At 43.0% G+C, this 288,358-nt stretch overlaps 8 protein-coding genes, 1 long non-coding RNA gene and 2 pseudogenes across 15 annotated transcripts; 9 read left to right on the forward strand and 2 right to left on the reverse strand.

The window, feature by feature from the left end:
* Nucleotides 1-42,855: 42,855 nt before the first annotated feature.
* Nucleotides 42,856-45,409, forward strand: LOC127292925 (auxin-responsive protein IAA13). The gene is made up of 5 exons (XM_051322470.2): nucleotides 42,856-43,286; nucleotides 44,267-44,532; nucleotides 44,657-44,759; nucleotides 44,881-44,942; nucleotides 45,024-45,409. Exons 1-5 carry the CDS (start codon nucleotides 43,069-43,071, stop codon nucleotides 45,059-45,061), a joined length of 687 nt encoding a protein of 228 aa, XP_051178430.1. The 5' UTR covers nucleotides 42,856-43,068; the 3' UTR covers nucleotides 45,062-45,409.
* A 535-nt stretch (nucleotides 45,410-45,944) lies between these two features.
* LOC127292924 (protein transport protein SEC23 G) lies at nucleotides 45,945-50,940 on the reverse strand. The gene is made up of 2 exons (XM_051322469.2): nucleotides 50,246-50,940; nucleotides 45,945-47,988 (listed from the first exon to the last, which is right to left on the reverse strand). The coding sequence occupies exons 1-2, from the start codon at nucleotides 50,837-50,839 to the stop codon at nucleotides 46,315-46,317; spliced, it is 2,268 nt and encodes a 755-aa protein (XP_051178429.1). The 5' UTR covers nucleotides 50,840-50,940; the 3' UTR covers nucleotides 45,945-46,314.
* Nucleotides 50,941-84,482: 33,542 nt separating this feature from the next.
* Nucleotides 84,483-88,281, forward strand: LOC127292926 (uncharacterized). 7 transcript variants are annotated; one of them, XR_011742567.1, is made up of 3 exons: nucleotides 84,483-84,888; nucleotides 86,013-86,181; nucleotides 86,293-88,281. It is a non-coding gene; the product is annotated as an uncharacterized lncRNA (long non-coding RNA). The 7 variants fall into 7 exon arrangements; XR_011742568.1 differs by having other exon boundaries at nucleotides 86,022-86,181; XR_007845465.2 differs by lacking the exon at nucleotides 84,483-84,888 and having other exon boundaries at nucleotides 84,895-86,181; nucleotides 86,293-88,055; nucleotides 88,141-88,281.
* Nucleotides 88,282-92,175: 3,894 nt separating this feature from the next.
* On the forward strand, nucleotides 92,176-98,159 carry LOC127292927 (magnesium transporter MRS2-I). The gene is made up of 11 exons (XM_051322472.2): nucleotides 92,176-92,637; nucleotides 93,056-93,085; nucleotides 93,535-93,679; nucleotides 94,957-95,078; nucleotides 95,747-95,821; nucleotides 96,465-96,692; nucleotides 96,773-96,817; nucleotides 97,092-97,136; nucleotides 97,225-97,254; nucleotides 97,591-97,710; nucleotides 97,804-98,159. The coding sequence occupies exons 1-11, from the start codon at nucleotides 92,404-92,406 to the stop codon at nucleotides 97,888-97,890; spliced, it is 1,161 nt and encodes a 386-aa protein (XP_051178432.1). The 5' UTR covers nucleotides 92,176-92,403; the 3' UTR covers nucleotides 97,891-98,159.
* Nucleotides 98,160-98,798: 639 nt separating this feature from the next.
* LOC127292928 (BTB/POZ and MATH domain-containing protein 1-like) lies at nucleotides 98,799-101,395 on the forward strand (annotated as a pseudogene).
* Nucleotides 101,396-107,595: 6,200 nt separating this feature from the next.
* LOC127348429 (BTB/POZ and MATH domain-containing protein 1-like) lies at nucleotides 107,596-109,117 on the forward strand. Its single transcript, XM_051374460.2, has one exon. The coding sequence runs from the start codon at nucleotides 107,741-107,743 to the stop codon at nucleotides 108,866-108,868; it is 1,128 nt and encodes a 375-aa protein (XP_051230420.1). The 5' UTR covers nucleotides 107,596-107,740; the 3' UTR covers nucleotides 108,869-109,117.
* Nucleotides 109,118-109,844: 727 nt separating this feature from the next.
* Nucleotides 109,845-111,332, forward strand: LOC127292930 (BTB/POZ and MATH domain-containing protein 2). The gene has a single exon (XM_051322476.2). The coding sequence runs from the start codon at nucleotides 109,958-109,960 to the stop codon at nucleotides 111,086-111,088; it is 1,131 nt and encodes a 376-aa protein (XP_051178436.2). The 5' UTR covers nucleotides 109,845-109,957; the 3' UTR covers nucleotides 111,089-111,332.
* A 3,541-nt stretch (nucleotides 111,333-114,873) lies between these two features.
* Nucleotides 114,874-116,337, forward strand: LOC139830856 (BTB/POZ and MATH domain-containing protein 2-like). The gene has a single exon (XM_071819650.1). The coding sequence runs from the start codon at nucleotides 114,959-114,961 to the stop codon at nucleotides 116,060-116,062; it is 1,104 nt and encodes a 367-aa protein (XP_071675751.1). The 5' UTR covers nucleotides 114,874-114,958; the 3' UTR covers nucleotides 116,063-116,337.
* A 3,648-nt stretch (nucleotides 116,338-119,985) lies between these two features.
* LOC127348431 (BTB/POZ and MATH domain-containing protein 1-like) lies at nucleotides 119,986-121,149 on the forward strand. Its single transcript, XM_071829008.1, has one exon. It carries the CDS (start codon nucleotides 119,986-119,988, stop codon nucleotides 121,090-121,092), a length of 1,107 nt encoding a protein of 368 aa, XP_071685109.1. The 3' UTR covers nucleotides 121,093-121,149.
* Nucleotides 121,150-122,928: 1,779 nt separating this feature from the next.
* LOC127346875 (BTB/POZ and MATH domain-containing protein 1-like) lies at nucleotides 122,929-124,011 on the forward strand. The gene is made up of 2 exons (XM_051373122.1): nucleotides 122,929-123,299; nucleotides 123,384-124,011. Exons 1-2 carry the CDS (start codon nucleotides 122,929-122,931, stop codon nucleotides 124,009-124,011), a joined length of 999 nt encoding a protein of 332 aa, XP_051229082.1.
* Nucleotides 124,012-128,037: 4,026 nt separating this feature from the next.
* Nucleotides 128,038-204,219, reverse strand: LOC127346876 (BTB/POZ and MATH domain-containing protein 1-like; annotated as a pseudogene).
* Nucleotides 204,220-288,358: the final 84,139 nt, after the last annotated feature.

Consider the following 288,358-nt stretch of genomic DNA (forward strand, 5'->3'; position numbering starts at 1 on the left):
TCACTCAGAAATTATACGTGTTATCGTTTGACCTGCTCGGGACGAGCAGAACTAAGCTTGGGGATGCTGATACGCCTCCGACGTATCGATAATTTCTTATGTTCCATGCCACATTATTGATGTTATCTACATGTTTTATGCACACTTTATGTCATATTCGTGCATTTTCTAGAACTAACCTATTAACAAGATGCCGAAGTGCCGATTCTTTGTTTCTGTTTTTGGTTTCAGAAATCCTAGTAAGGAAATATTCTCGGAATTGGACGAAATCAAAGCCCAGGGGCCTATTTTTCCACGAAGCTTCCAGAAGTCCGAAGATGAAACGAAGAGGGGCCACGGGGTGGCCAAACCCTAGGGCGGCGCGGCCCCACCCCTGGCCGCGCCGGCCTGTGGTTTGGGCCCCCTGTGCCGCCTCTTGACTTACCCTTCCGCCTACTTAAAGCCTCCGTGACGAAACCCCCAGTACCGAGAGCCACGATACGGAAAACCTTCCAGAGACGCCGCCAACGCCGATCCCATCTCGGGGGATCCAGGAGATCGCCTCCGGCACCCTGCCGGAGAGGGGAATCATCTCCCGGAGGACTCTACGCCGCCATGGTCGCCTCCGGTGTGATGTGTGAGTAGTCTACCCCTGGACTATGGGTCCATAGCAGTAGCTAGATGGTTGTCTTCTCCCCATTGTGCTATCATTGTCGGATCTTGTGAGCTGCCTAACATGATCAAGATCATATATCTGTAATTCTATATGTTGCGTTTGTTGGGATCCGATGAATAGAGAATACTTGTTATGTTGATTATCAAAGTTATATCTACGTGTTGTTTATGATCTTGCATGCTTTCCGTTACTAGTAGATGCTCTGGCCAAGTAGATGCTTGTAACTCCAAGAGGGAGTACTTATGCTCGATAGTGGGTTCATGCCTGCATTGACACAGGGATGTGACAGAAAGTTCTAAGGTTGTGTTGTGCTGTTGCCACTAGGGATAAAACATTGATGCTATGTCTAAGGATGTAGTTGTTGATTACATTACGCACCATACTTAATGCAATTGTCTGTTGCTTTGCAACTTAATACTGGAGGGGGTTCGGATGATAACCTGAAGGTGGACTTTTTAGGCATAGATGCAGTTGGATGGCGGTCTATGTACTTTGTCGTAATGCCCAATTAAATCTCACTATAATCATCATGATATGTATGTGCATGGTCATGCTCTCTTTATTTGTCAATTGCCCAACTGTAATTTGTTCACCCAACATGCTGTTTGTCTTATGGGAGAGACACCTCTAGTGTACTGTGGACCCCGGTCCAATTCTCTTTACTGAAATACAATCTACTGCAATACTTGTTCTACTGTTTTCTGCAAACAATCATCTTCCACACAATACGGTTAATCCTTTGTTACAGCAAGCCGGTGAGATTGACAACCTCACTGTTTCGTTGGGGCAAAGTACTTTGGTTGTGTTGTGCAGGTTCCACGTTGGCGCCGGAATCCCTGGTGTTGCGCCGCACTACATCCCGCCGCCATCAACCTTCAACGTGCTTCTTGGCTCCTCCTGGTTCGATAAACCTTGGTTTCTTTCTGAGGGAAAACTTGCTGCTGTGCGCATCATACCTTCCTCTTGGGGTTCCCAACGAACGTGTGAGTTACACGCCATCAGTACCTCCTCGCGGACTACATGTCGTTCTCGTGCAGAGGTAGATGTAAGTCATCCACATCTCCATCCTTTGTTTTGGCTCGTGTTCCTGAATGACTATGTTGATGAGAAGCATTATTTCTGAAATTGTAGGCTTGTCTCGAGGAGGCCTATGCAACAGCTTATGAGGAGTATCTCGAGAAGGTTAAGGAGCATGACCTTGTGAAAGATACATACTTCCAGTGGTCGAGCAACCAGATGGCGGTAAGTTTCAATCTCTATGGTTGCAAAACATCATAAGTCCCCTTGTTTGAACCTGACATATCTCTCTCCTTTCTTGCAGACTTTGACTCGGTTTATGATGACTGGAGTGCGAGAGGAAACACAGCCAGAGCCACCTCATCCGGGGCCGACGCCAGTGTTCCCATCGAAGGAGGAGTTCTATTGCATGTACAAGCGTCAGCGTCAGTTGACCCCGGTAAGTTGCTAACTTGGTGTTACATGGCTAAGTTGCTAAGTTCCTCAAACATGTAGGGATTTGGAGAATCCGGGAATGGTACACCGTTGCACCCCGGTCGTCATTCTCCTGGTGCTTCTGGCCTCCCGCGGCATGGTACTACTTCCGGTGGCTCTCGTCGTGGTTCTACCTCCCCGAGCACCGTCGAAGCAACTTTCCCTCGCTTCAACAGCGACGAACTGGATGAGTACTACCCTCCGGGTGGTGCACCATCATAGTTGCTACATTGTACTAGCTACATCACACATGCTATATGTGTAGAATGATCTATGTAGGATGACTATATGTACCGTATTGCTTGTGTGCTATATTTGTACTAAATTTGGGATTTGGTGCCATATTTGTGCTATATCTGTGATATATGAGCTATATGTGTGCTATTCATATATTTCCTGCTATTTTATATGCAATTGTTGTGCAAAATGGAGCAAAATCAGGAAATAAAAAAACTGGCAGCAGCTCTGCCGACGGTGTCACCGTCGGCACAGGGCCATTGTTGTGCCAAATGGCAGGCTTTGTGCTGACGGTGTCACCATCGGCACAGCCTCTGCCGTTCGCGCGTTTTTTTCCAGTTTGAATGGGAGTGGTTTCGCGCCGAATCTGGAAAAAAAGGAAAGGTGCCGACGGTGACACCGTCGGCACAGAGTGACAGTTAACGGCTGGGTCGTCACGGCGAGCTGGCCTGCGCCGGTGGTGGCACGACCGTCGGCCACCGTCCAGCCGTCGGTGTACCACTGTGCCGACGGTGCCGTCCTGTGCCGACGGTGGGTGTGCCGCCCCCGACGCGAAATGTGCCGATGGCGAGACGCCGACGGTCACCGTTGGCAGAGCTGGTGCCGACGGTGTATTAGCCCGCGCCGACGGTGCGGGGCCGTCGGCCCATGGCGTGTCTCCCGTAGTGAATGGTATAAAAAAAAGAATCTGCAAGCTGCAAGTGTGCTTGGTGCAAGCAATAATATTTTTTATCCTTGTGCTTGATCAAATTCTAGTTGAGTTGAACAATCGGTTTGCTGAAAGATCAACACAATTGTTGAGATGTATTGCTTGCTTCGATCCAACGAATTCAAAAACTACTTGAGCTTGCTAAGCTATATGCTTTAGACATCTCTGAATATGAATGAGTAGTTCTGAAAACACAACTTGAAACATTCATTATTGATGTGAGAAGTGATACAAATTTCTCAAGTTGCAATGATCTTGGAAATCTTGCGGTGAAGATGGTTCAAAGTGACCGACACACATGTCACCCATTGGTATATCGTTTGATTGAACTTGCTTTGATCTTGCCCGTGGCAACAACAACAGTTGAAGAACGATGAGAGAGAGAGAGAGAGAGAGAGAGAGATGTTTGCAACAGTTGAAGATGGTTTCATTTTGAAGAGATTTCAAGGTTATAAGAGCCGCAAATGCCACTTACCCAAAACAATTGTCAGATCTGAGTGGTACGTTTTGCTTTTATTACTTTTTATTCATATCATCTTCCATATCTATCTATAACAGATCGGAAATTCAATTCGGCTCCCGAGTGCGCATGCTCCCTCTACTAAAAAATCATATTTTGAAGTGTCACAAAATTTGACCAAAAAATTATACATGTACATCTCCATGATATATGTGCGTTTGTCATTCACGAAAAATCAATACTCCCTCCGTTCTTTTTTATAATGCCTATAGATTTTTTGCATTTGTTTCAGAATATAAGGTTGTAGCTTGGTTTTTTTCACTTACCCCCCTCTACCGGTCAGCTCCCACACGACATGCATGAAAAAAATCCATATAAAAGGGAAAAAATTAATTGAGATTCCTAATGCATGACCCCAATGATTTCTTAGATTTAGGAAGCATTGTTTTTCTTTCCTTAATAGTAGAACCTAACTTCATATATATGAAGAGTCAACCAGAGAGATTTATAGGATTTGTTATGTTAATTTATGAAATTATATATTTCCCTCATTTTACTGTGATCTCAAATCATTAATCCAGGGGGTCTTATGTAAAGAATACTCTTGCGCTAATTTCCGTGCCAAAAAACTATAGGGACTATAGAATGGAACGGAGGGAGTATTTTTTGTGGTCTATGTAAAAAAAAGAAGCATTGAATTTTGTGTTTTTCACACACGTCACATGATAAGTTGATTTTTTTATGTAACGACTTGGTGAGCCCGTAGCATGTGAAGATGTAGGTGCAAGTTTTTCAGTTGAATTTTTTGAAATTTGTAAGATGCATTTCAAAATATATGAAGCATGTTCCAAAACACCACTCCCCACACTTTACATGCAGATGCATACAATGCCTTTAAATTTAAACTCTCAAGTGCTCAGACCTTCCTTTGGTATTCTTCTAGCTCTGACGAGTGCATTTTCCTCATGATCTTTTGTTATTTGGAAATTGTTAGATTTTGTGAAAATTATGATGTACTATATGTCATCGCAGATTTTACCATTATCGTGACTTTTTTTGACATGCCATAAGTTAGCCCTCTCCTTTGCTCATTCCTGTCCGCCACTGCTCTTAGCCGACGACGCGCGACGACTGACTGCGAGCGGGCGTGGACGGCAACAGGAGAGCAGGAGCAGCACGGCCGGCCGAAGCGGGCGCACACATGGTTGGATCGGTGGATCGGCCGATCGGCTCCCACCCCCTACGACGCCCATGCAAGACCGATCCATGGGCGCGCGCGCAGTGTCGTCTCTGTCTCGGGATCTAGCTAGACGCTGATACGGAGAGATTTCTCCTCGATCGCGCATGGGTGCTACGGGTAGCTAGGTAGGAACATGTGTTGGTTCCGCCGGACATAAGCTTCTTCTCCCGACCTTCTTTTCCTACTCCTGCACTTTTAGCTATCCCGATTAATCGATTTGCCACCGTCAGACTGATCCTAGCTAGTGGCGTTCTGCAATTTCCACCGTCAGACTTGGTCGACATGCATGTCAAACAAGTACGCGAGAGACTGGAAGAAAATGCATTGCTCAGTATCACTGAATTTCCAGGACAGGGCATCGAATCGTGCTAGCATTAGGGCATCTCCAGCGGCGCGACGCAAACGGACGCTGAGCGACCGTTTTCGTCCGCCGTGACCGGAAATGCGTCTAGGGCCTGTTCCAACGGGGCGACGCAAAGTGACCGGGCTGTCCGCGGAGACGCAAACCTGGCCCAAATATGCGCCAGGTGTGCGTCTCGGCGGACGCTCGGCGGTCGCTCCGAGTGTCCACTCGCTTCCCCACCGGGCCCGCCTGGCAGCGAGTCTGCATCGAGGGCATCGATTCAGGCGGTCAGCGCTTCCGCGTCTGCGCCGCAGCCTTCGCCATAGATTCAGGCGGTCAGCGCTTCCGCGTCTGCGCCGCAGCCTTCGCCATCAATGGCGCGGCTGCCTGTTCTGCGCGCGCACTGGCGGACGGCGGCTGGGCTTCTACGGCGCCTTCAATGGCATCGTATCCCGCGCGCGCCCGCCCATAAAAGTACACCGGCCGCGTCGCTCCTTCGCCCACACCTCCACAACCACCACCACCGCCGCAGCGCCATGGGGAAGAAGAATGACTTCGAGGCCTCCGGCAGCGGCAGCAAGAAGATCCCGCTCCCCGTCGTCTCGGTGGGGAGGCTCATGCACGGCAAATGGATGCCGTGCGGCAGCACTGATCGGCGTGCGGCTGCACAGTGGTGGCGGCTCAGCTGCCGCCGGGTGCCTATCCCTCCAGTACCTGCGCGCGAGCCTGATCGGACCGCGGAGATCCGGCGCAGGAGACGGTATCTGCCGGCGGACCTCCGCGACGATCCGGCGTACGCCATCGACTCCGAGCTTTGGCGTACCTGTCCACGGAGACAAACAGGAGACGAAGGGCAGGCTTCATGGGCGACAGGGATTACCCCTTCGGCCCTGCACCACCGGCTCGTCGTCAGCAGGCGCTGACGCGTCGTGAGCAGGCGCCGACGCGTCGTCAGCAGGCGCGGACGCGACGTCAGCACACGCATCACAACGACGCCGATGACGACGACGAAGCCTACGCTGTGTACGACGACTACGTCGAGGCGCTCGCGTACCATAGCGAGGAGGTGAAGGACGATAGCGATGACTTCGTCGCTGTCGTCTTCCACGAATGGCAGCAGGCCTTTGAGGAGGGCCGGAACTTCGAGTTCCCGGAGAACATGACGGACGACGAGATGGCGAAGGTCGCCGTCCTCGTCTCCGAGCACGACGCGCCTGTGCAGCCGCCGCTGCCCCGCTACGCCACCGCCGTCATGCCGCCGGGCCTGTCGGCGGATGAAGCACTTCGACAGGCGCTCCTGGAGTCGGCGGTGCCTCCGCCACCGCCGCCACAGCCGCAGGCCTGGGCGCCTCCACCGCCGCCACAGCCGCAGTACTGGGCGCCGCCGCCACAGCCGCAGCCGCAGTACTGGGCGCCTCCACCGCCGCCACAGCCGCAGCCTCCTCAACCTCGAGCACCGGCAGCGCGCCCGGCGTACGCTCCCCCGGATGCCAACTGGCCTTGGGTCGTACCGGAGTACATCGTGATCGACAGCGACGAGGAGCAGTACAGCGGCGAGGAGCAGCACAGCGGCGAGGAGCAGTAGGCGTTTTAGGTTTATTTTTTAAGTATGTAAACTATGTTTCATGTTAAAAAAAAGGATTCGTCCTAAAAAATGCGTTGTGCCGCTGGAGCCACCCGACGCAAACGGACGCGCGGTCGATTTCGACCAAAAGGGTCGACGCAAACGGACGCGCGCGGACGCTAAAATGCGTCGTTTGGAGATGCCCTTATGCATCATGGACTCAGCTCAGACCCTGTTACCTACCTGCGACACTCAGACGTGCCTCTGGCGTCGCTGCAGCAACCCACTCAAACAGGACATCCGCGTTTGCAGTTCAACCGTGCCGCCATGTTATCATCACTACCCCGACTCTGGGTGTAACAATACCAGTTTTTCTGTCAAAACCAGACAGCAACAACGATTTTTAGCCTGTGAACTGAAGTAATTTAGGCGGAGGGGGCACATCTCTCCAGTCCTGCCTGGTGCCTGCCGGCTCCATGAGAGACGGTACCGTACAACAAAAGCAAAAAAAGTGCCGATCGATCGAGCTGGCACTACGAGAAGCGTGCAGCGCGCATGCAAACCTTATTGGCCCGGCTAGCTGCAGCTAATCTCTCATGCATGCTAGTAGTGCTATTTCTCGGACCGTGCTGATGATCCGTGGAACTGTGGAAGTCAGCGTCCGTCTACCCTCGAAGATGAGGAATCGGCCATGGGCACATGTGGCGGAGCATATTTCTAGACAAGGGATCGAGGTGCATTTTGTATTCAGCGGGTTAGCTCGAGAGTCGTCATTGTCTCACTCATGGCGTAAGGTGCTATAGAGGGGCGAACCCTATTTAACCCCTGTTAGTGGGAGGTGATACGCGCTAAGAGCATCTCCAGCAGGCGCGCTAAACCTCAGATTCTGCGCGCTATAAACCGTTGCGCGCGCCGGAGCGATTTCTCCCCCGCCGGGTGCGCCATTTTGCAGTGCGTGTTAGCGCGGTAAAATAGCACCTCCGCCGGACGCGCCATTTTGCAGCGCGTGGGCGCGGCGCAAACAACAAACACACACAAATATGCATCCAACAAGATCAAACAATATATAAAAATTCACAAATAAATTGTACCATCCAAATACAATTCTTCCAACTCCAATGCATACAATCAATGGAACCAAGTATACCGGGAAATCCCCGGTTGGCGTTGATCTCCAAAAGTCTTGCCGTGTCTTGAGCATTGGGGGCTCTCAAGTATGTGGAGCCAAAGACATTGACAATTGCAACGATAAAGCGCTTCACACACAAGATAGAAGTGCTCTCTCCCATGGCCAAATGATCATCAATAAGATCCGCCGGTATACCATATGCCAACATACGCAAGGCGGCGGTCACCTTTTGATATGTGCTATGACCAAGTTCTCCGGCGGCATTCCTCCTTTGCTCAAAGAAGCGATCATATTTGGTGACCTCCGTTGCAATGTGCTTGAACAAGTTGAGACTCATCCGGAAATGCCACCGAAAATAGCTTTCGGGGAAAATCGGATTCTCATTGAAATACGACCGCATCAACTTCTCATGCCCTTCAATCCTTTCTCTCCACAACTTCTGTCTACCGAACACCGATCCACCAAATTTTGGCCTCTTAATGGCGCGGTATGCTAATAGTATCGATATGTTCTCCTCTTCTTTTTGGTCGAACTCGTCATCCGATGAATCATATGATGAACTCTACAAACATATTTATAAAATTACTTCACTATGAACTATTGTAGATAATTGGCGAGTAATAGAGGCCGGCCGGCGGAGGTTCATACCTTGCGAGCAAATGGGCGAGCACCATGGGCGCGCCATGTTGCTAGCAAGCTCGAGGACGACGAGGACAACATGTCGACGCCTGCGCGGAGGAGAACACGACGGCGGCGCGAAGGGGGCCGCGGAGAAGGAGCGCCGACTACAACTCGTCGCTGACGGCGGCGCGAGCGACACAGTGCGGCGGAGCGTCCGCCGCTGCCAGGAGGAGGTGCGGGCGACGCGGATCTACGACGCGGCGGCGCGCAGAAGCGGGGGGCGGCGGCGGAGTCGACCGGCGGTGGCTGGATTTCGCACCGGCGGTAGGTGGTGAAATGAGGGCGCGGGCGCGGAGGGAGGAAATTTCCAGCCGTTGGCTTTTTCGCGCTTGGACGAGCGTTGCCGCGCGCTGTAGCCGACGCGCCAGATATGCCGCTCCGGTTTGTGCAAAACGCCGCGCGCCCTAAAATTTTTACAGCACCGCGCCGTTTACCGCGCCTGCTGGAGCGCCACATTCCCTCCCGCGCACGCTATATCGGACGTTTTTATGCCGCGCGGCCTATATAGCGCGTCTGTTAGAGATGCTCTAACGCGGCGATATGGGTTGCGGCGCATTAGCGCCAGATCCTTTCGGTTTTGGGAACATGCTAGAAGGTTTTGCTCTAGGATGATCGGGTTGACACACCACTAACAAGAGATGTTGCTCACATCGATAACGAGGTGCTTCCGTCGTAATTCTTCAAGACCGAACCTATTAGGTTAAAGGCAAAGATCGTCCAACCCAAGTGGAAGCCTACAACACAAAAAATTCGGATAAGAGAGAAAACTTAAAACTCGTAAAGGTAAGAGGAGAACGGACAGAGGTAAGAAAAACATGCACTCCTAAATTAGAACTATCTAGTGCATTTCTAATAAAATTGTTTGACACTATACACAACAGTGTCTGTTGACAAAGTAAACTTACATGCAGAGGGAACCTGTGGATAGTTGTGATACCACCTTGTGACGCCCAAAACCGATACTATGCGGCTTTTTCCTAGTTTTCCATTATTAACCGGGCAAAAAAATTCCTCTTAATTGAAGGGACTGCAAAGCTTTTGCCTTGTCTTTGAAAAATAAAGTATGATTTTGTTAATACTAACGACGTTGGATTAAAACCCTTTGCTTATGGAGAAACTCCATTAACTTACGCCCATACCCACCCTCTTACTAATAATGCATTCATTACTCCAGTATTTATGGAAGTCAGCCCAATCATGCAAGTGCGCCACTTGAAAAGTGAAAGTTACTCCAAAGCCCAATCATGGATTAAGTCAGAATTAATCGAAGGAGTACACATGAAAAAACCAAAGCTTCATCTAAGAAAAGTATAGAAAAGGTCAAGTGGAGTAGTAACAAGAAATAGTCAAGGGAAAGGCCTTCACGCCGTACACGCGATGTGGTAAAAATGGCGACCCACGCGGGGCTTAGGGAACAATAGGCAGACAACTCATCGAAAGCACATGCATCGGGATCGGAGATTTGGCCGTGCTGCTAGCTTGGGGCAGTAGACTGGACTAGCTCTATCCAAGGCGCGCATAGTATGAGAGGAAGCTGGGATCGACGCATATATGAGTGGATCTACCGCAAGTTCGCAAGGCGGGTGGGCGGGAGAATTCTCGGAGAAGGTGTGGTGGGGTTCACTGGCCCGGTGCACATGGAGGTGTGTGTAAGGATGGCAATGGGTGTAGCATAGGTATGTTAGAGCATACCATACATACATATGTATAGTTAGTGGGTATAAAATTTTACCTATACCATACATGTGGTATGAAATTTTACCAACATCTATGCCGACTAATGCCCATATCCATTAGGTATCCAACGGATAGATTAAGTAGTGCACACGTTGTTGACAATTTTGCTTTCATCGATAGAATATTTGACCCCAAAAATTCAATTACCACAATCCAGTAAGAGATACATGATAATTATCAGCTCCTTTGAGGGTGTAACTAACCCTTGCACTGGTATGTTATTGGGATGCATTGGTTGGAGCTCTATGAGTTGACATGTTATGGGTATACCTACGGGTATTGGCCTGTATCCATGCCCTGCCCTTGATTTAACGGTAGGATATGGGTATTACCCATGGATATAAAAATATGCTCATTTCTGCACATGTGGGTATGGTACGCAAGGGTACCCATACCTATGGATAAAACTGCCATCTTCAACTGTGTTTAGCACTGCTATATTGTGATCCAAATTCATATACTAAAGGAAGGCTAACCCCCGATATAGTGAAGTTTTGTTGGCTGGCGCCCGTGGTTTTCCCCCTTCTGTGTTGGAAGGGTTTTCCACGTTAAATCTTGTGTCTCCACTGCGTTTACCTTTATCGTTTTTCGTTATTTGCGTGTCGCTTTTATAACCGTGGATGTTAGTATCGACGTATCGTGCATATATGCACAGACCATACGCACCAATCACTACTAGGAAAAGGCCTACCGCCGGCGAACCTAAAAGGCCCATTGCCGGCGCACCACGAGCCCGCCGGTGCGAACGCGCCGGTGATAAATGGCCACTGCCGGCGCACCAGGCAGTGCGCCGGCGATAGATGAATACTGCCGGCGCGCCATAGAAGCTTCGCCGGCAAAGGGCAAGTTTCACCGGCGCACCATCAGCTGCGCCGGCAGTAGTGCTTCCAGCACTGGCGCATGCCACGTGCGCCGGCAGTAGGTCATTTAGGTGCGCCGGCAATAATTCAAAAATTCTTTTTTCAGTTTTTTCCAGCATATTACAATATATATTTGACAGCAGTATATATTTACAACGCAGTTCATATTTATACAGCATTACATGCAATATGAGAAGCACATAGAGAGCCAAGTTTCATTTCGGTATCAATAAACAAATACGCAAGTCTCGTTTCGGAATGTTGATTCATACAACACATGTGCATATGCAACACCGAACGACGAAGTTTCACAAAGTTAGAAGTCTTGGTACATAGTCGTCACAAGTATCGTCATACACCTCACAATGTAGGTCCTAACCTAAACTACAATCACATAGAACATGACCAACATGGTCATGATGACCATCATCACGAAGGCCATGGTCTTCATCCGGTTCCTCCTCATGTCCCTCATCTCTCCCGCTAGATAACGGGCGTATCTTCCTTCCGCCTCCACCCTAGTGGGATATCCCTTGTAGCTGTTGCCGCTGAAACGGTGCACCTGTCTCCGACAGTCCTCCCAGTCGTCGTAGACTCCAGGAACCCTCCCCTTGTACACGACATATGTCGTCGGCATCTCCATTCACAAGACAAGTAAAACGTTAGTACCAATGCAATGAACAAGTGCCAACTCAAATAAGAGACAAGTAGTATGAACTAAATAGCATGTGCCTCATACTTTGTTGGTCGAAATAAATAATAACATACAGGGATGGGGTCAGTGAGGCTAGGTAGGATGCACAATAGATTGATATTTGTGGCCATCACACCAAGCCTCACTGGCCCCACCCCGGAGTGTACAAGTGACCGAACATTTTAATCATCGGCCAATGCAATTAAGAAGTGCGAACTCAAATAGAAGACAAGTAGTACGAATTAAATAGCGTGCCTCATACTTTGTCGGTCGAAACAAATATTAACATCCAGGGATGGAGTCAGTGAGGCTAGGTAGGATGCACAATAGATTGATACTTGTGGCCGTCGCACCAAGGCTCACTGGCTCCACCTCGAGTGTACGAGTGACCGAATATTCTAATCATCGGCGAACTCCAAATACGAGGCAAGTAGTGGTCGAGTAAATGCAAATAATTATTAAGCTATGTACGCCATAATCTTGAAATATATAGCAAAGTAAATGAAACTATAGACACATGTTCACATGCACATTCATACAACTAAATAAAAGCAACTAGTCGATTCTATGGGAATATATAGCAATTATTACAATACGGAAGTTCAAGGACATATCGTTCAAGCTTTAGCAAGTGTTCCCGTCGTAGGATCAGGTTGTACGCCTAGGGGGGAATGGACGGCAGCCCTCAAGCGAGTTGAACGGCCTCTCATCACGCGACATCTCCAAGCGGAGTTCTATCTCGTCATTAGGTGGTAGACCGTAGCCGTAGAAGAACTCGCCGGACCTATTGTTGACATCTGCGGGATTATCGTGCAAATGAACTGCTGGATGCGACCCCGATTCTTTCTAATCTCTCTATTAGGGACATCCGCCATGTTTGCAAACCTGTTTACGAGATTCTCTGGCAGCAACATGTCATCTGCGTACTTTATGTACTCCTGCATACGAAGGATGGCGTACCACGCGTCCATCCCATTGTCGGGCGTCATTGCCCGAGGCAGGGAAGTTGGTTGTGTGGGTTAAGACCAAGCCTCCTCGGGATTTCCTCTCTACTTTGAGGGGGCCTGCCTTGTTGGCGAAGCCGGTGAGAGCATCATTGAGAAGGGCCTTGATGTGGGTGTAGTCTTTCTTGTGGTCCCTACCCGAGTCGAGATAGGCGCATGCGAGTGTTGCGGGTGCACGACGATGAGGGTGCAGAACTTGTCTCTGCGGAAAACACACGGATTAACCTTCGGAAATGCAAATGGAGATATAGGATAGAATGGTAATGGGGGACTAGCGAGTGATTACTTACTCGGGGAAGTAAGGGATGAGAATGGCGCCCTTTTTAATGTTCGCCAGCATGAAATCCTCGACCTGCTGGGTGGCAATCGCCCGATCCCCAGCGTTGCAGATGATGCTCTCCCGCATATAGAAGGGGTCCATTATCGCGATGGTCGGCATCTCCTCCTTAACAATCTGGGCAGACAAGCTAAGAGCAACTAGGCGAACCACACTAAAGTGGAGCGCTTGCATGCGATAGATGCTGAAGATGTCGTTGAACCGGATGAAGCACAAGTCCGCGGGGTACTTCTCGACGAAGTTCATGCCAGTTGGCACCTTCGCCACCAAGAGAGGGTAACCAGGATCTTTTGATTTGAGAAGAAGGTTCTCCACATGCAAGACAGTCTCATGCAAGCTCCTCATATCCGGGGTGAGTTTCTTCACGACATGCTCCGGCAGCATCGGTTGACCCAAGTGATGCAGAGGTCGCCAATTGTTTGGCAACTTGTCAAGGAGTGGGACCTTGTCCTTGGATTTGGCCGCCGCCGCCTTGTCTTGGGCGTCCTTCTTATTTTGCCTCTTCCTCTTCTTGGGTTGTACTGATGGACCCTCCATCGCCGTAGTGGCCGTAGCACGGAGTGTGTTTGGGCTCAACATATTTTTGACGGCGGCGGTGGCGACCTCCTCAGGATTTTCCTCCTCAACTGTTTCTTGAGAATCGAACAGCTTCTTGGAGCACACATATTTCAAGGCCGGCGCATCCTCATGGACAACTTGTGAAGACGTAGGAATATCCCATTGGAAGTTGTCACGTTCGTATTCCTCGGCCTCTGGCGCAGCTGGCTGTTGTGGTGGGGCGGCCCGACCTCGGCGCGGTGGCCGTTACGGTGGGGCGATGACCACGGGCGCCGCGGGCTGTCGTGGAGGGACGCTGACATGTGGCGCCGCAAGGTGCTTGTCTTTGCTTGCCGTCGACCCCGAGTAGGTGTTGATCCGAATTAGGGTCTTCGGCCATAGCAGTACCCAACCCTTCAGTGAGGCCAGATTCAACGGGCTATCGTCATCGGCACCATGCGGTTGCTTAGGAGGAAACAAATCCTCATAGCCCGGTAACGCCCGATCCACTTCAACCCGGTAAACGTCATCCGCCATATCTCGTGTGTGCCACTTCTTATCCAGGGGCCGAAGGATGGACCCCCTCGCGACGTCTTTGAGTTCGTCGTTTACTCTCATCAGGAAGGTGCATGGCGTTGAGAGCGCCTGCGAGAACATGTGTATGGCGTTAGAGAGAGGGCAAGGATGACGAAACTAATATATTAACTTGATGTACACATTAGTTAATTACCGTGAGGGCGTTGAGCTCGGCTAATGTCGACGGGCCAGCACATGCGGCGGCGGGCGTGCAAGTGACGGAGGGGCTGCTACCCGGCATGGACGGTGAATCCCTAGCACCAGCGACATTGCCGGCGGCCGGAGGAGTCTCCATTATAACATTGTCATTGCCGGCGGCCGGAGGAGTCTCCATTATAACATTGTCATTGCCGGCGGACGGCGGCGCCATCGAGTTGCTGCCGTCGAAGCTAACCACTTGCATTTCCGGGGGGGGGGGGGCTTGTTTGCCACCCTCATACCACGCGCGTAGAGCATTGAAATCTGCTTGGACTGAAGCGGCGACTTCAGCTTTGACTTCAGGTACGAGTGTAGCTTTGAGTTGCGGTACCAAACCAGCTTGGACTTGGGCTAGGATTGAATCCCTCATTTCCTCCGCCTCCCGCTGCTTCCTCTCATTGCGCGCATTTTTATCGGCCGCAGACGACAAGCCGTAGTGATCATGCGTGTGGCCTGTACCGGCGCCAGCCACACGGCCTCTATGCGGCCTTCTCGTAGGTGAATGCTCATTGACGATGTTTAGCGCCCGTACGAGAGGCTTGTCCCATGCTACCCTGCCCGTCGACGCCTGGGACGAGGAGCCTTCGTCACCTTGTTGAGAAAGTCTTTGTCTTTCTTCTTCCTGCGGAAGAAACGTGAACCATTTAGAAATGTTGCTACTATTATATGAACGATACTTGATCTAATAAAACCGGTAAATTGCTTACCAGTTTTTTCTCCAACGACAGGACCTTCTGGTCGTTCGTGAACCAAATTATGTCGGTTACGACCTTGGGGTCCGTGACAAGTTCCCCGGTTAGTTTCTTCTTATGGTACCGCGACCTGATGAATCTTCTTTCAAGCGGGTCCTTGTACTTGAGCCAGGGGTTCTCAATGCCGGCATTTACATACGCCTCGTCCTCCTTCGCCCAATAGGGCTCCTTTCCCTCGTACCAATGGCTCCCAAGGTTGTGGTTGCCGATGTTAAGCTCCCGCATTTCCTTCCCCCACAACTTGCGATTCTTCGTCGCTTGTAGCTCTTCATTGGCCACAAAAGCATCAAAGTCCGCCTGGGAGACATGCGGAAAGGCAGAGTGGACCTCTTCGAAACCTTTGCCGTCAGCAATCATCTTCCGCACCATGTACTTATAGCTGCTGAGGTGTTTGGTGAACTTCAAAAGGGCTTGTGAGTTCACAATGTTCTTGGATTCATCAGTGGAGGCGTAGTCGCCTAGGAACTTGTATCGTGAGTGCAACCTCGCAATGAGCTGGGCTCGCAAATGAGCTTTGCTCTCAGCTCGGAGATCCGTCTCGTTGAGATTGATGACCTCTCGGAGGATACATGCCAGTTGGTTGCCGTACCCCTTGGCAACATCCTTAGGCTCCACCGGCAAACCACTGGCGGGGTCCACCTCTTTGACTGTGTCTCTGCCGGTGCCGACCGTGTTTTGGCGCCTTGCCTTCCGCGGCCTCTTGGCTCCACTTGTCCCGGTGGCAGTACTCCCGGCGGCGCCGCTAGGATCGTCGCCGCTTGTCTCGCCGCCACCCCCGGCGGCGCCGGTTGCCTCATCGCCGCTAGGCTCGTAGGTACTACCCCCGGCGGCGCCGCTTGCCTCGTTGCCGCTCGGCTCGTCGGCACTACCCCCGGCGGCATCCTCCATCTCATGGTCCTCGTCGCCGCCAACACCAGCGGCCTCGGCATCCTCCTCCGTCCTAAAGAAGTGCCTATTGTAGTGCTCCTCTAACTCTTCTTGAGACGACATGGTGGCTTGCACTAATAGAAGATGAAAAAGAGTTAGAATTCACGGAAAAATTCGGCATGACCTTTGCTAAAAATTGGTCATGCCGAGTGCTAGAATTGCCGGAACGGAAATGAATCGACATTCCGGCACTCAATAGCAACTCAATCCCTGTGTAACAGAAATGCAATTCACATATATATAGCCATGAACACCATAACCATCACCATAAACGAGAGACAATATAACTTGACCATTACAGTAGGGGAGCAGCTTGATTTTCATTTTCATTTCACCATAACCATCATAATACATAACAATAACTAGGTGCATTAGAAATACACATTAGATTAAATGAACCAGTAGCATTTAAATGAGTAGCATTTCATTAGGCATTTAAATGAACCAGTGCATCAACCAAACATCACCATTCTCATCAAGCAAACACCAACATATATACCAAATGCAAAATCTGCGTCAGCACAAAATATGCAATATATACCAACTGGAGCTAAACCAAATTACAACAGCACATAGCACAGAGCTACAACATTACTGCTAGCATTTTATTATGATGCCAAACCACAAGAAAATGATCCCAGAAATAGCACTTACAGCATTTAACCACTAGCTAGCTACTGGTAGCACATCATCAACATCTGCTACTGCTAGCATTTTTCAACTAAACCAACTAAATGAGAACCACTTTAGTCTCTGCCAATTTATCCACTATTAGCTACACCTACACTGCCAGCAATTCATTCTCTAGGTACTGCAAGCATAAAAAAAACTAATTTAGCTAAATGAACCAGAGAATTGCTAACATAATATCATCATTTCATTTAAACTTGCTACTGCATTTTCATTTTCGTAGCAGCTTCAAACAACCAGTGAGCATGCATGAGCATTTTGAACATGAGCAAGCAATTTTGCATTTCATTCATGTTATGAGCATGAGCATGAGCATGCAACAGAACCAAAGGAGCCCAGTAGCATTCTTTCTTTTTTGATCCAGAGAATAAATGCAGTAGCATTTTTAAACCAGAGAACACCATTCAAGATGCTAGCATTTTCTGGGCATTTTATAAATGGTTTGGTGAACTAAACCTGCTGCTTCTTTACCTAGCAAACCAGAGAATGAATTCATTTTAGTGCTCTGTCAAAATTTCAAACCAGAGAATGAATTCATTTTAGTGCTCTGTCAAAATTTCAAACCAGAGAATCAATATGAGGTAGCATAGCATACTTCAAACCAGAGAACACATTTTTAGCATTCTGTAACAAATTCCAACCAGAGAACAAATTTTATCAACTAAACCAACTAATACTAGCTATTTACATTTTTTCATTTAGTTATTTCTATGGTAGTAGCATAAGCATTGCATTTTGCATTTCATTTTAAAATTGGTTTAGTTTCAAACCAGAGAGCTTAATTGTTACTTTAATTTATATGAATTGGCAGTAGCATAACCAAAAAACCCTACTGCCTAGCTACCTAGGTACCGCAAGCATTTTTATTTTCATTTTCACATTTAAAAGAATGAATTGAACCAGAAGAAGTCATAGGGCATCTAGCAAAACCATTTTCATTTTAATTTTCATTTAATGAAGAACTAACATACTGCTATAGCTACTCCTAAACTAAATGAACCAGAGAACCATGTACATCATTTTCATTTTGTTTTAAATGAAACATAGAATGAATTGAACCCTAAAGTGTTCATTTCATCATTTTTTAAATGAACCAGAGAGCATTATTGCTATATCAACCAGCCAACATCTATAGAATTTATAGAATTTAAATGAACCAAAGAGCATTGTCATAGAAGGCACTACATTTATAGAATTTGCAAGAACTAGCACCAATTTGCAAGAATTAGCATTACAATTTGCAAGAATTTGCAAGAACTGGGCGCGCGGGGCAATTTGCAAGAACTGGGCACGCGGGGCAATTTGCAAGAATTAGCAAGAATTTGCAACAAGGGGGAGGGGAAGAGGGAAGGGGAGAGGATGCTTACCGTGGCTGGCGCGCGGGGCAGGTGGTGGGGGCTGGTGGAGGGGACGGTGAGGACGGTGGCGCCGACGTCCCCGACCTGCTCCTCTCGGCGACTGCTCCTCTCGGCGATGGTGGCACGCGCGTGACTGCTCCTCCTCTTGGCGACGCCCTGCTCCTCCTCGCGGCGGCGTTCTCCTCCTCTCGGCGGCGCGGAACGGGGGCGGGTGCAGGGCGGCGGCACGGTAGCTAGGGTTGGTTTGGGAATGGGGAAGAAGGAGAAAGGAGAGTCGCGTGGCGGTTAAGTCCTAGGTATAGCCGGACCATCTTATTGCCGGCGCACCACTTGTTTCGTTCGCCGGGGACAATTATACCCCCGGCGAACCAAATAGTGTAGGATAACGTTGCATAGAAAACAAAAAATTTCCTACGGCGAACACGCAATCCAAGCCAAGATGCAATCTAGAAGACGGTAGCAACGAGGGGGTATCGAGTCTCACCCTTGAAGAGATTCCAAAGCCTACAAGATGAGGCTCTTGTTGCTGCGGTAGACGATCACTTGCCGCTTGCAAAAGCGCGTAGAAGATCTTGATCACGATCGGTTCCGGCGCCACGAACGGGCAGCACCTCCGTACTCGGTCACACGTTCGGTTGTTGATGAAGACGACGTCCACCTCCCCGTTCCAGCGGGCAGCGGAAGTAGTAGCTCCTCTTGAATCCGACAGCACGACGGCATGGTGTCGGTGGCGGTGTAGAAGTCCGGCGGAGCTTCGCTAAGCAATGCGGGCAATATGAAGTGGAGGAGCAAAGCTAGGGTTTGGGAGGGGGTGGCCGGCCACTCTATGGGGGGCGGCCAGCTTGTGGTCTTGGGGTGGCCGGCCCCCTCCCTTGGCCCCTCATTATATAGGTGGATCCCAAGTGTTGGTGTCCAAGTCTTCGAATAAGACCCGAAACCAAAACCTTCCATAGGAGGGGGAAACCTAGCCCAACTAGGACTCCCACCCAAAGGTGGGATTCCCACCTCCCATGTGGGGGGTGGCCGGCCCCCTATGGTGGAGTCCACTTGGGACTCCACCCCATCTAGGGCTGGCCGGCCATGGAGGTGGAGTCCCTTGTGGACTCCACCTTCCTTGGTGGTTTCTTCCGGACTTTTCTAGAACCTTCTAGAACCTTCCATAGAACCTTCCGCGACATTTTATTTCACATAAAATGACATCCTATATATGAATCTTATTCTCCGGACCATTCCGGAACTCCTCGTGATGTCCGGGATCTCATCCGGGACTTCGAACAAATATTCGAACTCCATTCCATAATTCAAGTGCTATCATTTCAACATCCAACTTTAAGTGTGTCACCCTACGGTTCGAGAACTATGCGGACATGGTTGAGTACTCACTCCGACCAATAACCAATAGCGGGATCTGGAGATCCATAATGGCTCCCACATATTCAACGATGACTTTAGTGATCGAATGAACCATACACATATATTACCAATTCCCTTTGTCTCGCGATATTTTACTTGTCCGAGGTTTGATCTTCGGTATCACTCTATACCTTGTTCAACCTCGTTTCCTGACAAGTACTCTTTACTCGTACCGTGGTATGTGGTCTCTTATGAACTCATTCATATGCTTGCAAGACATTAGACGACATTCCACCGAGAGGGCCCAGTATATCTATCCGTCATCGGGATGGACAAATCCCACTGTTGATCCATATGCCTCAACTCATACTTTCCGGATACTTAATCCCACTTTTATAGCCACCCATTTACGCAGTGGTGTTTGGTGTAATCAAAGTACCTTTCCGGTATAAGTGATTTACATGATCTCATGGTCATAAGGACTAGGTAACTATGTATCGAAAGCTTATAGCAAATAACTTAATGACGAGATCTTATGCTACGCTTAATTGGGTGTGTCCATTACATCATTCATATAATGACATAACCTTGTTATTAATAACATCCAATGTTCATGATTATGAAACTAATCATCCATTAATCAACAAGCTAGTTAAGAGGCATACTAGGGACTCTTTGTTTGTCTACATATCACACATGTACTAATGTTTCGGTTAATACAATTATAGCATGATATATAAACATTTATCATAAACATAAAGATATAAATAATAACCACTTTATTATTGCCTCTAGGGCATATCTCCAACAGTCTCCCACTTGCACTAGAGTCAATAATCTAGTTTACATTTGTAAAGATATAACACCTTGGCCTTATGGTGCTTTATCATGTATTGCTCACGGGAGAGGTTTTTAGTCAACGGATCTGACACGCTCAGAAACGTATGTATTTTGTAATTCATTTGCGTCTCAACGCATCACTCATTTCCAAATGAGTCGGCATTAAATATGTTTGGTCTTCTGGTGGAACCTTAATTCCGCGGTCTGAAATATGTCACTAATATTGTCACATACAATATAGCTTCAAAGTTCTGACTCTGTCGGAACTACACCAAGTTCTCAAAGAACCTCTTGACTTAACATCCTTTGTCATTGTCAAAACAATGACATACTCTGCCTTCTTTTGTAGAATCCGTTACAATATTTAGAACTCTTCTAAATCTAGCATAGACAATTTCTAGCTCATTGTGCTACCTTTTAAACAACACTTAGTCTAATTTGAGATTGAAATTATAATTTATATGTGACAAAACCAATATCGGTGTAACACCTTACAGCGATTTGTTTGTCATTTCTTCATACAAAAAAATATATATATATATATCCTTAGTTCTTCTAAAGTACTCAAGGATATTCTTACTGTCGTCCCATGATCATCTTATGAATCATTCCGGTATATGCTCATAACACTTTATAGCACATGATATCTGATTGTGTACATATTATTCGTGATCTATAATTACTCATGTGTTTTTACTCATTGAGTGTCAGATACACTCAAGTCTTGTTAAACCTTCACATGACAAGAACATTTTCTTAATATTTCTATATTGAACTACTTCAATATCCATCATATGTACTTTGACTTAAACTTATTTATGTGTTTCAATCTATCTTCATAGATCTTGACACTAAATTTGTTTCAGTCCATATCCTTTCATTGAAGTTAATTCTCAATGAAACCTTTTAATCAAGTATATAATTACATCATTTATAACCAACTATATGTCACCTACATAAAGTATTATAAATGTGTCTTAGCGCTCCCACTTAATTTCTTGCAAATGCAAGCCTCTTCATCGTCTCTGGTGAAATCAAAAACACTTTGACTATTTCATCTGGTGAAGATTCCAACTCCGTGATACTTACTTCATCCAATTGAAGCTTGTATAGCTATCTAGTATTCCACGGACCAGCAAAACTCTTGGTTGTATCTTGTATACATACTTCTGTTAAGTAGTGTATTTTGCCATCCTACTAGCATATCTCATAAAAGAAATATGTAGTGATTACTAGAATAATCCACATAGACTATAAGCATTAACTACGGAAGATCTAATCTTATCGTATTCAACTCTTTGAACTTTGTCGTAAACAATTTTTCGACAAGTCAAGCTTTCTTCAAGGATATTTCATCCAAGTCTATCAATTTCATAGATCCATTTACTTTCATAAAGTATTCATCTATCTTGGATTTCATGGCGTATAGCCATTTTAACGGAGTCAGGGCCCATCATAACTTCTTTGTTTGTAGTTGGTTTATCATTGTTCAAAATCAATCCTTTGTTCACAAATCATTTATTTGATCACAAAGTAAACCATACCTACAAGGTTCAATATGTACTTCGATCTCCATGGCTAAAACACTTTGTAGTCATGGGAGCCATGATCGTCGTGGCCGCTTCCGAAACAAATTCCGATGCTGCGCTACTCTGATCATTATGCTCAGGTTCATAAACCTTATCAAATTATATTGTCCTCCCACTCAAAAACTTCACTAGAAACAATTTCTTGGAAATAAGAAACATTGACAAACACTTTTGTCTTTGTCTACATAGTGGGAAGAATTCCCAATCAATTCTCTGGGATAACCAACAAAGACATTCATCCGATTTTGGTTGTAAACTTATTTACTTATGCTATGCATACCAAAATTTTAAGAAAAGACTATTAGGATTCATACCCATACCATAACTCGTATGGTGTCATTTCAACGGATCATGATGATGCTCTATTAAGTGTAAAAGCGGTAGTCACTAAAGCATAATCCACAAAATATAATGGCATCAATATTTTATCTCATCATTGATCCAACAAGGTTTGGATACATATCTCGGATACTATATCATCATTATGATACTCCAAGAAATGTGAGTTGTAGAACAATTTCATAACTCTCTTAGATGTTCGCTAAAACTTGTAATTCAAATATTTCCACCATGATCCAATCATAGATATTTGATTTTTCTATTACGATGATTTCCACTTCATGCTGAAATTTATTTGAATCCTATTCAAATGTTTCAAATTTTTCCTTATTGAATATATCCACATATATATACTCAATTCATTGTTGAAAGTTTTCATGAAGTAGAAGAATCTCCCGCACACAACTATGCCCAGTGAACCACATACATCATCATGTATTTTTCCACTAAGTTTGTTGCCCGTTCAACTTTTGGCCTATGAACGGTATTTTAATCATTCTCTTTAGAAAAGATTTGCAAGCGCCAAACGATTCAAAAATCAAATGACTCCAAAAATCCATTTGTATGGAGTTCCTTTATGCGTTCCTTTCTAACATGACCTAAATGGCGGTTCCACAAATAAGTGGAATTCAAATCATTTGCCTTATGGCATTTTAGCGTCAGTGTTATGTATGTGTGTTTCACCATTAAGATTTATAATAACTTATCCATCGTACATGGAGTAATGTCATAATTTGAACAACTCATTGTTTTCTTTTGACCAGAGCAAAATAACAATTATTAAGATCTTTATTATAAATTCTAAGGGCTAGATAGAATGCCAACGCATTTAACATAATAACACTTTATTTTTGTTCCAGACGTGCATTCTTATCATATTCCTTGTCAGTCACTTAGGCCATTGTATTCTTGTATTGCGTTGTTTTGTATGACACTTCATACCAACCAATATGGTACAAATACCCAAGAATTTCATTGTGTGACCTAACTAGGAATACAACCATAACATGTATATCATTTATATACACCTGAGCTAGACTTTCTAGTCTTTTCTTTCTTTTTGCCAAAATATCTTTTGCAGTTTCTCTTTTAGCTTTCCTCATTATTCAGAAAAACACTTTAACATCAATAACTTCTAGGTTTGTTGGTCAAATACCAATAACCTTGAGGTTCTTACTTTGAAGTTGATCATCATATGACAAGTGTTCTAGATTTCACTTATTAGTAACTTTGTAATATGATGAACAATTTCACTCATATTTTTATCCATCAATTCATGACAACTTTTTGAGACCATGTCTGTACATGCTAGGCTCATAAAGTTTAACCTTAGTATTCGCATGTGCAAATCTGGTTTGCACCCGTTGTAAGCACACGTAGAATCTATAACACCCGATCATCACGTGATGCTTCGATACGACGAGTCTTAGCAACGGTGCATACTAAGGATGATAACTTCATGGATATTGCGAATATTATTAGTGCCCCAATAGTTGGAGGATTGTGACGTCTGGCGTCTTCAACCTTCATACATTCTCATAAAACTTATGAGTTTATGTAGTCTCACCAAATTTATATTCTATCATCTTGCAATAAGGTCTTAGATATCACATATATCTCATACCTTGATTATTTCTGAAAACTAAATTTTTCAGCTCCTTACTTTTCAAACAAATTTGAACTTCAAGTTTGACGGAGACAAGATAACTTTAGGTACTAATTGAAACCTTAGCTCTTTGAATCAACAATGTGAGGTTTACTAAAAGTTTGCAATAGGACTTAATCAATTCTTGATTCTTTAACAATACGGTACCAATCCGTAAAGTTTCTTGTCAGATTTTAACAGTATTTCTATCTCAATAACAAGACTAGCGCATAGTAGAAAACGGATGCCAATTCTACAAAATTAATTCAAAATACTACTCAGACTATGTTTAAGATAATTAGTTCATGGTTTAATCTAATTACTAATGAACTCCCACTTAATACAACATCCCTCATAGTTGTTAAGTGGTACACGATCCAAATTCACTACACCAAAAACCGATCATCACGTGAGATGATGTAGCTTCAATGGTGAACATCAACATGTTGATCATATCATCCATATGACTCGTGTTCAACCTTTCGGTTTCCGTTGTCCCGAGGCCATGTCTGTACATGCTAGGCTCGTCAAGCAAACCCAAGTATTCCGCGTGTGCAACATGGCTTACACCCATTGTATGTGAATCGTTGAATCTATCACATCCGATCATCACGAGATGCTTCGAAACGACGAACTATTACAACGGTGCATACGAGGGGAGAACACTTTATTATCTTGATATTAATGTGAGGGATCATCTTATAATGCTACCGTCGCGATCTAAGCAAAATAAGATGCATAAAGGATTAACATCACATGCAATTCATATGTGATATGATATGGCCCTTTTGTTCTTGCGCCTTTGATCTTCATCTCCAAAGCACGGATATGATCTCCATCATCTTCGGGCATGATCTCCATCATCGTCGGCGTAGCGTCAAGGTCAATGGCGCCGTCTTCATGATTGTCCTCCATGTAGCAACTATTACAACTACTTTGAAATACTACTCAACATGAAATTTAAAGACAACCATAAGGCTCCTGCCGGTTGCCACAATACAATAATGATCATCTCATACATATTCATCATCACATTATGGCCATATCACATCACCAAACCCTGCAAAAACAAGTTAGACGTCTCTAATTTGGTTTGCATATTTTACGTGGTTTAGGGTTTTCGAGAGAGATCTAATCTACCTACGAACATGAACCACAACGTTGATACTAATGTTTTCAATAGAAGAGTAAATTGAATCTTTACTATAGTAGGAGAGACAGACACCCGCAAAGCCTCTTATGCAATACAAGTTGCATGTCGAACGAGGAACAAGTCTCATGAACGCGGTCATGTAAAGTTAGTCCGAGCCGCTTCATCCCACTATGCCATAAAGATGCAAAGTACTCAAACTAAAGATAACAAGAGCATCAACGCCCACAAACCATTGTGTTCTACTCGTGCAACCATCTATGCATAGACACGGCTCTGATACCACTGTAGGATAACGTTGCATAGAAAACAAAAAATTTCCTACGGCGAACACGCAATCCAAGCCAAGATGCAATCTAGAAGACGGTAGCAACGAGGGGGTATCGAGTCTCACCCTTGAAGAGATTCCAAAGCCTACAAGATGAGGCTCTTGTTGCTGCGGTAGACGATCACTTGCCGCTTGCAAAAGCGCGTAGAAGATCTTGATCACGATCGGTTCCGGCGCCACGAACGGGCAGCACCTCCGTACTCGGTCACACGTTCGGTTGTTGATGAAGACGACGTCCACCTCCCCGTTCCAGCGGGCAGCGGAAGTAGTAGCTCCTCTTGAATCCGACAGCACGACGGCATGGTGTCGGTGGCGGTGTAGAAGTCCGGCGGAGCTTCGCTAAGCAATGCGGGCAATATGAAGTGGAGGAGCAAAGCTAGGGTTTGGGAGGGGGTGGCCGGCCACTCTATGGGGGGCGGCCAGCTTGTGGTCTTGGGGTGGCCGGCCCCCTCCCTTGGCCCCTCATTATATAGGTGGATCCCAAGTGTTGGTGTCCAAGTCTTCGAATAAGACCCGAAACCAAAACCTTCCATAGGAGGGGAAACCTAGCCCAACTAGGACTCCCACCCAAAGGTGGGATTCCCACCTCCCATGTGGGGGTGGCCGGCCCCTATGGTGGTGTCCACTTGGGACTCCACCCCATCTAGGGCTGGCCGGCCATGGAGGTGGAGTCCCTTGTGGACTCCACCTTCCTTGGTGGTTTCTTCCGGACTTTTCTAGAACCTTCTAGAACCTTCCATAGAACCTTCCGCGACATTTTATTTCACATAAAATGACATCCTATATATGAATCTTATTCTCCGGACCATTCCGGAACTCCTCGTGATGTCCGGGATCTCATCCGGGACTCCGAACAAATATTCGAACTCCATTCCATAATTCAAGTGCTATCATTTCAACATCCAACTTTAAGTGTGTCACCCTACGGTTCGAGAACTATGCGGACATGGTTGAGTACTCACTCCGACCAATAACCAATAGCGGGATCTGGAGATCCATAATGGCTCCCACATATTCAACGATGACTTTAGTGATCGAATGAACCATACACATATATTACCAATTCCCTTTGTCTCGCGATATTTTACTTGTCCGAGGTTTGATCTTCGGTATCACTCTATACCTTGTTCAACCTCGTTTCCTGACAAGTACTCTTTACTCGTACCGTGGTATGTGGTCTCTTATGAACTCATTCATATGCTTGCAAGACATTAGACGACATTCCACCGAGAGGGCCCAGAGTATATCTATCCGTCATCGGGATGGACAAATCCCACTGTTGATCCATATGCCTCAACTCATACTTTCCGGATACTTAATCCCACTTTTATAGCCACCCATTTACGCAGTGGTGTTTGGTGTAATCAAAGTACCTTTCCGGTATAAGTGATTTACATGATCTCATGGTCATAAGGACTAGGTAACTATGTATCGAAAGCTTATAGCAAATAACTTAATGACGAGATCTTATGCTACGCTTAATTGGGTGTGTCCATTACATCATTCATATAATGACATAACCTTGTTATTAATAACATCCAATGTTCATGATTATGAAACTAATCATCCATTAATCAACAAGCTAGTTAAGAGGCATACTAGGGACTCTTTGTTTGTCTACATATCACACATGTACTAATGTTTCGGTTAATACAATTATAGCATGATATATAAACATTTATCATAAACATAAAGATATAAATAATAACCACTTTATTATTGCCTCTAGGGCATATCTCCAACAAATAGGTGGTGCGCCGGCAATAAGATGGGTCCGGCTATACCTGGGACTTGTCCCCCAGCCCTGGCTAGCCATTTACTTTTCTTTTTTTATTTTCTTTTTCTTCATTTCTTTATTTCTTTTCACTTTCTTTGATGTTTCTTTTCTTTTCCCCCAAGTCATATACAAAAATGAGTTATGCATTACAAAAAATATGAGTTATGCATTGCAAAAAATATTAGTTATACATGTTGACCAACACAATATTAATTAGTCATACATAAAATATTGGCCATGACCATATGAGTAGTTATGAATTACACAAAATATGAGTTATAGATTGCAAATAAAGTTTTACATCATCGATTGAGAAGAGTGTTTCGCTTTCTTCTTGCTTTTCTTGCTCGTCGTTGAATAATTTAGCCCCGTGTCGTGACTTCTTCTTTTGAAGGGTCGACCTGACCTCGGTAGCGTGGTCCTGCTTCTTCTTGTGGTGTATGTTGTGTCTTCGTCCTCGAATTCTTCCATCATTGGGTCTCCGACTTGTCCTTCGAAGTCTTCCTCGTTGGCGACTCCATTCATTCCGACGATGGTCCTCTTGCCTCTCCTCACGATAACACGGCTAGGCCTGGATGGGTCGGTTATGAAGAAGCATTGGTGCACGTGTTCTGCCAGTACCCATGGCTCATTCTGCGCGGTGGCGTTCGTGGACTTTGATTTGTTGGCTTCGGGTAGAAACATGGTGGTGAAATACCGGTCTTCTTTTCTGACGCTCTTAGCCCATCTGATACGGAACATCGGCACTTTCTCCCCAGCGTAGCTAAGCTCCCAGATTTCCTCGATTCTTCCGTAGTATCTAGTCTTTACGTCACCCGTCCAAGAATCCATCGTTACCCCTGAGTTCTGGTAAACACTGTTCTTGTCTTTTTCTTCCGTGTAGAATGTGTACCCGTTGATATCGTACGCTTGGTAAGTCATGATGTTGGGCGCGGGGCCATGTGACAAGGCCAATACTAGTTTATCCTTGTCGAATCCATTGGTGGGGGATTAGCATCAATGTGGTCTTTGAACCAGTAGCGAAAGAGGAGTTGTGCTCTCTGTATATTTCTGCTTCCGTCATCATCGGCTTGCCACTGTTCTCTATCATGGTTTTGTGCTCTTTCAACCAAGGATCGATCAAGTCAATGTGTTGTAGCGCTACTAAGTTGGCCCTGTCAAAGTCGGAAGTCCGACCAGACATGTGCACGTGCAGTTCCTTCCTTCCATTTTTGTGGCCTACTCCCTCGAACCTGCGGAGGTGCTTGTTTTGAGGCAAACCAACAGGGTCCTCGATGTCTAGATAATTCGTGCAGAAAGAGATGCACTCTTGATGAGCCAGCCACGGACGATGCTTCCATCCGGATGTGACCTCGTTACGAACGTATCCTTTAATGACCCCATTCATTCTTTCAAACGGCATCATGTTGTGTAAGAATGCCGGCCCTAGATCGACGATATCATCCATGATATGGATCAACAGATGGACCATCACGTCAAAGAATGCAGGCGGGAAGTACATCTCCATCTCACATAGGATCACCACGATCTCTTCCTGGAGCCTTGCGAGTTTCTTCACACTTATCGACTTCCGAGTTATGACGTCGAAGAAGTTCTGAGCCCGATCAGCGTTGCACGGACATGGTCATCCATTATACCTCGGATTGCAACCGGAAGAATCTGCGTCATCATCACGTGACGGTCATGAGACTTCATGCCGCTGAAGTTTCGTTTCTTGGGGTCCATGTATACGCTTATTTGCCGGAGTAACCGAAGGGCACTCGACTCCTAGAAGGCAATTGAAAAATTGATCGACCTCGGCCGGACTAAAAGTGAAGCGGGAGGGGGACAGTAATAGTCCGGCTGCTTAATCCTTTTGCGCTTCGACCGCCGTCCGCCTCCTCCTCCGATCGTCCCTCTTGGGCCGGCGGGATCTGAAGCTCTTCCCCGATGCCCAAAACTTTCGTGTCGTGTCTTGCTTTCGGCCCATCTTTGGTCCGGTCCGACATGTTGAGAAGAGTGCCAAGCAAGCTCTCGCACACGTTCTTTGTAATATGCATGACATCAAGGCAGTGAGGTGTATCGAGAATTTTCCAGTACGGCAAGTCCCAAAACACGGACCTCCTTTTCCATACACCAATGAGCGGCGTCGTTTCCTTTTTCTTCTTCTTCTCTCCAGGCTTTTGACGAATCTTTGCCGGCGCAGGGCACTCCTTCCAACCTTTCAGTAATGTATCGATCTCTTCGCCGCTCTTCTTACGTGGAGGTCCTCGGGGTTCATTTGTACCATCGAACAGATCTCCACGCTTTCTCCACGGGTCGATCTTACGTAGCCACCTTCGATGCCCCATGTAAACTGTTTTCGAAGAGCCGGGATCCTTACCAAGCTGCAAAAACATCGTCTCTTCCATGCACCTGACACATGCCTTGTGTTCATGGCACACCTGGCACGAAATGTAACCGTATCCGAGGTAGTCCTGCACCGTCGTGATCAGCGCGGCTCTCAAAGGGAAATATTCTTTCGCGACGGCGTCCCATGTATCTACCCCTTCCTCCGCCCACAACGTTTCAAGCTCCTCCTTTAATAGTTCGAGATACATGTTGATATCGTTTCCTGGCTGTGTCGGCCCTTGAATTAGCATACTCATCTGTATGTACTTCCTCTTCATGCACAGCCAGGGCGGGAGGTTGTAGATCCATACAAACACGGGCCATGTGCTATGTGTGCTGCTCTGGTTTCCGAACAGATTGAATCCGTCCGTGCTCGCACCCAACCTGATGTTTCGGGATCTGCCCCAAAACTTCGAATTCATTGTCTAATGCTTTCCACCGGCTTGCATCCGAAGGGTGCGTCAAGACCGGGTGCTCAATCCGCTCTTCATCATTCAACACTGCCTCCTTTCTTTCTGCGTGCCAGCGCATGAGCTTTGCTTCCTTGCGGTCCGCGTAGAACCGTTGAAGCCGGGGGGGCGAGCGGGAAGTACCACACAACTTTCCGAGGAGCTTTCTTCTTCCCTTTGTTGTACCGTTCAGCTTCACACACAGGACATTTGGTCTTGTCCATGTGCTCATTGCGATACATGATACAGTCGTTGATGCAGGCGTGATACTTTTCGTGGGGTAAGTCGAGAGGGCACGTGATTCTCTTGGCCTCGGCTAGACTACCAGGACACGTGTTCCCAGCAGGAAGGAGATCTTTCACGTATTCCAGGATGTCGTCGACGCTTGTGTCCGTCCATCCGTGTTTCGCCTTCATCTGCAGCACATCGAGAGCTACTCTCAAGCGAGACTCCCCCAACCCGCGACCTGAGTCGTACAACGGAGTATTCGAGTCTATCTCGAGTTGGTCAAGCTTTGATTTCCGCTTGGCGCCTTTCGTCTTTTCGAGAAGCAGATCTTGAAGATGAGGGTCCCGCACGACTGAAGCTAGCGGCACCTCTTCGTCGTCGTCAAGGTTATTGTCGTCGTCAAGGTTATCGTCCTGTGCGACAAGCTCTTCATCGTCATCAATATCATGATGCCCTCCTTCTTGCCGGCCATTATTACCACCTGCTGTCGTCGCCCGATTGACCTCCGCGCCATCATCACTCATCCATTGAGTGTGTCCATGCATGAAACCATTAGTGAGCAGGTGCCCCTGCAATTTGCCTGAATACGGATCAAACCATTTCCCTCGTTTGCATCTCCGGCACGGACACAATACCTCCGTGCGGTTATTTTCATACATGTCGATGATCGCGTGTTTCAGATATCTCATCACGATGCTTTCACTCATCTCGATAACCATTATCGCCTGCATGGTAAGATTACATAATTGATTAGAACCATGCATCCGTCGGTAGTTTTCACGGAAAATTTCGGCATGACCTTCCTACACGGTAGGACATAGGAGCGCCAGAAATGTGTCGAAACGGAAACTTAAAGAATCAACATTTCGGCGCAACGTTGGCAACTCATTTTCAACGCCAACACACACAAGCACAACCACAACATATATATATGCCACACACGAGAGCTTTGCTTCAAATGTCCAACATACGTCGATTTCATTCCTCAATTTGTTCATTAATCACCTATTTGTTTGATATATTCGTCAACGAGATCGAGACGTCGCGCCGCTACCACGGCGTATGGAAGCCGACTTTCTAGATCTAGATCTAGATTGAGCGGTCAATGCGGGATAGTAGATCAACATCTACATAGGGGGATGTGGGAGATGCATGTAGGAAGGGAAGATTTGCTCAAAAAATATGATTTTGTTTGGTGAAATTGGTGAAATTGGGGATAGAAATGGGCAAAAATGAGCTGGGTTGGGAGAAGGCTCGGGTTTGTGTGGAGGAGTGGAGTGGTAGTAGTGGGGAAGTGGTTGTTGAGCAGAAATAACTGCCCAGGTTACTGCCGGCGCACCAGGGCATGGGTGCGCCGGCAGAACATAGCCCTTTCGGCTATATCACCCCCGGGCCAGGCCCAAGAATCATTGCCGGCGCACCAGCCCAGGGGTGCGCCGGCAATAGCGTTGTTTCCGCCGGCGCATCCCTGGGCTGGTGCGCCGGCAATGATTCTTGGGCCTGGCCCGAATCGGCCGCGGCCATGCCAGGATTTATCCCCGGCGCGTCTTTTCAGGTGCTGCGCCGGCAGTAGTGCTGCATCGCCGGCGCGGCTGCAAAGTGGTGCGCCGGCAACTGTTTCCACCGGCGCACGTCCTAGGTGGTGCGCCGGCACCACTTGCCTCCACCTATAGGCTTTTTCCTAGTAGTGAATGCCCATCTCGCATGGAGTAATTCGTAGTACTCTCTCTGGCTCTTAATATGTCATAGATTTAGGTAAAATGTAGGCTAAAATTCACTGAGATTCAATAAATTTGCGATAAGTATTCAGCGGGCGTATGTATATATATCCATCGATCACCACCGTGTAGATCTTGTGCAATTTTTCTCCTACCCTACATGTAATTAGATCTTTCCAGCTAGCTTAAGGCATCTCTAACCAATCCCATGTAATTTAGAGGAGTAAACACCTCCCTATCATCATAGTAGGGAGAATTATCGAGGGAATGGTGAAGGTGCACCGCCCCAAATCACATGGAGGTGGGTTTGGTGCGCCCCTCCGCACCGACTCCACATGCCGCCTAGCTCTCCATTGTACCCGGCTGCGCTAGGGTACCAACTATGGGTGCAAACGTCGTGCATGTATGCGTAGAGCGTACACATGAATACCCATCTCGCATGGAGACACTCGGACTATATTTTGAACTTCTAGAGTATTTGGTTATATTGTGATTCGTGCTAGTTATAAGCTGCAACACATGTTGCAATAGAGAAAAATGCCTCGCGTCGATCGGATTGCTTCATGATTTATACTAGTTATAAGTTGCAACATTAATTGTGAACGAGATACTGTACACTATAGCAGCGCGGGCAGGCATAGCGGTTTTAAACGCCGATGCAAACGCCTAATCGCAGCGCCTAAATTGGCCAAACCCAAAGGACTAGTATACTACGCACGATGCTAGTGCAATAGTATGAACGTACGAGCTACTCCTACTTGTACAGCTTCCAAAGGTCAAACATGTGGGCGAGAGAGAGCAAAAGATGTATTAGTACATTGCTCCTAGCACTACATTTCCATGGAAAAGAAATCTAAGGCGGCCGTACCGTTTGTGTCCGTACATCGCATCAAGCTAGCATTTATGCATGCATGGGTTCAGATCATGCCTACCAGCGACACTCGGACGTGCCTCTGGCGCCGCTGCAGCAGGCAACTCAGACAGGACATCTGCGTTGCACTTCGCAGTCCACCTCTGTCACCATGTCATCACTAATCCGAGTGTAAAACCACTAGTAACAGACTAATAGGACCAGTTTTTCTTCCAAAATACCGGACAGCAGCAACGACTTTCAGCCCGTGAACTACTCTAATTTAGGCGGAGGGGGCACAGCACTCCAGGCCTGCCTGCCGGCTGCATGAGAGACGGTACCGTACAGGAAAAGCGAAAAACTGTCGACCGATCGATCGAGCTGGCAATATGCCACTACGAGAATCATGCAGCATGCAAACCTTGTTAACTCAGCTGCAGGCACTCTCATGAATCATTCATGCTAATGTTATTTCTTGGATCATGCTAAGGTGAGGAATCGACCAGGAGCATATTTCTAGACAAGGGAGGTACATTATATATTCAGGGGGCTAGCTCGAGAGTCGCACCGCTGTTGGGCTAGGCATGTGTACCATCGTGGACTCTAATCCCAATCACAGAGTTGCTCACTTGCTTGCGATGAAGGGGATGCCAATCATGCTGATGATTGATCACAAGTGGTACTCTAGCTCTGGTGAACATACGTGCTTCCCAATCCACCCCACAAAGGTCACTTCTTTTATGGACACGACTAATTCTCGGTCGATGTAGCATTAACTTAAGTCTCGATCACCCATTTTTATTTGAAATTCATGTGCAAGTCTGAAAAAAGTTGTGCAATTGCATAGAGTGGATCTATAACTAACTTAATTCCTGGTTGATCTAGAATTCACAAAAGGGTTCTTTTATAGCGACCAGCAAAGAGATAGCTGGTGATCGAAAACATAGCAACTTGTCACACTATATATGCATTTTCTTCCCGTATTGGGTACCAAACTCCATAATATAGACTATTTACCATTTTTATGAGACAACCAGCTCTTAATTTTACCATTTCACATAAAAAATTACTAGCGTATCACAAATTATAGCAATGCTTGTTTTATATTGAAATATACTATCTCCGTGCACTAATGTTAAACTTTTTAGCTTTAGTGTAGGTTCACTCATTTTCTTGTGTATCTAGACCTATTTTAGTGTGTATGTTCACTTATTTTCATTCGTATCTAATCTACTTTGAAATATCTAAAAGGTCTTAATCTTTTTCGAATTTTTTTAAAAAGGTCTTAAATTAGTGAGAGAATGGAGTGTTATTTTAACACTTGATTTTTAAGGCTATTCTCTTGTTTATAACTACCATGTGTTCTAGGTTTAGTCAAAGTCAAACTAGATAAAGTTGACCGATACATTGCAAAAAAAGAGCAGTTAAGTACAACATCAAATCAATATTATTATACCCATAATTAAATTTATTTTCATATTATAAATGTTTGATATTATATATGTTGATATTTTTGTGTAGACATGGTCAAACTTTACAAATGCATATTTTGACTAAACCCAGAAAGCATGGTGATTAAAAATGGAGGGGGTACATGTTTGCACATCAATTAGTTGTGGAAGTATTGACTTGGAGACTGTGTTACGCCCCTAAAAGCCATACTCACTTTTGCCCGATTCATTTGTCACGGATTTGTCTACATACGCATGTATGTACATGTGTTTTAGTGTAAAAATAAATACAAATTTGTGGCATCTAATCCGGGGCAGAGGAAGTATTATCTTGAGTGATATACTCGAATATATCTGAGACTCGAGTTTTTCTTCATAATGTTTGCATGCATGACTCCTTTGCAATGAAGAGAATTCATTAACTTCAGCCCATAACTCAATCTTTGTTACAGTATACACTCCTTTTACTCCAATTAATGGAAGTCAGCCCAATCATGCATCTACGTACGGCACTTGAAAATGGAAAGTGAACTCAGAATCAATGGAGTAGGCTGTAGGCATGACAAAACCCCGAAGTTAAACTGGGAGTAATATGAGGTCAAGTGGAGTACTCCGCGAAACAGTCAAGGGAACGTAGACGCGAGATGGCCACGCGGGGCTCCAACAGTCAGCAGACAATTGAGCGAAAGCCTAGGCATCGGGATCGGAGCTTTGTGCTAGCTAGCTAGCTAGGTGCAGTAGACTGGAGTAGCTCGATCCCGGGCGCGCATAGTACGAGAGGAAGCTGGGAGTATGCCAGTCGATCACAAGTTCACGAGGCGGCAGGGGTCGAGCAGCCAGTACCGGCCCGGGGCACATGGACCTGGGTTTAGCGCGCCCCTCTGCACCGACTCATCCACATGCATCATCGATGCCTCCCCATTATACCCGGCTGTCCTCGGGCACCATTTGTGGGGACGAAGAACCGTGCATATGTGTGTATAAGGCCGGGCGATCCATCCAGCGACCGCGCGTTTAGATGGGTCGCATCGGACACGCGACCCAACGCAACGACGCATCCTAAAATCCGAGCTAGGTTTGCGCGGCCGTGGATGGCACGCTGCGTTTGCATGCTCGCATCCCAGGGCCCACATGTCGGTGGGCGCGCGTCATATTAAATGTGGACTGGGAGGGGGACTTTCCCTATCCACTCCAGTCCCCACTCCCCTCCGCACGCACGCGCGCTCGAGCCTCCGCCGCCATGGCCCCCAAGCGTGAGTTCGCTCCCAGCGCCAACCGCCAATAATGACCACGAGGTCGGCAGCAGCCGAAAAATCGCACCGGTGCCCCAGCGGGGGAGGATCTACGTCACCGTGGTGGTGGCACGGATCTTCTGGGAGGCCAGCGCCCCCATGTCGTGGGGTGACATCCACCTCCCCACGGGTGGAACCTGAGCCTAGATGGGTTCCGGTGCCACCGATCCCGGCCACCGACCACGCCCGCATGGCGGAGATCCAGCGCGCCACGCACAGCTCCCGACGGACCTCCGGGAGGACCCCTCCTACGACGAGAAGAGTCCTATTGGAACCTTTGGTTCGAGGTGGAGTACGTTCTTCGGGTCGCGCGCGGCGACGGCGAAGCATAGCGCGGAGCCTCGCACGCCAGCGGCATCGGCGAGGAGGGCAGCCCGTCGCCCCGGTGGCCTCTACATCGACGAACCCGCGCCTACCGCCCTGGCCAGAATCTCGACGAGCCCGCGCCCGCCGCCCCTGGCCGGAATCCCGGCGCGCTCTCACGCTCCGGCGCCCGGGGGCGTCATCGTCATCGACGGCGACGACGATGACGAGTTCTACTGGGACTAGGCGGCACGCCGGTGGCCACCGTGTCCTAAACCCTAGCTTGGGGTTTTATGTTTATTTTAGTTAATTCAAAGCTCATGTAGGGCTTTTTTTCTATAAATTTTCCCAAAATAGGGCATAAGTTTAATGAACTATATATAAGTTTTATTTTTCGTTTTTTTATCTTTTTATTTTGCGCAGTGTCAGCACGTTGGACACGTACACTGAACGACTCAAACAGACTGTCGGCCATGTCCGCGTATTTGTGCGACCATCAAACAGTCACATTCGGGCAACCTGAAGTCTGGTTTGGGTCTGCCCGTTGAAGATGGCAACGCATCAATGCCCATCTCGCGTGTGGAGTGTACATCCATCCTTCCGGCCCGGTAGATGCTTTGCAGAGTTTGTGTTGGATTTATGCGGGATCTACCTCTTGTAGCATTGCTTATCACTGCTGACAACTTTGAGCGTCGGGTAGCTGTAGACGATAAAATTCAGTTTCACAATGCTAGCTAGAAGAAAGTTGGAGTAGTAATTTATAAGGGCACCTAATCCTAGCGTCATAGGATTAGTGACCGGCATGTTCGTCGAGACGTAAACACGATCCAAATATGCATCTCAGATGCATCTGGGCGAACGTTACATGGTCGCATCGCGTGACCGCTAGCCTCTCCTAGGGGCCCGCTTGGCAGTGACGTGGCTCGATGTGTCTTCTCATCGGTGCACTAGTACTAGCGAGGTAGCATCATTACGGTAGTCTGCGTCACATTAATGACGATGCCTCCCCTGCCGAGCGGACCTCTGGCAATGAAATTAATACCATTACCAAATGTGTCGCGCCCCTCGGCTGCCTCATCCCTCACAAACCTAGCCGCCTCACAGCCTCCACTGTAGCGCCACCCCCACCCCCTCTCTCACAACCCGAGCAAGGGAATCCATGGCGGGTGCAGGTTGCTGGCAAGGCAGCGAGGCTGCGGCATGGTCGCCGCAGCTGGGCCACCGTATTGGAGCAGCAACATCCCCACGCTTGTTATCTTCGTAGGAGGCGACGTGCTTCGATTTCATCCTCCACATCCATAAGGATCCCCTCGGCATCAAGCGGCCCCTGGACAAGTTCATTTTCGGCATCGAGCCAGCCGAGTTAGAGTTGTGGGAGGCTAGATGCGACTTTTGCTGGTGGCATATCGAGGTCTTGCTCCACGGACAGGGCAAGATGTACCTACACACCGGGTGGGACAAGTTCGCCCGCGCCCACAACCTCGAGTTCGGCTTCCTGCTCACCTTCCTCTACGAAGGCAGCGACGAGATGATCGTCTAGGTGTTCGATAAGACATCCTGCCGCAGGCGCTACCACACCGATGAGTCCGGCGAGGACACCGACTGCTAACACTGTTAGAGTGTTCTTTCTTTGCAGAGAAGATGACCACGTCCATTGAAGCCATTAGTGTAGGATTTTGGATGTTGTTCTATAGATGCAGAGAAGATCGGACACATCAGCCGTCAGCTGGATTTTCTAGTTTGGGTTACTCGGTGTCTGAGAGTGTCCTTTCTTCGCAGCGAACAAGGCAAGGGCCAAACCTGCACTGGTTAGGTTTTGTCGTTTTGCAATGTTTTAACCGTTTTCCAAACCATGTAATTGTTTGTGTAATGTTTCTATCTATGTTTAATGAAAAAGAAAAAAATGTGTCGGTTCACTAGGCATAACCCCAGACGTAAACGGACACGCGGTCAGAAACGACTATTTCCGTATCCATGAGCCGACATAAACGGATGCAGTCGGTCGATTTTGGCGTCAGATTTGTGTCGGACCGTTGGAGATGCGCTAAGACAGCCCTACTAAGTGAGGGAGAAGAGAAGAGGTTCACGTGCGTGAGTCGAGTTTGTGTTTGAAACTAATTTTGTGGAAGACTGATCGGCCGCAAAAAAGACAAAAACAGGTCTAGTATCTAGTTCTCATTTGAGTGTCTCTCTATCTCGCCTAGCTTTTCTTGTGCTGCTCTGCTTTCTAGTTTTCGTAGCACGACGACTACTTGCACGCCGTTTGGGAGAGCAAAGCCTTACCTCTCCCGTTTGCTGGAATTTTGCCTTGGGCCTATCCTAATACAAATTTTAAAATTCTCTTGGCCTATGTGGAAATAGTAAGGGGTGGGACTAAAGTTTAGTCCCACATTGCTAGTTGGAAGAGATTTGAAGTGGTATATAAGGTGGGTAGTTCTAGTCCTAGTAAGTGAGTGAGAAGAGAGAGAGTCCTCGCGCACTCCTCCTCCGCTGCCCGCCTCGCACGTCGCGACGCGGGTTGCGGGAATCAATCAATTACGAGTCATTAACGACATTAACACAGCCGTTTTTGTTCCGGTTTTTCTGGATCTTGAACGTGAACCCTAGCCTTAACGAGACACCATATGCGACCGCCTCTTTCCAGTTCATTGCGCCGCCGCCTTCGTCTTCCTCATCCCGTCCTTCGGCGTGCACCGAGCGGCGGGACAGTAGGCCTCCCGAACCCTGCCTCTCGTAGACCTATACAAGTGAGGGGCAATTAGGTTTTTGGGGAGCGCTTACGCGCGGCTACTGGCAACACGACGTTGTCGGACGACGACTTCCCGAACGACAACTTCTTCCCGGATATCGACAACCTCTTCGGCAACCTCAACAGTACACATTTATGTCATCCTCGTTTCAGATCTTACTAGAGTTTCTAGTACCGCTGTTTGGAGTAGATGTGATAGATTTATCTTGTCTAGATGATATATGTTCATCTACTATGTTGATCTGCATGATTAGTTCATCTACTAATTATGTAGTCATGATTTATCAACTGTTAGTTCGGATTAAATCATATGATAATTTGCTTATATATCCAACACCGTTGAGATCAGAGGTGATCAGGTATGCTCCGCCTTATGCATGTGGCCAGGCTTGCTATACATGATGTTGATCTCGGATATCAAACTAACTTGAAAATCGGTTAATAAGCTAATAACATCTTGTTCATGCATGTAATTAGATCTTGACACCACGGGTATATATTCTCAGCTAGCTGCTGTCCCTGTACGTTGCACAGTGCTGCTGTCTTACTCGAGTAAACCATAGCTTGTTTCGCCATCTATGGCGGCCGATGTTTAACAAACCCGAGCTACTGTCGTCAGTGAGGCTTAATTGGTGGCCGGAGGAATGATTGGAAGCTAAGAATTCCTGCGCTGTCAAGCTAACCCGAAATTCAGTAGAGGAACCGCATATACTACACGGGCGTGGTCGCGTGGAGCCGAGAATCCGTTCACAGTTCCGCGAGCCCCCACATGCACGCGGCCGACACCGGAGTTGACCTGCTCCCGCCCCTCCCGGCACGCGGGGCCCGCCGCCGGGAGCTCCGGGGATTCCCAGTCCAAACAGCTCCCTTCCTCGCCGCGCTGCTCGCCGGAGTCACGGATCGCGACCCGGTTTTCACCGCCGCTAGGGTTTAAAAATCCAGGCAACAAAAAGTTGCAGGAAATTCATGGCGGTTCAGTTCGTCGCCTGTCGCGTGGGGCCGGATGGAGGCAGAGCTATCCTGCCGCGAGGTGGGCCCTGGTGAGCCCGTTGGATCTGGATACTTGGGCCCACGGACGGGACCGGCGGTGAAAAACGGTTTCGTCCTCTGGGGCTCGCCGGAGAGCGGTGACGTCAGGAGGCGCGTCACGCTGGGCAGGGGCAAAGCGCCGGCAAAACCGGCGCTGTCCAGCGCATCCCGAGACACGTATCGGACGCGCACGGCCCGCAGCGGGCTCACGGTGGTCCGTTCCGTGCACCGGCACCGGCAACACTCGCGAGCGCTGGCTGGCCGTGGATCTTCTGCGTCCTGCCAACCCTGCATAAGCGTACTACGCCGTGGTGAATTTGTTGCTACGCGCGCACGAACAGCTCGTGTACTGCAGTTACTAGCATGTCGGTGTGCTCATCTATTCTAACTGGAGTCCAGGGCCTACGTACTCAACGCCGCCCAGAGAGATCGCCACTGATGAGGTTGACGAGGCGGTATTCTTCTTTTTCGCCCCAACTTAGAAAAAGAAAACGCAACCAACCCAGGCACTAGCATCTGTTGGCATTTTTATACTAGAAGAAAACTCCTGAGCACCCGCCGAATCCAAGGATCGAACCCGGGTGGACAGTGTGCGCTCCCGCACGCCTAGCCACCAGATAGACGGTCTGTTCTAACTTAGACTACTCACAGTAGGAGTAACATACTAGCTAGTAAGATCGCACATCTCTATAATAATGTTGATTAATGAATAAAGCGCCAAGTTTCTGTCAAAAAAGTATGCTTTACCAACTACATACCTAACTTTTATCTACAATTAAGAAGATGGAAAGGGGAACGTTCCGGGCATTCAAGTTTAGTTGAACCGGTATGTACATCCTAAGGAGAGATGAGGGAGGCCAAGCCAATATCGGGTTTTTGTCCCCCTCATCGGCGGCGGCGGTGGTATGTCCTGCCAACGCGTCCTTGAGGGCTTGAACATGCCGCGGACCACGGTCCCTCGCTAGCGAGAAGATCCTCGCTTATTTTTTAACTTCCATTTCCTCCCTTCCATTTCCTTTCCGTTGTGTGTTTGATGGCCCATAATACTCCCCACCAATGCATGCAACAAAACTGATCGATTACTGGGAGGACCAAAGACGGTACTGTAATTACATACAGTTATGCATCGTGTGTTTAATGGGCCTACCAAAATCCCCTATTCTCACATCCAGCTGAAACAAAATAACAACCAATCACCTAATACTTAGGTTTCAGCGTTTTCTCTCAAGTGCGCTGTGTAAGCTGTGATGGAGGGAGTACTATTAATGATTACTTTTCCACCACTTAATTTTTAGTTGTATTAGAGCAAGTACAATAAATTCTACTCAGTTGGCTATAAGGAGTAAAATAATATATTTGTGTCTAGTTGGAGGAGAGAGAAGAGAAGATAGACTGTAAGAGCAAGTACAATAAGTTCTAGTCTGCTGGCTATAAGGATTAAATAGTATATTATTGCTTCGTTGGAGGAGAAAGAGGAGGAGAGAGAATGAGAGTGGGCTCTTATGCAAGAGCCAGCTCTAGCACGTGCTCCTACACACTTTGTGAGAGTGAAAGGTGGGTCATACATTGATAAAGTACTATATTTTGATAGCTCACTATTGTATATGTTGGCTCTAAGTTAGCTATAGATGACATGTCACTTGGCTTATAGCCAGCAGCTGGCTACACTATTGAAATTGGCTCTAAGTGAGCTTTTATGCAAGAGCTAGCTCTAACACGTGCTCCTATGCAAGTTGTATCAATGAAAGGTGGGTCATCCATTGAGAAAGTAGTACATTCTTATAACCAACTATTGTACTTGTTGGCTACAAGTTAACTATAGATGACATAGCATCTTGCTTATAGCCAACAACCGACTATAATATTGGAGTTACTCTTAAATCATATCAGAATGTTGACTACTACCTTCATCCCGATTTACAGGTCTGCACGTATCCCTAGATCGCAAATTTAACTAACGTAACACAAATAAATATCACAAAATATATACCATTAGAAAGCTTAGATGTTATACTATTTAATGATATAATTTTTATAGCACAAATATTATATTGTATTAATTAAATTAATGATTTTGGGATACGCGTAGGCCCTGTAAAACCGGAGGGAGGGAGTATGTATGTCCTGTGAGTAAAAAAATGACCACTTTGTACCCCATTTAGCATTGTTTCTTCCACTTTGTACCCATTTTAGCATTGTTTTCTCCACTTTGTACCCTATTTGACAGTATTTTCTGACAGTGAGCCATGCTCGTCAGGCTGATGCCGCTATTGACTGGACACCAAACGTACACGTAGTTCTCCCTGGATGGCCTCCAAGTTATCTTAAACCAATTAGCTACCAAGTGACTCAAGCTATGTCAACTAAAAGCGCTGCTAGCGACCTGAAGACCGCACTGCACATGTATGTCCACCTAAAGCGCGTGATCTTTCGGAGAACGGTGGTAACGGAGGCGCTCAAAAGGAGGTGCAGCAGCAATCTGTCAAGAAATCATAGCAACATCACCAATCAGATTCCTCACAAGTAAGGCACAAAGTGGAAAAGATACTGCAAAATGTTGTACAAAGTGGTCATAATACTTGTGTTTTTAGTAATTAATTTGCAGTATCTTTTGTTAGTCCAAGCCTGTCCACCCTGTACAATGGTATATTTCACAACAATGTCAGCAGATAATCAAATGGCAGAGAAGCGACAGTGTGTGTGTGTGTGACAACTCGAAACTCATATCATGAGATATGAGTTTATGCAATTATTGCTATCAACTAATTTCGCACATAAAAATATAAATGATCATTAAATCTCACGAGCGGGTCTACAACACAAGAGCTAATGTGACGTTGGATACCAAGTTACCAGCATGGTGCAGCTCATCTTAGTTGGAAATTCTAATGGAACTTTGTATTCTGCCCACTAATTTAACTAATAAACCACTTCTGTTAGTCCAAGCCTGTCCACCCTGTTGACATTTTTATATATACTAGTAGATCCATCTTGCTAAACCTCCACACTGGAAGCACGGCAACACCTATGCTTTCAACAGTACTTGAGCAGACAATTCAGACAGGGGAAACATGGGAACAAAAATTATTGGCTCCCAACCTCCAAGTGGCCTCACTCATGCTCTAACTAACTGCTCTTCTAACCCCACATATTTCTCTCTCTACCACCCTACCAGCAGAGCATTTTACCACCTTATCTCTCCTTTCTCTTTTCTCTTCCCTCTATATATACACACCCCTACCCTGCTCTTGGTTCCTCTCTCTTCCACCTCCTAATCACCACAAGACATCTAGCATACACACACAAAGGGAGGAAGAAACCAAGAGATCAGCAAGCAGCTCAAGTAGCTAGCGTGGAGGTGTCCAAGGTTGGAGACTCAACGGCAGCAAGTACAGGCTAGCTAGCCAACCAGCTGCTCTACAGGAGCCGATGGCTGGCGCCGACGTCGACGTCGGAACGGAGCTCCGGCTCGGGCTGCCAGGAGGCGGCGCCGAGGCGGCCAAGACCACGAAGAGGGGCTATGAGGACACCATTGACTTGAAGCTGACGCTCCCCACCGGCGGCAGCATGAAGGAAGACGCCAACAGCAAGCCGGAACAAGCCGCGGAGAAGGCCAAGAGCGACCCCGAGAAGCCACCTGCTCCCAAGTATGTCTGCATACATACATATATATGCTATATAGCTATGTGGTAACACAAATCATTTCGTTAGTGATAATTTAGTCAGATGTTTTCTTAGTTCTCGACATAAGGATTAGGATGTCTGAATTTCCTAGATGCTTCTGATTATCTCTTTCTCTTTCATCTTGGTAGATATGCATAGCAAAAGATCCATCCATATAGAAAAGATTAGGCGTATGCAGAGTTTGGGCATGTCAGCATGTGCAGGCTTTTCATTTTCCCTTTCTGATAAATTTTCTCAAGTTTGGATTCATTCTATATTTATAGCATGCTGAATAAACATGACATGCAAATGGGCAAACACTTAAAGTAGGGCAAAATATCCGGAAAAGAGATCCCATGGCAGAAAGCGCACAAGGCGACACCATCGTCTATGTTCTCTGTCGCCTCTAAAGCGCCCGGGCGAATTATTATCACCTTTTTAAACCATAACATATTCACACTTGATGCCTGCTTTGCGCGGCAGCCGGTAGATGTCAGAGAAAATTAATATGATGTATATTCTCTCTTCATCTTTTGGTAGATTCCACTGGAAAAGCAAGGGGTTAATTGTCTTATCGTTTTCTGTTGTGGAAACGAAGAAATATTATTCTGATCAGTGAGATGAGAGCACTATTTCTGTAGATAATCATGCCGGTCATGATTCATTGGCGCTAACTAAAGTTGATGCCGTTTTCATTACACACCATAATGGTACTAGTACTACCATAAAGTTGCCACAGGCATACACATTAGTTAACCAGAGCTGGCTCCCTGTCAGGAAGAATATAGTAACATGCATGATCGAGATAGATGGAACTTCCAGCTACAATATTAATTAAAGAATCTTATTTTGTTTTTACAGCACAAGTAGTCTAGAGACTCTAGACTAAGAGCTTATCATAACTAATTTGTGGAAACAGCAAGTGTAAATGCGTAGCTAATTTTGCATCTTATGTATCCACCAGGGCACAAGCTGTGGGTTGGCCACCAGTCCGATCCTACCGCAGGAACGCCATGACCGTGCAGTCTGTGAAGATCAAGAAGGAAGAGGAAACCGAGAAGCAGCAGCCTGTTGCTGCTGCTGCTACTGCTGGTGGCAACGGCTCTGCCTTTGTGAAGGTGAGCATGGACGGCGCGCCCTACCTGCGCAAGGTGGATCTGAAGATGTACAACACCTACAAGGACCTCTCCATTGCTCTGCAGAAGATGTTCAGCACCTTCACTGCAACTGGTAAATCCGTCAGCCTCAGAACCTGCAGCAGATTATCAACTTAACTTAACCATTTTGCCTCAACTGTACAAATGGAACTTACTTTGACTTAACAAGGGCCACAATTATCAACTATTTTTTACAGGGAATGAGGGGAAGATGGTTGAGGCAGTGAATGGTTCAGATGTTGTTACTACTTACGAAGACAAGGATGGCGACTGGATGCTTGTTGGAGATGTCCCGTGGGAGTATGTTACTTCATTCTTGCGCCCCCTTATCTACTCCCGTATTTAAGACCACATGATTAGAATGCAATTAAGCGAGGTCCAAAGTTCAGTTTCTTTCGTCGGCTGATCAAATACCCTGCAGGATGTTTGTGGCTTCATGCAAACGATTGAGGATCATGAAGAGTTCCGAAGCCATCGGTCTTGGTCAGTGTCTTCAGCTAAAATTCTCGTCCAACTCAAGATTTATATCTTAATTCTAACCCCTATGAGATTTCTTTTTTTCAGCACCAAGGGCCAAGGACAAGTACAAGACCAAGAGCTAAAGATGGGGCAGTAATAAGAGGAAGAGTATGATGCCATAAGAATGGTGTTCTTGCAGTGTGCTATGGTTTTAGATATATGATGTTTTAATTAATAGTTGGATTAAAAGAAGGGAGAGTTGCCATGTTTAATTTGTTGATGGACCAGAAGCAATTATCTATCTGTGTGTAGCTGGATTGGTGTTATGTGATGTTCCCTACCATGTGTCAAAGAATCTACTTGGTGATTTTATTCCAATGTTGTTGATTAAGTATGTGTAATTGTTAAGTAAAGGGCATCAATGAGACTATTATTATTATGGTATCATGTAAGTTAACTTGTTTGTTAATTATAAGCACAATATTTTTGTACTCTGTGTGTGATCAAGTGGGGGGAACAAGCCATGTGCTTGGTGATGGGAAATCCATTACTATAACCTAGCCTATCTGTCATTGAGTTATTGAGAAGGTTGGGTCTTGAGGGATGATGGGTATGATCATAGCAAGAAGCTTCCTTGCTCTGCCAGAGTATGGTGATACCAAAGCTAAGTACATTGCATAAGCAAATTAAAACATTATATATTCAGGATGCATTTATTTATGGCAAAGAAATGTTTCTAATATATAAAAACAAGATGCCTAATCATGATTGGTCTGCAAGGTGGTACATTGCATTGGAATCACACAGCAGTACGATCAGATCATCAAAAGGATTACGTGAATGCTACGTGAAGATTATCAAAGGCATCTACATGTCACTGTTTGCATAACAGAAATGGATCTGCTAAGAGGACGTGTTATATGTATAAAATAGCATCTGAATACTTAATTCTCCATAAAATACTATGTACTACTGCTATTGCATAACTATAGCAGGAGAGACAGAATGCTATACTGCACACCAAACGAAACCAGAGGCACCTCAAAATTCGTGGATGATAAAGTGTGATAACATCACAGGCTATACAAAATAAGAAGGTAACTGGCTTACATCAAAACTGGAGCTGGACCAATGTACAACAAATCAAGGAGATCTCATTCCTCCAGGTAGTAGAGCTTCGCCAATATTTTCAAGATAACACACAGCCAGAAAATAACATCTAAACAATCCACATGAACTCATCCATCCTGTACAGCCAGTTACTGCAAGTGTTCAATAAAACTTGCAAGTAAACATCACCCATGAATATGACATTCAATCTATCAGAAAGCCGTATCTTCAGGATCTGAGATGGGTCCAACTGGGATAGCATAAACATTGCTAGGTCCACGAGTCGCTAGCCCTGAACAGCCAACTCCTGCAAGTGATCAATGAAGACTTGCAAACAAATATCGTCGGTGAATATGACTTCAGATCCTTCAGAAAGCTGTGACTTCTGTGTCACAGATGGATTCAACCGGGCTAGTAAAAATCTGGCCTGGCTCCCATGCTGATCACATTTTATGAGTTTTGGCACTGGAAATCGGTCTGCCAATAGTGCCTCTGCGTCAACTTCTGGTGCTTCAAGCAGCTTCCTTAAGTTTTCATGGTTTGGGTCTTTATGATAGCCAAGCTTCCTCCACTGAGCAATCTTCGAGCCATAATGGATCACTATATAGAAGTACGAATCAAATAGCAAAATGACATCAGGAGAAATGGAGCTGACATCTAGCAGCACAGGAATGGGTGGTCCGTCAAATGAGTACTGGAATAAAGTTGGCTGGATCATGATTAGAGATCCCACAACTCCCTCCCTATTCAACATCAACCGGAAGAAAGCAGTTTCATCAGGAGAGCTGTTGACAACATCAATGAACTGTGACCTTCGAAGGTAGTACATGAACTGCGGATACAGAGAGAAATTAGTTGACAACCGAAATGTAGATGGATCTTCAGGAACATAGTTTCCAAACTTAGCAGTGAAGCGAATAAGCATCTTGTCGAGCCACCGTATTACATCTCTAACATGGTATGTCTCTGCTCTGTGAACAGCAATCCTGGCCATAACTGCTGCAGCAGCTTCCTGATCAAACCCTTCAGCAATTTCAGGAGATCGAGGTCCAGCCCATCTTCTCGCAACAGTTGTTACCCTTAGGCGATAGCTACCATCACCATGTCGGTACCTTGTCATAAACTGAATAAAGAAGACAGTTGGGGGCTCACTGTTGCGCTCAGTACTATGGCTACAATCAACTCGGAAGAAGAAAGCAATACAGGTTTTGCTGTTCAGTGTACTCATTTTCCAACAATTTGTCCCACCCTCACCAATTTCTTTATCACTAACTGAGCTATTTTTTCTGTGGAGGGAGATGCAGGGACCAAGAGCACCACAAATCTTGACCTCCCTTGATGTCACTATCTCAATCGTTGCATTGAAGTTCATGTTAAGGTAATCAGTACCCTCACGCTTGAAGGTTTGCCTTAAACAGCTTTTGAACTGTTCAGACTCAAATGACTCTGCAAGCACCATTAAGCCACCAGACACTTCAACTGGATACCTCAGCTCTGCAGCCCCAACCTGATCAAGAGAGCAAGCCAATAGATCAAGAACTAATGCACTATCTGTTAATCTCTTGGCAACTTTCTTATAGAAGTCCTGTGCTTTTTCAATGAGAGGCACATTGGCATTGAAAATGTCACGATGCGAACGAATTGCTTTCCCAAGATCAGTTTCCACCACAAGTCCTGGACCGACAGTCGTGGGACCAGATGTAAAAACTATAATCCGGCCACCAGTGTTAGACGAGCAGCAACCTTCTAGAAGAGCAATAGCTGTGGAAATAGCAGCACCAGTGGCTCTTAGTGGGCGGTGCCCACGTGGGCAAGCAGACATAGAGCTCAGGTCCTCTATTGCAGATGTGATGCTAAATTCACATTCAGAAACAGGTAACAAAAATCTCTGCACTTCAGTGTCCTTCAGTGCAGACAACTTGCTGTATCGTGAATGTCGAACACCTAGAAGTTGCTGTATCTGAAACATAAGAGAAGCCCTATGAGGTACACAGATTAATGACAAATTATACAAAGAAAAGCAGTTATCGCAACAGATCGGTGAAAGACGTTAGCGGTGTACCAGTAACAGACCCAATTGAACATAAAAATGTGCAATCAATTATCTATCCAAACATATTAAAACTTCCAACAGAACATATCTTTCACAATTCAAATTATTTCCAGTGAGTCACTGATCAGAAATTGAAAATTCTTGCTGTCCAGATCAAACATTTTCAATCCTTGTGTACAAAGAAGGGAACATAGACTCACTGTAGTTAGATGTAAATGAGCATATGCAAGGTTTACCACTCCAACAATAACTATCTTGCAACACAAAAACACACACCCTTCTTGACTCTTATGTATCACAAAAATTGCAGAGTACAACTTCAAGGTCACAAAGAATATTTAGAGAGTTACCTATGCTGCAATTGGCATTGCAGTGGATTATGATAATAAATCCTTTCTAACCAGCTTCTAGGTGCTTTACTGGTTGTTTGACCAGCTTTTTATGATATTGTGGCAATTTTTTCAAAGCAGATTATGAAGTAATTTCAATACAGCATAGTTCAGGAGCCGTAAACTGAACCTTAATTTACAATGCAAAGTATTCATTCCACTTGGAAATCAGAAGCCAAGACATGGCTCCATTTGGGAAGGAGGGGTTTCTGCATAAGCCCCCACAAGCCTGGCTTGCCCTTGAAGCTATTCCCATCTGACTTGCGATTCCTTCAACAGATTCGCTTGAACTTGTTCATAATCAGTTTCAGAAGTAGAACGTTTAGGGAAACGTTTTCTTTTATCAAACAGTGTAAGCCGCAAACAGGGCTGGGTTATAAATCAATATGTGTGAAGTGTGATACTTACAATCAGAAATCAATATGTTACATTAGATTTTTAGCAAAGGCAGTGGAAGCAAATGTGATCGCCTAGCACGTACTGACTTACAGCTTGCACAGAGCACTGATTTGCTTCACCATACAATCTAACTATATGCAATAATTAGCATACAATCTAACTGAACTGAAGTAATTAGCATACAATCTAACTGAATCAGCGGAAGTAAATGTGATTCCTACTGACTTGACAGCTTGCACGGAGCACCGAACTGCGTCTATAATTAGCATAGAAAATCTAAATATGCAACACCCTAGAAGTAGGATAGTAGGATCACATTAGGAATTCAGAATCCACCAACCTATACAAATAAAAGCAGTTATCGCAACAAATCGATGAACGACGTTAGCGGTGACCCAATTGAAAATAAAGATGTGTAATCAATTATCCATCCGAACATGTTAAAACTTTCAACAGATTATATCTTTCACAATTCAAATTATTTCCAGTGAGTCGCTGATCAGAAATTGAAAATTCTTGCTGTCCAGATCAAACATTTTCAATCCTTGTGTACAAAGTAGGGAACATAGACTCACTGTAATTTGATGTACATGAGCATATGCAAGGTTTACTACTCCAACAATAATTATGTTATAACACAAAAACACACACCCTGCTTGACTCGTATGTATCACAAAAATTGCAGAGTATAACTTAAAGATCACGAAGAATAGCATTGCAGTGGATTATGATAATGCAGCTTTTCAAACCAGCCAAGACATAGCTCCATTTGGGAAGGAGTGGTTTATGCACAAGCCAGCACAAGCTTGCCCTCGAAACTATTCCCATCTGGCTTGCGATTTCTTCAAGTGATTCGCTTGAACTTGTTCATAATCAGTTTCAGAAGTAGACCGTTCAGGGAAGCTTTTTCTCTTATGAAACAGTGTAAGCTCGCCGCAAAAAAAGGGCCGGGTTATAAATCAATATGTGTAATACTTAGAATCGGAAACGATTTTTTTTCCGCCATATAACATGTTACATTAGTTTTTAGCAAAGGCAGTGGAAGCACTCGCCTAGTACGTACTGACTTACAGCTTGCACAGAGCACTCATCTGCTTCACCATACAATCAAACTAAGCAATAATTAGCGTACAATCTAACTGAACTGAAGTAATTAGCGTAAAATCTAACTGAATCAGCGGAAGTAATTAGCATACAATCTAACTGAACTGAAGTAATTAGCATACAATCTAACTGAATCAGCGGAATTAAATGTGATTCCTACTGACTTGATAGCTTGCACGGTCGGAGCACTGAACTGTGTCAACAATTAGCATACAAAATCTAACTATGCAACACCCTAGTAGGATGACATTAGGAATTGAGAATCCACCAACCTTTTCGGACTCGAGCTCACGCTCCCCGTTGAGCACGACCACCCTGGCGCAGCCCTCGAAGCCGAGATCATGGACCCACACGGACGCGGCGAAGGTGACAAGCGCCACCCTGACCCTCTCCGGCAAGCCCTGCACGACCCTGAGCACCTCGGCCTTGAGCGCGGCGAGCTCGTCCCCGTCCGTGGCGGCATCGATGACGAACACGATCGCGGGCGGGCCGCCAGGGCCCTCAGCGGGGTCCGGGGGGAGCGCGTACTCGACGCTGGAGTGGGTGGGGAAGAGCTCGGCGGGGATCGCGTCGGGGGAGAGGTGGCGCGGGTAGGGGTTGGCGGCGGCGCCGCAGAAGGAGCAGGACCAGCGCGCGGCGGCGTGGTTGACGCGGGAGAAGGGGTTGAGGGCGGCGGCGCAGGAGCGGGTGGCGCAGCGGAGCGGCGGGTAGGGCAGGATCGGGAGCAGGTCGGGCGCCGTGGGGTGGAGCGGCGCGCAGAGCACCGCGGTGGGCACGACCAGCGCCTCCGCGGCGGAGGGCGTCGGCGGCCACGAGTGCCACGGCCACCGGAGGCCCTCCACCGCCTCCAGCTCCGCGAAGTCCATCGGAATCGGGGCCGGATCGGGTGGTGGAGTGGCGACTAGGGTTTTGGTGTGTTCCCCTGCGCCATGGATTCCTTTACCTGCTTTCCTTCGCCGGCCCTGTTTGGCTGTTTCCTCCCCATTCTCTCTTCAAGGGAGGGATCCGTCGAGGCCGTTAGATCGAGATCGAACGGACCAGGATCTCTCGGCATGGAACTTTATTTGATCACTTTTTTTCAGAGGAATCTGGTTGTAGAACAACGTGCTCGATTGATGGGCCGAGTCCCAACACCATTTCTAGACCAATCTTGTCAGCTGCATTTATGGGCCTCTTTTCCCTGGATAAATGGGCCAGAGAAAGTAAAATAATGTTACTTTTGCTAACATATATAACAATGGAACTTCTACAATTTGCGGCAGTGCTACATCTACGAACGATTTTTTACGGACTGTCACCTACGGAGCCTGTAAAACAACTCCTTAAGAATTCATCCGTATGTCCAGCATTATTGCACAATTTGTCCCACCAGAAGGCATGCAAATTTAACTAGGTTGTTCGCTACTTTGGACATACGTACCAACACGTCTTTTCTGCAACATATTCCTCAACTGTAACTGCCTCTGAAAACCGTGACAAGATTTTGAATTTTTGCAAGAGTAGCAGCCGTTATGACCTTAACTATTGCATGCTTGTACATGTCAAAAAAAAAACTATTGCATGCTTGTAGCAACAAAACAAAGCATGATAATTAACCTAAAAAAAAATATGATAATTATTCGCAACAAAAATAATGGTATCCAAATATGATAAAATGATGCCAAATGGTGTGGACTCATACTTTATGGCTTATTTTGACTCGCGGGTTTCAGAACACTCAATAGGAAAAAAAAAAGTGTAATCTCTCAATGCATAGAAAATGTCCTATAAATGTGGTGCAAGAGAGTCGTTTGGAAATTTTCCATGGGATTCAATCCTACCAATCCAAAAACCAACCTGGAAAAATGTTTCGGGTATTTCTCCAACTTTTCTATGGAACCCATTTGAATCCTATAAACCTTATGCGTGAACTATTTGCATAATCAGAGAGGAAAGGTTGTTCCATTCTATCCAAAGGACCAAATGCCGTGAACTTGTCTCAAAAGAAAGAGAGAAAGTTTGTGTATTCACGCTTGAAGGAATCATGGCGTCCAACTATTCATGCTTTTATCGAACATCCACTGTAGAGTGGGCTTCTTCAAACAAGTGTTATCCAAATTTAACTAAGTTAGTCGCTAGTTTGAATATAGCAAGATACTTTTTCAGCAACATGTACCTGGACTGTAATTGACCTCGAAAACCAAGGCATGATTATAAAATTGTGCAAGTGTAGCACTCGTTATGAACTAACTATGGCATGCTTATAGCAAAAAAAAAGTAAGATAATTATTGGAAACAAAAGCAACAATATATATATACCTACCAAATATGCTACTCCCTCTGACCCAAATTAATTGACTTTGTCATATACTATGTCCAACATTAAGATGAAGTGGTCAGCCGCAATTAATTTAGGCTGGAAGGATTATTATTTCAAACAAAGTCAAATATGCTAAAGTGACGCCAAATGGTTTGTTGGTGGACTACCTACTTTATGGCTTGTTTGATTCACATGATCCAGAGCACAAAATAGGAAAACACATAATCCTAATGCCATGCCCATCTAAATTATACAGATTGGAATATGCACCAAATCTTGTTTGAGTCAATTGAAAAATTCCTATAAATGTAGTGCAAAAGAATCATTAGAAAACAAAATCATAGGATTCAATCCTAAAAGAAGTAAGACCAACCATGACTAGGCTTTGGTGGCTCATTTCTGTAAAATAAAACTCCCTAACGAGGATTTCCAAAATTAGCTCTCTACCAATTCAAACTCTAGTTGTTGGGTGAGCCACTGCTACGTCAACCACTAGGCCTCAACCTCATCCTCGTAGGATTCAATCCTACCAATCCAACAACCCATATGGAAAGAGTTTCAGGTGTTTGTCCAAGTGTTCTATGAAGATCATTTGAATCATACAAACCTTATGCATTTGCCCACAAAAAAAAAAACTTATGCACTAAACATGTACTCCCTCTGTTCTATATTATGTCGCGGATTTACAAATCTAGACAAGTCTGCGATGATTTAATATGGAACGGATGTTGTACGTAGTCGAGAGAACCCTCATCGATCCATTAACTATCTACATATAGTTAGAGAAAAAAGGTTGTTCCATTCTCTCCAAATGACCGCATGACATGAACTTGTCTCAAAAGAATGAGAAAAAAGCTTTGAATTCACGCTTGTAGGAATCATGGCGTGCAGCGATTCATGCTCGAACTGGACATGTCTGGCTTCCTCAAACAAGTGCATGTTGTTCATCTTTGCTTCAGACAAGGACAAAGGAAGAGAATCCATCTTTCCAAGCTGAAGCCCACATCTGAGGCTCACAGTAGGCATCTGTACATAGTACCAGATATCCCACTTGAGCACACAAGAAAGCAGACAAACGTGAGGCGGTCAATCTGCAGACGAACTCAAGTAGTGAGTATCCTATTCTTAATTACAACATCACGTTTGGATGGTCACTGCACTTTACTTTAATTACAATCATCACGGAACTAGTAGTATATGTTCGTAGTAGTATTCTGTTTTGGCTGGCTATGATGGTCAAAACATTAGGATTTCAGATTGTTGGTGATCGTCTGATAGTGATAGATCGATGACCGAAGCCCCCTGTTCCAGTAATGACCCGCCCTGGCCAACAGCCACACATGATCACGTTGTGTTCTTCTCCTCTATCGTTTTCGAATCATGCAAAAGCCTTGCATGTGAGATATTATAGGAGAAGAAAAATGCCAAAAGAAGGCCAGTGTGCAACAGCAGGTTACACTTAAATGGGCGACCAGAAAACATAGCAAAGAGACGACCGCGACCGCTACCGAGAGTGCTTGAAAAAAACGACACAGGAAACTCCAATTACTCTGCCTAGTGCGGATTAGCTATATTAATATTCTGTTGCTAGCCATGATCGCCAAGTGGGTTTCCGATTAGTTGGTAGCGGTGTATGGAGCAGGTAATCGATTACTGAAAGAGTTGTCCTGTTCCAATAGTGACCCACACTGATCACCAGTCACAAAATACATTGCATTTTCCCTCTTATCTCCCCTTGTGGAAGCGATGAACATACTTCATAATTTATTGTCATTTCACTAAAAGTAAGTATTACATTGGTTCTAAAATATATAAAAGCTTATGTTTCGAAACGGGGGTAGTAATATTTATGCAGACATGGATAAAAGTTCACATAATTTTCTCGTTTTCGTGTGCCGGTAACATGGATTGTCTACTTTATTTTTAGTGCATGAAGTTTAACATGATATTAGAGCTCAGGGTCTCAAGTTTGAGTCCTGGCTTTCACAATTTATTCTAAATTCCTCGAAGCGGCCTCCCGCTGCCTCTTTGTCGCTCTACACGTATTGACTTGTCTTCTCGTCTTCCAGTCACACGTGAGAGAGGGTGTTGAAGTGTATAAGTAGATTGCCTAGCCCTTTCCATCGATTTAGACTTTTGGTTCAATTGGCTAGTGCATGAAGGTTAACATGGTATAGAGTCCAGTATCTCAAGTTCGAGTCCTGGCTACACGTGTTGACTTATCTTCTCGTCTTTCCGTCACACGTGAGAGGAGGTGTTAAAGTGTATTAGTAGATTGTCTAGCATTTTTCATCAGTTCAAACTTTTGGTCGCATTAGCTAGTGCATGAAGGTTAACAGTGGCGAACCTAAGATTTCCACCTGAACGCACTGTAAGCTCGGCTAAATTTTTATTAAAAGAGGCAACTCCACTGACCGGAAGCCTAGGCGCGTGCCCAGGCTTACGGACAGTTGGGGCGGCTTATGCTTGTACCGATAGTATGCCAAATATATAATTGGACATTTCCATGCAGGTAAGCATGTGTTCTAACGCATATAGCTTACGTTCCTGTAAGTCCTTCCTTTTGAATAGAAAGGTTTCTGTTTATTTAATCGTTTAAACATAGATGCTGGTCTCAATGTCGAGTTGACCTCTCTAGCTGTATTGCCTTTCTTTGACCACAAGAATCTCGTAGGATCCCCACGTCTGGATTGGATCTTGTCTGAACATTCTGAGGCACTATGTCGAGCGCTATGAGAGCATGTCCAAATCAAATCAACGAACAGTATTTGTTTACGAAAAACTAGAGGGCGTGACAAAACTAGGCACAGCATAGAACTGACACGCCCGTTAATTTCCACCATCTGGGATGCTTGGAGAGGCAACAGCCCACAGCTGCACGCCTGCACAGAGATCCTGAGCCTGTGGTATTAGGATCAGTAAACATCAGCTCCTCTGATCGCCTGACGCTACAAACTTCTAAGTTCGATCTGGAGTATATATCAACTTTGTACTTTGCTGACAAAAATCCCAAGGCAGCGATGAGAGCTTACTCCAGGAGGAATTTTTTGCACCAAAGGTCAGGTTAACTCAGTATTGCAACAAATAAAAGCCAGCTGTGGAGTTTGTGGGAAAAGTTAATGTATACTTCACGTATTTTTAGACTTCAGAAAATTTAAAAATATATTTGCACATAGGTAATGAATGCAGCTACGTGTGTACAAAAATATGTATATTTATGGCATGTGTAAAATAAATAAAAATACATTAGATCTATGCAAGTAATATTCTTTTGCAAAACACATATGGAGACACTCACAATACGTACATACACTCACCCTTATTACGCATGTAGGCATATCCTACCTATGTGAGCACATCCGGAAAACTGAGTCCAAGAAACTGATTTATGGGTTCTGAGATAGATAAAATCACCATAGACACATCGCTATCAAGGGGAACATCGTCTCCCACTGAAGAATATTTCGTCTTCATGAGACATCAAAATATCAACCTAAGACTCGAAGTGAGCTGAGGCCCAAACCATCCAAACATAGGTGGGTTCTCACGGAGGTAAGTTTTCAAAACATATAGCATGATGTAGCTTAGGTTTCAAAAATGTAGATTAACTGAACTTAATGTAACTTACTCCCTAACCACGTGTGCATACTCTTCCATGGAAAATTTGGAGTGCGAGGTGAATTCCTACTCATGAAGGATTTTTTCAGAGCCCTTTATCAATATTTGGATTCACTACAACATACTTGAGAGATCTCCAGATTGCACGAACTACAAAGAAAACAAGGGTGACAACATATCCATCTATCTCGGCTGCAGTCTGGATTGCACCACCTACTGGTTGTATGAAGATAAGTGTCGGCGTTGTTGTGTCAAGCATGGAAACCGTGGTATATTTAGCTAGATCCTCTTTGTATTTCGAACATGTACGCCGGTTGTGGCTGCTAGAATCACCTGATACCACTACAAGAGATGGGGGATTTGTTGACGAAAACCCTGGTGACAAAAATGCATACCGTCATGGATGTGTCCTTTTCGTCAAGCATTTAAGGTAATGCTTGACGGTATGATTTTTCGTCAACAAAAAATCGTCACCCATTACCCAAGCGGGAAGGGCTTCCATCGTGTCTGTTAATAGGTGACGAAATCAAAGATCGTGGTGACGAAATAATACTAAGTTACTTTATTAAATGTTATTAGTTTTATATATCATGCGTGACCCACTTGTCAGGAACATATTTAATTAAGTAAAAATTGTGGTTTGGAAGAATCGAACAAGGGCTTTGGCGTGACCGACGCGGAGTCTTACCGCTAAGGTAGATATGGAATTTTGATCTGGATCCGTAACTAGTCTATTCTACATATTTATTTCAATGGTGTGATCTAGATGTTGCGACATAATAATTCCCTTATTAATATTTATGTCGGCCGAGGGTGCCTCGTTTAAGTCGCGCCGCTAGCAGACACGGCCTATATAGGTGCTCTTGCTAACAGTCGAATCGACTAGGGTTCTCGTCGAGGTGAGAAGAATTCCGTGAAGGCTCCATTATGGTGGCGGCGAGACGCATCATCGGTGAGTTCTCCTGATTGTTCGTTAGGTCTAGATTTTTTAATCAGTTGTCAAGATCTGTTCTGAAGAACGTTGGCATGTTCTTAACTGAATTGTAGGCAATGGATCGAAGTTGGATAACTGATGGCACCAAGAAGTTCACAACAAAGTACATGGCAGGTGTTAGGGATTTCATCAAGTTTGCGCGAGAACACTTGGACAATACAGATGAACCAATCTTGTGCCCTTGCAAGGACTGCCTAAATGCGATACGTCAGGATATAAAAACGATCGAGGATCACTGCAATTGTTCAGGTATGTCCATGACGTATACAAGATGGACTAGACATGGGGAAGGTTTTAGTGATGACGAAGGGCGGGATAGAAACGATGATGGTGCGTATGATAGTGACAACGATGAAGAGGAAGACAATGGTGATTGTTATATTGATGATTCGTCTAGTATGATCGATGAACTGCAGAAGTCTGGAAATAAAGGTCCTGACTTGCCAAATCTGTATGCTAATCTAATTGAGTCAGCGAAAAAAGAACTTTATGAGGGATGCACCTCTTTCACTAGGTTGTCGTTCATTATTAAGCTCCTTCATGTCAAATCATACAGCCGGATAACAAACAGAGGATTTGATCTCTTACTTCAGCTTTTACGTACAGCTTTGCCAGATGTGGACTTTCCCAAATCATATGCTGATGCTAAGAGTGTTCTTTCTTATGTTGGGCTTGGTTATGAGACAATTCATGCATGCAAGTTTGATTGTTCTTTATTTTGGGGAGATCACAAGGACGATACGAACTGCCATGTTTGTGGATTATCAAGATATAGAGACCCTACTGGAAAAAAGAAAATCCCTCACAAGGTGTTAAGGTACTTTCCTATAATTAAAAGGTTGCAGAGACTATTTGTTAAAAAGGAAATGTCGACACATACTAGATGGCACAAAGAGAAGAGTGTTGTTGAGCCCAATGTCTTGAGGCACCTCGCTGATGGTGAGGCATGGAAGCACTTTGATGGCAAGTTTGATTGGTTTGCTAAAGATCCTCGTAACATAAGACTAGGTTTTGCCACAGACGGCTTCGGTCCTTTGGAAGTATGAGTAATCCTTACGATTATGTGGCCTGTTTTTGTGATTCCTTACAACTTCCCACCATGGATGTGCATGGATCAATCGAATTACATGATGGCATTGCTAATCCCCGGAAAGTATTCCCCAGGGAAAGATTTTCATGTATTTATGCAGCCACTGATAAAAGATATGATGCAGCTATGGAGTGGTGTGGAGACATTTGATGCATGCACAGAGAAATATTTCCCATTGCATGCTGCGTTTCTTTGGTCTATTCATGATTATCCTGGATATGCCACTATGTCAGGCCGAAGCACAAGAGGATTTCATGCGTGTGTGCATTGCGATGAGAATCCTTGCGCTGAACCTTTGAAAAACAAAATTGGATATATTGGGCATCGGCAATTTCTTGATAAAAATCACCCATACAGGAAAAGCAGACTTTTCAATGGTACAACTGAGACTAGAGATCCACCAAGGAAGTACAAACCCAAAGAGGTAGCTGGGAAGGTAGAAAGGGTTAAGGATTTTGAACATGGGAAAAATCCAATAAGTAGAAAGCGGAAGCGTGCAACTGTACCCGGTGAACCAACATGGCACCTAAAAGTCAGCTTACATCATCTACCGTACTGGCCAGAACTTAAGATAGCTCACAACTTAGATGTGATGCATATTGAGAAGAACATATGTGACAATATTATTGGTACACTACTTGAACTTGAGGGCAGGAATAAGGACACTGTTAGTGCTAGAATTGATTTGAAGAAATTCAAAATGTGGAAGAAGTATTGGTTGAAGAAAATTGTGAAGGATGATGATGATGCAGCAGTAACTTATGCGAAGCCCCCGCACCGTGGACGCTTTCGAAGGAACGAGAAGAGACATTTGTGTAGGTATTTGGCAAACACTAGGTTCCCGATGGTTATTGCGCAACCAGGGAAGATGTGTGAATATTGATGGTTGTAAGGTTACCGGTCTGAAGACGCATGATTGCCACATACTGCTGCAGCGAGTGTTGCCGGCTGGGCTCAAGGGAATTGCATCTAAGGAAATGTATGTGGCTATTGCAGAGCTAGGAAGATTTTTTAGGGAGCTGTGTGCCAAAACCCTGAAAGTTGATGTGCTGAATCGATTGAAGGTTGAAATTGTTGTGATCATATGCAAACTTGAGAAGCTCTTCCCCCCAGCTTTTTTTGATGTAATGGTGCACTTAGCTATTCATCTTCCTGAGGAGGCTCTTTTGAGGGGTCCTGTTCATTATGGTTGGATGTATCCAGTTGAGAGAAGATTAGGTTATCTAAAGTCTACGGTCCGTAACAAAGCAAGGCCAGAAGGTTCTATCGCAGAGAGCTACATTGTTGATGAGTGTTTGATTTTTTGCTCTAGATTTTTCAAGGACGGCACAGAAACAAGATTTAACAAAGATGATAGGAACCAAGACATACGGATAAAACCTGATCCTGACGAGATGGAAGTATTTTCAGTTGGAGCTAAAGGTCTTGGGAAATCCATTTTGAAACATTTTGACAAGGAATTTGACAAAATGGTTTGGTATGTGCTGAACAACTGTGACGATGTAGAACGTTATATCAAGTAAGTAGTTAGCTTCACTTTAATAACTACTTCTCAATGTTGCAGACATAATTGTCCTATATTTCATATGTGTTTTTTCTATGTTTCAGTGAATTCCGACAAGAATTGGGAGGTAGGGGTGTGCGTGACATCGAGGAGACGGTTCAGAGAGAGTTTGCGGGTTGGTTTGCAAACCATGTGAGACAGCTTGGACAATGCATCGAGAAGATTTGAAGTCTCAGCTCTCGGGCCGACCGGCGTGTAGTAGTATACGCTGGTTGCAACGTAAAGGGTGCGAGGTTTCGCACGCTTACTCGGGATAAAGACACGAAGACTCAAAATTCGGGCGTAGCGACTAAGGGATCTTTTGGTGATGCAGATGAGACCGACTACTATGGTGTTCTCGCAAGAAGTTCTTGAACTGCAGATGCGGGACTAACAAACACGGTGACAGTCCGTGTACTTGTTTCGTTGCGATCGGTTCGACCTTGCGGGCAAGGGTTCCAAGATAAAAGATGATGGTTATTTTAAAAGCGTTAACACTTCTATCCTATGGTTCAAGAATTCACCATTCATATTGGCCATCAAGCTGAAACATGCTTCTATTTGGAGGATACAAAGTTTGGTGATCCGTGGAAAGTGGTGCGAAGTTCAGCCATAGACATGTGTACGACGTTCCAGAATTAGAAGATGGTAACGATGATGCATTTGTACGGAATGAAGACGCATACCAGGAGGATGAAGGTTCGATCGACCATACATTTCATGATGTTGTCGACCTAGACGAGGAAGCAGAGGTGGAAGCAGAGGAGGATGATCATCGTCTTTGAAGTTGTACGTATTCATGATGCTCGTACAATTCGTGAACTAGAGAATGGGGAAGATAGTCCCAATGTTGACATGGATATGAGCGAAGATGAACTAGAGAATCAGGAAGATAGTCTCATATTGGAAGAGACCATACATGATGACGAGGGAAGAAATTCAGAGGAAGATCGGGATTTAGATTGATAGAAACATGTAATGCATACAACTATATGTTTTGTTCCAAACATTTGAAATGTTCTTATTTAGATGTTTACGATCTCGAACTTGTCATTGAATTATCCAGAAGGGTTTAAGAGCAAATTAATATAAGCAAAAATATGGACAAATATAAGAAAGCCAACATGTCGGTAACATAACTTTGACAATGGTTTTAATTAATCGACACTTGACACGATTACAACCAAAGACACGATATGACTAACTATTGTTTTAACACAAGCAAAATCGACAATCGCATAAAGAGTCTTACTACTTAATTTAAACCTAAAGGGGCTGCATAGTTGGACACACGGGCACCATGAATCACGGACTAGCTACTCGGATCGATTTCGAGGCACAAGGGTAGCAAAAAAGTAAACCCTCGCATTTCCCGGGTAAAGCAAGAACAGCATCTTGTCACCCATCTGAAGGTGCTTTTCCTTGTCCATGAACTCCTTCCACCCATCGACGCAGACGACCATCGTCTAAAGAAATTGCGTAGGACGCACGCACCAAAAATCTTGGGATGGCACACAATACTGATTGCACCATATGCTTCCAGATCTTTAGGACCCAAACGGCTAGGGATTTTCTGTTCCAACAAATAGGGACATAGTTTAGTTAACACTTGTACGTAATGTAGGTCGCAAACTTAATGAAATGATATGATCTACCGCTTACCACGTGTTTGTTGTAATTTTATTTGTTTGTCCAATTCAGAGTATGCAGCATTGGGACAACTAGTGCTCCTTGATCATAATCTCCCAAAAGCATTGTGGTACTCAACAAGGTAGTCCAAGTTGTCCACCGAAGAATGACGGTATGCATCATCCTCCAATTTATCATTGTTCCATCGGTACCGAGCGAGTCAACAATGTCACGCTTCGTACGGGACAACCGGTAGTAAGCTGCATAATTAAAATAATCGACATAAGATGGAATAATTAATATGATCAATCATTCTGTCCAAAGGTGGAAAATTACCTGGATGGATTAGTGGTTCAGTTCCAGTTATTACAAGAGTATCCTGACCAGATGAGTTAACTCTGAAAATTAACTCCATGCCAACCTTAAAATTGTACACTCTAGCAAATTCGTTCCAAAATCTTCCGTTGATATAGGTTCTGCCAGCTCTGTTGGTAACATTAACAACAAATGCATGGCCATCTTTGGTTTTGAGTGCAGCTTCAAAAGTTGTCCTGTGGGAGGTCTGGACACCATACTTCTTAAGGAAATACGGTCTATAGTAGCAAGGGATGACCTAAATTCAGTAGAGTTAATACAAAAGTAAGTTAAATATGCGTCTACTCGGATAATCACCGAGTCTCAGATCTTGGACTTCTATCAGCACATATCTGAACTTCTATCAGCACATATCTGAACTTCTATCAGCACATATCTAAACTTCTATCGGTATAGGACTGAACTACCGATATCTCTATCTCTAACAGCTACAACTATCGTAAAACTGGTATGAACGTAAAAGTTATCACAACTATCCTAAAACTCAACCATAAATAAGCGGTTAATACATATGGTGACCAACAATTATTACACACATCTGAATAATAGTACTAAACTAGCAATAACTACTAGGATCACGTGTTAAACTTTGATGTGGCGGCGAATTAATAAAACATCTGAATGAATTTTAAACTTATAAGTGCATGTACCGTCTTCTCCTCAAAACCCTCTTGTAGTGTTTGCACGAAAAAACCTAACGCGACTCCCCCTCCGCCGCACATCCCCTTCTTGTCAAAGCAAACTGGACACTGCAAAAAATATGAAGAAAGATTACAAATCGGAAACAACGATCGATCGCGAGACGTACATGTTATTTACGTACTCCACTAGTAGGCGCCATCCTTGGTCTCGACGCGGAGCGAGAGTCTTACAAGTCTCGCCGGCGAGAGACGTGGCGAGCTGTGGCGGCGAGAGACGTGGCGAGATCTGGCGGCGGCTGAAGGAGGTCATGATATGATGGCAAGTTATATCGTGGAGTAAATTTCGGTAGGTCAAGAGGAGTGCAAATGGGCGGTGCTAGGTTTTGACGTGACAACACGATCGAATGCGCGTCAGTTGGACTAGACCCGCGTCAGTTTTCTCTTCGTCTACCGTGTCAATATTCGCACGGAGTAATTAATGGGGATGATATTTATCCCCTTCCCCCTCCCCTACCATCTCAATATTCGCACCGCATCCTGGTTTCCACACTTCTCGTCGTCTCCTCTCCCTCATTATCTTCGTCTCCCGCCGCTGCGTCGCCATGGACATGGATGAGCAGCAAATGTACAACTGGACTAGCACGTGCGCAGTCCACATCCACGACGACGAGGACCTGGAGGTGGTCTACACCAACGACCCCTGGGAAGTGCGCCGCGTCCTCGACATGTACACGGAGTGGCTCATGGAGGACGAGCACAAGTTCGTCGGCCTCGACTTCGAGTACACCAACCATCGAGCCGAGGACGAGAAGAAGATCGCCGTGGTTCAACTCTGCATGCGTCGACATGTGCTGGTGTTCCACTACGCAGCGTAAGAACTAATCCCCTTTTTTAATCTTTTGATTGGGGTTTTTTACTTGCCGCCGTTCTGTCTCTCTTTGACTTTCGTTAGACATTGTTCCCGAAAATCAGTACATTCCCGATCTAAATCTGCTAGACATTGTTCCAGAAAAGCAAGACATTCCCGATCTAAATCGCTACATATTGTTCCCGATTTATTAATTTGTTTCATCTTCGTCTCCTCTGTAGGTTCTTGCATATTTGTAACTGATCTCGTGACTAGTACATTACTTTGTTTATCAGGTGCTAACTGGTGGGAGTCTCCGGCTATCTGCGATTTCTTTCGAGAAGGCGCTACGTTTGCGAGTGTTGACATCCGTGGTGACAAGAGAGTTCTGTGGAGGACATGGCACATGGAGATTCCTTGTGAGTACTACGTCGATCTCCAGGACGAGTACTTCAAGTACACTGGTCATGCGAGGGCTGGCATGGCTACCATGGCAGCAAGACTCATTGATTCATGGTTCGGTGATATGAAGAAGAAGTTCCACCACCATCGGCACAGACTGTGGGGGGACTTCCCACTTCCAAATATGAACATCGAGTATGCAGCCATTGATGCTTGGGTCTTGTACGAGCTCTACCGCAAGATCGTGGTCGATGAGTCCCGCGATGGTGGATTGATCATCTCTTCGCGCATGACCCCCTGATCTTTTGGTTTGGTCTCCCTCCTGCGTGAGGTGCTTTTAGCTAGTAGTCCGTTCTTTTGAAACTGTAAATATTTTGCCATGATATGTTAACAATTGTCTTGGGAGGTTTCAATTTTATGTTGTGTACATCCTAGTACTTCAAAGTGCTAGTAAACTAAATGTTCAGAGCAGTAGAGTTCTTCAAAATCAAAACATACCAGACGTAAAAATCACCAAAAATTGTGATTCAAATTTTCTTTATGACTTTTACTCATTTTTCTGAAATTTTTCATCGAAAAAATCTCAAAGTGGTGAACAATAACATAATATGGTGGCCCCATGGTGGACATGTGTCGAACGAGGGGTTTTCGGACGAAAGAGGGAAATCGCCAAAAACTGACCAAACCACCATGGATTTGGGGCATGATTTGGCACCCTTGTGCACATTGTGATATGACACCTTGGTTGCTATGGGTTCTGATTTTTTGGAGTTGGTGGCTTGGTGTCCCCATGGTGGACATGTATCGAAAGAGGGTTTTTCGGACGAAAAGAGGGGGAAATCGCCAAAAACTGACCAAACCACCATGGATTTGGGGCATGATTTGGCACCCTTGTGCACATTGTGATATGACACCTTGGTTGCTATGGGTTGTGATTTTTTGAGGTGGGGGGGTGGTGTCCCCATGGTGGACATGTGTCGAAAGAGGGGTTTTCGGACGAAAAAGAGGGGAAATCGCCAAAAACTGACGAAACCACCATGGATTTGGGGCATGATTTGGCACCCTTGTGCACATTGTGATATGACACCTTGGTTGCTATGGGTTTTGATTTTTTGGAGTTGGTGGCATGGTGTCCCCATGGTGGACATGTGTCGAAAGAGGGGTTTTCGGACGAAAAGAGGGGGAAATCGCCAAAAACTGACCAAACCACCATGGATTTGGGGCATGATTTGGCACCCTTGTGCACATTGTGATATGACACCTTGGTTGGTATGGGTTCTGATTTTTTGGAGTTGGTGGCTTGGTGTCCCCATGGTGGACATGTGTCGAAAGAGGGGTTTTCGGACGAAAAGAGGGGGAAATCGCCAAAACTGACCAAACCACCATGGATTTGGGGCATGATTTGGCACCCTTGTGCACATTGTGATATGACACCTTGGTTGCTATGGGTTTTGATTTTTTGGAGTTGGTGGCTTGGTGTCCCCATGGTGGACATGTGTCGAACGAGGGGTTTTCGGACGCAAAGATGGGGAAATCGCCAAAAACTCACCAAACCACCATGGATTTGGGGCATGATTTGGCACCCTTGTGCACATTGTGATATGACACCTTGGTTGCTATGGGTTTTGATTTTTTGGAGTTGGTGGCATGTTGTCCCCATGGTGGACATGTGTCGAGCGAGGGGTTTTCGGACGAAAAGAGGGGAAAATCGCCAAAAACTCACCAAACCACCATGGATTTGGGGCATGATTTGGCACCCTTGTGCACATTGTGATATGACACCTTGGTTGCTATGGGTTTTGATTTTTTGGAGTTGGTGGCATGGTGTCCCCATGGTGGACATGTGTCGAACGAGGGGTTTTCGGACGAAAAGAGGGGGAAATCGCCAAAAACTGACCAAACCACCATGGATTTGGGGCATGATTTGGCACCCTTGTGCACATTGTGATATGACACCTTGGTTGCTATGGGTTCTGATTTTTTGGAGTTGGTGGCTTGGTGTCCCCATGGTGGACATGTGTCGAAAGAGGGGTTTTCGGACGAAAAGAGGGGGAAATCGCCAAAAACTGACCAAACCACCATGGATTTGGGGAATGATTTGGCACCCTTGTGCACATTGTGATATGACACCTTGGTTGCTATGGGTTTTGATTTTTTGGAGTTGGTGGCATGGTGTCCCCATGGTGGACATGTGTCGAAAGAGGGGTTTTCGGACGAAAAGAGGGGGAAATCGCCAAAAACTGACCAAACCACCATGGATTTGGGGCATGATTTGGCACCCTTGTGCACATTGTGATATGACACCTTGGTTGCTATGGGTTCTGATTTTTTGGAGTTGGTGGCTTGGTGTCCCCATGGTGGACATGTGTCGAAAGAGGGGTTTTCAGACGAAAAGAGGGGGAAATCGCCAAAAACTGACCAAACCACCATGGATTTGGGGCATGATTTGGCACCCTTGTGCACATTGTGATATGACACCTTGGTTGCTATGGGTTTTGATTTTTTGGAGTTGGTGGCATGGTGTCCGCATGGTGGACATGTGTCGAACGAGGGGTTTTCGGACGAAAAGAGGGGGAAATCGCCAAAAACTCACCAAACGAAAAGATCATGGGGTTTCGGACGAAAAGAGGGGGAAATCGCCAAAAACTCATCAGTAACTAGTGGGATGGGACTGAGTAAATGTTGTGACATTCATGTGGAAAATTCAAATTTAAATTTTTCATGAGGTTTGGTGTAGTTTGATGTGAATTTACACAAGTGAGGGCATTTTCGGCATTGGGAAAATTGGGAGCACGTGCTGGTCTCATTTGGCGTCACCACATTACCCTACAACAGAAGTTTCACTTGGAAAAAGGTTTGACAACCTCTTAGTGCAATTAGGTCAACCTAGGTTTCACCAAACACTCAAACTTTCATATAAAATTAAAAATTTGTTGAAATCTTTCCAAACCTTGTGTATTGGCCAATGTGTGGCTAACACTTTCCATGGAAAATAACAAACTAGAAATTTTTTTGTTTCCCTACCAAAGCACTCACAAAAGTGAGGTGCGTAGTGAAAGATTATGCCCGTCTACCTCGAACGGGTAGTTCTTGACCATTTTTTGAGGTAGCTAACTTGAAATGGACTGAAATTTGGCATAAGGGTGCATCAACATGTGGGTAATGACGCTAGCATGCTATCTTGGCAGTTTGGTTTGAAAATTTTCAAAAATTCATCCCCTAAACTCAAGAAGAGGCTATGTGTGATCACTAATTCGTATTTCAAATATTTTAGAGTTTTTAATACCCATACTGAAAATTCTGTGCCAGCCCATCCGTCATGCGTGGGACCCATGTCAAAGTAATGGGAAAGTGGACTGACTACATGCAGCAATCCACGTTTTCACACCCACGCGTCGAACGTAGGAACCCAAACGGCAGCACCTACTGTATATCCATCGGCCCCATCGTCTCTCCCACCCGCAACTTCTATTCCCCAATCTCTGGCGAAAAACCCTGCTTGCACCTCCACCAGCGCAACACCGACCTCCCCTTCCACCGAAGATCCCAAAGATGAAGCGTGTTCGCGGAGACGAGCCGGAGGCGAGTGCGGTCGTCAACGTCGACAGAGGCAACGGCGATGGTCCGGTAGTAGTCGACGTCGCGGAGGCGGGATCTTCTTCCGAATCGGAGCCGCTCTTCGCCGCGCCGTGATCGTGGAGGGCTCCGCCCAACCGGCCGTGGTCGCCGTCGCCGATGAGGCCAAGGGAGACGTCCTCGCTCCAGCCGGCACAAGCAGATGACCAGGGCTTCGATCCGAATGACCCGTTCTACCGCCACCTGTGCAAATACCATCGCGAGCTATATGGCCCCGCAGAGTGCGACGAGTTCGAAGAGGAGGCCTCCGACAACTGCAGCGAGGTACTCTACTATTCCGATCGATCCCCTGTTTTTCTTGATCTTACTGTTCACCATAGGGTTTGCTCATAGGGTAGATTGATTTGCCCTGTCTGCGACTTCTTGCACAAATTGATGATTCTGGGGTTCTTGCTCATCTGATTTATGGTTTGTAGTTACTAGATCTGTAATATTTGATGCACATCTTGATTCAACTGTAATGATTCCTTTTGTGTGATGAATCATACCTGCTTAGTGTAACGCTCACTGCATTTCAAACTTAAATTCATCCGAATATGAATCATACCAGAGTGATTATGATTACAAGAATTATATTATAGGTACTATTAATTGATCTGATACATGGATTTTATAATCACCATTTGTCTTAAACTGGTGCTTATTTATACGATGAAACCATAGTGTGTACATCATTTTTATTTGGGGAACAAATGAATTATCAGTTGCATGTAATTTATGACCATAATTTTTGTTCAATTCCTGCTTATTGACGTCATGAATCCATATTGTTTTATGAATCAGTACATCTTCAGGGAACAAATGATTGATCCCTGATCCATGAAATTGATAATCACCATTTTCTCTTAAATTGGTGCTTAGTTATAATACTGAAATAATGATTGGACTACCCATGAACAAGTTGTGACAACAGTTTAAATTGGTGGTTATTTATATTAGTGAAGTAATTATGTATGGTTGGATCTGGATCATAAATGTTGATTCTACATGATTAATTCTTAATAATGTTCATACAAAAATATTTAATGCTTCAATTGTATTTCAGTTAATTTCCTTCTCTCACTTCTTCTTTACTTTCAAAATCGCAGGAAGACTCTGAGGACGTTGACAGCGACAAGGAGGACCGGGACCGGAAGAGCCGCTTCGTTCTGAAGAAGATGAAGACTGGCCAGATCCCTTTCCGTCGTAACGGAAAGCCACATTGCCCATTCTGCGGCAGGGTTTTCCCGAACGATCTCGAGTGTCTGATCCAAAGCACGCGACGGGAGCTGGAAAAGGTAGCAAGCGAAGCACAAGCCCGCTAGCAAGGCGAAGCACGTCGCCTTTGGCAAGTTCCTCGGGGACTACGTCAGATCGGCCTCATCCCGCTCGTCGGTCCAGTGTTGGCCCTCATGTTCTCCACTAAATTTAGTTTCGTTTAGTTGTTCCCCTGGAGGTTCATGGTTAAACTATGTCATGTTTCAAAGACTATGTTCTACTTTTGTTATTTGGAACCTGGGCAATCATACCAGTTGTTTAACTTCCAGCCTAGTGGGCTTGTTCTCGTTTTCCCCAAGGCCCGGGGAAGTAAAACACTTAACTTCCAGCCTAGTGGGCTTGTTCTTTTTTTCACATGGCCCATGGAAGTACATATTAATTTGCTAAAAATGAACAATTAAAATCGGTGAAAATTGAACTGGCAAGAGAAAAATGCAGGACCAAATAGTCAATCATAAAGTGTACCCCCTACATAATCCCACTATACAATCCCTTCACACAAGAGCGGCCAGGGTAGCGAAATGACATAAACACACAATGGGCACACACAAATTGTAGACTAAAACAATTATATCATATGATAAAGATTATATCATATGATATCAATCGAAACTTCAATACCACCACGGCCGCCCCGGTTGAAAAGAATGAGAACAACATTCCCATTCAAAGTTATACTCCTTAGTAAACTCCGACCAGCAGAATCGAACTTCATCCTTCCATCGGTAGTAGTGTAGTATGCACCCGAGGGCGGTAGCCATAGTCATCAACAAAAAAACATGCCTCCCCGCTTTCGTAGATATTCAAGGACCTAACAACTTCCTTCGGTATACGCTGAATAATAAAAATTAAATTATATATGGGAAGGATATAAAGGATAACTAAGATTACATAAAGAAAAGGAGAATTATACCAGTCCATTGCCCTTCAAATCAGTATTCGTCAAGGTGTGCACAAAAACAACACCAAGACCAAGACCACGCTCACGGAGAAGTTGTTCCTTCTTCAATGTTTGAGCAAAGTAAGCATAACACCTTTAGTGTGGACAACTGCAGTTGGAATTTCTGCATACAAATTTAAAATTAATAAAAGAATAAAAAAAGAGGAGATATAACATCAGTTATATTAAAAAAATGGGCAACACATGGTAAAGGAGAAAACATAATTACCATCGACACGATGCTTTTCAGTGCCATCAGGACCTTCTGCAAAAATCCCAAACAGTTCAGGAGCACTATCAAACCCAAACATGATACAGTCAGCAACTTTCAGGTCGTAGTCATGAAGAAATTGTTGGTATCCACTTCCAAAAACACGTGTCTTCGAACTGCCTTTCTTAACATGAAATTTGTACTTCACTTCATCCGATGTAACGACAAAAAAGATATTACCAACAAGGTTGTTGAACTGCCTCCTCACAAAACAAGGCACACCAAAAAACAGTAGAACAAAAATGCAAAAAATAAGGATATAGTCTACAATCTGTCAACAAAAAAGATACATTCTAAAAAAGGATATATACCATAAAGTCATCAAATCTGCTTCCAAGATAACAACGAAATGAACTGAGAGTCTCCCGCCTCTGCTGACAATGATTGCCCATCGAACCACAAACAACACAGTTCATCCTGTGTATATTTAGCAATTACCAAAGCTAGTAAAAAATACAGGTAGGTAGGGCATATTCATAGAAATCTATCCATAGATCTGAAACCATACACATATATCCATAGATCTGAACAAACAAGATTATTCAGAGGACAAAAAGGATTTTCAACAAACGGAGAAAAAGGAGGTGAGGTGAAGTAGTGACATGTAAAAACATATTTTCCTACCTCTCAAAACAAACGAAAATCTTCAGAGAGAAAAGAGTTTTTCAGCACAAAAGAGAGAGAAAGAAGATGAAGGAGACTTGCTTCACCGCATGAACAAGGGAGGGCAGAAGGCAAAACCAACCAGGGGCATTATAAATACAATAAGTAGTAGTAATCGCCTACAACCGCTATTTAATGAGGTCATGGGGTAGATGGTGGTTGCTATCTGTAAGTTCAAAAGTCAAACACAAAGTATCTCATGCAAAAATGGAGCCCTTGCTATTATGTAATCTCTGTCAATAAGTTCACAATGGCAAAACATCAAAGACACTGAAAAATACATTGAATCATAAAGTTGCACTTCAAAATTATTTAAAACCATATGATTTACAACTTCAAATGTACAACAAAATGTTGACTACATGCCTTTGTTCAGACTATAGGTTAGGTCAGAACAATTACGGCATGTTAGTCATTTTTTCAACATACATAAAAAACAAATGCTCATTTGTGGACGAAGTGCACAATTATACCAAAGTAGGCATCACTTCAACACATCAAACTACACCAAACCTCATGAAAAATTTAAATTTAAATTTTCCACATGAATGTCACAACATTTACTCAGTCCCACTAGTTGCGATGATTTTACATTGAATTTAGCATTTATTATGAGTTTTACTCGTTTTCTGTCATTTTTTAATAAAAAAATCAACAAACACCTAAAATTGTCAGAAAAATCTGAAACTCCTCAGGCACACATACCTACCCTTCATGACCACTCACAAAAATTTGTAGCTCAATCTGAGTCTTTGAAGTGCAGCTTGCTTGAAAAAGAGCCCTTCACCGACATGATCGATGTGGGTCCACACATGGATCGACCCAACCAACATGAGGTTCCACAAGTGTTTTCAGACAAAATCTCACATGTGTGAACAATAACATGTATATGTGGGATGTGTTCTCACATATACCTCACATGCAAAAGGTTTTACAACTTCCGGGGTCGACGATTCGACCGTTATGCCGAAAATGCCCTCACTTGTGTAAATTCACATCAAACTACACCAAACCTCATGAAAAATTTAAATTTGAATTTTCCACATGAATGTCACAACATTTACTCAGTCCCACTAGTTCGATGATTTTACATTGAATTTAGCATTTATTATGAGTTTTACTCGTTTTCTGTCATTTTTTAATTAAAATATACATGTACAGTTCCATTTTCAGAGTAATATTTTTTCTTTCACGGCAAAAACTTGTTCCCTCCAAATTGTAGTACGCCGGCTGCCAAAACGCCCAAATTTTTTGTTCCCTCCACTCCTCCCGCGCACCCCACCTATCAAATATTTCGCCCTCCCTTATATACGTCGTGCCTCTCCCGCATGATTTACGAGCATCTTAACTCCCCACCCCCCCGACCTCATCCTCTCGTGCTCACCCCGATCCGGTGTCTTCGCCAGACGTTCTTCCATCTCGCATCTATCTCCCCAGCCGGTGGTCGCCATGGCCGGCAGTCGTCGAAACGTCGGGGGGAAGGAAAATCGCGCACACACGCCGAAGAAGGCGCCCAGCTCGAAGAAACGCCAAGGTAAATCTGTCGGTGATCGGCTTGTTGTTGTGTTTTTCGGATGGTTAGATCGAGAGATCAGTTTTACATGTCTACCACGCCCGTTTGACCTATATCTAGATCTTGCATATTTGATAGATCCAATCCCGACATCATACGTATAGGGTTTATCGTTTTTATTGCAGAGACAATCATGCCGTGCTATACAATCTTTGCCATCCCGCTGCTGTACAATCTTTTGCATAGACAATTGTTTGCCGAAACACTTAACTGAACTAATTCCAGCCGTTGCCGAAAATAGCCTGACGAGCTACAGTGAACAACGACATTGCTTCAGACTTTTATTCCTCGGTTTCGAGAGGAAGCGAGTTTGATCTAGAACAATTGTTTGCTGTTTTCTATGGAACTAGTTAGTTTGCACGTGCAATGCACGTCTTAACAATGTAATGAAGTTTTTTTAATCATGTACTTTGTTTCATCATTCTATTTATTTCCATAATTTTTGTTTATCTATGTCTTTCAAAAGTCAAAAATCAAATTTCAGCACATATCTGAACTTCTATCAGCACAAATCTGAACTTCTATCAGCACATATCTGAACTTCTACCAGCACATATCTGAACTTCTATCGGTATAGGACTGAACTACCGATACCTCATTACGTGCATACCAAGCCCGCCAAGCAACCAGAAGGGTAGTATCCACCATGTGAGGTGGTAGTTGTCCAATAATGCATCAAACCAGCTATCAACGAGACATGCATAATTCAGTGTGCGAGGGGAGTCTCATGTGTCAATTATTTGTTACGAGTAGATATCTAAAAGCACATGATGTCCCTTAGCCTGGCATATGCCCCCTCTTATGTTTTGTTCGCCGACATCATACGTAGACTCTTATGTTTTCAATCATTTGCTGCTGTACAATATTTTGCAAAGACAATTATTTGCTGTTTTCTATGGAATTGGCCCCCTCTTATGTTTTGTTCACGCTCCGCTCTTCCGATTATTTCAGCGGAGACACAAAACCCCGTCAAGCCGGCATATGAGCTTGCCAAGGAGAAACAAATGCAAGAAAATGTAGTACGCATGGAAAAAAATTTATTTGAAAGATATGGACACGGCCACAAATTTCGAAAGATTTCTCCGGTTTTGCACGTACATTAGTGTATGGTGGGGTACAAATAGGAACTAGTAACAATCTAAAGGACACAGATCGCGAAGAGATGGAGGTCGAAGAGGACCCTTCGTATGAACCGAATCCGTAAGAGATAGCTACCGCCGATGATGATCTTCATTCAGATGAGGATCGGCGCACTGTCGGCAAAACTTCAGCTGTGTCTGTGGAACTATGTCTCGAACTATGATAGGAAATACGTACATGCTAAATGTTTCCTACTAATGTAGCCTCTACTTTGCTTGCAGATAGTTGCTTCTTCTGCAATAGTTGCACGTAAGAAGCGATCCATACGAAGTTGCACCATCCAACATTGCAACAAGATCAATGGCAACAACCGAACCGAAGTGGGTCATCTGATGAGCCGACGGCCACTACTGGTCTGAACACTGAAGGAGCACCCTCACCTAACCAGATCATGACATGTGGAGGCAGCACCTCATCTCCTGAGGACAATCAAATTGTAAACTTTGAGCGGCAAGGTATGAAAATTTGTAAAAACTAAACACTGTACCGCATATTTTCATATAAAAGAGAATCATTTCATATCTCTTATTTCAGAGACATTGACAACATCTGGCGGTAGTAAGAGAAAGAGAGGTGGACGCAGACGTACCATGGGCCATGGACTACATGAGTACACAAGAAGACATGGTGGCAATAAGATGCCAATTGAATTCACTGCTGGTGTCAGGAGACCCAAGGATTATGTCCAACAAGAAAGCTGAGCAATGAGGTTGGTATTCACATCCGTGAAAAATGCCGCTTGCAACACACTGGACACAAGACAAGAAAGATGAAACTCTCAAACATGTCATTCCTCATGCTATAAGTACGGTAGCGGTGAGTCCCGTACAATCTTGGTTTAACCTAATTAGTATGCTACATGATCAACTATCTAAGAATCTACTGATTAATGCATCACTATTTTGAAGGGAAAGTTTAATATGGACAAAAATGATGAGGTGGCTCAAGATGTGTGCACTGATATGCTGCAAGTTAGTATTCGGCAGTTCCGATATAGGCTTAAAAAGGAGTATTGGCCGAAAATTAAAAATCTCACACTGGAGCAAGCATATCTCAAGAAGCCAGATCATGTAGAAGAGAAAAATTTGGAAAGAACTGGTGAAAAGATGGTTTGATGAGAAGTACCAGTACATAAACGTTATTCCTTTCAATAACAACATCGAATTCTTACATTTCTACGATCTGGATAAATAAAATGCATGTACTGAACATAGGGACTGTGTGTAATAAATGGAAAGAACAGAGAAGCTGTGAAACAGTTCCATACCACTGGATCTCGAAGCTATGTTGCTCACTGGGAACATCTAGTAAGTGTTCTGAATTTCCCAATACAGTTCATACTTCATCATACACAGTGTACAATGGTAATGTGCATTCTACATTTTTTCAAGCAGAAGGCTAAGCAGCAGGAAGAAGAAACCTCTCCAATTGAATTTTTAGAATCACACACACTAACAAGGATAACATTATGAGTTATTAAGATAAAAGTGCATATGTAAGAAATATTTCTTATTAGATCAATATTATATAATCCAGCTTTGTATGTTGTCCATGCAATGATTGTAATCTTTATGCAGGATCAAATGGTGGCAAAAAAGCGGCGCCACGCAATGAAGATGAACCTGATTTGACTGATTTGCAAATTGTTCAGCTAGTTACGAGCGAGAAAAGCCCATCCACCACCTGCACAAAGACATTCCTACCAAGATTGGGCGTCGCAACAAGTTCCAGAAGTCTTCTGTCTCAGCTACACGCATCCGAGAGCTACAACAAAGACTGGTAGATCAAGAGCAGAACTCCATACGAGTGAAACGTACCACGCTGAGATGCGAGCAAGACCGCAAGAACAAGATGAAAAATTTGAAGAGATCAGGAAGAAGCAGGAGGAAGAACTTGAAGCCGTGAAGAAAGCCCAAGAAGAAAAGACTACGGCTTATGAAAAGAGGCCGACAGAAATGGATGCCGTGCTTAATTTGCTCTTGAGGACATCCCAGCCACCATCCATGTCTCAATCCTGTGGCAACTAATCTATTGCACCACCGTCCTACAACATTATTAATCATAGGTCTTTTAATTTCTTTGTGTTCCAATTGTAATTTTCTTATGAATCTTTCGGTCTGTGAGAGACATATATACTTCTTGTGCCACCATTTAAGTATGATATTTATTGTCTGCTTTTTGATATTTCGCCAGTTTTTTTGTTTCCCAAATTTCGCAAATAATTCAAATGCTCTCAAATTTTGTCAAATTCAAAAGGTGACGGAAAATGTCACAACGTCACTATTAAATGAAACCACGTGGCACCAATTTTTGGTCCCACTTGTCAGAATTTGTGGGTCCCACCAACAAGATTATTGGGACCCATATGTCGGCAACAACCTGGTCCCACTTGTCTGAATTTTGTGGATCCCACCGGTCGAATATTGTGGGTCCAGCTTGTCATAATATTTTGTGGGTCCCACCGATCGGCCAAGACCATGCCGGTCCCACATGACAGATATCCATGTCAGCGCCGTCGGACCCATGTTGTCAGAAGCCAAATGGACCCACATGTAAGGCCACGTATGCTTTTTTTGGACCAATCAGAAACTTCCCAAGATTTAGATATTGACGAAAGTTGCAATTTTTCGTGACAAACCTGTCTGTCAACAATGAACCTTTGATGTTGACGAATTTGCAGGTCGTCACCATCAAATATTTGACGTTGACGAAAAAATGCATACCGTGACCCCCGATATTTTATGACGGAGCTTCCTTGACGAACCCCATGACGATCAAATTTTGTCACCGCGAAGTAATCCTTGACGAAAATTGGCCTTAACATGACGAAAGTGATTTGTCAAAAAAATTGTTTTCCTTTGTAGTGTACCTAAGTTGTACCGTTCATCACTAAGTAAATAAAGGTGTGCAGGGCCTTGCCCTTAGAGTGAGATGACATTGGTTGAGATGCACGGATCAGGAGAGACCGTGGCAAAGTCTTCCGGGGTTGAATGACCCTGAAGCCGATGGTGTGTTCCAAAGCCTAGCACGCTTTGTTGTGGGGAATGGCCGCTTGACCTACTTTTGGAGGGATCAATGGATCGATGGGTACACAGTGGAGGAGTTGGCACCGTAGGTGTTCGCCATGGTCCCTACAAGGAGAAAGAACACCCGCCGAGTGGTGGAGGTGTTGCGGGATGCGGATGGATAGACTACATACAAGGTGAGATGACTGCGGAGCTTTGGATGCAATGCATGAGACTGTAGGAGGCCGTGGAAACGGTGGAGAGAGACGTCTCGAGTCCTGACCGCATTGAGTGGAAAGGTGCGGCACCTACACGGCTAGGGGCACATATAAGATGCTTTGTCTTAGGAGCGTCCAACGGAGTATGAGTATGAGACGTCTTGTTAATAGGTTAGTTCCTTCTCACTCATGAAATGCAAGATGTTTGCTTGGCTGGCTATGAAGTATCGGCTTTGGACCTCGGACAGAAGGGCAAGACATGGGCTACAGGACCACCTAGATGCGTGTTATACATGCCTGCAAGAGGAGGATAATGTGGATCATATCCTGGTGATGTGCCCCTATGCGAGACAGGTGTGGTGCAGGGTGTTGCACAGTGCGGATCTACGGATTGCAGACCCAAGGTTCTTTGGAAACTTGCAGCGTTGGTGGACGGAGGCCCGCAAGCGTGTGAGGAGAATCGACAGGAAGCGCTTCGACTCCATGGTTATATGCACGACATGGACGATCTGGAAGCAGAGGAACGCAGTGACTTTTGGTAACGTGAGGGAGCAGAAATCGGTGGACCAAATGGTGGTTGAGATCAGAGAGGAGTTTCACCTATGGGAGAGGGCCAAGAGAGGAGAGAGGCTAGATATAGGAGAGAGTAGGCCTAGCCGAAGGGGGTGGCGTGTGTGTATCTCAGCACTGTTGTGCTTTCTTGTATTATATTATTATGCTCTTTCTTCTATAAAGATGAGGCACGTTTTACGTGTGCTCTCGGAAAAAAAATAGATAAAGGTGTCATGAACTCAAAAAAAAAAAACTCATGCACCCTAATTGGACCGACCAGATCAACGGACGTGAAAAAGAATTTGAGTAGGCGCGTACGTACGCATGGTTTTTTCACCTGAGCGTCAACGTCTTTGGCAGCGACATCGTCCGATCCGACGCGGCACTCGTACCTGCTGCGCCATTTCAAAAGCAAAACGACAGACACGGCCGAATCCTCAGTCACAGTACAGTGATAGTACTTCCGTACTTCTTCGCCTTGGGGACCAAACACGTTCGCCGGCGCGTCCAGCCGGGCGGCGACACCGAGACGAGGGGTCGTGCCGTGCATGCCGGCGAGGCCGGCGTGAGGCATGAGGCGTGGCGGCGAGCGCGTGGACCAACCGACTCGATGGATGCATGGCATATTGGCATCCGATTCGATTCCAACGGGAAGAACACGCGGCGCGCGCACCCGCTCGTGTCGCCATCCGCCAGCGACCTCGCCGACGGGCATCCCGTGCTGCTTGCTCGGTTTGCTGATCCTTTTGCGGTTCCGTATTAGCAGCCGGGCCGTATTAGCAAGCATGACGTGCCGGACTGATCCTTTCCTAGAAAAGCAAGAGACTGATCGATCTTAGTTGCGCATCCTAAAGCCTTTTTTTCAGTGGGCGCGGCCCAATATGCTGTCCCGCGTTCCGAGGCAATCCTCATTTCAGGACGCACCAGATAGCGCGAGAAAACATGTAGGTACCCACATGACCACATCCAGGATAGTTGGTTGTTGCTTTTTATTTCTCGTGGAGTCTTGGCCCCCCCCCCGGGCCTCCCACCCTTCCGTCGCCGCTCGATTTGTCAGTCGTGTTGACGGCTAATCTCTCCCGAGTCGGGCACCGTCGTGACGGCTGGCTCCCTCGCCGTCCTTTTCGTCGCCGCCGCTTCGCCAACGCGTCCCAGAACGCGTTGGTAAATCCGCCCCTTCTCCGCACAAAGAAGGTGTTCGACGGTTTGTCTGGTAGGCGCGACAGGTCGCTGTTCGTTGCCTCCTCTGTTGTAGATGGATTTTAATCATTTGTTTTGCTTCAGACATGGATAGCGAGGACGAGATGATCGTCCAAATGATGGAGGACGAGAAAGCCTTCGATGACGACCTTCGGGAGCATTTGTCGATCATCGCATCCCACCAAAACATGCTTGACACCGACGCGGAGAAAAGAAAGAGGCCACGCCGCGGAGGTTCAAAGGCGGGAAGAAAGAAGTCGAAACCCAGCAAACATATTTTGTTTAGTTTGTTATTATTTGTTCTATTTTAATTTGAAAATAATTTTAGCAAACATATTTATTGGTATGCTATGTTTAATAAAATAGTTGTGTTATCGAATACTCTAACAAAAAAATTTAGGACGTCGTTTTGGGGGGCGCGACTGGGCAGCGACGCCCCCCAAACGCGACACCAAGAAACAACATCTCCAAACAGGTACAGGCAACAATGCCTCAAGCAGTCCTGGCCTCCTGCCAACAACGGACCAGTCGAACGGCATCGGCAATGGCGATTGGTAGGGCAGCCAACAACATCACGGAACGGTTGTGGCCCAAAGTGAGGGAGCGAGTTCGGTGGCGAGTGGCTTGTATATCACTGGCTGACGGACCCAGGAGCAGAAGAGAGGGGACGCACACGTAGACGGCCCATGTTCGTAGTGGCGCATTTATGACCCAAATTAGGGTTTGAAATGGGTCACCGGTCTGTTTGTGCCGGTCAACTGGGCTAGCGCTAACATGCCATTCTATTTGTCCATTTAGATTGGGCTGCTGAAGATGCCTTTATAGCCTGAGCACTAAGCTTTTGAATCTCACAACATCTATGTCTCAATTGGGCACTAAAATATGACAACACCTCAAACCATGTAGCCAGTTCCAAAATACAAGAACTACAATTCTAGTCAATAGTTAACATAGTCTAAGTCTGACCAAATGTCCAGACAAAAATAAGAATAGTTAAAAGTCAAACCCATAGCAAAAGATCAACAACAAAACAAAGTTTTACAGTATATAGTATTTGTTTGGCATTGTAGATGTTGACACTTTCTAGTAAACTTTGATTTTCGACTAAAACGTACGGGGTAGTATTACATCGGTCAGGAGAGAAAACATCTGGTGTGACGCTGGACTCGACTCTGAATAGCTGTATCTGACTTTGTTTAGTCCACTGGAATCTTGTAAGATCCCCAAGGCCGCTGTCAGGCTTGGATGTGATTTCGGCATTTGTTATGCATGGACTCGATCTTGAGTACGTATGATCGAGGTCGCGTACGGGAAAACTCGATCTCGTGCACAAAGATGACCCATCTGGTATATGGATATCGCAAGCAGCGCAAGTTATTTGTTTTGTGTGTAAAGTCGAGTCTGCATTTTTGCTCTTGATGGAGCACGTACGTACGGTCCTGGCCGGGTTTTACCTGAGACGTCAGCGTCTCTGACCGCGACGCCGGCCGATGGCACGACACGAGCATTCGAACCTGCTAGGACAGCCCCTTTCAAAAGGAAAAGGGCACCGGCGGCGAATCTTCATCCGGTGGCGGTGGATGGCAGTGGCGGGGCCGCCGTAGAGTCCAACGCGTTCGGCGGCGCAGCGCGGGATGATGTATACGCCGCCGGCGAGTCCAGTACAGTCCAGTCCAGTGATCCAGTCCAGTACCGGCCGGAGTCGTACGTGGCGGCGGTCGGGACCGCAGGTTTGGCTCCTCGCGAGCGCGCACGAGAGCGGGCAGCAGACGATGACTCGAAGATCCTCTGCGGGTGCGGCCCGGCCGGCGGGGAACGCGTGGTTCAACTAACCAACTGCGACTGCGACGCACCCCAGCAGCTCGACCCGATCCGCGCAGCATCCTGTTCGATCCCCGCCGCTGCCCACGGAAGAAGCACCGGCCGCCCGCCTACGCCACCATCCTCTGCGACGGGCGACGGCATCTCTAAAAGGGCGATCCATTCGGCTTGATTCTCTTCCTTTGGATCGCGTGGCATAATAGAGCCTGAAATTCAAAAAAAAAAAAAAAAATCATTCATGCAAACCTAACTTACATTGGTCATAAATAAGGAAATTAAGGAAGCCCTAGCTATGGCTCCCCTCCTGCGCGGGTGTCGACAGTGCCACCGCCTACTCGTCGTCCTCATCCTCGGTGAGGTCGACGAGCATGGGTGGTGTCCACGGCCCTGCTACAGCCACACATGGCGGCAGAGACGACGGTGGTTGCTGACACCATCTGCCCTGCCCACGTAGCATGTGGCGGCAGTGCTGGCGGCGGTGGCAACGCCACGGTGTGCTTCACCACCATGGCACTCTAGCACTGGGAGTAGTGCCGGTTGTATGCCGCAGCGGCTTGCGGCCCGACGAAATTTGTCGCGTGTGGAGGCATCGACAAATTTTAGGCGCGTGGAGGTGAGGACTGGCGACGGGATGAGGAGCCTGCCTCGTGGTCATTAATCGTCTTCTTCAGCCAGCACATTATCTTCATCGACGGCAATGGCGGTAGTTTGCTGGCTTCTGGCAGTGGCGTTGTCCGTGGCAGTTGGGAGAAGGGGCGGGCGCAAGGCCATTTCATACGAGTCATGGCCATCAGTGCTCGCACGGCTTCCAACGCCATCAGCATCAATGTCGGGGCAAGAGTTGAGGCGCGACAAGAGTGGTCAGCGATTGCTTTTATGGCCATGGCTGCTGCCACCGGCTAGCCTTCTATCATCAGGTCGCTTTCATGTGGGCCGGCGGTGCATGGAGGGATCCGTCCCCAAACTTTGGTGGAGAGATGGACCCATCGAACATGTCGATTTGTTTGGGCCGCGCCGCTATAGCGTGCGCGACGATGCCCTAACCCCATGATGCGAGCTGCTACTCGCTTAGTTCGCAAATAACTACAATATATTTTTAGCTATTGTCTTGACTAACTTTAGTAGCTTAGATGTCAAATTGGTACATAACGAAAATACATTTGTAAATGGATGTAATGATAGTAATATGGTGTTATAACTGTTGTTACGTTTTTTAAAATAAAATTTAAATTTTGAAAGGCTTGACTTAAGACAAGCGGTAAAAGTATACTTATCTGCAGAGGGAGTACAACGTTCATCTAATAAAAACACACACATTCGATTCGTTCTGCTTATTGCGTTCCGGTTGATTCTTAGCATAATTTCTTTCTTTCGATGGGTGGTGGAGTTCTGCTCAATCCTAAAATTGACACGATGTGACAGCCGTACCTGTGCTCCACTTTAAGTGGCCGGAGATATCACGTAGCCCCAAATATTTTCTACTACTCCATCCAGTATCAATTTTAAGATATTTTGGATATTTCTTTTTTTTTTTGCGAATGAGATATTTTGGATATTTCAGTGTGTACTATATATGAACCGAGAGGTCCAAGATAAGGGAACATGCACAATAAAATGTGTGTAGACACGTATGATTCAGGGAAACCAAAGCCCATCATTGCTTAAATGATTGGGTCATGCACATGCAGCACACATTGGTTCATAAATCTGTCTTGTATTACATATTCTATGTTAGTTAAGGATACAATCTATCTACTATTCAACACTTATTGCTAGCATGTTTCTTAAATTATGACATGGTAAAAAATTAAACTTAGACACGTGTAACTAAAATAAGATATCAGATATCTACTCCCTCTATTCACAAATATAAGACATTTTAGTTATTTTAAAGTGAACTAGATACATGCTATAGTGACTGAATCTACACACTAAAATTAGACTAGTTACATACCAAATAATTTACAAAAAAACTAAAACATTTTATATTATTGAACGGAGGGAGTAGTAAACTAAGAAACACGTAGTCCAACCAACCAACTAACTTCGATGCCTCCAGAGCGGCTCGCTCGATCGGCATGAAAGAAGCACCCTACCAGCCGCCCGCTTCGGCATTTTCCGCTACATCCGTCAGCTAAAGCCGCTGCTAGCTCGGTTCCGTGAACCCCTTTTGCCACCACAACTTGCAAAGAGTGTGGTAAAGAGAAAAGGCAACATGAGGTGCGGGTAACTAGCATTGAATTGATTAAAAAAAAAACTAGCATTGAACACCAAATGTGTACGTCTAAGAAACCTACTACTACATATTTTTTTGAACATTTAGAGTGGATTTGTACATCCACGCATGGATGTGAATGTTTCCTCACCGTCCATTATGGTTTAAGATTCGGATAAAAAGAGAAAAGAGAAAGAAATCTTTTCATCTACCATGGTGGGCATGAATCTCGAGAAATAAATAGACGGTGACGAAAACACCCACACCCATGCGTGGGTGTACAACCAGCTTTCAATGTGCAACCCTAAAATTAACATGACACGAGGTGCATGGTCATATATACTCAGCTTTAATTGAGACACTCATCTAAAAAAGAAAGTTTTAAGTGAGACATATGTATGCACATCGGGTGATAAGTCTAACTTATCTTACATATTCTATGTTAATCAGGAAAAAAAGTTTTCAATGGATATATCTTACTAGCGGCATTCTATTCAACATTTTTATTGGTTGCATGCTTCTTAGATTATGACAACGATTAAAAATTATATTTAAAAAGCGTGTAACTAAAACAAGACATAGTACACTAAGGAAATAGCATAACTTTCTTACTCCACTAAGACATCATTTTTTTTATATCTAAGATAAGACACATTTTCTTTTCCTCTTTGTTCCACCTCAGTAATCGTCCTACTCGACTTGCTGCTAAGATTACAATAACCTTACGCATGCTCTTGCCATATATCTCTTGTAGATGTGGAGTCAAAGTCAAGCCATAGTGGACACTATGAGGACTTGTTGGATCCGACGTCGTATTCAGCTGGCCCAGTGAAAATTAGCGAGCTCTTCATTAAGCAGCACGTACCACATCCATTTCAAAATACAAACGTACTGATTAATGTCAATTTTAGCAAGATGGTCCCAGTACAAAGTAGAGCTGACCTCAGTGAGATATTTTTCTCCTAGTTGTAGTTATGACTTAGTATTTGATTAGTACTAGTAAAATGCCCGTGCGTTGCCACGGGTAACAAAATAGGTAAAGAAACACGAAATAGTTAAAATATAAACATCAACCATCAACGAACACCTCAAAATAGATGATACGGTACTTTGTCTCAAGACCAACATTGAAATAAATTAAACATAATAGTTGATACATGGGAGCATAAAATACATGGAGAGTCCGCACACAACACTTTTGAATATGTACTTCAGGTGCATGCCCTGAACTCCTCATCGGAAAGCCGCACTCGGTTTTGCGACATGTAAACCCTATGAGCGAGTATTTCTTACGTCTGAGTTGCATTCCTACATGAGAGAGCTGACCCGCACTTGACCTCGGGCGATTCCGACAACATCATGGAGTACCACAATAGAGTTGACCTGCGCAAACAAATTACAATCTAAATTTAATATATATTAAAAAGATACGATTATGGAAAGTACGAGTACCAAATATCTCACATATAATGTAACGATCTCTTCGTAGACAATGCTCTTCGTGTAGGTACCAATAGATTTTTTTATTACCAACATCCGAGACATCGGGAATCTTTATGTTCTTTCGAGTAATGAACCTTGATAGCTTCATTCAACTGATCTTGAGAGTACACCGACTCGGGCTTGTGATGTAATCTGACAGCTGTTTGGTGGTATGCAAAACTACTAAAAATAGCATTTTATGTTATGAACTTCCACTTGATTTTTAGTACTCCAACCTTTCCGTAAAAGACGTCTTAGATTTATGTAAATCTGAATGTATGTTACATTCTTTATGGCAAGGATGGAGTATTTTTTTGCCTGTTCCCTTCTATAAGATGTTTTTATAAGGAGGGACACAATAACTTTTTGCGGGTAAGTTATTAAACATTTCAGTTTGTAGTAGGATAAAAAAATAAAAAACCTATAGTTTGGAGTACTGGCAAGTGAAGCTAAAATAGCTAAAATGTTGCAAAACGATACTGAAATCCTACTAAATTTTTTAAAATGGCTAAAAAATGCCTAGAAAAATGTAAACAATCTAGTAAACCTTATGTACTGCATCAGGCATTTTGGAAAAGTTTCTTTGGATTTGATTCTACAGTTGTGAGTAAACCTCATTTTAAGTTTCACAACCAAATTTTGAACTTAAAATTCAATTTCCAAAGAAAAATAAAAAATCAATTAAAACCTATATATTCCATTATGCATACTATGAAAATTTCGTCGGATTTAAGCATATTGTTTATGAATAAACCTCATTTTAATTTCACGACCAGATTTTAAACTCAAAATACAAACTACACAATATTTTTTTGAAATAAACCCATTAAATATTATATGTTTTATTATGCAATATGGGGAAGTTTCATTGAATTCGAACAAACGTTTTGTGAGTAAATAGAGTTCCAGGCTGGAAACGACCATGTGTGGGGAAATTTTTGCTAGCATCCACTCATGTACGTTGGATTGGATTTGGATGGCCTAAATGTATCCAAACTCCAGCCGTGACTTTAAGGCTGAACGTCAGTACGTCACTGATACTACATCCAATCTCACCATGTTTATATGTTCTTATCTACTAACCTACCTATCAGTCTCTCTCTCTCTCTCTCTTCAGAGTTCAGACCATATCCTCTCGCCACCGCCGCTCTCGACTGTTCCGACGGCCCGAGCGCAGCTCTCTGGAGCGACGCGTCCCCCATCTCCTATGCTTTCCCCCAGGCGCAGAGACGCCCCCTCGTCTCCTCCTCTTCATTGCCGCTCGAAGTTACTGTAGTTGCGAAGCCGCTGCAGGCCGCCAGGCCGGCTACCCGTCCATCGATTCTGCGGCCGTCAGCTCTCCCCGCCAATGCGGCGCCGCCGTCCCCTTTCGCTGCCGCGGCTTCTCCTTCCCGCTTCCCCTCCACACGAAGGTGTCGCACGATACCTACCCTCCCCGCCGCGGGGTCGAGGGCTTCTTCCCGCCGAGGAGGTGTCATCACCCTGAAGTGGTACATCCGGCTCGGTATGATTCCGCTCTCCCAACCCGATTGTCCCTTATCACAAGCTAATTAGATGGTAAACATGAATTATTCATCAAAATTTCCCGAGACCAAATCGATATGTCGACGGGCTCCACCAATTTACGCCGGTGTAGCTGTTTGCATAGGTCATTGTTTGCATAGGTCAATTTGTTATGGCGGAAATTCTATTTTTAAGGCAACCTGGGAAAGTATTATGTCGTTTTTAGGGAAGGTGATCTCTCATCTTAATTATAACCAGGCAGTAACTTACTCAGTGTTTTCCTTCGGTTAAGTAGAATTCAGTGGCCGAGGAAAGCAACATGTGTGCATACCTTTTCAAAATTTGCAAAGCAACTACCATCGATCACAATTAGGAATCAGCAAGATGTTTTTGCATCTATTAGGACTGTTGATAGATAGATTGCCACCACAGGTTCATGTATTGAATTTAATTGTCAGCAGCTCACAGGCTACTACAGATTCATATCAACATGATAAAAGTACAAACCCTTTTTGTTGGTTGTGTAGCAAAAAGGCAAAAATGTATGACATATTTTCTACGGAACAGTAGGATTACTTTTGATAAACATATTTTACCAATTTGTTTGGCTTGCGATCTCCAACTGAACCAACTTGACCATGTAGTTATAAGAGAGGGCTTGTACCTGAGCACATATAATCTAGGTTAAACATAAGGAAGGAAAGTAATCGCAGTACTTTTAGTAAGTGTGTGCAAATTACAGCGGAGCCTATTGTTCGTTCATGGCTGCACAATGTTACTATGCACACAGAGTTCACGAAAACAAATGTCGACCATAATATATCTCAGACTACATCCTGAAAACAAATACAATGTACTTGGATACAAATGAAATTGTTAGAAAGAGGTGACATGTCACACAATGAGTTTGTATAAATTTTACCGATTAACTCGCTCCACATTTCCCTGCAAAAAAAAAGCTCGCTCCACATGAGCCTGGATACACTGGCTTCCGCTGGTCCACTGCAGCCACCTTTTTTAATGAGAAAAAAATTAGAGACAGCTTCGGATAGATTTTCCCTGCTAATTATCATATGCATTTTTTTCTCAAGTTCATTTAGGATCCGGCTAACATTCTGTACCCAGGACTATCAGCAACCAACCTTTTGTGCCCTTGTTCACAACGTGCTAGCCATAAAGATGACAAAGCCCTTGTTCTTGCTGCTGCAAACACTCCGTTGCTATTGGATTGGGTAGAGAACATCTGTCAATTATTCATGTGCCCGATCTTAAAGGCACGCAATGCATGTTCAAGGTAATGAATTGGCAAAAGACAAACTTCAGTTTACTTCTGCCCTGCCTGGACATTGCTACAAACTTCAGCTAGCATTGACATCATTACTAAGTTCAGTTAACTCAACTTCAGGTCAATCTCGGCGGCACCCCTCACAGCCTTAGGGAAACCAATTTCGAGAGCTTGGCTGCAAAGGAATTGAGAGTTGGGTCCTCACATCGACCTGATCCTTTCGTGCATCAATTCTGTAAGTTGGAGAAAGCACTTGAACATTTTTAGTCCCTCTACATTTATTCATTGTTGTTCTGATTTCACAAAGAGTTGGTTAAATTGCTGATTCATTTCTTGAGCAAGTAGAAAACAAAATGCTTGGAAGCAATGACCATCGCAATCAAAAGCAATGACCCCTTGCAAATTAGTCAATGCTTGCGGTTTCTTCAGACAGGCGATGCATGGGATTTTTTTCATGAGAAATAATGCCACCATGCATTTTAGTAAATCCGGTGGAAATGAATTATTTAAATCTCGTAGATGATATATCAAATGGTAAAACAGAATATCATCATTATTTTTGTGCGGAACAATAGAAGTCTGAATACTTTATTATTTGTTTTACACGACATTTCTAAACTGTACCACCTTCTAGGAGAGTTACTGAGAAAGTTTATGAAGATATTAGCCATGCATATTAAGCTGTGGGAATGTCTGTTTTGCAAATATCCAAAAAAAAATTTAACTGCTTACATATTCAAATGTATATTGCACTTCCATGTAGGCATAGTTATTGAAGCAGTGACAACACATGCGAAGATAGATCAGGGCAGTAGATTGTTGATGGAAGAAAATCAGATGGAAAGACGAGTTTTTCTCTTTTGTATATCAATAGCAATAGCAATGAAGACATTGTAAGAGGTAGGGACGAGAAATAATTCTCACGGATCAGTCAGCGAGGATGCCTCGGTAGATAACATCTCCATTCCTAGTATCTCAGATTCGTCCAGAAATAATTCTTCCGGCTGTTTCCCATGATCTGTTGTACATGTGCAACTCCTCAACATTGCGGAATCTAACATGAGAGAAATGATTATCCATGAACTGGTTAATGATCTACCACAGTTTTGATGCAGGAGAGATTTCGTGGTTACCTGGTGATTGTAGGAGGCAAGGCGGCGGGAGCCGGGACAAGTGACAGTGCCATCACCCTCTTGAGTCGGGGTGACGGAGAATGCATCAAGTCGCCATGGAGGAAACTTCAGGACAGGTCACGTGGAAGGATCGAGCAGGGGTCTAAGGCGACATATGCTGTTAGGACGGTAATGCTGGAAGTAATTTTTGGTGGAAGTAATGGTGGTTGATGATGGCAATAAGGGTAGGGGTTGGCCGTGATTTTGGAACCAGGTAACCACGAGCATTAACTGAGGATGGTTGAAACTGAGCTATGTTTGAGGAATTGATGTTGGCTGACGAGCGGAGAGGGTACCATGGATTAATTGGGCTTGTTGGGTTTGGCCCACATAGGTTGGTGAGGGGCGATTCTAGATCAGCTGACGAAGGTTTGACGAAGGAACGGCGGACCGCCTGATGACGGAACTCGTTTCCCCTTTTTAAGTAGTAGAGATTGTTGCCTTCCCAGAAAAGGAGCTATCTATGGTAAGATGATAAATTCGTCATTATGTTGTCTTCCCAGAATTTGAGCCTAGTCTATGGTAAGATGATAAGTAGTCATTATGTTGCCTTCCCAAAGGAGCTTTATTTTTAGGAGATTTCGAGAATTTGAGACATGTCGAATTTGATGTAGGTGGTGCTGTCGATGGATTGGCCAGAAATCACCAATTATAGAGCTTTCTTTTTAGGAGGAAACCAGATTTTATGCCTTTTGTCAGGTTTCTATTTAGGTAAGATGGATTTTATGCCTTTTTTGTTTACACGCTGGATATCCTGCTTTCAAAGTACTATTGATCGTTGTTCCTTATTTTATAGGTTTCCTATTTTATAGGTTTCCAGTTCTATAGGTTTCCTATTTTTGTTTACACGCTGGACATTTAGGTAAGATGGTTATGATGGCAATAAACAAAATGCCTCTGATTGTAAGATGGTTATATGGTAAGATGATTATGTCTCTGATAGGATTAGGATGTAGCGATGCGGCCCATTATGGCCCATTCGTGATTAGCGATAGGATTAGCGATGGTTGACGAAAGATGATGGCAGAAAACGGAGGAAGTTCCTCCTTTTTATATAGTAGAGATGTTAAAGAATGTTAGACCCTCGATCACAAAAAAAAGAATGTTAGACAATTTGGATCCTGGCATACATTGATTCGCAATTGACTATCTCATAGGAGATCTCAAAAAAATAGTGAGATATTTTTCCAGCTTCGCCCCTAGTTGCGGGCAATTCCGATCAAGCTGCTAAAATATCTCAACTGTGGCAAGATGACTTAGCAATTGAGTATTAAGGAATGTCAGACAATTCCGATCCTGACACACATTGACTTGTATTTGACTCTTGTAAAAAAAAGCAAAAATACTCCTAGGAAGGAACACAGACAATTTCATCAGAAAGCAAACCAAAGATAATCGCGATATTCCTCTCTCTTTCTCCCATAACTAACCGAGCCGATAGGTCGTAACGAATCGCCTTTCGTTGTGTTCCAGATCGGCCGAGCAGGCGCAGGCGGCGTAGAGTACCTCTCTCCGTCCCCGGCCTCGTCGCGATTTATTACCAGAAAAGCCTTCCTTTCCGCGCAATAAAAAGGGCGAGGTTTGTCCAGGCCGGGGAGGAGCGCGCGCGCGGTAGAAAACCCCATCCTCCCGCCGTCCACCTCGCGGCGGCGGCGGCGGCGTAGCAGGCGCGGGGCGGCGCCGGAGATGTGAGAGGCCCTGCCCGCTGGCGAGATGGCGGCGGCTGTGGCGGCGGTCGGCGAGGCCGCGGCGGCGGCGGCGAAGAAGCGGGGCGCGTCCAGGAGCTGGATCCTCATCGACGCGTCCGGGGACGAGCGCGTGCTCGACGCCGACAAGTAAGCCATCATGCACCGCGTCGACATCAACGCGCGCGACCTCCGCATCCTCGACCCGCTGCTCTCATACCCCTCCAGCAAATCAAAGTTGGACCGACCAGACAACGGACGGAAAAAAGTACAGCTAGAACAATAGAACAGCACGGTACGATCGATCCACGCGAGCGCGACCAATCACTCTTTTTTGGTCTTGATGGAGCAAGCACGTACGCTGGCGGCCGGGTTTTACCTGAGACGTCGGCGTCTCTGACTGACAGCGACACAAGCATTCGCACCTCCAGCAATCGTTCGAAAGGAAAACGACGCCGGCGAATCCTCGTCAGTGATGGCGCGATCTGAACGAACGTCCGGCGGCAGGCAGCGGCGGAGCCGCCGTAGAGTCCAGCACGTTCGGCCTCCGGCGAGGTACAGTCCAGAGCGCGATGGCAGGCAGGCAGGCAGGCAGGCACGAGACAGCAGTCGTACGTGGCGGCGGTCGGGACCGCAGCTTTGGCACGTCGCGAGCACGCAGGAGAGGCGGGCAGCAAGAACGGACCCGATCGCGTGGTTCAACAAACCCAGCTGCGACGCACCCCAGAGCGGCTAGCTCGGCTCGATCGGCGCAGCATCATCGTATTTATTCCATCCCGCCGGCGTCGCCATCCTACGCGCTGCTGCTAGCTCGGTTCGGTGTAGCAGTGTAGCTGAGTGTAATGTGCCCGAGGCCATATGAATTGCCTCTCTAAAGCTTTTATCTCTAAAAAATTTAGGCTTCATTTGATACTAGAATTTTTGTGGGAATAAATGCCACTGAACCCTAAATTTCTACTTATTTCTAAAACTAAATTTGGTAGTACATGACAAACCTAGTTTAATTCCCATTTATCCTCCCTTTTTTTTCAAAATCCTAGAGTAATTTCACCAATACCCAATACCCTACCTCTATCTAGTGAATTGGGGATTGAAATTTTGTGAAGATTTTGGGATTATGCTCACTAATCCCCGTAAAAGCATTAGTACCAAACAAAGATCTTATTTGGGTCCGCCCTAGGCCCGTTAACCCCTTAACCCCACATGAGTGCAGATATATCAATGTACTTATTACGCAATAGAATGGGACATTATCGTCTGTATATGTATGGTGACCTCAAAATACATGGATGATCAATGATCATACACACATACAAAAAAAATCGATTTTGTTTAATCTCGGTTTTTTCTGATATTCTTATGTATAGAGACATCAATTTACTCTTTTGGTGCTTCAACGTTTGATCCTGTATAGTCATACATAATTACTTTATATAGTTTTAAATGGCATTGTTAAAACAGCACAATTTCATTGAAACCTCACTAAGTGTGTATTTCAATTGTGACCACAAGGTGCATCTAACCAATTATTTTGGTCACGACAAAAGAATCAATTTTTTTTGAAATAAAGCAAAAAAGTTGTCATTTTCATTGATAAAGAAGAAAATGGTTTGTCCAGTTAATTATCGGAAAATCGGACGAAACCGGTACAACAATTGGCTGAACTGGCACATAACAACGTTGCACACACACTGTCAAGAGTAAACACTGTCGAGAGCAACACAAGCGTCATCATCGTCGCTCCTCCTTGAGCTAGCGAACCCAACTTCATTATCGACTTCCACAGGAGACACACTAACTACAAACAGGAACGTGAAGGCATAAGAACAATCAAACAACCGGCCACACACGCCGATGATATTGCAGCCTCTGATCATAGAAGAGCTCCAAAGGAGAACTATGCAAAAATAAGGTCGCGAAGAATCACCGACCCGGACTATCTTTGTGCATCCTCAACGCTAAACAGGTCTCATCGTTGCACGGACCTCTCCACTGCAGCTCCTCCGACTTCAAGCCACAAACAAACCACGGTAAACCCACAGACACGCCGCAAACTGAGGACCGCAACCTTGCCGCAACTCCATCTTCGTGCATCCTCATAGCCGCTGCTACACAAGCCGATAATAACCACCAACGCAAACCACAAACCTGCTGGCTGGCCTCCACTTCAAACAAAGCCCTCAACAGGGAAGAACGACACGAAGCCGACATCCCCCGATCTAGAGAATCCGGATCTAGGGATTCCTCCGAAGATATTGGACGCAGAGACGAGAGGGCAACAACAACGCCTTCTTCTTCTTCTTCAAAGTGACGACGCCCACATGCGCCACCATCGATGGTCCGACGAATCCAGGCTCGGCTTTCGCCTATTGCCTCGCTCCCAAGTCCAGGGCCGATAAGGCCGCTTCCACGACCGTTGTTGGGCACCCAAACACGAGGAGCCCAACCCAGGCCCGTCGGCCCAGGGCACATATCTGGAGCCATGCGCTTCGCCATGATGACGCTCAGGACAGCCGAGGCTGCCATCGAGAGGGCAACAACAAACGACCACCGTGGACGCGTCGCCGGCTAGAAGCCGGAGCCACGAGGGTCACCGGCTGTTGTACCCCAACGTCACGCCGAACGTGCCAACGTGCAGCTGCGCCACCGGAGAGGAGTAGCAGCAACGCCGCCACGCCACCCGAGCCACCAAGCTGTTAGATGCGAGGAACGTGACGTCGTCGAAGACACCACAAGGTCCACAACCACCACCGCCATGAATCTTCGGAGCAACCACCGCATCTTCCGAGGGTTTGCCCCGCCGCCGTTGTTCGAGGCGTGGGCAAATATTTGAGGTTGCCAAATCTTTGGTACTAGAGCAAATGTGGGCAAACCAAACCGAGGCCTAAATTTAGCGAGATCGATCCGATGTTGTAGTGACTTAGTAAATAATGACTATGGAGGTATATCCTATGTTGACATACATTGACTCGGTGATTGACTACCTTATTATTAAAAAAAGACAGAAGTACTCCAACGAAGGAAATATGGCAATTTGAAGAACCAAGATAATAATCAAGTTATTCCTCTCCGGCAACAGACAGCCCCTTCTCTTTCTCAATAACTAACCGACCCGAGACCGCTCGTAACGAATCGCCTTTCGTTCGTTCTGCTCCAGATCGCCAGAATCAAACGACCCAGCCCCAGGCGGCCTCCTCGCGATTTATTACCTACCCAGGGTACCAGAAAGCCTTCCTTTTCGCGCAATTAAAAGGGCGAGGGCGCGGGCCAGGAGCGGTAGAAAACCCATCCTCCCGCCGTCCACCTCGTGGCGGCGGCGGCGGCGTAGCGCGTTGGGGCCGCCGGAGATGTGAGAGGCCCTGCCCGCTCGCGAGATGGCGGCGGCTGTGGCTGCGGTCGGCGAGGCCGCGGCGGCGAAGAAGCGGGGCGCGTCCAGGAGCTGGATCCTCATCGACGCGTCCGGGGACGAGCGCGTGCTCGACGCCGACAAGTACGCCATCATGCACCGCGTCGACATCAACGCGCGCGACCTGCGCATCCTCGACCCGCTGCTCTCTTACCCCTCCACCATCCTCGGACGAGAGCGCGCCATCGTGCTCAATCTCGAGGTAAGCCACGCCCCCTCCTTTACCCCGCCGCAAGTCCCGAGGTTGTTTTTTTGCCGAGGGGGAATTATCTACTGTTCTGATATCCCCTGAATTATTACTCCCGGTTGATGGATGGAATCACGGAGCGGCGCCGAATTCCCGGAATTTACTCCGTTCCCCCAGCTTTTCCGGGATCACGTGCCGATTTAGGTTCAGAGTGGCGCCGTGTTTAGGATCAATTTCAGTAAACTGAACTTCTTATAGGTGTAGTAGCTCTGCGGGTCGTTTTTGATGATTTTACCGTGGATCAAACGAGTCGAATACAGCTGCCATTTATTTTCTCTGAAAACAGCCCGATATTTATGCTTCACTCGTGGCAATCTCTGACGAATCTTCTGTTTTTTTTTTTGGGTGGAATTTTCATCACTGGATCAATCAGCACATAAAGGCGATCGTTACTTCTGAAGAGGTGATTTTCTCTTTATTTATTTCCTTTCGATTATTTATTATTTATTACGGGTAGAAGTTTTCAGTTATTCCTTCTCATAATCTGGTTTACTCCACCGATTCTGTGGGGACTGGGGAGTATATACACGTTCTCTGATTTAAATGGCTAGGTATCTGTAATTTTGAAACAGTGAACAAGGGTAGCCTCCATACAATGTCAGATTAACAAGGGTAGCCTCCATACAAAATGTAACAAGGGTAGCCTCCATACAATGTCAGATTAGCGTGATCTGTCAAAATAATATTAAGCTGAACTCTACCTGCACTGAACAATGTTTAGATGTTTCAGCCCAGTTTAATATCCTACGACCCATAACTTCTTTGATAGAAACTGTGTTGATCTTAATACTCTTCTTATTGTCCAGTAATGTTGCTGATGTACTCACATTTTCTGGTTTTGGCTGGGCTCAGGTTTTGCTCAGAGATCCTTCAGATGAGAATGTAATTCCCGTAGTAGAGGAGCTCCGGAGACGACTAGCACCTTCAGGTGCCTCTCACCTTGATGGGAAGGATAATCTAAGTGGCCAGCATGATGGGGAAGGCGCTGAAGATGATGGTAAGTTTAGTCACCATTCTCTCAAATTACAGTTGTTACAACCACGATCTTTTATTTGTCAAGTTTCTCTATATCTGTAATGTCGATCGTAGTTTACATTCATCACATTTGTTTGTGAGCAATATGCCAATTCTCTTATGAGCCTCAATAATTGGACAAACAAGGAACAGAATGTCTGAAAGGAATGCACACATGTAAAAGGAAGCTATGGACATCAAACTTCCGACTGGGACGTGGCCAGTTGGGCCACCGTTCTGTTGTTTTCCGTTTTAGTATATGTCCATGTCACTAGGACATCTTTTGGCAAAAACTCAACAACCAGCCCAAACAGAAAAGTCCAAAGTATACAGTCTTGGTTTCTTGGCACCTAACTGTTATTCCGTGATTCCAATCGTAGTGTTACTCTACTAGACCTATTATGTTTTACGACACATTATATTTTGCCCATTTTATTTGTTGGGAATCTGCTCAGAGCAATTTGAGATATTGCAATATTAATCCAGTAGACATATGTGACTGTCCCTTCCTTTTAATAAGGATGATTATCCAAAGGACATTTGTATTTACGGGTTAATATTGGGCCAGCAAGCGACCTCCGCAAATGTTCTTGCTCCTTGTAGAACACTGCGAGCTTTGGTTGCACAGGCTGCCTCGCCGTCTTAGCCGCCAGCCGATAGACTTGTGGCTGTCGGATCGTAGAGCTAGCCTGCTGTGATCTTGGTTACACTGTATTGGCCTCTTTCGTTTTGCTCCGGCGAAACCCACATGTACCTCCCGAGCTAGACTCGGCCCCCGTTAATAAATTTTCACTTCAGGTGGAGGTTTTCCCTCCACCGTTGGCTCTTCAAAAAAAAAAAAAAAATTGGGCCAGCAACAATTTATGAGACATGGCGCCAATCATATAGTTATACATAAACCAAGAACTTTGAGACCATACTTTATCTATATGGTGTCTTTGTGATCACTTACAGCAATACTATGACTTGTTCATCTGGTATATCGTATACAGTTCGTGTGATAATTGTTGTGCCATCCTGACCCTCAGATCAAAATGATTCTCATTTCACATAGAGCCTGTCCAATTGGTTGTTGCCAGTTGGTCCTTTAAAAACACCACCCATTTTTTAAAGTAGCCTTGTTTTTCTTATTAAAATATTGGGCTCGTTTATTTCTGGTTTAGTTGCTAGCTATCTTTAATTCATCGCCAAGATAATAGGCTAGTTATATACTTCTACACAGTATGTTCATGCCCTGCAATTTCATTATGTGAACACCAGAATCTCCCTTTGAGTTCCGTGCACTGGAGGTTACTTTGGAAGCAATCTGCAGCTTTCTTGATGCACGCACTACTGAGCTGGAGACAGATGCTTACCCAGCTTTGGATGAACTGACATCCAAGGTGAGTGAACTCATGTTTACTATACTTAATTCCCCTAGGATTGAACTTGATTAGAACCTCCTAGAAGCAACATGTACTTCATTTATTTGAAGTAGCACGTAGTATGCTATATTACTTACAGAAAGCAGAAATACGTCACTTCACCCTGTTTGAAACGGACAATTGATGGGCAAACATTGCTGCTGCATCTTCTTTTATTTGACTACTGAATTTAGTTTTATAGCTAGAATGCTGATGCGTAATGACTAGGAACGTTTTGCATAGAAGGATAGAAAAAATGTTATAGTTGGTATCTTGATTCACTTAGATGACTTTTGGTCATATATGTTTCAGAATGCATTTATCACAAGTGTATTATTATTATAATGCATATAAGATGCTGTTACAAGACATTGCACTTAACTGCTCAAAGGAGGGCATGTAAAAAAAGTTACTTAACTATCCACATTTCTGATAGTATAGTCGTGTTATTACTCTGTAAGTGTTAATAGGTGCTGTATGATTGATGTTTGTTCACCACCAAATGTAATGTAATAGTAGCTAAAATATTTCTAAAACCTTGCTGGCTTTTTTGCATTCTCTTGATACATTATATGTACAAAAGATTCATTTTAACTGTTCTCTTTCTATTTTCTCCATATTAAGTTGCGCTACTGTTGGCACCACAGATTAGCAGCCGCAACTTGGATAGGGTACGGAAGTTAAAAAGTGGTATGACGAGATTGACTGCAAGGGTTCAGAAGGTCTGGTTTCCTGTTCATTGTGTTTCATTTGGTTTGTTATCTGACACTTGAATAGGAACTTGTCTGACTATATATGCTATTCTGTATGCCATATTGTCATCTGAATTTTATTGCTGTGTAAATTAGCCATGTAAATAAGGAGGCTATTCACGTGTGATGGGCCATGCCATGCTTTCAGTTTTTTCCTTGGTTTATCATAGCGTACACTATCACAACAGGGCATATGATTTGTAATCAATGGGCGATTGATTACTTCTAGAGAAGAAGTGAACATCCAAAAGAAATCCGGAAGAGCATTCTTAGTATCATATGCTATATCTGTATTTGATAATGTTGAGTTTTTCAAATTACTATTCTAGTCGCCAGTTAAACTGCATGTTTTTTTTACTCTTGCATACTTGGTTGGTCTTGGAACGTTATCTTAGCTTTTCTATATCAATTTTGTTAAGTATTCTCGAATCTGTATAGTGCTACAGTAATGTTTTTCCTCCAGTCCCATATACATTCTCATGGATGAGCATTCTCTTTGTGCTATTATTCCTGTGGAATATATTTGTATTTTAATGACTAATTATAGACTGCTATGGTTATTTTTCTTGTTTATGGTTTTCTAGTATATCACAAAATGCGCTTTAATTTCTAGGTGAGAGATGAGCTTGAACAATTATTGGATGATGACGATGACATGGCTGATCTTTACTTGTCTAGAAAGTTGGCTGGGGCATCATCCCCTATCAGTGGCTCTGGTGGACCAAATTGGTTCCCAGCATCTCCAACTATTGGTTCAAAAATATCAAGAGCTAGTAGAGCCAGTGCAGCAACTATGCATGGAAATGAGAATGATGTGGAAGAGCTGGAGATGTTGCTGGAGGTTTTTATCTGCTCATCTACCTGAAACCCTCTTGGTTACTCTATCTCTGTCAGAGTACTCAAAGTTACTTGTACTTGCAGGCATACTTCATGCAGATTGATGGCACATTAAACAAATTAACGACGGTAAGTTGGGGCAGCTAATTCAAGTTCACAGTATCATGGATAGGCTAGCAAAACCCGGCCTCCTAGGAGGCGTTTAACAGAAAACTCTTATCTTTCCAATGCAATGAAACGCAAAAGTCTTCTGCGTTTTCTCGAAAAAATTATAGGCTAGAAAAACCAGGCCTAATTACAGCAGTGGTGCTGCGTTATTAAAAGCCTAAGATTCTTAGCTGTAAAGAAAAGCCTAGGATTTATCATTTATTGACTTTGTATTTATCTGCATCACCTTTTTCAGCTGAGAGAGTATATTGATGACACGGAGGATTACATTAATATTCAGGTACTGTTTCCCTGTAATAATATAAAAATGTTCTTAGTGTGAGTATTTTCACTCTTCAAGCACTGACTTTTTTTTCTCTTCTGTGCAGCTTGACAACCATCGTAATCAGTTGATTCAGGTAATTTTGAAATCACAAACCTTATGATTCTTTTTTTTGTTAAGATGTCAGTACTTCAGAATAGATATTCATTTTAGGCAACCCTGTGCTTGTAATAAACATATGCTTAATGGGCACCCCCATGTTAAGTAAAGGTTTCACACACTCTTCTAGTTTAGAGGACTATAATATAGGACGTTTAGTTTTCCAAAGAATCTTACGCTAAGGAACAGAGGTTATACAGCAGTCGTCACATTGCATTGAAAATTGTACTTATTAGTTTGGATATTCATTGGCTCATTACATGTTTTAACATTTTGCTAGAGTACATCTATAAGTTCCCTTTCCTTCCTGCAGCTCGAGCTATTCTTGAGTTCTGGGACTGTCTGCTTGTCACTTTACTCGTTGGTTGCTGGAATCTTTGGTATGAACATACCTTACACGTGGAACGACGACCATGGCTACGTCTTTAAATGGGTAAATGACAACGTTCAACAATAATACGCCTTGTACACTAATCGAACTATGAATTACTACAACAAGTATCTCACTCATCTATAACTCGTGCAGGTGGTTCTTGTATCGGGACTATTTTGTGCCTTCATGTTCGTCTCCATTGTTGCTTATGCTCGGCATAAGGGTCTCGTTGGATCCTGAGCAGCTGGAATAACCGCATTACTTGCTTTCCTCAGCTGTAAATCTTGAGCTAGAGCATCAACTTTGCGGATGATTCATCTCTTGTACCAAATTCATTAGTATGCAATTAGGGAAGATGAAAAGAAACAATAAATAGAAAAGAAAATAGAAGTTTGAAAGGGGTATGTGACGGTTGTCTCCTCTACATGTCAACAGTTCTTTAGGTATATGACGGTTGTCTCCTCTACATGTCAACAGCTCGCGATCCTATCATGGAGTAGTTGTTATTACTATACTCTTTAAGTGCTGATCTGGAAAAAAAAGGATCTTCTAGTCCTTTTGGTTTAGACAATGATACCGACGTCATACACAGTTTCCCAGTGTCACATTATAAATCGGCAGGGGGGACATTCTCTAGCCGTGCAATATTGAACGTGTTTCTGGTAGTTGTTGATGGTTAACAAAGAGAAAAAGGACATATCCTTAAAAATGGAGCCAAATCGGCAATGCGAAGAAAATGTGAACGAGCATTGTCGAAAGTTTTCCCTTTCCTGATACGTACAAATCAAAGTTTTTGCTCTGAATGGGAATGTGAAGAGTGAAGTTATCGTCAGACCACATGTAAAATTCTCTTTTTTTTTTGAGAGAGTAACCACATATTTCATTTCATTAATCGAACACCAAGTTACATGAAGCAACACATGTGGAAACTAAAAGACAAACCGGGATAAAATGATTATCCTGAATTCGCAGATAAAATCCTAAAAGATCGAGAAATACAAAACGATCTCTAAGGTTTCCTGCAACCACCGTAGTAAGCACCGCGGTCCAATTCCAACGCCGCCGAGGCGAACGCAAGAAGAAACGCCGAGCCTCCACCATTGCAAGATCCAAAAAAAGCACCATCGCCAACGAGGCTTTGTGAGTCGATGAACAGGCCTGCTGCAAGCAGCGAGGCACATGTCGATGTGGCACGTCGACCAGGGGACGTCCCTGTGCTGTCTTGGACCAAGATACGCCGCCTCCCATCGATGAAGTCGGAGAAGAACGGCATAACCACCACCTCCAGACCAACATCTTCGCTCCAGAAGAACCACCTCGTCCCGGCCTCCAGTGCCATCGTGGATAACGACAAACGCCAGTGACACGTCGAGAAACAGATCTCGCCAGATCTGAAGAACGGCGAGAAGACCAAGCTGCCGACCTGAAAGATCGACAAGCACATGTTGCCAACAATTCCGAGACGCCGCCGTGAAGGTCGCCGCCGGTGTGGGAGTGGAGTTGTGGTAGATTTATTTTCCCGGACACCGCTCCCACCACTCCAACGACGCACCATAGAAGACAAAAATTAACCCTAACTACTAGGCTAGAATGGAGGAATGAGGTTTCCCCTCCCTCATGCCACCGTCAGAGCGGCAAGCGGAGAGAGGAAACCAGGCCCAACGCCTTGACCGGAGATTGGGAAGATTATGTTAAAGTTCATTTCTTCGTCGTCGCCAAGCCACCATGGACGGGAAATCCTATACACCGACCAGGTCGGTGCCTACTAGGCACCGCACACCCTGGTCGGGTATTGGGCCCGGCCCATTTTCATCTTTTTTCTTTATTTCGTTTTCTGTTTCTGTTTTTTCTTTTTTCTTTTTTCGGTTTTCTTTTTTGTTTCCTTTTGTTTTCTGTTTATTTTTATTTCTGTTCAAAACCGAAAAGTTCAAATTTGTAAATAGTTCAAATTCGAAAAACGTTCAAATTTGAAAAGTGTTCAAAACGAAAAATGTTCAAAGCTAAAAATTATTCGTATCCAAAAAATGTTCATAACTGAAAAATGTTCAAATTTAAAACATGTTCGTTTTCGAAAAATGTTCAAATTTTGGGAAAAATAAAATTTTTGAAAAAAAATGTTCATTCTAAAAAATGTTCAATCTAAAAAATATTAAAATTTTGAAAAAAAAAGATATTCTAAAAAAAATATTTTTTTCGGAAAAAATATATTAGTACAAAAGACAAAAAAATTAAATTCCAGATTTAAAAACGGATTCAAAAAATTCTTCTTTTTAAAAAAACGAAAATATGTAAACAGAAAAGAAAAAGAAATAGAATAAGGAAAATAGAAACGACCTTACCTGATGGGCCGGCCCACTAGACAACCGCCGGGTCGGGGGTGTGCGGCACCGCGTCCGCACCGACCCGGTCGGTGTATAGGAGGCCCCCCATGGACCCGTCTTCTTTGTATCGGCCCATTAACATCCACTCTATCGGCCCATTCATACGCACAGAAGAGTCCAGTTGCTTTTATCGTCTAGTCGTTCCTTAGCTGCACTGATACATCCCCCAAAGGCAAAAAACCGCTCCGCCGCCTCCTTGCCCCCTCCCCACCGACGATCTGCCCAGCTGTTCACGCCATACACCATGACGACCTCCTTTCGTATCGCCGGCGACGGGAACCCCACTGGATCCGCCTCCTCTATCATCGGCGGCGCCGTGAGCGGCTACCATTTGCTCAAGATCGTCGGCTACTCGCGCACCAAGGAGGTCTGTAATGGCATGTGGATCCACTCTTGCCCGTTCGTGGCCGGAGGCCGCACATGGCATGTTCGTTACTATCCCAACGGGGACTCCAAGAACGTGGATTTCATATCCCTCTATCTGACACTCGATGATACCGTTGGCGAAGCCGAGGCCGTGAAGGCACAATTTAAATTCAGCTTACTCGACCAACATGGGAAGCCGGTGCCGGCCTATACCAAGACTACCGACTTCAAAGACTTTGCCGTGGGTAACAACTCATGGGGATATGAAAAGTTCATCCAAAGGGAGGCACTGGAGAAATCAGAGCATCTCAAGGACGATTCCTTCACTGTCAAGGTCGATGTTACCATCATGAGCGAGTGCCACGCGCAGGAGGCTCCAGCCATCGTGGTGCCACCGTCTGACATGCACCTGCACTTTGGGGACCTCCTGTCAAGCAAGGCCTGCGTCGACGTCGAGTTCCGAGTCGCCGGCGAGACGTTCTCGGCCCACCGGTTGGTTCTGGCGGCGCGTTCGCCAGTCTTCAGAGCGCAGTTCTGTGGCCCGATGAAGGAAGGAACAAGCACAGAGGCCATACGCATAGATGACATGGAGGCACGCGTGTTCAGTGCTCTGCTTTCCTTCATCTACACAGATGCGTTGCCGGAGATGAAGCAAGATGAAGAATCCGCCATGGCTCAGCATTTGCTTGTTGCAGCAGACAAGTACGGGTTGGACAGGCTGAAGCTGATTTGCGAGGATAAGCTGAGCAGTGACATCGATACGAGCTCTGTGGCGACCATATTGGCGTTGGCCGAGCAGCACCACTGCTGTGGGCTTAAGGCGGCTTGCTTGGCGTTCCTCGGCTCGCCCACGAATCTGGATGCGGCCATCAAGTCTGAAGGTTTTGAGTTTTTAACCAAGAGCTGCCCTGGTGTTTTGAAGGATTTCCTAGTCTCCCAGGTTGTTCCTAGTTTACTCGGGAAAAGAAAATCAGGGGCATGAACATGAGGTTGCAAACTTGCAATTATCCGTCATCAAAGATACTATAAGATCCTGCATGCTATCTAATGCTTGTATTTAGTAGATTTATGTGTAGTTTGGTTCTCACAAGGATAAGATGTACGTTGCTACTTTTTGTTTGGTCGTCATATCCTTCATGGAGAATTATTATTAATATGGTTTGACAACCTGTGTGCAAACCAAAAACCATGTATGCTAATTAGTGAGCAGTTAGTTCAGAACTTTATAGTCTTTAAGCTAGTTGACCTTTACATTTTACCTAGTTGTCTGTCTCGTTGATCTGTATAAATCTGCTGCAAGCATTGTGCCGCTTCCAGAGTCTCTGTATTCCTTTTCCACAAAGGGCACTATTTTTTTTACTAGCAGGCTTGGGCACCTGTTAAAATGTTGGATTGGGATCGGTGAAAAAAGTTGGCCTTCTATAGCTTACAAGTTTCTTACAGCTACAGTTTGCAGTGATGATATTCTGATACAGTGGTGGCTTCTAAGGTACTTCTTGAAAATTCACCTGTCTCACTCACATATTGTAACTTGTGGCAGGCGGTTCTTGTATCAGGGCTATTTTGTAACTTCATATTGCTCTCTATTGCTTCTTATGCTCAGCACAAGGGTCTTGTTGGGTCCTGAGTAGCTGGGAATAGCCAGATCCTCGACTGCAAATCTTGACTTAGAGGATCAACTTTGTGGATGATGCAATTCATTAATATGGATTTTCTCTGAACAGATCATTGTCACTTCATTCAATCGAAAGAGAATTGATCAGTTAAGGAAAACTATAAGAGATAGCTGGAATAACCGCATCGTTCGGTTTATCAACTGCAAAGTTGATGCAACTTTTTAAATGGTTCATCTCTTGAGCAGAACTAGTGTTGATGAAAAGAAACAATAAGTAGAAAAAAAGTTCAAAATTCATCAAAATTCTTGTCCTGTCTCCTCTACCAGTCTACGCATCACAAATTATTTTATTTTTTAGGGCTACTCGGTAAATGTTGTAACTAGGATTCTTAGTGCCTTTCTAGATTATATATGGCACTACATTGTGCCCATTTGATTTGCTGGGAATCTGTTCAGAGCAATTTGAGATATTACAATATTAATCCAATAGATACATCATACATGTGACTATCCCTTCCTTTTAATATTGGGCCAGGGAGGCAGGGACATATGTATTTACAGGTTAACATTGGGCAAGGGAGGCAGGGACGATTTATGACACATGGCACCAGTCATATATATATTTATTATATATAAACCAAGAACCTTGAGATCATAATTTATCTGTATGGTGTCTTTGTGATCATTTACAGCAATACTACCACTTCTTCATCTGGTATATCTTATACAATCCGTGTGATAATTTTTGTGCCATCCTGATCCTTAGATCAAAATGATTCTCATTTCTCCGACATAGATTCTGTCCAATTGGTTGATGGCAGCTGGTACTTTAAAAACAATACCCGTTTTTTCTAAGTAGTAGTGTTGTTTTTATTAAAATATTTTGCTTGTTTATTTCCATTTTAATTGCTAGCTATCTTTAATTCATGGCCATGATAATAGGCTAATTTATACTTCTACAAGATATGTTCAGGCCCTGCAATTTCATTATATGAACACCAGAATCTCCCTTAGAGTTCGGTGCACTGGAGGTTACTTTGGAAGCAATCTGCAGCTTTGTTGATGCATGAACTACTGAGCTGGAGACCGATGCTTACCGAGCTTTGGATGAACTGACATCCAAGGTGAGTAAACTCATGTTCACTATACTTAATCCCCCTAGTATGAACTTGATTAGCACCTCCTAGAAACATCATGTATGTCATTTATTTGAAGTAGCACGCAATATGCTACTCCCTCCGACTCAAATTAATTGACTCAACTAAGGCTAGATACGCAGTGTCTAGATACATGCCTATCTAGACAAAATTGAGTCAATTAATTTGGGACAGAGGGAATATATTAATTACAGAATGTTGAAAAATATCACTTCACCATGTTTTCAGAATTAAAAAAAGGACAATGGATGGGTAAGCATTGCTGCCGCATCTTCTTTTATTCGACTATTGAACTTAGTTGTATAGCTATAATTCTGATGCGTACGGAGTAGGAACATTTTGCATAGAATGATAGAAAAAATATTATAGTTAGTATCTTGCTTCACTTAGATGACTTGTGATCATATAACATGACTATCTTAATTCACCATGTTTCAGCATGCATTTATCATCAGTGTATTATTGTAGTGCATATAAGATTAAGATGTTACAAGACATTGCACTTTACTGCTGAAAGGAGGGCATGTAAGAAACTTAACCCACATTTCGGGTAGTATAGTCATGTTATTACTCTGCAAGTGTTAATAGGTAGTCAGTCTGCTGCTTTATGATTGATTTTTGTTCACCACCAAATGTAATGTAATAGTAGCTAAAGCCGCAATGACGTAAAGTTTCATTGATTTGGCACATTAGCACACCTATTTCCATAACACAATTCATATGCATTTCAATTTTCCATGCAACCATTAAAGCCTGACAGGCTAAAATATTTCTAAATCCTCGCTGGCTTTTTTTGCATTCTCTTGATACATTGTATGCATAAAATATTCATTTTAACTGTGCTCTTTCTATTTTCTCCATATTGCGCAACTATTGGCATTACAGATTAGCAGCCGCAACTTGGATAGGGTATGCAAATTAAAAAGCGGTATCATCCCCTACCAGTGGCTCTGGTGGACCAAATTGGTTCCCAGCAACTCCAACTATTGGTTCAAAAATATCAAGAGCTAGTAGAGCCAGTCCAGCAACTATTGCATGGACATGAGAATGATGTGGAAGAGCTGGAGATGTTGCTGGAGTTTCTAATCTGCTCATCTACCTGAAACCCTCTTGGTTACTCTATCTCTGTCAGATTACTGAAAGTTATTTATACTTGCAGGCATACTTCATGACGCTTGATTGCACATTAAACAAAATTAACAACGGTAAGTTCGGACAGCTAAGTCAAGTTCACAGTATCATGATAGGCTAGCAAAACTAAGCGTCATCACAACAGTAGCGCTGAAGCTCTATTGAGCCTTATTAAAATCATTAGATCTATCAGTTGTCAAAAAAGGAATCCTAGGATTGATCACTTTGTTGACTATTTATTATCTGCAACACCTTCTTCAGTTGAGGGAGTATTGTTTCCCTGTAATGTGAAAATGTTCTTAGTGTGGATCTTTTCATTCAAGCACTTGCTATTTTTTGTTCTTCTGTTCAGCTTGACAACCATCGTAATCAGTTGATTCAGGTACTTTTGAAATCACAAACTTTATGATTCTTTTTGGTAAAGCAACAATGGAGATGAACATGAAGGCACAGAATAGCCCTGATACAAGAACCACCTGCCACAAGTTACATATGAGTGAGAAACTTGTTGCAACAATTCATTATTCGATTAGTGTGTACAAGGCGTATTATTGTTGAGCGTTGTCATTTACCCATTTAAAGATGTATGTATGGTCGTCATTCCAAGTGTAAGGTATGTTCATACCAAAGATCCCAGCAACCAACGAGTAAAGTGACACACAGTTCCGGAACTCTAGAATAGCTCGAGCTGCAGTAAGAGCAAATTATGGATGTACTCTAGCAGAATGTTGAACATGTAATGAGCCAATGAATATTCAAACTAGTACAGTGCAATGTGACCACTGTGGTACGCAGTAACTAGGAACTATTAGCAGTCCTCTAAAGTCTAAACTATACAAGTTTGTGAAACCTTTACTTGACATTTTAATGCCAACTAAGCATATGATTATTACAAGCACAGGATATTGCCTAAAATGAATGATTATTTTGGATAACTGACATATCTTATGCTGGGCACAAGGGTCTTGTTGGGTCCTGAGTAGCTGGAATAACCACATTACCCGCCTTTCTCAGCTGTAAATCTTGTGCTAGAGCATTAACTTTGCGGATGATTCATCTCTTGTACCAAATCCATTAGCATGGAATTAGGGACGATGAAAAGGTACAATAAGTAGAAAAAAATAGAAGTTTGAAAGAGATATGTGACCGTTGTCTTCTCTAGGTCTCACCAGTTATTTTAGGCATGCACATCAGTTCAGAGTTTAGACACCTGTTGCTACCCATCCTTGCCACATATAGACATCACTAGTTCACTGCAAACATCTTCTACAACGGGTTGTAACACCACAACTGCCTTTGAATTACGTTAACCAACTTTAGTGCCGCCAGATTAATTACTACATGGGTTTTCTTACTTAAACGTTCAATACCAAAAAAATGGGAATCAAATTAAGCAAATCGCCATTCCTGCCATTCTCTTTAAAACCAATTAGCAAGTCATTTAATACCACTTTGATATGTAAACAAAAACAACCAACCCAATCAACATTAAAATTAACGACATCCAACAGATAGTTGGACTGTTTTGTTTTCTATGTTTTTATTGATTACAAAGCTGTAATGTAGAATAATATAGAATAAATTTTTATTCTAAAAAAGATAGACTAAAAGAGGACGGAGGAGGATTTATGTCTTATGAAAGCAAAATTCCTTGAAGACATAGAAAAGTTTTTAAATAGTAGGCCGCCTTAAATTAATAAGGCTGTTGCCGGCAAGTTGATACAAGATGCTGAGAAACCAGGAACCGAAAGTTACAAGCAAAACAATAAAAAAGAATGGAATGCAGCTAGAGCTCCGAGACCATTGTCAAGTCTTGCGATCAAACTAGAGAGGTGTCGAAGCTGGTGAAGAAGGCCGCCATTGAGGGACTCGCACCATCGTCAACCTCCAGAGGCCAAGCAAAGCCCATGCACCATCCGTTTCCACCTCTAAAGAAAGCTCCCTGCTTTCTCGCCCCGGATCGGTGGGCACCGTACCTGTCGGAGGTAGATCGCTCTCCCTGAGCACGCATGGCTATTGGAAGTTACCGCCGGGAGAAAGACTCCGAGCACTCGCCTCGCCTTGCCGGCGCCGCCACCCACGAACAACATCGCCACCCGCAGCACAAACCACCAAACCGGACCAAGCTGCCAGGAGTAAGTGAAGACGATGCATACCAACCACCGTCGAGCTCATCCACCCAAACCCACTATCTCAAAACGGTGCCTCCGACGAGGGAATGGCACCACCCGGGCGCCGCCACCGTCCAAATCAAAGCTTTAGGCTTTCACCCGAGATAGATAGGGCGGGGAGGGAGGGGATATCACCTCGATGTCGCCTTCAAGAAGGAGAACGGCGCCGTCAGCGTCGTCGACGTCGCGACCGCCATCGTCGGCCAAGGGTTTCCCCCGGTCTAGAGCCCACAACCAACCACACCCCCAGCCACCGGAGGAGTCCGGGACCTTGAAGTTGCGACGAGCACCGCAGGGAGGAGGAGCCTCCGTCTTCAGATCTGGTACCAGAGGCCCATCGGGGCGACCTCCGTACCATGCCCACACCCGCCACCCCCTTCACCGCCCGCGTGGCCGAAGAGAGCCGACCGCAGCATCGGCACCCGCCGCCCGCCGCCAGGACGGCGGTGCCCCACCCTGCGCCCAAGGGCGCCGCCCTGGAATCCTCCCCAACCCGGTCGTCAGAGGGCACCAATCCCCCGGTCACCACTTCCCAGCGCCGGCGAGGCCGCGCCGGAGAGGGGGACGGGGGGAATCGGCCAACCTCACCAGCGGCGGAGGCCACCCCCGCGCTGCCGTCTTCCTCCCTACAGCATCGCACGGGGGGCCGGAGGAGAGAGATCCCCGCCAACCCCATCTCCGGCGTCGCACGGCCTTGCTGGCGGCCGCCTCCGGGGGCGACGAGGGGAGAGGAGAGGGAGGGGGGAGGTGACGGCAGCGCGGTCTAGGGTTTCCTCCCGATCGCCTGGAGGGGCGACGCAAGGGAGAGAGACGAGTCGAATCGGATGTCAGTTCCGGTGTTCAGACATAGATAAGTTGCAACAAGGAATCGACAATCTCTTACTAATATCCAAACCAATGAGCTGAAACCAAACGAAAAAAATCATACAGATATGAGGTTGGCCGGTGGCAACGAAAATTCAGAGGCCATGGCCGTTCCACGATTGCTTGTAGCACGCACGTTTTTCCTTTGCAGCTGATGGTTTTCCCTTACACGAACAAGATGAACAATTCATTCACCGTCCGTCCGAGTGTTTCCAAAATTCATCCTAGCCTGCAGCGAACTCCAGTTCATTTCTCCGCCCTCGCTTATTAGCCACTATGGACTCGGCGCGTCTCTGAATCGGCCCATTCACAGCCCACAAAAGAGTGTCCTCTCAAAGGCCAAACCCTCGCCGCCGCCCCCTCACTCCCCACCGGCGACCTGCCCATCCGTTCACGCCGTACACCATGGCGGCCTCCTCGGGTGTCGCCGGCGACGACCCGATTTCTAGATCCGCCTCGTCCATCGTCGCCAGTGCAGTGAGCGGCTCCCACTTGCTCAAGATCGTCGGCTACTCCCGCACTAAGGAGGTCCCCAATGGCAAGCAGATCCGCTCTTTCCCATTCCGGGTCGGAGGCCGCACATGGCATCTGGATTACTTTCCTAACGGGGCCATGCCCGAGGACATCGATTTCATATCCCTCTATCTCACCCTGGATGATACCGTTGCGAAAGACAAGGCCGTGAAGGCACAAGCCAAATTCAGCTTACTGGACCAACATGGGAAGCCGGTGCCAACGCATAACTTCACTACCCAGATCAGAGACTTTGCTGTGTGTAAAGGTTGGGGAATCAAAAGGTTGATCAAAAGGGAGGAATTGGAGAAATCAGAGCATCTCAAGGATGATTCCTTCACTGTGAAGGTCGATGTTACTATCTTGAGCGACTTCCACGTGCAGGAGACACCATCAATTTTGGAGCCACCATCCATTTCGGTGCCACCACCTGACATGCAACGGCACTTCGGGGATCTCCTGTCGAGCAAGGTGGGCATTGATGTCAAATTCCGAGTCGGCCAGGAGACATTCTCGGCCCACCGTTTGGTGCTCGCGGCGCGGTCTCCGGTCTTCAGAGCAGAGTTCTTTGGGCCGATGAAGGAGGGGACGATGAGAGAGGCCATACAAATTGATGACATGGAAGCAGAAGTGTTTAAGGCTTTGCTTACCTTCATGTACACGGATGCACTGCCAGATATGGATCAGGGAGAAGAATGCGCCATGGCTCAGCATTTGCTTGTTGCTGCGGACAGATATGATCTGGGCAGGCTGAAGTTGATTTGTCAAGATAAGTTGAGCAGTGGTATCGATACGAGCTCTGTGGCGACCATCTTGGCATTGGCAGATCAGCACCACTGCCATGAGCTTAAGGCGGCATGCTTGAAGTTCCTCAGCTCACCGGCAAATCTGGATGTGGTCATGGAGTCTGAAGGTTTTGAGTTATTAACCAAGAGCTGCCCCGGTGTTATGAAGGATATCCTCAGGTCCCATGTTGCCCCTAGTTTACTTGGGAAAACAAAATCAAGAGCATCAGCATGAGGTTTCAATCATGATGTGATCTGCAATCATCCGTCTAGGAAGTTTGTAAAAGGCCCTACATGCTATCTAATGTAATAGTAGATTTATGTGTAGCTTGGTTCTCACAAGGATCTGATGTCGTTGCTCCTTTTTGTTTGGTCATCGTATCCTTCGCTGAGAATTATTATTAACGGTTTCACAAGTGCAAACTAAGAACCATTTGCTAATTAGTGAAGTTTATAAGACTTTAAACTAGTTGATCTTTACATTTTTTCCAAAGCCTGTCTAATTTCTTTAGCAATTTCTGCAAGCATTGTGTTACTTCCTGAGTTCAGTACAAGATACTGTTTATTTAGCTGGTTCAGAGAGGCCGTGACTTGTTGAAATGCTTGGTTCAGATCCAGTGAAAAAAATGTTGGCATTGTAGGTATTACAAATTTCTTATGCCTGCAGTCTGTTTTGATGTTTCTGACTTAGTATTATCTGCTGAGATATTGGTGGTATGAAGGTTGTGAAGTTGCCCTCTAGTACTTTCATGCAAGGCTATGATCCTTCCTTATTTTCTTTTGCTGATTTTGTGCCCAAGCTGTTTTTCCCTGCCTTGTATTCGAAGTTCTATTTTCAAACAAAGGAGCTTAAAGAGCTCCCATATTTTTTCATTGATAAAACGACCGTAGTTCCAGTAATAAAAACATCCAGCTGTTTACATGACTCCATATTGGTACTTGCTTATAAATTCATTTTAGATAATCTTTCTGCTTGAAATAAACACAAGCTTATTGTGCTCCCCAGCGTCGAGTAAAGGTTCCACAAACGTGTCTGATTGAGGTTCACAAAGAGAAAAGGGCACATCCTAAAAAATGCAGCCAAATCGGCAATGCGAATAGAATGTGAACGAGAATTGTCGAAAGTTTTCCCTTTTGAATGAGGGACCCGTCTTCTCTGGTATCGGCCCATTCACAGCCCACACAGCGAGTCCACTTGCTTTCTTAGTCCAGTCGTTCCTTCTTCCTTGGCCTCACTCATACACCTCCCAAAGGCCAAACCCTCGCCGCCGCCCCCTTCCTCCCTCCCCACCGGCGACCTGCCCAGCCGTTCACGCCGTGCGTCATGCCTACATTCTCGCCTGTGGCCGGAGACGGCCCTCCTTCCGGATCCGCTTCTTCCATTGTCGCTGGCGCCGTGAGCGGCTACCACTTGCTCAAGATCGTCGGCTATTCACGCACCAAGGAGCTCCCCAACGGCCAGTACATCAAATCCCGCCCGTTCCGTGTGGGAGGCCGCACATGGCATGTGCGCTACTGTCCCAACGGGTCGCAATCCAACAGCATCGATTTCATATCCTTCTTTCTCAAATTCGATGATACTCTTGCAGAAGGAGAGACCGTGAAGGCACAATATAAGTTCAGCTTACTCGACCAACATGGGAAGCCGGTGCTGGCCTATACCAAGACGGGTAGAATCCGTGAATTTTCCATGGATGGACAATATTGGGGATTTGACAAGTTTATCAGCAGGGAGGCATTGGAGAAATCAGAGCATCTCAAGGACGATTCCTTCACTGTCAAGGTCGATGTAACTATCATGGGCGACTTCCACACGCAGGACACGCCATCCATCGTACTGCCACCGTCTGACATGCACCGGCACTTCGGTGATCTCCTGTCGAGCAAGGTGGGTGTCGATGTTGAGTTCCGAGTCGGCGGGGAGACATTCTCCGCACACCGGTCCGTGCTCGCTGCGCGGTCTCCGGTCTTCAGAGCACAGTTCTATGGCCCGATGAAGGTGGGAACCACCGCAGAGGCCATATGCATAGATGACATTGAGGCACACGTCTTTAATGCTCTGCTTACTTTCATGTACACGGATGCATTGCCGGAAATGAAGCATGGAGAGGAATCTGCCATGGCTCAGCATATGCTTGTTGCTGCGGACAAGTATGATCTGGACAGGCTGAAGCTGATTTGTGAAGATAAGTTGAGCAGAGGTATAAGTACGAGCTCTGTGGCGACCTTCTTGGCGTTGGCGGATCAGCACCACTGCTATGACCTTAAGGCGGCATGCTTGGAGTTCCTCAGCTCGCCGACGAATCTGGTTGCAGCCATGGAGTCTGAAGGTTTTGAGTTCTTAACTAAGAGCTGCCCTGGTGTTATGAAGGATCTCCTAATGTCCCAGGTTGTTCCTACTTTACTTGGAAAAGAAAATCAAGTGCATCAACGTGAGGTTTCAGTCCTGATGTGATCTGCAATCATCGACTAAGTTAGTAAAAGACCCTACATGCTTTCTAATGCTAGTATTAGTAGATTTATGTGTAGTTTGGTTCTCACAAGGATGCGATGTCATTGCTCCTTTTTGTTTGGTCATCGTATCCTTTGCTGAGAATTATTATTAACGGTTTCACAAGTCACGTGCAAACCAAGAACCATGTATGCTAATTAGTGAAGTTTATAAGACTTTAAACTAGTTTCCATTTACATTTTTTCCAGTGCCTGTCTCATTTCTGTAGCAATCACTGCAAGCATTGTGCTGCTTCCTGAGTTCAGTACAGGACACTGTTTATTTAGCAGGTTGAGAGAGGCTGTGACTTGTCGAAATGCTCGTTTGGGATCCAGTGAAAAAAATTGTTGGCCTTTTAGGGATTACAAATTTCTTATGACTGCAGTTCGCTTTAATGGTTCTGACATAGTATCGTCTGCTGAGGTAGTGATCGTATGAAAAGGTTGAAGCTTGGCCTCTAGTATTTTCATGCAAGGCTATGCTCCTTTTTCTCTCTCTCTTGCTGATTTTGCAACCTGGAGCTCTTTTTTTTCCTGTCTTCTATTTGAAGTTTTGTTCTCGAATTAAGGAGCTCAAAGAGCCCCCAACAATTGTAGTTCCAAAAGTAAAAATGCTCATGCCTAGATATTGGTACTTGCTTAGAAATTCATTTTAGACAACTTTCTGCTTGAAACAAACACAAGCTTATTGTGCTCCCCAGTGTCCAGTAAAAATGTCTTGTTTAGATGAGTGTGTCATATTATTCCAGTTACTTCAGTTTTCACAGTGCGTTGGTATTTTTTAGTTTGCATATTCACTTTACATGCTGAACATTCTTCATCTAGTATAATTTCCATGCGATTCCGGCAGCTAGAGCTGTTCTTGAGCTCCTGGACTGTCTACTGGTCACTTTACCAATTGCTTGCTGGAATACTGAACATTACGGTTTCACAAGTTTTGTGCAAACCAAGAACCATGTATGCTAATTAAGTAATTAGTGAAGTTTATAAGACTTTAAACTAGTTTCGCTTTACATTTTTTCCCAGTGCCTGTGTCATTTCTCTAGCAATTGCTGCGAGCATTGTGCTGCTTCCTGGGTTCAGTACAGGACACTGTAATTAGCAGGTTCAGAGAGGCCGTGACTTGTTGAAATGCTCGTTTGGGATCCAGTGAAAAAAAATGTTGGCCTTGTAGAGATCACATTTTTTTTATGGTTGCAGTTTGTTTTAATGATTCTTAGATAGGATTGTCTGCTGAGGCAGTGACCGTATGAAGGTTGCGAAGTTTGGCCTCTAGTATTTTCATGCAAGGATTGCTGAGTTTTTAACCTGAAAATCTTTATCCTGTCTTGTATTTGAATTTTTGTTTTCGAATTAAGGACATCAAAAGACCCCAGTTTCGTTGATGAAACCGTACTACTACTTCCAACAGTAAAAATGCTCATGCCTAGATATTGGTAGTTTGCTTAGAAATTCATTTTAGACAACCTTCCGCTTGAAACAAAAACAAGCTAATTGTGCTCCCGAGTGTGGAGTAAAAAAAAGTCTGATTTAGATTAGTGTGTCATAGTTCCTTTACAGTTTTCACACTGCATTTTTTATTTTTTTAGTTTGCATATTCACTGTAGCTGCTCTTGAGCTCCGGGACTTGTCACTTTACCAATTGTCTGCTGGAATACTGAATTTGGTAAACTTTGAACGACGACGACCATGGATTCCACTCATGATGGATACGTATTTAAATGGGTAAATTACATCACTTAACAAATCACGCCCTACAGCTACAGCGTCGCAGAGGGAGCTCCTCCCTCGCGCTCGCGCGCCGCCAATCCTCCAGGTCGCTCAACGTTTGTCTGAATGGGCTTTCACTTCACGGCCCAGTACGGTGTATGTTTCGCGGCCCAGTTCGCGCAGCTTCGTAGGTAGCAGGCCTTTAAGCGCTCACTCGGGATCCTGGTGTCGGGTCAGTCTGGACCCAGGTATATAAGTTGGCCGGGAATCATCTCAGGTTTCGAGGTGGGACTATTCTACCTGTGCAAAAGGTTGGTTCGCTCGTTCATTGCATGTTTCCCGGATTTAGTTACGTACGGAGTAATTTCTTCACGTACGTATTTTTATTTTGCCGAGCTTTGTTCTCACAAACAAGAAACCACGTACTAGCATGATTCGTCACAGAAATACAAATTTATGGTTTGAAAAACTTTTTTGTTAGAAATTACAGTTGAATAGTTAGAAAAAAAAAATCTGAATTTGCAACTAAAAACCGTAGGCGCTTTGCAACTAAAAACCGTAGGATCATCCGATACATGCACGTACCTGACACATTAGCTCAGTGCCGTTTTCTTATGCAATCATGAAGGGACAAAGTACATGTGTGCACATATTTTTATATTTCTACAAAAAATAACTGTATCTAGATACTATCTTAAAATAACAGTTATTTAATAACTGTGGCTTAAAAAAATGTTTTTTATCATCGTACGTGAAAAATGTTAGAGCGTGGAGCCTTACGACCGATGCCTTTTTTACTGAACGACGCATGTTGTCGTTAGCTTGCTATTTATGACGTTGGTTCCATAAAATGGGAATGTGTAAAATTAAAACCAAAAATAAAACGAAAATCTTTTGTAAGATGAGACACAATATTAGTACTCCCTCCGATCCCTTTTAGTTGACTCGGATTTAGAACAATAGCTTAGACTGGCGGAACAACAACCTTGACGGAGCCGAACAACAGTCTGGCCGAAGGGAAACAACTATCTACACGGCAGGGAACAACTATCTACAACGCGGGGAACAACTATCTACACGACAGGGAACAACTATCTACACCGCGGGGAACAACTATCTACACCGCGGGGAACAACTATCTACACGGCAGGGAACAACTATCTACACCGCGGGGAACAACTATCTACACGGCAGGGAACAACTACCTGCACGGCAGGGAACAACTACCTGCACGGCGGGGAACAACTATCTACACGGCGGGGAACAACTATCCACACGGCGGGGAACAACTATCCACACGGCGGGGAACAACTATCCACACGACAGGGAACAACTATCTACACAGCAGGGAACAACTATCTACACCGCGGGGAACAACTATCTACACGAGAGGGAACAACTATCTACACGACAGGGAACAACTACATTAGCAAAACTGGGAACAATTTGGACGATGAGGAACAACTATACTTTTTTTTTTGTGAAGAAGAGGAACAACTATACTAACAAAAAAGAACCATAAGAAATTATATTAAGAACGGAAAAATAAAAGAATGACAAGAGAAGAAAAATAAATAAAGAAGGAAAAGAGAAGAAAAATAAATAAAGAAGGAAAAAAAGAATAAGGAAATAGAAAGAAAAAAATGTGAAGAAATACCAATGAAAACTACTAAGAAAGGCTAGAACTACTCTCGTAGATGAGCACGCATGCATACTTTTTTGCTGGGTCAGGAGTCAGGACTCAGGAGCCATATCACGACTCGCGCGACACAAACACGGTATATAAAAGAATAAAACGGCCAGCTAGCGATCGCACATTTGGGCCGAGCCCATAGACGGAATCGTTCAGCGAAACCGAAACTTCCTGGCGCGCGCGCGCCAGCGAGTCGTTTCCGTCGCGGATCATTTCTCCCTCGTCGCCAAGCTACCATGGACCTGTCTTCTCTGTATCGGCCCATCAACATCCACTCTATCGGCCCATTAATATCCATCCACACAAGAGTCCAGTTGCTTTCTTCGTCTAGTCGTTCCTTGCTTGGCTACATCTCTCCCAGAGACCAAACCCTTCCGCCGCCCCCTTCCTTCCTCCCCACCGGCGATCTGCCCAGCGTTCACGCAGTACACCATGACGACCTCCTTTCGTATCGCCGGCGAGGGCCTCCCCACCGGATCCGCCTCCTCCATCATCGCCGGCGCCGTGAGCGGCTACCATCTGCTCAAGATCGTTGGTTACTCGCGCACCAAGGAGGTCCCTAATGGCAAGGGCATCGACTCTTGCCCGTTCGGGGCTGGAGGCCGCACATGGCATGTTCGTTACTATCCCAACGTGGACCCCAAGAATGTGGATTGCATATCCCTCTATCTCACACTCGATGATACCGTTGCCAAAGCCGAGGCCGTGAAGGCACAAGCCAAATTCAGCTTACTCGACCAACATGGGAAGCCGGTGCCGGCCTATACCAAGACTACCGCGATCAGAGACTTTTCCGTGGGTAACAACTCTTGGGGATTTGACAAGTTTATTGAAAGGGAGGCATTGGAGAAATCAGATCATCTCAAGGACGATTCCTTTACTGTCAAGGTCGATGTTACTGTCATCGGAGAGTGCCACGCGCAGAAGATCTCATCCATCGTGGTGCCACCGTCTCACATGTACCGGCTCTTTGGGGATCTCCTGTCGAGCAAGACAGGCATCGACGTTGAATTCCGAGTCGGCGGGGAGATGTTCTCGGCGCACCGATTAGTGCTAGCAGCGTGGTCTCCAGTTTTCAGAGCACAGTTCTATGGCCCGATGAAGGAGGGAACCACCACAGAGGCCATATGCATAGATGACATGGAGGCAGACGTGTTTAAGGCTCTGCTTTCCTTCATGTACGCGGATGCGTTGCCGGATATGAAGCAAGAAGAAGAATATGCCATGACTCTGAATTTGCTTGTTGCAGCAGACAGGTATGATTTGGAGAGGCTGAAGCTCCTCTGTGAAGATAAGTTGTGCAATCATATCAACACGAGCTCCGTGTCGACCATCTTGGCATTGGCGGAGCAGCACCACTGCCATGAGCTTAAGGCAGCATGCATGGAGTTCCTCAGCTCGCCGGTGAATCTGGATGAGGCCATGGAGTCTGAAGGTTTTGATGTTTTAGCCAAGAGCTGCCCAGGTGTTATGAAGGATCTCCTCAGGTCCCAGATTGTTCCTAGTTTACTTGGGAAAAGAAAGCCAAGGGAATGAACATGCGGTTTCAGTCATGATGTGACCTGCAATCACCTGTCCAGGAAGTTAGTAAAAGACCCTACATGCTATCTAATGCTAGTACTGGTAGATTTATGTGTAGTTTGGTTCTCGCAAGGATGCGATGTCCGTTGCTCCTTTTTTGTTTGGTCGTCGAATCCTATGCGGACAATTACTATTAACGGTTTCACAATCTATGTGCAAACCTAGAACCATGTATGCTAATTAGTGAACATTTAGTTCACAACTTTTAACGCTTTCAACTACGTAGCATATTTCCCAGAGCTCGTCTCATTGCTCTGTAACAACCGCTGCGAGCATTGGGCTGCTTCCTGTGTTCATGCACCTCCTGTTCACTGCAGGGCACTGTTTATTTAGTAGGTTCAGATAGACCATGACTTGTTTAAATGCTGGGTTGGATACAGTGAAAAATGCTAGCCTTGTTATTTGTCAGGATTACAAATTTTTGCGGCTGCAGTTTGTTGTGACGATATTCTGACATAGTATTGGCTGCTGGTGTAGTGATCCTATAAAGGTTATGAAGTTTGGCCTCATGTATTTTCATGTAAGGCTATGATCCCCTTCTTTTCTTTTGCAGTTTTGTAACCACAAGCTGTTATGTCTTTAGTATATTTGGATGTTTTATTTTGGAATTAAGGAGCTCAAAGAGCCCCAAGTTTTTCATTGATAAAATGACAGTAGTTTCAGAAGTGGAAAATGTTCAGCATGTTTACATCCCTAGATATTGGTACTTGCTTAGAAATTCATTTTGGATAACCTTCTGCTTGAAATAAACACAGGCTTATTGTGCTCTCCATGTCGAGTAAAGGTTCCACAAACTTGACTGATTTAGATGAGTGTGTCATAGTTCCTAGTTACCACAGTTTTCACATTGCATTGGAACTTTTTGGTTTGAATATTCATTGTACTCCCTCGGTCCTATGAAAGTTGTCTTAACTTTGTCTAAAATTATGTGTTGCTACTATTTAGTGTCTAGATACATCTAAATTTTGACAAAGTTAAGATATGTTTCATGGAATGAAGGGAGTACATGCTTAACATTTTTCTAGTATAGTTTCCCTTCTCTTCCGGCAGCTAGAGCTGTTCTTGAGCTCCAGGACTGTCTACTTGTCATTTACTCATTGCTTGCTGGAATACACAATTTGCTGTGAACAGGCCTTAAACTTGGAACGATGGACGACCATGGATTCCAGTTAATGGGTAAATTACAACGCTTAACGAAACATGCCCTACACAGTAGTCGATGATGTAACAGGTATCTCACGCGATCTATGACCTCTGGCCTATTTTGACTTCATGTTCGTATCCATTGTTCCTTATGCCCGGCATAAGGAACTCGTTTTGTCTTGAGTAGTAGTTGGAATAACTGCATTACTCACTTAATCTTGAGCTAGAGCATCAAAATTTACGGATGATTCATCTCTTGTACGAAATTCATTAGCATGCAATTAGGGATGTTGAAAAGGAACAATAAATAGAAAAAGAAAATTGAAGTGTGAAATGGATATGTGACGGTTTTCTCCTCCACATGTCAGCAATTCTTCAGGTATGCTCTCGTTTGAAATTACAGCAATGCTTGTTCCTAGCTGTTACTAGGGTCTTTTATTCCGCGGCCACGTAAACGGGCCCAGATTTGTGCCGGTTTTGGATCGTCCTGAATACCGCGGCCATCCGTTTTAGGATGAGTCCGCGCTGGGTCGCGTTTTTGTCCGGTTGGATCCATCCGGAGGCTGGATCGCGTTTTTGTCCGGTTGGATCCATCCGGAGGCACGGACATGGTTGGGTCACCCCGGTGGAGATGGCCTTAGGGCATGTACAACGCCTGACGCTTACGCAGGCGCTAGGAAATAAATCCCAGGCGTTTCGTTAGTTTCCATGGCAGTTTTCAGTCAGTTTTCTAGCATCGCTGCCTAAGTAGACGCCCGGCGCTTGCTTTATACGGCCACGTCGCGCTCGGTGAGCACCTGATCGTCCCGGGCGCCGGCTCAGCCTCGGCGGGAAGCTTTGCCTCGTCCGTGACCCAGCCCCTTCTTCCAAGGTCAACAGCCCCACCGACTGCCCCGTTGGGGTACACGCCCGGCGCGCAGGAAATGATGGCGCCGTCGGGGCGGTACTTGTATCCGTCATGGGATGGGTTACCGGAGGTGGCGAGTCCATGACGGGGTCGTTGCCTTCGTCCATTGACCTCAACCATGCGCCGGCGGCGCACTCCATGGCCCCCAACCAGCTGGGAGCAACATCGATGACCGGTGCCCGTAGCCTGTTCGACGATTTGTCGGGCGAGCGCGCGCCGCCATCTATGCAGGCAACATCCACCATGCAGGCCCCTCCGTCTTACCCCCGATGATGCCGACTACCATGCCATATCCGTCGACCGAGCAAGCTTCCCTGCCACCTCCCATTGACATAGAGGAGGACACCACTGGCCATCCCTGCACCATGAACATCGACCAGGAGTCGTTGTTCAGTGACGAGCTCATTTGATAGGTGCTGAGCAGAAGGGGACCGCATTCTGGTGCCTGATCCATGACTACTTCCATGAACATCGCCGGTACGAGGAGGAGCGATTTGACAGCGACCGCAACGAGTGATCCCTCCAAAAGAGGTGGGGAATAATTCAAACGGAATGCAACAAGTTTCAGGCGGCGTATGATCACGTGAAGCGGATTCCCGTTAGCGACATCGGCACGAAGGACTTGGTATAGTTCTTAACCTTAACTTGTTCTTTCGTTGTTTGCACATATGTTTGTCATTGTTGTCTTGCTTTGCTCTAGGTGTGGCAAGCTTTGGATTTCTTCAAATCGGCGATGAATGAAGGACCTTTGGGTTCTCTCATTGTTGGAAGGAACTCGAGAGCACCCCCAAGTTCCAGAAGGGGTACGAGGGGTACATGGCGAGTTTGGTTGGTAGCAAGACTGCCAAAGATCCCACGGTCATTGACCTTGATGGTGGCCAGCGTTGTGGTAGCTCCACTTCTCGTGCAAGCCGTCCACGAGGCCACAAGGCAACCAAGGCCGACATGAAGCATGATGCTTTGGCTAGGCAATTGCTCGGCACCTTGAAGGAGATGTATGCTGACAAAGAGATGTCCACGGAAAAGAGGGATGAGAGGAGGCGCCGAGAGAAGGAAGAGGACATGAAGATCCACGGAAAAGAGGGATGAGAGGAGGCGCCAAGAGAAGGAAGAGGACATGAAGACCTACTTCGATGTCCAAAAGAGGAAGCTTGAGATTGAAGAGGTCAAGGCCAAGACGAAAGCTAGGGAAATTGAACTCAAAGAGAAAGAATTGGACCTCATTGCAACAGGAAGGGCCAAAGAGATGGAGCTGAAGAAGAAGGAAGTTGAGCTGAAACGGCAAGCCGATGACCACATGATCATGACCGCTGACTTGACCGTCATGAACAAGGGGAAGAGAGCTTGGTCCGAGAAGAGGCAAAATGAGATCCTAGAGCACACAAATTGAGTTGACAATCTCAATTTATAATTTTATACTTGTTTAAACTATGACAAATTTCTCTTGGTCTTGCTACATTTTATTTAATATTATTCTATATTTGTTAGATATTATTTATAAATTTGTGTGGCCAAATGATCTATTTCCCAAAAAATAGACCGAATGACCAATAGGTGGCCGCTGCGTTGGACGCAGTGTGCGACCCAAACGGACACGCAAACTTATGATGTTCTTTCATGTGTAGCCCGACCATCCATACAGTCCAAAACGGAGGGCCCATTTAGGTCCCGCGTTGGAGATGCCTAACCACCATGGACCCGTCTTCTCTGTATCGGCCCATTCACGCCCACAGAAGAGCCAGTTGCACTTCCCAAACTCCAAACCCTCGCCGCCACCCCCTTCCTCCCTCCCCACTGGCGTCCTGCCCAGCCGTTCACGCAGCACACCATGACGACCTCCTTGCCTATCGCCGGCGAAGGCCTCCCCTCCGGATCCGCCTCCTCCATCGTCGCCGGCGCCGTGAGTGGCTACCACTTGCTCAAGATCATCGGCTACTCGCGCACCAAGGAGGTTCCTAATGGCAAGTGGATCGACTCTTGCCCGTTCGTGGCCGGAGGCCGCACATGGCATGTTCGTTACTATCCCAACGGTGGCGACTCCAATAGCACTAATTACATATCCTTCTATCTCAAACTTGATGATGCCATTGCCGAAGCTGAGGACGTGAAGGCACAAGTTAAATTCAGCTTACTCGACCAACATGGGAAGCCGGTGCCGGACTATACCAAGACTACCAAGATCACAGACTTCTCGTTAGGTAACCATTCTCGTGGATTTACAAAGTTTATCAAGAGGAAGACAATGGAGAAATCAGAGCATCTCCGGGACGATTCCTTCACTGTCAAGGTCGATGTTACTAACATGAGCAACTTCCACGCGCTGGAGACACCATCCATTTTGGTGCCACCATCTGACTTGCACCGGCACCTTGGGGATCTCCTGTCGAGCAAAGCAGGCGTCGATGTTGAATTCCGAGTCAGCGGGGAGACATTCTCGGCGCACCGGACGGTGCTTGCGGCGCGGTCCCCAGTCTTCAGAGCAGAGCTCTTTGGGCCGATGAAGGAGGGGACCACGAGAGCGGCCATACGAATTGATGACATGGAGGCAGAAGTGTTCAAGGCTATGCTCGCTTTCATGTACACAGATGCACTGCCTGATATGCATCAAGGAGACGAATATGCCATGGCTCAGCATCTGCTCGTTGCAGCTGACAGGTACGGCTTGGACAGGCTGAAGCTGATTTGTGAAGATAAGTTGAGAAGTAGTATTGACACGAGTTCCGTGGCGACCATCTTTGCATTGGCGGATCAGTACAACTGTCGTGTTCTTAAGGCGGCATGCTTGGAGTTCCTCGGCTCGCCAGCCAATCTGGACGAGGCCATGGAATCTAAAGGTTTTGAGTTATTAGCCAAGATCTGCCCTCCTGTTCTAATGGATTTCCTCACGTACCTGGTTATTCCTTGTTTACTTGGGAAATGGAAATCAAGGGCATGAACATGAAGTTTCAGCTATCATTTTATTTGCAATCATCTTTCCAGAAATAACCTGAAGACCCTGAATTCTATCTAATGTAAGTAACCCCAGGTTTCTTTTTATGTCTTGTATTTGAACTTTTGTTTTCGGATCAAGGAGCTCAAACAGCCCCCAGATTCATTGCTAAAACAACACTAGGTCCAAAATTTAAAATGTTCAGATGTTTGCATGCCTAGATATCAATAGCACTTGCTTACAAATTCATCTTAGAGGGCCTTCTGCCTGTCAGATTTTAGATGAGTGTGTCATAATCATAGGTCCTAGTTACCACAGTGCTCACATCGCACTGAACATATTTTAGTTTGAATACTCAAATTGTTATGAACATACCTTAAACATAGAAGGACCGATGACCATAGACACCCGTTATTTTATTTATTTATTTTTGGAACAGAAGCAAATTGATGCCAGCAGTGATGGAAACAAAATAACCATTGTGTGTTCAATGGAGCCTCCCCTCATCGTGCCGATTTAATGAATTTCGTTCTTGGTGAGGCAAAGCTCTAGGGGCCTGATTGCAAGCCCATTTTTGCACCCAGGGAGAAGAAAATGTGTAGTTTGGTTGCCTGGGTCTTTTTTTTTTTGAAGAAGGTTGCCTGGGTCGCAGGGGATGTTTCCCCTTAACTCCCCACCCCATTCTACTCACCGCCTAAACCCCCACTCCCCCATCCCATTCGGTGTTGAGCTCCATGTCCGGCGCTCCTTCGCCTCCATTATGTGTACTTTGGTTGTCGCAAGGTTGCTATGTCCATTGCTCCTTTTTTGTTTGGTCGTTGTATCCTTGGTGGAGATTTATTAAGGGTTTGACAAGCTATGTGCAAAACATGGACCTTGTGTGCTAATTAGTAAAGAGTTAGTTCAGAACTTATTAGACTGTCAACTAGTTGATTTATATTTTGCTCTGTAACAATTGTTGCAGGCCTTGCTCCTTTTCCTGAATTCATGCATCCTCTTTTCACTGCAGGGAAGTGTTTATTTGCTAGTTGCAGATAGACATGTACTTGTTGAAACGTTGGATTGGGATCCTGTGAAGAAATGCTGCCCTTCTTCTCTTCTTACAAATTTTTTATGGCTCAAGTTTTTAGGGATGATATTGTGACACAGTAGTGGGCTAGTGTCGGCGGAGGCAGTGATCTTATGAAGGTTGTGAAGTTTGGCCTCAAGTACTTTCAGTACAAGGCGGTGGCCTCATTATTTTCCTTTTCAAATTGTGTAACCCGAAAGCTCTTTTTTTTTTGTCTTATATCTGAAATTAATTTTTTCGAATTAAATATCGATTGAAGGCAACCGATCGATCGGGCTGCAGCTGGGCTGGGCGTGGAGCACGACGTAGTACGTACAAACACTGATCGACTCGATTCGTTTTTATACTTCTGCCGGGACGCAGATTGTACGCTAACGATCCGGAGACTGAGACCTGGTAGGTACTGTATTCGTCCTCTCAAAGAAAAAAAAAGGTACTACTGTATTCGTTTTCGATTCTCTTTTCCTTTCCCTGGCCGGACGAAAGGGTTCACGATCGCTAGCGCCTCGTCCCAGCCTCCTTGCTTTAGAACGACGGATATCAGATACTCCATTATCGATTTGTTTAGATCGGATGCTTCTGGTATCATGCAGAATCCATCACCATTGCCAATCCCAACTTTGTCCGCAACGGAGTCCAGTTGCTTTAGCCGGCCGTGTAGTAAAATATTTCCTTCATCGCTAGTCCGAGACACCATACAAAACCCTCGGCGTTCCTGATATAAAACAAGAGACCCGGCCGTGATACTGGAGCCACCGGACCGATCCTCTACCATGCCGACCTCCTCGAGCGTCTCCGCCTCGTCCATCGTCGCTGGCACCTTATGCGGCTACCACACGCTCAAGATCGTCGGCTACTCGCACACCAAGGATGTCCCTAATGGCAAGTGGATCGACTCTTGCCCGTTCCGGGTGGGAGGCCGCACATGGCATGTGCGCTACTATCCCAACGGAGAAGACTCCAAGAACATCGATTGCATATCCTTCTTTCTCAAACTTGATGGTACCCTTGCTGAAGGTGAGACCGTGAAGGCAGGATTTAAGTTCAGCCTACTCGACCAAGATGGGGAGCCAGTGCCGTCATATACAACCTCTGCCGAGACAAGAGACTTCTCCGTGCATCCTAAAACTTGGGGATTTAACAGGTTTATCAGAAGGGTTGAGTTGGAGATATCAGAATATCTCAAAGACGATTCATTCACTGTCAATGTTGGTGTTACTATAATGAGCCAGTGCCGCGCGCTGGAGAATACACCCATCGTGGTGCCACCGTCTGACATGCATCGGGACTTCGGGGATCTCCTCTCGAGCAAGGCAATCGTCGACGTCGAATTCCTAGTCGGCGGGGAGACATTCTCAGCGCACCGGTCAGTGCTTGCTGCGCGGTCTCCGGTCTTCCGAGCTGAGTTCCTTAGCCCGATGAAGGAGAGCACAGCAACAGGTCCCATACGTATAGATGACATGGAGGCACAAGTCTTCAAAGCTCTTCTTACTTTCATGTACACGGATGCACTGCCTGATATGGACCAACAAGAAGAGTATGCCATGACTCAACATCTGCTTGTTGCGGCAGACAGATACGGCTTGGACAGGCTGAAGCTGATTTGTGAAGATAAGTTAAGCAGCAGTATCGACACGAGTTCCGTCGCGGCCATCTTGGCATTGGCGGATCAGCACAACTGTTCTGAGCTTAAGGAGGCATGCTTGGCGTTCCTTCGAGAACCGACCAATCTAGACGAGGCCATAGAGTCTCAAGGTTTCGAGTTATTAACCAAGACCTCCCCTGGTGTTATTAAGGAACTCCTCAAGTCCCAGGTTATTCCCAGTTCACTTGGGAAAAGGAAATCAAGGGCATGAAAATGAAGTTTCAGTCATCATGTTATTTGCAATCATCAGTACAGGAAGTTACTGAAGACCCTGAATGCTATCTAATGCTAGTATGTAGTTTAGTTCTGTCAAGGATGCGATGTACGTTGTTTCTTTTACTTAAATACATACAAGCCTTTCAACTTAGTTCTTACCCTTTACCCTTCCCTCATTGCTCTGTAACGATCGCTGCCAGCACTGCGCTCCTTTCCGATTTCATGCATACATGCTCAATACAGGCACTGTTTATCTCTATCAGGTTCAGAAGATAGACCCTAACTAGTTGAATGTTGGGGTTTAAGCAAATAAAGAGTACACATGACACATTGCTTGGTCGTGGAAGTCATCATGTACCAAGGCGAAGCCACCCACGAGAAGCGATGAAAGTTGAAGCCTGGAGGTAGCTCGCCATCGAAGAGAATTCAGTCCACGCATACACAAAAGGGAAGAATGCCATGATCCATCTCAAAAGCCGAAGAGAGCCCCTCCTCCCTCGCCTTCGTTCAAAGGGCGTCTCACCGTCGGTCGAAGTTGATCAACCTAGAGATCGAACAGAAATCAAAGACATCAATTCCAGGAGCAGAGAACAAGCATGACCACAAAGAACAACCAAGATTACCACCAGAACAACACCACCACCAGAAATGAGAGCTCAAGATGTCCGATGCAAGCATTTGGTGCATCAAAGGAGCAGTACACACAAGATATGACACCCTCACCCTCGCCGGAGAAGCGAAGAAAGGGCACCACAAAGGATCCAACCACTGCCACCCCTCGAACTTGGACCAACACATTGCCTCCTCCTTTGTTTCTTCATTGTCCCTTTGCAAAAATTATTTGGCGTATGGTGTATCTCACTTACAATATCCCTCCACCAGCTAATGTTACTAATATGTTTGGTAAATGACTTAATGGTGTACGTAAGGAGGATAAACACAAAATCCGTGTGGGTGTTTCCGTTTTATGCTGGTCCATTTGGAGGACTAGGAATGATATTATCTTTAATAAACAAAATGGAACTAATTTTTTGCAGGTTATCCGACGCGCTGCTCATTGGATTCAACAATGGGTTTTCCTTCTCCCTTTGGAACACCGGGAGGGTATGGTTACTGGATGCAACCGGATGCTAGTGGTTGCTCAGGACTTCTTTTTTCGGGCTACTGGATGGCGACACACTAATAGATTAGCAAATGGATAGCCGTGTTGCATTTTCCTTTGGTTGATTCATGTGTCGACCTTAGCTTTCCCATGAGTGTAATCTTGATTTTTTTGTAAACTTTTACCGTACTTCTGGTTTAATAAAGATAGCCGTGTGCATCTATTGATGCAGAGGCTGGGGCGATGCTCCCATATCGAAAAAAAAACATTGCCTCCTCCTTAACCCAAAGCGGCGCTTCCAAGAAGGACACCATGCCGAGGGTGTACTCATCGCCCATTCCAACAGAAATCGGGTTTTCTCCTTGGTAGAAAGGGGATGATAGGAGGGCGGGGAACCTCAATGGTGCCTCCAGCGAGGAGGTGGTGGAGCCGAGGGTGTAGTCGCCGCCCATTCCAAGAGAAATTGGGTTTTCGCCTAGGTAGCAAGGGGATGATAGGAGGGAGGAGAACCAACCAGAGATTTCTCTTGGAGTCCCGAGCTGCCCGACCCGCCGTGACCCATTCAGGCAAGCTCCGGCGGGCAGGCGAGGCCATGGATCTGACAGACGATGGTCAGAACCAGGAGGTGGCCTTCAGATCTGATGTGCGCGATGCTGGAGAGACATGCTCGCCGGACGAGCACCTACTACTGAGACGCTGTCCACGCTGCCGAGGACAGCAGCCATCATCCATGTGAGGTCACCCCGAGTCAATGCCCTGAAGCTTCCAGATCCCCCACTCTATGTATCATAATTTATTTAGGGACACTTGGTAAATGTTGTAACTAGGATTCTTAGTGATTCTTTTTAGGTTATGGCACTATGTTCTGCCCATTTAATTTACTGGGAATCAGTTCATAACAATTTGAGATATTACCATATTAATCCAGCAGATACATCATACATGCGACTATCCCTTGCTTTTAATAAGGATTATCCAAAGGACATATTTATTTACAACTTTTTAAACAGAAGGCCACATGGCCCGGCTTTATAAATAAAACCCTCATGGCAAACGATCCAACAAAGTCATACAAAGCACACACACACCACTCGCCCAAAGGCGCTAGAAAGTTTGACCCAACCCAGGTCTCGGAGAAGCACTAAAGAGAGATACAAAGCTGATCCAGCCAACACATAGGCACACTCAACCCAAGATGATAGGGAACTCGAAAAGTCCATGGTCGAGCCGCTGCCTGGGTCCTCCGCTACTCAGCTCACAGTCTCGCGTAGAATCTCCTGACGTCGTCCACCGCCGCGTCCAGCATCGGCCGATCCCTCTGTCTGACCCATCAACGGGTTTCCGATCATCTTTCCTTCAATGGTAAGTTTGTTGCGTACAGTCCACAAGGTCCAACACTGGGCTGCGAACGTAAACCAAACTAGCCTACGAAGCGGGCCATAGAGGCCTTGGGCGATTGCAATGAACTCCCCCGGCCCGACGTGGTTCCAGTCACAGTGGAGGAGTTCCCTAACTCCATCCCACATCATTTTGGCGATGAGACCGGAGAAGAAGATGTGGTTGCAATCTTCCACCTCCTGACAAAGTGCACACCTCCCATCCGAAGGTCCGTGTCTTTTGGCCACTTGCTCACACGAGGGTAGTCGCCCTCGAATCAGCTGCCACAAGAAAACACGTATCTTGGGGGGAACCCTGGTGCGCCAAGCTTCTTTGAAGCAGGTAACTGTCACCCCCTGCGTCAGCGCTAGATAAACCGACTTGGCTGTGAAGTTACCTGAAGCGTCGATGGACCAGGAGACCGTGTCCTCCTCAATCCCCGGTTGCCATCCCATGGCTTCCCGACACAGGTTGTCCTACTCGACTGTTTCGGCAGTGCCAAATGGTCGCCGAAAATCGACCCCCCATTCCCCGGGGTTCCCCTCCCGTGGTTTAGCATCGGCGACTGATATCAGCGGATCAGTGCAGCAGCTAAAGAGGCGTGGAAACCTTGCCCTGAAGGGGCCCCTGCCCGTCCACCAGTCCAACCAGAACCTGGTGCGTCTCCCATTGCACGCGACATGCTTGGCTCCCAACTTGAAATACCATTTGATTATTTATTTACAACTTAACAATGTACCAGGGAGACATGGACGATTTATGAGACATGGCATCAGCCATAATACTTATTATATATAAAACAAGAACCTTGAGATCATACTTTATTTATATGGTGTCTTTGTGATCATTTACAACAATACTATCACTTCATCATCTGGTATCTTGTATACAATCCGTGTGATAATTGTTATGCCATCCTCATCCTTAGATCAAAATGGTTCTCATTTCTCATAGATTTTGTCCAATTGGTTGATGCCAGCTGCCAGCTGGTACTTTAAAAACAATACCCATTTTTCGAAGTACTCGTGTTGAAATATGTCACTTCACCCTGCTTTCTAAATTGAAAAAAAAGGACAATAGATGGGTAAGCATTGCTGCGGCATCTTCTTTTATTCGACTATCAAAGTTAGTTCTACAGATATAATACTGATGTGTGCCGAGTAGGAACGATTTGCATAGGATGATAGAAAAAATGTTATAGTTGGTATCTTGATTCGCTTAGATGACTTGTGCTCAACCGGTTATATATCTTTCAGCATGCATTTATCAACAATGCTCGCAGGGAACTAGGCAATATAAAGGGCAACTAGTCGGAACTGAAATAACTGTTCGCTAAGTAGATCACATGTTTCATGCTTTGCACATATGTTGAACCGTTAATAATTCTCCACTATACGTCGACCAAACAGGAAAAAAAAGGACCAACGTACAAATCCTTTGTGAGAACTAAACCGCACATAAATCTATACTAGCATTAGGTAGCATTCTGGGTAAATTTCCGGACTGATGATTGCAAATAACATGATGACTGAAACCTCATGTTCATGCTCTTGTTTTCCATCTCCCACCTAAATGAGGAATAATCTGGCACCTGAGAAACTCCATTATAACACCAGGGCAGCTTTTGGTTAATGGCTCAAAACCTTGAGAGTCTATGACCTCGTTCAGATTTGTCGGGTCGCTGAGGAACACCAAGCATGCCTCCTTAAGCTCACGACAGTTGTACTGATCCGCCAATGCCAATATGGTTGCCGCGGAACTTATGTCAATACTACTTGTCAACTTATCTTGGCAAATCAGCTTCAGCCTGTCCAAGCCGTACATGTCTACCACAACAAGCAGATGCTGAGCCATGGCATACTCTTCTTGTTGATCCGCATCTGGCAACACATCGGTGTACATGAAAGTAAGCAGGGCGCTGAACACGTGTGGCTCCATGTCATCTATGTCTATGGCCTATGTTGTGGTTCCCTCCTTCATCAGGTCAAAGAACCGCGCTCTGAAAACTGGAGACCGCGCCGAGAGCACCGACCGATGGGCCGAGAATATCTCCCCACTCACACGGAATTCGACATCGACGCCTGCTTTGCTTGACAGGAGGTCCCCGAAGTGCTGGTGCATGTCTGACGGTGGCACCGGGGTTGGTGGCGGTGTCTCCTGCACGCGGAACTCACTCATGATTGTTACATCGACCTTGAGAATGAAGGAATCATCTTTTAGAAGCTCTGATTTCTCCAGCTCAACCCTTTTGATGAAGTCGTCAAACCCCCAACACACTACGGGAAAACAATTCATTGCCGTGCGACAATTCGCACGGCAAAGGCCCTTATTTGCCCGGCAAAGGGTTTGCCGTGCGTCGACGCACGGCAACGTCTGCACGGCAACGCCTCCGACGGCAACGAAGACATTGCCGTGCGCCTGACCAAACCGCACGGCAAAGGCCTTGCGGCCGCCCCTTTGCCGTGCGCGCGATCTTTGCCGTGCGCTCGCCCCTTTGCCGTGCGCCGCCTCGTTGCCGTGCGCCTGTCCCTTTGCCGTGCGCCGCCTCGTTGCCGTGCGCCTGCCTCTGCCGGGCCTTGCTCCCTTTGCCGTGCGGCAACACCCCAGCCCGCACGGCAAAGCCTCCTACAGGCACACCCAGTAGCGTGCCAGGAGCACAGGTGAGCTCCACGTGGCGCCTTTGCCGTGTGTATGCACACGGCAAAGTGACCAAAAGTCCTTTGCCGTGTGCATACACACGGCAAAGGCCCCTGGATTTTTTTTTGTTTTCCACTAATCCCTGCATTTCAAAATAGCATTTCACATATATATAACATATACAACATATATATTCACCATAGCATCACCAAACACATCAACAACACCACAAATACATCAACACACATAGTTTATGCATAACAAGTGAAATGTCCACAAATACATCAACACACATCAAGTACAAGTACAATCCATAACAAGTGCAATGTCCACAAATCCATCAAGACCATGCCATCAACCTTATTGTCCTCCTCCGCTTCCGCCGGCCTCATCGTCATTGCCTTGTGACATATAATCTACAAGGTTGATGGAATGAACATTTGCATTTGCATATTGAACACTTGAACAAGTACAAGTAGCGGGTTGGGCACAAGAGGACTCACCGCGGTTCATGCTCCGGATGATGTTCATGTTGTTGACGGTGATAGGTGTCCCCGGGGTCTGAGTGGGTGATGGCGGCATCCACGGCATGGAGTAAGGTGGAGGAGCAGGAAGACTCCCCGGTGGAGAAGTCAGAACCGTCTGGCTCATCAACCAGCTCATCTGTGCCTGCTGCTGCTGCATCATCTGCTGCTGCTGTTGCATCTGCTGCATCATCTGTGTCTGCTGCTGGTACTCCAGAATCTGCTGCTCCATCTGCGCCCTTTGCTCCTGGGCCGCCTGCTCCTTCGCTGCCATCTCCTCCTACGTTGTGTTAACGCGATGTTGATGACCCACAAGTATAGGGGATCGCAACAGTCTTCGAGGGAAGTATTACCCAATTTATTGATTCGACACAAGGGGAGACAAAGAATACTTGTAAGCCTTAACAGCGGAGTTGTCAATTCAGCTGCACCTGGAAACAGACTTGCTCGCAAGAGTTTATCAGTAGTAACAGTTCTATGGTAGTGGAAATAGTGAAATAATAGCAGCGGTGAAATAAAGACAGCAGTAGTGATTATAGTAAACAGCAGGATTAAAAATACTGTAGGCACAGGGACGGATTTAACGGGCGTTGCATGGATGAGAGAAACTCATGTAACAATCAAAGCATGGGCATTTGCAGATAATAATAAAACGGTATCCAAGTACTAATCAATCAATAGGCATGTGTTCCATATTTAGTTGTACGTGCTCGCAATGAGAAACTTGCACAACATCTTCTGTCCTACCAGCCGGTGGCAGCCGGGCCTCTAGGGAAACTACTGGATATTAAGGTACTCCTTTTAATAGAGTACCGGAGCAAAGCATTAACACTCCGTGAACACATGTGATCCTCACATCACTACCATCCCCTCCGGTTGTCCCGATTCTTGTCACTTCGGGGCCATTGGTTCCGGACAGTGACATGTGTATACAACTTATAGGTAAGATCATAAACAACGAATATCTTCATGAATCAATAACATGTTCAGATCTGAGATCATGGCACTCGGGCCCTAGTGACAAGCATTAAGCATAACAAGTTGCAACAATATCATAAAAGTGACATCTACGGATACTAGGCACTATGCCCTAACAATCTTATGACTATTACATGACCAATCTCATCCAATCCCTACCATCCCCTTCAGCCTACAGCGGGGGAATTACTCACACATGGATGGGGGAAACATTGCTGGTTGATGGAGAGGCGTTGGCGGTGATGGCGGTGAAGATCTCCTCCAATTCCCCGTCCCGGCGGAGTGCCAGAACGAAGACTTCTGGCTCCCGCGACGGAGTTTCGCGATGTGGCGGCTCTCTGGAGGGTTTCTGACGACTTCGACTTCTCTCCGTGCGTTTTCGGGTCGAAACCAATAAGTAGTCCGAAGGGGGGCGTCGGAGGCCGGCCGAGGGGGCCAGACCACATGGCCGCGCGGGCCCCCCCTGGGCCGCGCCGCCATGTGGTGTGGGGCCCTCGGGCCTCCACCTCCTTTGCCCTTCTGGCTCCGTCAATATTTTGGTAAAATAGGGCCATCTGAAGAAATTCCGAGGATTTTCCCGAAAGTTGGATTTCTGCACAAAAACGAGACATCAGAGCGGTTCTGCTGAAAACAGCGTTAGTCCGTGTTAGTTGTATCCAAAATACACAAATTAGAGGCAAAACAATAGCAAAAGTGTTCGGGAAAGTAGATACGTTTTGGACGTATCAACTCCCCCCAAGCTTAGCTTATTGCTTGTCCTCAAGCAATTCAGTTAACAACTGAGCGATAAAAGAACTTTCACGAACACATTTTCTCATATGATGTATATATTCTCATGCTATGGCTAATACTTAAGCAGTTCATACTGAGATACATGCAAATAAGATCATCCAACAGCTATGTCAATCATGGAGAGGTACCAACAATTAATAATAAGCACCATGAATCATGTATATAAGCAGGATTGCAATGTTCATAAGAGAATATGATAAAGTGGTATCTCGCTTGCCTGTATTTGATCGGCAAAACATAAATGCCGAGGCACCTCTTGAGTTCATAGAAAGACTAAAAGTAGTGATTGTCAAAGATAAAAGCATCAAAGTTATACCACAATCAATCATATTTTGAGACAAGCATATTATACTAAGAATGACAGTCGTGCTCTCAAGATAGTGCTCAAAGAAAGAATGGAGACACAACATAAAAAGTAAAAGATTGACCCTTCGCAGAGGGAAGCAGGGATTAACATGCGCTAGAGCTTTTCATTTGTAAAACAGGAGTAAAATTATTTTGAGAGGTGTTTGTTGTTGTCAACGAATGGTAATGGGTACACTAACTACCTCATCAACCGGACTCACAAGAGCGGCTCCCATTTTATTTATTTTTGGTTGGCACTCCTTCCAACCTTTCTTTCACAAACCATGGCTAACCGAATCCTCGGGTGCCTGCCATCAATCACATACCATGAAGGAGTGCCTTTTTATTTAAGTTTAATTATGATGATGACACTCCCCCCAACCTTTGCTTACACAAGCCATGGCTAACCGAATCCTTCGGGTGCCGTCCAACAATCACAAACCATGGAGGAGTGTCTATTTAAGTTTTATTAATTCGGGACTGGGAATCCCATTGCCAGCTCTTTTTGCAAAATTATTGGATAAGCGGATATGCCACTAGTCCATATGAGAGTCCGTCAAAAGTAAATGACAAGGTTGAAAGCTAAACACCACATACTTCCTCATGAGCTATGAAACATTAACACAAATTGAGAAGCATTTCGAAAGTTTTAAAGGTAACGCATGAGAATTTACTTGGAATGGTTTGAAATGCCATGCATAGGTATTTATGGTGGACACTTTGGAACAACTTGGTTTTCAGGTGTTTGGAAGCACGAGCGGCATTCCCGCTCAGTACAAGTGAAGGCTAGCAAAAGACTAGGGAGCGACAAATCAAGAGAGCAGTAACTGTCATAATCATGCTTGCGGCAAAATAAATTAACGGAGGCATAAAAGTGATACAATAACTCTGAAGCAATATAAATCATCGAGGCTTAATTGACTTTTTGTTCAGTCATATGCATGCGTGAGCATGTGCCAAGTCGATATAAATGAATTATTCAGAGGAGGATACCACAATGCCATACTTACTTATGAATAAAACAATGCAAGCAAACATCCATGACATGCTACTCATATTAATAAATTGGAACTAAACATGAGAGATCATGAGCTACTAGACTTTCTCAAATAACATATACCTCACATGAACCAACTAAGCATGCTCATATGGATGAGTATATGTACAAAAATGAAAGCAAATAGAGTTCATACCAGCCTCTCACCACAATCAGATTGTCGTAGATCGTCATTATTGCCTTTTCACTTGTGTAGCTTGGATAATATAAAATGAAAACCACGCTCCAGCCACCGAAGACCATTGAACTCATGATGAACTTTACAAACCAAAGAAGAACAGCAAATATTTTTGGTGTTTTCGAATTAGAAACAAGAACGAAAGAAAACAAGCAAACAAAGCAAAATCTTTTTGGGTTTTCTTATAGCAAACTAACGATAGCAAATAAAGCAAACTAAGAGCAAGATACCAAATAAACAAATGGTGAAGAGAAACAACAGAAATATTTTTGGTCTTTTTGTGTTTTAGGAGAGAAACAAAGCGAAAACAAAAGAATGCAAACTAACAGAAACACAGAAAAGCAGGATGACAGAAATCTGCCAAATCCTGACAGCAGTACAGAAATCGAATTTAACAAAAATCTTCCATTGCTCAGACCAAAAAGTGTTCAACTAATGAAAGTTAGATAACAACCTGGGGAACATGCTCAAAAATTGGCAACTCAAAATAACGTTCTGGCTGTGCGTACGAATTTTTTTGGTAACAGCACAGAATCTGTTTTTGGACAGCACTTCCCCAAATATCATCTCCCTCTCATTAGAAAACCACTCTAGAGACTAAACAAGTATGTACAAGTGTCCAGCAACCATAATATGCAAAGAATGAGTGATGCCGGTATACCTCCCCCCAAGCTTAGGCTTTTGGCCTAAGTGGAGTTCATTCCCAACGAGGGTCGGAGTTCCACGCCGGTGGATCATACATGGAGTGGTAATAGGGCCCCTGTGCAGAAGAATATCGTGGAGGCTCCACGTGACCATGATGTTGATATGAGGAGCTTGCTGCATCGGATGAAGAGTCGGGATGCTCCTCGGTCTCCTCCACATTTTCCCTCGCACGACGGCTTTCTCTTTCTATGTATGCATTTAGCTCATTTTCTGTGATCGACCACCCGTTCCTGGCATCAAGGTTAAACAAAGCAGGTGCAGGCAATCGTACTAGTTTTTCAATTTTCTTAGTTATACTCCAACTTTTCTTATACAAAGTTATCCTATAATGCAGGTTGTTCAAACTAGATGCATCTGAAATAAACTCATGTCTAATCATGGAAACCACATCAAGCTTCTCTATAGAAAGCGGAATATCTAAATGGTGAGGTTCTACACCATGCATAGCTAATAAGCGAGAGGCGATAAGACCTCCACAAATTCCTCCTTTCTCACGGTTAGTAGCAAGTCTACAAGCTATTAAAGCACCCAAATTATAAGTCCTATCCTGTTGCAAAGCAGCAGCTAAGAAAGCCAAGTCTGGGACAGATAATTTACCTCCAGTCCTTCTTGCAAGAACGCACTTTGTAATGAAATAGGCAAAGTAGCGGATGGCTGGATGTTGAATGCTACTAATCTTACCACCATCATTGGAGAGGCTCCTCCCATTACAAATCCTTGTATAAAGATCTGAGAGTTCCCGCGGTGTTCCCCTGATCTTCTCGCAGGATCCCCATTGCGGTACTCCAATTGCTGCACAAAAAACACTAAATGACAAGTTGACAGCTTTATTGTAAATTTTATACTGGACCATGGGGTCAGATCGCGACCAATTGAACTTGAAGTCCTGCACAAAAGACATAGTTAATTTTGCATATTGTCTTGGCTCTCCTTCAACAAAACCACTCAGCCCTGCACGAGAGATTAGAGTTTGCACATCTTGTAAAATCCCCGCACTTCTCATAAAGTCCACGCATGGGTAGTAAGAGGGGTATACTCCCTCCTCACGATTGACTCTCGTAACTTGCTGGACTTCCAATTCTTCTTGGTTCAATTGGGGCACACCTCCTTCCATTTTCTGAAATTTTCAACAATCATTATAAAATTTGATTTCAAGGTGTGTAATTGAAGGGAACTACTATAGGAACTTGCTAGAGTACTACACATGCATCAAAACTAATTTCTACCACTTAGAACAAGCATGCAAGCTCACTAAACATGTTATCTACAGCAGCAAAATATTCAAGATATACTCAACCAAATGAAATTCTAATTGGACAATCAAAGGAGTCACATACCAAGGAGTAAATGTGCCAAATTTCAGACAGAAATCTGGGCTGAGCAAGGAGATCGAAAAATCGCGAGTTCTTGAGCAGAAACATGAGTGGGAGAAACTTGGTACGAGTTTTTTCGGGAGAGAGAAGGTGCTGGGAGGAAGAGATGGTGTAGTGGGGCAAGGGGTGGCCCACACCACATGGTGGCGCGGCCCCCTTGCTGGCCGCGCCGGCCTATGGTGTGGCACCCCCTGGTGCCCCACAGGTCATCCTCTGGTGCTCCCAGGTGCCTCGTCGAAAAATAGGACCAATGGTGTAATTTTTGTAATTTTTAGAGAACTTTGAAAAATGCACATTTCTGGGTATTAAATTAATGATTACTGCGCAGTAAAATGATTTCTAAAATCTTAAATGACTAAATCATATTGCAAAATAAAAGTGCTACAGCAAGTAAAATAGGTGAAGGGAGAGAGAAAGAAAGAAATGTTGTTTAGCTCCTTTATGCAATAAAATATACTTGTTAACAAGGTTGATCAAGTCTTGCTATCAAATAAATTTTATATGACATAAGAAGAAATAAACCTCAAATCAATCATGTTACCTTATATTGAATTGATATGGATCCAATCACAAGAGTTTGATATTCTTCTTTAGGATCATATATAGGACAATCAATGGATCCCACTTTGATAGTTTTCACATTAAAAATTGTATTGACTCCACATACTTTATCAATCCTCTTGGGAAAATAGACAGTGTGTTCCTTATCATCAACATTGAAAGTAACCATGCCTTTATTGCAATCAATAACAGCCCCTGCAGTATTAAGAAAGGGTCTTCCAAGAATAATGGACATATTATCATCTTCAGGCATTTCCAACACAACGAAATCAGTTAATATCAAGCAATGATGAGTAACTTGAACAGGAACATTTTCACATAAACCAACAGGAATAGCAGTAGATTTATCAGCCATTTGCAAAGATATATCAGTAGGTATCAATTTATCTAAATCAAGTCTCTTATAAAGAGAAAAAGGCATCACACTCACACCTGCTCCCAAATCACATAGAGCAGTTCTAACATAATTATTCTTGATGGAACAAGGAATAGTCGGTATACCTGGGTCTCCAAGCTTCTTTGGAATCTTACCATTGAAGGAGTAATTAGCGAGCATAGTGGAAATCTCCTCATTGGGGACTTTCCTTTTGTTAGTAACAATATCTTTCATATACTTTGAATAAGGAGGCAATTTAATAGCATCAGTCAAAGGGATTTGCAAAAATAAAGGTTTCATCCAATCACAAAATTTATTATAATGTTCCTCCTCCTTTGATTTTAGTTTCTTAGCAGGAAAAGGCATTTGCTTTTGAACCCAATGTTCTCTTTCATTACCATGCTTCTCAGTAATAAAGTCTTCTTTAGTGTACTTTTTATTTTTAGCAGGCTTTTCAGGTTCCTTTTCAATTTCTTCTTTATCAGGAGTATCATCCTTATCATTATCTTTATCATGTTCATTACCACTTTCAGTTTCAGCATCAGAAATAGAAATACTATTAGGATCATTAACATGTTCAGAGGATTCTACAACATTCTTATGTTTCTTTTTCTTTTTCTTTGATGGAGCACTAGTTTTAATTAGTTGAGAATCTTGTTCAATTCTTTTAGGATGCCCCTCAGGATATAGAGGATCCTGGGTAGAAGCACCACCTCTAGTTGTTACTTCATAAGCATGTTTTTCTTTAGAATTATTTCCTAACAAGTCATTTTGCACTTTAGTAAGTTGATCAATTTGAGTTTGAACCATTTGAAAATGTTTAACAAGTATCTTAACATCATTGGAGGTTCTCTCCACAATACCATGTAATTCACTAATAGCTCGGGAATTTTCCATTAAATGATTCTCTACTCTCATATTAAAGTTTTCTTGCTTAACAATATAATTATCAAATTCATCTAAGCATTGAGCAGGAGATTTTGAATACGGAATATCTTCCCTAGTAAAGTGTTGAAGCGAGTGTACCTCAATCATGGATGAAGGGGGAATTGTCTCACATATATCTTCTATAGGAGGTAAATTCTTCACATCTTCAGGTTTAATACCCTTCTCCTTAAGAGACTTCTTGGCTTCCCTCATATCTTCATCATTTAATTTAATCATACCCCTCTTCTTCACTATCGGTGTCGGGGTTGGTTCAGGTGTAGACCAATCATCATGATTCCGGCCTATTTTAGCCAATAATTCTTCAGCGTCGTCTGGAGTTCTTTTCCTGAAAACACAACCAGCACAACTATCCAGGTATGCCCTAGACTCAATAGTTAGTCCACTATAAAATATATCAAGTAAATCATGCTTTTCCAAATCATGGTCAGGCTGAGCTCTAATAAGAGAACAGAATCTCGCCCAAGCCTCAGGCAATTTCTCTCCATCTTCCTGGTCAAAATTATAAATTCTCTGCAAAGCAGCATGTTGAGCACTAGCAGGAAAGTATTTACGGAAGAAAACATCACGCAAATCAGTTGGACTTTTAATAGAACCAGGAGGCAAATTATTATACCAAGTTTTAGCATCATCCTTTAATGAGAACGGAAAAATTTTAGCGACAAAATAAGTACGCATCTTGACATCATCAGAAAACACGCCACTAAGAGTAGATAACTCAGTCAAGTGTTCAACAGCACTTTCTTTTTCAGTACCACAAAAGGGTGTTTTCTCAACAATAGCTATATGAGATAGATCAAGAGAAAAATCATAATCTTTATCCCTAATGTTTATAGGAGATGTGGCAAATTTAGGATCAGGAGATGGTGTATATCTAACAGCATGTTCTGCAAGCAACTTTTTAATTTTTCTTGCATCAGTAGTAGCCTTGCATTTTTCAATAAAATCATTATCAAGCTCTACATAATCTTCATCAAGATCATCACTAGAATATTCAACAGATCAGGTGAATTAACAGGTGTAGCAGCATTAGGAGTTTCAGTATTTTCAATTTGTCTAGACTTAGCAATTGTAGCATCTAGAAAAGATCCCAATGAACCACTATCATCAAGCACAGCAGAAACATTATCAATATTATGAGAATTTTCAGATTCAGCAGAAGTACCAGCACGCGAAGCATGTGGCGGTGAAACAAGTTTCACTACAAGAAAAGTTGCCATGGCCGACGAAGTTGAAGTCGCGCCGTGGTTGCTGGTGTACCATGGCCGACGATTTTGGTCCCTCCGTGGTGCATGTCAAAACTTTTTTTTTTCTCGTTTTTGAGGCCACCTAGCCCGACGAAAGCGGCCAAAACGTGGCGTATGGTGGCCCGGGACGTGGTGCATCTCGAAATCTCGGGTTCGCCGGCCGAGTCAACGCAAATCCGCACCGCCGAGGGATGTAGGGCCCAGATGGCAGCCTCTCTGGCATTGTTTTTTTTCTACATCGCGCCATCTCGTTCAACGAGCCGTTTACGATGCAGGATCATGGGTCCCGCATGTCATCCTCTATGAACCAAAATTCTTTCTATTCTTGGATTTTTTTTGACCCCCTGATTTCTGGCTACTTCCTTTTTCTTTTGATCCCTTGCCGCCTTGGAAACGTTGAGACCGCTGCTGCTAAATGGGACCCGCATGTCATCCTCTATGTGCAATCAACTTTCTTTTCTTGGAGTTTTTTTTGGCACCTCAAATTTGGTCACTTGCCTTTTTCTTTCGATCCCCTGCCGCCTCTCAAACGGTGATACCGCTGCTGCTAACTGGGACCCGCATGTCATCCTCTATGTACTATAAAACTTTCTTTTCTTGAATTATTTTTGGCACCTCATATTTGGTCACTTGCCTTTTTCTTTCGATCCCCTGCCGCCTCTCAAACGGTGATACCGCTGCTGCTAAATGGGACCCGCATGTCATCCTCTATGTACTATAAAACTTTCTTTTCCTGGATTATTTTTGGCACCTCATATTTGGTCACTTACCTTTTTCTTTCGATCACCTGCCGCCTCTCAAACGGTGATACCGCTGCTGCTAACTGGGACCCGCATGTCATCCTCTATGTACTATAAAACTTTCTTTTCTTGAATTATTTTTGGCTCCTGATATTTTTTCACTTGCCTTTTTCTTTCGATCACCTGCCGCCTCTCAAACGGTGATACCGCTGCTGCTAAATGGGACCCGCATGTCATCCTCTATGTACTATAAAACTTTCTTTTCTTGTATTTTTTTTGGCACCTCATATTTGGTCACTTGACTTTTTCTTTCGATCACCTGCTGCCTCTCAAACAGTGATACCGCTGCTGCTAAATGGGACCCGCATGTCATCCTCTATGTACTATAAAACTTTCTTTTCTTGTATTTTTTTTGGCACCTCATATTTGGTCACTTGACTTTTTCTTTCGATCACCTGCTGCCTCTCAAACAGTGATACCGCTGCTGCTAAATGGGACCCGCATGTCATCCTCTATGTACTATAAAACTTTCTTTTCTTGGATTTTTTTTTGGCACCTCATATTTGGTCACTTGACTTTTTCTTTCGATCCCCTGCTGCCTCTCAAACAGTGATACCGCTGACTAAATGGGACCCGCATGTCATCCTCTATGTAAATCACGTTTCTTTTCTTGAATTATTTTTGGCTCCTGATATTTGGTCACTTGCCTTTTTCTTTCGATCTCATGCCACGTTTGAAACGTTGAGGAACCTGCTGGCTCATGGGACCCGCATGTCATCCTCTATGTACTATAAAAGTTCATTTTCTTGGTTTTTTTTCACCCTCTGATTTTTGGCAATTTCTTTTTTCTTTCGATCCCCTGCCGCCTCTCAAACGCTGATACCGCTGCTGCTAACTGGGACCCTCATGTCATCCTCTATGTACTATAAAACTTTCTTTTCTTGAATTATTTTTGGCTCCTCATATTTGGTCACTTGCCTTTTTCTATCGATCTCATGCCAAGTTTGAAACGTTGAGGAACCTGCTGGCTCATGGGACCCGCATGTCATCCTCTATGTACTATAAAAGTTTATTTTCTTTATTTTTTTCCACCCTCTGATTTTTGGCTATTTCCTTTTTCTTTTGATCCCCTGCCGCCTTGGAAACGTTGGGTAAGCTGCTGACTCATGGGACCCGCATGTCATCCTCTATGTACAATCAACTTTCTTTTTCTTTTGATCTCAAGCCGCATTTGAAACGTTGAGACCGCTGCTGCTAAATGGGACCCGCATGTCATCCTCTATGTACAATAAAGTTTTTTCTTGGATTATCTTTGGCTCCTGATATTTTGGCACTTGCCTTTTTCTTTCGATCTCATGCCGCCTTTGAAACGTTGACCAAGCTGCTGGCTCATGGGTCTCGCATGTCATCCTCTACGACAATAAAAGTTTTCTTTCTTGGAGTTATTTTTGACCCCTAATTTCTGGCTATTTGCCTTTTTCTTTTGATCTCCTGCCCCCTCTGAAACGATGAGGACGCTGTTGGGAGGTCGGTCCCACATGTCATCCTCTATGAACAATAAAAGTTTCCTTTGATTGATTTATTTTGAACCCCTAATCAATTTCTGGATATTTCCTTTTTTTCTTTTGATCCCCTGCCGCCTTGAAATCGCTGAGGATGCTGCTGCCTCATGGGTCCCGCATGTCATCCTCTCAGAACGGTAAATGTTTCTTTTCTTGGATTTTGTTTACCAAATGATTTTTGGCTTATTTTTTCTTTCGATCTCCTGCAGCCTTTAAAACGTTGAGGACGCTGCTGGCTCACGGGTCCCACATGTCAGCCTCTATGAACAATAAACGCTGAGGATGCTGCTGCCTCATGGGTCCCGCATGTCATCCTCTTAGAACGAAAATGTTTCTTTTCTTGGATTTTTTACCAACAGATTTTTTGGTTTATTTTTTTTCTTTCCATCCCCTGCCGCCTTTAAAACGTTGACGACGCTGCTGGCTCATGGGTCCCCGATGTCAGCCTCCCCGTAGAACAAACATGTGATATCTTGATTATTTTGCAGACAATAAACAGTGTATTGCGCTCTGAGCTATTTCAAACGGATAAATTAAATCTTTATTTTTACATAAACAAACTTATATGTTGAATCTCCTTGTTTTTTTGTTTTTGCGAAGCATAGGACTTTCCTGTTTTGTTTAGAAAATTCCGAACTTTCCTGTTTTGGAGTGGGCTGAAATTGTACGAGTCAAAAGGCCAAGCACGATAGTTCGAAGGCCCAGATGTCCAGATGCAGCCCAATTGAAATCTTTCTTCTTGGAATTTTTTTCACCCCCTGATTTCTGGCTACTACATTTTTCTTTTGGTCCTGTGCCGCCTTGGAAACATTGAGACCGCTGCTGCAAAATGGGACCGCATATCATCCTCTATGTACAATCAAGTTTCTTTTCTTGAATTATTTTTGGCTCCTGATATTTGGTCAATTGCCTTTCTCTTTCGATCCCATGCAGCCTCTCAAACGGTGATACCGCTGCTGCTAAATGGGACCCGCATGTCATCCTCTATGTACAATCAAGTTTCTTTTCTTGAATTATTTTTGGCTCCTGATATTTGGTCACTTACCTTTTTCTTTCGATCTCATGCCACGTTTGAAACGTTGAGGAACCTGCTGGCTCATGGGACCCGCATGTCATCCTCTATGTGCTATAAAAGTTTATTTTCTTGGATTTTTTTTCACCCTCTGATTTTTGGCTATTTCCTTTTTCTTTTGATCCCCTGCCACCTTGGAAACGTTGAGTAAGCTGCTGACTCATGGGACCCGCATGTCATCCTCTATGTACAATCAAGTTTCTTTTCTTGAATTATTTTTGGCTCCTGATATTTGGTCACTTGCCTTTTTGTTTCGATCTCATGCCACGTTTGAAACGTTGAGGAACCTGCTGGCTCATGGGATCCGCATGTCATCCTCTATGTGCTATAAAAGTTTATTTTCTTGGATTTTTTTTCACCTTCTGATTTTTGGCTATTTCCTTTTTCTTTTGATCCCCTGCCGCCTTGGAAACGTTGAGTAAGCTGCTGACTCAATGGACCCGCATGTCATCCTCTATGTACAATCAAGTTTCTTTTCTTGAATTACTTTTGGATCCTGATATTTGGTCACTTGCCTTTTTGTTTCGATCTCATGCCACGTTTGAAACGTTGAGGAACCTGCTGGCTCATGGGACCCGCATGTCATCCTCTATGTGCTATAAAAGTTTATTTTCTTTGTTTTTTTTCACCCTCTGATTTTTGGCTATTTCCTTTTTCTTTTGATCCCCTGCCGCCTTGGAAACGTTGGGTAAGCTGCTGACTCATGGGATCCGCATGTCATCCTCTATGTACAATCAACTTTCTTTTTCTTTTGATCTCAAGACGCATTTGAAACGTTAAGACCGCTGCTGCTAAATGGGACCCGCATGTCATCCTCTATGTACAATAAAGTTTCTTTTCTTGGATTATCTTTGGATCCTGATATTTGGTCACTTGCCTATTTCTTTCGATCTCATGCCACGTTTGAAACGTTGAGGAACCTGGGGGCGCATGGGACCCGCATGTCATCCTCTATGTACTAAAAAAGTTCATTTTCTTGGGTTTTTTTCACCCTCTGATTTTTGGCTATTTCCTATTTCTTTTGATCCCCTGCGGCCTTTGAAAGTTGAGGACTCTGCTGCCTCATAGGTCCCACATGTCAGCCTGTATGAACGATAAAGCTTTCCTTTCTTGGAGTTTTTTTACCCCCTAATTTCTGGCTACTTTCTTTTTCTTTTGATCTCAAGCCGCATTTGAAACGTTGGGACCGCTGCTGCAAAATGGGACCCGCATGCAATTCTCCATGTACAATAAAAGTTTCTTTTCTTGGATTATTTTTGACCCTCATTTTTGGTCACTTGCCTTTTTCTTTTGATCCCCTACCGCCTTGGAAACGTTGAGTAAGCTGCTGACTCGTGGGACCCGCATGTCATCCTCTATGTACAATCAACTTTTTTTTTCTTTTGATCTCAAGCCGCATTTGAAACGTTGAGACCGCTGCTGCTAAATGGGACCCGCATGTCATCCTCTATGCACAATAAAGTTTCTTTTCTTGGATTATCTTTGGCTCCTGATATTTTGTCACTTGCCTTTTGCTTTCGATCTCATGCCGCCTTTGAAACGTTGAGTAAGCTGCTGGCTCATGGGTCCCGCATGTCATCATCTACGAACAATAAAAGTTTCCTATCTTCGAATTATTTTTACCCCTAATTTTTGGCTACTTCCTTTTTTCTTTTGATCACCTGCAGCCTTAGAGGATTCTGCTGGCTCATGGGTCCCACATGTCAGCCTCTATGAACAATAAACCTTTCCTTTCTTGGAGTTATTTTGACCTCTAATTTCTGGCTATTTCGCCTTTTTTAAAATCCTGTGTCGCCTTGGAAACGTTGAGAATGCTGCTGCCTCATGGGTCCCGCATGTCATCCTCTCAAAACGATAAATGTTTCTTTTTTTTTGGATTTTTTTACCAACTGATTTTTTTCCGATCCTCTGCCGTCTTTAAAAACGTTGACGACGCTGCTAATACAAGCTCTTTCGCTCCAAGATCTTGCAAGTTAATAGAATAAATCATGGAATTATTAGGATATGTTTTAAATTTCAAATCCACTTTATGAATTTTTTTAAAATACCGTGATCCGTGTGGGTATGGAGCGATCAAGGATTTTCATATTGGCCATGAGCAGTTTCAAAAATTGCAACCGGATAATTCTAAATAAATAAAAACAACTTTTATGCAGAATCTCCGTGTTTTTGTTTTTTGCCATCATAGGATCTATGGTTCATTAGAAAAGGGCCGAAATTGCATGAGCAGAAAAGCCCATTTCTAGTTATTGGGCTTCAACAGCCTGAGCAAGTAGGCCTATAGCAAATACCATGTAGATGGCCGTTGAAACCCAAAAGTATTTGTTAGCTAGACTTGACATGAACCTTGCTATGCACACGACAATTTCAGTCCGATCCGTGTACGCAACACAAGATCAAACCCAACGTGTGAGGAAGCAGGTGGCAGCACACCTCCAGATGCTCAATCGTACACATATCATATAGGAGTTGTCGTATGTACATTAGTTCCGTATTGACATGTTTGTTTCTTTGGTTAACATGTGGGGTCCGCACAGTCACCTAGGTCGCATATCAACTTCTTTGCTCATAGTTGATGCATGTTTAGTGGCTCGCAAAGAAGAATCGCTTGCCCCAGGGATGTACTTTACCCTTTAGCGGCGAAAAAAATAGGAATGGTCCTCTCATGACTATGATCAACAAGAGGTGGCTATATTATAGTGCTGAAATAAAGTCAATCCTAAAACAGCCATGCATGGGTTATAATATGAAGGCAACACGAAATACAAAAGCAGGGCAGTGTTCAAATAAACTGATTCAAACTAGTACATACTAAAAGCAGTGTACTACTTCTCAACACTTCAAGCATAATAAAAAAGTGTGTCGTTGTTTTTTAAAGGTAACACCGAACGGGCAATGTTTAAAGCAGGCTTAAACCACATAGCCGCTTGTCGGACACTACCCCAACTAACTCGGGAAGGCCGATAACTCCCACAGTCTCACCTTCATCTGGCTGGAGGTTGCAGCGCAAAATTTTAGGGTATTGATTATGAAGATACTTCCGGTATGCTGTGTAGACGCAGTTTTTCCTCATGAATGGAACCAATGTGCCATCAGGAGCTTTGGATTCACGCTTCTTCAGGTTGGCAATGATCGGGTAATTGAGTCCGAGGAACAGAGAGTGGTCGCCGAGGCTGTTAACCTGCCTCCAATGAAAGTCCCCTGCACGTGCTGCAATGAACAGAGATATGGGATCCTGCTCAAAGACGTAGGTGGCAACAGGAGGATACTGCCGTAGCTGAAGCCCATTAGCAGCATAGGGAATGTCATGAGGTACTTCAGCATTGGCAATCCCAATGTTGTTTACTGTAAGGATGATCATCAATCGCTTGCCATCAGCAGTTGGAGCGAGGAACCACGCGTACTGCTGATCATCCACCACCGGTGGCGGGATTACGAACATGGACATCGGGTTTTCTCGCAATATTAGAAATGGAGACGAATAGGGTGTTACTGGCAACCATATTCAAACAAAGACTGTTCATCGTTCATGCTCACAGTATAAATACGACTATGTAAGCTAAGGACATTGGTCATTCATGTGTTCAAATCGAGTGTCCAATATATCAGTTATACTGCATGCATCCCACGAAACAAGTCTTAACTTCGCCAAAACTAGACACTAGTTAGTGTATACACGATTATATACTACCTCTGTCCCAATCGAAAGTGTCTGAGATTTGTCCAAATTCAGATGTATCTAGACAGTGAAAGCATATAGATACATTCAAATTTTGACAAATATATCATCTTAAGTTTAAGTCCTGTGTTGTAGTTAATTCCCTTTGTCTTAAGTGATCCAACGGTGTATATGATTAGATATTTGTATACAATATAGGAGTACAGACAATCTACCAGTTGGTCCAGTTTTAAACCGAGTATAGAGCTTCAATCATGACCCTTGGAGTGCTAAATCTAACGGTGCACAACAAACAGGATTCTCTGTGAAGAGTGCACATAGCTAACTCTACAATATTTTAGAACCATCACGTGAGCCTTGGGTCTACCCCAAAAAATGACCAAATATCTGAAACCCCTGAAGCATATGAATAACCCCATCAAAGAAATCGCTATTCAGCACTGCTACATGGATCAATGGAAGGTTCTTACGGTCTCAACTCTCAAGGAAACATCAAAGGAAAATGTAGATAAGAAATGAGTGAGTGTTAGATGTACACATATTTTTAATTTTTTATTTGTTCCCTTCGTTTGCCAATCGATGGGAAGAAACATCATTTTTTGTAGGACCACTCTTGTTTTCGTATTTTATATATGCATTGCTGGCAATATTTTCTTTCGAAAACCATGAATATAGCTCGAGCTACATGTAGCATGGTTTTTGAAAATTTTGAGAGCTGCATTTTGAAGTTCCAAAGAAAACGGAGATTAAATACGGGTGTCAACAATGTTGTGTTCTACCAACATTCAAATGTCCAAATCAAAATATCTTATATTTAAGGTTTTGCAACAACAAAAAAATCTGACATATATTTTCCAACATTTTGTAACTTCAAAATCTATCAGATTCTGTCATTTTTGTGCGGCCCGAATATAGGGTATCTCAATTTCAGATTTTACACTGGTAGAATAATACATTCTCTACATCTATTTTTTTTAGATTTTTTATATATTCTTTCAAAACTTGCGAAAGGCATGCTATAAATATTCTTTTGATTATCAAACAGAATCTTTAATGGTTTGACGTGCATACATACTAGTAATATAAAAATATAAAAGTTCTCGCCTTGTACACATTTTGTTGATTTTTTGGAATGAATACAACATTCAATTTGGTAGATAGAGTACTAAACATTTCATGGGAAACTTAAAGCAGCTTGCCAAACAAAGGCTAATAGAAGAAAAAAAAGAGGTATGACAGGCATAACATCCACGATGGGGTTGAAATATGCATAAGCTTCGGGCAATTTGGCAAAGAAAAATCTAGCCGGATAAAGAACATAATTAAAAAAGGTACAGGTTAAACTAAGTAAATTAGGCATAACAAGTATTTCATTCTTGTTTAGTAAATAATTGGATTTTGATTGAGTTACTTTTCTAAGGGAAAAAAGGAGAAGGCAGATATTCAAGACACTTTTGGTGGGACGGAGGGAGTAAATCAAAAGTAAGAAAAAGTTATAACATGTTTCATGAGATGGAGTACTAAATAACGGCCATATGCATCTCTTCGATGCAGAGGCCGGGGTACCTCGCCCTCTATTTCGAGCAAAAATCAACTAGTTATATGAAACAATGGGTGTAAAAGTTAATCAAGAAGGGTGCCTTCATTGTGCTACGTTAACATTTGAGATACTTGTTAATTACATCCATATTCTGCAGTGGATAGAGTTAGTAATTCAGGATTGCATTCACATACGGAGTATACTATGTATGCTGATGACTGATTAGTACTAATTCGTTGCAAGCAACGGTTCATTCATATTCAGATAAAGGATGTGATCGTTAAGTCATATACTTATGAAAGTCCTTATGCATCTCTCTAATGCAGATGGCGGGGGTCTCTCGTCCTCCTTTTGGAGCAAAAATCAATTAGTTATATATGAAACAATGGGTGTAAAAGGTTATCAAAAAGGGTGCCTTCATAGTGCTACCTTATCTTTTGAGATACTGGGTAATTACATCAATATTCTGAAGTGGCGTATAATTACTAATTCAGGAATGCAATCACATACTGAGCATACTATGTTTGTTGGTGACTAATTAGTACTAATTCATTGCAAGCAACGGTTCATTCATATTCAGCAAAAGGCGGTGTGATCATTAAGTCATTTATGAAAGGTAAAATATAAACAAGGTAGTTCATGAATAACTTCATTGATTAAGGCAGTGTATCATGCAATGCAACATAAGGACTGAAAAAATACCATTTGGGGTGTCCCAGCAGTACGTCCAGCCCCTAATTTCGTCCACCGCAAAAACTTGGCCACCGAGTTCAATGGCATCACAGAACGCCGGCACAATTTGTTCAGGTGTAGGGTTCTTCAGCATTCTCCAGTCGCCACCCCCTTCAAGGTAGAAAATCCTTTTGTCGAACAAGGCGATGAGCTTGTAATCTGCGTACCTCCCACCTTTTGTGGGCACTTGGCAGATTACAATCTTCAACAAATTAATTGCTCGACTCCAGCAAAGATAGTATAACCAATCTTTAGTAGCAGGTTGATATGTAACACCATGACCAATCTTCGGATCAGGTGGGGATGGAAGGGGGATATGTCGCTCGGTGTAGACGTTCACAAGGCACCACTGGCACCCACGATGATCGGCGGCGGCGATCCAGTCGCCGTTCGCGCCAAGCCATTTTCTGTCGTGCATGAACGGCAGGGTGACAGAACGGCGAGGATGGTCAAGGGGCACCAGGTCGTACACGGTAACATGCAGACGAGATGCTGTCGCCACGAACCAGGGATCATCGAACCAATAAGCAGGCGGAGGCATCAGCAGGCAGGGTTCATCCCAATGGTGCATCTTACCTTCATCATTGCTGATCTGGTCGTAGAGCTCCCTGGAACATGCGGCAAGTCGGACGGTGTCGGTAACGTCCAGATGCGCAGCGATGAGGTCGATGTTGTCGCCGGTGAGAGCCTCCAAGTGGCCGTCCCCGCCGCACCGGCAAAGCCTTGAATATTCCATCAGGTGAAGATGGATTTAGATGGATGGCGGATGCAACTTCGCTTGGGGTTTTCGGAGGAGAGGGCGAGCGCTATGGAAGAAACGATGCGCGCCGCGGCCGGGTGGGGTGAGGAGAGAAAGGCCGGTATAGTACTAGTGATGCGGCGTGGTGGGGATCGAGATCCTGCGCGTGCGCGTGATTCTGCGAGGGTGAAGAAAAAGACGATAGACATGCAAGGGGCAAAACCTAGGCAGTACTCTAGGCTGCTGCTGCTGCGACTGGGCGCCGATTTGACTGTTGGTAGATGGTAGACTAGCACGCCACCCATCTATAAATTTGCGACGACGTTTGGTGCAGTGATGTCTCGTCACATCAGCTTGAGCAGAGAGGGCTTTTTTTACAGTTTCCATTACGATATATTTTTCGCCGATAATCGTAGTACTCTATGCCAGAGACACGTACCTTAACACGTGGGCAGCATGCAACCGCGCGAGCACCAAAATGAAATGAGAGATGTTTCAGAGCAGAACTTCATTTTCAATGCCTTTCCTAGCTTGGTTTGGAGGAGCTTCAGTGACTTGAGCTTCCAAGTCTCATTGTGACTAGGTGCCACCATCTACCATCTTTCGAGATCCAACGTTCCAAACTATCTGTTATTTCGAAGCTAAAAAAGAAAAAACTATTCAGAAAATTTTGAAAAAAATCCAGTAATATGTAGATGCCTTGTTTTAAAATCTATGAATATTTCATCCCATTCGGATGACTAGCTTGTGATTAAATAGCTTCTTACGTATTCGAGCACTAGTTTAAACTAAATATTATTTGCTCACAAACCAATTATTCAAATCGAATGAAACACCACCAAAATATAAATCGAAATATGCATGATTTACTGCAATGTGAGCGGATAATTCAATCCCACGAAAAGACAATATGCTCCAAGACCAGTAATCTCTTCCCTAGCTTATTCGAACATAATCGATGTTGTCCTTAGAGAACATCTTGCAGCCTCAGTAAAGCCTCAGGTATGAACAAGAAGCATACTGCCATCTACAGATCACGCTAAGAACCACAACCCAGGATCATCCTCATAGCCTATATCATCAAGGTTTCCCTCCAAAATGCTTATGTTTTTGGAAAGTTTTCTTGACGATAGGGAAGATTCTGAAGGGCTTAGATTCGCTACAATAGCAAAAAATGGAAAATTTTCGCCGCTAAAAAGAGTATCCCGCCATTTTAATATACACTTACTAGTAGTTGATCAATTGTGCATTGCAAAACACAAAGTTCAGATCAAATGTGCAACATACCAACAGATAGTTAACTAGCAGTTTTACGAGCACATGGCGATACTAAGGTGATGAAGCAGTTAACTAGCAGAACAAGATCTCCTACTCAGGGACACTCTTGGTGGACGCCGAGATATAGGTCGCTAGCTGTGCACGGAGATCCTCCTTCTCCTTGATAATCGCATTAAGGACGGCGGTTTGTCCGCGCATTAGCACCCTCGAGATCTGCCTCTTGAGCTTTAATTTCAACTTCTGTTCCATGAGATACTTGATGAGGTTGCTTCCAGTATCCATCCATGTGACGCTCTTGTTGTTCAGTTCCACCCAGTAGGCGTTCTGCTGCTTAAGCATGTCGACGCATTGCGCAAGATGAAAGGAGATCTCCTTCTCAGACGCCAAAACTCTGTGAAGACGATCACACTCCAGGGTGAGGGAGTGTTCATTCTCCAGCTGGCTGCCTATGTGGGCCTTGTTCTCTTCCTTTTGCTACAACAATAATTGTATGAAAAAAAAAAGAAATCAACCCATTCATATATGAGTATTAGTTACCCGCAAACAATAGGACTACTAATTTCTAGCATGGATATTGATAAAGGAATGGACAACACTCGGACGCTCCACAAATACCACAGGGTTCATCAACACATAATTAATCGGAAAGCAGTGATTACATAAACTATAAAAAAACAAGTGGACAGAGGCATACAGCCTACCTGGCTTGGCCGGGAAACGGGGCCGAACTTAGCTTCGGACGGCCGGACTTGGGGCGCCACCGTCGTTGTGGTTACCGGGGAGACATTTGAACCGCCGGCCCTTTGAGATGTAAATAAATGTAAAAACGGTTAGAAAATACGGTTTTGCTATGTCTCAGTCAACTGAGATTTTTTTAAGTCTAAGTTAATTACAAAAAAGTGCTTGAGTTGCACTTTTCTGTTAAAAAAGTGCAATTGCACTTTTCTACCAGAAAATGTGCAACTGGACCGAGTTGCACTTTTCTTTGAACTGCAGTTGCACTTTTTTGAGCTGACTGAGACTTAAGAAAATCTCAGTCAACTTGGACATAGACACACCCTAGAAAATAAGAATCAACTGAAGGACACCCCGCTAGAAACTTACCCGGACGAACCCTCGCCCTTGATGGTGGTGTTTGCATCATCATCATTCATCAATGTGACGCTCTGGTTATGCAGTTCCACACAAACGCGGTTCTGCTCATTAAGCCTGTCGAGCTCGGCAGTAAAGGTATTGATGCCTTGCTGAAGATTATGGCAGATCTTGTTCTCGGACGCCAAATCTACGTGAACAGGCTCAAACTCTGGGGTAAGGGAGAGTTCATTCCCCAGCTGGCTGCCTATGTGGGCCATGTTCACCTCCATTTGCTGGCACGATCATTGTATGGAACAAAAAAGAATCCAACCAATTCATATATGAGTAATTACACGCAAAAAAATAGGAGTACTACTAATTTCTAGCACAGATCTTGATACAGGAATGGACATCACATGGACGCTCCACAAATATCACAGTGTTCATCAACACATAATTAAAAGGAAAGCCGTGATTACATAAACTACTCCATCCTATCCCTTTTAGTAGTAGTAGTAGTAAACACGGATTTAGTAAAGTTGTATTCTCCCTATGATCCCTTTTAGTTGACTCGGATTTAGTACAAAGTTGTACAAATTTTATTTGACTCAAATTTCAAATAAAATGGATCGGAGGGAGTACTAAATCAGAGTCTATTAAAATGGATTGGAGGGAGTATTAAAAAAAAGTGGATAGAGGCATACAGCCTACCTGGCTTGGCCGTGAAACGGGGCCGAACTCAGCTTCCGACGACCGGACTTGGGGCGCCACCGTCGTGGGGGTTACCGGGTAGACGTTTGAACCGCCGGCCCTGTGAGATGTAAATAAATGGAAAAAACAGTTAGAAAATAAGAATGAACTGGAGGACACGCCACTAGAAACCTACCGGACGAACCTCGCCCACCGGCTCGCCTCTCTCCATCGAATAGAGGATAGATCGCTCTGCGAGAATGCTCAGGCGATCATAAGTGGCCATACAACGACGCGCTAGCTGGCTAGATGAGTTTTTCTCGGCGGTCCTAGTCCTCATCGTCTTCCCTAGGATATCCTGCCGCCGGGCCGCCCGGCTCAATGGAGCCATGGCTTGCGAGGTACGTAGTACTTTACTACTCAGTAGTTAGGGTGGAGGGCTGGTGAAGGCTAGTTACTAGCTACCAGCAGAACAGAAAGAGAAGAAGGGCGGAGGGCTGGTCAAGGATAAATCTTACATACACCCAGAAAAGACCATCGTGCCCTCGCGGGGCTTCTGAGCAATTATAGGGACGTCTGTTCTCAAATGGGCAAGATAGGGTACCTTCCCGAGGAAGCATCTAGCACCCAAGCCAATGGACTGCGCGTTGAACAATGGTTACAGTATGTGTGGCATACTGTAAAAGAAAAGATAACAAGGGAAATGCCTGGCAGGGTCCAGAGGTGCATTTAATCGGACATGGGATTCCATAGTACAGTATACACCATAGAGTATGTGAACATAAACACAGAATACAATCAAGTGTTGGACCCTCTCCGCCAAATAAGATCATATATCGTCGTTAGGGCCGCCCTGGTGAATCCTCTGAATGAAAAAAGCCCATAGTTGGCAACCTAAACCCGCCGCTCCGAATAGGAACTTCCGTCCGACGATAACTTTCTGACAACAAAAAATAATTAATTCAGTACTGCATAAACCGCAATTTCAATTAGATAACCACGAAGATTAAGATAGGCGCATGTATCACCTGTCGATGCGAACCCAGATAGTCAGCTCCGTGCACGGTTGATACCATTGCAACGACCGCTCTAGTTCCGACCATTTGGCGGCGCCCGGCGTGGTCGTGCTGTTCGCCAGAATAGTGGCCGTATAGTTGGGGAGCATTAAACCAATCTCAGAGCGATTAAGTAATGGCTTGCCGTGCGACGACATACTCACATTGTACTCCGGCCACACGCACGCCGCCGACCTAACGCACTCAACGGATAGGCAGGCCAGCACGCATCCATTTTTCGGCTGGACTTGCGTATATGTGTGCCAGACGAACACGGTACCATCGTTCCCGTAGAAGATGACCGGACGTCTTGGCTCTGGCGGTGCCAGCACCGGGATGATGAACGCCATCGCGGTGCCGTACGGGATCATGTCCACACAAATCGAATGGATTTCTCTGAGGTGGGCGATGAGCGCTGCTGGCGAGGCGGAGAAGTCGCAGCCGGCCTCTGTGCAGTCGCACGGGCTGTGCGGGCACGCGAGCTCGTGGTCGTGGAGCTCGTTGTAGGCGACCACGCTCCCGCACCCGTCGTGGGGGCACTCCATCCTCTTTAATCTGCTTTGAAGAAGATATTGATGGGGAGGGGAGGGGAGGGGCGAGTGGAGAAGAAGGAAGGTGGTGGCTATTAATTCGGGCCTCACCGTCCCACCAGTTTGGCTAATTAAGGTGACGCTGAAAGTTTCACTGTCTATGTTTTCACACGCAGTACACCTTATATGATGGCCAAAAATGGGATATGAAGATTTTCTCGAAATATCAAAAAAAAAAGATTGATGTTTGACATATGTGTGATGTTACTCAAAATTGAACTACATGTTACGAATGGACGGTCGGCAATTTTTAGGGAAGAAAATGAATTTTAAAATATTGAAATACTTTGAGTGTCTCTGTGTGAAGCCTTGCACTAAGATCATAGAAATTTCCATTACCCTTGTACGGATGGTGGGTCCTAAAAGTTGAAGTAATTTGAGTGCAACAAAAAGAACTTCAATGAAATTAAGGGCTCCTTTGATTTAAAGGATAGGAAAAGCATAGGAATAGGAAATGTATAGGATTGGAATGGCATGTCTACTTGAATCCTATAGGAAGATGAAGTGTGTTTGATTGTAGCAAAGGAATTTTTTCATGAGCTATGAGCTAATGCTTATTTCCTATAGGAATTACACTACAAGATTCCTATAGGAATTTTTCCTATAGGATATGTTCCTATGAATCAAACAACATGTATAGGAAATTTTCCCATAGGAACCAAATCCTTCACACTTCCTATGCAAATCCTTTGAATCAAAGGAGCCCTAAAAATGTGGACTAGCTTGTGTCGTCATATGAGATATAGATGGTATAAAAATAACAAACTACAATACTAAGAGTGATTTATATAAATCAAGTTTGATTTCTTGCTTTCATGTATGAGTTAATTTATTAACATGGCTTTCTACCCCCCCCCCCCCACACACACACACACACACAAACACACAAACACACTCTCTCTCTCTCTCAAATGGGGGTGAGAGGAGAAGAAGGATGTTCGTAACTCATGCCTCACCATCCTACCAGACTTTGGTCGATGCCCAACACATTCATGACCTAAAAAGGTGACGTTGACTATTTCATAGTCTACATTTTCACAAGCATTATACAATGTATATTGGCCAAAATGTGATGTGTAGATTTTCTCGAATTGTACCTTATTTGGATTCATGTTTGACGTATGAGCGGTTTTACTCAAAATTCAACTACATGTTCAAATGCCAGGTCGGAAAATTTGAATGAAGAAAATATAGTTTAAATATTGAAATAAGTGAGCATATGTGTGCGTGTGTGCGTGTGTGTGTGTGTGTCTTTTGTGCACTACGATACGTAAAATTGGCACTACCATTTTACGAATGTGGTGGGTCCTAGAATATTGAAGCAAATTCAAAAAAAATGTGCTAGCTTGAGTCATCGTATGAGATAAAATCGCTATACAAATAACAAACTTACAACCTTAAGGTAATTTAAGAAAGATTTATTATCTTGCTTGCACATGTGTGGTCATGTTGATTGCATTGTATATTAGTATGAACTTAATAATAATTATCCCAAATATTGGCAGCAATGTGCATCTTACCGTTCACATATATTTTATTCAACTTCATTTCACACATAAATACATTCTACTTTATTAGTGTAAAATAAGAGCTTTATGTGAGCTTTATTGTGAAGTGGCTGCCTGAGAGAAGGGCCAAATTTTCAAGGTAACAATTTTGAAACATGGCATACTTCATAAGATGACCATTTAGGTGATATATATGTTGATTATTTCTCGAGTTTGTAATATATGTGGACTTATGTTGAGTTTTAACCAATTTTAGTCAATTTAAAATTGCATGTTCTTTAAAGTTCGGCACGAGTTTTGGTAGAAAATCTGCAGATTTTACCATGGTAAGGTGTTATGCTTCATGCATGAAAAATCTACAAAGAAAAGATGAACAATTTGTACGAATGGTGAAGCCGGTGAATTTGAAGCAAATTGAATGCAACCAAAGGAAATTCATTAAAACTAAAAAAAAGATGAAGAGTTCACGAGGAAATGGTATGGCGATTTGAAAAGAAAATGAATCACTACATATGTGAATCTGGTCATAGTAAACGAAAATGCCAAGTAGAGTTTCCAATTTTGTTCATAAAAATAGATCAAATTTGAACTAGATTTGTGATGTAGATTGGTCATAGAAACCGCTATAAGCCATCGCAATGTACGGAAGTGAATAATTCTAGGCATCCATATTTTAATTACTTCATGTAATGTAATTGAACAAGCTAGATTGGGTATTGCCCCATGAAATTGTACCACACATGCCAACAATAGTAAACCTGGTTGCTTACAAGTACGCCAACATTATGTGGCTTGATTAAATGTGCATTAAACTTAAAATGCCTATTTATTTATATTGTTTTAGTAGTCGTATGACAGTGAAGGATCCAGAGTTGCATTAATCGGCGAATTGGGTTACATATTACATAGAATAATTCATGGTAAACATAAAATACATCCAATCCGTCAATATTTTTAGATAAAGGTCTAAGTAGTCCTTCCCCACCGAAGTAGATGACCACCTCCAACACTACGGCCGTCCTGACAAGAACCATCAGCAAAACGTCTCTTTTAGTCCTTGTACTGAGTACTTTGAAGCAGGAAGCCCCAGACACACCCTTCCTTTTACGGTGATGAAGCAATATTAAACATCAAAAGAAGAGGCGTAACAAGATCTCCTACTCAGGGGACACTTGGTGGACGCCGAGATATAGGTCGCTACCTCGTGCACCGAGATCCTCTTCTCCTTGCTAATCGCCTGTCACAAGAAAAACAAATTAATTCAGCATTACTTAAATCCGCATTAGCATCGTCCCAATAAGATTGAGGGTAGTGTTATGTTCACTCACTCCTTATCGATGCGCAAATAGATAGTCAGCTGCTTCGATGATTCATTGCCGCACAGTACCGCGCGGCGGCACCGAGAGGAAGGAAGTGACATCTCCCAAAGAAAGCGTGCCCGGAGTCGGGCTGCTCGTCGGCTCTAATACCGCCTTCACCACGTCAAACAAGTGTTCCCCGGTAAGCTTACGCGGCCCCGGCATCGGCGGGCCGTTCGCCCACATTGTCACCCTATACCGGGGCAAGTTGCACGCCGCCGGCCTGACGCACACGAAGGATACCGCGGTGTCCATGCCGCAAGGGTGGATGTGCAAGGCGAACACTGCGCCATCCGTCCCGTAGCCGATGAGCTGTAGTTTTGGCGAGCCCGGTGCCGGCACCTTCAGATGAACAAATCCGAAGTCCTCGTCGTACGGGAACCTATCCACAGCGGTCAAGTGGGCTTCTGCGAGGTGTAGGATGAACGGTACCTTCGAATCGGCGGGTCGCAGCCGGGTGCGTGCGAAGCAAGAGCCGTGCGGGCACGCCATCATGTGCTTGTCTTCCTCGTTGTAAGGGATCTCCCTCCCGCACCAGTCGTTGATACACCGGATCGTCGGCTTCGGAGGCTGCTTCTTCGGCACGAGCAACTCCATAGTCTAAGGTCCGATGAGGGATCGGAAAGGGGCGCGGGGGTTGTGGCGGCGGCGCGAGCGAGGGGGAGCAGTGAGAAGCTGAGAACCGAGAAGGGAGATTGATGTTTATGGAGATTGATGTTTCTTTATAATAATATAGAGGGCTCTTCTTTTAACGGGAGCCTCTAGACTGGTGGACACATAACCTGTGCTCACTGAAGTGTGGGACCTCACGCATGGGAACCACACGTAAGTGACAGACCAGTTGGTGTACTCGGGTGATTATTATAATGTATAAGTACTCCATAGTTTCCTATAGATCCAAGGGTAGGAAAGCCAAGTTATCTCATTTACAAGACATTATTTTTTCCATGAAGCCAAGTGTATCCCCCTCCCCCAGTGATTTGACCTAGATTTGAAATCAAGGCACACGTGATTCAAAAAAGGCAATCTAAAAACATGGAGTATTCATCATTTTGTAGTACATATATCTAGGGAAAATACCAAACATGCCATACCAGTGTTTTAGAGAAGAACCCTCAAGTAGATTGGCACCATGTTGGAGTTCGTCTAGCTAAATTTCCTCCCACATGCATGTGAGCTTGGTACCACTACACAAGAACCATGCCAAACTTTTGAATCATGGCCCAATTTTATGTATATATTTGCAACTTTTCATCATGCAAGCATGAATACTTTGCAAAATATGTGCATTTTGGGTTGTCGCCCATAAATGTGTTTTTGCTTGTCTGCCACCAATCAAGTTTTCATTCGCGGGGAAACATGCATGACAGGATGACCATTTCCAAGGTTTCATGAATTATCTCAATGTGCATCTATATATATACAATTTCTTGGGCTAAATCCGATAAAATGCAAATTTGACACAGTGTGTAGATGAAGTACAGATCAAACAAATAATTTAAAAAATACATGGGTGTGTGGCCTGAATGTGTGGATCGAGCCAAGTACATTTTATATAATAATGGCCAAACACATGCACCGCACCCTCGTACTAGAGCAAATTAAAACAAGCAGGGTGAGAGCATCGTGAGATTGCTCGACCTAGCTAAATTTTAAAACAAGCCGAATTAATAAGTTATTGTGTGGGGATTGATAGAAAAGATCGAAACAAAGCATGCATAGTCATATCATTTGTGGTTTACATAATACCTCTATGAACAGTACCAAATAAACATGGCATATATACACTTCTATGTTTAGACAAGAACCCTGCATATTTTTTTTGCACCATGTGTTTGAGGCCTCGCTTCCCCAGAAGTGTGTGTGAGAGCATTTTGCATGCTACGAGAAAACAATGCCAAACATTTGAATCGCATGACTCATTTTTTGGTAGTGATATATAGGTTTATGGTTTATATATATAAGGTTTAGTGTTAGGGTCTAGGGGTTTAATATAATTAGGGTTTAGGGTTTATAGAGATTCACATCATCTGTTTCATTTCACATTTGTGATGTACAATACTACATACCTAAGTAAAATCGATCCATTCTTAGTCACTCCAAAATGGAGCTCGTGGCCGGGAGGTTTTTGGAATTTCCATGTTTGAAACCCAATACCACTTCTCTTTGGTTCAAAAACCTCCCAAAATTAAGCCCGTTTTCAAATATTTCAAACTTATTCAAATTTGGTTCAAATTTGAAAGCAATACAAGTTATATCACACATATTGCATACATTTTCACACAAACTGCACTAGATGCTAACCCTATAATTTGAGACCATTTGGACGAGGTCGAAAAAATTCTTGGATTAGAATCGTGTTGTTCAAACCCCGTAGTTGGATTTTTTTTTTGAACCCTTGATCTGTAGAACTGGGCAAAACCCGAGTTTAACCTATTTAATTATAGATTCGTATATCGATTTTTCTACTACCTTTTTATTATTACTATGCAGCACATGGGTGTTTGCCCGTCGAGTGAAACACGGAGGAAGAGGGATCACTCGGAAGGAGAGAAGAAGGGGTGTCTCCCCTTTTTCGGGTGATGATGTTGACTTTTGTGCAGGGTTTGTCAGTGAGCAGGAGGTGCGAGCGAGCGAGCGAGCGATTCGAGCGAGGCCGAGAATGAGAGAGATTTGTTTTTTTTTGTGAGAGGGACAACCGAAGGATCCAGAAGGACCCACATACTTCCAATACGCATCTGATGCGTCTTCTCTTGACAAAGAAGATGGCTGGGAGTTTGCGTACCTACTGCACGTGACTTGTTCTCACTGAAGTGTGGGACCTCAAGGGTGGGCACCACACGTAAGTGACAGACCTGTTGGTGTAAAAACTCGGTTGATTATAATAGTGCATTAGAACAAAGTTTCCTATGGATTCAAGGGTAGGAAATCCAAGTTAACTCATTTACGTGTTAAACTTATCTAAATCTTGGTCAAACATAGGATTTGACCAAGATTCAAATGGGCAGAAAAATAAAAAAACAGAAAAATGAAAAACCAAATCACATAGTCTTCTTATGTCATGTAGTAAGCAGTAAAGTTGATAAAAAAAAGGTCCATACATATTCAAACCACACAAATCATGTATCTATATATACCCCCTAACCCCTAAACTCCGTCTTATGAAGTCAAACATGGAAATTTCAAAAACCATCCTAAGAGCTACATTTTGGGGTGACTAAGAAGGATACATGCTTCCCTTTTCATTTTCATGTTTTAAACTTGTTTAAATTATCTTGGTCAAACCTAGGATTAGACAAGATTCAAATGGGCATCAAAATTGAAAAAAATTCAGCAAAAAAAAACCAAAGCAAATAGTTTTCTTATGTCATATAGTAAGCATTAAAGTTGATAAACAAGGTCTAGACATAATCAAACCAGACAAATCATGTAGCTATACCCCCTAACCCCTAAACTCTGTCTTATGAATTGAAGTCAAGCATGTGAAGAGAAGTGGTTTTGGGTTTCAAACATGGAAATTTCAAAAACCTCCCAAAAGCTTCATTTTAGAGTGACTAAGAAGGATCCATGCTTACCTTTTCATTTTCATGTTTTAAACTTGTTTAAATTATCTTGGTCGTCAAACCTAGGATTTGACAAGATCCAAATGGGCATCAAATTAAATTGAAAAAAAATCAGAAAAAAGAAAAACCAAAGCAAATAGTTTTCTTATGTCATATATATAGTAAGCATTGAAGTTGATAAACAAGGTCCATACATATTCAAACAACACAAATCATGTATCTATACCCCTAACCCCTAAATTGATTAACTATGTCTTATGAAGTCAAGCATGTGAAGAGAAGTGGTTTTGGGTTTCAAACATGGAAATTTCAAAAACCTCCCAAAAGCTTCATTTTAGAGTGACTAAGAAGGATCCATGCTTACATTTGCATTTTCATATTTTAAACTTGTTTAAATCATTATCAAACCTAGGATTTGACCAAGATACAAATGGGTGGGCACAAAATTCAAAAAAATCAGAAAAATGAAAAACAAAAGCACATAGTCTTCTTATATATGTCATATTGTAAGCATTCGAGTTGATAAACGAGGTCTAGGTATATCCAAACCAGACAAATCATGTATCTACCCCCCGTCGATCTTATGAAGTCTAGCATGAAGAGAAGTCGTTTTGGGTTTCAAACATGGAAATTTCAAGAACATCCCAAAAGCTTCATTTTAGAGTGACTAAGAAGGATACATGCTTACCTTTTAATTTTCATGTTTTAAACTTGTTTAAATCTTGGTTGAACCTAGGATTTGACCAAGATTCAAATATATGGGAATAAAATTCAGAAAAAAACAGAAAAATGAAAAACCAAAGCACATAGTCTTCTTATGTCTATAGTTAGCATTAAAGTTGATAAACAGGTCTAGACATATTCAAACTAGAAAATCATGTATATATCTACACCCCTAACCCTAAACTCTGTCTTATGAAGTCAAGCATGCATGAAGAGAAGTGGTTTTTTTTGTTCCAAACATGGAAATTTCAAAAACCCTCCCAAGAGCTACATTTTGGGGTGACTAAGAAGGAAAGATGCTTATTTTTTCATATTCATGATTTAAACTTGTTTAAACCATGGTCAAACCTAGGATTTGACCAAGATTCAAATGGGCATCAAAATTGAAAAAAAAATCAGCAAAAATAAAAACCAAAGCAAATAGTTTTCTTATGTTATATAGTAAGCATTAAAGTTGATAAACAAGGTCTAGACATATTCAAACCAGACAAATCATGTATCTATACCCCCTAACCCCTAAACTCTGTCTTATGAAGTCAAGCATGAAGAGAAGTGGTTTTGGGTTTCAAACATGGAAATTTGAAAAACCTCCCAAAAGCCCCTTTGCAAATATTTCAAACTTATTCAAATTTGGTTCAAATTTGAAAGACATACAAGTTATAGCACACATAGTGCATACATTTTCACACAAACTGCACTAGATGCTAACCCTATAATTTGAGGCCATTTGGATGAGGTCGAAAAAATTCTTGGATTAGAATCGTGTTGTTCGAACCCCGTAGTTGGATTTTTTTTTTTTGAACCCTTGATCTGCAGAACTGGGCAAAACCCGAGTTTAACCTATTTAATTATAGATTCGTATATCGATTTTTCTACTACCTTTTTATTATTACTATGCAGCACATGGGTGTTTGCCCGTCGAGTGAAACACGGAGGAAGAGGGATCACTCGGAAGGAGAGAAGAAGGGGTGTCTCCCCTTTTTCGGGTGATGATGTTGACTTTTGTGCAGGGTTTGTCAGTGAGCAGGAGGTGCGAGCGAGCGAGCGAGCGAGCGAGTCGAGCGAGGCCGAGAATGAGAGAGATTTGTTTTTTTTGTGAGAGGGACAACCGAAGGATCCAGAAGGACCCACAGACTTCCAATACGCATCTGATGCGTCTTCTCTTGACAAAGAAGATGGCTGGGAGTTTGCGTACCTATCGCACGTGACTTGTGCTCACCGAAGTGTGGGACTGAAGGGTGGGCACCACACGTAAGTGACAGACCTGTTGGTGTAAAAACTCGGTTGATTATAATAGTGCATTAGAACAAAGTTTCCTATGGATTCAAGGGTAGGAAATCCAAGTTAACTCATTTACGTGTTAAACTTGTCTAAATCTTGGTCAAACCTAGGATTTGACCAAGATTCAAATGGGCAGAAAAAAAAACAGAAAAATGAAAAACAAAATCACATAGTCTTCTTATGTCATATAGTAAGCATTAAAGTTGATAAACAAGGTCTAGACATATCAAACCATACAAATCATGTATCTACCCCTAACCCCTAAACTCCGTCTTATGAAGTCAAGCATGAAGAGAAGTGGTTTTGGGTTTCAAACATGGAAATTTCAAAATCCTCCCAAAAGCCCCTTTTCAAATATTTCAAACTTATTCAAATTTGGTTCAAATTTGAAAGACATACAAGTTATAGCACACATAGTGCATACATTTTCACAAAAACTGCACTAGATGCTAACCCTATAGCTTGAGGCCATTTGGATGAGGTCGAAAAAATTCTTGGATTAGAATCGTGTTGTTCGAACCCCGTAGTTGGATTTTTTTGAACCCTTGATCTGTAGAACTGGGCAAAACCCGAGTTTAGAGTGACTAAGAAGGATACATGCTTCCCTTTTCATTTTCATGTTTTAAACTTGTTTAAATTATCTTGGTCAAACCTAGGATTAGACAAGATTCAAATGGGCATCAAAATTGAAAAAAAAATCAGCAAAAAGGAAAACCAAAGCAAATAGTTTTCTTATGTCATATAGTAAGCATTAAAGTTGATAAACAAGGTCTAGACATATCAAACCATACAAATCATGTATCTACCCCTAACCCCTAAACTCCGTCTTATGAAGTCAAGCATGAAGAGAAGTGGTTTTGGGTTTCAAACATGGAAATTTCAAAATCCTCCCAAAAGCCCCTTTTCAAATATTTCAAACTTATTCAAATTTGGTTCAAATTTGAAAGACATACAAGTTATAGCACACATAGTGCATACATTTTCACAAAAAACTGCACTAGATGCTAACCCTATAGCTTGAGGCCATTTGGATGAGGTCGAAAAAATTCTTGGATTAGAATCGTGTTGTTCGAACCCCGTAGTTGGATTTTTTTGAACCCTTGATCTGTAGAACTGGGCAAAACCCGAGTTTAGAGTGACTAAGAAGGATACATGCTTCCCTTTTCATTTTCATGTTTTAAACTTGTTTAAATTATCTTGGTCAAACCTAGGATTAGACAAGATTCAAATGGGCATCAAAATTGAAAAAAAAATCAGCAAAAAGGAAAACCAAAGCAAATAGTTTTCTTATGTCATATAGTAAGCATTAAAGTTGATAAACAAGGTCTAGACATATTCAAACCAGACAAATCATGTAGCTATACCCCCTAACCCCTAAACTCTATCTTATGAAGTCAAGCATGTGAAGAGAAGTGGTTTTGGGTTTCAAACATGGAAATTTCAAAAACCTCCCAAAAAGCTTCATTTTAGAGTGACTAAGAAGGATCCATGCTTCCCTTTTCATTTTCATGTTTTAAACTTGTTTAAATTATCTTGGTCGTCAAACCTAGGATTTGACAAGCAGATTCAAATGGGCATCAAATTTGAAAAAAAAACAGAAAAAAGAAAAACCAAAGCAAATAGTTTTCTTATGTCATATAGTAAGCATTGAATTTGATAAACAAGGTCCATACATATTCAAACCACACAAATCATGTATCTATACCCCCTAAGCCCTAAATTAATTAACTATGTCTTATGAAGTCAAGCATGTGAAGAGAAGTGGTTTTGGGTTTCAAACATGGAAATTTCAAAAACCTCCCAAAAGCTTCATTTTAGACAGACTAAGAAGGATCCATGCTTACATTTGCATTTTCATATTTTAAACTTGTTCAAATCATTATCAAACCTAGGATTTAACCAAGATACAAATGGGTGGGCACAAAATTCAAAAAAATCAGAAAAATGAAAAACAAAAGCACATAGTCTTCTTATATATGTCATATCGTAAGCATTCGAGTTGATAAACGAGGTCTAGGTATATCCAAACCAGACAAATCATGTATCTACCCCCCGTCGATCTTATGAAGTCTAGCATGAAGAGAAGTCGTTTTGGGTTTCAAACATGGAAATTTCAAGAACATCCCAAAAGCTTCATTTTAGAGTGACTAAGAAGGATACATGCTTACCTTTTAATTTTCATGTTTTAAACTTGTTTAAATCTTGGTTGAACCTAGGATTTGACCAAGATTCAAATATATGGGAATAAAATTCAGAAAAAAACAGAAAAATGAAAAACCAAAGCACATAGTCTTCTTATGTCTATAGTTAGCATTAAAGTTGATAAACAGGTCTAGACATATTCAAACTAGAAAATCATGTATATATCTACACCCCTAACCCTAAACTCTGTCTTATGAAGTCAAGCATGCATGAAGAGAAGTGGTTTTTTTTGTTCCAAACATGGAAATTTCAAAAACCCTCCCAAGAGCTACATTTTGGGGTGACTAAAAAGGAAAGATGCTTATTTTTTCATATTCATGATTTAAACTTGTTTAAACCATGGTCAAACCTAGGATTTGACCAAGATTCAAATGGGCATCAAAATTGAAAAAAAAATCAGCAAAAATAAAAACCAAAGCAAATAGTTTTCTTATGTTATATAGTAAGCATTAAAGTTGATAAACAAGGTCTAGACATATTCAAACCAGACAAATCATGTATCTATACCCCCTAACCCCTAAACTCTGTCTTATGAAGTCAAGCATGAAGAGAAGTGGTTTTGGGTTTCAAACATGGAAATTTGAAAAACCTCCCAAAAGCCCCTTTGCAAATATTTCAAACTTATTCAAATTTGGTTCAAATTTGAAAGACATACAAGTTATAGCACACATAGTGCATACATTTTCACACAAACTGCACTAGATGCTAACCCTATAAATTGAGGCCATTTGGATGAGGTCGAAAAAATTCTTGGATTAGAATCGTGTTGTTCGAACCCCGTAGTTGGATTTTTTTTTTTGAACCCTTGATCTGCAGAACTGGGCAAAACCCGAGTTTAACCTATTTAATTATAGATTCGTATATCGATTTTTCTACTACCTTTTTATTATTACTATGCAGCACATGGGTGTTTGCCCGTCGAGTGAAACACGGAGGAAGAGGGATCACTCGGAAGGAGAGAAGAAGGGGGTGTCTCCCCTTTTTCGGGTGATGATGTTGACTTTTGTGCAGGGTTTGTCAGTGAGCAGGAGGTGCGAGCGAGCGAGCGAGCGAGCGAGTCGAGCGAGGCCGAGAATGAGAGAGATTTGTTTTTTTTGTGAGAGGGACAACCGAAGGATCCAGAAGGACCCACAGACTTCCAATACGCATCTGATGCGTCTTCTCTTGACAAAGAAGATGGCTGGGAGTTTGCGTACCTACTGCACGTGACTTGTGCTCACTGAAGTGTGGGACCTCAAGGGTGGGCACCACACGTAAGTGACAGACTGTTGGTGTAAAAACTCGGTTGATTATAATAGTGCATTAGAACAAAGTTTCCTATGGATTCAAGGGTAGGAAATCCAAGTTAACTCATTTACGTGTTAAACTTGTCTAAATCTTGGTCAAACCTAGGATTTGACCAAGATTCAAATGGGCAGAAAAATAAAAAACAAATTCACATAGTCTTCTTATGTCATATAGTAAGCATTAAAGTTGATAAACAAGGTCTAGACATATCAAACCATACAAATCATGTATCTACCCCTAACCCCTAAACTCCGTCTTATGAAGTCAAGCATGAAGAGAAGTGGTTTTGGGTTTCAAACATGGAAATTTCAAAATCCTCCCAAAAGCCCCTTTTCAAATATTTCAAACTTATTCAAATTTGGTTCAAATTTGAAAGACATACAAGTTATAGCACACATAGTGCATACATTTTCACAAAAACTGCACTAGATGCTAACCCTATAGCTTGAGGCCATTTGGATGAGGTCGAAAAAATTCTTGGATTAGAATCGTGTTGTTCGAACCCCGTAGTTGGATTTTTTGAACCCTTGATCTGTAGAACTGGGCAAAACCCGAGTTTAGAGTGACTAAGAAGGATACATGCTTCCCTTTTCATTTTCATGTTTTAAACTTGTTTAAATTATCTTGGTCAAACCTAGGATTAGACAAGATTCAAATGGGCATCAAAATTGAAAAAAATCAGCAAAAAGGAAAACCAAAGCAAATAGTTTTCTTATGTCATATAGTAAGCATTAAAGTTGATAAACAAGGTCTAGACATATTCAAACCAGACAAATCATGTAGCTATACCCCTAACCCCTAAACTCTATCTTATGAAGTCAAGCATGTGAAGAGAAGTGGTTTTGGGTTTCAAACATGGAAATTTCAAAAACCTCCCAAAAGCTTCATTTTAGAGTGACTAAGAAGGATCCATGCTTCCCTTTTCATTTTCATGTTTTAAACTTGTTTAAATTATCTTGGTCGTCAAACCTAGGATTTGACAAGCAGATTCAAATGGGCATCAAATTTGAAAAAAACAGAAAAAAGAAAAACCAAAGCAAATAGTTTTCTTATGTCATATAGTAAGCATTGAATTTGATAAACAAGGTCCATACATATTCAAACCACACAAATCATGTATCTATACCCCTAAGCCCTAAATTAATTAACTATGTCTTATGAAGTCAAGCATGTGAAGAGAAGTGGTTTTGGGTTTCAAACATGGAAATTTCAAAAACCTCCCAAAAGCTTCATTTTAGACAGACTAAGAAGGATCCATGCTTACATTTGCATTTTCATATTTTAAACTTGTTTAAATCATTATCAAACCTAGGATTTGACCAAGATACAAATGGGTGGGCACAAAATTCAAAAAAATCAGAAAAATGAAAAACAAAAGCACATAGTCTTCTTATATATGTCATATCGTAAGCATTCGAGTTGATAAACGAGGTCTAGGTATATCCAAACCAGACAAATCATGTATCTACCCCCCGTCGATCTTATGAAGTCTAGCATGAAGAGAAGTCGTTTTGGGTTTCAAACATGGAAATTTCAAGAACATCACAAAAGCTTCATTTTAGAGTGACTAAGAAGGATACATGCTTACCTTTTAATTTTCATGTTTTAAACTTGTTTAAATCTTGGTTGAACCTAGGATTTGACCAAGATTCAAATATATGGGAATAAAATTCAGAAAAAACAGAAAAATGAAAAACCAAAGCACATAGTCTTCTTATGTCTATAGTTAGCATTAAAGTTGATAAACAGGTCTAGACATATTCAAACTAGAAAATCATGTATATATCTACACCCCTAACCCTAAACTCTGTCTTATGAAGTCAAGCATGCATGAAGAGAAGTGGTTTTTTTTGTTCCAAACATGGAAATTTCAAAAACCCTCCCAAGAGCTACATTTTGGGGTGACTAAGAAGGAAAGATGCTTATTTTTTCATATTCATGATTTAAACTTGTTTAAACCATGGTCAAACCTAGGATTTGACCAAGATTCAAATGGGCATCAAAATTGAAAAAAAAATCAGCAAAAATAAAAACCAAAGCAAATAGTTTTCTTATGTTATATAGTAAGCATTAAAGTTGATAAACAAGGTCTAGACATATTCAAACCAGGACAAATCATGTATCTATACCCCCTAACCCCTAAACTCTGTCTTATGAAGTCAAGCATGAAGAGAAGTGGTTTTGGGTTTCAAACATGGAAATTTGAAAACCTCCCAAAAGCCCCTTTGCAAATATTTCAAACTTATTCAAATTTGGTTCAAATTTGAAAGACATACAAGTTATAGCACACATAGTGCATACATTTTCACACAAACTGCACTAGATGCTAACCCTATAATTTGAGGCCATTTGGATGAGGTCGAAAAAATTCTTGGATTAGAATCGTGTTGTTCGAACCCCGTAGTTGGATTTTTTTTTGAACCCTTGATCTCAGAACTGGGCAAAACCCGAGTTTAACCTATTTAATTATAGATTCGTATATCGATTTTTCTACTACCTTTTTATTATTACTATGCAGCACATGGGTGTTTGCCCGTCGAGTGAAACACGGAGGAAGAGGGATCACTCGGAAGGAGAGAAGAAGGGGGTGTCTCCCCTTTTTCGGGTGATGATGTTGACTTTTGTGCAGGGTTTGTCAGTGAGCAGGAGGTGCGAGCGAGCGAGCGAGCGAGCGAGTCGAGCGAGGCCGAGAATGAGAGAGATTTTTTTTTTTTTTTTTGTGAGAGGGACGACCGAAGGATCCAGAAGGACCCACAGACTTCCAATACGCATCTGATGCGTCTTCTCTTGACAAAGAAGATGGCTGGGAGTTTGCGTACCTACTGCACGTGACTTGTGCTCATCAAGTGTGGGACCTCAAGGGTGGGCACCACACGTAAGTGACAGACTGTTGGTGTAAAAACTCGGTTGATTATAATAGTGCATTAGAACAAAGTTTCCTATGGATTCAAGGGTAGGAAATCCAAGTTAACTCATTTACGTGTTAAACTTGTCTAAATCTTGGTCAAACCTAGGATTTGACCAAGATTCAAATGGGCAGAAAAATAAAAAAACAGAAAAATGAAAAACAAAATCACATAGTCTTCTTATGTCATATAGTAAGCATTAAAGTTGATAAACAAGGTCTAGACATATCAAACCATACAAATCATGTATCTACCCCTAACCCCTAAACTCCGTCTTATGAAGTCAAGCATGAAGAGAAGTGGTTTTGGGTTTCAAACATGGAAATTTCAAAATCCTCCCAAAAGCCCCTTTTCAAATATTTCAAACTTATTCAAATTTGGTTCAAATTTGAAAGACATACAAGTTATAGCACACATAGTGCATACATTTTCACAAAAACTGCACTAGATGCTAACCCTATAGCTTGAGGCCATTTGGATGAGGTCGAAAAAATTCTTGGATTAGAATCGTGTTGTTCGAACCCCGTAGTTGGATTTTTTGAACCCTTGATCTCGTAGAACTGGGCAAAACCCGAGTTTAGAGTGACTAAGAAGGATACATGCTTCCCTTTTCATTTTCATGTTTTAAACTTGTTTAAATTATCTTGGTCAAACCTAGGATTAGACAAGATTCAAATGGGCATCAAAATTGAAAAAAAATCAGCAAAAAGGAAAACCAAAGCAAATAGTTTTCTTATGTCATATAGTAAGCATTAAAGTTGATAAACAAGGTCTAGACATATTCAAACCAGACAAATCATGTAGCTATACCCCCTAACCCCTAAACTCTATCTTATGAAGTCAAGCATGTGAAGAGAAGTGGTTTTGGGTTTCAAACATGGAAATTTCAAAAACCTCCCAAAAAGCTTCATTTTAGAGTGACTAAGAAGGATCCATGCTTCCCTTTTCATTTTCATGTTTTAAACTTGTTTAAATTATCTTGGTCGTCAAACCTAGGATTTGACAAGCAGATTCAAATGGGCATCAAATTTGAAAAAAAATCAGAAAAAAGAAAAACCAAAGCAAATAGTTTTCTTATGTCATATAGTAAGCATTGAATTTGATAAACAAGGTCCATACATATTCAAACCTCAAAAATCATGTATCTATATACCCTTAGCCCTTAATTAATTAACTATGTCTTATGAAGTCAAGCATGTGAAGAGAAGTGGTTTTGGGTTTCAAACATGGAAATTTCAAAAACCTCCCAAAAGCTTCATTTTAGACAGACTAAGAAGGATCCATGCTTACATTTGCATTTTCATATTTTAAACTTGTTTAAATCATTATCAAACCTAGGATTTGACCAAGATACAAATGGGTGGGCACAAAATTCAAAAAAATCAGAAAAATGAAAAACAAAAGCACATAGTCTTCTTATATATGTCATATCGTAAGCATTCGAGTTGATAAACGAGGTCTAGGTATATCCAAACCAGACAAATCATGTATCTACCCCCCGTCGATCTTATGAAGTCTAGCATGAAGAGAAGTCGTTTTGGGTTTCAAACATGGAAATTTCAAGAACATCCCAAAAGCTTCATTTTAGAGTGACTAAGAAGGATACATGCTTACCTTTTAATTTTCATGTTTTAAACTTGTTTAAATCTTGGTTGAACCTAGGATTTGACCAAGATTCAAATATATGGGAATAAAATTCAGAAAAAAACAGAAAAATGAAAAACCAAAGCACATAGTCTTCTTATGTCTATAGTTAGCATTAAAGTTGATAAACAGGTCTAGACATATTCAAACTAGAAAATCATGTATATATCTACACCCCTAACCCTAAACTCTGTCTTATGAAGTCAAGCATGCATGAAGAGAAGTGGTTTTTTTTGTTCCAAACATGGAAATTTCAAAAACCCTCCCAAGAGCTACATTTTGGGGTGACTAAGAAGGAAAGATGCTTATTTTTTCATATTCATGATTTAAACTTGTTTAAACCATGGTCAAACCTAGGATTTGACCAAGATTCAAATGGGCATCAAAATTGAAAAAAAATCAGCAAAAATAAAAACCAAAGCAAATAGTTTTCTTATGTTATATAGTAAGCATTAAAGTTGATAAACAAGGTCTAGACATATTCAAACCAGACAAATCATGTATCTATACCCCCTAACCCCTAAACTCTGTCTTATGAAGTCAAGCATGAAGAGAAGTGGTTTTGGGTTTCAAACATGGAAATTTGAAAAACCTCCCAAAAGCCCCTTTGCAAATATTTCAAACTTATTCAAATTTGGTTCAAATTTGAAAGACATACAAGTTATAGCACACATAGTGCATACATTTTCACACAAACTGCACTAGATGCTAACCCTATAATTTGAGGCCATTTGGATGAGGTCGAAAAAAATTCTTGGATTAGAATCGTGTTGTTCGAACCCCGTAGTTGGATTTTTTTTGAACCCTTGATCTGCAGAATCGGGCAAAACCCGAGTTTAACCTATTTAATTATAGATTCGTATATCGATTTTTATACTACCTTTTTATTATTACTATGCTGCACATGGGTGTTTGCCCGTCGAGTGAAACACGGAGGAAGAGGGATCACTCGGAAGGAGAGAAGAAGGGGGTGTCTCCCCTTTTTCGGGTGATGATGTTGACTTTTGTGCAGGGTTTGTCAGTGAGCAGGAGGTGCGAGCGAGCGAGCGAGCGAGCGAGCGAGTCGAGCGAGGCCGAGAATGAGAGAGATTTTTTTTTTTTGTGAGAGGGACGACCGAAGGATCCAGAAGGACCCACAGACTTCCAATACGCATCTGATGCGTCTTCTCTTGACAAAGAAGATGGCTGGGAGTTTGCGTACCTACTGCACGTGACTTGTGCTCACTGAAGTGTGGGACCTCAAGGGTGGGCACCACACGTAAGTGACAGACTGTTGGTGTAAAAACTCGGTTGATTATAATAGTGCATTAGAACAAAGTTTCCTATGGATTCAAGGGTAGGAAATCCAAGTTAACTCATTTACGTGTTAAACTTGTCTAAATCTAGGTCAAACCTAGGATTTGACCAAGATTCAAATGAGAAAAAATAAAAAAAAACAGAAAAAATAAAAAACAAAATCACATAGTCTTCTTATGTCATATAGTAAGCATTAAAGTTGATAAACAAGGTCTAGACATATCAAACCATACAAATCATGTATCTACCCCTAACCCCTAAACTCCGTCTTATGAAGTCAAGCATGAAGAGAAGTGGTTTTGGGTTTCAAACATGGAAATTTCAAAATCCTCCCAAAAGCCCCTTTTCAAATATTTCAAACTTATTCAAATTTGGTTCAAATTTGAAAGACATACAAGTTATAGCACACATAGTGCATACATTTTCACAAAAACTGCACTAGATGCTAAACCTATAGCTTGAGGCCATTTGGATGAGGTCGAAAAATTCTTGGATTAGAATCGTGTTGTTCGAACCCCGTAGTTGGATTTTTTGAACCCTTGATCTCGTAGAACTGGGCAAAACCCGAGTTTAGAGTGACTAAGAAGGATACATGCTTCCCTTTTCATTTTCATGTTTTAAACTTGTTTAAATTATCTTGGTCAAACCTAGTATTAGACAAGATTCAAATGGGCATCCAAATTGAAAAAAATCAGCAAAAAGGAAAACCAAAGCACATAGTTTTCTTATGTCATATAGTAAGCATTAAAGTTGATAAACAAGGTCTAGACATATTCAAACCAGACAAATCATGTAGCTATACCCCCTAACCCCTAAACTCTATCTTATGAAGTCAAGCATGTGAAGAGAAGTGGTTTTGGGTTTCAAACATGGAAATTTCAAAAACCTCCCAAAAAGCTTCATTTTAGAGTGACTAAGAAGGATCCATGCTTCCCTTTTCATTTTCATGTTTTAAACTTGTTTAAATTATCTTGGTCGTCAAACCTAGGATTTGACAAGCAGATTCAAATGGGCATCAAATTTGAAAAAAACAGAAAAAAGAAAACCAAAGCAAATAGTTTTCTTATGTCATATAGTAAGCATTGAATTTGATAAACAAGGTCCATACATATTCAAACCACACAAATCATGTATCTATACCCCTAAGCCCTAAATTAATTAACTATGTCTTATGAAGTCAAGCATGTGAAGAGAAGTGGTTTTGGGTTTCAAACATGGAAATTTCAAAAACCTCCCAAAAGCTTCATTTTAGACAGACTAAGAAGGATCCATGCTTACATTTGCATTTTCATATTTTAAACTTGTTTAAATCATTATCAAACCTAGGATTTGACCAAGATACAAATGGGTGGGCACAAAATTCAAAAAAATCAGAAAAATGAAAAACAAAAGCACATAGTCTTCTTATATATGTCATATCGTAAGCATTCGAGTTGATAAACGAGGTCTAGGTATATCCAAACCAGACAAATCATGTATCTACCCCGTCGATCTTATGGAGTCTAGCATGAAGAGAAGTCGTTTTGGGTTTCAAACATGGAAATTTCAAGAACATCCCAAAAGCTTCATTTTAGAGTGACTAAGAAGGATACATGCTTACCTTTTAATTTTCATGTTTTAAACTTGTTTAAATCTTGGTTGAACCTAGGATTTGACCAAGATTCAAATATATGGGAATAAAATTCAGAAAAAAACAGAAAAATGAAAAACCAAAGCACATAGTCTTCTTATGTCTATAGTTAGCATTAAAGTTGATAAACAGGTCTAGACATATTCAAACTAGAAAATCATGTATATATCTACACCCCTAACCCTAAACTCTGTCTTATGAAGTCAAGCATGCATGAAGAGAAGTGGTTTTTTTGTTCCAAACATGGAAATTTCAAAAACCCTCCCAAGAGCTACATTTTGGGGTGACTAAGAAGGAAAGATGCTTATTTTTTCATATTCATGATTTAAACTTGTTTAAACCATGGTCAAACCTAGGATTTGACCAAGATTCAAATGGGCATCAAAATTGAAAAAAAAATCAGCAAAAATAAAAACCAAAGCAAATAGTTTTCTTATGTTATATAGTAAGCATTAAAGTTGATAAACAAGGTCTAGACATATTCAAACCAGACAAATCATGTATCTATACCCCCTAACCCCTAAACTCTGTCTTATGAAGTCAAGCATGAAGAGAAGTGGTTTTGGGTTTCAAACATGGAAATTTGAAAAACCTCCCAAAAGCCCCTTTGCAAATATTTCAAACTTATTCAAATTTGGTTCAAATTTGAAAGACATACAAGTTATAGCACACATAGTGCATACATTTTCACACAAACTGCACTAGATGCTAACCCTATAATTTGAGGCCATTTGGATGAGGTCGAAAAAAATTCTTGGATTAGAATCGTGTTGTTCGAACCCCGTAGTTGGATTTTTTTGAACCCTTGATCTGCAGAATCGGGCAAAACCCGAGTTTAACCTATTTAATTATAGATTCGTATATCGATTTTTCTACTACCTTTTTATTATTACTATGCAGCACATGGGTGTTTGCCGTCGAGTGAAACACGGAGGAAGAGGGATCACTCGGAAGGAGAGAAGAAGGGGGTGTCTCCCCTTTTTCGGGTGATGATGTTGACTTTTGTGCAGGGTTTGTCAGTGAGCAGGAGGTGCGAGCGAGCGAGCGAGCGAGCGAGTCGAGCGAGGCCGAGAATGAGAGAGATTTTTTTTTTTTTTGTGAGAGGGACGACCGAAGGATCCAGAAGGACCCACAGACTTCCAATACGCATCTGATGCGTCTTCTCTTGACACAGTAGCTGGCTGTGACTTTGCGTACCTACCGCACGTGACTTCTGCTCCCTGAAGTGTGGGACCTCAAGGGTGGGCACCACACGTAAGTGACAGACTGTTGGTGTAAACACTCGGTTGATTATAATAGTGCATGAGAACGAAGTTTCCTATGGATTCAAGGGTAGGAAATCCAAGTTAACTCATTTACGTGTTAAACTTGTCTAAATCTTGGTCAAACCTAGGATTTGACCAAGATTCACATGGGCAGAAACATAAAAAAAACAGAAAAATGAAAAACAAAATCACATAGTCTTCTTATGTCATATAGTAAGCATTAAAGTTGATAAACAAGGTCTAGACATATCAAACCATACAAATCATGTATCTACCCCTAACCCCTAAACTCCGTCTTATGAAGTCAAGCATGAAGAGAAGTGGTTTTGGGTTTCAAACATGGAAATTTCAAAATCCTCCCAAAAGCCCCTTTTCAAATATTTCAAACTTATTCAAATTTGGTTCAAATTTGAAAGACATACAAGTTATAGCACACATAGTGCATACATTTTCACAAAAACTGCACTAGATGCTAACCCTATAGCTTGAGGCCATTTGGATGAGGTCGAAAAATTCTTGGATTAGAATCGTGTTGTTCGAACCCCGTAGTTGGATTTTTTGAACCCTTGATCTGTAGAACTGGGCAAAACCCGAGTTTAGAGTGACTAAGAAGGATACATGCTTCCCTTTTCATTTTCATGTTTTAAACTTGTTTAAATTATCTTGGTCAAACCTAGGATTAGACAAGATTCAAATGGGCATCAAAATTGAAAAAAATCAGCAAAAAGGAAAACCAAAGCAAATAGTTTTCTTATGTCATATAGTAAGCATTAAAGTTGATAAACAAGGTCTAGACATATTCAAACCAGACAAATCATGTAGCTATACCCCCTAACCCCTAAACTCTATCTTATGAAGTCAAGCATGTGAAGAGAAGTGGTTTTGGGTTTCAAACATGGAAATTTCAAAAACCTCCCAAAAAGCTTCATTTTAGAGTGACTAAGAAGGATCCATGCTTCCCTTTTCATTTTCATGTTTTAAACTTGTTTAAATTATCTTGGTCGTCAAACCTAGGATTTGACAAGCAGATTCAAATGGGCATCAAATTTGAAAAAAAAACAGAAAAAAGAAAAACCAAAGCAAATAGTTTTCTTATGTCATATAGTAAGCATTGAATTTGATAAACAAGGTCCATACATATTCAAACCACACAAATCATGTATCTATACCCCTAAGCCCTAAATTAATTAACTATGTCTTATGAAGTCAAGCATGTGAAGAGAAGTGGTTTTGGGTTTCAAACATGGAAATTTCAAAAACCTCCCAAAAGCTTCATTTTAGACAGACTAAGAAGGATCCATGCTTACATTTGCATTTTCATATTTTAAACTTGTTTAAATCATTATCAAACCTAGGATTTGACCAAGATACAAATGGGTGGGCACAAAATTCAAAAAAATCAGAAAAATGAAAAACAAAAGCACATAGTCTTCTTATATATGTCATATCGTAAGCATTCGAGTTGATAAACGAGGTCTAGGTATATCCAAACCAGACAAATCATGTATCTACCCCCCGTCGATCTTATGAAGTCTAGCATGAAGAGAAGTCGTTTTGGGTTTCAAACATGGAAATTTCAAGAACATCCCAAAAGCTTCATTTTAGAGTGACTAAGAAGGATACATGCTTACCTTTTAATTTTCATGTTTTAAACTTGTTTAAATCTTGGTTGAACCTAGGATTTGACCAAGATTCAAATATATGGGAATAAAATTCAGAAAAAAACAGAAAAATGAAAAACCAAAGCACATAGTCTTCTTATGTCTATAGTTAGCATTAAAGTTGATAAACAGGTCTAGACATATTCAAACTAGAAAATCATGTATATATCTACACCCCTAACCCTAAACTCTGTCTTATGAAGTCAAGCATGCATGAAGAGAAGTGGTTTTTTTTGTTCCAAACATGGAAATTTCAAAAACCCTCCCAAGAGCTACATTTTGGGGTGACTAAGAAGGAAAGATGCTTATTTTTTCATATTCATGATTTAAACTTGTTTAAACCATGGTCAAACCTAGGATTTGACCAAGATTCAAATGGGCATCAAAATTGAAAAAAATCAGCAAAAATAAAAACCAAAGCAAATAGTTTTCTTATGTTATATAGTAAGCATTAAAGTTGATAAACAAGGTCTAGACATATTCAAACCAGACAAATCATGTATCTATACCCCTAACCCCGCCACTCTGTCTTATGAAGTCAAGCATGAAGAGAAGTGGTTTTGGGTTTCAAACATGGAAATTTGAAAAACCTCCCAAAAGCCCCTTTGCAAATATTTCAAACTTATTCAAATTTGGTTCAAATTTGAAAGACATACAAGTTATAGCACACATAGTGCATACATTTTCACACAAACTGCACTAGATGCTAACCCTATAATTTGAGGCCATTTGGATGAGGTCGAAAAAAATTCTTGGATTAGAATCGTGTTGTTCGAACCCCGTAGTTGGATTTTTTTTTTGAACCCTTGATCACAGAATCGGGCAAAACCCGAGTTTAACCTATTTAATTATAGATTCGTATATCGATTTTTCTACTACCTTTTTATTATTACTATCCAGCACATGGGTGTTTGCCCGTCGAGTGAAACACGGAGGAAGAGGGATCACTCGGAAGGAGAGAAGAAGGGGGTGTCTCCCCTTTTTCGGGTGATGATGTTGACTTTTGTGCAGGGTTTGTCAGTGAGCAGGAGGTGCGAGCGAGCGAGCGAGCGAGCGAGTCGAGCGAGGCCGAGAATGAGAGAGATTTTTTTTTTTTTTGTGAGAGGGACGACCGAAGGATCCAGAAGGACCCACAGACTTCCAATACGCATCTGATGCGTCTTCTCTTGACAAAGAAGATGGCTGGGAGTTTGCGTACCTACTGCACGTGACTTGTGCTCACTGAAGTGTGGGACCTCAAGGGTGGGCACCACACGTAAGTGACAGACCTGTTGGTGTAAAAACTCGGTTGATTATAATAGTGCATTAGAACGAAGTTTCCTATGGATTCAAGGGTAGGAAATCCAAGTTAACTCATTTACGTGTTAAACTTGTCTAAATCTTGGTCAAACCTAGGATTTGACCAAGATTCAAATGGGTAAAAAATAAAAAAAAACAAAAATGAAAAACAAAATCACATAGTCTTCTTATGTCATATAGTAAGCATTAAAGTTGATAAACAAGGTCTAGACATATCAAACCATACAAATCATGTATCTACCCCTAACCCCTAAACTCCGTCTTATGAAGTCAAGCATGAAGAGAAGTGGTTTTGGGTTTCAAACATGGAAATTTCAAAATCCTCCCAAAAGCCCCTTTTCAAATATTTCAAACTTATTCAAATTTGGTTCAAATTTGAAAGACATACAAGTTATAGCACACATAGTGCATACATTTTCACAAAAACTGCACTAGATGCTAACCCTATAGCTTGAGGCCATTTGGATGAGGTCGAAAAAATTCTTGGATTAGAATCGTGTTGTTCGAACCCCGTAGTTGGATTTTTTTGAACCCTTGATCTGTAGAACTGGGCAAAACCCGAGTTTAGAGTGACTAAGAAGGATACATGCTTCCCTTTTCATTTTCATGTTTTAAACTTGTTTAAATTATCTTGGTCAAACCTAGGATTAGACAAGATTCAAATGGGCATCAAAATTGAAAAAATCAGCAAAAAGGAAAACCAAAGCAAATAGTTTTCTTATGTCATATAGTAAGCATTAAAGTTGATAAACAAGGTCTAGACATATTCAAACCAGACAAATCATGTAGCTATACCCCTAACCCCTAAACTCTATCTTATGAAGTCAAGCATGTGAAGAGAAGTGGTTTTGGGTTTCAAACATGGAAATTTCAAAAACCTCCCAAAAGCTTCATTTTAGAGTGACTAAGAAGGATCCATGCTTCCCTTTTCATTTTCATGTTTTAAACTTGTTTAAATTATCTTGGTCGTCAAACCTAGGATTTGACAAGCAGATTCAAATGGGCATCAAATTTGAAAAAAAAAAAAAACAGAAAAACCAAAACAAATAGTTTTCTTATGTCATATAGTAAGCATTGAATTTGATAAACAAGGTCCTTAAATATACAAACCACACAAATCATGTATCTATACCCCTAAGCCCTAAATTAATTAACTATGTCTTATGAAGTCAAGCATGTGAAGAGAAGTGGTTTTGGGTTTCAAACATGGAAATTTCAAAAACCTCCCAAAAGCTTCATTTTAGACAGACTAAGAAGGATCCATGCTTACATTTGCATTTTCATATTTTAAACTTGTTTAAATCATTATCAAACCTAGGATTTGACCAAGATACAAATGGGTGGGCACAAAATTCAAAAAATCAGAAAAATGAAAAACAAAAGCACATAGTCTTCTTATATATGTCATATCGTAAGCATTCGAGTTGATAAACGAGGTCTAGGTATATCCAAACCAGACAAATCATGTATCTACCCCCCGTCGATCTTATGAAGTCTAGTATGAAGAGAAGTCGTTTTGGGTTTCAAACATGGAAATTTCAAGAACATCCCAAAAGCTTCATTTTAGAGTGACTAAGAAGGATACATGCTTACCTTTTAATTTTCATGTTTTAAACTTGTTTAAATCTTGGTTGAACCTAGGATTTGACCAAGATTCAAATATATGGGAATAAAATTCAGAAAAAAACAGAAAAATGAAAAACCAAAGCACATAGTCTTCTTATGTCTATAGTTAGCATTAAAGTTGATAAACAGGTCTAGACATATTCAAACTAGAAAATCATGTATATATCTACACCCCTAACCCTAAACTCTGTCTTATGAAGTCAAGCATGCATGAAGAGAAGTGGTTTTTTTTGTTCCAAACATGGAAATTTCAAAAACCCTCCCAAGAGCTACATTTTGGGGTGACTAAGAAGGATAGATGCTTATTTTTTCATATTCATGATTTAAACTTGTTTAAACCATGGTCAAACCTAGGATTTGACCAAGATTCAAATGGGCATCAAAATTGAAAAAAAATCAGCAAAAATAAAAACCAAAGCAAATAGTTTTCTTATGTTATATAGTAAGCATTAAAGTTGATAAACAAGGTCTAGACATATTCAAACCAGACAAATCATGTATCTATACCCCCTAACCCCTAAACTGTGTCTTATGAAGTCAAGCATGAAGAGAAGTGGTTTTGCGTTTCAAACATGGAAATTTCAAAAACCTCCCAAAAGCCCCTTTTCAAATATTTCAAACTTATTCAAATTTGGTTCAAATTTGAAAGACATACAAGTTATAGCACACATAGTGCATACATTTTCACACAAACTGCACTAGATGCTAACCCTATAATTTGAGGCCATTTGGATGAGGTCGAAAAAATTCTTGGATTAGAATCGTGTTGTTCGAACCCCGTAGTTGGATTTTTTTTTTGAACCCTTGATCTGTAGAACTGGGCAAAACCCGAGTTTAACCTATTTAATTATAGATTCGTATATCGATTTTTCTACTACCTTTTTATTATTACTATGCAGCACATGGGTGTTTGCCCGTCGAGTGAAACACGGAGGAAGAGGGATCACTCGGAAGGAGAGAAGAAGGGGGTGTCTCCCCTTTTTCGGGTGATGATGTTGACTTTTGTGCAGGGTTTGTCAGTGAGCAGGAGGTGCGAGCGAGCGAGCGAGCGAGCGAGTCGAGCGAGGCCGAGAATGAGAGAGATTTGTTTTTTTTTGTGAGAGGGACAACCGAAGGATCCAGAAGGACCCACAGAATTCCAATACGCATCTGATGCGTCTTCTCTTGACAAAGAAGATGGCTGGGACTTTGCGTACCTACTGCACGTGACTTGTGCTCACTGAAGTGTGGGACCTCACGCGTGGGCACCACACGTAAGTGACAGACCTGTTGGTGTAAAAACTCGGTTGATTATAATAGTGCATTAGAACAAAGTTTCCTATGGATTCAAGGGTAGGAAATCCAAGTTAAATCATTTACGTGTTAAACTTGTCTAAATCTTGGTCAAACCTAGGATTTGACCAAGATTCAAATGGGCGTAAAAATAAAAAACAGAAAAAATGAAAAACAAAATCACATAGTCTTCTTATGTCATATAGTAAGCATTAAAATTGATAAACAAGGTCTAGACATATCAAACCATACAAATCATGTATCTACCCCTAACCCCTAATCTCCGTCTTATGAAGTCAAGCATGAAGAGAAGTGGTTTTGGGTTTCAAACATGGAAATTTCAAAAACCTCCCAAAAACTTCATTTTAGAGTGACTAAGAAGGATACATGCTTCCCTTTTCATTTTCTTGTTTTAAACTTGTTTAAATTATCTTGGTCAAACCTAGGATTTGACAAGATTCAAAGATACATGCTTCCCTTTTCATTTGACATGAATCCTTGTGGCACGACCATGTTGGGGTCACTCCTGGCTGTCTACCCAGCCGAGCATGCGGGCTCTATTACCTTGTACGAATCCTCGTTTTAAACAAAGAAGTGAACAAACGCCCCCCCCTCCCCCGCGCCACGGACACACACACACACTTTCTCTCTCTCTCTCTCTCTCTCTCTCTCTCTCTCTCTCTCTCTCTCTCTCTCTCTCTCTCTCTCTCTCTCTCTCTCTCTCTCTCTCTCTATCGCATCATTTGTCTGTCAGACTCCATTGATTTGCCCCAAGTTCAACAAGGTCGCCCCCTTTTCCTCTGAGAGTCCATTGATTTTTATTTGCTGGTGTCACTTGTGCTAAACTGTCATTCCTTGTACTCCCTCCGATTCATATTATTTGATGGTAATATAGATGCATCTATACACATTATAGTTGTAGATACATCCATTTTACCATCAATTAATATTGATCGGAGTTGCAGCGTGGTATGAGGCCTGCCGCCTGCCACCGTCGGCGAGGTTCCAAGTAAACGGCGCCAGAAGAAGAGTAGCGCGGCTCCGGATTCAACCAACTGGCGGCGATGGACGGCACTATGGAAATAAACGCTACGAATTTGGAGGCCATCGCGTACAACATCGCTGGAACGGCGCAGGTCATGTGCTCCCACGACGGCTGCGGGGTCATCGTCAGCTACCACGAGTCCCTAAGCCACCAGATCGCGTGCCCGCACGGCCGGTGCAACTGCACGGAGCAGGGCTGCGACTTCGCCGCCCCACCGTCAGCGCTCCTCGTTCACCTCGCAGAGGCCCACTCGATTCAGGTGCACAGGTTAGAGTATGGCAAGTCCATAGAGTTCCGGGTGACCATGACGCACCCGTGCTCGCCGTGCAGGCTGCTCGTCGTCGAAGGGGATGACGGCTCCGTGTTCGTCCTGTACATCGACGCGCTCGGCCCGGCCATTGTCTTGTCTTTGGTATGCGTCGCTCGGCCACATCCGTGTGGCCGCTCTACAGGGTGAAGATCTGGCGCACGGCCCGCCGCCGTCCTCGAAATCGGACTGCAGGCGGGATGTCGTGAAGATGTCTGCCGATGCTTCTGGCAGCGCGTCGCCGGGCGCTGTCGTGTTTGAGGAGCTCACGTCGTTCCTCGTTGTGCCGGGGCCATACCTCGTTGGTGCTGGATCGTCCAAGGAGCTGCGTTTCTACATTCGCATATGCAAGCAGATGTAGCTACTGCTACTTTGCGTAGTTGAAAAAACTGTCAATTTGTCATGAGGAATGATAAATTTCGATGAAAAGTACTTGATTGTTCGTACGGCTGCTATTTTTTTATGGATTCTTCGTTTCATATTTGTGCTGAACTGTTTGTAGTAGTACTTATACTGTACTTAATAATAATGCAGCGTGGAAGTGAATACTCCTTTTTTTGTGAATCGGAAGTGAATACTCCAACTATATGTAATTGTAACCCCTCCATCTGATTTATATAAAACTATGTGCACTTCCAGATCATTTCTCCTGTTTTTTAGATGTCCTTTCACTTACTATAAAAAACAAAGAAGCACTGCTGCTTTGATTCAAAGGAATGTGGAGAGTGTAGAAATAGGAAAGGTGTAGGATTGAAATTTTCCCATAGGAATCAAATCCAACATAATTCCTATGTCAATCCTATGAATCAAAGAAGCCCTAAGTGGTTACCGGTGCTTAATGCACAGTTCCAAAAAGTTCATCCCGCAGTCCAAATAACTAATAATCAGATGATGTCAATTTTTGTGTATGTAGTTGTGCCTATTACCATCACAAATATAGTCTCAAATAGTATGATGGTGGAGATACACATTTTTTAACTACCATGATTTTCGGTAAATGCTTAGTCAATTTTGACATAATTTGACTTTCTAAAAATAATATAAGCTAAGCTTTGAGATGGAGGTAGGTTTTCCTCGTCTTAAGCAAAATCCCTTCCCATCCCCTTAAATAGAGTACTCCAGCCTCGAGGCTAGGAGATAAGAGAGGCCATCGATAGGCCACATACTCCTCGCGCGCCGCAATGCCGGAAACTGTCACCGTTACCCCGAAGATGGACTCCACCGTGCTTCACTGCATTTTCTGCTCCCAGCCCCTCAAGCCCCCCGTCTTCAAGGTCGATCCCTTTCCCTCCCACACTCCATTGATGTTTCTTTTGTGGGTTCACTACTGCAAAAATGGCAATCCACGAACTTTGATTTGTGCAGTGCAAGGGTAATCATTTGGCCTGCGGCCGCTGCCTCAGCGAGCTTCCCGGGAACCGGTGCCATAGGTGCGTGGAACCCCGCGGCGGATTCGAGCACGACCCGGCAATGGACGCCGTCGTATCAGCGGCGACGGTTGAGTGCCCCCACAGCAGCTGCGGGAGCTTGGTGGCCTACCACCAGGTCCACGACCACAAGATTGCATGCCCGCACGCCCCTTGCGCTTGCACGGAGCCCGGCTGCGACTTCGCCGCCCCGCCAACAGCGCTCGTCGCCCACTTTGCAGCGGCCCACTCGATCCAAGTGCACAAGCTCCCGCCGTACAACACGACCAAAGTGTTCGAGGTGCTGGTGCCGGTGCCGGGTTCGCCGTGCCTGCGGATCATCGCCGAAGGGGAGGACGGCGCCGTGTTCGTCCTGATCATCGGCGTGCTCGGTTCGACTTCGACCACCATCGTGTCTACCGTGTGCGTTAGGGCGGCCGCGTGCGTGTGGCCTCTGTACACGGCAAAGATGTGGGCGAATGGGCCGGCGTCGTGCTCGTTGGCGCACTCGAGGAGCAGGGCGGACACCGTGAATGTGTCATTGGAGGCGTCGAGCTGCGCCTTGCCGGGCGACGTCGCGTTTGATGAACTCACGTCGTTCCTCTCGGTACCGCCGCTGTACCAGGTGCTTGGTGGACCTTCCAAGCTGCTGCGTTTCTACATTCGCATCGAGAAGGAGAACAATTAATCCTCAAAATAAGTACTCCTTATATAGAAAGGGACTAACTGTTTTTCGTCCTGCTAATGCAACCTTGAGGTGACCGGGACAACTTTGTACAAAGCATCGTGCTCATATAAATATACGTACTCTACAAAATCATCAGCAGTGGAGTACCTCGTAGGTGCCATGTCCATGGATCGACAAGACAAGACACATACATAGACTGGGTCACTGGGAGATGGATATTACTACTGGATCGTGATAGGATGCCTACATACACCCTACTCGGCAGGTGACGATACCTTCCCAACAAAGGTATCCAGTCCCATCCATTGATTATATTTTATTATGGACGGAGAGCATTCTACTACGTAGAAGAGATGTCATGTCTTGGGGCAGAGGTTCGGCTTAATCATGGTTTAGATGACTCTAATGTAGATGTATCTAGACATATTGTAACTATAGATACTTCCATTTTAGCATCAAGTAATGTGGATCGGAGGGAGTAATACTATAGTACAATATACTCAGTATAAGGTTAACTTTGGCACACGCTGGGACGCACATATTTGTTAGAAGTACACACATGCAAGACAGAGCACAGAGTAAAATAATTACTATTTACTTATGGGCAACCAAAAGCTTGTACGTGTCCACTCTATATATGGGCATGGACTACACTTATTGCTTGTGGACGAGGATAGCTGTTGTGGACAACACAGTGGATGCTGTTAGAGTGAAACGGCACACTTATTATGGATCGTAGGGAGTATGCAAGATAAAAAAAAGATCTACCATACATATTAGTATTATTATCATCAGTTATGTACTCATGACACTGGGAGCATACACACACGATCGTACATACTACAGTAGTACTGTACTACTTTTAAAACTACTTGCAAGATAAAATATACTGTACTACTTATCACTGGGTGCATACACACACGATCGTATACATACTAGTCCTGTACTACTTTTAACACTAGGCTATCCTTTTCAGTGGTCTTCCTCTTCAGCTTCCACAGCCTGTACCATGTTGCTCTTCTTCTTCTTCTTCTTCTTCTTCTTCTTCTTCTTCTTCTTACTCCCGCTGTCCTGGAATTCCGCCAATTTTTGTTGACCCTTCTCAAAGTTCACTATTCGCCTGTATACCTCATATGTTGCGTATGCGTCGATGCTTGCATACAGGATATGCTTCATGGACAAGGGCACCTGCTTCCACAGCTTGTGTTCCTCTTTCGTAAGTTTTTTCATGATAGATTTGTACTGGCTGTCTATAATGGCCGCAGCATAGTCAGCCAACGAATCCTTATTGTTACTAGTGGAATCGGCAGGCTTCCACCTTTTCTGGATGTCCACGAAGTTCGCCACTGAGAGGTTGCAACGCCCAAGCCTGGTAATGTCGTTGCCGATGTCAACACCTGCAAATGTTATGTCAGGCCTGCCAAGAAAGTCAGCGAGTTTGGGGCAGGGCTGGTCGGCCGAGGAAATCTGGTACAGGAGGCGCCGTGCCCATGCACAACTGTATGAGGGCAGCCTTCTGTTCAGGCCCATAGGTGTACTCTACGTCTAGGCCAACAATTTTGTACGAGTCTTCTTTCTCCAGTATCAACTCGATTTTGTTGATGTGTTCCTCCACCTTAGACGCCATATTGGTATAGTTCGCCGTAATGGTGGTTGTTCCATGAGCGAGGAAAGTGTGTCCTTGGTAGAACGCTTCCATGGAGGGTAGCGAGAGAGGGGCACAGGCGAGAGTGTCAGGGAGAAGACGAAATGAGGAAGACGAATGTTAACCGCCACGCCAGGGCTTGGAAACCGCCCGTCGCTAGATGCATGCATTTGGACGGTTTTGAAGATGACGGGCCATAGGGCACGAATGCAGTTTCCCTGTTAAAATAATAATAACCGCCCACGTACTTAATTAATTGTATGCTTATTTGTTTCTCGAGAGGAGCCTAGTTTTTTTCTACGAAACTCTGAAGATCTATTAAAAATCATCAACATTAGTACAAAGAGATTCAAAATTAATATTACCTTCGTCTAAAAGGAGGTGTCTTAGTTTTGTCTAATACGGATGTATAAAGACATATCTAAGTTGTAGAAATTACAAATATGTCTTCTTTGCACCACTTAGCTACCACTACAAAGTACAAACACTAACGCAAGGTAGATCAGCATCATGCAATGTAGACATTACAGTATTTTTGTACTACTGTACTTGTCTTCCCTGGTCTATGATTCAATATCTAGTATACTGTACTGCTTATACACCAGGGAGATTCAAAATACGAGTTGAGCGCCAAAACTCCCGCCTCCATACACATATTTCGAATTCCCTTTCGACCCTATTAGCAATGACGCAAAGGCAGACAAGTGAAGCCGGCGTTGGTTGGGGTCTCGTTCGTAATTTACACACCCCCTCTGATATATATAGTCTACCGCCTTCCATTCGTCTTCCCCATTTCCGCAAAAAATCTGTCGCAATACTCCAGGCCCATCATCTCTCACCTGCCGGACCACCGCACCGGAATATCCCAGCCGTACTTAGCCGGCATACCACCTCACCTACCTGAGGCCACCGACTCCCTCGTCCGCAGCACCAGGTCCGCTTCACCAACGCCGCCGTGTACTGCATCGGATCTGCTTCACCGATCGCTTCATCCGCAGCACTGCATCCGCTTCACTAACGCCGCCGTGCACCGCACTATCTGAGTTCACCGACTCCCTCGTCTCGCCGTACCTGATCCGCTTCACCAACGACGCCGTGCACCGCACCGGATCTGCTTCACAGACTCCATCGTTTCAGATCTGCTTACCCGAACCCATCATCGACCGCCCGCATCTGCTTCCTCGACGCCGACGCCCACCGCAACCGCAGCACCCCCGCCGTCGTCGACGTGACCCGCAAGGATGCCGAGTATGACTACACGAAGCCGCCGTCGAGGTAACCAGACCCCCTCCCCCCTACACGTTTTGGTCTGTTACCATAGAAGGTTCAAGCATGTCTTGGTCAACTAGAATGTGTCCCATAGATCCAGCTCCGCCCCGCTCTCAATGCGCGTGGCAGATGGCAGGATCCTGCGCATTTGCCCATGCCACTCCTCGAGCTCTCTGTCTTGATGTGCTTCACACACAGGGCTTATAATACTAGGAAGCTTGTGCCTCACATACACTTACACACAGGGCTACTACTACTAGGAAGCTTTATTGGATATCTCAGTGGTACAAAGCTTACTTACATGGGACGGGTGATACTCTATTTAAATTTTTGTACATGACCCTATAGATTGTTGCCATGTGCCAGAATCCAAACCCTATACCATACTTCTAGAATACTCTACAAACTCTAGATATTTCATACTACTCGTAAATATCTTACTCTAGAACATTCCCCATTCTACGCTCTCTCTACATACCTTGGATACTTCATGACTAAGCTAGCTCCTTTACTAGCCAACCACATTGATAAGATTACTACTAACAATCCCCCCATAATCTTGTCATATAAACTATCTTTACTATTAAATTTAAAATAGGCCGCGGTGGTTGGTGATGGTACGTCAAACGTGTATACAACTCACCCCGAACATAAAAAGTAAGGTCAGCGTGACCGGCTCCATGAGGAGTTCTTATCAGGATTAGTTAGGTCACGACCAAAATCCAATCCGTAGCACTAGGTAGCAAAATCAGCATCCCTTTCCTAATTCTAATCGGTAAGACAAGCATAGATCGGTCCAGCCACACATCTTTTTTGTTCGCTCCCCTTTTAATTCTCTAAGGAACCCTCTCCTTAACGAGCGTAGATTGATGGAGATGGTTTTTGTACCGGTCAATCTTTATATCCTTTCTGGCATAGTTCTGTAAAAGATCGGCAGGTGATCCGTCCTTTCTCCTCTGCCGTAGTTCATCAACGCGTGTTCGGCAATCCCGGTTAGATCGACACAATCGGCAAAAAAGAAAAAGGCCAAAAGAGACCCATTGATTAGGCTCCTCTTGCCGTGCTACTTTAAATTTTCTAACTTTTCTTTCATTCGCAAACATACAGTGACAATCTATATGACTCTAGGTTTCTTTTCCTAATTTTTGCACGTGCATGCATTTTCCCTTTAAAATTCGTAGGACATACAAATCTCAACACTTATGCAACTAAAAATCCTTAAAAAAAACAAAGCTTTCATACCCTGCAGCTTTTAAGAGGTTAGTCACAAGAATCAACCACATGTTTTGGAGCGCAGTGACATTCTCCCTAAAAAAACATGTTTCATGCGTGGGTGTTTCATTAATAAAGAGAAATATCTGTTCGCGCTTGGGGCCACGTATCGACGTGTGTTCTCGACAAATCAGTTTCTCAGACAAAGTATCTTGAAGGTGTTCATAGAGATTGCATGTGCATTTGTGCGTTCGTAGGAGCGAGTATGCATTTAGTGAGCATTTATATTGTACCGTGTTTTGTTAAAAAAGATGGTGTAAAATGGGCACCTTTTACGATATACTCTCTCCGTCCCAAAATGTAAGGCGTCTAAGGATTGGTCAAAACTCAAAAGTCAAACCTTACGAACTTTGACCAAATATTTTAAAAAATATTTACATTTTCAATATCAAATTGACATATTAAGAAATTATACTTTAGGGTGACTCTATTGATAATGATTTAGTATTGTAAATATTTATATTTTTTGTGTGTAAACTTGGTCAAACTTTAAAAACATTGACTTTTAACTAATCCTTAGACGCCTTATTTTTGGCACGGAGGGAGTATCATTCAATAAATACTATGAATTATTCGATCGTCTGTTCAAACATGTTAATTAGATCGGTCGATTGATCAACTCGGATCGGTCGATCGAGCATCAGAGTTGTCTCAGTGATGACAAAAAATAAGCACATTGTATGATACTGACGTACCACAGATTCTAAAGAAAAATGAGGACCATGTGGCCACACATCCTGGACATAGACATTGCGATTATATTCCATTTATTCTATATTTGGAGGGAGCCATCTTTCGTTATTAACCCGTTGCAACACACGGGTATTATGCTAGTATCCCCTAATCCAGATCACATGGACCATGCACTTCATCTTGTGATGGCATCACACCGACTCACGTCAAGCAACGACGCCGCACCTTGCTTGTTAGCCTGACACCGACTTCATTTTAGATATCATGTAGTACATGTCAAGTACCAAATCACTGAGAACCAACCTGTGGTTGGATGGTTAGGAGGGCAGTGGCACCCCCAGATTTAACGCTTTGGTGTCTCAAAAATGGAGGAATATTCTTCTGTGGGACGCGGCGTTCCCGATGACATTGTGGTGCTAGTGGTGACTTCGTCAATCTCAATACCCGTCGGAACAGTTTCTTGGATGCAGTTTCCTGAAGGTGCTTGAAGGGGTAGTGTGTGTGCCTGAGTGATGAGTGTATGTATGTACGTGTGAGCGTCTATGATTGTACTGTGTGTTGCAAAAAATAGTATTAATTTTGTCTTGTTCATACTAAGACTAGCAAAGCGTTCCCTGCTCTATAAACTCTCAAGAAACACCCCTATAGTATCCATCTAGTTCGTCCTAATGTTAGAACAGTAATTGCATGCTATGTAATTCATCTATTTTTGTTAGGAAACCTACATGTTTGTTTGCTTTTCTTATTCTCAGGTGACAGGTTGTGTGCTGGGACCATAGCCGCCGTCTGTTTTGTTCGTTGCAAAATGTTGTTTTATATTCCGCCATTCTGTGCTCTTCTGTGTTCACAAGGTTTTACATTATAATTTCCATCTGTTTTGTTGTAAACAATGACGGTAAATGCCAATTACAATTTCCTTTCTGCTATCCTTTTGCCATCCTGTAGTACATGTGTGAACTCATTGCTCTGGTACATTTAAATTCTTCATTGTTTTTTTTCTTCAAGAGCTGCAACCCTAACTCTTTGCTGTAATTTCATGTTGCACTATCACATGGAACACAAAGCAAATCGTGGAGTGAATCACCCCTATAATCCAACAAGTACCTTTCATTTTTGTATTGATATGCTTATCGTGTCGGAACCAGCTTTGTGTTTAACACATTTACTCTCCATATAGATAGGATAACTGGTTTGAAATAAATCATGCTATTTGTATGATCGCACGTCTTCGTTCATTTTCCTGCTAGCTTCTCAAACTTGTTCTATTGCCTGTCTAATCTTTTTTTGTTTGATCGTGATTAAACCAATTTAATTGTTCTGCTTAACTTAAATGATCTGGCATTTTATTCTAGCCACATAATGTTTGATTGCTCATGCACTTCCTCATACTCGTTATGTCTTCTGGATTTCTTCCATAATGATAAGAATGTTTTGCTTGGTGAATATGAGTCAGATGATGATTCAATTGGTTATTAGTCCTTGATTCATTGAGTTGACTGATGATTAAAACATATAAACCTTGCGACTATCTGACATGCTTGTTGTGGGATATAATGAGCATATTTGTTTTTTGTAAGACTTTTTTCGGATTTCACTGTTGATTAATACAATGCCACATTCTGTAGTAGGAAATCCACCTTCAGGTAGGTATCATAAATAAGATTTGTTGTTACTTTTTGGCTGACCCATCTTTTATTTTTAGGCACAAAATGGTTCATTTGTTTGTTTCTCCTTCCCTTATATTGCGCTCATGGGTTAAACATTGAAATAATATGTCGCTTTATATGAATCCCGGAATGGTTGTCGTCTAATCTGTCTTAATTGGTCCTGCTCGTTTATATTTGGCACCAAATGGATATATTTCTCTTTTATCTCGAGGCATTCCCATGGCTGGCTGATGATTAAAATAATGAAATTTAGGAATGTCCGGCTACCACTTTTGTGGAACTTAAGGGATCTGAAGCACCCCTTCCAAGTGTCAATTTTAATAGACACTGTTATGCGCTTTCCTGGCTTATTTTATTAGGCACAGCACTGTCTAGTTACTTGATTTATTTTGTTCATATTTGCCATCCGGTTGCTCTGCTCGTTGCATTGGGGTTGATAGCTTGCTTTGTTATATTATGCCTTGTGCTTTGTGAAAATCTGCCATCTGTTTTGATGCTTTGCAAAAATCTGTGACAACTAATAGTATGGTTGTTTTCTCAAATTGTATGGTTCTGTAACTTGCACTGTCTTGTTTTCAGCCCCCGAATAGAGCAAGGAAGGCAGATGGCAGGGCATGTACATCAAGTGTCCAGGTCTTTCCACAAAGACAGCCGTGACAATGCCAATTCATCCGATTGTCGGATGATAGCTATCGTCCCAGCCATTCCAGCGCAAACAATCGCTGCCTTTGCACACGAATCACTTGATATAATTCAGCAGCAAAGAGATGAAATAGATTCAAATATCATCATAACAGTCAATGAGATACATGAATTGAAAAATAGGCAAGCTTGGATTGAGCAGATCCTTAATAATCTACTCTGCAGATCTAATGGAAAGCCAGCTGTTACTTGCACTCCGATGAATTCTACCTAACAGAAATGCAGTTTTGCCGATGATGCCATTTGTATGGCTTGTATCATTTGAGTTATTTCGACTTGTTGTATTTGAGAATTTTTGCTGTTATTGTAATCCTTGAGCATTTTTTCCTGTTATTGCTATAGTTTGCAATCATTGTAACAAATTTTCAATGTAATGATTATTTTATCTTGCACTCGGCCTTAAACAGAACTACTAGTATGGTCTCACAATTTTTTTATCATTATACTATGCAAGATTTAGCGGTTGCCCCAAATTCAGAGCATCTCCACCGGCGGCCCTGCCTGATAGCGATTTGGGGGCCGGCGTCGTTTTATGGCTCGCACCGGTGCGCTCCAAACGGCGCCGGCCATTTTTCGAGCCCAGTAGAATCTCCGGCATCCCCGAGAGGACGCGACGGTTCGCATCGACTGGCCACGACGCGGGAAGGTTGGTCGTCGGCGTTTAAATGGCCTCCCGCGCGGAACCGAGGCAGCGACTGGCCACGCGGCGCGTCCAGTCGCCGTAAATGTGGGCAGTTGCCACCGCTAGATATATAGGACGTACGCCGTCCACCACCGCCGCTCCATTCTCTACTCTCCACATCAAGATGCCGCGCCGTCTGAAGACCACCTACTCGATGCTTGGCCTAAACGGCCGCGCGCTGCCTCCACCACCACGGCAGCCGCAGCCGGAGCCGGAGCCGGAGCTGCAGGCCGACGACGAGCACAGCTCCGACGAGGACGAGGACCCACGGTTCGAGTCCTGGCACGATGTCTACGTAGCAGAAGCGGAGCAGGCGGCGGATCGAGGAGTCAGCGCAGTCGGGCGAGCCGCCGCAGGCCCCCACCGACCCGGAGCAGGCGGCGATCCTCGCGTCGCTGAACGCACAACGATACCAGCGGTTGAGGGAGGAGGAGCGCGAGTTCGTCAACGACGCGAACCTCGAGCACGTCCTCGAGATATCGCGCCAGCGAGCGGTCACGGAGGAGGCGGGACGCCGCCTCAAGGAGGCGGAGCGACAGAAGCTCGCAGAGCTCAACGCTCATCGCCACCAGGACGAGTTCGCTCGCCAGCAGGCGAGGCGCGCCGAGATCGAAGCTTCTCGGGAAAGGCTGGAAGCGCGGGGACAGCGCCGCCGGCCGCCATGCTCCACCGCCAGATGCGCGAAGCAACGAAGGAGAAGCGGGCACGAAAGCAAAGTGCAATGGCTAAGAACAACGACGAGGCGGCTGCCGAGCGCCCAACCGACGGCCCGTTGACCAGGATTAAGTTTAAGTTTAGTTATGTTTAAAGTCGAGCTACTTTGGTATAAATTTCGTATGATTTTGGGTTTTTAAATGTCAATTTTAATTTTAAAATGGCTGCCGTTTGGGGCCGCTGGTGTGGTGTGGGAGCAGCATCCCCAAATAGAGGATCATGGTAACAGAAATTGTCAACGTGATGATGATTTGATGTTGCACTCGACCTTGAACATAGGTACTAGTACGGTCTCACAATTTTTTTAATCATTATACTTTGCAACATTTAGCGCGGATGCGCCAAATTCAGAGATAGATCATGATCATGGTAACAAATTTTCAACGTGATGATGATTTGATGTTGCACTCGGGCTTGAACAGAAGTACTACTATACTGTCTCACAAATTCTTTATCATTATACTTTGCGAGATTTAGCGGATGCGCCAAATTCAGAGATAGATCATGATCATGGTAACACACTTTTCAATGTAATGATGATTTGATGTTGCACTCGACCTTGAACATAAGTCCCAGTACGGTATCACAATTTTGTATCATTATAATTTGCAAGTTTTAGCGGATGCGCCCATTTTCAGAGGTAGATCATGATCATGGTAACAAATTTTAAACGTGATGATGATTTGATGTTGCACTCGACCATGAACAGAAGTACTACTACTGTCTCACAATTTATTTATCATTATACTTTGCCAGATTTAGCGGATGCGCCAAATTTAGAGATAGATCATGATCATGGTAACAAATTTTCCACGTGATGATGATTTGATGTTGCACTCGGGCTTGAACAGAAGTACTAGTACGGTCACTAATTTTTTTAGCATTATACTTTGCAACGAATGCACCAATTTCAGGTGCATGTCACCAGATCTGTGTCCGATGATGATCATGGTAGTAACCGATGTTCAACTTGATGATGATTTGATTTTACAAATCGGCCTTGAACAGAGGTACTAGTACGGTCTCACAATTTTTTATCATTATACTTGTACCTTAGCGAAATTCAAAATCTCATAGCGGCAAAACTTCCCGCCCACAAAATACAAAAATTTCACACGCTTCCAAATTCCCATTCTACCCCTGTGGAGATGACAGCAAAGTCGGTTGGTGAGGGGTTTGCCCGTCATTTTTTCGATCACCACCTCCCTAGCCTGGAAACCCTCCCAAAAAAAATACATTTCCTTCAGTCTCTCATCTGAGACCACCCACCGGAACTTCTCAAGTCCCTCTCTCTACCACCTCCACGACCACCGCACCGGAACATCCCCGCCGGACTTCCCTGGCCTACCCGAGCCCTCGCGATCCTCGTCATCCGGCTGCCTGCCGGAGCCGCTTCATCGACGCCGTCATCAACCGGACCGGATCATCCCCGCCGAACCTCGAAACCATATGCTCATCCAGCAGTCTACCGCAGTCGCTTCAGCTGCGGTATCGTCCACCCCGCCGGAGCCGCTTCGCCGGATCCGTCGTCCACCGCATCGGATCTTGCTCACCGACACCGCTGTGCATGAACCGGATCTGCTTCACCGGCGCAGTGCATGATCTAAACTCTTCTATCGCTTTTCTATTGCTTGCCTGCAAGTTCTTGTTTAATCTTGGGGGAACCTGTTTGTGCTAACGACGCGCCGTTACGTTTTTGCAGATGAGATGAGTAACCATGAAGTGTAATGGCCGTCTCTCCAACCCCAAGTAGCACATGTAGCGTACTTCATCACCGGATCTATCAACCCCAGGAAGATCTGTTGTGACTCCCACAGAGTGCTTCTCCTAATGTAAGTCCCTTGTTTTAGCGCCATGTTCTGGGTTCAGATGCTTGTTTGTCTGAAGCTCTTTTAGTTCATTCCTAGCTATGACCGTAACACGTTGCTATTTTCTACTTCATTGCTAACTTTAAGCGATTGAACATTTTGGTTTGCATTCCCTCGCTCTGTAGATGTAGCCATCATAACTTCTATCTTGCTCGATCTTTGTTACAAAAATTATACTGTAGGTATTATAGTAACATCCTGCTATTATTTAGTTCATGGCCAATTTTAAGTAATTGCACATGTTGGTTCGCATTCCCTGCTCTATAGCTTTTGGCATCGTAACTTCTATATTTGGTTTACATTCCCTGCTCTGTAGATCTAGCCATCATAACTTTATCTTGCTAATTCTTTTTTACAAAAATTATGGCCTGCTACTATGTTGTTTGTGCCAATTTTTTACTCCATGAACATGTTGGCTTGCATTCCCCGTACTACGGTGATGCCATTGTTTTGTATCTAGTTCATTGTAAGCTTACAAAGTATGGACTTATTTTGGCATGCTATCACTCTGCTATCTAGCCTGTAGTACAAATAAACTTTTCATACTACTTGATATTAATTTTTCGTGCCATCTTGTTCTTCAAAAGCTGCATTATTGACTTGTTTCTCCGACTTGGCATGACGCTCACATATGGAAAGCTGAACATATTGGTTTGCATTCCCTCTTATACAAGTTCACAGTGATCCCACTATATTCTCGTATCCGGTCCATCCTAAGCTCCAGCATTAACTATCCTCCATGTGTTGCTCATTACAAGTTTATATCCCGAAACATCTTGATTTGCATCCCCTTCACTATAAGTTCAGGAGTATTATTTAGTTCACGGCCAAAGTGAAGTAATTGCACTTGGCACATGTTGGTTCACATTCCCTCCTCTTTAGCTTTTGCCATCGTAACTTCTAGTTTTGGTTTACATTCCCCGCTCTCGTAGATGTAGCCATCATAACTTCATCTTGCTCGCCGTTGTTACAAAATTTATAGCCTGCTACTATGTTGTTCATGCCAATTTTGTACTCCCCGAACATGTTGGTTTGCATGGGACTCGACAGTAGTAAGTCTCTGTTTCATTCTAACATGCTCTGTTATATTGGTCGTTGGTATGCGGCATGCACTCTTTGTTTGCTTATTGTGCGCATTACAATGATCTTGTTATAACGACGAAATGATGAGTTCCAAATTCTTTGCCAAACAATATTGTAGTGTCTTTGCCTTTCCATTGTTGCTGTCTTAACTTGTAATGTCTTTGTTTCAGATATAGGTGCTGCATGGACAACTTAAAAGATTGCCGGATCGCTTCATTGTATTGCTAGGTTTAATTACCATTCAATTTCTCTGGGTTCTGTAATATTTTTTTCAATGCCTTGCAGCTGATGTAATATTTAGTTAGTTTTTATAGTTCTTTCGCGCATTTTTTCTTTGGTGCTTGTGGTAAGTGAGGCTATCCGACGTAAATCAATGCTGCGTAAATATTCTCGCATCAAAATCACGAATTCCCATCCCTTAAACGGCCCAATTAAGCGAAATCACATATGTGCCTGCCCGCAAAATCCTAAAGCGCATATTATGCCGGCATATAAACAGCAACTAAACGGGCTGGCCCACTTACTTCTTGGGCCAGCCCATTTGATTTACGGTGGACCCCACACACTAATTGGGCTGGCCCACTTGCTTTAAGGTGGACCCCACCAACTACTGGGCCGGCCCACTAATTAGTTGGGCCAGCCCATTTGCTTTTTGGTGGACCCCACATAATAAATGGGCCGGCCCTTTAAGAGGAAAGTGGGACCCACCTGTGTTTTTGGCCCGGCCCACTATCTTGTTGGGCCGGCCCACTTGCTATATGGTGGTCCCACATGGTAAATGGGCCGGCCCTTTAAGAGGAAAGTGGGACCCACCTGTGTTTTGGCCCGGCCCACTATCTTGTTGGGCTGGCCCACCTGCTATATGGTGGACCCCACATACTAATTGGGCCTGCCCTTTAACAGGAAAGTGGGACCCACCTGTGTTTTTTGGCCCGGCCCACTATCTTGCTGGGCCAGCCCACTTGCTATATGGTGGGCCCCACATACTAAATGGGCCGGCCCTTTAACAGGAAGATGGGTCCCACCTGTGTTTTTGGCCCGGCCCACTATTTTGTTGGGCCGGCCCACTTGCTGTATGGTGGACCCCACAAACGAAATGGGCCGACCCTTTAACTGGAAAGTGGGACCCACCTGTGTTTTTGGCCCGGCCCACTAGCTTGTTGGGCCGGCCCATTTGCTATACGGTGGACCCCACACACTAAATGGGCCGGCCTTTTAACAGGAAAGTGGGACCCACCTGTGTTTTTGGCCCGGTCCACTTGCTTCTTGGGCCGGCCCAGTTGCTGTAAGGTGGACCCCACATGTTAAATGGGCCGGCCCAGTTGCTGTAAGGTGGACCCCACATGTTAAATGGGCCGGCCCATTTAAGTTTTGACCAGTCAACCTTAGAGGTTAGGCCCGGCCCACGTAACTAATGGACCAGCCCAGCTATATAGTTGACCGGTCAAACTATGTCATCTGGCCCGGCCCGCTTAAGACGTGGCAGGCCTCGTGTGGGCCTACCATCTACCACGGGGTTTCAGCCGGTTAACGCCGTTAATCGCGATTAACGGCGTACGCCACGTGTCGGTTGCATGACGTCAGCAGTCAACGGGCTCCCGAAAACACTTCCGCAACGGTCCGATTTTCCGTGGCGGAAGGGCGCCCAAGCGCGACGGACCGAAAAAATCGTCGTTGGACTTTGCCTGACGCAGTTTCCACAACGGAACCCATATCGTCGGGTTAGGCCCATAGGCGACGAAAAATACCCCTTAGCGGACGATTTTGGGACGTTGTCTATCAGAACTTTTCTTGTAGTGTTTATCAATCACAGAGGGTGAATCAAGAGCAGCAGAGGTACTCAGAGTTGTACCTTTTCTTGTAGTGGATGGTAATATGGCGATCTTAGTATCGCGAGGTTTACCCATAATGGAGAATTTGCAGCGAACAATATCAATCCAAGTGAACTTCTAAATAAAGCTATGCTCCCCGGCAACGGCGCCAGAAAATAGTCTTGATGACCCACAAGTATAGGGGATCGCAACAGTCTTCGAGGGAAGTATTACCCAATTTATTGATTCGACACAAGGGGAGACAAAGAATACTTGTAAGCCTTAACAGCGGAGTTGTCAATTCAGCTGCACCTGGAAACAGACTTGCTCGCAAGAGTTTATCAGTAGTAACAGTTCTATGGTAGTGGAAATAGTGAAATAATAGCAGCGGTGAAATAAAGACAAAGAGAGTGATTATAGTAAACAGCAGGATTAAAAATACTGTAGGCACAGGGACGGATTTAACGGGCGTTGCATGGATGAGAGAAACTCATGTAACAATCAAAGCATGGGCATTTGCAGATAATAATAAAACGGTATCCAAGTACTAATCAATCAATAGGCATGTGTTCCATATTTAGTTGTACGTGCTCGCAATGAGAAACTTGCACAACATCTTCTGTCCTACCAGCCGGTGGCAGCCGGGCCTCTAGGGAAACTACTGGATATTAAGGTACTCCTTTTAATAGAGTACCGGAGCAAAGCATTAACACTCCGTGAACACATGTGATCCTCACATCACTACCATCCCCTCCGGTTGTCCCGATTCTTGTCACTTCGGGGCCATTGGTTCCGGACAGCGACATGTGTATACAACTTATAGGTAAGATCATAAACAACGAATATCTTCATGAATCAATAACATGTTCAGATCTGAGATCATGGCACTCGGGCCCTAGTGACAAGCATTAAGCATAACAAGTTGCAACAATATCATAAAAGTGACATCTACGGATACTAGGCACTATGCCCTAACAATCTTATGACTATTACATGACCAATCTCATCCAATCCCTACCATCCCCTTCAGCCTACAGCGGGGGAATTACTCACACATGGATGGGGGAAACATTGCTGGTTGATGGAGAGGCGTTGGCGGTGATGGCGGTGAAGATCTCCTCCAATTCCCCGTCCCGGCGGAGTGCCAGAACGGAGACTTCTGGCTCCCGCGACGGAGTTTCGCGATGTGGCGGCTCTCTGGAGGGTTTCTGGCGACTTCGACTTCTCTCCGTGCGTTTTCGGGTCGAAACCAATAAGTAGTCCGAAGGGGGGCGTCGGAGGCCGGCCGAGGGGGCCAGACCACATGGCCGCGCGGGCCCCCCTGGGCCGCGCCGCCATGTGGTGTGGGGCCCTCGGGCCTCCACCTCCTTTGCCCTTCTGGCTCCGTCAATATTTTGGTAAAATAGGGCCATCTGAAGAAATTCCGAGGATTTTCCCGAAAGTTGGATTTCTGCACAAAAACGAGACACCAGAGCAGTTCTGCTGAAAACAGCGTTAGTCCGTGTTAGTTGTATCCAAAATACACAAATTAGAGGCAAAACAATAGCAAAAGTGTTCGGGAAAGTAGATACGTTTTGGACGTATCAGATGTCATTAACATTTCAATGTAGAGACCCGAGGAAGAACATACCCGTAACCGCTCGACAGCTAGATCCGAAGCCCGTGGCCGGGGCTCTACCTCAGGCTGGCCGCTCTTACGACCACGACGGATCTGGCGGAGAGAGGGAACCCTCGCTGGGTCGACGCACCCGTCACCAAACCATAGGTGGCCATGCTTCAAGCCTTCTCCCGCAAGCACCGCGACCTCAGAGTCAAAGTCCTCAGCCTCTGGGTTGGCGTCCTCGCCGTACTTCTGCTTGAACTTGGAGACATACGACGTGCACTGGGTCTCGGATTGCGGGTTAAACCACACGGACCCCGTCTCAGGATCAGGCGTCTTCCTTTGCTTCATCTTCTTTAGCAAGGCAAAGACGTTAGGCTTCGCTCCTGTCCTGACTTCCTGCAAAAGAGAACATGTAATTGAGTGAAGTGACACACCCTTGCGGAGTTAACAAATATATAACATGAATTCAAAGAATGAAGGAACCATTAATTTGCTCACCTCGTTCTGCAGGTGAAGAGAGAGGGGGATGCTGCCTTGGATATGCGATCCACCTCTCATCTCAGCCCGTTTCTTCTTGCCCTCCTCGTGCTTCTTGAGGTACTGGGGGCATGTCCACCACATGACCATCGCAAGAAAGCACCTCTCGTCGTTGCCGACGTACTGAGGAGGGTTCTACATGCACAAGATAAATCCATTATGGTAAAATAAACTACATGGCGATAAAGAAATCAATAACACATAAATGCAAATACCTGCATGTACTGCCACGACTGCATAAGCGTGTCGCGAGCGTCCTCCTTAGTCATGTGGATGAAGCAGTCGGCGTGCCAGTCGCGGACGCATTGAACACGTGCCTCGTAGTGCATGCCAGTCACCCTCTTCCTTGCAAGCTGGTGTAGGACATCATCGCACGCATTCTCCTTGCCCTCGGCCCTCTTGAAGTATTTCTGCAACCATGCACATAGGTAAAACAAGGGGCATTAGTGCAATTATTGTGAACCAAGGAGAGTATGAATGGTAAGAAGTCAAAAGTCACGTACCCAGAATTTGGCAACAACCAAATCCGCCGCGGTGCCGCGGCCCATAGGATCTTCCGCGAGGCTGTAGTGCGCCCACCTCCAAGCTACGTCGCAGCCACCAGTAGGGAAATTGACTATCCCAGGGAAATACCATCTAAGTAGGCCCCCAAGGATGTTCGAGTACCCACGTGGCGGTCTCTGCGATGGGTCTTGATACTTGAACGAGCTGCACCATGAAACGACAACATCAATATGTATGTGATAATAATTTTGATAATGACAAAATTGCGATAACGAAATGCCAAAAATTAACATGTACCTCCTTCCATAGGGCTCTAGAACAACGTGCCTGTAGCGCCAGTCCTTCAGCGCGGGGAGCTGTGTTATCCCACGCCGATATGGCTTCCTATCACGTGGCCTCAGCCTCTCCACAGCTGGAACGTACTAGTAATCCGCCGGCGCTACCCAATCTAGGCTTTGATCAGGATCGAACACTAAGTTCCCCAACCCCTCATCCTCCGAGAGGTCCTCCTCGTCCCCCTCCTCCTCCTGGTCCTCCCCACCCCCTCCTCCTCCTGGTCCTCCCCACCCCCCTCCTCCTCCTGGTCCTCCCCACCCCCGCGGTGCTCCTGGTCCTCCTCCTCGTCATCATCATCCGCTGTTTTGGGGGGAGGAGGGGGAGAACGACCACCGGAGCACCGGAACCCCACCAAACCTTGCATGTGGACCTATGATATGTGTCAAAGTGTGGTGCAAGGTCTAATGGTGCAAAAGTAGCTCCCCTAAACCCTAGACCCTAGCCCTAACCCTACGCCGAACCCTAACTAGTAGATCAAGCACACCGTCGATCGTGTGATAATGGCTCGAGCTGCGGGTGTATGTGCCAACACTAGTAGAAAACCTCTCATCCATCTAAGCCATAAATACCGGATCCCTTACGAACCGGTACTAAAGGGGGCATTAGTACCGGTTGTATTGTCCAAGCCTTTAGTACCGGTTCGTATGGACCTTTAGTACTGGTTCGTGACATGAACCGGTACTAAAGGGTTAGCGTCAGCCGAAAAACCTTTAGTACCGGTTTGTGACACGAACCGGTACTAAAGGGTAGACCTTTAGTACCGGTTCGTGCCACGAACAGGTACTAAAGGTTTTTCGCCTTCCCACGCACCTCCACCCCCCCCCCCCCCCCCGTGGATCGCCTTTTTTTGCTCTGTAAAATACAAATGAAAATGATAGAAAATTCAGAAAAATAAAATGTTTTCAGATTCTCATATGTTATGCAATCTACTATTCGGTGAAATTAAGAAATTCGAATTTTTACTTTTTTTGCAAAAAAAGTTTGAAAAATGGTAAAACCGCATTAACTTTTGCATACGACGTCGGAAAAAAACGTATAATATATCAAAAAAATCCTGGGAAAAAGTTTACCCGGTTAGCCAATTTTTAGATTCTCAAAATTCCAAATGAAAATATGAAAGCAGGAAGATTTTAGTTTTTTTTCCAGAAATTTAGAATTTTATATATTTTTAATTTTTTAAAATTAAATAATAATTATAAGATTTTTTGAGTCCTAACATATTACTATTACTTTTATCAAATTATAAGATTTGCAATTTTTCAAGTTTTAGGTTTTGCAAAAAATATTAAAATTTTAAAAAATAATTAAAAATAATAAAAATTAAAAAAAGTTAATTTTATTTATTTATTCAACATTATAATTACATCACTACTTTTGTTTATTAAAAGAATTATTTGGAATTTAAACGATAAAAAGTGTGACATCGACCAACATGCTAATAGGATTGATATGATACTACTATCACATACATGCGCGCGAAGCACTTGGAAGTGGAATGGGATGGAACTTGGAAGTTAAGCGTGCTAGTGCGGGAGTAGTGTGAGGATGGGTGACCGACCGGGAAGTTTGACCACGGGTAAGTAATTTGACTAGAGATTAAGTGTAGTTAGAGACTAATGGAAATACTAGTAATTCTGAAAAAAATAAAAAAAAGGGAGTGAAAAAAAAGGGTGTGAAAAATAATTGAAAAAAATGGATAAAAAAATTAAACAAAATAGGCTTTAATACCGGTTCGTGTTACGAACTGGTACCAAAGGTCTCCAGCCCCACGGGTTCCTCCGTGCCCACGTGGAGGCACCTTTAGTACCGGTTCGTAAGGAACCGGTACTAAAGGTGGGAGACCTTTAGTACCGAATAATTAATACCGGTTCCAAAACCGGTACTAAAGGCCCTTTGGAACCGGTACTAAAGGGGGATTTCTCTACTAGTGCAAAGGGTCCCAATCTTGGTTCTACATGTGTATATGTCCTAAACAAACCTAAAAGAATGAAAAATTACATTGGTGCACCCTCGCGCGGAGAAATCTAGGGGGGTAGACCTGCCGGGGCACACGTTCCGCTCTTTTGGGGGGAGGAGGGGGAGAACGACCGCCGGAGCACCGGAACCCCACCAAATCTTGCATGTGGGCCTATGATATGTGTCAAAGTGTGGTGCAAGGTCTAATGGTGCAAAAGTAGCTCCCCTAAACCCTAAAACCTAAACTGGGGAGGCTTCGAGCACTAAACCCCTCTAAAACCCTAAACCACGACACCGGAGCTGCAGAACCATGCATCATAAACCCTAACCCTAACCCTAAACCCTAAACCTATACCTAACCATGAATACTTACCTTTAACCTAAACCCTAGCCCTACCCCCTAAACCCTAGCCCTAACCCTACACCTAACCCTAACCAGTAGATCAGGCACACCCTCGATCGTGTGATAATGGCTCTAGCTGCGGGTATATGTGCCAAAGTATCCCAATCTTGGTTCTCCATGTGTATATGTCCTAAACAAACCTAAAAGAATGAAAAGTTACATTTGTGCACCCTCGCGCGGAGAAATCTAGGGGGGTAGACCCGCCGGGGCACACGTTTCGCTGTTTTGGGGGGAGGAGGGGGAGAACGACCGCCGGAGCACCGGAACCCCACCAAACCTTGCATGTGGACCTATGATATGTGTAAAAGTGTGGTGCAAGGTCTAATGGTGCAAAAGTAGCTCCCCTAAACCCTAGACCCTAGCCCTAACCCTACGCCGAACCCTAACTAGTAGATCAGGCACACCGTCGATCGTGTGATAATGGCTCGAGCTGCGGGTGTATGTGCCAAAGGGTCCCAATCTTGGTTCTCCATGTGTATATGTCCTAAAGAAACCTAAAAGAATGAAAAATTACATTGTTGCACCCTCGCGCGGAGAAATCTAGGGGGGTAGACCTGCCGGGGCACACGTTCCGCTGTTTTGGGGGGAGGAGGGGGAGAACGACCGCCGGAGCACCGGAACCCCACCAAATCTTGCATGTGGGCCTATGATATGTGTCAAAGTGTGGTGCAAGGTCTAATGGTGCAAAAGTAGCTCCCCTAAACCCTAAACCCTAAACTGGGAGGCTTCGAGCACTAAACCCCTCTAAAACCCTAAACCACGACACCGGAGCTGCAGAACCATGCATCATAAACCCTAACCCTAACCCTAAACCCTAAACCTATACCTAACCATGAATACTTACCTTTAACCTAAACCCTAGCCCTACCCCCTAAACCCTAGCCTAACCCTACACCTAACCCTAACCAGTAGATCAGGCACACCCTCGATCGTGTGATAATGGCTCTAGCTGCGGGTATATGTGCCAAAGGGTCCCAATCTTGGTTCTCCATGTGTATATGTCCTAAACAAACCTAAAATAATGAAAAGTTACATTTGTGCACCCTCGCGCGGAGAAATCTAGGGGGTAGACCCGCCGGGGCACACGTTCCGCTGTTTTGGGGGGAGGAGGGGGAGAACGACCGCCGGAGCACCGGAACCCCACCAAACCTTGCATGTGGACCTATGATATGTGTCAAAGTGTGGTGCAAGGTCTAATGGTGCAAAAGTAGCTCCCCTAAACCCTAGACCCTAGCCCTAACCCTACGCCGAACCCTAACTAGTAGATCAGGCACACCGTCGATCGTGTGATAATGGCTCGAGCTGCGGGTGTATGTGCCAAAGGGTCCCAATCTTGGTTCTCCATGTGTATATGTCCTAAACAAACCTAAAATAATGAAAAAGTACATTGGTGCACCCTCGCGCGGAGAAATCTAGGGGGTAGACCCGCCGGGGCACACGTTCCGCTGTTTTGGGGGGAGGAGGGGGAGAACGACCGCCGGAGCACCGGAAGCCCACAAAATCTTGCATGTGGGCCTATGATATGTGTCAAAGTGTGGTGCAAGGTCTAATGGTGCAAAAGTAGCTCCCCGGTGTGACCTTCCTCACCGTTGGGCGATAACACTTAGGAGATTTTCCGAACCGCGGGTTGCTCCGAAACCGTGATATATGTGGGGGATGAACATATATGGAGAGTAATTTTGTATTGCACATTGTCTAATAAATAGTCATCAAAAAGAAAAACTAATTAACAAATAAATATAAGTATTAGATGAAATAAAATAGGAAGAAAAACAAAAAAAATTATATTGGCGCACGGCAAAGAAGGGAACGCACGGCAAAGGTGCCTTTGCTGTGCAACTAACCTGTCCGCACGGCAAAGGGGCGAGCCACGGCAATGCCCAGTGCCTTTGCCGTGCGTGATTTCTTTGCCGTGCGGCACGTAGGGACTTTGCCGTCTTCCTTTCTTTGCCGTGAGGTTTCCTTGTACTTTGCCGTCTTTTGATTCTTTGCCGTGCGCCGCTTCTGTCTTTGCCGTGCTTGCCTTCATTGCCGTGCGCTGCTCTCAGATGTTGCCGTGTGGATTGTCGTTGCCGTGCGTGCTGCTTGCTGCGCACGGCAATGATTTCTTTGCCATGCGGCGGCTCACGGCATTGAAACGCTGCACGGCAGCGCCTGTTTTTCCCGTAGTGACATGAATCACCAACGGAAAAGTCGGTGGAGTAGGGCAAGGCATTGGACGGCGCTGGCTTACCATGTTGGTCGAGTAGGCTGAAGTGAAGTTTTGCTTTCACGGTCTCGGCTTCCGCAAGGGTATCATCGAGGTTGAGGTAGAAGGATACATAATCAACGTACTCGGAGCTGGCTCCATTGGGACAGCAGCGCACATGCCATGTGCGGCCTCCCACCTGGAATGGGCAAGACTCGATCCATTGGCCGGTAGAGAGCTCCTTGGCGGACGAGTAGCCGACGATCTTGAGCGTGTGGTGGCCGCTCACGGTGCTGACTACGATGGAGGAGGTGGAACCGCTGGCGGCGGCAGAGACGCTCGAGGTGGTCGGCATGGTAGAGGATCGGTCTCGGTGGCGCTTGATGTCTACGTTCCCCCTCCTTTCCTGTAGACAGTGTTGGGCCTCCAAGTGCAGAGGTTTGTAGAACAGCAGCAAGTTTTCCCTTAAGTGGATCACCCAAGGTTTATCGAACTCAGGGAGGAAGAGGTCAAAGATATCCCTCTCATGCAACCCTGCAACCACAAAGCAAGAAGTCTCTTGTGTCCCCAACACACCTAATAGGTGCACTAGTTCGGCGAAGAGATAGTGAAATACAGGTGGTATGAATATATATGAGCAGTAGCAACGGTGCCAGAAAATAGCTTGCTGGCGTGTAGTTGATGGTGGTAGTATTGCAGCAGTAGTAACACAGTAAAACAGTAAACAAGCAGTAGTAACTCAGCAGTATTTAGGAACAAGGCCTAGGGATTACACTTTCACTAGTGGACACTCTCAACATTGATCACATAACAGAATAGATAAATGCATACTCTACACTTTTGTTGGATGATGAACACATTGCGTAGGATTACACGAACCCTCAATGCCGGAGTTAACAAGCTCCACAATAATGCTCATGTTTAAGTAACCTTAAGTGTAAGATAGATCAAAACGACTAAACCAAGTACTAGCATAGCATGCACACTGTCACCTTCATGCATATGTAGGAGGAATAGATCACATCAATATTATCATAGCAATAGTTAACTTCGCAATCTACAAGAGATCATGATCATAGCATAAACCAAGTACTAACACGGTGCACGCACTGTCACCTTTGCACACATGCAGGAGGAATAAAACTACTTTAATAACACATCACTAGAGTAGCACATAGATAAATTGTGATACAAACACATTGCAATCATCAAGAGATATAAATAAGCACTTCACTACGCTCTTCAACAGTGAATAAGTACTTCGTGAAATATAGCCTAAGAGACCCACACGGTGCACACCTTGTCACCTTTACACACGTGGGACAAGGAGTCTCCTGGAGATCACATAAGTAAAACCCACTTGACTAGCATAATGACATCTAGATTACAAGCATCATCATATGAATCTCAATCATGTAAGGCAGCTCATGAGATTATTGTATTGAACTACATAGGAGAGAGATGAACCACATAGCTACCGGTACAGCCCCGAGCCTCGATGGAGAACTACTCCCTCCTCATGGGAGCAGCAGCGGTGATGAAGATGGCGGTGGAGATGGCAGCGGTGTCGATGGAGAAGCCTTCCGGGGGCACTTCCCCGCTCCGGCAGGGTGCCGGAACAGAGACTCCTGTCCCCCAGATCTTGGCTTCGCGATGGCGGCGGCTCTGGAACTTTTCTCGTATCGTGGCTCTCGGTACTGGGGGTTTCGCGACGGAAGCTTTAAGTAGGCGGAGGGTCAACGCGAGGGGCCACACGAGGGGCCCAGGGGATAGGTCGGCGCGGCCAGGGCCTGGGCCGCGCCGGCCACCCCCCTGGCCTCCTCGTGGCCCCACTTCGTTAGGTCTTCAGTCTTCTGGAAGCTTCGTGCAAAAATAGGACCCTGGGCGAAAGTTTCTTACAATTCCGAGAATATTTCTTTACTAGGATTTCTGAAACCAAAAACAGCAGAAAACAGCAACTGGCTCTTCGGCATCTTGTTAATAGGTTAGTTCCAGAAAATGCATAAATATGACATATAATGTGCATAAAACATGTAGGTATCATCAATAAAGTAGCATGGAACATAAGAAATTATCGATACGTTGGAGACGTATCAGCATCCCCAAGCTTAGTTCTGCTCGTCCCGAGCAGGTAAAACGATAACAAAGATAATTTCTGAAGTGACATGCCATCATAATCTTGATCATACTATTTGTAAACATATGAAATGAATGCAGCGATCAAAGCAAAGGTAATGACATGAGTAAACAACTGAATCATATGACAAAGACTTTTCATGAATAGTACTTCAAGACAAGCATCAATAAGTCTTGCATAAGAGTCAACTCATAAAGCAATAAATCAAAGTAAAGGTGTTGAAGCAACACATAGGAAGATTAAGTTTCAGCGGTTGCTTTCAACTTATAACATGTATATCTCAGGGATATTGTCAACATAAAGTAATATAACAAGTGCAATATGCAAATATGTAGGAATCAATACACAGTTCACACAAGTGTTTGCTTCTTAAGGTGGAAGGAGATAGGTAAACTGACTCAACAATAAAAGTAAAAGAATGGTCCTTCAAAGAGGAAAGCATCGATTGCTGTATTTGTGCTAGAGCTTTTATTTTGAAAACATGAAACAATTTTGTCAACGGTAGTAATAAAGCATATGAGTTATGAAAATTATATCTTACAAGTTGCAAGCCTCATGCATAGTATACTAATAGTGCCCGCACCTCGTCCTACTTAACTTGGACTACCGGATCTTCGCATGCCATGTTTCAACCAAGTGTCACAAAGGGGTACCTCCATGCCGCCTGTACAAAGGTCTAAGGAGAATGCTCGCATTTCGGATTTCTCGCTTTTGATTATTCTCAACTTAGACATCCATACCGGGACAACATGGACAACAGATAATGGACTCCTCTTAAATGCATAAGCATGTAGCAATGATTATTGTTCTCATATGAGATTGAGGATATATGTCCAAAACTGAAACTTCAACCATGGTTCATGGCTTTAGTTAGCGGCCCAATGTTCTTCTCTAACAATTTTGCATGCTCCAACCACTAAAATGATAGACCTTCAGACAAGACGGACATGCATAGCAACTCACATGATATTCAACAATAGTTGATGGCGTTCCCCAGAAGCATGGTTATCGCGCAACAAGCAACTTAATAAAATATAAAGTGCATAAGTACATATTCAATACTACGATAGTTTTTAAGGCTATTTTGTCCCATGAGCTATATATTGCATAGGTGAATGATGGAATTTTAAAGGTAGCACTCAAGCAATTTACTTTGGAATGGCGGAGAAATACCATGTAGTAGGTAGTTATGGTGGACACAAAGGGCATAGTAGTTGGCTCAAGGATTTTGGATGCATGAGAAGTATTCCCTCTCGATACAAGGTTTAGGCTAGCAAGGTTATTTGAAGCAAACTCAAGGATGAACAAGTGCAGCAAAACTCACATAAAAGACATATTGTAAACATTATAAGACTCTACACCGTCTTCCTTGTTGTTCAAAACTCAATACTAGATATTATCTAGACCTTAGAGAAACCAAATATGCAAACCAAATTTTAGCAAGCTCTATGTATTTCTTCATTAATGGGTGCAAAGCATATGATGCAAGAGCTTAAACATGAGCACAACAATTACCAAGTATCACATTATCCAAGACATTTTAGAATTACTACATGTAGCATTTTCCAATTCCAACCATATAATAATTTAACGAAGAAGAAACTTCGCCATGAACATTATGAGTAAAGCCTAAGGACACATGTGTCCATATGCAACAGCGGAGCGTGTCTCTCTCCCACAAAGTGAATGCTAGGATCCATCTTATTCAAACAAAAACAAAAACGAAAACAAACCGACGCTCCAAGTAAAGAACACAAGATGTGATTGAATAAAAATATAGTTTCAGGGGAGGAACCTGATGATGTTGTCGATGAAGAAGGGGATGCCTTGGGCATCCCCAAGCTTAGATGCTTGAGTCTTCTTAAAATATGCAGGGGTGAACCACGGGGGCATCCCCAAGCTTAGAGCTTTCACTCCTCTTGATCATAGTATATCATACTCCTCTCTTGACCCTTGAAAACTTCCTTCACACCAAACTTCAAGCAAACTCATTAGAGGGTTAGTGCACAATTAATAATTCACATATTCAGAGGTGACACAATCATTATTTTCACTTCTGGACATTGCATAATGCTACTGGACATTAGTGGATCAAAGAAATAAATCCAATATAGCAAAAGAGGCAATGTGAAATAAAAGGCAGAATCTGTCAAAAACAGAACAGTCCGTAAAGACGAATTTAAAGATGGCACCAGACTTGCTCAAATGGAAAAACTCAAAACTAATGAAAGTTGCGTACATATCTGAGGATCACGCTCGTAAATTGGCAGATTTTTTCGAATTTTCTACAGAGAACTGTGCCCAGATTCGTGACAGACAGCAATGCTGTTTCTGCGCAGCGATCCCAAATATAACATCAACTTTGACATAGAAACTTTACTTGGCACAACAAAACACAAAACTAAGATAAGGAGAGGTTGCTACAGTAGTAAACAACTTCCAAGACACAAATATAAAACAAAGTACTGTAGCAAAATAACACATGGGTTATCTCCCAAGAAGTTCTTTCTTTATAGCCATTAAGATGGGCTCAGCAGTTTTAATGATGATGCTCTCATGAAAATAGACAATGAAGCAAAAGAGAACATCAAGAAGCAAATTCAAAGCACATTTAAGTCTAACATGCTTCCTATGAAAAGAAATCTTGTAAACAAACAAGTTCATGAAGAGCAAAGTAACAAGCATAGGAAGATAAAACAAGTGTAGCTTCAAAAATTTCAGCACATAGAGAGGCATTTTAGTAACATGAAAATTTCTACAACCATATTTTCCTCTCTCATAATAACTTTCAGTAGCATCATGAGCAAACTCAACAATATAACTATCACTTAAAGCATTCTTATCATGAGTCTCATGCATAAAATAATTACTACTCCCAACATAAGCATAATCAATTTTATTAGTTGTAGTGGGAGCAAATTCAACAAAGTAGCTATCAAATATAGGAGGTATATTGTAATCATAATCAAATTTATCCTCCATAACAGGTGGTAACAAAAGACTACTATCATTATAATCATCATAAATGGGAGGCAAAGTATCATCAAAGTAAATTTTATCCTCAATGCTTGGGGGACTAAAAATATCATGCTCATCAAAACCGACCTCCCCAAGCTTAGAATTTTCCATAGCATTAGCAACAATGGTGTTCAAAGCATTCATACTAATAACATTCCCATTATCATGCATATAAAGTTCCATGGGTTTTTTAATTCTCTCTTCAAACACATCATGTCCTAATTCAAGATAAAGTTCATAAAGATCTCTCATATTTTTGTTGTTTTCCATTATGCCTAACTAGTGTAAACAAGAAACCAAATGTCGCAATTGCAGAGTCTAAAGGAAATAGCTTCGAGTACTTACAATGGCGCCGGAAAATAGCTTAGTAGCCGAGGTCCGGAGTGTGAGTACCTTTTACCTTTCCTCCCCGGCAACGGCGCCAGAAAAGTGCTTGATGTCTACGTTCCCCCTCCTTTCCTGTAGACAGTGTTGGGCCTCCAAGTGCAGAGGTTTGTAGAACAGCAGCAAGTTTTCCCTTAAGTGGATCACCCAAGGTTTATCGAACTCAGGGAGGAAGAGGTCAAAGATATCCCTCTCATGCAACCCTGCAACCACAAAGCAAGAAGTCTCTTGTGTCCCCAACACACCTAATAGGTGCACTAGTTCGGCGAAGAGATAGTGAAATACAGGTGGTATGAATATATATGAGCAGTAGCAACGGTGCCAGAAAATAGCTTGCTGGCGTGTAGTTGATGGTGGTAGTATTGCAGCAGTAGTAACACATTAAAACAGTAAACAAGCAGTAGTAACTCAGCAGTATTTAGGAACAAGGCCTAGGGATTACACTTTCACTAGTGGACACTCTCAACATTGATCACATAACAGAATAGATAAATGCATACTCTACACTTTTGTTGGATGATGAACACATTGCGTAGGATTACACGAACCCTCAATGCCGGAGTTAACAAGCTCCACAATAATGCTCATGTTTAAGTAACCTTAAGTGTAAGATAGATCAAAACGACTAAACCAAGTACTAGCATAGCATCACACTGTCACCTTCATGCATATGTAGGAGGAATAGATCACATCAATATTATCATAGCAATAGTTAACTTCGCAATCTACAAGAGATCATGATCATAGCATAAACCAAGTACTAACACGGTGCACGCACTGTCACCTTTGCACACATGCAGGAGGAATAAAACTACTTTAATAACACATCACTAGAGTAGCACATAGATAAATTGTGATACAAACACATTGCAATCATCAAGAGATATAAATAAGCACTTCACTACGCTCTTCAACAGTGAATAAGTACTTCGTGAAATATAGCCTAAGAGACCCACACGGTGCACACACTGTCACCTTTACACACGTGGGACAAGGAGTCTCCGGAGATCACATAAGTAAAACCCACTTGACTAGCATAATGACATCTAGATTACAAGCATCATCATATGAATCTCAATCATGTAAGGCAGCTCATGAGATTATTGTATTGAACTACATAGGAGAGAGATGAACCACATAGCTACCGGTACAGCCCCGAGCCTCGATGGAGAACTACTCCCTCCTCATGGGAGCAGCAGCGGTGATGAAGATGGCGGTGGAGATGGCAGCGGTGTCGATGGAGAAGCCTTCCGGGGGCACTTCCCCGCTCCGGCAGGGTGCCGGAACAGAGACTCCTGTCCCCCAGATCTTGGCTTCGCGATGGCGGCGGCTCTGGAACTTTTCTCGTATCGTGGCTTTCGGTACTGGGGGTTTCGCGACGGAAGCTTTAAGTAGGCGGAGGGTCAACGCGAGGGGCCACACGAGGGGCCCAGGGGATAGGTCGGCGCGGCCAGGGCCTGGGCCGCGCCGGCCACCCCCCTGGCCTCCTCGTGGCCCCACTTCGTTAGGTCTTCAGTCTTCTGGAAGCTTCGTGCAAAAATAGGACCCTGGGCGAAAGTTTCGTCCAATTCCGAGAATATTTCTTTACTAGGATTTCTGAAACCAAAAACAGCAGAAAACAGCAACTGGCTCTTCGGCATCTTGTTAATAGGTTAGTTCCAGAAAATGCATAAATATGACATATAATGTGCATAAAACATGTAGGTATCATCAATAAAGTAGCATGGAACATAAGAAATTATCGATACGTTGGAGACGTATCAGTGGCGCCGGTATCGATCATGCCTTTTTATGTCAGGAACGTCTGAGGGTTTTGTATGGTACCTCGGGCTACCAGAAGCAACAGGACTCCGCTGCGGACAAAGTTTAGATACCAGAAGCATCTGTTCTAAATCTATTGGAGTAGTACTACCCGTGGATGTAAATCTAGAGGGCTGGGACGAGGCGCGATCGATCGTGAACCCTTTGCCCAGCCAGAAAAAGGAAAAGAGAATCGAAATCGAATACCCATTCTACCCGGTCTCAGACTCCAGCTCGTTAAAAATAATCTTTTTTCGTAGAGTTAAAAATAATCAATTCGATCGGTGTTTGTACTACGTGGTGGTCCACGCCCGAGCAGCCCATCTTAGGGCCCAGCACCACGCCCGAGCAACCCATCTTAGGGCCCAGCTGCAGCCCGATCGATCGGTATGGTAGATATAATTTGGAAAAAGAATTTCCAGAAACTCTAGAAAAAGGCCGACCTCTGGGAAGGGAATTGACTTTCTCCGCGCTCGACACGTGGGTGAACGTGGGGCGCGCAATTTGCCGGTGGACTGCCTCCGCGCGCGACACGTGTTGCTTTCTGGTGAGTTTGCGAACCATCCACTTCTGTAACAGGCCCGCTTCGCACTTAACGGGTTTACGGGGACCCGATTCACGTGTGCCTTTATCTCCGTTTTTCCCTTTAGTCTTCTTCTTTCGTCGCCTATCTTCGTGGCTCGCTGTTTTGGCTGGTCGTCTCGTCGGCGGCGCTGCTATTTTCCTTTCTACTCCGTTGCTGTCGAGAACTTCTCGCAACTCATAGTCGGCGGACATTTTTCCTTCTCCAGTGGTAAGCACCGTCGTGTTTTTCTGCCTGCTTAGGGTTTCTAAGATCTTGGTTTTTCCCTTTGATTCGATTAGATCGAATCAGTTTTTTCCCTTTGTATTTCCGGGCTGTGAATTTTCTGGGGAATTAATGGGAGGGAGGTAGCACTTTCAAATGGAAAATATGCGGAAGTCGGATGCAGATGCGTTTTCTCTGAGTAAAGTCGTGCTTTTTTCATCGATTTCTTCCGCCGCTTCTTGGTTACACACCTTCTGAGGAACATTAGTTAGGGTTTGCCTTTGTGAGTAGCCGTATAATTCCACATTTCGTGATGACATGCATCTTATTATTTAGGGTTTCTTTGTCTTTTTTCTTGTCGATTTACCCGCTCTGGAGGAGCCGCTGAGTTTCCCGTGTCGTGTTGACATGCAGTTTCCTTCCCGTGTTGTGTCTGGTACTTGATCGTGTTTGTCCTTGGTACTCGTGTGACAATTTGTTCTGTACTTGCGTAGCTTAGTCTATTGTACTTGTGCACCTATGTCTCTTGTACTTGTGCATCTATTTTTTTCGTACTTGTGCACCTATATCTCTTGTACTTGTGCACCTACATCTCTTGTACTTGTGCACCTATATCTCTTGTACTTGTGCACCTACATCTCTTGTACTTGTGCACCTACATCTCTTGTACTTGTGCACCTACATCTCTTGTACTTGTGCACCTATATCTCTTGTACTTGTGCACCTATATCTCTTGTACTTGTGCACCTGTATCTGTTGTACTTGTTCACCTATATCGTTTCGAAAGTGATAAGCTGCACACATTGTACCTGAACAAATTTTAGTGTTCTCCAGTGCTTGTTCAGGTTGGAAAAGATGGCAGATCCAGGTTTTCACTCTCGTGTAGATGTTCCTGACCATCTTCGTGAAGCAGTCGATCGTCACATCTCAGATATGTTTCCTGGTGAAATGCATAATGATGTAAGGTTTTTTATTATGTCTTTTGATTTTTAATTATTGTGTTATTGTAAATTGCATTCTTAATTGTGTTTTTTATTTACAGTTACGTTCTAAGCTGAAAGAAATGTGGAAGACTATCTCCATTTCGTCGATGATAAGAACGGGACGTGGTCTTGCTGATCAGATGCGTGATATGGTTTCTCTTTTGTCAATTGAGTTGAAGAAGCAGCCATGTGCTTGCAAGAGAAAGGAGCCTGAAACTGAAAATGTTGTTGGAGGTAGTTCTGTGGCACAGAAGGGTGATGGCAATGCAGACACTGATTCTGATTATTGTCTTGAGGATTGTTGTCTTGAGCGTTCGGGGCCATGTACACGCAAGGGAAAGGAGCCTGAAACTGAAAATGTTGTTGGAGATAGTTCTATGGCCCAGAAGTATGATGCCTATGCAGACACTGATTCTGATGATTGTCTTGAGCTTAAGGAGCTAAGTGGGGAAGAGGATGTCCCTGTAACTGCTTTGCATAGAATGTTGTTTGCTGATGTACTTGAGGCTCCTAGGAATTACATTGAAGGGTAACCGTTGGAATTCAATTTTCCATCTATTTTTCATCTATTTTTGTATATACGGATGTTTATTCTTGTTGTTTTTAACAATTGCAGTTCCGAGAAAATACTTGAAGTTGGTGGTAAGTCTGTCAGCTGGCATAGTTTCTACCTTGCTATGAAGGGTGGTGGTTTCATGGATCCTTCTGTTATGGATGTTTTTCTTAAGTGCGTTGATGATGGTCTTGATTTCTTATTTATTCCGAGCTCTTTGGCGGTACGTCATGTGTATATGTTTTAGATTTATTTATTTTTTAACTAAATGTTTTTAGCGTTTAGTTTTTTAAACATCTTGTTGTTGTTTTTTCCAGCATATTCTTGATGTGGATGAGGCGGACCCTATTCATCTTGCTGCAAGCTTTGCTGAACATGATCTGAAGTACTATAGTTTGGATAGGGAAGAGGCATGTTTGTCATGTTTTGTTTGGCACTTATATTTTTTCTACTACAAGTATCGTGGATTCTTTCTTATTTCTCGTGTGATTGTTTATTTTCAAACAGGTCTACATTACTTGTTGCGATTGCAGCCATTGGTGGGTTATCTTTGTCGACTTCCATTTCAGGAAATTTAGAGTGTCTAGCTCGCTGGAGTTGACTGAAGCTCAGATGGCTTCTACTCAAAGAATTGTATGGTTTTCGTTGTAATCTAGCTAATTAAATAATTATTTACACATGACAATAATAACTTTTATTTTTTATTCTTTCAGTGCAAATCATTTAAGAAACTTTACAGTCATCTTCATGGTGTCGAGAGATTAAATATCTCATCGTTCAAGATAAAAGTTTGCGGCACCCCTTGTTGTTCAGAGTAATCATCTTTTGTTAATGTGAACTATCATTTTATTTTGTTTGCTGTTTTTGGATTTAATTGTTTCTTTCTTTTTGACCATTAGGACAAGCGCGAGGCGTGACTGTGATATCTATGCAATGAGGTTTATTTGGATATTCAAGGCTAATTTTTACCCAGATGTATTCAAGGTAGGTAATGTGTTGTGTACAGTTTTATTCAATAGTATTTAATGCAGGTTTTTAGTACTTGTTCACTGTATAAATAGTACATTTCAATGGTTGTTTTTAGTACTTGTGCATCTTTTTGTTTAGTCGTTGCGTACTTTTTCGTTTGGAGCTTGTGCATTCTTGTTGAAGATCATTAACCATTGTGTTGTTTCGTGTTTTTCAGGCTGACATCGAAAGTTTTCGACAGTTCTTCGCCGGAATGATGCTCACTTATGATTCTCCTGATTATTTGGCAAGTTTCGTTCGCGAACAGATTGAAGAATTCGAAAGTAAGAACTGTTTTACAATGGTTATCCTTTTTTCGTCCAGTGAAGTCAATGAAGTGAACTTGATTGTACAAAATAAGAAAATGAAGTACATAAGAACATTACATATTCATTCTATTGTATGTATCATATATTCTAAATATTCCTGTGGCCTCCTCCTTGTGTGATTCCTACTTTTATTGCTCTCCTTTGATATCCTTTGTTCATCTCCGACCTCTGCAAAATAAATAGTTTTCAAATTTATGTTTAGTTTGTCGGAAAAAGCAGATTATTTGCAACAAGTAGGTTTTCATCACTGACAAAAGTAATTTCATGGGCACACTTACCTTGTTAATATGTTTTGTGTTCCAAATACCAGATATTCCAAGTTGCATCTTATTCTTCCGTTATGATAGTACATACCGTACTTGTTTCCTGGTTGTGATGTTCTTTCTGTTGTGTTACTATCTTCGTTTGTGTGTCTGTCTCTTGATTGATCCTGTGCTGTATTGCTTGTATACCTTTCTTTGTGATCTTTGCTGCTGTCTTTGCCGCTGCTTGTTCTGCTGCCTCTGCTGCCTTTGCTGCTATTTCTGCTTTCAGTGTTTCACATCCTGTTTTGTTGTGTCCTGATCTTTTGCAGTGGCTACAATTTATTTGTCTAGTTTTCTGTCTTTTTTCTGAACCTGGCATCATTCGGTCTCCTCTTTTTCTTCCTCTTCTGTCAGGCATTGGTGGGTCACGAAATGTTTCGTTGCTAGCTGTTTCTTCATCGTGTAGTTTTTTGGCTCCTTCATCTTCTCTTATTGCTGCCAACACTTTTGTTTCCATATCCGCATACACTGAATCATGACATTATATGCTTTGTCATTTGGGCACGCTCTGTTGCAAAGTTCTGCCATATGGCTCATCACACCGGCAAATTTTAGTGTTTCGTCTCCGCAAGAAGCATCTGCGACATTTCCTAATGTTGCGAGTTCCATGTCTATGTCTTTTCTCCATCTTTGAATCACAAAACTCTCTGGCAAATCATTGATCTCCATGTGAACCATTGCTTTTATTACATGGCAGCAATGTATGCCATCCCTCTGCATCTTCTTGCAGGAACACATGAAGTTTTTTTTTTCATTGTCAAACGTGACGTCAAAACACTCCCTTTTGAATTCCATGTGGTCGTAGGATTTCACTATTCTTTTCAGCCGCAGGTGGCGACCAGGTTCAAGTGATCCTTCTACCTTGAATGCCGTGTTGTTTGTGATCTCGGTCTGGAACTTCTCGAATATGTCATGTGTGAATTATTGAAGAGCTTGCTTCTCAAACGGGTGTCTTGTTACTGCTTTTGCTGTTTTCAGTGTTGATATGAGCTTCTTCTTGTCCAGGGCGGATAAGCACTTGTCTTGTATAACCTCGTACTGTTCAAGGAACATTGTTATTGTGTCTGTGTGCTGGCTTGATACGTCTCCAACGTATCGATAATTTCTTATGTTCCATGCTACTTTATTGATGATACCTACATGTTTTATGCACATTATATGTCATATTTATGCATTTTCTGGAACTAACCTATTAACAAGATGCCGAAGAGCCAGTTGCTGTTTTCTGCTGTTTTTGGTTTCAGAAATCCTAGTAAGGAAATATTCTCGAAATTGGACGAAACTTTCGCCCAGGGTCCTATTTTTGCACGAAGCTTCCAGAAGACCGAAGAGATAACGTGTGGGGACCCCGGACCAGCTGTCCGAAATACCCTGTTATGTATACAGTTCACGATCCCATGATCAGTGTGTCGTGAACACATAACCGAACTGATATCAAATTACATCATCCTTTACAAAACGGAATAAGAAAATTACAATGAGGTCACATGACCCATCTTTACATAATAGCCTCGAAGGGCCTAATCTAATCATCAGAGTAGCGGAAACACTTCAGCAACGCAGAGCCCAAGTCATCTGCCTTAACCCTACAGGCAACTGACTGGGAAGACGTTCCTAGCTCGCATAGACGTCGTCAACTCCTTCTTCATCTGTCGAACTCCTTCAAGTCTGGCCAAGTAAATAGCCAGGGACAAAGCCGTGAGTACATTGGAATTGTACTCGCAAACCATCAAGAAAGGTGCTAACAATGCTAACTAGAAGAGACAAGAGAGGAAGAATAGTTTCTCTTGTGGATATAGCATGAAGAAGAGAAGTAGTTTCTCTTGTGGACATAGCATCCCGACATCTTAGTTGATGGGGACACTAAGAGGATTCTATGACATCTCTATATCTTTGTTGAAGAAGATACTTTAAAAGATAACCTATGACATCTCTATATCTTTGTTAAATAAGATACTTCAGAAGAGTTCTTCAACATAAAACACTAGGGTGGGAGTAGCCCTTTTTATTTCCTTTCCGACCATCTTCACATGGTCAACCACTTTCCCGTACCCTTCCGCTACTCCGAAAACAACTTTCTCTTTTTCTTTGTAAAGCCTTTCTAAAACAAAACTAGCCCAGGTTAAGGTAGGCCTTTGCAACCCGTCCATGACCGCGGACGCGGCTATTCGAATAGATTTGACTCTGCAGAGTTTGCACACTTTCCCCACAACTATCCGGATACCTATCGTGTGGGCATCATCCCCGCATAACAACATATGCCACGACGGATACCCGAACATAACCTTTCGCTTATCTCCACTGACATGAGTCCTTCCCTGTGGGCTTACCCCTTCCCGGCACCCCGGCAGCATACCTCCTTTTTGAGCGTATCTCCGGCGCCATGACAGAAGACCCTCAGTAATCGTCCGGCTATAGACAACTACAGTGTATTGCCTCCTTCGGAGCGCAACCCGGCGTCAGAGGTCATCGTGACCCTCCTAGAGAGTTGTGAAGGTGTCTCATGCCAGCTTCAACAAACTAGGGCTAAGCCCCGTGCCCACGTTGGGGTAGAGTGGTTGCGCGATAAAAGTTGGGCTGGCGTACACTTATACGCAGTGCTCCTTTAAAAACATTTTACCCACACTTCCTTTGTTTGTCCACAACCAATCATACCACTTTCCGAAACATCAAGACCTTTCTTTGGAACAACACTTGGGCAAGACAACATCTTCCCAAACTTTTCAAAGTTTTTCCAAAACATAAAACATCGGGTTTTCCCAACCTAAAGTTGTATGTAAGAGCTAAGATATATCGATGGCACGATGCTAGCCATCATACCACTAAGGAGATCATAATTGAGGTGTCAAGGGGATCATACATGCTTAGGATAAGCATGCATGTGAACAACATAGGTAGGATTGTTCGACAAGGGTCATGATGTTGATCATCATACCACGAAGAAGATGATAAAATAGGTGGTCAAGGGGGCATACATGCTCAAGGTAAGCATGCATGTTGTCAATATAAGAGGGAAAATACTTTCAGATTTGTGGTGTTAACCAACCAACACTAAAGTAAATGAGGGTGATCAACGATATTTGACATACCTAAGGTATGTAGGCATACTCATCTCAAAATGAGAGTACACCAAGATTATGATGTTATTACTACTACACTAACAAGGGTGTAGGAGTGAACTGGCAAGAAATGTCACATGCTTAAGGTAATCATGTAACTCAAGAAGGTAGGATGGCATAGCCATGATCAACAAGGGGTTCAACATACTCGAGAGTAAGTATGCATAACATCAACAAGGGGTTCAAGAAGGGCGTCAATAGGTCGACACACACAAGATAGGTGGGCATACCCATCACACTTAGAGGGTACACCAAGATTATGATGATGACCACCATTGAACTACAAAAGTGGCGGGTGTGGTGTAAGTTACTATCTTGAGATGGAACATGCTCAAGTTGAGCATACAAGATAACCAAGTGGAATGGCACGGCAATGATACCATGCATCCTATTATCACAACGACAATAGTGGAGTATCACCACTAGGGAGTACCCCACTTGCAATCACACATAGATGACATAAATAGAGAGAATCACACACATAGAATTAAGGTGCTTTGGACATCAACAAATGACATCCAACTAGACACCAAGTCAGAGATCAAAAGATGGCTTGCCTTGGCTTATTTGTCCCTGTACTTCTTCAGCTCCATCAAATAAGAATTCCAACAATATAAATAAAATCCTCATCCGATCTCACTTCTTCTTCTTCTTCTCCGGAACTGTTCGCATCTATCGCCGGAAAATATAAAAAGAACACAATCAATCACATTGCTCCAAACATAACAAGCATGCAACATTCAACAATCAATAGTTAACCACTTTAATAAGGGCTAACTTACAAAAGACTTATAGGTACTACAAAGCAACTAAAAGGAAACCCATTTTATTTACCTAGTAAAGGTATGAGAGTATCACAACTTAGCAATTGCCTCTCTCGGTTATCACCATTGTATAAACCAAACATCCCCTGGTAGATAACATCATAAAGAGGACAAGAGCATTAGTTTGACATCAAATACATTCACAAAACATTTTCAAACATTTTTGGAAAAGTAGAAAACAATTTTCCTAACTTAGTTTGCTCACATAACACAACATCCAAAGTAGGGAGCAAACCATATTCCACATCATTTGAAAATTTAAGCAAAACAATAGGGCTAATGTTAAGTTGCAGAGGTTTTGTTTTGCAAGCATAAAACAAAGGTTGCCCATTTCTAATAAAAAGAGTTGGTCAAGGGTTTTAAATAAACCAACAAGTTTTGGTCCAACAATGCATGTCACACATATACTTTACTATCAGTAACAAATATGCATGAACAGAGAGTAAAAATATTTTTCCTAGATGGCCAGTACTAATACAAGACTAACTCAATTGGATTTACTCAAAAATATTAAACCTACAAATTTAGGAATTTATTTGAATCTGGCTGTACAGAAAACAAGATCTGTAAGCCATAAATCGTAGAAAAATCCTAAAAATATGAGACCACTGGCATTTGAAAGATATTTAAACAGAGGTGCGTACACAATTGGATTTGGGTTCAAATTGTTTCTGAAACTCTCACAAATTGATTAACAAGGTTACTGCATGTCTTTACCATTTTCTTGACAACAGGATTTTCATAACAGATAAATGTTTGAAACTTGTTGGATATGATTAGAAAACATCCAGCAGTCCTACAAAGTTGGAATCACTCAATTAGGTTAAAATGTGGATTTTTGGTGATTTAAAAGCTAACAGTCATGTCTGCAGAACACACAGAACAAGTTTAATTCACCACAAATCGTACATAATTCATAAAAATATTAGGTCAGTTGCATCTGAAAGGTATTGAAAAGCTGGTTCTTACCCAATTTGATTCACTCAAAAATTCATTCTCAAGCTCCTGATTTAAATCGACAAAGTCAGATCTGACCAGATCTTGATCTGTAAACCATTTCAGTTCCAGGAAGTCAATCGAAGTGAAACCACCTCCACAATGAAGGTGTTGAAGAGGGCATTCACCCACAGTTGAGTTTGCTCAAAAACGTTTTGTAAAACGGAACTTATTTAACAAACAGTGAATCTGCATGTCTCCAGAACTTTATTTACCAGGGATAATCTGTAACGAATTTGAGGGTGAGACCAACGCCAAGTTGTAGACCTTTGCAATATCTACCTGTGGAACTTTGAATCACTCGATTTGGATCTGCACACGAGTTTTGGTGGATTTTACAAGTTCGTACCAGAATCTGAAACAGCAGGATTACAGAAATTACTGCAAGGTTTTGGACGAACTTGGATCAAGAACTTCAGATCTGAGGATTGCTCAAGCTTCTCCATGCTTGGACCAACATGCACCTGCATCAAGATCCAATCTTAGCAATGGAGGAAGAAGAAGAAGAGGAGATTAAACCATCTAGGGTTGGGGAGAAGATGGAGAGGGAGGCTCTCATGGTGAGGGGAAGCTTGAGGGAGAAGGGGAGCTTCCTCTTGGTGGATTTCCATGGCCATGGCCGGCCATGGTTGCTAGGAGGAGCAGCAGCTCGTGGGGAGGAAGGGGAGGAAGGTATGAGGGAGTGGAGGAAAGGAGTGGAGTGTGAAAGAAATGAGCAAATGGGAGTGGAGGTGGCCGGCCAAGCCCCTTTTATAGAGGGAGAGGGGTGGCTGCCTCCTCCTTTGATTGGCCAAGGTGGGTGGCTGCCCATTTATTGATTGGGGTAGTTGGAAGGCAAGGCTTGCAAGAGAAGAAAGTGGGGATGAAGAAATTTCAGCTCATGCATGCCAAGAGCTTGGCATGGCCGGCTACTTCTTCATATTCCAAGAGGACAAGCAAAGTGTAATGCCATTTCATGCATGTCGGCCAAGTTGAGTGTTGGGAATGATTAGCCAAAAGTGGCTTGGTGATGTATTCAAATTTGGGAGAGATGTGATAATAAGTATTGGTGCCAATGTCGATGAATAGAACTTTTCATTTGAATTCACATTTGGAAGGATTGGGATTGACCACATGCAACAATGCATGAGCATGCCAAGGTAGATAGGGTGGTGATGGTGGTTTAGATAATTTTTAGAGCAAGGCTAAGAGACATGATGAGTGAAATAACCATATACTCTCAAGGATGAATATGGTGAGTTAAATTATCAATTCATGAGGTCAATGTGATTATGGTAAACCATACAAGACTGAGATGTGATGAATGAATGGATGTTGTTAAATAGATATGGAACTTTACAGAGATGAGTCTCCACCACTATGAGAGTTGATCAAAATATTTGGATAGGGTTTATATTGAACTTGCCTTTGAAATCACTTTGAAAGGGACAAAGTGAGGTCTAAAATGAAATAGGTCTATTTGCAAAACAAAGCATAGTAGAGTTTTCTTTAAGCCATTTGATTTAGAAGGTGCAAGGATGGCACATGTACCATAACCATGCATTAAAAGAAAGAATAAAATCAAATGCTTTTATAGAAAGTCTTTTTGGTTTGAAGGGAATGGGATGATACAAAATACCATCCACAATCTCTCTTGTTATTTGAAGAAAACATTTTAAAGATTATTAGTAAGACTAACAGTGGTTTTGTGGTCAAAACCAGAGAAGAAAAACAGTAGGGTTTTGAGAAAGAAAACTCATTTAGGGAGGAGTGTTCTCAAGGGTAGGTGGTGGCTACAAAATGTACCCATCATTCCCACTCTTGGTTTTGTGAAGATTTAACTTGAATACATCAAGAGGTAAAAGAGATGGAAGTGATCTTGGGGGTTAAACATTGGGTAAGGTACCAGGTCAAGGGAGTATAAGAGTTGCAAGGATTGACTGAGACATGCAAGACGTGGAACTTGCAGATGGTGATGCATGGATGAGATACATGCATTGAGATCACAAACAACAGTTGAGGGTGCTTAGAGATCAACTGTCAAAATTAGAACTTTTAAGACTACCAAAACAGATGGTTGACTTGTCTTCAAAATCAACCAAGATGATTTGGTATAAGAGAAAGATGTAGAAAAGGGGTAGATGATCCCAAGTTTTGAATTAAGGATGATTTGAGCTAGATTAACACAAAGAGAAACATCAAGATGGCACACTCATGTTGCCATCAAGAGAAGGGTTTGATGTAGTAAAAAGGAAAACAATTTTTCCTAAGTCACACATATGTTTTATTAAGTGAGTTGTTTATTTTACCACTAGAGGTGTTGTTCTTTGGGTTAGCTCAAGACAAAACTCAACAAGCAAATCAAGACAATTCATCTACCAGCAGATCAAAGCAATTCATCATAACAAACAGATCAAGGCAATTCATCTTAATTAGTCTATAGAAAAAGTTTTTGTTCCCCCTAATTTTTGCATTATGGACAAATAAACAAGGTTGCAAAAGTGGGGCGTTACAGACTCTTCCACCCTTAAAATAATCTCGTCCCGAGATTACTAAGCGTAGGGCTAGAGGGGTTGTAAAGTTTCACTAAAGTTAGACTCCATTCTTCTCTAGAGGTGCCATTGTGGAGAGGGTCGTTGCTTCATTTTCTGGGAGACACGATGGATTTCTGCCGATGGTGAGCTTCATGAAGATATTGACTACTCCATGTGGCTGTTAGATCTATAGCTTCTAAACGATCCCAGCGGGGGTTTCAAGATTCTGGGAGAGTTAGTGCATTCCAACGGTGCTTTAGCAGGTTTGAAAACTTTTTAGAGTTAGCTTAAATTTAGTGGAAGACAAAGTCTTCCACCCTTAAGATTGTTCAGCGGGTTTCCTGAAAAGCTTGAAGCTTCTGCCACGGGTCTTGTCGGGCGCTTTCAAAGAAGTCATCTTTCTCTCGTCTTGAGTTGAAGCATCTTCAGAAAGTGAGGTGCAGTCCACAACTTCAAGGGGAGTTAGTGCATCACAAGTTTCCAACAGTGTTTTTAGAAAGGTTTAAAATTTTAGGGTCAGCTCCAATTTTTAGTGGCGTCTTCCACCCTTAAGATTTTTCATCGGGCTTTCGGGAAAACTCAGAGCTTCTGTCTTGTGGTTCTGTCTGGGGCTTCTGAAGAAGTCGTCGATCTTCTGTATTTATTTGAGGAATCTTTATGGGCGGCGTGCAGACCACAACTCTGAGAGGCACTCACGGTGTTTACTAAACCATATGGGATGCGCGGTGAGTTAGTAAGTTGATGAAACACCTGGTTGGTATCCATATGAAGCAGCGACAGAGGCCGTCGAAGACAATCGTCAGCTTGAGGATCGGTGCTGACTTCTACCAGCTAAGAAGTTAGCGGGTAAACTATGCCTAAAGTCTTGAGTCTTGAAGTATCTTCATGAGCTTCACTTGATGGGGACCAGATGAACCATGTGATGTAGCTTGGCTTTGACACTCTTGTTCTCTCAGCTTGTTAGACGGTGTGTTAGAGGGTAGTTTCAAAAAGATACCGTCGAGGTTAGCGCCATTATACTCCAAGGTTAGACAAAGTTAGTATGTCTTCTTGCAGAGGTGCAGTCACTCTTGAAGGTAGAGACTTCTGCTCTCTTGACGAAGTGGAGATGCTTCAGTTGATCTTGAAGGTATTGGCTTCTGCTTTATTGGCGTAGTAGAGATGCTTCGGCTGATCTTGAAAGTAGTTAGCATAGATAGGGGTCTGGGTTAGTTTCCCTGACGGTTGAAAAACAACTGCTAACGGGTTTAGAGTTAGAGTCTTTCGTTAATCTACCCAACTAACTAGTAGTTAGCAATACATCGGCGAGGAAAACTTTAATCCTATCATTGCATGCGACACCCATACAATCATAACCAGACAAAAAATACCACTAACAGAGGCTACTGGTATTTTTCCTAGATGCACAGAAACAAAACAAGATCAACACAATTGGAATCATTCAAAAATATTTATTTTTCAATTTTTGAGACTCAAAATACTAACCAGAAACAGTGATCAAGTTTTATTTATTTAAAATCGCACAAAAATCCTAAAAATACAAGGTCAGCGGCATCTGAAAGATAATTTCATATTGGTTCTAGTGCAATTGGAATCACATCAATCGGAGCTACCAAACTATTTTTATTAACAAAACGGTACACTGGCAGATTTCCATCTTTAATTTCTGTTTTACAAATTTTCAAGCAATTAAAAAGGGCGGAAACGTCTAAATAGCAAGACATACATGCACACAATCAAACAAATGCAAACACTCAAGGCAGCACACTAGGGAACTACAAGCAATCATCACACTAGACATGGTACTCTAAGTACCCAGAAATTCCTAATGCGCGGGGTAGCTCAATCAAAGCGATTGAGTTGGTCCTATCCATCCTATAGGTTTGGGGCTGGTCGCATATGTTGACGTCTTCATATCATTAGCATCAGCTTCAACTTGGATTCTTGAAGCAGAGGGTGGTCATGCGGCCTGGTGTTGAGTCGTCGATGTTGAGGCTGAGGCTAAAACTGTGTAGTCTTCTTGCTCAACATCCCGAGGACGTGAGGTCTTCGAAGGGGTAGCTGTTGAGGTGCTCCCGAAGTCGAGATCTTCTCGTGGCTGGCCTAAAAATTACTAGTCAAGAAACTGAGGACTTGATCCTTGGCGACTGCAAAAGTGCAAGTCCATGGAGGAACAAGGTCAGCTCCTTGACATACATTGGTGACAACCAAAGATATGATGTTATCATCCCTACATGAGCACGGCTAAGTCGGCATCCAATCTTCAATAGCTGCTGTTGGATATACATGAGTCATCCCGAGGGGTTGATCCATCTTCGACTTCGAGTCTCCGGTCTGAGTCGGGGACATCGTCCAATATGTAGGTTTGAAGTGGATGAGACAATAGAGTAAGAATTTTCAAACACTTCTATAAAGCGGAGAGATAAGAATTTAGAAGTTTTGAAGAAACAAGAGGAGTAGAAGCTATGCTTCTGACTAAAGAAAGAATTTGTTTCATAAATAGTTTTTCCCAAGTACTTGTTTCGTAACTAACGTCCATGCTAACTAAGGTCTCCTACAGTCAGGATAGCTCTGATACCAGCTCTGTGGGGACCCCGGACCAGCTGTCCGAAATACCCTGTTATGTATACAGTTCACGATCCCATGATCAGTGTGTCGTGAACACATAACCGAACTGATATCAAATTACATCATCCTTTACAAAACGGAATAAGAAAATTACAATGAGGTCACATGACCCATCTTTACATAATAGCCTCGAAGGGCCTAATCTAATCATCAGAGTAGCGGAAACACTTCAGCAACGCAGAGCCCAAGTCATCTGCCTTAACCCTACAGGCAACTGACTGGGAAGACGTTCCTAGCTCGTATAGACGTCGTCAACTCCTTCTTCATCTGTCGAACTCCTTCAAGTCTGGCCAAGTAAATAGCCAGGGACAAAGCCGTGAGTACATTGGAATTGTACTCGCAAACCATCAAGAAAGGTGCTAACAATGCTAACTAGAAGAGACAAGAGAGGAAGAATAGTTTCTCTTGTGGATATAGCATGAAGAAGAGAAGTAGTTTCTCTTGTGGACATAGCATCCCGACATCTTAGTTGATGGGGACACTAAGAGGATTCTATGACATCTCTATATCTTTGTTGAAGAAGATACTTTAAAAGATAACCTATGACATCTCTATATCTTTGTTAAATAAGATACTTCAGAAGAGTTCTTCAACATAAAACACTAGGGTGGGAGTAGCCCTTTTTATTTCCTTTCCGACCATCTTCACATGGTCAACCACTTTCCCGTACCCTTCCGCTACTCCGAAAACAACTTTCTCTTTTTCTTTGTAAAGCCTTTCTAAAACAAAACTAGCCCAGGTTAAGGTAGGCCTTTGCAACCCGTCCATGACCGCGGACGCGGCTATTCGAATAGATTTGACTCTGCAGAGTTTGCACACTTTCCCCACAACTATCCGGATACCTATCGTGTGGGCATCATCCCCGCATAACAACATATGCCACGACGGATACCCGAACATAACCTTTCGCTTATCTCCACTGACATGAGTCCTTCCCTGTGGGCTTACCCCTTCCCGGCACCCCGGCAGCATACCTCCTTTTTGAGCGTATCTCCGGCGCCATGACAGAAGACCCTCAGTAATCGTCCGGCTATAGACAACTACAGTGTATTGCCTCCTTCGGAGCGCAACCCGGCGTCAGAGGTCATCGTGACCCTCCTAGAGAGTTGTGAAGGTGTCTCATGCCAGCTTCAACAAACTAGGGCTAAGCCCCGTGCCCACGTTGGGGTAGAGTGGTTGCGCGATAAAAGTTGGGCTGGCGTACACTTATACGCAGTGCTCCTTTAAAAACATTTTACCCACACTTCCTTTGTTTGTCCACAACCAATCATACCACTTTCCGAAACATCAAGACCTTTCTTTGGAACAACACTTGGGCAAGACAACATCTTCCCAAACTTTTCAAAGTTTTTCCAAAACATAAAACATCGGGTTTTCCCAACCTAAAGTTGTATGTAAGAGCTAAGATATATCGATGGCACGATGCTAGCCATCATACCACTAAGGAGATCATAATTGAGGTGTCAAGGGGATCATACATGCTTAGGATAAGCATGCATGGGAACAACATAGGTAGGATTGTTCGACAAGGGTCATGATGTTGATCATCATACCACGAAGAAGATGATAAAATAGGTGGTTGATACGTCTCCAACGTATCGATAATTTCTTATGTTCCATGCTACTTTATTGATGATACCTACATGTTTTATGCACATTATATGTCATATTTATGCATTTTCTGGAACTAACCTATTAACAAGATGCCGAAGTGCCAGTTCCTGTTTTCTGCTGTTTTTGGTTTCAGAAATCCTAGTAACGAAATATTCTCGGAATTGGACGAAATCAACGCCCAGGTTCCTATTTTGCCCGGAAGCATCCAGAACACCCGAGAGCCGCCAGAGGGGGGCCCTGTGGGCCCCAGATGACATGGTGGCGCGGCCAGGGCTGGGCCCGCGCCACCCTATGGTGTGGTCGCCCCTTCGACCCCCCTGCGCCGCCTCTTCGCCTATTTAAAGCCCCTGCATCGAAAACCCTTAAGGAGAGAGCCACGATACGAGAAAAGTTCCAGAGCCGCCGCCATCGCGAAGCCAAGATCTGGGGGACAGGAGTCTCTGTTCCGGCACCCTGCCGGACGGGGAAGTGCCCCCGGAAGGCTTCTCCATCGACACCGATGCCATCTCCACCGCCATCTTCATCACCGCTGCTGCTCCCATGAGGAGGGAGTAGTTCTCCATCGAGGCTCGGGGCTGTACCGGTAGCTATGTGGTTCATCTCTCTCCTATGTACTTCAATACAATAATCTCATGAGCTGCCTTACATGATTGAGATTCATATGATGATGCTTGTAATCTAGATGTCATTATGCTAGTCAAGTGGGTTTTACTTATGTGATCTCCGGAGACTCCTTGTCCCACGTGTGTAAAGGTGACAGTGTGTGCACCGTGTGGGTCTCTTAGGCTATATTTCACGAAGTACTTATTCACTGTTGAAGAGCGTAGTGAAGTGCTTATTTATATCTCTTTATGATTGCAAAGAGCATCGTATCACAATTTATCTATGTGCTACTCTAGTGATGTGTTATTAAAGTAGTTTTATTCCTCCTGCATGTGTGCAAAGGTGACAGTGCGTGCACCGTGTTAGTACTTGGTTTATGCTATGATCATGATCTCTTGTAGATTGCGAAGTTAACTATTGCTATGATAATATTGATGTGATCTATTCCTCCTACATATGCATGAAGGTGACAGTGTGCATGCTATGCTAGTACTTGGTTTAGTCGTTTTGATCTATCTTACACTTAAGGTTACTTAAACATGAGCATTATTGTGGAGCTTGTTAACTCCGGCATTGAGGGTTCGTGTAATCCTACGCAATGTGTTCATCATCCAACAAAAGTGTAGAGTATGCATTTATCTATTCTGTTATGTGATCAATGTTGAGAGTGTCCACTAGTGAAAGTGTAATCCCTAGGCCTTGTTCCTAAATACTGCTGAGTTACTACTGCTTGTTTACTGTTTTACTGTGTTACTACTGCTGCAATACTACCACCATCAACTACACGCCAGCAAGCTATTTTCTGGCACCATTGCTACTGCTCATATATATTCATACCACCTGTATTTCACTATCTCTTCGCCGAACTAGTGCACCTATTAGGTGTGTTGGGGACACAAGAGACTTCTTGCTTTGTGGTTGCAGGGTTGCATGAGAGGGATATCTTTGACCTCTTCCTCCCTGAGTTCGATAAACCTTGGGTAATCCACTTAAGGGAAACTTGCTGCTGTTCTACAAACCTCTGCACTTGGAGGCCCAACACTGTCTACAGGAAAGGAGGGGGAACGTAGACATCAAGCAATTTTCTGGCGCCGTTGCCGGGGAGGAAAGGTAAAAGGTACTCACACTCCGGATCTCGGCTACTAAGCTATTTTCCGGCGCCGTTGTAAGTACTCAAAGCTATTTCCTTTAGATCCTGCAATTGCATCTTTTTGTTTCTTGTTTACACTAGTTAGGCATAATGGAAAACAACAAAAATATGAGAGATCTTTATGAACTTTATCTTGAATTAGGACATGATGTGTTTGAAGAAAGAATTAAGAAACCCATGGAACTTTATATGCATGCTAATGGGAATGTTATTACTATGAATGCTTTGAACACCATTGTTGATAATGCTATGGAAAATTCTAAGCTTGGGGAAGCTGGCTTTGATGAGCATGATATTTTTAGTCCCCCAAGCATTGAGGAGAAAATTTACTTTGATGATACTTTGCCTCCTATTTATGATGATTATAATGATAGTAGTCTTTTGTTACCACCTGTTATGGAGGATAAATTTGATTATGATTACAATATACCTCCTATATTTGATAGCTACTTTGTTGAATTTGCTCCCACTACAATTAATAAGAATGACTATGCTTATGATGGGAGTAGTAATTATTTTATGCATGAGACTCATGATAAGAATGCTTTATGTGATAGTTATATTGTTGAGTTTGCTCATGTTGCTACTGAAAGTTATTATGAGAGAGGAAAATATGGTTGTAAAAATTTTCATGTTACTAAAACACCTCTCTATGTGCTGAAATATTTGAAGCTACACTTGTTTTATCTTCCTATGCTTGTTACTTTGCTCTTCATGAACTTGTTTATTTACAAGATTCCTATGCATAGGAAGCATGTTAGACTTAAATGTGTTTTGAATTTGCTTCTTGATGCTCTCTTTTGCTTCAACTTTTATTTCTTGCGAGTGCATCATTAAAACTGCTGAGCCCATCTTAATGGCTATAAAGAAAGAACTTCTTGGGAGATAACCCATGTGTTTTTTTTTACTACAGTACTTTGTTTTATATTTGTGTCTTGGAAGTTGTTTACCTACTGTAGCAACCTCTCCTTATCATGTTTTTGTGCCAAGTAAAGTTTCTATGTCAAAGTTGATGTTATATTTGGGATCGCTGCGCAGAAACAGCATTGCTGTCTGTCACGAATCTGGGCACAGTCCTCTGTAGAAAATTCGAAAAAATCTGCCAATTTACGAGCGTGATCCTCAGATATGTACGCAACTTTCATTAGTTTTGAGTTTTTCCATTTGAGCAAGTCTGGTGCCATCTTTAAATTCGTCTTTACGGACTATTCTGTTTTTGACAGATTCTGCCTTTTATTTCGCATTGCCGCTTTTGTTAAGTTGAATGAGTTTCTTTGTTCCATTAACTTTCAGAAGTTTTGTGCAATGTCCAGAAGTGAAAATAATGATTGTGTCACCTCTGAATGTGTGAATTATTAATGATGCACTAACCCTCTAATGAGTTTGCTTGAAGTTTGGTGTGAAGGAAGTTTTCAAGGGTCAATAGAAGAGGGTGATATAATGTGATCGAGAAGAGTGAAAGGTCTAAGCTTGGGGATGCCCCGGTGGTTCATCCCTGCATATTTTAAGAAGACTCAAGCATCTAAGCTTGGGGATGCCCAAGGCATCCCCTTCTTCATCGACAACTTATCAGGTTTCTTCTAGTGAAACTATATTTTTATTCGGTCACATCTTATGTACTTTACTTGGAGCGTCTGTGTGCTTTTATTTTTGTTTTTGTTTTGTTATCTTAGTTCTCTGAATAAGTTCATCCTTGTGTGGGAGAGAGACACGCTCCGCTGGTTCGTATGAACACATGTGTTCTTAGCTCATAATATTCATGGTGAAGTTTCCTCTTCGTTAAATTGTTATATGGTTGGAATTGGAAAATGCTACATGTAGTAATTGGTAAAATGTATTGGATAATGTGATACTTGGCAATTGTTGTGCTCATGTTTAAGCTCTTGCATCATATACTTTGCACCTATTAGTGAAGAAATACATAGAGCTTGCTAAAATTTGGTTTGCATAATTGGTCTCTCTAAGGTCTGGATAATTTCTAGTATTGAGTTTGAACAACACGGAAGACGGTGTAGAGTCTTATAATGTTTACAATATGTCTTTTATGTGAGTCTTGCTGTACCGCTTATACTTGTGTTTGCTTCAAATAAACCTTGCTAGCCTAAACCTTGTATCGAGAGGGAATACTTCTCATGCATCCAAAATCCTTGAGCCAACTACTATGCCATTAGTGTCCACCATACCTACCTACTACATGGTATTTCTCCGCCATTCCAAAGTAAATTGCTTGAGTGCTATCTTTAAACAATTCAAAAGTTATTACCTCTTATTTGTGTCAATGTTTTATAGCTCATGAGGAAGTATGTGGTGTTTTATCTTTCAATCTTGTCATTTACTTCTGACAGACTTTCACAATGGACTAGTGGCTTCATCCGCTTATCCAATAATTTTGCAAAAAGAGCTGGCAATGAGGTTCCCAGCCTCAATTAATTAACTTGCATTAATAATTCTCTTCACATGTTTTGCTCTGATTCATCAGTAAGCAACTTAATTTTGCAAATAGACACTCCTCCATGGTATGTGAATGATGGAAGGCACCCGAGGATTCGGTTAGCCATGGCTTGTGTAAGCAAAAGGTTGGGAGGAGTGTCATCCATAAATAAAGAAAAACTAAACTAAAGTACATGTGTAAACAAAAGAGAAGAGGGATGATCTACCTTGCTGGTAGAGATAACGTCCTTCATGGGAGCCGCTCTTGAAAGTCTGGTTGATGAGGTAGTTAGAGTGCCCACTACCATTCGTTGACAACAACAAACACCTCTCAAAACTTTACTTTTATGCTCTCTATATGTTTTCAAAATAAAAGCTCTAGCACAAATATAGCAATCGATGCTTTCCTCTTTGAAGGACCTTTCTTTTACTTTTATGTTGAGTCAGTTCACCTATCTTTCTCCACCTCAAGAAGCAAACACTTGTGTGAACTGTGCATTGATTCTTACATATTTGCTTATTGTATTTGTTATATTACTCTATGTTGACAATTATCCATGAGATATACATGTTACAAGTTGAAAGCAACCGCTGAAACTTAATCTTCCATTGTGTTGCTTCAATACCTTTACTTTGAATTATTGCTTTATGAGTTAACTCCTATGCAAGACTTATTGATGCCTGTCTTGAAGTACTATTCATGAAAAGTCTTTGCTTTATGATTCAGTTGTTTACTCATGTCATTACCATTGTTTTGATCGCTGCATTCATTACATATGTTTACAAATAGTATGATCAAGATTATGATGGCATGTCACTTCAGAAATTATCTTTGTTATCGTTTTACCTGCTCGGGACGAGCAGAACTAAGCTTGGGGATGCTGATACGTCTCCAACGTATCGATAATTTCTTATGTTCCATGCTACTTTATTGATGATACCTACATGTTTTATGCACATTATATGTCATATTTATGCATTTTCTGGAACTAACCTATTAACAAGATGCCGAAGTGCCAGTTCCTGTTTTCTGCTGTTTTTGGTTTCAGAAATCCTAGTAACGAAATATTCTCGGAATTGGACGAAATCAACGCCCAGGTTCCTATTTTGCCCGGAAGCATCCAGAACACCCGAGAGCCGCCAGAGGGGGGCCCTGTGGGCCCCAGATGACATGGTGGCGCGGCCAGGGCTGGGCCCGCGCCACCCTATGGTGTGGTCGCCCCTTCGACCCCCCTGCGCCGCCTCTTCGCCTATTTAAAGCCCCTGCATCGAAAACCCTTAAGGAGAGAGCCACGATACGAGAAAAGTTCCAGAGCCGCCGCCATCGCGAAGCCAAGATCTGGGGGACAGGAGTCTCTATTCCGGCACCCTGCCGGACGGGGAAGTGCCCCCGGAAGGCTTCTCCATCGACACCGATGCCATCTCCACCGCCATCTTCATCACCGCTGCTGCTCCCATGAGGAGGGAGTAGTTCTCCATCGAGGCTCGGGGCTGTACCGGTAGCTATGTGGTTCATCTCTCTCCTATGTACTTCAATACAATAATCTCATGAGCTGCCTTACATGATTGAGATTCATATGATGATGCTTGTAATCTAGATGTCATTATGCTAGTCAAGTGGGTTTTACTTATGTGATCTCCGGAGACTCCTTGTCCCACGTGTGTAAAGGTGACAGTGTGTGCACCGTGTGGGTCTCTTAGGCTATATTTCACGAAGTACTTATTCACTGTTGAAGAGCGTAGTGAAGTGCTTATTTATATCTCTTTATGATTGCAATGAGCATCGTATCACAATTTATCTATGTGCTACTCTAGTGATGTGTTATTAAAGTAGTTTTATTCCTCCTGCATGTGTGCAAAGGTGACAGTGCGTGCACCGTGTTAGTACTTGGTTTATGCTATGATCATGATCTCTTGTAGATTGCGAAGTTAACTATTGCTATGATAATATTGATGTGATCTATTCCTCCTACATATGCATGAAGGTGACAGTGTGCATGCTATGCTAGTACTTGGTTTAGTCGTTTTGATCTATCTTACACTTAAGGTTACTTAAACATGAGCATTATTGTGGAGCTTGTTAACTCCGGCATTGAGGGTTCGTGTAATCCTACGCAATGTGTTCATCATCCAACAAAAGTGTAGAGTATGCATTTATCTATTCTGTTATGTGATCAATGTTGAGAGTGTCCACTAGTGAAAGTGTAATCCCTAGGCCTTGTTCCTAAATACTGCTGAGTTACTACTTTGCTTGTTTCATCGTTTTACCGTGTTACTACTGCTGCAATACTACCACCATCAACTACACGCCAGCAAGCTATTTTCTGGCACCATTGCTACTGCTCATATATATTCATACCACCTGTATTTCACTATCTCTTCGCCGAACTAGTGCACCTATTAGGTGTGTTGGGGACACAAGAGACTTCTTGCTTTGTGGTTGCAGGGTTGCATGAGAGGGATATCTTTGACCTCTTCCTCCCTGAGTTCGATAAACCTTGGGTAATCCACTTAAGGGAAACTTGCTGCTGTTCTACAAACCTCTGCACTTGGAGGCCCAACACTGTCTACAGGAAAGGAGGGGGAACGTAGACATCAGTGGTCAAGGGGGCATACATGCTCAAGGTAAGCATGCATGTTGTCAATATAAGAGGGAAAATACTTTCAGATTTGTGGTGTTAACCAACCAACACTAAAGTAAATGAGGGTGATCAACGATATTTGACATACCTAAGGTATGTAGGCATACTCATCTCAAAATGAGAGTACACCAAGATTATGATGTTATTACTACTACACTAACAAGGGTGTAGGAGTGAACTGGCAAGAAATGTCACATGCTTAAGGTAATCATGTAACTCAAGAAGGTAGGATGGCATAGCCATGATCAACAAGGGGTTCAACATACTCGAGAGTAAGTATGCATAACATCAACAAGGGGTTCAAGAAGGGCGTCAATAGGTCGACACACACAAGATAGGTGGGCATACCCATCACACTTAGAGGGTACACCAAGATTATGATGATGACCACCATTGAACTACAAAAGTGGCGGGTGTGGTGTAAGTTACTATCTTGAGATGGAACATGCTCAAGTTGAGCATACAAGATAACCAAGTGGAATGGCACGGCAGTGATACCATGCATCCTATTATCACAACGACAATAGTGGAGTATCACCACTAGGGAGTACCCCACTTGCAATCACACATAGATGACATAAATAGAGAGAATCACACACATAGAATTAAGGTGCTTTGGACATCAACAAATGACATCCAACTAGACACCAAGTCAGAGATCAAAAGATGGCTTGCCTTGGCTTATTTGTCCCTGTACTTCTTCAGCTCCATCAAATAAGAATTCCAACAATATAAATAAAATCCTCATCCGATCCCACTTCTTCTTCTTCTTCTCCGGAACTGTTCGCATCTATCGCCGGAAAATATAAAAAGAACACAATCAATCACATTGCTCCAAACATAACAAGCATGCAACATTCAACAATCAATAGTTAACCACTTTAATAAGGGCTAACTTACAAAAGACTTATAGGTACTACAAAGCAACTAAAAGGAAACCCATTTTATTTACCTAGTAAAGGTATGAGAGTATCACAACTTAGCAATTGCCTCTCTCGGTTATCACCATTGTATAAACCAAACATCCCCTGGTAGATAACATCATAAAGAGGACAAGAGCATTAGTTTGACATCAAATACATTCACAAAACATTTTCAAACATTTTTGGAAAAGTAGAAAACAATTTTCCTAACTTAGTTTGCTCACATAACACAACATCCAAAGTAGGGAGCAAACCATATTCCACATCATTTGAAAATTTAAGCAAAACAATAGGGCTAATGTTAAGTTGCAGAGGTTTTGTTTTGCAAGCATAAAACAAAGGTTGCCCATTTCTAATAAAAAGAGTTGGTCAAGGGTTTTAAATAAACCAACAAGTTTTGGTCCAACAATGCATGTCACACATATACTTTACTATCAGTAACAAATATGCATGAACAGAGAGTAAAAATATTTTTCCTAGATGGCCAGTACTAATACAAGACTAACTCAATTGGATTTACTCAAAAATATTAAACCTACAAATTTAGGAATTTATTTGAATCTGGCTGTACAGAAAACAAGATCTGTAAGCCATAAATGGTAGAAAAATCCTAAAAATATGAGACCACTGGCATTTGAAAGATATTTAAACAGAGGTGCGTACACAATTGGATTTGGGTTCAAATTGTTTCTGAAACTCTCACAAATTGATTAACAAGGTTACTGCATGTCTTTACCATTTTCTTGACAACAGGATTTTCATAACAGATAAATGTTTGAAACTTGTTGGATATGATTAGAAAACATCCAGCAGTCCTACAAAGTTGGAATCACTCAATTAGGTTAAAATGTGGATTTTTGGTGATTTAAAAGCTAACCGTCATGTCTGCAGAACACACAGAACAAGTTTAATTCACCACAAATCGTACATAATTCATAAAAATATTAGGTCAGTTGCATCTGTAAGGTATTGAAAAGCTGGTTCTTACCCAATTTGATTCACTCAAAAATTCATTCTCAAGCTCCTGATTTAAATCGACAAAGTCAGATCTGACCAGATCTTGATCTGTAAACCATTTCAGTTCCAGGAAGTCAATCGAAGTGAAACCACCTCCACAATGAAGGTATTGAAGAGGGCATTCACCCACAGTTGAGTTTGCTCAAAAACGTTTTGTAAAACGGAACTTATTTAACAAACAGTGAATCTGCATGTCTCCAGAACTTTATTTACCAGGGATAATCTGTAACGAATTTGAGGGTGAGACCAACGCCAAGTTGTAGACCTTTGCAATATCTACCTGTGGAACTTTGAATCACTCGATTTGGATCTGCACACGAGTTTTGGTGGATTTTACAAGTTCGTACCAGAATCTGAAACAGCAGGATTACAGAAATTACTGCAAGGTTTTGGACGAACTTGGATCAAGAACTTCAGATCTGAGGATTGCTCAAGCTTCTCCATGCTTGGACCAACATGCACCTGCATCAAGATCCAATCTTAGCAATGGAGGAAGAAGAAGAAGAGGAGATTAAACCATCTAGGGTTGGGGAGAAGATGGAGAGGGAGGCTCTCATGGTGAGGGGAAGCTTGAGGGAGAAGGGGAGCTTCCTCTTGGTGGATTTCCATGGCCATGGCCGGCCATGGTTGCTAGGAGGAGCAGCAGCTCGTGGGGAGGAAGGGGAGGAAGGTATGAGGGAGTGGAGGAAAGGAGTGGAGTGTGAAAGAAATGAGCAAATGGGAGTGGAGGTGGCCGGCCAAGCCCCTTTTATAGAGGGAGAGGGGTGGCTGCCTCCTCCTTTGATTGGCCAAGGTGGGTGGCTGCCCATTTATTGATTGGGGTAGTTGGAAGGCAAGGCTTGCAAGAGAAGAAAGTGGGGATGAAGAAATTTCAGCTCATGCATGCCAAGAGCTTGGCATGGCCGGCTACTTCTTCATATTCCAAGAGGACAAGCAAAGTGTAATGCCATTTCATGCATGTCGGCCAAGTTGAGTGTTGGGAATGATTAGCCAAAAGTGGCTTGGTGATGTATTCAAATTTGGGAGAGATGTGATAATAAGTATTGGTGCCAATGTCGATGAATAGAACTTTTCATTTGAATTCACATTTGGAAGGATTGGGATTGACCACATGCAACAATGCATGAGCATGCCAAGGTAGATAGGGTGGTGATGGTGGTTTAGATAATTTTTAGAGCAAGGCTAAGAGACATGATGAGTGAAATAACCATATACTCTCAAGGATGAATATGGTGAGTTAAATTATCAATTCATGAGGTCAATGTGATTATGGTAAACCATACAAGACTGAGATGTGATGAATGAATGGATGTTGTTAAATAGATATGGAACTTTACAGAGATGAGTCTCCACCACTATGAGAGTTGATCAAAATATTTGGATAGGGTTTATATTGAACTTGCCTTTGAAATCACTTTGAAAGGGACAAAGTGAGGTCTAAAATGAAATAGGTCTATTTGCAAAACAAAGCATAGTAGAGTTTTCTTTAAGCCATTTGATTTAGAAGGTGCAAGGATGGCACATGTACCATAACCATGCATTAAAAGAAAGAATAAAATCAAATGCTTTTATAGAAAGTCTTTTTGGTTTGAAGGGAATGGGATGATACAAAATACCATCCACAATCTCTCTTGTTATTTGAAGAAAACATTTTAAAGATTATTAGTAAGACTAACAGTGGTTTTGTGGTCAAAACCAGAGAAGAAAAACAGTAGGGTTTTGAGAAAGAAAACTCATTTAGGGAGGAGTGTTCTCAAGGGTAGGTGGTGGCTACAAAATGTACCCATCATTCCCACTCTTGGTTTTGTGAAGATTTAACTTGAATACATCAAGAGGTAAAAGAGATGGAAGTGATCTTGGGGGTTAAACATTGGGTAAGGTACCAGGTCAAGGGAGTATAAGAGTTGCAAGGATTGACTGAGACATGCAAGACGTGGAACTTGCAGATGGTGATGCATGGATGAGATACATGCATTGAGATCACAAACAACAGTTGAGGGTGCTTAGAGATCAACTGTCAAAATTAGAACTTTTAAGACTACCAAAGCAGATGGTTGACTTGTCTTCAAAATCAACCAAGATGATTTGGTATAAGAGAAAGATGTAGAAAAGGGGTAGATGATCCCAAGTTTTGAATTAAGGATGATTTGAGCTAGATTAACACAAAGAGAAACATCAAGATGGCACACTCATGTTGCCATCAAGAGAAGGGTTTGATGTAGTAAAAAGGAAAACAATTTTTCCTAAGTCACACATATGTTTTATTAAGTGAGTTGTTTATTTTACCACTAGAGGTGTTGTTCTTTGGGTTAGCTCAAGACAAAACTCAACAAGCAAATCAAGACAATTCATCTACCAGCAGATCAAAGCAATTCATCATAACAAACAGATCAAGGCAATTCATCTTAATTAGTCTATAGAAAAAGTTTTTGTTCCCCCTAATTTTTGCATTATGGACAAATAAACAAGGTTGCAAAAGTGGGGCGTTACATAACGAAGTGGGGCCACGAGGCAGCCAGGGGATAGGGCGGCGCGGCCCAGGCCCTGGCCGCGCCGGCCTGCCCCCTGGGCACCTCGTGTGGCCCCCCGCGTTGCCCTTTCGCCTACTTAAAGCCTCCGTCGCGAAACCCCCAGTACCGAGAGCCACGATACGGAAAACCTTCCAGAGACGCCGCCGCCGTGAATCCCATCTCGGGGGATTCAGGAGATCGCCTCCGGCACCCTGCCGGAGAGGGGATTCATCTCCCGGAGGACTCTACACCGCCATGGTCGCCTCCGGAGTGATGAGTGAGTAGTTCACCCCTGGACCATGGGTCCATAGCAGTAGCTAGATGGTCGTCTTCTCCTTGTTGTGCTTCATTGTTGGATCTTGTGAGCTGCCTAACATGATCAAGATCATCTATATGTAATTCTATATGTTGTGTTTGTCGGGATCCGATGGATAGAGAGTACTATGATTATGGTGATTATCAATCTATTGTTTATGTGTTGTTTATGATCTTGCATGCTCTCCGTTATTAGTAGAGGCTCTGGCCAAGTTTTTACTCTTAACTCCAAGAGGGAGTATTTATGCTCGATAGTGGGTTCATGCCTCCATTAAATCTGGGACAGTGACAGAAAGTTCTAAGGTTGTGGATGTGCTGTTGCCACTAGGGATAAAACATTGATTCTATGTCTAAGGATGTAGTTGTCGATTACATTACGCACCATACTTAATGCAATTGTCTGTTGCTTAGCAACTTAATACTGAATGGGGTTCGGATGATAACCTGAAGGTGGACTTTTTAGGCATAGATGCAGTTGGATGGCGGTCTATGTACTTTGTCGTAATGCCCAATTAAATCTCACTATATTTATCATATCATGTATATGCATTGTTATGCCTTTCTCTATTTGTCAATTGCCCGACTGTAATTTGTTCACCCAACATGCTTTTATCTTATGGGAGAGACACCTCTAGTGAACTGTGGACCCCGGTCCTATTCTTTACATAGCATACAATCTACTGCAATACTTGTTTACTGTTTTCTTTGCAAACATCTTCCACTCGATACGCTTAATCCTTTGTTACAGCAAGCCGGTGAGATTGACAACCTCACTGTTTCGTTGGGACAAAGTACTTGGGTTGTGTTGTGCAGGTTCCGCGTTGGCGCCGGAATCCCTGGTGTTGCGCCGCATCACATTTCGCGACCATCAACCTTCAACGTGCTTCTTGGCTCCTACTGGTTCGATTAAACCTTGGTTTCTTTCTGAGGGAAAACTTGCTACTGTGCGCATCATACCTTCCTCTTGGGGTTCCCAACGAACGTGTGAGTTACACGCCATCATGGCTATAGCATTTCCACATGTTATTTGTGCTCTCGCTCCTTCCTGTGCTTGATGAGAATGGGTAAAATTTATCCATGAAGTACGCTGGTACCCACCTGTGTCTTATCCTGTATAACTTGCTTAGGTGTTCTTCTCCCCCAGCATTGTAATCGTTTATCACTTTATTCCATCCCATTTCGAACTCAGCTGGTGTGAATGCGTTCTTTGCAACGTACATTAGCATTTCTGACATCCCTGGATTTTTTGCAAAGAAGGTGCTCTCTTTCTGACTCATCTTGGTCACAATATGGAAGTAGCAGTTCCTGTGGGTTGTAGACTTTAGAACTGTTTGTATTGCTTTCTTCATTGCTTTATCCTGGTCTGTTATTATTGTCTTTGGTTCTTTTCCACCCATGGCCTGAACAAATGTTTCCAGCAGCCATATGAATGTATCTATTTTTTGATCCTTGAGCAGACCAACGGCAAACAGTACTGTGGCTCCGTGATTGTTCACCCCAACTATAGGAACAAACGGTAGGCCATACTTATTTGTGCTGAAAGTTGTGTCGAAAGATATGTAGTCACCGAACAGCTTGTAGTTCATTACGCACATTGCGTCCATCCAAAACAGGCTGCGAACTCTTTTTCACTGTCTATCTCCATGTCATGATAGAAGCCAGGTACTGTTTTCTGCAGTGTCTTGAAGCGTTCCAGGCACTTCTGAATGTCATGGTCCTTTTCAATTTGTTGTTGTTTACTCTTTATGTTGCTTAGATCGACAACATCGAAGGGTATTCCACGAAATTTCCCTCTGATCGACCGGAAGATTAACATCATCTTCCTTGGTGGCAGACGTCCCATCTGTAGTAGATGAATTAATCTCCTGTCGAGATCAGTCATCCTTTTGTGATAGTGTGCAAACCTAATGAGATAGTCTGTTGGTTCCAGCGGATGGTTGTGTTCTAAGTGAACCTTCTTGATGTACCAGTATCCATCAAATTTTCTTACAATTATGTGTGCTTTACAGCCAGTCTTCAGTAGTATGTTTGTTCTCCTCTGCGACGATGTTTTGGCATCTGTGTTTGTGCATCCTTCCTTGTTACATGTGAATGTTTGCATGTAAATTTCTCCGTTTTTTCCTGATCTCTTGCTGCTGAACTTCTTCACTGCAAATCCTTCCTTTCTTGCATACAGAGTGTATCTGTAGAATGCATCGTCTCTTGTTTTGAAGCGGGCACCTTCCTTTGGTATAGCTGCACTGATAATCTCTTCAACTGCTGGGTAGTCATCTGTGTTGAACATCTTGTCCATTTCTTCTTCCATCTTTGTTGGAGGATCTGGATTTATTTCTGGATCATCATCCTTCAGTTCTTCTTTTGTTTCTTGTTTAGTAGCTTGTTCCTCTGTGGACGAGTTTGATTGTCCTGTGCTGTGTTTCTGCGATGATGAATAAGCTTCCTTTTGACTTGTTTCCTTTGAGGCACTTGTTTCTTCATCGGTACTTCCCATTCCTCTAGTTTCCTGAATTCATAAGATTTACATTGTGCATCAGTTTTGTAAGATGGTGTTTCAGAGGTCTATATATCTTAGTGTTTATTTTCCACATATAACACAGCGTGGACTGTTTTAAAAATCAAAATTACGTACCTGGTGATCGATGTTTTTATTTCCCGATGTTTCTGTACATGTGTATGCTTCATATGTTTCCTGTAAATTAAAGGTATACAGTTAATTTTTTTAATGCATTGTTTTAAATGAACTTGATAATTTTAGTGCATACATGTAGTTACTACCTTTGTATTGCTTGTTGTGCTATCACTGGAGTTGGTGTTGGCTGTAGCAAACTTCATTTCCTGAAAATAAGTAAATCAAGTAAACTTTATGTTACATTCCTGGTTTACTGATGTTTCTCCAGAGTGCATAATCATTGTACCTTGCTAATTTTTGCTGGTATTGGTTGCTTTTGTGTTTTCCAGTTATTCTGTTTGTCTCGTATACCATATTTGCTGCTTGGACCTGCATGTTGTTTCATTCCTGCCTGGTTGCTGTAAACCTCCTGCAAATTAGATATAAATTTAATTTTGTCAGGCTATTTTTTAATCACAGTTTCTGTTCTCGTCATTGCGAGAAGTGTTGATCAAATGTAATCTACATGCCTTTTTGATGTCTTCTTTGTTTTGTTGAGATTGTTGTCGGGAGGTCTCGTGCTTGTCTACTAGCTTGATCTGTGTGTTGTTGTTGTCGTTGTTGTCGTCAGACATATCATCGTCCTCGATTTCTTTGAATAAACCCTGAGAAATGGATAAATAATTATCAGGATTTATCCTAAAAATGTTTTGACTTTGTACTTTACTTCTATATAACCTTTGTTACTTACCTCGTAACTTGATGAGCTTCTTTGCATGTATTTTCCCGCTGGTGTAGCTGAGCTGTTCTGGCTGCTTGTTGCTGACACATAATTATGCTTTCCTGTTTGTTCGTGATGTTTTTGTCTCACATTGTTGCCATCAGCATCCTGTAAGAAGATTGACAGTCAGTAATATTACTATCACAGAAAATAATTAATTTTAATTATATTTGTTAAATTGATTCAATAAAATGTAGTAATGAATTTTCAGTGCCATATGTATTAATTAATTTTACCAACCTTCATTGTGAAGTTTTGCGATTGATATGATTTGACGTTGCTTGCATGCAGGGAAGGATACTCTCTTGAACAAGCGTAGGAGGGAGCATACTGATTGATATTCTCAGAGGTTAGCAATTTTTTTCCTTCATCCCTCTATCCAATTCCATTGTTGAGCTGTTGCTGGAAGCTTCTTCCTTCTTTACTTCAATTAGAGATCGTTTAAGGTGAGCACACTGCACTTTGTATTGTGACTCAGCTTGTTTAAGTTTATTTTGTTGCATTTTCTCCTTTTTATTCTTCCATGCATGTATTCTTGCCTGAAAAAAAAATGATTATAAATTTTTGTGTACATGCATGTCAAAAAAAAAGAATAATAGTTTATTTTGTGTACATTTTAAATGCAGATATATGATCACATTACAAATAAATCACAATAAGGTCATATTATAGGCACAGTACTAGAAGTTGTGTACCTGTTGACATGTGTAAGCTGTTATTGCCTGGAATTGTTTCTAGTGCTTCTTACTACTATGGGCTAGTACTTCTTGAACAACATAGGCACGATAATACTGTTGCTTTTGTTTGACAGCATGGAAATTGTTTTTCCAAGCAATTGTTACTAGTACTTGTTAATATGAATAGTTACTAGTAATAGTTAATGTGAAATCATTATATGCACAAGTTTGTCTGTTTTCTCCATGCAGTTTTACTAGTACTTGTTAACATGGTGAATTGGTACTTCCCTGTACGACAAAGTTTAGCACTATAGCATAACGGGGAGGTGCTTGTAAGTAGATTGGATTTTGATAAGTTTTACCATTTTTGCAACTTTTGCCATCTGTTCAGCAGTTAGTGGTATCTTTACTCCAGGTGGCAGCTTGTTCAACCACATTATTTGTTGTTCTTCATCCTTGTTTTGTGGTGCCCATGTTTCATCCATCTTCTCTGATGATTCTTTCTTTTTTCCTCTCCAGCCCTGCAGGAGTATGAAATGTTGAAGTTCAAGACTATGAAGAGCAAGCGTGTAAGGTTGAGAAGTTTGAGTGCTACTTTTGACAAGTATTCAGAAGCAAATGTGCAAGTTTGAATTTACGACTAGTTTTGATGAGTATCCAGTGTTTGAACTTGTTTAGTGCGTGTTTGAGTGGTTAGTCTGTGCCTGTTTGTATTCCAGAATCAACGAGAAAGAAACCTGGTGAATTTACCTATGAGGTTGTTCCGATCAGATGTATTTTGCACTTTGCCTAATCCTGCAGATCTGCGAGATCAGCTTCTCTCATCCCTTGTTTGTTCCCTTGTGTTGATATTTTCTGTCCTGCACGTCCGAATTTTGAATCGTTGGAAAAAAAAATATTGATGAAAAATTGCGATTCACTGAAGTACATGTTAGTTGTGGATGGGGTTCCAGTTGTCGAGCGAGAAAAATCGGGGCACGGAATAGTACGTTTCAAATCTACGAACGTGGAATTTAGATGTTTACCTTGAGTTCGTGATCGTTCGTCTTCCTTCGTCTTCGTTGGTGGCTTCGTCGTTCCCCTCGTCTGGATCTGGATTTGAATTTTGAATCTGTTGGAGAGAGAGGAGGAGATGGAAAGCGTGATCCTGTTGTCCACCAAAAGTGGAGGATTAGTTAAGATATCTACCTTCGAGATATTTCTTCTCCTGCATTTGTGGGCCAGCATATTTCATTAAATGGGAGTTGGTGTTTCAGTATGACATGTGGGTCCTCCTTTTTCTGATCATTCCTTTTCTTCGTGGATGACATGTGGGACTGTGGATGGGAGGATTTATTCTACTTCACTTTCCCATTTTTTCTTCTGTGACGTCCCCGTAATTTTTGCCGTCATTCATTGATCTCGTGAGCCATCTTCTTCCTCCCTCTTGCCCTCTTCGTACGCTTGCGCCCCCCATCTCAGATCTTTTTTTGAAACCTCTCGTCTGGAATGCTTCCTAACCCTATTTATCGTTTGATTTCTTTCTTCGATTGTTGAATGTAGGCGGCGGGTTCTCAATAAAGAGCCCCGTGGATTTTTCGGCTGGTTTTGTGAGTTCTCGTTGTTTTCTCGTAGCCTGCGTTGTTCAATGGATGATGAAGCTGCTGTACCTCGTGATGGTGAAGATGAGGTCACCCCTCAATTATCTGATACGCAGTCTTTTTCCGTTGATGGTACTGAGTTGGTGACTCAGGAATTCATGGTGCGTGACCAGCTTGAGCAGGATAGGATGAGAATGGAGAAGAAAGTATCTGCTACTAATGAAAAAATTGAACAGCACAGATTGAGAAAATCTTGGTTAGTTTATATTGTTTGTTATTCCTATATATCACTACAAGAAAAGTTCTGATAGACAACGTCCCAAAATCGTCAACTAAGGGGCATTTTTCGTCGCCTATGGGCCTAACCCGACGATATGGGTTCTGTTGTCGAAACTGCGTCAGGCAAAGTCCAACGACGATTTTTTCGGTCCGTCGCGCTTGGGCGCCCTTCCGCCACGGAAAATCGGACCGTTGCGGAAGTGTTTCCGGGAGCCCGTTGACTGCTGACGTCATGCAAACTGACACGTGGCAGACGCCGTTAACTGGCAGTTAACGGCGTTAACCGACTGAAACCCCGTGGTAGATGGTAGGCCCACACGAGGCCTGCCACGTCTTAAGCGGGCCGGGCCAGATGACATAGTTTGACCGGTCAACTATATAGCTGGGCTGGTCCATTAGTTACGTGGGCCGGGCCTAACCTCTAATGTTGACTGGTCAAAGGTAAATGGGCCGGCCCATTTAACAAGTGGGGTCCCCCTTACAGCAACTGGGCCGGCCCAAGAAGCAAGTGGGCCGGGCCAAAAACACAGGTGGGTCCCACTATCCTGTTAAAAGGCCGGCCCATTTAGTGTGTGGGGTCCACCATATAGCAAGTGGGCCGGCCCAACAAGCTAGTGGGCCGGGCCAAAAACACATGGTGGGTCCCACTATCCTGTTAAAGGGCCGGCCCATTTAGTATGTGGGGTCCACCATATAGCAAGTGGGCCGGCCCAACAAGATAGTGGGCCGGGCCAAAAACACAGGTGGGTCCCACCTTCCTGTTAAAGGGCCGGCCCATTTAGTATGTGGGGTCCACAATATAGCAAGTGGGCTGGCCCACCAAGATAGTGGGCCGGGCCAAAAACACATGTGGGTCCCACATTCCTGTTAATGGGCCGGGCCATTTGTTATGTGGGGTCCACCATACAGAAAGTGGGCCGGCCCAACAAGATAGTGGGCCGGGCCAAAAACACAGGTGGGTCCCACCTTCCTATTAAAGGGCCGGCCCATTTACCATGTGGGACCACCATATAGCAAGTGGGCTGGCCCAACAAGATAGTGGGCCGGGCCAAAAGCACAGGTGGGCCCCACTTTCCTGTTAAAAGGCCGGCCCAATTAGTATGTGGGGTCCACCATATTGCAAGTGGGCCGGCCCAACAAGATAGTGGGCCGGGCCAAAAACACAGGTGGGTCCCACTTTCCTCTTGAAGGGCCGGCCCGTTTAGTATGTGGGGTCCACCACAAAAGCAAATGGGCTGGCCCAACTAATTAGTGGGCCGGCCCAGTAGTGGGTGGGGACCACCTTAAAGCAAGTGGGCCAGGCCAATTAGAGTGTGGGGTCCACCGTAACTCACATGGGCTGGCCCAAGAAGTAAGTGGGCCAGCCCGTTTAGTTGCTGTTTATATGCCGGCATAATATGCGCTTTAGGATTTTGCGGGCAGGCACATATGTGATTTCGATTAATTGGGCCGTTTAAGGGATGGGAATTCGTGATTTAGATACTGAGAATATTTACGCAGCATTGATTTCTGTCGGATAGCCTCACTTACCACAAGCACCAAAGAAAAAATGCGCGAAAGAACTATAAAAACTAACTAAATATTACATCAGCTGCAAGGCATTGAAAAAATATATTACAGAACCCAGAGAAATTGAATGGTAATTAAACCTAGCAATACAATGAAGCGATCCGGCAATCTTTTAAGTTGTCCATGCAACACCTATATCTGAAACAAAGACATTACAAGTTAAGACAGCAACAATGGAAAGGCAAAGACACTACAATATTGTTTGCCAAAGAATTTGGAGCTCATCATTTCGTCGTTATAACAAGATCATTGTAATGCGCACAATAAGCAAACAAAGAGTGCATGCCGCATACCAACAGCCAATATAACAGAGCATGTTAGAATGAAACAACAGACTTACTACTGTCGAGTCCCATGCAAACCAACATGTTCAGGGAGTACAAAATTGGCATGAACAACATAGTAGCAGGCTATAAATTTTGTAACAACGACTGAGCAAGATGAAGTTATGATGGCTACATCTACAGAGCAGGGAATGTAAACCAAAAATAGAAGTTACGATGGCAAAAGCTAAAGAGGAGGGAATGTGAACCAACATGTGCCAAGTGCAATTACTTCATTTTGGCCGTGAACTAAATAATACTCCTGAACTTATAGTGAAGGGGATGCAAATCAAGATGTTTCAGGATATAAACTTGTAATGAGCAACACATAGAGGATAGTTAATGCTGGAGCTTAGGATGGACCAGATACAGAATATAGTGGGATCACCTGTGAACTTGTATAAGAGGGAATGCAAACCAATATGTTCAGCTTTCCATATGTGAGCGTCATGCCAAGTCAGAGAAACAAGTCAATAATGCAGCTTTTGAAGAACAAGATGGCACGCAAAATTATTATCTAGTAGTATGACAAGTTTATTTGTACTACAGGCTAGATAGCAGAGTGATAGCATGCCAAACTAAGTCCTTACTTTGTTAGCTTACAATGAACTAGATACAAAACAATGGCATCACCTGTAGTACAGGGAATGCAAGCCAACATGTTCATGGAGTAAAAAATTGGCACAAACAACATAGTAGCAGGCCATAATTTTTATAACAACGACTGAGCAAGATAAAGTTATGATGGCTAGATCTACAGAGCAGGGAATGTAAACCAAATATAGAAGTTACGATGCCAAAAGCTATAGAGCAGGGAATGCGAACCAACATGTGCAATTACTTAAAATTGGCCATGAACTAAATAATAGCAGGATGTTACTATAATACCTATAATTTTTGTAACAACGACTGAGCAAGATAGAAGTTATGATGGCTACATCTACAGAGCAGGGAATGCAAACCAAAATGTTCAATCGCTTAAAGTTAGCAATGAAGTAGAAAATAGCAACGTGTTACGGTCATAGCTAGGAATGAACTAAAAGAGCTTCAGACAAACAAGAAACTGAACCCAGAACATGGCGCTAAAACAAGGGACTTACATTAGGAGAAGCACTCTGTGGGAGTCACAGCAGATCTTCCTGGGGTTGATAGATCCGGTGATGAAGTACGCTACATGTGCTACTTGGGGTTGGAGAGACGGCCATTACACTTCATGGTTACTCATCTCATCTGCAAAAACGTAACGGTGCGTCGTTAGCACAAACAGGTTCCCCCAAGATTAAACAAGAACTTGCAGGCAAGCAATAGAAAAGCGACAGTAGAAGAGTTTAGATCATGCACTGCGCCGGTGAAGCAGATCCGGTTCATGCACAGCGGTGTCGGTGAGCAAGATCCGATGCGGTGGACGACGGATCCGGCGAAGCGGCTCCGGCGGGGTGGACGATACCGCAGCTGAAGCGACTGCGGTAGACTGCTGGATGAGCATATGGTTTCGAGGTTCGGCGGGGATGATCCGGTCCGGTTGATGACGGCGTCGATGAAGCGGCTCCGGCAGGCAGCCCGATGACGAGGATCGCGAGGCCTCGGGTAGGCCAGGGAAGTCCGGCGGGGATGTTCCGGTGCGGTGGTCGTGGAGGTGGGAGAGAGGGACTTGGGAAGTTCCGGTGGGTGGTCTGAGGGAAATGAATTTTTTTTGGGAGGGTTTCCGGGCTAGGGAGGTGGTGATCCAAAAAATGACGGGCAGACACCCCCACCAACCGACTTTGCTGCCATCTCCACAGGGGTAGAATGGGAATTTGGAAGCGTGTGAAATTTTTGTATTTTGTGGGCGGGAAGTTTTGCCGCTATGAGATTTTGAATTTGGCCACCGTCCAAGTATAATGATAAAAAATTGTGAGACCGTACTAGTACCTCTGTTCCAGGCCGAGTGCAAAATCAAATCATCATCACGTTGAAAATTTGTTACCAACTTACCATGATCATGATCTACCTCTGAAAATGGGCGCATCCACTAAAACTTGCAAAGTATAATGATACAAATTTGTGAGACCGTACTAGTACTTATGTTCAAGGTCGAGTGCAACATCAAATCATCATTATATTGAAAATTGTGTTACCATGATCATGATATTTCTCTGAATTTGGCGCAACCGCTAAATCTCGCAAAGGATAATGATAAAAAAAGGTGAGATTGTACTAGTTCTTATGTTCAAGGCCGAGTACAAGATCAAATCATCATCACGTTGAAATTTGTTACAATGATCATGACATATCTCTAAAATTAGTGCATCCGCTAAATCTTGCACGTGGCGCATCTCGGTGCGGAGCAACAAGTCGGTGCTATCAAGGTTGAGGCGTCGGTAGCGTCATCGGGCTCTCATCTCTTGATAGATCTTCTACATGGCGCGGCGCACCACCCGCCGATAAGCAGTCACATGTGAGACCGAGGTGGAGACGTCCCCGGCATCCTCGAGGCGCGTCCGCCCTTCTACGAGCCAGCGTCGACTCAAGGTATGAATCCATGTGGTGTCTTAGATTTATTGTTCTTCTCTTATGATTATTTTGAGCCGAACATGTGTGCTCTTTCTCTGAATATATTGCTTGAAAAGCTTACCAAGTTACTTAAATTCACTTTGTTCTTAATCTTGCGAGCTAATATTGTTATTTTTAATGAACGGTGGTGTGCGCAAGCAGAGTTATTTGTGGATGTGTTGAGCTGTTAGGCATAAGTCGAAATCCTCATCTAAACGAGGCCTCAGATTAACACATAAAAAAGGTGTTCAATCTCGCCCACAATACCCTCTTCTTTCCTCTCCCTTTATTGGAACTTGTTTTGCAGACAAGGAAAGTGGCACGTGTAATGTGAGTAAAACCCTCTTAGCCAAAATCATCTACGAGCAAGATTTTCTATATTGTAGATGCCCCAATTGACTCTCATCCCCAAAGTAGTTTTTTTATGTCAGTATAGACTTCTTTACTGGATGTATACTATCGTACATGGCATGCATTTGCCTAATGAGCAACATTGTATTGCTATTCTAGCCAACCTGATCGATATGTCAAGCTTCATGCACGAGATGCCATGTTTAATTTACTCCCTCGCTCTGATCCATATTTCTTGATGTGAAATGAATGTGAATCGGAGGGAGTACTTTTCTTAGATAGTACTATATCATTTCAAAAAAAAGTACTACTACATCACAAATGCATCAAAAGAGTACTACATCACAAGACCACCACGGTTGTACTAGTAGAGTTTAATGCTGAACTTCCAAAGGGATTAAGATTACACATATGAACTTTAAACATGACCAGGAGCATGAGGGCCAGCAGCAGGGGCGTTGACGTGGAGCAAGCTAGGCAAGACGTAATTCTAGAGGAAGAGGCCATATGATGCGTACTTGGCCTTGGTTGCAGGGCGGTGTTTCCCCCTATGTACTTAGGCCTACACCCATCGCATGTTGGATCAGGCTGTGGATGTCCTTCTAGAGAAATTTGCCACATAATGGGCAAAATAGCTCCCCGCGCGCATGCAGAAACGAATTTCACCACCCTTCAGCCGCTTGAGAACATAGCGGCTTTTCCGGTCCCTGCGCACCTTGTTGTTGTCCATGTCATTAGAATACTCCTATGAATTATTAAGTACTACATAATCAGGTTTTTTATGACAGATCGAATAAATACTCCACTAACATAATCAAACCTTAGAAACCCTAAAATTAAATGTGTAGAACAAGTAAATGGCAGAAGAAATCGTAATAAATCATGAGAAACCCTATGAACAACCATGAACATTAGCCACAACAATTGCAAGTCCACTAAGTATGAACACATAAATTGATTATATGACTACATGGCAGATTAGTCGAAATTAAACTAGAATCTGATCTTACGAATCGTAGAATCAATTACATCTACAAGAACAAGGTAGGATATCAAATCAATCAAGAACCAGGCTCGTGCAAACCATGTGAACAGCAATATGACACAAAGAGGGTTGGGACAGTTTCGGTAAAAGAGAAGTACCTCCTCGTCATCACCCTCAACATCCTCCTGGAACTGGACGTTTGGGCTGAAATCGTCGAAGGGGTCGAGGTTCGCGTCCAGCATCGGGCCTAGGAAGACCTCGCCGTGGTGGCCTGCAACGCCGTGCACATCTTCGGCGGGATAAACAACGTTGGTATCCACCTTCTGCTCGACGGCCAGGACGCCCGTTTCGACCGAGGTCGAAGAACCAGACAAGCAGAGGAGACGAGCGGCATGGGTGCCTGGTGAAGCCTCACCCGTCGTGACGGCCAGGATGCCCATTTCGACCGAGGTCGAAGAATCCGACAAGCAGAGGAGACGAGCGGCTTGGGTTCCCGGTGAAGCCTCACCCACCACGACGGCCACTACTGTAGAGGCATCCTCTGCGTGGGCGGTCGCCTATTGCTCCGCCTCGTATGCAATACCTATCTTCATGCTGTTGTGGTTGGAAACGGGAAAGTCGATGCCTCAGAGGTGCGGTGAGTGGATGGGGGTTTTCACAGTGTGGGGGAGGCAAGTTGGGGGAGTGGAGAGGACGAGCTCGCGAGAGATGATGAGGCCGATTATGTTATAGCCTCCGACTCCCTGTATCCAAAGAGTGGACGCGTGAAGTCATGCATGTACTCGACTTTCCACTTTCTGGGAGACGTGTACGAAACTTTTTTTTTGGACCATTTAACTTCATGTGGGACTCATGTATACCAATACTTCCAAACGTCATAAGTAATTCAAAATCATTCAGAATAATATGAGACCTTAACATTTTATTTTTTGTGTCAGATATTGTCTATGAAAAATAACATCCTTCAAAAAATAAATCGCCTATGCCAATCCGATCATGCCCGTCTACTCCAACTAGCTTCCTCGAGTAATTTGTCACCTTACATTCTTAAAATGAACCAAAATTTGGCACAGGGGTGCATCATCACATGGAAAATGATGTTACCATTCTGTCTTCCCATTTTTTTTTGAATTTTTCAAAATTTTCATGCCCTAACGGAAAAAATGTACTCCTTCTAAGAAGCATGTATCAGAATGGCATTACCAAAACCTAGGGGTGGGGTGGGGGGAGGGGGGCACATGGTGGTGTGATGATACATCACATTTGAACCACACAACACCATTTGGACCAACCAAAAAAAAACACCCTACACAAACCCTGGTCAAAACTAGTTTGACCAATATTACAAAAGTTGTACGGAGTACATAATTCAGAAACCGTCAGAAATATACGAAGCATTCACGAGTCCCCAAAGTCAGTGACTTTGAGTCACTTACAACTGTGGTCCACATATCAGTCACCCAAAGTCATGGCAAAGTCAGCTTGGCAAAGTCACCGACATACAAAGCAAGCAGTGAATAGACAACTCCGTAGCACTGAAAAGACATCTCACAGAAAAGGCTAGTACTACCTTTTCTTCCCGGATAAGCAAAAATAGCTGATCGGTACTGACGAAATGCACCAGGTCCGCAATGTACTCCAGCTATAAGTGAAGCATGCCTACCACTGAAGAGGAAATTCAAGATTCCACCAGATCCCCATATCACTCTTTTGCATAATTCACCACTTGTTGGTCTAATCTATCGCAGCTTCCATCAGTTGGTCATCCAATTAACGATTTAACGGATTAGAAAAATAAGCGGTGGAATTAGAAGTACTAGTAGAGAAATGTGCAAAATATACCGCCCTTCCCGAGGGGGTTTGTCCAGAAGAGGGCCGGATGACAATGTCCCGGGTGCATCCAGAAACGAGAGGGGTAGTTTCTAATACATGTAAGAAATTATTTTACAAAAAGGTACATATTAAGTAGTACAACTATTAGTACAGTACTACTATTTCGAGGGAAAATGCCATGTCGTGCGACCTCTAATCAATGAGTAGAAGTTGTAGGTGCGCCTAACATGCATTGCTGAAAGCTGGTTCCGCTGGAATTTGAGCTCAGCCGGGGCGGATTCTGCGAAGTTCGCCCGACGTCACTCATGTATCCCACCAAACTGCTCACTTCTTTCAATGTCTCTTCTCTTTCACTGCAGCTCTCCAACATCAGGTGCATCAACTTATCTTGTGCCTTCTGCCTCTCGAGAAGGGCAAGGATGGCGATGTCAGCATATTCAAGGTTCAACTTTTGGAGCTGTACTTTATCCTGAAGAAGGATTTTGTACTCTATATCAGACTTGTCTCTGTCGAGGCACACAGTCTTGAGTATGCTGCTGGCTTTCTCCGCTGATGCTTTCTGCTTAATCAGCTCGTTCTTCAACATATCGCGCTCATTTCGAAGGCTGCAAATGAGCTCCACAAGAGTTTTCGAATTCTTCTTCTTGGCAGCCAAATCGTCTCGGAGGCGATCACACTCTAAGCTGAGCTCCTCGTTTTTTTCCATCAAGATGGCGACAGTGGTGTCGATAGTCGGCGCCGCTTCCTTCAGGGCGAAATCGTCGGTAGCAAGTAAGCGCAAAGGAAGAAGAAGAAGAAGAAGAAGATAACTACACAGTGCTTGGTGCTACCTCATTTCGCCGGGGTAGGGCCGGGTTGAAATCATCGGACGACGATGATTCCTTGGTCGTGGAAGTTGGTGCAGTAGGGGCGTCGTTGGAACTTCCAACCCTTTAAGATGTATAACCATAGAGACTCTTAAAGAGCTTGAGCCCGGGCAAGAAGAAACGAAAGTACATGGCGAAGGAAACTAACCCGGTGAGCACAGCACGGACGCGTTTCGGCGGCGGCGGCAGCGGCGGCGACGGCGAGCCCACTTGGTTTCTGGAACCGTCTCTCGAAATTTCGATCCGGCGTTTTTTATCCGCGTACTTGACCGCCGGCGACCTGAAGTTTGAACACATTAATTGCTGGAGGAGAGAGCGACGAAAGAAACGAAAGTACATGGCGAAGGAAACTAACCCGGTGAGCACAGCACGGACGCGTTTCGGCGGCGGCGGCGGCGACGGCGAGCCCACTTGGTTTCTGGAAGCGTCTCTCGAAATTTCGAGCCGGCGTTTTTTCTCCGCGTACTTGACCGCCGACGACCTGAATTTTGAAGACATTGCTGGAGGAGAGAGCGACGAACAAATGTTTGTTAGGTGGAGAGAGGAAGAAAGTGAATGGAACGAGAGAGTTTAGCGTTTTGCCCTTATAGTCATAGTCGCTAACCGTGACGCGGGAAGGTTGGTCGTCGGCGTTTAATGGTCTCCCGCGTGGAAACCGAGGCGGCCACGAGGCAGCGGCTGGCCACGCGGCGTCCAGTCGCCTACGCCGCCGTAAATGAGGGTAGTTGCCTACCACCACCAGGTGACATGCACCTTTTGCATGTCACCGTGTGACATGCGGCCTAAATTCAAATTTAAAACATTGCGAAAAAAATCATGCATCCGGTGACATGCCCATGGCATGCCACCGATGAAGAGTTCCGTGCCATGCACTCTGGCACTCTGCGCCGTCTTGGATCAGAAAATGAGCGAAGAACGAGGACGAGGCACTAGTTCAAATTTAGGATGAAGTTTAAGATTTATTTTGGTTTAAATTAGATTAGAGGGAGTAGTACTCTTACTTTATTACTCGTACTTGTGTTAATGTAGTAGTATTATTATGGTGGTGTACTTGCGTTCGTGTACTTGTTTCAGCTGTTTTGGTGAAGGAGACATGCATCACCTTTTTTGGTGATATATCTAGTCGTCATGTAGCCCTCTACCATGTACTATTTTTGCTATGAATATATGTGGTATTGATTGTAAAAAAAAAACCCCAAGATCCTGAAAAACTGTTGGTCTATCCCGAGAAACGAGGAGGTTTAAGGAAACGAGGAGTCCAGCGCGTGCGGAAGGAGCTTTAATCGTGCGAGCATGCAGGGGCAAAATGAGGAAACTAGCGATTACTTTCTCTCCTGCCAGTCTTATACCTTAATAAATGGGCAAACTGAGCACGTTGTAGCTAATCCTTTTATTAATTAAACAGCTATATTAGTCAATAAGATTGCCTTATGTTTTTCCTCAGTTTTCGCCAAGCCCTTATTTGTAACCCGCAGAAGGAGCTCAGACGGGAGGATTCCAGTTTAGTTGACCGTTCCGTGCTGACGTGTGGGGCTAGTAGAAAGGGACCGCGTGGGACAGGACGAGACCGCGTTTGGTTGTACGTGAGCAGGAGCTGGGTTCTGTCTCTCTCGGCGCGAATTGGCATTTTTAAGAGCACCTTTTCCCCCTCTGTCTCTTTGTCTTTATTAACCAAATTAGTATCAAATCTAGAGAAGCTTGCATTTCTGTCTTTCTTCAATTATTTGTGCCTTTTGGCCCTCGTTGTTTGCCCAATATGGCAGCAAATCTAGTACTCCCTCTGGTCCATATGTATATAGTTAATCTAGAAGCAAATCTCCAGGGTAATGTACTCCGTACGACAAATTCGCAGTAATAGTAAATCGAGAAAACAAAGTAGGGCCAACAAAATATACTCCAGTAGAATAGGGATAGATAATAGGGATCCCTCCCTAGATAATAAGCTGCATACACAGCAGCCAACAGGTTCGAGGTTCTTCACAACACCATCATACTAACAACATAACAACAAGGGATCCCTAGCTAACAACAAAATAGAAGCTGCTTTGCAGCAGCAGCAGCACACGTCCGGGACTCCGCCTACCCCATCTGCCTCCACTTGTTGCTCCCCTTGGGAGCCTTGGGCTTGAGCGGAGGCATGCGCCCGGCGGAGATCTCCACCCGCTGGATGCTGCGGAGGTGCATGCCGAGCGCCATGTGCTTGGCGCGGAAGGAGTGGGGGTTCACCGACGCGCCGACCTTGGGGTTGGTGTTGCCGATGTTCTCGGCATGCGTGAGGAGGCAGTTGAAGTCAGTGCGGCCGAGCCTCCTAGTGCAGAAGGGGCACCTGTAGACACCCTTGGCGAAGTAGGAGACGTACTGGCCGACCTGCAGCCTCCGCAGCACCTGGCGAGTCTTGACGTCATGGTGCTCGTCGTCGCTGCCGACGTCGCTGCCAGACAGCTGATCCATATCAAACGGGAACTATTAGTGAATGAGATGCAACGATGACTAACGTGCATGATAACAAAGTAAGGAAAAACAGAGCCAGCCTCAGTTAGAGTGGACACGATTATATGTCTACAGGGATGGTGTTAGCGAACCATAGCTCATGCACAACAGATTTGTACACAGCAATGGTTCGCTGAACCCACTCTGTAAAAATTTGTGCCCAACGATTCATCATAGGCAAAGAAACAGATTCCAGATCTGATTTTGAACAGATTCCAGAATATTTGCAAAATTAAACGGTTGATATCTTTTGATTCCTGCATAAAATAACTGACTGAGATCCCATAAATTAACTGATTGAGATCCCATTATTACTTGCATAAATTAACCGAACGGCCGAACTCCAAATCTTAAACGAAATCAAGAAGGGATCAAAGCAAAATGGAATAAAATCGGCGCAAATATTAACCCAATACTCAACCATCTACAGATCGGCACTAATAGTTACTAGGGAACCAGCAAAAATAGGGTTCAAAAAGGAATGGGGGAAGAAAAAGGGAGCAAACCATAGTTACCTCGTTCCATGGGTCGTCCATGAAGGTGTCGTAGGGGTTCGGAGGCGAGATGTACGGCACCGGCTCATAGGGGTCCCATCCCGGCGGGATACGACCGCCACCGGCGGCGGCGACGGCCTTTGAGGGGACGACGTCGAAGAGGGAGGCGTCGCGCTTGGAGCCGACGGCGTCATGGACGATGGGATTCGCATTCTCCATGTCCATCTCGCCTGCAGAGAGGGAGAGGGTTTTTTGCTTTGGAGAAGATGATGGGACGTGAGAGGCGGCGTTGCATGAGCGAGTGAGAGTGACAGAGATAGTGCAAGGAGGCGTCTATAAAGGAGAGGGGTGGTTAATGCGACCCGCGTCCTACGCGTCCACCATTTAACGTCTGCACGTCTTGGGCTTCTGCAACGCGACACGCGTCCACAATTGCACGTCTTCGACTTCTGCACCGCGACTCGCGTCAGTACCCGTCAACAATTGCACGTCTTCCACTTCTGCACCGCAACACGCGTACTCGAGTCTAACCCTGGAAATTTAGATATACTCTCGAGTCTTATACTGTAGCATTTTTTGTGTGCTCGGTTTTCCCCTTGAGTACTAATACTGGCTAGTGCAATATACTCAGTTTTACCTCAAGTGCCTGGTCAACAGAGAGTCAACAAATGGGATTAACTAGTTAAATGAGTCAACAAATGGGATTATCAGTTCGTTTTCACGTGTTAAACTTGTCTAAATATTGGTCAAACCAAGGATTTGACCAAGATTCAAATGGGCAGAAAATTAAAAAAAAATCAGAAAAATGAAAAACCAAAGCACATAGTCTTCTTATGTCATATAGTAAGCATTAAAGGTGATAAACAAGGTCTACACATATTCAAACCATACAAATCATGTATCTACTCCCTAACCCCTAAACTCTGTCTTATGAAGTCAAGCATGAAGAGAAGTGGTTTTGGGTTTCAAACATGGAAATTTCAAAAACCTCCCAAAAACTTCATTTTAGAGTGACTAAGAAGGATACATGCTTCCCTTTTCATTTTCATGTTTTAAACTTGTTTAAATCTTGGTCAAACCTAGGATTTGACCAAGATTCAAATGGGCATTAAAATTTAAAAATCAGAAAAATGAAAAACCAAAGCACATAGTGTTCTTATGTCATATAGTAAGCATTAAAGTTGATAAACAAGGTCTAGACATATTCAAACCATACAAATTATGTATCTACCCCCTAACCCCTAAACTCTGTCTTATGAAGTCAAGCATGAAGAGAACTGGTTTTGGGTTTCAAACATGGAAATTTCAAAAACCTCCCAAAAACTTCATTTTAGAGTGACTAAGAAGGATACATGCTTCCCTTTTCATTTTCATGTTTTAAACTTGTTTAAATCTTGGTCAAACCTAGGATTTGACCAAGATTCGATGGGCATCAAAATTTAAAAAAATCAGAAAAATGAAAAACCAAAGCACATAGTTTTCTTATGCCATATAGTAAGCATTCAAGTTGATAAACAAGGTCTATACATATTAAACCAGACAAATCATGTATCTATAACCCTAAACCTTAAACTCTGTCTTATGAAGTCTAGCATGAAGAGAAGTCGTTTTGGGTTTCAAACATGGAAATTTCAAGAACATCCCAAAAGCTTCATTTTAGTGTGACTAAGAAGGATCAAGGCTTACCTTTTCATTTTCATGTTTTAAACCTGTTTAAATCCTGGTCAAATATAGGTTTGACCAAGATTCAAACGGGCATAAAATAAAAATATAGAAAAATGAAAAACCAAAGCACATAGTCTTCTTATGTCATATAGTAAGCATTAAAGTTGATAAACAAGGTCTAGTCTTATTCAAACTAGACAAGTCATGTATCTACCCGCTAACCCCTAAACTCTGTCTTATGAAGTCTAGCATGAAGAGAAGTCGTTTTGGGTTCAAACATGGAAATTTCAAGAACATCCCAAAAGCTTCATTTTAGTGTGACTAAGAAGGATCAAGGCTTACCTTTTCATTTTCATGTTTTAAACTTGTTTAAATCCTGGTTAAATCTAGGATTTGACCAAGATTCAAATGGGCATAAAATAAAAAAAATAGAAAAATGAAAAACGAAAGCACATAGTCTTCTTATGTCATATAGTAAGCATTAAAGTTGATAAACAAGGTCTAGACTTATTCAAACTAGACAAATCATGTATCAATCCGCAAACCCCTAAACTCTATCTTATGAAGTCAAGCATGAAGAGAAGTGCATGGTTTTGGGTTTCAAACATGGAAATTTCAAAAAACTCCCAAAAAATTCATTTTAGAGTGACTAAGAAGGATACATGCTTCCCTTTTCATTTTCATGTTATATACTTGTTTAAATCTTGGTCAAACCTAGGATTTTACCAAGATTCAAATGTGCATCAAAATTCCAAAAAAATAAAAAAATGAAAAAACAAAGCACATAGTTTTCTTATGTCATATAGTAAGCATTAAAGTTGATAAACAAGGTCTAGACATATTCAAACAAGAAAAATCATGTGTCTACCCCTAACCCTAAACTCTGTCTTATGTAGTCAAGCATGAAGAGAAGTGCTTTTGGGTTTCAAACATGGAAATTTCAAAAACCACCCAAAAGCTTTATTTTAGAGTGACTAAGAAGGATCCATGCTTATCTTTTCATTTTCATATTTTTAAACTTGTTTAAATCATTGTCAAACCTAGGATTTGACCAAGATTCAAATGGGCATAAAATTAAAAAATCAGAAAATTGAAAAACTAAAGCACATAGTCTTCTTATGTCATATATATAGTAAGCATTTAAAAGATGATAAATAAGGTCAAGACAATTCAAATAATACAAATCATGTATCTACCCCTAACCCTAAACTCTATCTTATGAAGTCAAGCATGAAGAGAAGTGGTTTTTGGTTTCAAACACAAAAATTTCAAAAACCTCCCAAAAGCTTCATTTTAATTAGACTAACTTATTAATTATGAAGGATCCAGGATTGATTACCTTTTCATTGTCATGTTTTAAACTTGTTTAAATCTTGGTCAAACCTGGGATTTGACCAAGATTCGAATGGGCATAAAAATTAAGAAAAAAATCGTAAGAATGAAAAACCAAAGCACATAGCCTTCTTATGTCATATAGTAAGCATTCAAATTGATAAACAAGGTCTAGACATGTTCAAACCAGAAAAATCATGTATCTACCCCTAACCCTAAACTATGTCTTATGAAGTCAAGCATGCATGAAGAGAAGTGGTTTTGGGTTTCAAACATGAAAATTTCAAAAACCTCCCAAAAGCTTCATTTTAGAGCGACTAATAAGGATCGATTCTTACCTTTTCATTTTCATGTTTTTACTTATTTGAATCTTGGTCAAATCCTAGGTTTGACCAAGATTTAAACAAGTTTAAAACATGAAAATGAAATGGGAAGTGTGTATCCTTCTTAGTCAGTCTAAAATGAAGCTTTTGGGATGTTCTTGAAATTTCCATGTTTGAAACCCAAAACCACTTAAGACAGAGTTTTTGGTTAGGCGTAGATACATGATTTTTCTTGTTTGAATATGTCTAGACCTTGTTTATCAACTTGAATGTTTATGACATAAGAAGGCTATATATGTGCTTTGGTTTTCCTTTTTTTCATTTTTCCGAATTTTTTATGCCCATTTAAATATTGGTCAAATCCTAGGTTTGACCAAGGTTTAATCAAGTTTGAAACATGACAATGAAAAGGTAAGCATGAATCCTTTCTCAGTCACTCTAAAATGAAGGTACTTGAAATTTTTATGTTTGAAACACAAAACCCCAGTTCTCTTCATATATTTGACTTCATAAGACAAAGTTTAGGGTTAGGGGTAGATATGATACATGATATTTCTGGTTTGAATATGTCTAGACCTTGTTTATCAACTTGAATGCTTACTATATGACATAAGAAGGCTATATATGTGCTTTGGTTTTTCATTTTGTTTTATTTTTTTTGAATTTTTACGCCCGTTTGAATCTTGGTCAAATCCTAGGTTTGACCAAGGTTAAAACAAGTTTAAAAAATGGCAATGAAAAGGTAAGCATGGATCCTTCTTAGTCACTCTAAAATGAAGCTTTTGGGAGGTTTGTGAAATTTCCATGTTTGAAACCCAAAATCACTTCTCCTCATACTTAACTTCATAAGACAGAGTTTAGGGTTAGGGGGTAGATACATGTTTTGTGTGTTTTGAATATGTCTAGACCTTGTTTATCAACTTGAATGCTTACTATATGACATAAGAATACTATGTGCTTTGGTTTTTCATTTTTCTGATTTTTTTAATTGTTAAACCCATTTGAATCTTGGTCAAATCCTAGGTTTGAGCAAGATTTAAACAAGTTTAAAACATGAAAATGGAAAGCTAAGCATGAATCATTCTTAGTCACTCTAAAAATCTTTCGGTCTGCAGAAGAGTCGAATCTGCAATCAGTAGTTACAAAAGCGACCCACCTTAGGGATGGATAATAAGACTTGGGCAATATAAACGTTGATACTTACTTTGTGATACTAAAATATATGTATCTAGACATATTTCAGTTGTAGATACATCCATTTTAACATCAAGTAATATGGATCGGAGGACTAGCTAAAGAACAATGAGAGGCAGTGTTTCTCTCCCCCAGCCTACTTGGCGGAGTGGCCCTCCATCAGGACAGGTGGTGATTCCGCTTCTCTCGTTGGAATTCCTTATCCCCCAGCCTACTCGGCGACGTGCGCTCCTCAGTGACCTGCGCGAGGGCGCCTCGGCGACCTACGCAAAGGTGGCTGGACTCGGAGCGCATCGACTTCCTTCTGCGGTGCCTGGATTGGATCGACCATCCCGCGCGTGTCCTCCACCATATTGTTTTTCTTCAAGATGCTGTCATCCATCATCTTCTTCACCGCATCATGTTGGGTGTTGAGGCTCCCGTTGAGAGCTTGAACGCACCTGTTTGATAGCTCGACGTTTTCTTCGCGAAGAAAGCCGCACTCGATCTTAAGCATCAAATTCTCGCCCTTGAGCTTCTTGATGACAGAGTTCGTTTCCTCACTTGATGGAACCCTCACATCATGCAGCTTGCCCCGGCCGGTGACCTCGTCCTTCAAAGTATCGACATCATCGCGAAAGTTGGAGGCGAGTTCCACGAGAGTTTTAAGCTCATCTCTGAAACACGCCGATGCTTCCTGCATGGCAATATCATCAGTACCGAAACAAAGTGACGAGAGGAAGACGAAAATGTCCAATCAGTGGTAACCTCTAAGCGCTGGAGACAGGGGTTGAAGTCGTCATGAGAAGATGTCAGGGTGCGTCGTGGGGCACTGAGATATGTATAAAAAGGATTAATACGGAATAAAGAGTTGGGACCTCCGGGCCAGGAAGAATCAAGAAACATGGCGATGGAAACCAACCAGGAATCTTCGACCGCACGACTGACGCCGTTCCGAGACGAGCGCGAAGCAGGGCCTTCGTTTTCTGGCGGGCCCTTTCTCGCGGCCAGCATCTGGATAGACCGCCGGCGGGAACTCTCCGCGTCCTTGGTCAACACTAGATGGTGCTTCTTCAAGCGAGATGGTGGCCTTGACTTCGGAGGCATCGCTGGAAGTGGAAGGAGACTGGAAGTGAAGCAAGAAGAGGATGGAAGAAGTACTCCCCCTATTAAAACCAGACAACCGTCTCCTGCCCTCGCTTCGAGCAACCTGGTCCGCCCATCCTAAATCAACGGCCGAGAGGGGGCTCCCTTGCGAACTGAGATCCAGTGACTTTACCCAACAGAAGTTACCATGAACTTTACCTATATGAGCCATCAGGTTAAGATCCAACGAACATGGTCGATCTAAAATTTGAAATTAAAATTTTGTAGCTCAGAAAAAAACAGAAAAAATTTACATTAAGACGTATTCTCGGAAAGTTCCAGTCCATTTAAAATATTAGTTTAGTTTAAGTTCGAAATTTGGATCAACCGCGAGCGTTGGATCTTGATCGAGTGGCTCACGTGTGTAAAGTCGCATGGTGACTTCTCTTAGTGAAGTCACTGGATCTCAGTCCGCGAAGGGTCAGGACGCGGGAGCAGAAGCAAATGAATCGAGAGCGGTCCGGAGTATCCTGTCCGTCCACCGTAAATCAACGGGACAGAGCGGCTACCTTCTCTTCGAAGGCTCTGGCGCGCAACCCGAGGAATGGACATCTGTCGGCTAGTATAGAATTTTATAGCACGCCATTAATCGAGCTAGCGATCGTACTACTGACTACAACTCTGATGGACGTCCAAAGCTCTGAATAGTCAGGGGAAACAATGAATGCGAGCCAGGGTAGTACTACTGTAGTAGTGAAGCAATGGGGATTATCTGGAGCAAGTACGGAGTACCGAGTACAGTACTACAAAAGTGCTGTTCGTTGTTTTCGCAGTTCATTTTAGCGTAACGTCTGTGTTGTTGTCGACCCAGCAGTTAGATTTTGGGTAATTATTGTTAAGTTGCTGCTTCTTAATTAAAATTTATCAAAGTCATGTAGACTAGATCGATTTGTGAGAACATCCCAAAAGCTTCATTCATTTTAGAATGACTAAGAAGGATCCATTCTTACCTTTTCTTTTCATGTTTTAAACTTGTTTAAACCTTGGTCAAACCTAGGATTTGACCAAGATTTAAATGGGCATAAAAATTCGGAAAAAATCAACAAATGAAAAACCAAAGCACATATATAGCCTTCTTATGTCATATAGTAAGCACTCGAGTTGATAAAAGCTCTGTCTTATGAAGTCAAACATATGAAGAGAACTGGTTTTGGGTTTCAAACATGGAAATTTCACAAACCTCCCAAAAGCTTCATTCTACAGTGACTAAGAAGGATCCAGGCTTACCTTTTTCATTTTCAATTTCTTAACTTGTTTAAATCTTGGTCAAACCTAGGATTTGACCAAGATTCAAATGGGTATAACAATTCAAAAAAACGGAAAAAAACCAAAGAACATAGTCTTTTGATGTCATATAGTAAGCATTCAAGTTGATAAACAAGGTCTAGACATATTCAAACCAAACAAATCATGTATCTACCCCCTAACCCTAAACTCTGCCTTATGAAGTCAAGCATGAAGAGAAGTGATTTTGGGTTTCAAACATGGAAATTTCAAAAACCTCCCAAAAGCTTCATTTTAGAGTGACTAAGAAGGATCCATGCTTACCTTTTCATTGCCATGTTTTAAACTTGTTTTAACCTTGGTCAAACCTAGGAATTGACCAAGATTCAAATGGGAGTAAAAATTCAAAAAAATTCAAAAAAAATGGAAAACCAAAACACATATATAGCCTTCTTATGTCATATAGTAAGCATTCAAGTTGATAAACAAGGTCTAGACATATTCAAAGCAGAAATATCATGTATCATATCTACCCCTAACCCTAAACTCTGTCTTACGAAGTCAAACATATGAAGAGAACTGGGGTTTTGGGTTTCAAACATAAAATTTTCAAGTACCTTCATTTTAGAGTGAGTAAGGAAGGATTCATGCTTACCGTTTCATTTTCATGTTTTAAACTTGTTTAAACCTAGGATTTGACCAAGATTTAAATAGGCATAAAAATTAAAAAGAAATCAAAAAATGAAAAACCAAAGCACATATATATAGCCTTCTTATATCATATAGTAAAAAATTCAAGTTGATAAACAAGGTCTAGACATATTCAAACAAGAAAAATCATGTATCTACAACTAACCATAAACTCTGTCTTAAGTGGTTTTGAGTTTCAAACATGGAAATTTCACAAACCTCCCAAAAGCTTCATTTTACAAAGGATCGAGGAGGATCCATGCTTACCTTTTGGCTTAAACGTTTGAAACCAAAAACCACTTCTCTTCATGCATGCTTGACTTCATAACACAGAGTTTAGCTAGGGTTAGGGGGTAGATACATGATTTTCCTGGTTTGAATATGTCTAGACCTTGTTTATCAACTTAATTGATTGCTTACTATATGACATAAGAAGACTACGTGCCTTGGTTTTCAATTTTTTTGTTTTTTTTTGAATTTTATGCTCATATATTTGAATCTTGGTCAAATCTTAGGTTTGACCAAGATTTAAACAAGTTTAAAACATGAAAATGAAAAGGGAAGCATGTATCCTTCTTAGTCACTCTAAAATGAAGCTTTTGGGATGTTCTTGAAATTTCCATGTTTGAAACCCAAAACGACTTCTCTTCATGCTAGACTTCATAAGATCAACAGGGGGTAGATACATGATTTTTCTGGTTTGGATATACCTAGACCTTGTTTAACTTGAATGCATACGATATGACATAAGAAGACTACGTGCTTTTGTTTTTCATTATTCTGTTTTTTTTTGAATTTTGTGCCCACCCATTTGTATCTTGGTCAAATCCTAGGTCTGATAATGATTTAAACAAGATTAAAATATGAAAATGCAAAGGTAAGCATGGATCCTTCTTAGTCACTCTAAAATGAAGCTTTTGGGAGCAAAACCACTTCTCTTCATATGCTTGACTTCATAAGACGGAGTTTAGGGGTTAGGGGGTATAGATACATTATTTGTCTAGTTTGAATATGTCTAGACCTTGTTTATCAACTTAATTGGCTTACTATATGACATAAGAAAACTATTTGCTTTGGTTTTTCTTTTTCCTGATTTTTTTTCAATTTTGATGCCCATTTGAATCTTGTCAAATCTAGGTTTGACCGAGATAATTTAAACAAGCTTAAAACATGAATATGAAAAGGGAAGCATGTATCCTTCTTTGTCACTCTAAAATGAAGTTTTTGGGAGGTTTTTCAAATTTCCACGTTTGAAACCCAAAACCACTTCTCTTCATATGCTTGACTTCATAAGACAGAGGGCAGGGGTTAGGGGGTATAGATACATGATTTGTCTAGTTTGAATATGTCTAGACCTTGTTTATCAACTTTAATGCTTACTATATGACATAAGAAAACTATTTGCTTTGGTTTTCTTTTTTCTGACTTTTTTTCAATTTTGATGCCCATTTGAATCTTGTCAAATCCTAGGTTTGACCAAGATAATTTAAACAAGCTTAAAACATGAATATGAAAAGAGGAGCATGTATCCTTCTTAGTCACTCTAAAATGTAGTTTTTGGGAGTTTTTTGAAATTTCCATGTTTGAAACCCAAAACCACTTCTCTTCTCATGCTTGACTTCATAAGACAGAGTTTAGGGGTTAGGGGTATAGATACATGATTTGTCTGGTTTAATATGTCTAGACCTTGTTTATCAACTTTAATGCTTACTATATGACATAAGAAGACTATGTGATTTGGTTTTTCATTTTTCTGTTTTTATTTTTCTGCCCATTTGAATCTTGGTCAAATCCTAGGTTTGACCAAGATATAGACAAGTTTAACACGTAAATGAGTTAACTTGGATTTCCCACCCTTGAATCCATAGGAAACTTTGTTCTAATGCACTATTATAATCAACCGAGTTTTTACACCAACAGGTCTGTCACTTACGTGTGGTGCCCACGCTTGAGGTCCCACACTTTAGTGAGCACAAGTCACGTGCAATAGGTACGCAAACTCCCAGCCATTTTCTTTGTCAAGAGAAGACGCATCAGGATGCGTATTGGAAGTCTGTGGGTCCTTCTGGTTCCTTCGGTCGTCCCTCTCACAAAAAAAAAACAAATCTCTCTCATTCTCGGCCTCGCTCGACTCGCTCGCTCGCTCGCTCACACCTCCTGCTCACTGACAAACCCTGCACAAAAGTCAACATCATCACCCGAAAAAGGGGAGACACCATAATTCTCTCCCTTCTTCTCTCCTTCCGAGTGATCCCTCTTCCTCCGAGTTTCACTCGACGGGCAAACACCCATGTGCTGCATAGTAATAATAAAAAGGTAGTACTCGTAGAAAAATCGATATACGAATCTGTAATTAAATAGGTTAAACTAGGGTTTTGCCCAGTTCTACAGATCAAGGATTCAAAAAAATCCAACTACGGGGTTCGAACAACACGATTCTAATCCAAGAATTTTTTCGACCTAGGTCACCCAAATGGCCTCAAACTATAGGGTTAGCATCTAGTGCAGTATGTGTGAAAATGTATGCACTATGTGTGCTATAACTTGTATGTCTTTCATATTTGAACCAAATTTGAATAAGTTTGAAATATTTGAAAAGGGGCTTTTGGCTTAAACGTTTGAAACCAAAAACCACTTCTCTTCATTCATGCTTGACTTCATAAGACAGAGTTTAGCTAGGGTTAGGGGATAGATGCATGATTTTCCTGGTTTGAATATGTCTAGACCTACTTTATCAACTTAATTGAATGCTTACTATATGACATAATAATACTATGTGCATTGTTTTTTATTTTTTTGATTTTTTTTAAAATTGTATGCCCATTTGAATCTTGGTCAAATCCTAGGTTTGAACATGGTTTAAACAAGTTTAAATCATGAATATGAAAAATTAAGCATCTATATATCCTTCTTAGTCACTCCAAAATGTAGCTCTTGGGAGGTTTTTTCGAAATTTCCATGTTTGAAACCAAAACCACTTCTCTTCATGCATGCTTGACTTCATAAGACATAGTTTAGCTAGGGCGTTAGGGGGTAGATACATGATTTTCCTGGTTTGAATATGTCTAGACCTGGTTTATCAACTTAATTAATTGATTGTTTACTATATGACATAAGAAGACTATGTGCCTTGGTTTTAAATTTTTCTGTTTTTTTTGAATTTTACGCCCATATATTTGAATCTTGGACAAATCCTAGGTTTGACCAAGATTTAAACAAGTTTAAACATAAAAATAAAAAGGGAAGCATGTATCCTTCTTAGTCACTCTAAAATGAAGCTTTTTGGATGTTCTTGAAATTTCCATTTTTGAAACCAAAAACGACTTCTCTCTTCATGCTAGACTTCATAAGATCGTAGGGGCGAGATACATGATTTGTCTGGTTTGGATATGTCCAAACCTTGCTTGTTTATCAACTTGAATGCTTACTATATGACATAAGAATGCTTACCATATGTTTGAATTTTAAAAGCATATAGTCTTCTTATGTCATATAGTAAGCATTCAAAAGTTTTTCTTTGAGAGAGTAGCATGCATTCAAAAGTTGATAAATAAGATTTGTACATATTCAAACCAGACAAATCATGTCGTATCTACACCCCCTAACCCTAAACTCTGTCTTATGAAGTCAAGCATGAAGAGAAGTGCTTTTGGGTTTCAAACATGGAAATTTCACAAACCTCCCAAAAGCTTCATTTTACAGTGACTAAGGGCTCCTTTGATTCATAGGATTTGCATAGGAATTGTGTAGGATTTGGTTCCTATGGGAAAATTTCCTATACATGTTGTTTGATTCATAGAAACATATCCTATAGGAAAAATTCCTATAGGAATCTTGTAGCGTAATTCCTATAGGAAAAAACATTGGCTCATACCTCATGAAAAAATTCCTTTGCTACAATCAAACACACTTCATCTTTCTATAGGATTCAAGTAAACATGTGTCATTCCAATCCTATGCCTTTCCTATTCCTATACTTTTCCTATCCTTTAAATCAAAGGAGCCCTAAGAAGGATCCAGTCTTACCTTTTCATTTTCATTTTTAAACTGCTTGTTTAAATCTTGATCAAACCTAGGATTTGACCAAGATTCAAATGGGCATAAAAAATCAGGAAAAAATGAAAAATGAAAAAACAAAACACATATATAGCCTTCTTATATATGTCATATATATAGTAAGCATTCAATTAAGTTGATAATTTTAAACAAGGTCTATACATATTAAAACCAGAAAAAAGCATGTATCTACCCATGCATATATATATATATAACCCTATACTTTTGTCTTATGAAGACGTCAAGGATGAAGAGAAGTGGATTTGGGTTTCAAACATGGAAATTTCAAAAACCTCCCAAAACATGTATATATCTACCCCTAAACCCTAATCTTTGTCTTATGAAGCCAAGCATATGAAGAGAAGTGATTTTGGGTTTCAAACATGGAAACTTCAAAAACCTCCCAAAAGCTTCATTTTAGAGAGACTAAGAATGATCCATATGCTTACCTTTTCATTGCCATGTTTTAAACTTGTTTTAACCTTGGTCAAACCTAGGATTTGACCAAGATTCAAATGGGAGTAAAAATTCAGAAAAATTCAAAAAAAATGAAAAACCAAAGCACACACATATATATATATGGTATGTCATATAGTAAGCATTCAAGTTGATAAACAAGGTCTAGACATATTCAAAGCAGAAATATCATGTATCATATCTACCCCTAACCCTAAACTCTGTCTTATGAAGTCAAACATATGAAGAGAACTGGGGTTTTGGGTTTCAAACATAAAATTTTCAAGTACACCTTCATTTTAGAGTGAGTAAGGAAGGGATTCATGCTTACCGTTTCATTTTCATGTTTTAAACTTGTTTAAACCTAGGATTTGACCAAGATTTAAATAGGCATAAAAATTAAAAAGAAATCAAAAAATGAAAAACCAAAGCACATATATATAGCCTTCTTATATCATATAGTAAAAAATTCAAGTTGATAAACAAGGTCTAGACATATTCAAACAAGAAAAATCATGTATCTACACACCTAACCATAAACTCTGTCTTAAGTGGTTTTGGGTTTCAAACATGGAAATTTCACAAACCTCCCAAAAGCTTCATTTTACAGTGACTAAGGAGGATCCATGCTTACCTTTTGGCTTAAACGTTTGAAACAAAAAACCACTTCTCTTCATGCATGCTTGACTTCATAAGACAGAGTTTAGCTAGGGTACGTTAGGGGGTGTAGATACATGATTTCCTGGTTTGAATATGTCTAGAGACCTTGTTTATCAACTTAATTGATTGCTTACTATATGACATAAGAAGACTACGTGCCTTGGTTTTTTTTTCAATTTTATGCTCATATATTTGAATCTTGGTCAAATCCTAGGTTTGACCAAGATTTAAACAAGTTTAAACATGAAAATGAAAAGGGAAGCATGTATCCTTCTTAGTCACTCTAAAATGAAGCTTTTGGGATGTTCTTGAAATTTCCATGTTTGAAACCCAAAACGACTTCTCTTCATGCTAGACTTCATAAGATCAACATGGGGTAGATACATGATTTGTCTGGTTTGGATATACCTAGACCTCGTTTAACTTGAATGCATACGATATGACATAAGAAGACTACGTGCTTTTGTTTTTCATTATTCTGTTTTTTTTGAATTTTGTGCCCACCCATTTGTATCTTGGTCAAATCCTAGGCTTGATAATGATTTAACAAGATTAAAATATGAAAATGCAAAAGGTAAGCATGGATCCTTCTTAGTCACTCTAAAATGAAGCTTTTGGGAGCAAAACCACTTCTCTTCATATGCTTGACTTCATAAGACGGAGTTTAGGGGTTAGGGGGTATAGATACACGATTTGTCTAGTTTGAATATGTCTAGACCTTGTTTATCAACTTAATTGGCTTACTATATGACATAAGAAAACTATTTGCTTTGGTTTTTCTTTTTCCTGATTTTTTTCAATTTTGATGCCCATTTGAATCTTGTCAAATCCTAGGTTTGACCGAGATAATTTAAACAAGCTTAAAACATGAATATGAAAAGGGAAGCATGTATCCTTCTTTGTCACTCTAAAATGAAGTTTTTGGGAGGTTTTTCAAATTTCCATGTTTGAAACCCAAAACCACTTCTCTTCATATGCTTGACTTCATAAGACAGAGTTCAGGGGTTAGGGGGTATAGATACATGATTTGTCTAGTTTGAATATTTCTAGACCTTGTTTATCAACTTTAATGCTTACTATATGACATAAGAAAACTATTTGCTTTGGTTTTCTTTTTTCTGACTTTTTTTTTCAATTTCGATGCCCATTTGAATCTTGTCAAATCCTAGGTTTGACCAAGATAATTTAAACAAGCTTAAAACATGAATATGAAAAGGGGAGCATGTATCCTTCTTAGTCACTCTAAAATGTAGTTTTTGGGAGTTTTTTGAAATTTCCATGTTTGAAACCCAAAACCACTTCTCTTCACATGCTTGACTTCATAAGACAGAGTTTAGGGGTTAGGGGTATAGATACATGATTTGTCTGGTTTAATATGTCTAGACCTTGTTTATCAACTTGTTGGCGTCAGAAACCCACCGGCGGGCAGCGACTGGCCAACACCGTAGAGCCGGGAACAACTAGGGCTGCGGCTGGCCCCAGTCCCTCAGAGCGACGGCCCGCAAAGCCTCCTGGTCGCGCGCCGATGCAAATTGCAAGGGCGTGCCACCTGACCTATACCTGGTCAGGAAGGTGTGGATGATGCCTCGCTTAGTTTCCTGCAGGGCACACACGTACACGTTAAATCAGAGCCTCGATCGGCTCTCAGGTTATCCTGTGGATCGACTCATGGAGCCGATCCACCCATGATTCGTCCAAGGTGGCCGAATATATGGTGGTCCTGCTTGATCAAGATAAAGCATATGTGATCCACGACGATCTGGGGTTTTCACCGCATAATCGGATCATCCTACTCACGATTGGGCCTCGCGCTCACGCACGGTGATCGTAAGCCAGCCCTAGACAAGGCCTAAAAACCAACACTAGGTTGATCCTCGGAACGTCCTGTCTAGGGGCAGCAAACTACACCCTGCATGCCGCTGGATCCTCCAACCCTTTGTAAGGCCTAACTATTGCAGATATTAAACTAATCCTTGATGAATCAAGGAGCGATCGTAACGGATCAGATCTACTAAATAACGATCAAGCGGGGTGCCGCCCCTGCACCCATGATGAGGTACAGGGACGGCTAGATGCGCAAGGGTTGCACTACGACAGCATATGATACTAGGAACAATGCTAACCCTAACACATCTATGATAACTACGTTGCTCGCCATCAAAAAGGCTTCAGCACGAGCAACGCATGAACAACTAGGCAGGCTCGTGCTGCCTAGATCGCGAGATGCGATCTAGGCAGCATGGTGCTTACCGGAGGAACCCTCGAGACGAAGGAGTTGGCGATGCGCCGAGATTGGTTTGTGTTGAACGTTGGTTGTTGTTTATTCCATAAACCCTAGGTACATATTTATAGTCCAGGGGACTTTCTAATGTGGGCGTGCACTTAAACCGTGCACGAGATAAATTCTAACTTCTACGTAATCTACTATAAAGGTACACGGGCTAACTAGCCCAAACTTGATTAACAAGGCCGATTTACACATCTCTTCCATACGTATATCTTCAAGTCCGTCTTGATCGCGGCCCACCTCTGACTTGGTCAAATTCTGGTGATAACACATGCCCCCCTGGTTTTGATAATGATAATTGCAAAACCATATGCATTCTTCAAAGGGTCATGTCGTGGCAGAGCAGAACCGTCGCAGAGCGCTTCATCATGATAACTTGCCTCCTCAACTTCTCTGCACGATTTGACAGTTCTGGCACCACCTCCTCGGAAACTGCTGTGGCATTGAATTTTTACTATGCTCCCTTTTATTTAACCGCAGCAAACAGTCTTCTTCCTCATCCCCTTCGCACTAGCCTTCAAAAAACCCTCCTCTGCCATCATGCCTTCGTCCTCCTCTTCTTCCTCCTCATCGGGTCTTTCCTATGTGTCCTCTCCCATCCGAGAGTCGACGCCCTCGTGGGGCACGCAGGCGGCGTACGATATCCTCGCCCCAACGAAGTGGGACAAAGAGGACCATGACTCCCACGTCTGGTCCGAGGATGACAAATCCTTGACCGACGGGGAGAGCGACCTCCGCCTCCTCGCCGTTGGGGAAACGGAGGAGGAGAGTGACGACGACAGCTTCTCCTGTGACTTCACCTCTTCCGGGGAGGAAGGGGAGCAGGGAGAGGAGGAGGAGGACGACGACGAGAGCTCCTCCGACGAGCCGCCGGCCAAGCGGTTCTGCCCTTGGCCGGGCAACCTTAGCGACTTCGACAGCGATGAGGACGACGCTGACGAAGAAGATGAAGACGACGAGGGCCCAGTCGGCGGCCATTGGAGCGACGACGAGCCCGCCGGAAGCAGCACCGATAGTGACGACGATGGCGACGACGAGGGCAGTGATGGCCCATAGATAGGACCTTTAGAATAGGGCCAGTAGTAGTAGATGGGGCAATGGATCCCCTGGTACTCCCCTTTTGAGAGCAATTAGCCCTTTATGTAAGAAATCTTATCGAATCAATGGAGAACTTTTCCCCAATTCTAATTTTGCCGATTCCTTTTTCTACTGACTTTGCCGATTCGTCCCCTTTGCCAATGCGTAATGAGCCGATAGCACCGCATCGGTCCTTTGAAATTCGCCCTTCCCTTCTTCAACTGAATATCCACCAGGCCTGCTGCCCCCCGAGTCTTTGCCAAGGCAAAAACAGAAACGAGGACGCATAACTTAGCTGAATTAGCCTGGGCTTGATCATGCAGAGCCAACCGATTTGTACATAAATCGGCTTCCCAAAGCAGAGAGCTTTCAAGGCGAGCTGCCCCCCGAGATCGGCTCCTTTCCTCTTGAGTCGATGGCTGCGCATCGGCTACTTCTCAATTCTGAAGTCGCTCGCATGATTTTTTTTAAAAATTTTAGGCCGATTTGTGTATCGGCCCCCATGCTTAGTATTATCCATCTAGGTGCCCCCCCGAGCCGATTCTGTCAAGAGAATTGATGGTATCGGCTCTTCAGGTAGTCCCTGTTGGGTCAAACGTTGATCCCAGGCAGAATAGATGGTGAGGATAATTTTGGCCGATCGCTGGAATCGGCCTCCACGTTGCTTGCTCGGTGAAGGTTTTGTAATATCCCTTCATCAGTTTCGGAGGGCCGATCGCAGGGATCAGCCTCGCCACGTTGCTTATTGACGTAGTCTTGCTACTCGTCCAGGCCGGTGGATAAAACTAGCCCAATCTCCGATTTTATTACGTTGGTGCGCTTGCTGTTGTCCACCTCAGGTGCATCTTGTAAACGCGGAGCTCTACACTTCGCCGGACGAACGAGCACCATGTTTGTGCCAGCCGATGTTTCATCATCGGCTTTCCTATGCTTGGGGCGCCACTCTTTTCTTTGCGGCAGTCCCTCTTCATCCAGGGTCCTCTGGACTTTCGCAGCCAAATCAGGTCGTGCCTTCCTCAGCGTATGCAAGTATAACCTCTCGGCTTCCTCCAAGCCGCGCAATCGCTGAACCCTGCGCTTTTGTGAATGGCTGAGTCCGTCAGGGCACCACCTTGGACGGTGGTACCTGTCTTCTTCCTCTTCTTGTCCCTCGTCTTCTGAATCCTCGAGATCTACCCAGCGAGGGGACTCAGCGCGTTTGCTCTGTGGTGGGAGAGGCCCTAAACGCTCGAACACGGACACGTTGGCTGCCTCCTTCTTCTTGCGATTGCATTCTGGGCAATTGCCGATCGTGGGCAATCGGCTCATTCCTGAATCCCAGCAGTGTCTGAAGAAGGGGCAATCCCAGTGCCTGGCGTTGTCATCTTGCTCCCTTGGCTTTTCCGTGGCACGGCGCTCGTGTTCCTCCTCATTGTGATCGTGCCGATGATGTCTTCTGTCGTTTCTGGCCAGACGGCCTCTTTCATCATCGTCGCCGTGTTGTCGGCGTTGATCATACCGACTCACGTACTTATTGAGGAGGTGATCAGAGAGGGGTCGTTGATATCTTATGTTCTTAACTTCTCCCACTGTGATGTAGCGCTTGCCATCTTGACGGAGCCGATCGCATGGAGCGGCCCCCTCTGTGTCCTTGCTCTGAGAGCAGCTGTCCTCATCCCCGTCCTTCTCAGAGCGGTGTCCAAGCTCTACCATGCTGATGTTGGCTGAGAAATCAGGCTGGCACCCTCCGAGGTGGGCAAACTCCACCATGTTGACGGCGGGGAAGGGGTGTGTGTCGACCTTCATGGCATACTGGTTAAAAATTAGTCGCCCATTTTCTATTGCCATCTGGATTTGCTGACGCCACACCCTGCAGTCGTTAGTGGTGTGGGTGAACGTGTTATGCCACTTGCAGTATGGCTTTCCGTTCAGCTCTTGCACCGTGGGAACTTTGTGGCCTTCGGGAATCTTTACATGCTTCTCCGCGAGTAAGAGATCGAAAATCTGCTCGGTTTTCGTCACGTCGAAGTCGAATCCTCTTGGAGGTCCTGGTGGCTTCACCCATTTGCAGGTTACTGGGCCTGCAGCTCGAGTCCACTCAGCTACTGCGACCTCTTGTTCTCCCGTAGCGACTTCATCTTCGCCTGCGTCAACCATGGTAACCACACGCTTGAACTTGTCCTGATAGACATCTGGGTGACGCTGTTCATACGCTGACAGCTTCTGTACCATGTGCGCTAGTGACGGGTAGTCCGCTTGGGAGGCCACGTCCTTGATCGATGATGATAGACCCACCACCGCCAACTCGACTGCTTCTTTTTCGCTTACGTGAACCGAATAGCATCGGTTCCTAACGGTCCTGAAGCGCTGGATGTATTCTGACACTGTTTCTCCGCGCTTCTGTCGTACTTGTGCAAGATCGGCAATGCCAGCCTCGGAAGCCTCTGAGTGATATTGCTCATGGAACCGTTCTTCCAGCTGCTTCCAAGTCTGGACCGAGTTCGGTGGCAGCGACGTGTACCAACCGAAAGCCGATCCTGTGAGGGACTGTGAGAAGTACCTCACGCGCAGCTCGTCTGACGCTGAGATCATGCCCAGCTGCGCCAAATATCGGCTCACATGCTCGATGGAGCTGGAACCATCTGATCCGCTGAACTTTGTGAAGTCCGGGAGCCGATATTTGGGGGGTAGCGGGATCAATTCGTACTTGTTGGGGTACGGCTTGGTATAGCCGATCGTCTTCCTTTTCGGCATCATGCCGAACTGATCTTTTAGGATCGTACAAATCTGATCCGCGGTGATGGCTGCAGGTGCCGAACCCTGGAGGTCCGTGGGAGTGGCGTACTTAACCAGCCATGCTTGTTTTTCTGGTTCTGAGCCAACTGCAGGAGTTGGGCTCGGGAGTTTTGTCGGGGTGGCGTATTTAGCTAGCCACGTCTGCTTCTCGAGCTCCGTTTCTGACGCTCCTCCTGTTTGCGCCGGAGTCCCTGATGTTGTGGCCTGGTTTGAGAGTGGCCAGTTGCCACAATCTGGCACATACGCGCACGCGTATCCTTGAGGGATCTCCTTAGGCGCCTCAGCCAAGAACTGGTAGTCACTGGGGTCACCACCGATCTTGTAGACGACGAATGCCGGTGTAGCCGGCACTTCAGCTGGTGCTGCCAACGCATGTGGCAGCGGCGGACGAGACTGGAGTGGCAACTCTCCTTGATGCGTCCCGAGAGCTGGCCCTGACGGAGAGTACTGATGGCTCATGATTTCCTGGATCACGCGAAGAGCGACGCGCTCCAACGTGTTCACCAGGCTCTCAGAGTGGCGGTGCAGTGAGTTAGCCACCATGAAGTTGATCTCCTGACGCAGCGACCTGGTGCGTTCTTCTGACGGGGTGGATAGGTCCACTCCATCAAGCGCGCCTTCGGGTGAGAACCCCTTCCATCTGATGCCATGGGAGCGGGTCCTGTGGAAAGAGCCGATGAGGTCGGCTTCGAGGAGGACCTTGGCCTCGTCATACTTCTTCTTGAGTTCGCCAGTGAGGTCCTCGTAAGTGACCGGAGTTTCTTCCGCCATCTCTGATGTAGATGGCGATGTGGTGGATGTCGTGGATGTTGAAGATCGTCCCACCGGGCGTGCCAGAATGTGTTGGCGTCAGAAACCCACCGGCGGGCAGCGACTGGCCAACACCGTAGAGCCGGGAACAACTAGGGCTGCGGCTGGCCCCAGTCCCTCAGAGCGACGGCCCGCAAAGCCTCCTGGTCGCGCGCCGATGCAAATTGCAAGGGCGTGCCACCTGACCTATACCTGGTCAGGAAGGTGTGGATGATGCCTCGCTTAGTTTCCTGCAGGGCACACACGTACACGTTAAATCAGAGCCTCGATCGGCTCTCAGGTTATCCTGTGGATCGGCTCATGGAGCCGATCCACCCATGATTCGTCCAAGGTGGCCGAATATATGGTGGTCCTGCTTGATCAAGATAAAGCATATGAGATCCACGACGATCTGGGGTTTTCACCGCATAATCGGATCATCCTACTCACGATTGGGCCTCGCGCTCACGCACGGTGATCGTAAGCCAGCCCTAGACAAGGCCTAAAAACCAACACTAGGTTGATCCTCGGAACGTCCTGTCTAGGAGCAGCAAACTACACCCTGCATGCCGCTGGATCCTCCAACCCTTTGTAAGGCCTAACTATTGCAGATATTAAACTAATCCTTGATGAATCAAGGAGCGATCGTAACGGATCAGATCTACTAAATAACGATCAAGCGGGGTGCCGCCCCTGCACCCATGATGAGGTACAGGGACGGCTAGATGCGCAAGGGTTGCACTACGACAGCATATGATACTAGGAACAATGCTAACCCTAACACATCTATGATAACTACGTTGCTCGCCATCAAAAAGGCTTCAGCACGAGCAACGCATGAACAACTAGGCAGGCTCGTGCTGCCTAGATCGCGAGATGCGATCTAGGCAGCATGGTGCTTACCGGAGGAACCCTCGAGACGAAGGAGTTGGCGATGCGCCGAGATTGGTTTGTGTTGAACGTTGGTTGTTGTTTATTCCATAAACCCTAGGTACATATTTATAGTCCAGGGGACTTTCTAATGTGGGCGTGCACTTAAACCGTGCACGAGATAAATTCTAACTTCTACGTAATCTACTATAAAGGTACACGGGCTAACTAGCCCAAACTTGATTAACAAGGCCGATTTACACATCTCTTCCATACGTATATCTTCAAGTCCGTCTTGATCGCGGCCCACCTCTGACTTGGTCAAATTCTGGTGATAACACAACTTTAATGCTTACTATATGACATAAGAAGACTATGTGATTTGGTTTTTCATTTTTCTGTTTTTATTTTTCTGCCCATTTGAATCTTGGTCAAATCCTAGGTTTGACCAAGATATAGACAAGTTTAACACGTAAATGAGTTAACTTGGATTTCCTACCCTTGAATCCATAGGAAACTTTGTTCTAATGCACTATTATAATCAACCGAGTTTTTACACCAACAGGTCTGTCACTTACGTGTGGTGCCCACGCTTGAGGTCCCACACTTCAGTGAGCACAAGTCACGTGCAATAGGTACGCAAACTCCCAGCCATTTTCTTTGTCAAGAGAAGACGCATCAGGATGCGTATTGGAAGTCGGTGGGTCCTTCTGGTTCCTTCGGTCGTCCCTCTCACAAAAAAAAACAAATCTCTCTCATTCTCGGCCTCGCTCGACTCGCTTGCTCGCTCGCTCGCACCTCCTGCTCACTGACAAACCCTGCACAAAAGTCAACATCATCACCCGAAAAAGGGGAGACACCAGAATTCTCTCCCTTCTTCTCTCCTTCCGAGTGATCCCTCTTCCTCCGAGTTTCACTCGACGGGCAAACACCCATGTGCTGCATAGTAATAATAATAATAAAAAGGTAGTACTCGTAGAAAAATCGATATACGAATCTGTAATTAAATAGGTTAAACTAGGGTTTTGCCCAGTTCTACAGATCAAGGGTTCAAAAAAATCCAACTACGGGGTTCGAACAACACGATTCTAATCCAAGAATTTTTTCGACCTAGGTCACCCAAATGGCCTCAAACTATAGGGTTAGCATCTAGTGCAGTATGTGTGAAAATGTATGCACTATGTGTGCTATAACTTGTATGTCTTTGATATTTGAACCAAATTTGAATAAGTTTGAAATATTTGAAAAGGGGCTTTTGGCTTAAACGTTTGAAACCAAAAACCACTTCTCTTCATGCATGCTTGACTTCATAAGACAGAGTTTAGCTAGGGTTAGGGGATAGATGCATGATTTTCCTGGTTTGAATATGTCTAGACCTACTTTATCAACTTAATTGAATGCTTACTATATGACATAATAATACTATGTGCATTGTTTTTTATTTTTTTATTTTTTTAAAATTGTATGCCCATTTGAATCTTGGTCAAATCCTAGGTTTGAACATGGTTTAAACAAGTTTAAATCATGAATATGAAAAATTAAGCATCTATATATCCTTCTTAGTCACTCCAAAATGTAGCTCTTGGGAGGTTTTTTCGAAATTTCCATGTTTGAAACCAAAACCACTTCTCTTCATGCATGCTTGACTTCATAAGACATAGTTTAGCTAGGGCGTTAGGGGGTAGATACATGATTTTCCTGGTTTGAATATGTCTAGACCTGGTTTATCAACTTAATTAATTGATTGTTTACTATATGACATAAGAAGACTATGTGCCTTGGTTTTAAATTTTTCTGTTTTTTTTGAATTTTACGCCCATATATTTGAATCTTGGACAAATCCTAGGTTTGACCAAGATTTAAACAAGTTTAAACATAAAAATAAAAAGGGAAGCATGTATCCTTCTTAGTCACTCTAAAATGAAGCTTTTTGGATGTTCTTGAAATTTCCATTTTTGAAACCAAAAACGACTTCTCTCTTCATGCTAGACTTCATAAGATCGACAGGGGGCAGATACATGATTTGTCTGGTTTGGATATGTCCAAACCTTGCTTGTTTATCAACTTGAATGCTTACTATATGACATAAGAATGCTTACCATATGTTTGAATTTTAAAAGCATATAGTCTTCTTATGTCATATAGTAAGCATTCAAAAGTTTTTCTTTGAGAGAGTAGCATGCATTCAAAAGTTGATAAATAAGATTTGTACATATTCAAACCAGACAAATCATGTATCTACCCATATGCATATATATATAACCCTATACTTTTGTCTTATGAAGACGTCAAGGATGAAGAGAAGTGGATTTGGGTTTCAAACATGGAAATTTCAAAAACCTCCCAAAACATGTATATATCTACCCCTAAACCCTAATCTTTGTCTTATGAAGCCAAGCATATGAAGAGAAGTGATTTTGGGTTTCAAACATGGAAACTTCAAAAACCTCCCAAAAGCTTCATTTTAGAGAGACTAAGAATGATCCATATGCTTACCTTTTCATTGCCATGTTTTAAACTTGTTTTAACCTTGGTCAAACCTAGGATTTGACCAAGATTCAAATGGGAGTAAAAATTCAGAAAAATTCAAAAAAAATGAAAAACCAAAGCACACATATATATATATATAGCCTTCTTATGTCATATATATAGTAAGCATTCAAGTTGATAAACAAGGTCTAGACATATTCAAAGCAGAAATATCATGTATCATATCTACCCCTAACCCTAAACTCTGTCTTATGAAGTCAAACATATGAAGAGAACTGGGGTTTTGGGTTTCAAACATAAAATTTTCAAGTACACCTTCATTTTAGAGTGAGTAAGGAAGGGATTCATGCTTACCGTTTCATTTTCATGTTTTAAACTTGTTTAAACCTAGGATTTGACCAAGATTTAAATAGGCATAAAAATTAAAAAGAAATCAAAAAATGAAAAACCAAAGCACATATATATAGCCTTCTTATATCATATAGTAAAAAATTCAAGTTGATAAACAAGGTCTAGACATATTCAAACAAGAAAAATCATGTATCTACACACCTAACCATAAACTCTGTCTTAAGTGGTTTTGGGTTTCAAACATGGAAATTTCACAAACCTCCCAAAAGCTTCATTTTACAGTGACTAAGGAGGATCCATGCTTACCTTTTGGCTTAAACGTTTGAAACAAAAAACCACTTCTCTTCATGCATGCTTGACTTCATAAGACAGAGTTTAGCTAGGGTACGTTAGGGGGTGTAGATACATGATTTCCTGGTTTGAATATGTCTAGAGACCTTGTTTATCAACTTAATTGATTGCTTACTATATGACATAAGAAGACTACGTGCCTTGGTTTTTTTTTGAATTTTATGCTCATATATTTGAATCTTGGTCAAATCCTAGGTTTGACCAAGATTTAAACAAGTTTAAACATGAAAATGAAAAGGGAAGCATGTATCCTTCTTAGTCACTCTAAAATGAAGCTTTTGGGATGTTCTTGAAATTTCCATGTTTGAAACCCAAAACGACTTCTCTTCATGCTAGACTTCATAAGATCAACATGGGGTAGATACATGATTTGTCTGGTTTGGATATACCTAGACCTCGTTTAACTTGAATGCATACGATATGACATAAGAAGACTACGTGCTTTTGTTTTTCATTATTCTGTTTTTTTGAATTTTGTGCCCACCCATTTGTATCTTGGTCAAATCCTAGGCTTGATAATGATTTAACAAGATTAAAATATGAAAATGCAAAAGGTAAGCATGGATCCTTCTTAGTCACTCTAAAATGAAGCTTTTGGGAGCAAAACCACTTCTCTTCATATGCTTGACTTCATAAGACGGAGTTTAGGGGTTAGGGGGTATAGATACACGATTTGTCTAGTTTGAATATGTCTAGACCTTGTTTATCAACTTAATTGGCTTACTATATGACATAAGAAAACTATTTGCTTTGGTTTTTCTTTTTCCTGATTTTTTTCAATTTTGATACCCATTTGAATCTTGTCAAATCCTAGGTTTGACCGAGATAATTTAAACAAGCTTAAAACATGAATATGAAAAGGGAAGCATGTATCCTTCTTTGTCACTCTAAAATGAAGTTTTTGGGAGGTTTTTCAAATTTCCATGTTTGAAACCCAAAACCACTTCTCTTCATATGCTTGACTTCATAAGACAGAGTTCAGGGGTTAGGGGGTATAGATACATGATTTGTCTAGTTTGAATATTTCTAGACCTTGTTTATCAACTTTAATGCTTACTATATGACATAAGAAAACTATTTGCTTTGGTTTTCTTTTTTCTGACTTTTTTTTTCAATTTCGATGCCCATTTGAATCTTGTCAAATCCTAGGTTTGACCAAGATAATTTAAACAAGCTTAAAACATGAATATGAAAAGGGGAGCATGTATCCTTCTTAGTCACTCTAAAATGTAGTTTTTGGGAGTTTTTTGAAATTTCCATGTTTGAAACCCAAAACCACTTCTCTTCACATGCTTGACTTCATAAGACAGAGTTTAGGGGTTAGGGGTATAGATACATGATTTGTCTGGTTTAATATGTCTAGACCTTGTTTATCAACTTTAATGCTTACTATATGACATAAGAAGACTATGTGATTTGGTTTTTCATTTTTCTGTTTTTATTTTTCATTTATTTGAATCTTGGTCAAATCCTAGGTTTGACCAAGATATAGACAAGTTTAACACGTAAATGAGTTAACTTGGATTTCCTACCCTTGAATCCATAGGAAACTTTGTTCTAATGCACTATTATAATCAACCGAGTTTTTACACCAACAGGTCTGTCACTTACGTGTGGTGCCCACGCTTGAGGTCCCACACTTCAGTGAGCACAAGTCACGTGCAATAGGTACGCAAACTCCCAGCCATTTTCTTTGTCAAGAGAAGACGCATCAGGATGCGTATTGGAAGTCGGTGGGTCCTTCTGGTTCCTTCGGTCGTCCCTCTCACAAAAAAAAACAAATCTCTCTCATTCTCGGCCTCGCTCGACTCGCTTGCTCGCTCGCTCGCACCTCCTGCTCACTGACAAACCCTGCACAAAAGTCAACATCATCACCCGAAAAAGGGGAGACACCAGAATTCTCTCCCTTCTTCTCTCCTTCCGAGTGATCCCTCTTCCTCCGAGTTTCACTCGACGGGCAAACACCCATGTGCTGCATAGTAATAATAATAATAAAAAGGTAGTACTCGTAGAAAAATCGATATACGAATCTGTAATTAAATAGGTTAAACTAGGGTTTTGCCCAGTTCTACAGATCAAGGGTTCAAAAAAATCCAACTACGGGGTTCGAACAACACGATTCTAATCCAAGAATTTTTTCGACCTAGGTCACCCAAATGGCCTCAAACTATAGGGTTAGCATCTAGTGCAGTATGTGTGAAAATGTATGCACTATGTGTGCTATAACTTGTATGTCTTTGATATTTGAACCAAATTTGAATAAGTTTGAAATATTTGAAAAGGGGCTTTTGGCTTAAACGTTTGAAACCAAAAACCACTTCTCTTCATGCATGCTTGACTTCATAAGACAGAGTTTAGCTAGGGTTAGGGGATAGATGCATGATTTTCCTGGTTTGAATATGTCTAGACCTACTTTATCAACTTAATTGAATGCTTACTATATGACATAATAATACTATGTGCATTGTTTTTTATTTTTTTGATTTTTTTAAAATTGTATGCCCATTTGAATCTTGGTCAAATCCTAGGTTTGAACATGGTTTAAACAAGTTTAAATCATGAATATGAAAAATTAAGCATCTATATATCCTTCTTAGTCACTCCAAAATGTAGCTCTTGGGAGGTTTTTTCGAAATTTCCATGTTTGAAACCAAAACCACTTCTCTTCATGCATGCTTGACTTCATAAGACATAGTTTAGCTAGGGCGTTAGGGGGTAGATACATGATTTTCCTGGTTTGAATATGTCTAGACCTGGTTTATCAACTTAATTAATTGATTGTTTACTATATGACATAAGAAGACTATGTGCCTTGGTTTTAAATTTTTCTGTTTTTTTGAATTTTACGCCCATATATTTGAATCTTGGACAAATCCTAGGTTTGACCAAGATTTAAACAAGTTTAAACATAAAAATAAAAAGGGAAGCATGTATCCTTCTTAGTCACTCTAAAATGAAGCTTTTTGGATGTTCTTGAAATTTCCATTTTTGAAACCAAAAACGACTTCTCTCTTCATGCTAGACTTCATAAGATCGACAGGGGGCAGATACATGATTTGTCTGGTTTGGATATGTCCAAACCTTGCTTGTTTATCAACTTGAATGCTTACTATATGACATAAGAATGCTTACCATATGTTTGAATTTTAAAAGCATATAGTCTTCTTATGTCATATAGTAAGCATTCAAAAGTTTTTCTTTGAGAGAGTAGCATGCATTCAAAAGTTGATAAATAAGATTTGTACATATTCAAACCAGACAAATCATGTATCTACCCATATGCATATATATATAACCCTATACTTTTGTCTTATGAAGACGTCAAGGATGAAGAGAAGTGGATTTGGGTTTCAAACATGGAAATTTCAAAAACCTCCCAAAACATGTATATATCTACCCCTAAACCCTAATCTTTGTCTTATGAAGCCAAGCATATGAAGAGAAGTGATTTTGGGTTTCAAACATGGAAACTTCAAAAACCTCCCAAAAGCTTCATTTTAGAGAGACTAAGAATGATCCATATGCTTACCTTTTCATTGCCATGTTTTAAACTTGTTTTAACCTTGGTCAAACCTAGGATTTGACCAAGATTCAAATGGGAGTAAAAATTCAGAAAAATTCAAAAAAAATGAAAAACCAAAGCACACATATATATATATATAGCCTTCTTATGTCATATATATAGTAAGCATTCAAGTTGATAAACAAGGTCTAGACATATTCAAAGCAGAAATATCATGTATCATATCTACCCCTAACCCTAGCTAAACTCTGTCTTATGAAGTCAAACATATGAAGAGAACTGGGGTTTTGGGTTTCAAACTTAAAATTTTCAAGTACCTTCATTTTAGAGTGAGTAAGGAAGGATTCATGCTTACCGTTTCATTTTCATGTTTTAAACTTGTTTAAACCTAGGATTTGACCAAGATTTAAATAGGCATAAAAAATCGAAAGAAATCAAAAATTGAAAAACCAAAGCACATATATATAGCCTTCTTATATCATATAGTAAAAAATTCAAGTTGATAAACAAGGTCTAGACATATTCAAACAAGAAAAATCATGTATCTACACACCTAACCATAAACTCTGTCTTAAGAGGTTTTGGGTTTCAAACATGGAAATTTCACAAACCTCCCAAAAGCTTCATTTTACAGTGACTATATAAGGAGGATCCATGCTTACCTTTTGGCTTAAACGTTTGAAACCAAAAACCACTTCTCTTCATGCATGCTTGACTTCATAAGACAGATCGAGTTTAGCTAGGGTACGTTAGGGGGTGTAGATACATGATTTCCTGGTTTGAATATGTCTAGACCTTGTTTATCAACTTAATTGATTGCTTACTATATGACATAAGACGACTACGTGCCTTGGTTTTCATTTTTGGTTTTTTTTTGAATTTTATGCTCATATATTTGAATCTTGGTCAAATCCTAGGTTTGACCAAGATTTAAACAAGTTTAAAACATGAAAATGAAAAGGGAAGCATGTATCCTTCTTAGTCACTCTAAAATGAAGCTTTTGGGATGTTCTTGAAATTTCCATGTTTGAAACCCAAAACGACTTCTCTTCATGCTAGACTTCATAAGATCAACATGGGGTAGATACATGATTTGTCTGGTTTGGATATACCTAGACCTCGTTTAACTTGAATGCATACGATATGACATAAAAAGACTACATGCTTTTGTTTTTCATTATTCTGATTTTTTTGAATTTTGTGCCCACCCATTTGTATCTTGGTCAAATCCTAGGCTTGATAATGATTTAACAAGATTAAAATATGAAAATGCAAAGGTAAGCATGGATCCTTCTTATTAGTCACTCTAAAATGAAGCTTTTGGGAGCAAAACCACTTCTCTTCATATGCTTGACTTCATAAGACGGAGTTTAGGGGTTAGGGGTATAGATGCATGCATGATTTGTCTAGTTTGAATATGTCTAGACCTTGTTTATCAACTTAATTGGCTTACTATATATGACATAAGAAAACTATTTGCTTTGGTTTTTCTTTTTCCTGATTTTTTTCAATTTTGATGCCCATTTGAATCTTGTCAAATCCTAGGTTTGACTGAGATAATTTAAACAAGCTTAAAACCTGAATATGAAAAGGGAAGCATGTATCCTTCTTTGTCACTCTAAAATGAAGTTTTTGGGAGGTTTTTCAAATTTCCATGTTTGAAACGACCCAAAACCACTTCTCTTCATATGCTTGACTTCATAAGACAGAGTTCAGGGGTTAGGGGGTATAGATACATGATTTGTCTAGTTTGAATATGTCTAGACCTTGTTTATCAACTTAATTAATTGGCTTACTATATGACATAAGAAAACTATTTGCTTTGGTTTTTCTTTTTCCTGATTTTTTCGATGCCCATTTGAATCTTTGTCAAATCCTAGGTTTGACTGAGATAATTTAAACAAGCTTAAAACATGAATATGAAAAGGGAAGCATGCATCCTTCTTAGTCACTCTAAAATGTAGTTTTTGGGAGGTTTTTGAAATTTCCATGTTTCAAACCCAAAACCACATCTCTTCATGCTTGACTTAATTTATAAGACATAGTTTAGGGGTTAGGGGTAGATACATGATTTGTATGGTTTGATATTTCTAGTCCTTGTTTATCAACTTTAATGCTTACTATATGACATAAGATGACTATGTGATTTGGTTTTTCATTTTTCTGTTTTTTATTTTATTTTTCTGCCCATTTGAATCTTGGTCAAATCCTAGGTTTGACCAAGATTTAGACAAGTTTAACACGTGAAAACGAATAAGTAAGCCTGGATCCTTCTTAGTCACTCAAAAATGTACCAATCGATAGATGTGTTAACTTTGCTTCATGGAAATAATAATGTCATGTAAATGAGTTAACTTGGATTTCCTACCCCTGAATCCATAGGAAACTTTGTTCTAATGCACTATTATAATCAACCGAGTTTTTACACCAACAGGTCCGTCACTTACGTGTGGTGCCCACGCTTGAGGTCCCACACTTCAGTGAGCACAAGTCACGTGCAATAGGTACGCAAACTCCCAGCCATCTTCTTTGTCAAGAGAAGACGCATCAGGATGCGTTTTGGAAGTCTGTGGGTCCTTCTAGATCCTTCGGTTGTCCCTCTCACAAAAAAAAAACAAATCTCTCTCATTCTCGGCCTCGCTCGACTCGCTCGCTCGCTCGCTCGCACCTCCTGCTCACTGACAAACCCTGCACAAAAGTCAACATCATCACCCGAAAAAGGGGAGACACCATAATTCTCTCCCTTCTTCTCTCCTTCCGAGTGATCCCTCTTCCTCCGAGTTTCACTCGACGGGCAAACACCCATGTGCTGCATAGTAATAATAATAATAAAAAGGTAGTACTCGTAGAAAAATCGATATACGAATCTGTAATTAAATAGGTTAAACTAGGGTTTTGCCCAGTTCTACAGATCAAGGGTTCAAAAAAATCCAACTACGGGGTTCGAACAACACGATTCTAATCCAAGAATTTTTTCGACCTAGGTCACCCAAATGGCCTCAAACTATAGGGTTAGCATCTAGTGCAGTATGTGTGAAAATGTATGCACTATGTGTGCTATAACTTGTATGTCTTTCAAATTTGAACCAAATTTGAATAAGTTTGAAATATTTGAAAATGGGCTTTTGGCTTAAACGTTGGAAACCAAAAACCACTTCTCTTCGTGCATGCTTGACTTCATAAGACAGAGTTTAGCTAGGGTTAGGGGGTAGATGCATGATTTTCCTGGTTTGATTATGTCTAGACCTTGTTTATCAACTTAATTGAATGCTTACTATATGACATAAGAATACTATGTGCCTTGTTTTTTTATTTTTTTATTTTTTTAAAATTTTATGCCCATTTGAATCTTGGTCAAATCCTAGGTTTGAACATGGTTTAAACAAGTTTAAATCATGAATATGAAAAATTAAGCATCTATATATCCTTCTTAGTCACTCCAAAATGTAGCTCGGTCTTGGGAGGGTTTTCGAAATTTCCATGTTTGAAACCAAAAACCACTTCCCTTCATGCATGCTTGACTTCATAAGACGGAGTTTAGGGTTAGGGGTAGATATATACATTATTTTCTTGTTTGAATATGTCTAGACCTTGTTTATCAACTTGAATGCTTAATTACTATATATATATGACATAAGAATGTTATGTCCTTTGGTTTTTCATTCTTTTGATTTTTTATGAATTTCTATGCCCATTTGAATCTTTTGGTCAAATCCTAGAGGTTTGACCAAGATTTAAACAAGTTTAAAACATGAAAATGAAAAGGGAAGCTTGTATATCCTTCTTAGTCACTCTAAAATGAAGTTTTTGGGAGGTTTTTGAAATTTCCATGTTTGAAACCCAAAACCACTTCTCTTCATGCTAGACTGCTTCATAAGACAATTTAATTAGGGGTTAGGGGGTAGATACATGATTTGTCTGGTTTGAATATGTCCAAACCTTGCTTGTGTATCAACTTGAATGCTTACTATATGACATAAGAATGCTTACCATATGTTTGAATTTTAAAAGCATATAGTCTTCTTATGTCATATATATAGTAAGCATTCAAAAGTTTTTCTTTGAGAGAGTAGCATGCATTCAAAAGTTGATAAATAAGATTTGGACATATTCAAACCAGACAAATCATGTATCGATCTACACCCCCTAACCCTAAACTCTGTCTTATGAAGTCAAGCATGAAGAGAAGTGCTTTTAGGTTTCAAACATGGAAATTTCACAAACCTCCCAAAAGCTTCATTTTACAGTGACTAATTAAGGAGGATCCATGCTTACCTTTTGGCTTAAACGTTTGAAACCAAAAACCACTTCTCTTCATGCATGCTTGACTTCATATATAATTAAGACAGAGTTTAGCTAGGGCGTTAGGGGGTAGATACATGATTTTCCTGGTTTGAATATGTCTAGAACTGGTTTATCAACTTAATTAATTGATTGTTTACTATATGACATAGGAAGACTATGTGCCTTGGTTTTAAATTTTTCTATTTTTTTTTTTAATTTTATGCCCATATATTTGAATCTTGGTCAAATCCTAGGTTTGACCAAGATTTAAACAAGTTTAAACATAAAAATGAAAAGGGAAGCATGTATCCTTCTTAGTCACTCTAAAATGAAGCTTTTGGGATGTTCTTGAAATTTCCATTTTTGAAACCAAAAACGACTTCTCTCTTCATGCTAGACTTCATAAGATCGACAGGGGGTATAGATACATGATTTGTCTGGTTTGGATATACCTAGACCTCGTTTGTCAACTTGAATTCATACGATATGACATATGAAGACTATGTGCTTTAATTTGTTTTCATTTTTCTGATTTTTTTTGAATTTTGTGCCCACCCATTTGTATATTGGTCAAATGCTAGGCTTGATAATGATTTAAACAAGTTTAAAATATGAATATGCAAAGTTAAGCATGGATCCTTCTTAGAAACTCTAAAATGAAGTTTTTCGGAGGTTTTTGAAATTTCCATGTTTGCAACCCAAAACAACTTCCTCTTCACATGCTTGACTTCATAAGACAGAGTTTAGGGGTTAGGGGGTATATATAGATACATGATTTGTCTAGTTTGAATATGTCTAGACCTTGTTTATCAACTTTAATGCTTACTATAAGACATAAGAAAACTATTTCCTTTGTTTTTTCTTTTTTTTTTATTTTTTTCAATATTGATGCCCATTTGAATCTTGTCAAATCCTAGGTTTGACCAAGATAATTTAAACAAGCTTAGAACATGAATAAGAAAAGGGAAGCGTGTATCCTTCTTAGTCACACTAAAATGAAGTTTTTGGGAGGTTTT

This window comes from Lolium perenne, chromosome 4 (genome assembly GCF_019359855.2).
Source record: "Lolium perenne isolate Kyuss_39 chromosome 4, Kyuss_2.0, whole genome shotgun sequence".
In the NCBI taxonomy this organism is placed as follows: Eukaryota; Viridiplantae; Streptophyta; class Magnoliopsida; order Poales; family Poaceae; genus Lolium; species Lolium perenne.

What these genes read in the sequence shown, in the direction of transcription:
- LOC127292925 (XM_051322470.2), top strand. Translation starts at nt 43,069, where the DNA reads ATGGCTGGCGCCGACGTCGACGTCGGAACGGAGCTCCGGCTCGGGCTG. An exon ending in GAGAAGCCACCTGCTCCCAA is followed by an intron (nt 43,287 to 44,266) that starts GTATGTCTGCAT and finishes TGTATCCACCAG; the next exon opens with GGCACAAGCTGTGGGTTGGC. An exon ending in TTCCGAAGCCATCGGTCTTG is followed by an intron (nt 44,943 to 45,023) that starts GTCAGTGTCTTC and finishes TCTTTTTTTCAG; the next exon opens with CACCAAGGGCCAAGGACAAG.
- LOC127292924 (XM_051322469.2), bottom strand. Translation starts at nt 50,839, where the DNA reads ATGGACTTCGCGGAGCTGGAGGCGGTGGAGGGCCTCCGGTGGCCGTGG. An exon ending in GTGAGCTCGAGTCCGAAAAG is followed by an intron (nt 47,989 to 50,245) that starts GTTGGTGGATTC and finishes CTTATGTTTCAG; the next exon opens with ATACAGCAACTTCTAGGTGT.
- LOC127292927 (XM_051322472.2), top strand. Translation starts at nt 92,404, where the DNA reads ATGGCGGCGGCTGTGGCTGCGGTCGGCGAGGCCGCGGCGGCGAAGAAG. An exon ending in TGACTGCAAGGGTTCAGAAG is followed by an intron (nt 95,822 to 96,464) that starts GTCTGGTTTCCT and finishes TTTAATTTCTAG; the next exon opens with GTGAGAGATGAGCTTGAACA. An exon ending in ATGGCTACGTCTTTAAATGG is followed by an intron (nt 97,711 to 97,803) that starts GTAAATGACAAC and finishes TAACTCGTGCAG; the next exon opens with GTGGTTCTTGTATCGGGACT.
- LOC127348429 (XM_051374460.2), top strand. Translation starts at nt 107,741, where the DNA reads ATGGCGGCCTCCTCGGGTGTCGCCGGCGACGACCCGATTTCTAGATCC.
- LOC127292930 (XM_051322476.2), top strand. Translation starts at nt 109,958, where the DNA reads ATGCCTACATTCTCGCCTGTGGCCGGAGACGGCCCTCCTTCCGGATCC.
- LOC139830856 (XM_071819650.1), top strand. Translation starts at nt 114,959, where the DNA reads ATGACGACCTCCTTTCGTATCGCCGGCGAGGGCCTCCCCACCGGATCC.
- LOC127348431 (XM_071829008.1), top strand. Translation starts at nt 119,986, where the DNA reads ATGACGACCTCCTTGCCTATCGCCGGCGAAGGCCTCCCCTCCGGATCC.
- LOC127346875 (XM_051373122.1), top strand. Translation starts at nt 122,929, where the DNA reads ATGCCGACCTCCTCGAGCGTCTCCGCCTCGTCCATCGTCGCTGGCACC. An exon ending in AAAACTTGGGGATTTAACAG is followed by an intron (nt 123,300 to 123,383) that starts GTTTATCAGAAG and finishes TACTATAATGAG; the next exon opens with CCAGTGCCGCGCGCTGGAGA.